Raw genomic sequence first — 288,358 nt, 5'->3', positions numbered from 1 at the left:
GCAGAAGCCAGCAAGTTTTCATGGCCTAGAGGTCAACGTTAAAGGTTCCACAATACTGACTAGGCTGCCTAACCAGCCCATGTTTGTATTTAGCACAAACTTCTTCTCCCACTCCAGTCTTCTGGCATGCACAGAAGTTGCTTGGGTGAGAGACAGACTTTTCTACCATTTGCACCTAGATATGGGGTAGAAATTCAATTCGGTTCACATTTAAAGGTGAATCTATGAAAATTTCACTTTCCAAAACTATACAAGAACCAAGGCATGGCCATCCTTTGGAAATCAGACTTGTCTGAATTTTGTGTTGCAGTTTTTCAGCTGAACCATGTTCGCAAAAATTCATATATTCAGGAAAATGTGCATAAAAATGAGGTTGTATGACTGAAAACAACATACAGAAATGCCTTATATTAGTTTGCAAGAATGTTTACTTTAGTCAAAACTGCATACAAAAATGTGTTTTATCAGGAGAAATTTGCACTAAAAGTCAGATGAACCTTCATGAGGGTGAGCAACTGGTAAACTGGCAAAATGTTGCAGGTGTCTCATTTTTCTTCATTAAAACATTAAAAGTGAAACGGTCTGTTTTGGTGGAACTTTTGCACCCTGGCTTGCATGCATTGATATCCCTTCAAAAATTAGGGGTAGCCGCAGTATGTGCTGCCACATCCGCACAAGTTAACTCTCTAAGCCTCCAGAAGATTCTCAACCACTGCAACATTCTTCAATGTCTCCAGACAAGCCAAGGGAAGAATACTGAAAACCTGTAACACAGAGCAGATTATTTTGTCTGCCCTGTTCGACATGAATTATAATTCAATATATTGGTTCTCCTGCATGAACGCCATCTGCTTGTGACCATTATAATCCATTTTCTATGCTGCAGAGACAAGATCTTAAGGGGGAACGTGTGTGCACAACCACTATCCAAACACTGCCGCTTCTCCCTGGGGAACTATTAAAGCCCGGCACACCCAAGTATTTATGAGCCATAAACTGCCTGCTTCAAATGGAGATTCATCGGGAATCCCTGGGAGAGACTGACAAAGACAGAGTATCCTGTAGCCGCATGCTGGTGGGGGAAGGGGCGAAGTAAAGGCTACAAAGATTCCTTCTAAGAGCCGCAGCAGCTGCAGCAGCTGCATTGATCAGTTGCTTCCCATTACTGCCCATCCATCGCTTTGTCTCTCCAGCAGCCAGAAGGAAAACAAAGAGATTCTTCCAAAGTCATAGTCCATTAATGTTTTTTGGGGGGAGGGGGGTTGGTTTTTGGGTTTTTTTGCTAGGTCACCACTCCAGACTAGTGTCTGCACATTACATTTCATTAAAAGAGAGGGGGTGGGGGTGGGGAATGTGAGATTCTACTTGTACTGAACGCTTTTGACTATAGTTCATGCTGATGCACAAAGGCTGCAATGTCCTACCTAGTTACTCAAGTGTAACTCCCTTAAAATGAGCGAGATTGTGCCCATGCAAAATTCGAGTGGTCGAATTTTGTACTTTGAAGGGGTGCAGCTTTCAGAACGGGGCTTTTGTTAGTATACAGAAGACAGTTCCATAATTTTATTTTATTTTTTAAAAGAAGGAAACAAGGACATGTGTACATCTCAATAAGGTTTCAAAGATGCATTTTGATCTGCCGTCAAGACAGGGGTTGACACACAGCCACAGAGACAAATGGGAGCAGCAGCCTGGGGGTGTCCACATTCCAGGAATGTCTGCCTTAGTGAAGCAAATACTTGAAGAGAGAAGACCTTTTTTAAGGGTTTGGAGGAGGTGCACAGAGCCAACATAGCAGCTGGTTGATGACCCTTGAATATATTTTTTTAAAGCCATAACTGATGGGTTTCTGACTTGAGATGGTCACCTTGGACATAGGCACACTTAAAAATGGCAGTCATAGGATGGAAGTCTTGCTAATTTAGATTATAGTGTTATACTTCTTTAATTCTCACATACTTAAAGGTAAAGGGACCCCTGACCATTAGGTCCAGTTGTGACCGACTCTGGGGTTGCGGCGCACATCTCACTTTACTGGCTGAGGGAGCCGGCATACAGCTTCCGGGTCATGTGGCCAGCATGACTAAGCCACTTCTGGCGAACCAGAGCAGCGCACAGAAACGCCGTTTACCTTCCCGCCAGAGCGGGATTTATCTACTTGCACTTTGACATGCTTTCGAACTGCTAGGTTGGCAGGAGCAGGGACCGAGCAACGGGAGCTCACCCCATCACGGGGATTCGAACCGCCCACCTTCTGATTGGCAAGTCCTAGGCTCTGTGGTTTAACCCACAGAGCCACCCACGTCCCTCTCACATACTTAGTGGGGCTTAATTCAGAATGGATATGCATAGGATTGCACTATAGTTAGACATCTTCTGCATGCAGATGCTCTACCACTGAGCTACAGACCGTCCCCTTCCTTCATTTTGCAGGCTTTAGGGGGATATATCTGCTATTATTATTGCTCTTCCAGTGCAAGCATTTCTGCTGGCCAAATGGAATAAGTTCCCCTCTCCTCCCCTGCCTGCTGTTCTGGGGATTCTCCTGAGCAGAGCAAATTGGGGGTTGTGGGGATGGCATGCAGCAGGCGGGGGGGAGGATGCCCCATTGCACGAGTAGGACTCATTATCCTGGCTTTCACTAGTACAAACTAGTTGCATCCAGCCCACTGGTTCCGATGTCTTACTGTGCTAAGAATTTCATTGCTGCTACTGTTCTGATTTCATTATTGCTTGACTGTGATTTATTATTGTGTTTGTTTCTTTATAACCTGGTTTTTGACCGAAAGGTCTACAAAGTGGTGAATGTGGGCAAATACACTTATGCAAACTTAAAAACTTTGTTGCAGTTGTGATTAAGGGGCTAAGAAGCCAAAGGCAATGGGACAAAAGTAGACTGAGAGAGATAGCATCACCATGAGGGAGGAGGGGGTAGAAAGAGAAAATGGACGAAGTTCTGAAAAGCTGAGAGTCAAAAGAAAGCATAGGAAAAGGCTATGGAAAGCTTTAAAGGCATGAAGAAGGAATTTGTGCTAGATAAAGAATAGAAGGCAGTAAAGAGGAGCATCATATTGTCTAAGCAACAAAAGAGGTGAATGTTTTGTGGATACGTTTGAGCAGACAGATGTGAAAGAGGAATAAAAAAGAAAATATTACCCATTTGACTTTTAAACCGAAAACTTAAATATACTTTCCTGTGTTAAACCAAATGAACCAAATGCTTTTACCAAATGACGCATTTGTCATCCTGAACGAAGGCATTGCTGGAAAACTTAAACTGAAAGATGGAGGCTTTTTTTCAAACCTAAAGCACATCCGTTACATAGACTCCCAGTATAGGAAGAAAATAAATCTAAACTTGTCTTGACCCATTCATCTGAGTCACAATGAATTCCTCCAGTTTCTTTCAAAGCACAGAAATCTGCAAGACCTTTTGTGGTTCTCTGTTCCTTGATTCATAGATACGTATGAGATTACAAGAGGAGGAACTCACTGCCTTATATGGCTAAATAACTGTCTTGTTTTTGGGGGCAGGAACTAGCTGGCTGCAGATTCCAGAAAGAAAAGTATATGGTGCTACAGCATGCACAGATGAACAACACTCTCAGAATGGTATTCCATGATTGTGTAATTTCTTTGAAATAAATGCTGCTAGGTTTTCCAGGGAAATACCTCCAGCCATTCTCCTTTGTCCTCTTAGTATTTCCCTTTCCTTTTTGCCTCTCTATACAGCTGTTCTTATACACCACTGTAGTTGCTGCTGTTTCCACTATAGGTGTGGAGGATAGGTGTGCATGACAGCATTTGGCAGTTTTTGCGTGCATGTGCGCATTCACAGCCACGACTTGAAATGCTTATTAGCCCTGCAAGCAAATACATCTATGAATGTTACCGGGACTTGCCACATCAAAACTCCAAAAGAAGGCAATTTCCTCCTGCACTCTTGCCTACCGAGAGATTATGAAATAAAAATGATTGAGATGCTTCATTGAATCAGGTTTCTAATTCCCTTCATGCCCAGGGTAGCGTGCATACTTCCTCCTGGATTTTATGATCATAACAACTCTGCTGAAAGAACGTAACCCAGTTTCATGGCTGAACTGGCATTGTGCCTAGGCTTCCCCAGTCTACATCAAACACTCCATAGACTGGCTTGGTGCCCTCCAGATGCACCATCATCTCTGATCGTTGTTCATGCTGTCTGGAGCTGATGGAACCTGCAGTCCAGCACATCTGGAGGTCACAAGCCTAGTAAAAGTGTTCTAGATAAACATTGCCCTGCACTGGCTTTTCATACATTGTTGAATTAAATTAAAATAAAAGTCAGCTGTACAGACAACAACCGTTACAGGCGCGTCTGACATGTGCATGACCGTGGATGCACGCATCATGCTGAATGCCCATGTAAATCGGGAGTTGCCTGTAATTTGCAACTCAGGGCAGTGTCAGACAGAATGCTAAGCGGTTACAGACTGGACATTTTATCACACATCTGCACTTGCTCAGGTATCTTGGGGCAGAGAAAACCTACTCTGAATGATTTTGGCCATGCGCAATGGCTTAGTGATAAGGTCAGGCAGGAAACACCAATTCCTGGTGCTGTTTCTTCCCTTCCCCTTTTGTTTCATCTCCCGGCCCCCACCCCAACATGTCTGAAGAAAGGTAAGAGCCAATGGCATCTCTAGTCCAAGTTCTTTTTCTTGCAGTGACCAACCAGATGCCTGAGGGAAGCCCACATATATTTTCTCGTTTATTTAGCCTTTGTATCAATATCTTTCAGTTACAAAGCTAAGTTTCTTTATTGCCGTCTTCTTCAAAAGGGCTGCATGCATTGGGCTGAAAATGTGGGGTGGGATGTGTGTGTCTTTCATGTGTAGACATGTATATTTTGGTAGTATGCTTAATGCTGGTGGTGTTCCTCTGAAATGAATATAACATCCTCCTTGCAACAGAAAACAAAGACTGCAGACTCCTCTTCCTGCTCTTATGAACCAAGCCTGATTGCATAGAAGAGTAAAGAGCGGCCCCTCCTGGCTCAAGGCACAACTCGGATTGCAACTTGTGGAGATTCCTTCCACTCCGCCCTCAACCTCTACTACGCAGCAAATGGCAGAGAAAGGCGTTTTCGAGCATGTGCAATGAACTGCATCAGTGGCAGCTTTGCATTTGTGATTCAGCTTTGCAATTTTGATTCACCGTTTACAGCAGCTGCCAGTGTGGGATCTCATTAAAACGATACGGTGCGCATCAAATTTTGCAGGTGCAACTCTCTGCTTGGCAAGGAGTGCTGTACAGAGCTGCCAGAGAATCAATAGAACAACAACAAATGACCAGATTCACACACCAGCAGCCGGCTTCTGAGACCAAGAATTTCAGAGCCTAGAAGAATTATGTACTTCCCATTTTGACTAATCGCTTCTGGCTGCAGTGGAGTCTTTTTAAGGATGCTGAATCTGTGTTAAGCAGCAAGAGAAACACTCTGGGCAGTGCTTATGTCTACATAACAAATGGGCAAAATTCCACTATTCCTTCTAGAGTTCACTTCAGCCTCATGTGCCTTTGTTTGCTGTGGGAAAATGAGCTGCGCTGCAGACATTGCCTCTTCTACCAGTGCATTGCTATGATGGAAGGAACAGCAACACCCCACTTTTTATGAAACTGTTAATGGTCGTGTCCTGTATCTTTCTTAAAACAACTTTTCATGGGTTTTATAAACAAGGATCATAAAAGGATAAATGATACAAATAAATAGATCAAGTCTTCTCATGTCATTTGTATGTCACAAAAATAGCACAATAAATTTGCAGTAATATCTACGACATATGGTTCATTATTAGTGGTCAATGTGTGAGTTATTGGTTTGAACAAAACCAAAGGGAAAATTGGATAGATTTGACTGATAACAGTCAAACAGAAGCACTTGTGGTTGTTCTTAGATTAAGTATGAGTAACATTCATTTTTCCTCCTATGTTACCAATGAAATAATATAAAGTCTTGGTATATTCATGAATGTGGGACAGGGGTTCAAAGTGAAAATAATAATTGAAGTTTAAATTTAAATTTAGATCAAACAGATTGAGCCAAATGCTGATGACTGGTTTTGCTCATTATCTGGACTATTACACTAGCATATGTTATGAAATTAAACTACACTGGGGTAAAACCATCTGATAGCACTCCTTTCAGTCTACAAAGCTATTTGTGATTGCAGTCTCTTTTCCACCCTTCCAATACCATTCTGCTATAGGCAGTACCTTATGAGCGGTATGAGCGGAGGGGTAAAAAGCAATGGCAGCACAACAGCTTCAAGGCAGCTTCATCACCCAAGTGAACTTAGCAAGCATTTCAATTTCAAATATTATGGTTATTTTTACTTTTAGTTAAGTATTTTTATGTATTTACTTGATTTAGGGGAAACAGTTGCCCCCCCAACAACATCTGGAAGGGCATGCAGGTTCCCCATCCTTGCCCTAGGCCCTCCATAGCCAGGGTTCCTTGAGAAGAGAGTCATTTGCAAGGAAAGGAAAAAGACACCATCCCCCACCCAGTGCTTTTTTTCCTGGGGGTACGCAGCGGTACGCATACCCCAAACATTTTGTGAATCTTGTACTTTTACTGTATTTATTTCCCCCGATATAAATCACTACAAAATGGTGATTTTCTTGAGTCAAAACTAGAGTACCCCTAAACATTTTTTAAAGAAAAAAGCACTGCCCCAACCCCACCAAAAAGATTCATATTTGCATACAATTCGCATATACTGATTGTTGTGTGTAGATGCAAAGTTATAATGATTGTAATTTAAAATGAAACATAATTCATCTCACCACAGTGTGAAAGGACTATGATAGTGAGGAACACTGTGATCTGGTGACCTGGGTACCTGCTCAGTCTGCTGCTAGCTGTAGATGGGTGGTTTGAAAGCCCTTATCATTTCTTATGGTTCCCCATCTATAAACTGGACTTGGAAGAATCAGCCCTTCAGATAGAATACTGTCCTCTGTAATGTAGGACACATCACCACCTCAAGTACGGGTCGCTAACAGATTACAGTTCCCTTTCAGGAAAGGAGGACAAGAGTGGTCCAAAATCTTGTAGTGTGTCTCATCCAGTGCTTATCTGCTGTCACTGAGATAGTACAGTGGTACCTCGTGTTGCGAACTGTCCCCCTTACGAATTCTTCGGGTTATGTGCTCTGCTAACCCGGAAGTAGATGCCCCTTCTTGTGAACTTTGCCCTGGGATGTGAGCGGAAATTGCACTCCGGCGGCATGGCAGCAGCGGGAGGTGCCATTAGCGGAAGCGTGCCTCATGTTACGAGCGGTTTCCGGTTACGAATGGACCTCCAGAACAGATTAAGTTCATAATCGGAGGTACTACTGTATACAAACAAATGGAACTTGCTGCCATCTATTGGTCTTCTTACCAAACTGCGGGAGGCAGTGGTCTTCCGAACTGAATTCGCCCATTCCCGTCCATTTTAGTTCACTGATGCCCAGGATGTCAATATTTATTCTTGCCATCTCATTTTTGACCACATCCAACTTACCCAGGTTAATGGTTCTTACATTCCAGGTTCCTATGCAATATTTTTCTTTACAGCATTGGACTTTCCTTTTGCTTCCAGGCATATCCGCGACTGAGTGACCTTTTGGCTTTGGCCCAGCCGCTTCATCAGCTCTGAATCTATTTGTACTTGTCCTCCGCTCTTCCTCAGTAGCATGTTGGACGCCTTCTGACCTGAGGGGCTCATCTTCCAGCATCATAACTTTTATATGCCTGTTGTCTTTGTCCATGGAGTTTTGTTGGCAGGGATACTGGAGTGGCTTGCCGGTTCCTGCTCCAGGTGGATCACATTTGGTCAAAACTCTCCACTATGACCTGTCCATCTTGGGTGTCCTGCAGGACATAGTTCATAGCTTCTCTGAGTTAGTCAAGCCCCTTTGCCACAGCAAGGCAGTGATCCATGAAGGGGGCAATCTAGATGGATTTTATTTATATCGCTAAGATTTTGCAGACTTTGGCTGTGAACTGGGGCCCTACAAAAAAAAAAATCAAGTTGGGCCCCAATGCTTCAAATTGGGCCCCACTGGCTAGTCCCGAGTCTCATAGTTGCTGGGCCTGAGTTGCCCTGCCCTTGCATGAAGTCTTGGGTTTGCAGTTTTGGAAGAGGGGAGACTGCGGCACTGGGGAGCAGGCAGGCTGGGGAGACCCCCTAGATTTAGAGTCCCGAGTTGCCCTGCCCTCGCATGAAGTCTTGGGTTTGCAATTTTGGGAGAGGGGAGACTGCCCGCTGGGGAGCGGGCAGGCTGGTGAGGCCCCCCTATATTTAGAGGCCCTAGGCTTCAGCCTACTTAACCTATACATAAATCTGGCACTGGCTCAGGCACGTAAATACGGAAGACAAGCTCTGGGAAATTAAGCCTGTCATGCATATTGAAATTCCCTTTTTTACACAGCTTTTGAAGGTGTTTTCTTTTGCATCTGGCCACATAGCTCTGAAGTGCTCCCTAAAAGGTGCGTATTCTTCAGACAGTTTAAGATGGTCCGAATAAATGGGCCATGGAAGATGGAATAAAACTGCAGTGCCCCCCTCCTCTTCAGGCCTCCATTCAAGGCTAATTTAGTTTCTTGCTTTCCATGAGGTATTCCAAAGCAATTTACAATACAATCACCTGCACTGTGAGACCGAGTGCTTGGAAAGTCAGTAATGACTCCTTGCCAGTGGTTCACCAGGGTTTGGACAGGCGCACACACACACACAGACACACAAGCCCACTGAGGTGTACCCAATGGAAAGGGGGGGGGGGGAAACCAATCTCAAGATGCTGAAGATCTGCCTTATTTGTTCATTTCCATTCATTTCTCACAGGGTTCCCTCAGGGTGGAAGGACTCATTGTTCTCAACAGCCATCCAAAGGGAGTTGCCTCCAAGTAAATCTATCAGGTTGGAGTCACTGGCACACGATTAAGCTTACCAGACGTCCCCGTTTCCCGGGGACAGTCCCCGGATTTACAAATCAGTCCCCATAGAAAATCCATTGAAGTTGAAAAGTGTCCCCAGATTCATTGAAAAAAAATCTGGTAACCTTACACTAACTGAAAAGGCACCAAAGCTAATGCCATCTGCCTGAAATTAGCCCTGGAGCTGGGGAGGCCATGCCATGGTTTATATAACAATTACAATATAAGCACAACTGTGACTCGCCATTGGGTGTCACTCTTCTTTCAACTAACAGTAGCACAGGCGAAAGCAGAGAAAAAATCATCTGGGTCCTCTTTAAAACAGTTGAAAACACTCCCTTACAAATTGGCAGGGTTGATGTTTGGATGTGTATTGGAGCCATCCTATGCCGCGCAGTGATATCAAAACCTTTCTCAGCATTTCGGTTAACATGCTCTGCTTGGGTTGTTTTGCATCTCTCATCCTCTCCTCACTAAGGCACAGCTCGGGGTTCTAACTTCTTTCTTCTTCTGGAATAATGCTATATACCGGTATTTCACAATTCACTGAAGGGGGAAACATTCCTGGGGTATTCAGTTTCTTTTGGGAAAGCACCAGTGACTTAGGGTGTCTTTGTGACAGTTGGTGTATTTACAAATATACCATTCACCTAGGTATGCCGAGCTAAAGAAAGGCCTCTGCCATGATCAAGGAGACTCAGAATCACTCACCAGCCACACCCCCTGCCTTCCTGGAAGAAGCCCTGTGGCAACTCTTATCAGCTCCAGCCAGCATGGCTGAAGGTTGGGGATGATGGGAGTTGTAGTCCAATAGCAACTGGAGTCTGCCAAGTTGGGAAAGGCTGGTATGAGGGCTGCTAAAGGAGGCCAGGGAGATATCAAAAGGAATACTCAGACCCCTGCCTGTCATGCAGTGGAACATTTATCATCATTTGCTACCCACCGATGATGTATCAACCAACTATCCTCTATCATTAGCAAGCCAGACACCCAGTAAATGACGGGTAACAAAAGTTTAGACTTATTCCCATACACCGCACTGTATGGTTTACATTAGCAAAAGGAAGCCAGCAGATTACTGATGCTGTCTGCTGATTTTCCAGAGATTTGCAAGCATGGAACAGGAAACGACATTTATATGAAAAAGACTTGATGAAGGAAATCCTCCGAAGTGAGGTGTGGTTTTACATGTGAGCCATTGCACTGAATTTCCATCAACGGCGGTGCATTTGTTAGGTCTATATCCTGAAGGAAAGAACTGTGCTTGACCCCCTAGCTTGAGCCAGAATCCAGTTCAGTTAAAGTGTTTGTGTTTAAACAAATGTTTGTCTTTTTGACTTGAAAGGGACTGCATAATCTAAGGGGCAAACGCTACATGGCACACACTTCTTGGATGTGAATTTTTTTTTTTATGTGCATTTGTTTTAAACTGTTTCTGTATTTATAATTCTTGCATAATTGTTTTTACCCTTGCCATTGTTTTAATTGTTTTATGTATGTTATTATATTATAAATAGCTTTGGGATCCTCATAGGAAGTGATTCATAAAGATAAATAAATAAACTCCCATCTTTCCTGACCATTGGCCATGCTGGCTGGGGCTGATGAGAGATGGCGTCCAACAACCTTGTGGGGGGGGCTGTCTTTGCTATAGACAACTGAATTACTGACACGGTGACATTTTATTTATTATTTTGCAATTTTGCCGAAAAAGCTCAACAACTTTTCTGTCTGGATTTTCACCGTTTGAAATATGGCAAACCTAACAGAGGCCCAAAGACAGAAAGAATTCCAAACAGCACTTGACTGCTGAGGGCGATCTGACTGTGAGAATGAAAACAGTGATGCGAAAGAATGTTACGGACAAGGGTAGCAGGAGAGCAAAACCCAACAATTTTGTTTTAAAAATGAGGAATACCCTTTCACAGGGAACTAGCACAAATGGATACAGCAGAAATTAAACTGACAAAAAAGATAAGAGGCTTTTCATTTGGGGGCCCTGAGGGAATCTAATTAACCACTTTCTAGAGAAACGGCAGCAGTGCCTCACACTGAATCCTCTGTCAGATACTTGGCAAGAAGTCAAATTGCTTTGAAAGAAATTAATGGGGAGGGAAAGCTATAATGTCTGACGATAAAGCAAACTGGCTGGCCTAAGAGCTGTAGGGCCTTTGGTTCTGGAATGCTTGAGTGCATATTGAGAGTGGACCAGTGATGAACCCTAGGATAGTGTTTACAAAAGAACACAAAGAGCATAGTCATAAATCGCCCGCTGCAGCCTGTAATTACTCAAACTCTATTGCAGCAGATTTCCTCTTCATGTGATAAGTACTACTTGAAGCCAAACTAATGAGCAATAATGACCAGAAAATTGATTGGTTGAGGTTACACCTTCTTACATTGGTGATGCAGAGATAGACTCATTTCTAACTGTGATTAAGCTACTTCCATCGTTCTGGTGTCGACTTCAGTGAGTCCATACTATAGTTTGTCCATTACGAGCTTCTTACTTTACACCCATCCTGCTGTTTAAGGTGATATCTTTGTAATCAAATAGAAGATGCTAAAAACCACGATTGCACTAGGGAGAAAAGAACCCTACCATATAGTTCACTCAACCTAGGAATGAGCTCCAGACAGACTACACTTGCCATGAAAGCTATGGCTATTACATACCCTCCAACATTGCTATGGTGAAAATAGGGATGTCCCACTCCATAATGAAACTTTACTATTTATACCCTACACATCTTACTGGGCTGCCCCAGCTACTCTGGGCAGCTTCAAATATATATAAAAACATAATAAAACATTTAAAAACTTCCCTATAAAAGATTGCTTTCAGATGGCTTGGGGGTCGGATAACTCCATAGCCTCCAACATTTCTCCAATGAAAATTGGGATGTCCTAAGGAAAAGCAGCACATTCCAAGATCAAATCAGAAACTGGGACGGCTTCTCCAAATCAGGAACATCCCTGGAAAATAGGGACACTTTGAGGGTCCGCTATTATTATTACAGCAGAGGCCATGCACAAAGGCTTCTAGAGATGAAGGATAAGCAGCTTTGTGACCGCAGCTGTACACAAGAACACAAGAAGAGCCCTTACCTATTCTTGCAGGTAGTCCAACTTCCTGCTTCTTTCCACCAGTGGTCAACCAGACATCTTCAGAGGGCCCACAAGCTGGACGTGAAAGCAAGATCCCTTTCCTCCCATTATTGCACCCCAGGAATGGTGTCCAGAGATCTACTGCCTCTGAACCTGGAAGTTGCACATTTAGCAGCCATTGATGCTTGGGTCATCTAAGGAAGTGGCCATCATCACATCTTGTTGCAGCAAATCCTGTAACTGTGCATTGTGTAAATAAGTTCTTTCTTTTGTCTAACTTGGAAACCATGGTTAAAACCATTTTTTTAGACCTGAGGGATAGCTCAGTTTGAGCCCCACATTGGGTGAAAGATTTCTGCAGCGCAGGGAGTTGGACCAGATCCTCATTGTCTCTTCCATCGCTATGATCCTCTGGAATGTGTGTAGCCACTCTACACCCCAGTGAGAGGCAAAAGGATGAACTCATTCTATGATAAATCAGTTTGTCTGGAGTCTAATAGCTAATGCAATAACACGGAGAGCACCAAGGCTTAAGCATTTTCAGGCAGAATGTCTAGAACACCTGGAGCTGGGAGTGATGTTTGTGACTGACGATGACATTTTCCTCAGGCCTTAAATTAAAAATAACTTTGGATAGTGATAAAAGTTATGAAAATGCCCTCAGACCTAATTGACAGCTATTAAATGTGCATGTGCAAGCTATTTTTGAAAGATGAAATGTTTGCTCTACATGTTGTGTCTGAATTATTTTACTGCACATTCTTAAGAAGCTCTTTAGAAGCATTCTGTGGTTTGCCAATAGGGTAAGAAATAGAATCCCGAAGCAGACAGGCACAGAGTGTTTTAAGGAAAGAGCAGGCTTTTATGAGCTGAATCATCATTTGTTTCCTCACTTGCAGAAAGAGTTTTGGCTTGTTTTCACATTTACGGTAATCACAAGTGAGGAAATTCAACATTCTTCTACAACCGGTATCCATGGTCAAATAGATTGCTGAATTAAATTATTATTTGAACTCTTTCATTTTATACCCACCAGACTGCCAATAGGTCTGGCTCAAAGACATCCCTTGGTTTCTAATGCCATTTTATCCAGGGACTTTGTTATGCTTCGAGCTAAGGCCAGTATTGTTTAATGATAAAATCCCAAATAACCCCAAATATACTTTGCAGGTATTGGCCCAGTTCACACATCACAGTAATGTTTTACTATGAAAGGTGGTGATTGCTCCCACTGTACTTCTTGACTCTGGCCTCTAAGAGAAACAAACCACAACATCTGGCTTAAAAGGTAAAAGGTAAAGGGCCCCTGGACACTTAAGTTCAGTCAAAGGCGACTATGGGGTTGTGGTGCTCATCTCACTTTCAGGCTGAGGGAGCCGGCGTTTGTTCACAGACAGCTTTCCAGGTCATGTGGCAAGCATGACTAAACTGCTACTGGTGCAACGGAACACCATGACATAAGCCAGAGTGCATGGAAACACCGTTTACCTTCCCGCCACAGCTGTACCTATTTATCTACTTGCGTTGGTATGCTTTTGAACTGCTAGGTTGGCAGGAGCGGGGACAGAGCAACAGGAGCTCACCCCGTCGTGGGGATTCGAACAGCCAACCTTCTGATTGGCAAGCCCAAGAGGCTCAGTGGTTTAGACCACAGCACCACCCGCATCCGCATCTGGCTTAGTGTTACATCTGAACCAGGGATTGTTCTTTAGCTTGCTTAATCAAATCATGATTGGCAAGTCAAGAACAAATCTCAGCTGAACATCATGGTTTGTTTCACTTCAAACAGACCCTAGTTCACACGAAGGCAGGGATCATGTTTTCTTCTTCCCATTGGCCAGAAGAGAGGAGTGAAACAGGAGCCATCTGGTTATTAGGATGTACAAACACTGCCCAATGTAGGTTGATGACTGGCTTCTTAGTCATTACATCTCCCCAGTATATTGCTCTAGAACTTGAAGGCTGCTGTCCTAATCACATTTACATGGAATTGAGTCCTACTGAACTGATAGGTCTTATAAATGTTTTTTTGCTAAAATGTGGGGAATGGATAAGCTAACTTTGCCTGTTTTTAAAGAGCCCACATCCTCCCACTAAAAAATATTATTACAGCCTGGATTAGATATTTTCCTGTCAATCTTAAGATTTATGAAAGAAGCCTCTAATAAATCATTTAAATAGAATGGTGAATAATTTCAGTGTAATAATTCAGTGACAGGATCATCTCCTCCTAGCAAGATACACATGGTAAACCTTAAGATGTTGGAGAAAAGCCAGATAGACAAACTTTACAACGGGTAGACAGAGGGGAAATGAACTGATTGTTGCCATTTACTCATGTGTACTGTACTAAATCAGACTTTCACAATTACAGTATACTGGAAGCAAGAGCAGAAATGGATTTTCATGGTGATAGTTACAGTGCAAAACTATAAACTACTGTTACCACTGTTGCAAGAAATTCATCGAGATGTCCCTGAATACAAAGTGATTTATCCTTTATTCTGCAAAATACATCACTTTTATGAGAACCTAGCAAATGATTCTGAAGAACATGTCCAAGCATAGTTTTGCAAATTTCCCTTTTAACAATTGCTAGCTCCCTCCAATGAACTATCAAAACTGCTTAATGCTCACCCAAGTTTGTTTGTTTTTTAAGCTGTTTGGGGAATTTGGTGCAAGAGACATGCTGCTGAGGGGCTAGTGATAAGATGGTGAGGGTCTCATTACCATTAGACACCATAACTAAAAAAATACCTGTTTGTTATAACTGCTCTGGTGTCCTGCACATAATACATAATGAAAACAAAAACAAATAATTCTCCCTCCTACTACATGTTTCTTTTCTTTTTCTTTTTTTATAAGATATTTAAGATATTCTGCTTTAAGAGAATATGAAAAAAGGATTATAAATAGGTAATAATATAATGGTAAGGATTTGCTGAACTAACAATTTGTGGTGGAATACAAAAAAGGGAGGTATGAGGAGGTCCGGGAAACAAGTTAAAGGAAAATAAGCAATTGAAAATTTATGTGTTTTTAAATTTTCTTTATTCTGTATTTTTGTTATCTATCTGTTTTTTTCTTTTTTTCTTTTTTGTAATATTTTTAAAAAATCTTAATAAATACCTACTACATGTTTCAAAGGGCATGAGATGCCAATCAGCCAAAGGGCTTGTTGAAGAGGAAGGTTTTTGCCTGGTGCCTAAGAAAACATATTTCCCAGTCTGTGTCTGTGTTGGAATTGTTTTTAGAAGTGATAATGGTTTTATCATTTATGTGTTTGCTACCCTGGGCTCCTTTGGGAGGAAGGGCGGAACATAAATTCAGTCACCATCATAATCACCACCACCACCACCATCATCTAGGGTGCCAGTTGTATCATTTCTTTACAAAGAAGAAGGGATAGTTGAAAGTACAGTGGTAATTCGGGTTAAGTACTTAATTCGTTCTGGAGGTCCGTTCTTAACCTGAAACTGTTCTTAACCTGAAGCACCACTTTGGCTAATTGGGCCTCCTGCTGCTGCTGCGCCACCGGAGCACGATTTCTGTTCTCATCCTGAAGCAAAGTTCTTAACCCGAGGTACTATTTCTGGGTTAGTGGAGTCTGTAACCTGAAGTGTATGTAACCTGAAGCATATGTAACCCAAGGTACCACTGTAAACGACTTTGACATAGAGAAAACATGAGTGGACTTTGTATCTACTGGGAATGGAGTGGCCATCTTTGTAATGAGATGAGAGGAGGGTTGTTATAAAAAGATTTAATGTTCTTTCTTATTTTGATGCAATTTAATACCAAATCTTAATAATATAATGGGGGGAGGATTTCTAAAGCATGTTTAATTCCAGAATTGTTTTCAAGTGCTCGACAGGTAAAATTAAACCACTGTAATGGGTTTTCAGTCTCACATTGAAAAAAATGGCTTCGTGGCCATACTATGGAGCTTTGAAGTCTTATCACTGCTCATTTAATGACTTTAAAGGCCCTAGGACGTCATTAAATTGCTACCCATGGCGAAGCAACTACAGTATAATGGCTCACCACCTAGACCAAAAGCTTTATTCATGACGCTGCAGATCAGGAAACATCTGAAGGCATATGGAGGAAATCACCTGATCCAATGAGGTGAACTGGTGCCTGATCAGCTGTCCATGTGGTGACCACTGCCATGTGGAATGGTTTAAAGAAGATTGTAATGAAAACATACCAACCCATACCAAACATTAAACGAAATGTGTTGACCTTCAAGACAAAATTCATGTGTTTATGAATTCATTTAGCACTATCAAGGTAGGTGGAACTTTTCATGGCATGAAACTGCATATAAGGACATTTAACAAAGCTAGTATCTGTGAGCATGATTTGAGTGTGAAAATATCCCATGATTTCCACCTTGTGTGCTAATGATTCAGCCTTGGCTTCATCTTTGAAGTGGTTGATCTAGAAAGAAGCAACTGATCAGGGTGGGTGGGTTAACTTTTGCAAGAACAAGACTGCTGTAATATTTAGGACTACTATTTATTTTTTATTTTTAGAGGGATCTACAAGGCAAAAAAAAAAAAAGTCAAATCCACAAAGGCCTCTCAAGCTAATCACATTGTCAGTTGCAACTGTATAGCCTTTGGAGAATGAGTTTAAAAAAAACCACACAAGTATGCAGATTTGCCTTTTAACTGTGAATGAGAGCAGAGGATTAAGTATATGAAATGAAGTTTTTAAATGTTCAAAGTCTTGAAAAGTTCTTCATATTTCAAGCATATTTAATTACAATGTAAAGCATTTAGGAGAACTGTAAGAAAATACGTTCTGAGTGTGGATTATTGGGATGCAGGTTCCTATTTCCCCAAAGCAAAAGGGGCTGACAGAGGAAACACACCACCTGACGGGAAATTATTACACTTAATGCACACACCCTTCTGGCAATCATCTTCAAAGCATTTTCTAGCTGCAATCACACTGAAATTGCTGGGCTATGTTGTTGTTCTCATAACTCCAGATGGGAGTTGTAGTCCAAAACGTCTGGAAGGCACCAGGTTGGGTTAAGGGTGGTCTAAGTTGAGCATGAAAGCTTAGAACTGGCAGATGTGTGACCTGTGACATTTACTATTCTTTGTACAGTGGAACCATGAACGCCTGTAAATTCGAACATTTTGGCTTCCGAATGTTCAAAAACAGGAAGTGATTGTTCCAGTTTTCAAATGATTTTCGGAAGCCAAACATCCGGCACAGCTTCTGTGGCTTCCGATTGCCTGCAGGGCGCTCCTGCAGCCAATTGGAAGCCACGCCTTGGAAGTCGAACATTTTGGAAGTCAAACAGACTTTCGGAACAGATTCCGTTTGACTTCCAAAGTACGTCTGTACTTTGTTTCTAGTTCTGCATTTCAGTTTGGAGTGGTGGGGATATGTTATCATTAACTCAGTGGCTGCATACCTATCCTGATCTATTTGTACAGAGTTTGTGGGGAGATTAGATGACACCAGCTATTTGCAAAGCATTCATTTCGATTTGTTTATAGGGGCGTCATACAATGTTCCTTCAAGCAAGCATTAGAACACACTTTCCAGTGCATTTCCCCATAACTTTCTTTATCACAAAAAGTATGATCTTGGTCTGTGTTTTTTGGGGTGGGGGAGATTTGTTGCCCAATCAAGTTTAATTGTGCAGCCTGAATTTGGGTGGAATGCTGCCCAAAACTAGCAACTCTCTGGAAGGACCCTTACTCTCTGCATGTCCCACTTGGATGAAATGGGGAACAGGGTGTGGGTGGCATTTTGATGGAGATGCCATTGGGTGGATGCTGTGAAAAGCTTCCATTCATGAGTAGCAACAAACCCATGATAAACTCACATGTGGAAGCACTCCCAGTGTGGAAGCAGCCCCAGTACAAATTGCTGTCCTGTTATTAAGTCTGCTGTAAAGCAAAGGAAGCTTTTGCTTAGCTAAATTACCCTGGGATTCTTCATGGTGTTGAGGATAACTATTAGTACAGGCACAATGATCTTCTTGCTGATTGCCAAGGCAACACTTAAATATGGCTCTCTGGAACAACTCTCTGCTAACTTTCAGGATATCCCTGGTATGTTGATGGATGGAGTGTGAGAACTGGGTTTCATTTAAATTGCAAGATGAGAATGATTACTGTAACTTGCAATAAACATTCTTCTCTGGAAGGCATGGAAGGATGACATTCAATCCTCCCTCCCCCAGGATCCCATTTTAATTTGCTTCCCCTTTCTTCCCCTCTTCCCACCAACAAGTTTTACTTCAGTTGAACTAAGTTATATATAGACCACACTTATGATTCTATTCCAGTTTTAAGGTGCCTTCTATGTCCACAAGCAAGGTGTACTGAAGGAGGTTGAAGTTGTGGGTTAGACAAGAGAAATGAATAATCCATAGCTATCCTAAAGCATCATTTGGAAGCTATCATTAGCCATTTTAAAAGATGTTGTATGACAAGAGTTGAGGCGCCGCAGTTGACTGAATATTTCTGTCTGCTCTGCATCATTAGTGAAGCAGTCAGTCATGTAGTTTCACATGTTAGTTTTGGCATACAAAGCATGTACAAGCTGAATTCCAGAATCATAATACCCAAGAATGCACACCACAAGAAGCAATTTCCCCCATACATTTTTGTTTTTTTTTTAGGCAGGCCACTTGAAACTAAGCAGTTTAGATTAGTTTAGTGATATCAAATGTCTTCTGTGTTAGATGAAAATATTCAGTGTTTTCAAACAGGATGAGCCAAAAAACCATTTTCTGTGGGTCTTATATTATTTCATCCCCATCAAACAAGAGAACAACAAGAAAAGTCTATGCGCAAGCATCAGATTGAAAGGTGTCAGAACAGGGTGACCAGCTATTTACCGGTAAATAGCTTAGGAACATATCACAAACTCATTGACCTGGTCACTTTCAGAAGAGTTGGGGGGTGGGGTGGCAATCCACATCCCAGGCAAACAAAATGTAATCAGTCCCCCAAGGGAAATAATGGTTTTCAGCATAGTATGCAGACCCAAATAAAGGAAAGTAAACCTATATGGGAAATGACCTGGATTTGTTCAATTTACATTTCCTGGTTTCCTGTTATTCTTTTTCACATGGTGCTGTTTTATCCATTACCAGCACACCTGGGAGCTAGAGCTCAATCAAACAATCAGGACTAAATGCAAACTGGCACTGGAATTTATTTGTTTTGTTATGGTAGTTGTGTGGTTTCTTGTTTTTTTGTTTTTAAAGCCATTCCTAGATCATGACCCGAGATATACTTTTTAAGTCGAACAGTGCTGCTTCTGGGAAAGAGATTTTCTCCACAGGAAAGCAGTCTTTTAAAGAGCAAGAACTGCACTACGTAAAAGGAGTTCCTGCAGGGGAAATATTGAGCCTGTCTCTCCATGTGTGCAAGTGTCATGGGCCAAGGCTGCTTTCATAAAAGCTGTGCTTGCACATAGTTCTAAGCCGTGGTTTAGCATTAACAAGGACAAGGTGCAATAAGCCTCAGGCTCCCACAGCTATATGGAGGAGTTTGGAAACTTTCGTTCTGCTTTAGATTAACCACAGTTTCGCATTACACCCAAACCCTAAACTGTGGCTAATCTTAATCATGTTTTGCTAAAACAAGCCAGCTTTCTAAGATACGGTTAGCTTTTTTCAACCGGCCATAGTTATGGCAAACCACTGTTTATCCAGGTTTGAATATCACAACAAGTTGTAGTTTATCTAAATTGGAAGGTAAGCTTCCAAACTTCTCCTCGTGGAGCCACCAGAGGAGAGAACAGGGGAAGCGCATAAGCCCAAAGTGCAAACACCTGTCTGTGGCTAATCTAGATGCCTTCCCAATTCCACCCCACATTAACAGGAATGAATGCAACCATTGCAGATCTCTGAGCACAGGTGTTGTATGCTGTGGTGGTGATGCAGTCCCTCAGAATTTCACCAGAGTGCTGGAGTGGAGCCTCTCTCTGACTGACTCCCAAGGCAGCTAGCCAGAGGCAGGTGGAGCAACACAGGGAGGGAAAATAACAGGAGCTGTTTCTGAGGTAGTTAGTTAGTTCGGGCTTGATTTGAGATGGGAGATAGGGATTAGGATTGGGTTTGTCTGAGAGAGAACTGGTTCTGATTTAAGTTGAACAACCATGCTATCTATAGCAAGAGGAAAGAGCCTCACAGCTTACAGATAGGAAGACCTATCTGAGTGTCTGGGGAAGGTATACAGACAGGAGTTAACCTGAGGGCTGAGTCTGAGCAAGGAGAGGTAAAACCTGTGGGAATACAGACAACCTGGGTCTCATTCTAGCCAGGAAAAGAAGACTCCCAAACCAGTAACCAGGGGTGAGGCGATCCCCTGGGTCTGTTATACTCACTAGAATACCTCAGGAGTAGGATTGTTAAGAGAGTGGGTAACTGACAAACAGTACCCCTTTGCTTGTGAACCAAATTAATAAACTGTTAAAAGCATTGACCTGTAGCATCTGCTTGAACTAAGGACCTAGAAACGAGTAACAGAAACGGAAGTGTAACAACTGATTTTGAGTAAAGGGAGTTGAAGAGAAGTCGTGCCTGTGTTTAAGCCTCTGGCATCCTTATATTTAGTTTAAATAATAAGTTAACTTCTACCTGAAAGAATGCATCTCCTGACCCAGCTTCATTTCACCAACTTCCTGGGTTGTTATTTTTTAAATAAAACTGTCCTTGTTTGATCAACTCCTGCCTGAGACTCCCTGAATCACAATTTCCCTCACACAAGACCCCCAGCCTGTGGTAAATGGTAGGCATTCATTTAATTGGTGTACCGTGAGGCCCACTATGTTTAATGGGGAGGGCAGTTAGCAGGGTGAGTCTACATATGCTGACAAGGCCTCACTCCTGGCAGCAATCATGCTGCAGCATTCTGCACCAACTGCAAATCAAACACAAGGGAAGCCCAGCATAAAGCGCATGGCAGTAATCATGTCTTGAAGTAAACCAGCGCATGAACTACTGTGGCAAGGCTTTCCCACTCTTGGAATAGCCGCAGCTGTCAAACCAGCCGCAGTAGGTAAAAAGCACTTCTAGCCACTGAGGCTCCAGCGACATAGCTGGAGCCAGAATCACTCCCCAAGTGCTAACCTGCTCCTTTAGGAGGAGTGCAACGTTTGTCAAGCATTTGAAGGTGGTCTAAAGACAATAGGCACTAGCAGATTTTTTATTATTATTATTTTTTACTTTAATGTACCTTTGTTCCGGAAACTGGAAGTCAAATGGGTGTTTTCCAACTTGCCCTGTATATATTTCCCCCCAGGTATGTGGCTTTACTTTGCTCAGTGTTCACTCGGGAAAAAACATTTTAATTAAAATATCAGTTATTGGGGCCTATGCAACAAGCGATGCCTTTAGGACTGGAATGTGTGCAAGAGGGAGAGATCCCTGCTAAGAAACTTGTGGGCACGCTACCAAGCGCTGTGGGAAATGGCGAGCAGAGTTACCAGAGGCAGGAGGAGAAAAATAATGAGGCACTTCAAGGAAAAGAGCAGGGAGGTCTTACTTCTGTCAGGGGTGGTGGGTCGAGGCTAAGCATGAAAGGTCCTTAATGAATCCAGTAGTTGTTTTCTACATTAGGCACCAAGGGGGACAAAAAAGAGAGAGAGATGTTTATGAATAGCCACCTGGAAGGCAGAGCCAAGCAAAGCAAGGAATGGGTGGAAGAGGAAACCTGTGACTAGAAAGGGTTAACGTTCTGCAGCCCACACAATTGCGGATAAGCGGGGAGCCCTTTAGATGGAACACTTTATTAAACAGTGCAGACATTTGGGCATAAAAAGCAAGATGGGAGAAGGGCGTCCCACACAATATGTATGAACAGTGTGTGGCAATGCTTCTGACTGAACCTTCATTGACTGGCTCTTAGGAAGCAGCCCCATCTCAACAGTGTGTGTTGTGGGCCTGTTCAGCTGGACTGCCATTATACTGACCCTGATATTGGTTGGCTTTTGGTTGTGAGTGACATGATGCCGGTGATATAACCTACCTGTCCCCTAAAGCGCTAGTTTGCTAGCAGTGACTGGGGCTAGGTTCAAATCATAAATCATCATCACAGAGGAGAAAGAGACAGCAGGCTGTGCAAATGAAGGATATGTCCTGCAGGGAATCAGTTATGACACCTATGCTATTCTGTATCTATGCGAAACTGCAGGGACAGGTTGTCCATGGATTTGAGGTGTGTTGTCATCACCAGGTGAGACACCAAACTTTATTTCTTCTTTTCTGCTAACACCAGTGAAACTGTTGAGGCTTTAAATCAGTGCATCTAGTGCCTTAGTGATGGCCAGGGTACTTGGATGGCTTTAAAAAACAATTAAGACAAATTCAGGGAAGATAATAAGGCTATTAATTGCTACTAGTTATGATGGCTATGTTCTACCTTCACTGCTTTACGTCTCTAAATATTAGTTGCTTGAGTGGTGTTGTTTGTGTAAATGAGCTTTGATAATTGAAAGTTTTTTGGTGCATGGTTTTTCTGCTTTTCTGAAAGAGTACTTAACCATGTACATTGCAGTGAAAAACTACTCAGGGCACCTTCCTTCTCTCCCTCCCTGATTCTGGGATGGACATTCTTTTTCCATCCCATCTCTGCAATTTTAAAGACCATTTTTTAAAAGGCAGCTAACAGCATGATCCCAGATTCCACTACATAGCAGTATAATGAGAGCACAAGATCCAGCATGTCAGTTCCATTGTTCAGCATTACAGAGCTGTCCCCATTCCTTGTGCAGGAACCGCGGCAATTAACAAGACTGTATTGCTGTACACAGCACTTAGGACAGGGGACCTTTGGCTCTGGCCCACTGGCAAGAGATAAATGCTGGACTTGCACCATGCATTTAAAGTGGTACCATACCACTTTAAACAGATATGGCTTCCCCCAAAGAATCCTGGGAAGTGCAGTTTGTTATAGGTGCTGAAAGCTGTTGTTGTTGTTTAGTCGTTTAGTCGTGTCCAACTCTTCGTGACCCCATGGACCAGAGCACGCCAGGCACTCCTGTCTTCCACTGCCTCCCGCAGTTTGGTCAAACTCATGCTGGTAGCATCGAGAACACTGTCCAGCCATCTCGTCCTCTGTCGTCCCCTTCTCCTTGTGCCCTCCATCTTTCCCAACACCAGGGTCTTTTCCAGGGAGTCTTCTCTTCTCATGAGGTGGCCAAAGTATTGGAGCCTCAGCTTCAGGATCTGTCCTTCCAGTGAGCACTCAGGGCTGATTTCCTTAAGAATGGATACATTTGATCTTCTTGCAGTCCATGGGACTCTCAAGAGTCTCCTCCAGCACCATAATTCAAAAGCATCCATTCTTCGGTGATCAGCCTTCTGCTGAGAGCTGTTAGGATACCCCTATTCTCCTCACAGAGCTGCAATTACCAGAGTGGTTTAAAAATCAATCTCTCTTCCCAGGAAACTCTGGGAATTGTAGCTCTGTCAGGAGAACAGGAATATTCTAACAACTTTCAGCATCCTTAACAAACTACAGTTCTCAAGATTCTTTGGGGGGAGCCAGGGGTATAGCTAGCTGCTTGGGCACCTGGGGCGGTGTGCACACCCTGTGCCCAGGGCGAACTATAGCTGAGGGGGAGGCGGCAGGCAGATGCAAGCCCCACACTGCGCTTTTGGGCAGTGCGGAGCCTGCAGGCACTTGAGCCACCGCATCACTCCCAGGAGAGATGCGTGGCTTGGGCGCGCTGCAAGCCCAAGGCTTGTGGGCTGCAGGCCTCTGCTCTATTGACTGACTGTATGTTTCTATTGCGCGCAGCTCGCAAAATGCTCCCTTTCCCTAAGCCCTTGCCAGTTTTGCCGCCTGCCTCTTTCTTCACACTTGCCCGGGCTGCCTACTTATTGCAGGAATGGGAAATGTCTGCTGCCATCCGAATGCTGATAGGACTTCAATTCCCACCATCCCCAGACAGGATAATGGGAGTTGTAGTTCACCAACATCTGGATGGCCACATGTTCCCCAGTCCTGATATACTGGGTACAGGCCTCAACTTGTCTCTCTGACCTATGATTTTTGCTTTCCTCCTCAGTCAGATACTTTGGCTCAGCCAGCTTGTTGTAAAAGGGCCAGCGCTGAGGAGACGCAGATCTCTCCACTCTCGTCCAGGGAGGCCCTGACTGACCCTGCATGGGATGGAGTGCCAGATCCCTTCTTCTGTCAGACAGACAGAGAGAGAGGTTCAAGCTCACCATTAGTAAGGTTTAAGTTTCAAAGGGGGTTGAGTTATGGGACAATCAGTTAACATGAAGCACATTAACCTTGCCAGAGCACAGCTATACATTACAGGCCTCTTTCATGTTTAAATATCATGGAATGATGTTCAAAGGAAGTTAAGAAGGCTACATTTCATTGTAGTAATATATGAGAAAACAGATAGGCAAAAAAAAAAAAAATCTACCCATACATGGATTTTCCATGTTACAGAATGACTTTAGAATACCAATGAATGAATATGAATGAATGAACGAACACACACACACACACACACACACACAGTGGTGGTGTGGGGCAAGAGTGACAGAAATCTAGGCAAAGCATGTCCAGAGCAATGAATTCATACTTTCCAAAATTCCTAGCGAAAGCCATGTACAAGTCTTTTCTTTCATTCATTCAAAAAAGTGTTGGGAAGATCCCAAGGGGATGGGTGGCTTACAGAAAAAATAATTGAAAAAAATAATGTGGGGGTGAATAGAAGTTCAAATAAGGAGGGTGGGCATTATATGTTGGGTTCTACACAAACCAGTTTCTCTCCTGGGGGAAATAGCAGCTGGAGGAGGTTTGTTTTTGTCAGGACTGTGTGGCGAGGGTTAACCCACACTGTATGCCACGGTGCTGATCCTGAATAGGACAGCCTGTGGCTGTTATTTAAACAGGAGGAACTGGGTACTTTAAATGCAATCATGCATTTAGCATATAGCCTAGTTTGGCCCTGGAGGATTTACAAATCCTTAAAGCCTGAACATCCTCCCCTTCCTTGTATGACCTGTAGACACAATGCAAAGGAATAGGCAGGAAAAGCATTGAAGAACATAATGTAAACTCCATGTAATCCCAAAGGGGCTTTCACTAGAGTTCAAGCTTTCTTGATACAGTAAGAAAATACCAGGAGAAGAGACAGTCCTTGGTGTGTCCTTCGGGATTTGTGGGCAGGTAGGTCTCAGTGCGCCAATAACATTCCAATTCAATGGAGATGTGTGCTTGAATGCATCCACAGCCTTCGCTAGAGATAGTCCTAGTACTGGAAACTTATGCTGCTTTCAGTCTCTGGGATGGAAGCGAAAGGCAATTTCCCAGAGAATTTCTTGCCATGTCAGCAGTGCAGAACACAAAATTGCACTTTTTTTTTTGTCCTGCTAGTTTGGAACGAAGACACATACAGCAATCCTGTTGTCATCAGCCAAATTCTTCTCCATTGACACAACACAGTTAATATTAAAAGCTGATCCCATTCTGAGAAGCAGTTGGCTGTCATTCAAATGCCTGGTGGTAAAGAAAGGTTTTTGACTGGTGCTGGAATAAATTCAGAATTGTCCCAGGCAAACGTCACTGGGGAGAGCCACTAAAAAAGCCCTCTCCTTCCTTGTCACTCTCCAAATTTCTTTCAGATGAGGCACCTGTAGGTCTGAGCCTAAGAGTCTGAGCAGACCTGCAGAAGAGGTATTCCTTAAGGTAAAGAGGTCCCAAGCCTAATGCTGTAGACTCTGTCACAGTTAACAGGGTAGATCTCTGCACTGAACATTGCGCTAATAGCACACATACAGAATTATTCTGAAAATAAGGCACCCGAGTCCAAATGTCCTAAGAGAAGAAAGTGCCACAGGAAATATAGCAATGTTGGTATCCATGCAAGTTGAGATAGTTAAATGAGGTGAAAGGTAAACAAGGGGCTGGTGCAGGTATACCCTGATCTCTAAGTTATTTAAGGAGATTTGATTTTGGGTAGGATTTAACTACATCTTGGCAAAATTCAAATGGCACAATTGAAAATCAGACCTGTTGTGACAAGTCAATCACGGGGAAAGCAATGGAATGTTTGGGATAACAATTGCTCAGTGTGACATCATATAACTTTTCCCAACATCACAACGACTGCTCAATAAATTGCTGGCATTGCCTAATCACCTCACAAACTTCATGCAAACAAATCAGGATGAATGCTCAATAAAGGAGTCACTTGGAAAAGACTTAAGAGATAAGCTCAGCGGTTTGAATCCCCGTGACGGGGTGAGATCCTGTTGCTTGGTCCCAGCTCCTGCCCACCTATAGCAGTTCGAACGCACGTCAAAGTGCAAGTAGATAAATAGGTACCGCTCCGGCGGGAAGGTAAACGGCGTTTCCGTGCGCTGCTCTGGTTCGCCAGACGCGGCTGAGTCATGCTGGCCACATGACCCGGAAGCTGTATGCTGGCTCCCTCAGCCAATAAAGTGAGATGAGCACAGCAACCCCAGAGTCGGCCATGACTGGACCTAATGGTCAGGGGTCCCTTTACCTTTTTATGGCAGTCCAGACTATTTGAGCAGTATAGGCACCTTATGCTCAAAGCACATGACTTCCCCCAAGGAATCTTGGGAACTGAAGTTCATCCTGCACAGAGCTACAACTCTCAGCACTCTTAACGAACTTCAACTCCCAGGATTCTTTGGGAGAAAGTCTTGCGCACCAACTCTCCAGGGTGTGCGGCGACGAAAGGTGCCTTGGCCCTTTTTAACTTCGGATGCCACGGACTGAACTTGGGACCTTCTGCATCATGTGATGCAGATGCTCTAGCACTGCACCAGAGTCCAGTTTTTGGAATGGCAGGTCAGGTTCCCCTTGCACGACGCCAAAAATAAAAAATAAAACAGCGTTTCTATTACTGTCCCAAGTAATACGAGCGACGCTTTATTCCCGAAAACCCCTTACCCATTTTGATTGTTATGGTCAATGCTTGTCTCGCATTTGCTTGTTTCTCATTTGTTAATTACCTGATCTCTTGTCTGGGGACAGCCAAGCTGAAGGTGCATAAAGCAGCGTGTTTACGATTATTTTAAGCAAGTGCCGGTCCCACCCGCCCCCCCCCCCACTCGCCCACCTCTTCTCCATGCAATAAAACCGTTGTTTGCAGCGGGAGGGAAGGGCCTTTGAGCAACGTGGGGTTCTGCCGGGGCGGATCTCCCATGCAAATCTCCGCCCCGCCCCCAGGCCGAGGCATGCAGACCCCGGAGAGGCAAAGCTCAGACCCCAGCGTGGCTTTTCCCGTCTGGATCTAGCGCGGGCTCCTCGGTCCTGCAGCTTTGCGCACTTGCCAGCTGTGCTCCCCTGCCCCATGGAAAGGCTGGGAGGAGTCCAATAGCTGCGGAGAAGAAGAACGGCGAAGCCAGCTTCCAGGGAGGAACAGAAGACCCCGAGAAGCGAGGCGGGGTCCCTCAGAGAGAGGGGGGCGTGGGCAGCAGCGTCCCTGGATCGTTTCGCGTAGGTTTGCCTTCTAGTATCAAACTAAAGGACCTCTCTCTGTCTCTCTCTCTCTCTCCCAGCTCTACCCAACTGCCTCCTGTTGCTGCCTCAGTTTCCTCAGGCATGGTGCTGCTCGCCTGGAACACTTTCCTAATTCTTGCCTGGCTGCCCCTTGTTGCAGGTGGATTCCCCGAAAATGTCAGGTTAGTGTCAAAAAGCGGCAGGGGGTCATGGGGGTTTCTACCGCTTTATATCTGTTCCTTTGGAGCCAGTGTTTTTGTTTTAATGCATATTTTGTGTTTCTCATTTGGTATTTTTATGTCAAGAGCTGCCCTGTGATCTTCGGATGGAGGGTGGTGTACAAATTTAATATAAATAGGTTTAAATAAAATAAGAGAGTGGGTGGGGTTTCTCTCGTGCACTTGTCTGCCAGTCTTTGCGGCTAGGAGTCACCCCCCCCCCCAAGGGCTGGTTCAAAGCAGCATTTAATTCACCTGGAAGCTGAATCTGTGACCTGCCTCTCCTGAAATTTATTCTGATGGGTGCTCTGCAGTGCTTGGTCTGCTAGGGCTTTTTCACGCGGGGTGCCAGAGAACCTGAGTGAGAAATACAGCTGGGAATTGCAGCTCTGTGAGGGGAATGCGTGCAGAGTGCATTTTCAAGTGATCACAGCCCGTGCCTGTGGATCTAGGAGACAGGGCTTCCACCTGTTGTTTGAAAGAACTTTGGGTGGCAAGCAATTCTCTTTTGGGGAAAAGAACAAACCAGTAGTTTAAAGGTGTGGCTGCTCTGAGGCTAGTGCCGTGGTGAGTGTTCCTAATCTATACACCTGATTTAGCGAGGATTTCGATGACAGTAGTGCAGAAGATAATGCCAGAAGTTGTGTCTGCATGCTGTATACCTTAGAAGAGGGGCCAAGGTCAGTGTGCAAGGGATTGCATATCTCTCTCTCTCTCTCTCTCTCTCTCACACACACACACACGTGTTTCTCCTCTTCCTGATACCACCCCTCCCTTTCTTCATAGAATCATAGAATTATAGAACTGGAAGAGATCCTGAGGATCATCTAGTCTAACCCCCGGAAGGGTAGTGGTGCCTTCCTCTTGTGGTGCTTCCCCTTGCCACGACAAATTCCTCCTCTCCTTCCCACATTAGTGGGAAGGCAGTTTATCTCCACCTCTTCTGTCTTGCCTCAGTGTCTTGTTCCGAGGAAGGACCAGGGTAAGGTGGGGAGTCCTTATCATTCTGTGTGTGGTGACTGTGGTGGCCCAAGTACCCTCCTGGTCACCACCCCCAGAATGCCTTCCTTTGAGGAAAGATACACACACACACACACACACACACCCCTTCCTCACTGGGTGGGTGGGTCATCAGCATCACCAGAGAGCAATAATGCAGTGAGTGGTGGACCTGGGGGGAGGGGGCATCCGTTTGCTGCTTTCCTGCGTTCATCTCCTGAGACAATTGTCTCATTCTGCTTCGTGGTTATTCCACTTGCAGGGCGGCTCAGTTGTGCCTTGCCTCTTCAACAGCTGATTTCATGCGTTTGCCATAGAATACTGTATGCCATAATATGTAGCTGAACCTTGCAAGGGATGTTGTATGTTAAGCCTGATCCGGAAGTGTGTGAGGAGTTCTGTCCAAATCAAAGGGGCAGGTGGTGTTCTTAAGCAATAGCCTAACTCCCTCATGGGATCCAGACAGACTTACACAGCATTTGAAATTGCATGTTGGCAATTGGATATTCCCAGTAAACTGTCGTGTCCTGTGTGTTTCTGGCCTGGCCACACAGTATATAAAATGTACTGGCAGCATCCTCAAATATGGGGATAGGTGAGCTGAAATCAAACCTGAAAGTTTAACTCAGTGAGTTAAAAAACCCCTCTGGTAAAACATAGTTTCGAGAGCAAGTACAAATTACCATTATAGAAGTGGTCTGAGTCACTCATTATGTTTTAAAATGTACACTTTTAAAAACCTGCATATGAAATGGATAGACTCGTTTAGCTTTATATCCCACTTGGTCCTGAGCCTGCCAAAAAATCCATAGCTTCCCGACCCTTATTCCAAACCACAGTTCCAAACCAAAAGTGGCCAATATTGACAACCTGGGATCAATGGGATTATGTGAAGGGGTCAAAAGGGCATCAAAAAGGGTCTAGAGGTAGAAAAGAAGTTTCTGAGGTATACTGCAAAAACTTTGATTAGGAACTATGAGAAATAAAGGGCAAATGCACCGTATATATAATATTGCCAATGAGGAACCTCTTTATTTAATAAGTTGAATCCACAGAATACAACAGTATTCCTTACATGTTATGATTCCTAGCAATGGCAATTGGTGATTAATAAAGGTTGCTTATATATTGGTATTTCATTTACATTTCTAAGAATTTTGCTTCTAAGCTCATCAAGCGTCAGTGAGCTCAGATGTTTGGGAAGCCCTGCTCTAAACCTGACTTCCTTAACTTGACACTATCCAGATGTTTTGGACTTCCAACTCCAATCAGCCCTACCCAGCACAGCCCCAAAACATCTGGATGGCACCAGGTAGGGGAAGGCAGCTTAAGCTCCCCCCAGTGTTATTGGATGCCATCCCCTCCCATTTTGATGCTCTGGGCTTCCTTTAAATGGTACACCTGCCTGAGTTCTTCCACTTGCTTCTTCCCCTCTTTCCTGCTCCTGTTAACTAACTAAACCTCAGCTCTTTTTCCTTCTGTGTGGTCTGCTGGCTGTTTCTCCTGCCTCCTTTCAAGAAACATGGGAGCTAGAAGCATTCCACACCAATTGGCGCTCTGGCATTCTTCCTTTCACTCATCCCCATCCAGACTCTCCAGTTTTCTCTACCGTAAGGGATTTTGGGTAGGGAAAGCAGAATCACACTACCTTTCTTTGTACAGCAAGGTTTTTAAATAGGGAGTGGGGAAGTCACATTTTGACGTAAAGAAATCGGCAGTGACCTCCCTGCCTCAATCCAGGAGGAGCAGGAGGAGGAGTGAGGAAAGCTCTTGAAGAAGATTCCTAGGAGGAGTTTCTGTTCTGAACCCAGCATCAGTATAGCTGGAAGAAGAGAGGTCTCTAAGGGAAAATCTCTTGTCTTGAGACCACTAATGGGAAAAGAGTGTATTTTCCAGCATCTGGTGATTCCTCAGAAGCAGAATGCTCAGAAGCATTTGGACATTGAAGAAGCAAGTGACAACCTCCTCCATCACATCCCTCGTTGGTTGTCTCCTTTCTACCGTTGTCTCTCACCTGACCCTAGAGGTCCCTGCTCCAGTTTACATCATTATGTTTTGAAGCCAGTAAATCTAGTATTGGGGCAGTGCTTGAATTACAGGGAGCTGAGGGTGCCTGGTCCCTCCAGTTACTGCTTTTATAAGGCAATGGAAGCATGGTTGGCCAACCATGGAAGTTGAGGTTTTCCTACTTTCATCTTCCCTCAACATTTCAAGCACTGTGTGGAGGGAGATAAAGGAAAATTGAGTAACATATGAGTTTCTTCTAAATTCTCCTGGAAGAATAAATAAACCACACCATGTCTTATTTAAAAATGCTGTCGATCATTTAGCTACTTGGAGCTCACAAAGATATAAAGCTGTGCTACATGCACCACAGGCTCTGGGAGAGAAAGAGAGGTTCCAGTGTGTACTTTGAGTTGGTTTCCTTTAAATGAAGTGACTGGAGGCATTACTGTGGTAAAAGTTTTTATTTTCACATATATGTAGGTTGAGTATAAGCTGAGGGTTCACAGCATTAACACTCCCAACAGATTCTACTCCCACATTCATGGTTTTTTTAGGGGCTACCAGTGTCACAGTATTGGTTTCTTATAAAGGACAAGTTGGGCCTCTGTGTGTCTCTTTCTACCTTAGTCCCCTTAAAGGTAAAGGGACCCCTGACCATTAGGTCCAGTCGTGACCGACTCTGGGGTTGCGGCGCTCATCTCGCTTTATTGGCCGAGGGAGCCGGTGTTTGTCCGCAGACAGTTTCCGGGTCATGTGGCTAGCATGACTAAGCTGCTTCTGGCGAACCAGAGCAGCACACGGAAACGCTGTTTACCTTCCCACTGGAGTGGTACCTATTATCTACTTGCACTTTGATGTGCTTTCGAACTGCTAGGTGGGCAGGAGCTGGGACCGAACAACAGGAGCTCACCCCGTTGTGGGGATTCGAACCGCCGACCTTCTGATCAGCAAGTCCTAGGCTCTGTGGTTTAACCCACAGCGCCACCCGTGTCCCTTTAGTCCCCTTACTACCAGTTTATTGCTCGCTTTCACATCTACACTTTGATGAAATCACTTCCCACACGAAGAGGGTAAGCTTAGCTCTGATTCCCAAATTGTTCTCTCCTTCCTGAAGAATCCATCCTTTGAGAGGCACCTCCTTGAGGAAAACAAGATAGTTGACCCCTCTGTCAGTGTCATCAAGATAATCTTCAGTGATGCTGCTGGTTCCATTAACCTCCGCTGACCAGACCGCTGCAACAGACCCGTCTGGTAACTTTCAGACTACTGCCTCCTAATCAATGCGTATGTACTGATCTAGAAGTAAGCCCTATTAATTAGGATTGCACCTTAAATGAATGAGTTAAAAAATATTTGACCAGGAACATGAAGAAATCATTATCATCTATGGGTGGTTGGAAATAAGAGCAGGAAGTCACAAAATTAGAATCAGTGAAGTGAAGCCAAAGTATCTAAAAAGAAAGTTTAAAAAAAACACAGGAAATGTGGAAATTTGTAGAAGATAAATGACAATAAATAAAAGGGGTTTTTGGAAACCTCTAGGAAATAAAGCAATAAACTTTTGGGATTTGCATTTAGCAGCAGATTTCAAAAGAAGTAAATATTACATAAGGCAGGAGCTTTGACTGTACTCTATTTGGGGCCTCCTAAAAGCATTTTTGTTTAGACAAATCTACCCAGATTGCTGGTGTGTGTTTAGTTTATTGCTGGTTTTAATTTTTTATTGTTTTAACTGTTTATACTAATAATTTTATTGATTTATTTCTTTTGTAAACTGCTTTGAGGGTTTTTAAAACAATCAAACACTATATAAACTTTATGAAATAAAGAAATAAATATTTTCTCTAATCTTGTAGCCTATCAAGTTTGTCAAAAACCTTAAGGAATAACTTTAAACTTATTGCTGTACTCTGGAGTAGTTCTTATGACATAAATGTAATTCCTACAAAGTAAGTAGTCTGAGACCTTGTAAGAAAAGCCTCATTAACTATGTGTCATAATTCCATGGAAATTGAACAGCTCTGACAACATTGCAACTCTGAGCGAGTGAATCCCAAAGCTAAGCAAATGCACAGACCTAAACTAAAAATGGCAGTCAAAGGGAAAGCTAGAGTGAAAAGTTCTCAGCCCTTTCCAACTTTGTAGATGCTGCACTTTGTATGAGTCCTAGCTTTCTTTGCATGCATGCATGCATGATGGAATCAGTGTGATGTGCTATCACAGGACCTATTGTACACACATGGTTTGCCTTCTGTATGAAGAATGATTCCAGAGTCTGCAAGGTTGGCAGCTTTTCTGTAAATTGAAACCATTTTAACATGTATATAAAGATTTTCATGCATGGAGATCTGCATTGTCGCCACACACTAATTGCGGCAGATCAGTGTTTGTTTCCGATCAGTTAGCAGCTGCAAAGGTAATTGGAACCTGCCAGATTCTGGTAAGCATGGCTTTTTGAAAAATTGAAGTTGGTTCTGCTGTTGGTGAATCACAAATATACTGCTAAATTTTACCTTGTGAGAAGTTCAGCAGTAGGCAGTGGGGAATGTTGGAACTCTTTTCTTTCTGTTAATGTGCTTAGCATGTTTTATTTATATGCAATGTGGATGTCATTTCCACTCGATTGACCACTACCCCCCTGCAACTCAGAAGTATCTCTTCAGGGTTTCTGGTTTCCTTTTGATAGTCTACAGTATCTCCCCTTAAGCCTGAAAATGTATTGGAAGAAAATCTGGAGCTATTTGATGCTGACATGCGATTTTTGCTTTTAATTTTAAGAGGGAGAATAAACCACAAGTTTCTTTTAAAGTATCAGTTGGTTATTATTATTTTTTTGTGAGGTTTGGACTTGGTTGTTTTTTTCCCCCCCTTGGAAACTTTCGAGGATTTAATGCACTAAATATGTTTACCAGCAGTGTTTGGAAGCACAACATTGCAGCTTTTTCTAATTTTCATTGTCATCAATATCCCACAATCATTTCCAGTTTAAAAAGACAGCCCAATCATAAATGTGTTTACTCAGGGCTTCTTCTTCTTTTTTTAAGCTGGAACTTGCCAGAACTCAGTCCTTGCACCTCTCAGGTGGGTGCAATTGCCATTCTAAGAAAAAGAGGGTGTTCAAGGTGTTCAAGGTGACTTCTGGTACTTCTTTTTCGAGAAAAATAGCACCGTGTTTATTTGGAAACAAGACTCACTGGGTCAAACTGTTGCTGACTTCCTTGTAATTATGATGGCAGCCATGGCATCATGCAGAATTCCTATACTTAATGGCCAGGAAGTAGCAAACTATATCTTCATACAAATTGGCAGCCACACATACCCCCACCCTTGACAAAGCAAACCACTTTTGAAACTGAGGTGACAATTTTAAAAATCCTATGACGTGGCATAAACACCTGCTGTTCAAGGTGTGTGTGTGTTCTTAAAATCCTACAGGCCTCTGGGTATGCTTGAGTTAGCAATTTGGATGCAAGTCCAATGTTCCTACATCCCATGCTGAATATCACTGGTGATTCAGCATATAGGCTGAAGCTGTTGATTCTTTGATGATGATGACATAAACATTTTTTTAATAGTACCATAGAGCACAAAGTATAATATAATAGTGGGATTTAAAACCTATACAGCTTTTCTATTTAACCTTTATCATTTAAGTTTGAAAATAGTAAGGATAATTTTTTTCAGGGGGGTGGAGGAACTGAACCACGTTTTTTTTCATTCTGCGTTTCCCATTGCTAATAGCAAAGTTATAAAGTAACACAATCCACAAAATAATGTTCCCGATAGCCTCTGTTTAGGAATGAATGACAGGAAGATTAAGTGGATTTGTCTTGTTGCTATCAGCTCCATCCTGGCTTATTAACCAAGCCATGTAAAAAGTTTTTTTTTTAATAAAACAAAACAATTTATTTCTCTCATATTTCTTTCCCTAGGAAGCTCTACTACACATAAGGTTTGTGGCTGAATTAATCATGTTTATCTCCAGAGACAATCCATGGTTTCGTTTTACCTTTATGAAAGTTCATAGGAAGTTCATAATTGGATGGCCATAACTATTCTATGGAGAGAAGGCCGAAGGAAACGTCACAAGGAGTTCTGTGATTCTCTCTGCTGCATTTTTTCCCCCTTAACCAAAATCAGCTGAAGGAGATTTGACCTGGAAAGTGGTCAGAAGGGAAAGGGTTTAAGTCTACTAGGATTTGCAGGTGCTCAGGTTGCCTTTGGTTTAAACCAGGCATAGGCAAACTCAGCCCTCCAGACGTTTTTGGGACTACAATTCCCATCATCCCTGACCACTGGTCCTGTTAGCTAGGGAACATGGGAGTTGTAGTCCTAAAACATCTGGAGGGCCAAGGTTGCCAATTCCTGGTTTAAAGAAACAAACCCAAAGCATAGGAGAATGAATCACAGACACCTTGCAATTTGCCTCTTATTTTATTTATGTACAAACTTTTTTAACAGCACCTTTCTTGGTAAAATGATTTATGTGAACACTATTCTTGCTGCTATGTATAGATTCATATCAGAATTTAACTGCAAAGGTGGCAGAAATGGCTGCGAAAATGGGTGCACATCATTTTATAAGCACAGAATCTAGGTTTCTTAGTAGGTTTCATAGGCTGACGCTCAATGTGTGATGCTAAAAACTTACATCTGTGCACCAAAAGTCTTTGTGTGCTTTCAAATTCAGCAAATTAGAACTGGAGGAAAATCATTTGATTTTGTGCTTTTATTTGCTGTTTATTTAATTGAGAACCAGCAGCAACACTGGCTGCTAAGGGCAGAGATGTACATCTTAACACAGCTGATGTAAATCTTTAGAGTTAAGGAAATTTGGATATATATGCAGGACATAGATGGAAGGCCACCTTAGAACCTCATGCCTGTCCCTCTGAAATCCTTGAAAAGGGGCAGAGGATTTAGAAGCTTAACAAATAGAAGATAACCAGCATTTTTGCTGGAGGGAGCAAGTCAGTTCTGCTGCAGTGAACCACATAGGCAGATAACACTTGCGATTAAGGTGCTTCAGGAATGTTTAATTTCAGTTACTTCAACAGAACACCAGTGTGGCCAGCCTACACAATGGAGAAATGGAACATCTTTCCAGGTCCTGGTGCTGTAGGGGATCCATTAATTCATCTGTTCTATTTTATGCACAGCTCACGAGGTCGTAGGCAACTCCTAACCATGAATCAACCTGGAGTCTGCCGCTATGGCTCTAAGCTTGACTGCTGCTATGGCTGGAAAAGGAATAGCAAAGGGCACTGTGAAGGTAATAGCAACAACCTTTCATTCTCTTGTCTCCAGAAATATATCCCTAAATTTGAATGGATTTGACTTCCTGACGGGCCTGCCAGTGGTTTCGAAAATAAAGAAATGAAAGCTGCATAGTTCTGTTTGAGGGTTTAAAATGACAAGACAGGGTTAAGTGAAAATGTTCTGTTGCAAAAAAAAAAGTATTCTGATCATTTTAACTGATTTGCTGTATAGCACAGACTAACCATTAATCATTTAACAGATGCCACATACCATACTCTATCCATTTATATACATGGATGAGAAGAAAACAGTCCATTAATATTAACTGGTACATATCATATTAGCACTATTGTAGTAATTACCACAGCACATAGCATCACAATTACTATATGAAAAAATGCAATTTTCTGTTTATTTTTAACTTGTGGTATAATGCTCCATCTTGTTTCCACCCTCCCTCCTATTAGTCCTGGGCAGATGCTGTACTTTCCAGGGTAGCCAAAATTCCTGATTTCCTGGGCTCATTCCATAACAAGTTCACAAATGTAGCTCATGGAAGAAAAGAGCTGCAGCTATTATACAAAATGAACCACATACGGTATCTCGGAGGAGTCTAAGTTGTGACTTGTAGAGTCCACAAATAGAATAGAATATAAAACAAAAAGTTTTATCCTAAGATAGAGTTGCCCAACTAGCCAGAAGACAAGCAAATAAAATGGCTTGTGTGATTTCCCCCACATCCACAGATACTCTGCTTTCATTTGGACAACAACAGTAAGGCCGAAAGTGGGGTCTTGTCGTCTGGGCATACACACTGCCCAGGCTTGCACTCCAGGGAGGTCACTTCAGTGCTGCTAACATAGTTGTTTCACTTCACACCAAGAGCCACACTCCATTCATTCATTCACTCACTCATTCATTTTGATTTGCACATGTGTGCCAGGGAGATGTGGCCTAGTGGAACTAGCTTTGCACACATGTGATGCAGGCATAGTTTAAAACGGCTCCTGTGTACTGCTGAAGATGGTGGATAGGTGACACAGGAAGGAAGGCAGTGAGTGCAGTGACAACACCATTTGAAGACAAGCCTAGTGTTTCCTGGCAGCTTCACCCCACTTAGGGAAAAGAAAAGGTTGTGGCAGGGAGTACTGCTTAAACAGTCAGGAAGGTGGAGCCAGAAATGCTCATCTCAGGTCAGATCCAGTATTATTATTATCTTCTTAAATTAAATTTCAATACAGTGGTACCTTGGTTTACGATCAGTCCTGTTTATGAACTATTCGGTTTACGAACTCCGCAAAACCAGAAGTAGTGTTCCTGTTTGCGAACTTTAGCTTGGTCTAAGAACAGAAGCTGAACGGTGGAAGGCCACTGGCAGCGGGAGGCCTAATTAGGGAAAGTGCGCCTCGGTTTAAGAATGGATTTGGTTTAAGAACGAAGTTCAGAAACCGAGGTACCACTGTATTGCCTTTCATCCAATGACCACAGGCCAGTTTACATTATTAAAACACCAAAATAGATAACATAGAAACAACTAAAACACCCTCCCCCCAGTTTAATAGGCCAAAGATTGTATAATTAGCTGAGGCCTGGGAGAAGAGGAATGTTTTTGCTTAGTGCCTAAAGATCTGTAGCAAAGGCGCCAGGAGAGAACGTTCCACAAGTGAGATGCCACCACAGAAAAGGCCTTTTCTCATGTTGCCGCCTCACATGGAGGAGGCTCATGAAGAAGGACCTCACCATCTTCTCTGTGCTTGATGAAAGAAAGAAACTGTGTTGCCTGCAGGCTTATTTCCTTGTGTTTTCCCCATCATGCTCAGCTGTGTGGTGAATATGTGAGCTTTGACCTGTATTCTTTGGTCTGGCTTACTTTCTTGATACATATAGGTTATTTTCCAATTCTGGTACTGTTGCAGTCTGGATTGCATTGGGATATGTGGAGCCCTGGTATGATATGTGCATAGTATTGCTTGGTGCTAGGATTCCTGTGAACATATGCAGTAGTTGTATACCTTAGAATAAATTTTAAAAGAACCTTTTATGGGCTCTACCCATGAGCTCCACCCATTACCCTTCTTTATTATTATTATTTTAAGAAGATCCCTATGGGTTTTCCATGCTCAGTTTTTACCCCAAAGCTGTAGTGTTAGAAATTAAAATACCACAGGGAAAATGCAACCTCTAAGCAAGCCATGCAGAGGTATTTATAGCCAGGTGCTTTTGATTAAGTGGCATATGTTGTCCTCAGGTATTTATGTTAAATGGAGTATTTGCTAGATTTTTAACTGTCTAGCATCCTAATGCAAATGCTCCTGAGGATTATCTGTGTTGTTTTCAGCCCTCTGGAGAATTACTTCAACGAAGAACCTATGGTTATTTAATGACTTCTAAGATTTTAATGAAAAATAGTAAAAACACAAGGGAGAGGTTGAAATCTTTCTCCAGCTGGAGTCTGGCAAAGCTGAATGAACTAATAAAATGTTGACTCTTGGAGTCGCCTCTTTCGTAGACGCTGCATCTGCTGTCCTGATGAGCTTAGCTTTGAATATATGGGGCAGATGAACAAAAGTTCACATCATAATTGATATGCTCACCAGACTGTTGTCCAATCAAAATAGTTGCCAAAAGAGCTTTTTCTCCTTGAACCTTTATTAATGCATGTTGCAGATAATAGCTCCAGTTAAAAGCATTGCCATCTGTTGAATAGAGAAGTCCTTTATTAATAATTTTTGTATTGTTTGTATAACCCCAGTTCAGCTGCTTGAGTATATGGTGTGCTAAGAATGGATAATAATGTGAAGTTCTTTTTAAACAAGCAAGGAGAGCTTCCCACCTAAAACCAATAGAATATCACTGACTACTATCCATTTTTCAAGAGCTTTACATTCTTCTCTTGGCAGATATCTGGTTTGAGTCCTGCATGATATATGGTGAATATATAAATTAAGATGCAGACGTTATGTGCATCTTAACTTATGTACCTTGGTTCTCAAACGCCTTGGTACTTGTACCTTTTGGCTCCCGAACGCCAAAAACCCGGAAGTAAGTGTTCCGGTTTTCGAACCTTCTTTGGAACACGAACATTCGACTCAGCTTCCGCAGCTTCCGATTGAGTGCAGGAAGCTCAGGCAGCCACCTTGGTTTTTGAACGTTTTCAGAAGTCGAATGGACTTCCAAAATGAATTACATTTGAGAACCAAGCTACGACTATTGTTTTTTCTTTATTACACTGTACCTTTCATTAGACTACTTTTGGTCAGGATTTTTATAATAAACACCTTTTTCATTAAACCATTTGGAACAGATGATGGTTTAAATTGCCAGATATTGATTTCTAATAGATTTTAGATTAACATTTTGGGAGACTCTGAAATTCAGTCAAGTTTGGAAACTTCTGAACAGTGGCCAAGGACTTCTACGATTCAGCTAAAAAACAAACTAAATTCCACATGTAGAAGACTCTTATTCTGTGGAGTGGAAACCTAAACTCTGTGACCAAAAGCCTTATAGATTTAAATATATGGGTAGGAGATATAGAAATATGGTTCGTATTTTACTTAACCTTGACTGCAGAAGTGTCACTGGGCATGTAAGCGTGTTATGGGAGAAACTGCAGCATGGGACTGGAGTTTTTTGCAGCGTGGGGAGCTGGACATTGAAAGAGTTGAGGCAAGTGCTTCAAACGTGCCTGTCCCTACTCTTTTTGTGGATGGATTAGCTGCATGAATTTCTAGCAGTTCAGAGCCAGTTCATCATCCCACCTCTACTTCATATTTTGGGATTCGCTCAAAAGCCAGGTGGCCCCTCCCTCATGCAGTCAGCTTAGGAGGAGTGTGAAGCTGCCAGTCAGAAGTCCACATGGAAGTATTTGCATAGAAGGACAGTCCTCAGTTAGAAGCCACCCTTTATTTGAAGGACTGTCTAACCCATTATAACATCACCTAGGTGGCGGTCTGAAAAGGTCACCTGATCCCAGGTTTCTGTGCTTACAGTGAGATGTATTTCTGTTTCAAGTAAATTATTTATTTAAAGCATGTGTACCAGAGCAGCTTACATACAATCAGTTAAACAGGGTTTCCCAAACTTGGGGACTCCAGCTATTTTTGAACTACAGTTCCTATCATCCCTGACCACTGGTCCTGCTAGCTAGAGATGATGGGAGTTGCAGTCCAAAAACAGCTAAAGTTCCCTGAGTTAAAACAAGATAGTCTCTGCCTATAAGCTTAACAGTCTAAAAGATACAACACCCAGTGAAAAGGGGTGTGGGTGGGAAGGGGGAGGGAAACAAACTCAGGTGCCAATCATTAAATTCAAAACAGTAGTGCTTGGCATAGCAACAGTCCACAGTTCAGGGAAAGGAGGCCGTTGATGGAGTCTTTCAGCAGAGCTGATGGAATGAGCCCTGCTTCTTGCCTCTCCCATCGAAGCAGCCTGCTGGAGTAGCTGCTACTAAAATTACAGTAATTATGTATACATTTACAGACATAAATATACATTAGCACATGCAGGTTATATGCAAATATCTGTGCCCTCCCTTTTCTGGTGATGAAATTCCACTTTTTTGGCAATGTGCAATGAATGAGTTTAGTAATAAAAAACATACAAATACTGGTCACCAGTTGATCTGAATGTGTATTGTATATGTAATGCCTAATACTTCACTAGACCACTGCTGAAGCACCAGATTAATTGAATTTCAGATTGGCATGGATTTTTTTTTGGCGGGGGGGGGGGGATATTGGAAGCCATCATTAACTTTGCTGTTAGTCATACCCAGTCATACCCTATAGGAAGAAAATCTAATAAAAGTAAAAAAGACTTCAGTTGTGCAGAGAGATAGCTGTAAACTCTCAGAAAGTAGGATTTTTGGCAAGCAGGCATTGTGATGCTTGGGTGGTATATTAGATTCTGATATGGAAAAGTGTTCAGGTCCAAATGTGAGCCTCTTTATTCCTCCTGAGCTCTCACTATAATTTCCAGGGGAAATTAAGTCACTCCAGAAAGAATTTGGATCTACAGTAACCTGAAGCAAATCTGGCAATGATTGGAAACAAAATCAAATCAGCAACATTACGTTGAAATAAACATTTTCTGGAGAACATTTATTAAATTCCATAGTAAACAGGAAAGAAAAGAAGTAGGGGAAAGACAATGGTATATTACAAAGAACAAATCATATCTAACACAATTACAAGTGTTCTTGGGGTGAGTTTCTGTTGGTTTGATTTTCTAAAGTACAGAGTACATTTGGGGTTTTTTTGTTTTTAAAAAACTTACCCAGATTCTAAATACATGTGGACATTTTTCAGACCAAGGAATTAGACAAACTCTGCTTTTTGGAGAGCCAGTATGGTGTAGTGGTTAAGAGCGGTAGGCTCGTAATCTGGTGAACCAGGTTCGTGTCTCTGCTCCTCCACATGCAGCTGCTGGGTGACCTTGGGCCAGTCACACTTCTCTGAAGTCTCTCAGCCCCACTCACCTCACAGAGTGTTTGTTGTAGGGGAGGAAGGGAAAGGAGAATGTGAGCCACTTTGAGACTCCTTCAGGTAGTGATAAAGCAGGATATCAAATCCAAATCCAAACTCTTTTGGTTCTTAAATCCTTTTCTTATTATCACTGTTTTCCAAAACGATAATACTGAAGAATATACCTGTTGGGCTATTTTTATTCTGCGTTTTCACTTCCTATTTCTCTTCTCCTCCTTCTACAGCTACTTGTGAACACGGGTGCAAATATGGTGAATGTATGATGCCAAACAAATGTAAATGCTTTCCTGGATTCACAGGCAAAACCTGCAGCCAAGGTATGTACAATTTATCATTTTTCTTGTAAGCTGTTGCATCCTTTATTCTCCAGCAGCAGCATGCACATTCTTCAGGAGATGTGCATCCCTGCATTTCGGGGAGACCCTTTGAAAGGTCAAAGGGTTATTTCTGTTATATTTAGATCAAAGACCTCCTCCCATCCCAACACACACACACACACACACACACACACACACACACACACACACCTTTAATTTGAGTATGAAGTTGCAGTGATTTGGGTTCCTGCAACTACAATAGGCACATTGTGTTCTTATAAGAACATCTGGTGCCTCTTTCTAAGTGTACGAAATACAACTTATAGGCTAAGGAATCTTGGAATCAACTCAACCTAACACTACTTCTGGCATCCCACTACTGTATTGAGCTATGCATTCTCCGTGGGCTAGGAGAAGCTGCGCTCTGGCTTGCAAGGCCGCATGAATAAGGGAGCAGAGTCTGATGTCATTAAAGCTGGACTGGAACGGAAGGCCTGCTCAGAAGAACTCTGGCTTTACAGGAGCTGCATGACTGCAGTGTCCCATGAAGGGTGTATGCTAGTTTTTTCCTGATGAAATTTACATGTTTTACTATTGGGCAGGAGGCAAAGAAGTGACAGCATAGGCAGAAGAGCCCAATCTCCCCTTGTCTTTTTTCCCTGTGCTTAAAAGCAGCTGCTGGAGGAAGTGTGACTTTTGGATCAGTACAGCAGCTGTGGGAAAATGGTCATCCTCTGCGCCTGCCTTTTGTACTTGCCTTTTGCACTGTTTCCATGATTAAAGTCACCCCTTGACTGAAGCTGGTATTCAAAGTGAAGTAGGGGGAGAAATTTATACAGTGGTACCTCGGGTTACATACGCTTCAGGTTACAGACGCTTCAGGTTACAGACTCCGCTAACCCAGAAATAGTACCTCAGGTTAAGAACTGTGCTTCAGGATGAGAACAGAAATCGTGCAGTGGCGTCGCAGCGGCAGCAGCAGGAGGCCCCATTAACTAAAGTGGTGCTTCAGGTTAAGAACAGTTTCAGGTTAAGAAAGGACCTCCAGAACGAATTAAGTACTTAACCCGAGGTACCACTGTAATATGTATATCTCTGTGTGTCCCCTGCTCTGTGCACCAGTTAAAGTGAAGGAAATGACACATGAATGCCCAGATGCCCCCAGTGCCATGGCTCCAATCTTCTTCATCTCCTTTTCATCAAAGGAAAGGATGTCAAGAGGTCTGATCATAGGTCTTGAATATATCATAAAGTTTGGCTTCTAAGTTTCATTTATTTTGATGAGAGAAATATGAGCATGTGACTAACCTTGGCTAGACTGCTGAATTGGAGCAAACGGCAATTCAGGACCTATACCTAGAAATGTGGAGCGAACATGAACGAGCTCAATGTCTGCTATATGTGCCTCCCATTACCTGCAATGGATTTTTACACTAGGCAATGCATTTGTGCGCACACGGCAGTTTAAACTGGATTCAGGGCATCCCATAGGTGCATGTTTTTTCTTTGTCCTCATCTTTGTCCACAGCTTAACATTTCCAGTCAATTAATTCAGATGTTTCTGATCCGTGCATAAGCTGGGGATGGGAGTGGGTGGGAGTTCTAATGTAAAATCTCAGGTTCCCTGAGTGTGGGTACACAGAAGTGAATTGTATGGGTGTGACTTTTCAACATACGTGGTGATGTTTTGCTGGGTGCTAACCCTAACCCGCGACGGGGTGAGCTCCCGTTGCTTGGTCCCTGCTCCTGCCAACCTAGCAGTTCGAAAGCACGTCAAAGTGCAAGTAGATAAATAGGTACTGCTCCAGCGGGAAGGTAAACAGCATTTCCATTCGCTGCTCTGGTTTGCCAGAAGCTGCTTAGTCATGCTGGCCACATGACCCGGAAGCTGTACGCCGGCTCCCTCGGCCAATAAGGCGAGATGAGCGTCGCAACCCCAGTCGGTCATGACTGGACCTAATGGTCAGGGGTTCCTTTAACCCTAACCCTTTACCTTTAACCCTAACCCTTTGTTTCCACTTGCTCATCGCTTGAGCTCTATCTATCCATTTTGTCTCCATCAGCACAAAGGAAAGGATGCCACATGCCTATTACTATTGGTTGTTGCTGAAGGTTCCTTGGCAGTGGGAAGGAGGAAAAAAGTTTAAACAGCTGTTTTCTGTTGAACTGCTCTTCTGCAAAGCAGCTGTATTAAAAATAAAATTGGCTCGCGCAGGTACAGCAGATGGGGAAGGGGAACAGAAATACTGTCTGCAAATCCCTTTCTCCCAAATCGCTCTCCCTGTCCTGCCTTGTCCGTTTTGTATTTGTGTGTGAAATGTGCAGCTCATGTTCTTCTTCTGATCCACACCACAGCTTTCTGTGTTGGGAGGGAACAAGGCTATGGAAAATGGAGGCACTTTTTGTCTTTGCCTGCCAGCCATTCTTCCCCTAGCAAGACACACTACCTGGTGGTGCTGGGTGGGACACACAAATATATATTTATTTTTGAAACTGCTATTTTGCGTGAGTGTGTAATTTGGAAAAAGATGCTGCTGCTGTTTTGCCCACTGTGAAACATTGGCTCTGGCGAAACTTTATTACTATGTTATTCCACAGACAAAGGTAAAGGTACCCCTGCCCGTACGGGCCAGCCTTGACAGACTCTGGGGTTGTGCGCCCATCTCACTTAAGAGGCCGGGGGCCAGCGCTGTCTGGAGACACTTCCGGGTCACGTGGCCAGCATGACGAAGCTGCTCTGGCGAGCCAGCGCAGCACACAGAAACGCTGTTTACCTTCCCGCCAGCAAGCGGTCCCTATTTATCTACTTGCACCTGGGGGTGCTTTCGAACTGCTAGGTTGGCAGGCGCTGGGACCAAGCAACGGGAGCGCAGCCCGCCGCGGGGATTCGAACCGCTGACCTTTCGATCGGCAAGCCCTAGGCGCTGAGGCTTTTACCCACAGCGCCACCCGCATCCCTATTCCACAGACAAAACAGTTCTTTAAAACAAAAGGTGTGCACTCACAGGTAAACAAATACCTGTGTGTTTACCCCCAGTGGAGCTCAGGTTTCCACAACTTCTGGAGGCCATAGAATTAGTAGCTGAGGGGAGAGGACAATGACACTCAGCATGAATACGTACATCCCATAAAACACCACCCACTAGTATGGACAGCAAACACTGAGACAGATTTAAATGGAAAGTGTTTGGGGTGTGTGTGCCAAAGTATGCATGGATAAATTGGATCCATGCTACACACATGTGCATTAACACCCTGGTGTGTGCACAGCCAAATTGTCCTCGCGCTTTTCTTTCCTCTCCAGTTTCCCTTGGGTAAGAGCTATTTAAATCTTCCAGTCAATATGTAGAGGCTTTTTTTTGCCATCTCAGAAATTTCTACAGTGGAAATAACACTCAAAAGTTCTCTTATCTGAAGTGTCTGTCCACTCTAATGTAGAGGCTACACATAAGTGCCATCAGTTGCCAGAGCTGTGTGGTGGTTTTGCAGAGGCTGCATGTACTGCAAGAGCAATACATGTAAAACAATGCTGAGTTATTTTGTCTGTCTTGGGGAAACTTTTTCAGCATGAATGTGGATTCTGCTATGGGCGGTAGTACAGGGACTAGCAAATATCCTCCATCATCCAAGTAGGAAGTCAAAACAGCTCCTCGACTTAATGAGGGCTTAGAGGATGTGGGTTAGGAAGGTATGTTGATTCTTCTCCACTAGTCTCTGCTAGCAGAGAGGTGTGATGAATGCGGCTGGGGCCTGTCTTAACAGAGGCTTCACACTTGGCCTGGGAGTTCTCCTGCCAGGAGTTTGGTGCATAAAGCCCTGAAACAAAGAGCGGCAGGAGGAAGGTGGCTTTCTATCCAAAGTCCCATGGGTTCAATTCTCAGGCTCTGCAGTGACACCAACCTGGAGCTGGCACAAAGCAAAAAACTGCCTTTTGCACTACATTCCACCCTGGCTGGCATGAGCTGGCATTGTTTCAAATGTAGTGGTGGCACCATGAATGCCATCTACCCCAGCCCCTCATTTAAGACTTTTCTGCTTTGCAAAGATTTATTTTCAGATTATGAAAATTTGCTTAGGAGTGAACCTCGACCTCCAAATTTGCCAAATGGTTAAAACAAAGCATTTAAAACTAGCACGCTGGCATTTCTGCATGCCAGTTTGTCATTACAGATTTTAAAAGCATTTTAATTTTTTTATCTCTGTTTTTAAAAAAAGCATGAAAGGAAAACAAATAAAAGCATACCCACATTTCTAGTCTCTGAAAATTGAATCCTGTCAATGTGTCCATCAGATTGAATTAAAGACTGCTTTTCTACATAAAAGAAAACCACGAGGAAATATAACTGACTGGTTAAGATCAATAGTAAAGGCCACTGGAAAGCAGACAATAAGCATTTTCATTGTTCTAGTAGCAAGGCAGTATGCCTGCCTATTCAGGAAGTATATGAACTTCAAAACAGAAAAGTTGATTTAGATCAATGATATAAAATTGATGCTTCAAGCTTGGCTTTAAATCATTGATTTACAATGGCTTAATAAATCATCCAGCCACAGCCAGGTAAACGAACTAACTTGTAAAAGAAATTTACATTGCTTGTTTTCAGTTACAGTGGTACCTCTGGTTACGTACTTAATTCGTTCCGGAGGTCCGTTTTTAACCTGAAACTGTTTTTAACCTGAAGCACCACTTTAGCTAATGGGGCCTCCCGCTGCTGCTGCGCGATTTCTGTTCTCATCCTGAAGTAAAGTTCTTAGCCCGAGGTAATATTTTTGGGTTAGCGGAGTCTGTAACCTGAAGCGTATGTAACCCGGGGTACCACTGTACAGATATTTACCATACCTAACTGAGAACCTCTGAGCTGTGGAGACAAGACTACGTGGCCATTCAGCATATACACAACAGTGTAGCAGCTGTTTACTTTCCTCCCTTCCCAGTACAATCTATCTCCTGGTGTGAGACACTTCCCCAGATTCTGTCAGGTGCGGTGGGAACTTCCTGCTAGTGCTCTTAGCACACAGCCCAGCAGATGGTCTGCTGAATTCTTTCTTTCAAGAATCTGGCTCGCTCAAATCCTGGAGACATTTTCTCCCTATGGGAATTTAAGCCGTAAAATAGCAACTGCAGTAAGCGATTTTGTTTTCTTCCAAAGATCTACAAACTCATTCCCACCCCCACCCCCAATGATTTCTGCAGATATCAATGAATGCGGATTGAAGCCACGTCCTTGCGAGCACAGATGTATGAACACACATGGCAGCTACAAGTGCTATTGTCTCAATGGGTACATGCTCATGCCAGACGGCACATGCGCAAGTAAGTGATGGATATTACACAAGATGCAGCACGTGAGATGGGAGTCATGTCCATATTGTAACTAATCATGAAATAACCTGTGCCTCATAGTATGAAGCAGCTGCTTAATTTATACTGTTACAAGTTGGTGGTGGTGGTGGGGAGTAGACCGTAGCCAAGACCCTTCTAACCCTTGGATCCAGCAAATATTAAAGTATAAGCCAGACTAGCTTCCTGGTGACGTAATGGGACATTTGGGGAAAAAAGGAAGTGGCTCGGGGCCAGAGGACAAATGGGTGGGTCCCCTACCGGCTGGGCCCCGTCCCTTAACTGGGTGATAGTTAGAGGGACTAAGGCAGAGTGGAGAGGAGAAAGTAGAGTGGTGTTGAGCTAGAAGCAAAGAAGCAGGCGGAAGACATGCTTGATTTCTGCTGGAATCGGTTCCGGATTTACGTATAAGCTAAACAAGCTATAGCTTAGGGCCCCACTCTCTTGGGTCCCCCCCCCAAAAAAAAAATTAAAGGAAAAAAACTGGATGCACATTTCCAAAATAAAAAAGAAATAAAATAAAACCTACATACAGCAACAGTGGTTTGTGTTGTGTAGGTCCATAAATTACCATATAGCATATATTCTACACAAAAAACAATGACAATTTGTTGTTGACAAAGGACAGCTGGATATATAAAGGGCCCCATTACCTTCAGTAGCTTAGGGCCTCATCAAACCTAAATCTGGCCCTGGCTGGAATCCAAGGCTGCGACTATAGGAGAAGCAGAACTTCTTGGGGTGTTCATGCTGTGGTCCCCTCAATCATAGGCTCAGATTGTATATATGTGTAAATAAACCATACATCATAAAGACACCATGGTCTCCACTGTGCCTCATTCAGAAGGGAACACAAACCATGGTAAGCGCCTGGAACCCCAGGAGATTGGGGTGTTGTGCAACAATATCATAGGAATCTTTCAGTGCTCCAGTGCAATTAGCATTAAAGGATATGCTGAGCCTGGTTTACACTTAAAACTATACAGAGACATAAATCTCGTTTAGTTTGGGGAGCATTTTAAACTTCAGCAAATTAGTGTTTTTTGTTGTTGTTGCACCCCTTAGGAACCAGTAGTGGGGCATTTCTTTTTTTTTTAGCTCTGCCCATTTTTTTTACTGCATGTAGATAAATCAGAAGGAACCACATCTGAAAGCAGAGTAGAGCTTTTAAAAGAGGACTTGGATTTATGGACACAATTTCAAAGGTTTCTGTTGCAGAGATTTTCATTTCACACTTACAAATCCCCTTGAGAAAGGGAGCTTTCCCGGCGGGGTGGTGTTAATTCAGAAAGGGGTAAAGGACAAGTTTCTAACCAGATCATTTTCTCTGAAGGCAATGTTGAAACTGCCCAAAGAGATAAATAAATGAAAATGTACAATTTACTAGTTTGGAAGTATTAGCAGTAAAAAGGAGAAAGATTCTAGTGGTTTTGTTGCCCTTTTATAAGGGCTAACTCTTTTTCTTGCAGCTGGCAGGTTGAAAAGCAAAATATAAATACCCAGAAGCAATTCTTCCTTATGAGTTGTCAGGTGTGGTTTCCGAGCTACAGAACAGTTTAGAGTAGAAGGGGAAAAAGCAGGCAGCTAAGTTGTCACGGAAGCCTTGCAGATGATATTCAGATAAACCTATTTAATGGCTGTAATATAAAAAGGGAAGATGCACATACGTAACTGGAACCTTTTAGTGCAATCATACCCACCCCTCATATTGGTGGCTAGTGTGAACGTTAGGATGGTGTGAAGGTTTGTCTCTGCCAATGGTTTTGCCACAGCGGTTCCCACTGCCAAAGAGACAAACCACTTTTTAAATCAGAGGCTTGTGTCTATTTGGCAGTGGGAATAGCAGTAGCCAAATAGCTAAGGTATGTGCTCATGTTCCTCCTTCTTTTTTGCATGCCGGTGCATTAATGCTCTTAGGGAAGAGATTTTAAGATCATTATCATCTGTTAATGAAACAAATCCTCTTATGCAGTTTTACCTATGGCTTTGTCAAGTAACATGTTTTTCAAGATTCCAGGAGCTGCGCTATGGTAAATTGTCAATATGGCTGTGAAGAAGTGAAAGATGACGTGCGATGCTTGTGTCCATCGAGCGGACTTCAGTTAGCGTCAAATGGAAAAACATGCATAGGTACATCAGCATCTGTTTATGCTCTTGCTGTCATTAGCACAACCATTCCAAGAATCCGGCCTGTGCTTGCTGAACACTATAGAATGGCTATACTTTTAGAGCAAGAGCGAGTAAACTTTTTGGCTTGGTGGGGCAGGTCCTTATCTGTCCCCACTCCTGCAGGTGAGCTTTGAGGCAGCACCGTCTGACTTTCACACAAACAAATCGTGATGAATAAACAGGTGGTCTGGAACTGCCTGCAGAGTTTGGTGGGTTTTTGAAAGTCCCTAAAAACAAGTTTTTCTTCATGTTTTTAGACATCTAATATATCTACTCTCCAACTGTGGCTATGTGAGAAGCCCCAGGAGTGACGGTTTGGAGGTTTTATTCTTTTGGAAAGGGGATACTTCCTCATCCCAATGGACTCTAGGGATCTTTTAGAACTTAGGTGAATCTTGACAAGCACAGGAAATGAACTCTTAGCTGTGATTACAGTCACTCATAACCTTTCAAGCAGCCTATTCATTAAACACATCAAACTGGAAGCATAGCTCTGCAAAAGCCTGCTACTTTTGTCATGGATTTCATGACATGAGAGTATTTTTAGGCACTATAGAATGAACCCTTATGGATTCTTGGCTCAGCTGTTAAACAAGAAACATGCCACAGAAGGAAACACTGCTCCTCTTCTCCCAAATTTGTCTGTATAAATGGGATTATTACTGCCCCTGTCATCCTCCCATCGTTTAATTAATGTTTATTTGAGGCTTTTGTCCACAGCATAAAATCAGGAAACACAGTTGAAATCTAACAGCCAAGTTCCTCATGCACTCATGTTAGTTGTTTATGTTTGCATTTTCTTTATTTATAAAATACTTCACTATACTTGGAGCAAGAAAAATAATCCTATCTGGTTGGGAGTTGATGATTCCAAATTAAGGACTGCACTTTAAAAATAATTATAGACATCTGAGGTTTGTAACTTTCTGTTGTATATTGCAATCGTTTATCCATAATGCATGTATTTATAGAAGGCGGGAATTCTAGCCAGGTGTCCATGTGAACAGAGTGTAAATTCCTTTGTACTTTTTTGTGCCCATTCAAGCACTGATACAAGCTGTTTCTGTCTTGAGACAAGGAGAAGAGGGTAGTTCTTTCAAGCCTGGAAAGCAAGAGGGTTGACAGTAAAATAGAAGGGGGAAGGACTTGTCAGAGTCCCAAACACTTCTGTTCTGAGAAACTTGAATGAAGCATAGGACAGGAATTTAATACATAACCTAAATTTACTAGGGACTAGAAAGCTTTGAACATTTGCTGCATAAATCAGTGAGATCAATGAATTTTGCTGAGAGTTCAGCTCCTGTAATTTTAATAAAATAGGCATGCACCTGTTGGATATTTATTATATGTATATCCCACCTTTCTTCTTTGATTGAACTGAAGGAGGCATACAGTGGAGTTCCCAGGTATGGGCCAAACTTGCTTCAACAAATTTGCTATGCTATTGCGTGCCTTCAGATCATAAGCTGGGTATCAGAACAGTGGACATGTATTTTTCTTGGTATGTGATGTGTCAGCTCTGAGTCTTAACTACTCATTGACTTTCCAGAAATCAATCCTAACCAACTGGCCTGGTAATACCTAACATTATTTACACAGCCTAAGAAAGAGGTTCAGAGATCTTAGGCAATAATTTAGGGTTGTTGCTGACTTCCATCTAAGACAGAATTTGGAACAAAAAATGGGTCTTGCGGACAGGTGAGGATTTGTTGAAATCCTCATGCTTACACTGGTGTCTAGCTATGTATGGCTTAGAGTGGCATGCATACAGGTGGAGCATCAGGGGACATATTATGGATGGCAACTATGCAGGAGGACTAGGTGGATTTCATCAGAAATTGGTAGGCTTTAATTGGGATAATAAAAAGTCAAGCTGGATTCCAGAGATGGATTCTGCACCTCTCTAGTATGGGACATATCATTTCAGCATTAGTCATTTTATTCACAGATGTGACCGTTAAGGGTTTGTTTAACCACCTTTATCCTGATACCTTTTCCTTGACCTTATCAGATTTCATTTTAATGTCTTAGATATTAATGAGTGCTCCAGTGGGAAAGCTGTTTGCTCTTTTAACCGCAGATGTGTCAACACATTTGGAAGTTACTATTGCAAGTGTCAAATTGGATACGAGCTGAAATATGTGAGTGGCCGATATGACTGTATAGGTAAGAATTAGATTCTAGTTTTCCTCTCGTGTGTGTACACATGCACATATATGCACATATTTTCCTTTTCTCATAAACTTGGCTGATTTTGATGTATTTTTGAACTGTAGTATAAATTTTGCTTGTGCTTGTATAAACTAATGCCCTGGAAACCACTTTTGGAACTTTATTGTGTCTCTACTACCTAGTGGCAAATAAATTAAAATAAACACCTCTCTTTATATATTCTCTTTCTAAACTGATAAGTGGAACCTATAACATAATATTACAGTGTATCCTCTCTCCCGAAAAGAGCACTCTCCTTCAGAGTCTCCACCACTCTTTCCTACCAAGCAGAACATTCCATTCCCTGAATCCTGCACCCAGTATTCCAGTTTTATTTTTCAACTATCACTCCACATTGAGAGGCTAATCAGTAAAGTGCACCCTCGTGGCACTTTGGGGTGTGTTGGCTTCTTAGGTTTGGTTTTTTAAAATTGTTGTACGTCTGCAAACCTTGGGAATTCCTCCAACCTCATATCTCTTGTTTCTCATTGGCCCTGTTTTGGCTACAAACTTGGTGATACTCACCACCTGAAGGAATGATAGAGCATTTCTTTGTAGCGTAGCTTAGAATGTCAAAGGAGAGACTAACATCAATGAACGATTAAGTTTATGGAATCTAAACATTTGTTTGCCCTGTGGATGTGACCTTAATTTCTAATGAAAAATAGTTTCCAATTCTGTTTTGATGCCATGTGGGTGACTGCATACAACACTTAACATCTGTACATGCATTTGTCCTGGCAGACAACACTTTATGCTTTGTAATTATTTTTGTTTTTAAAAAAATCAATAAAGTTTGTAATTTTTTTTAAAAAAAGGTTTGTTGAGGAATTCTCTGCCCCCTGCCTACTAGTTTTCAACCAAATGCTTATCCCTGTTAATGGTCTAGCTCCAGTCCCCAGAAGCATGTAAACCAGCGAAAGACAATAAATGGGCAGTTTGTTCAAATAGAATTTTTGAATTAATACTCATTTATTGTTAAGATCCCCTCCTTCTTTATATTCATTGACAAATGCAGTCTTTAACCATAGCACTTACAAAGAGGCTTGCCAACATTTTCTTCTGATACGGTTCCCGTGCTTGTATGACAGGCAGGAATTAAACAGATGCAGCTTTTCTCAGGATGAAAATAATGTTTAATTTGTTTTAAATCTCTGACTTCTCTCTGTCTTCAATTACTTGTTTTCTCCTGCCTGCTCCCCCCCCCCATTCCTCTAGATATAAATGAATGTACTACAACTATACCTAAGTGTAACTTCCATGCAGAGTGCCTCAATACACAGGGATCCTTCAAGTGCAAATGTAAACCAGGCTACAGAGGCAATGGATATGAATGCTCTGGTAAGTGCAAGAGAAGCGTCATTGATTTATTCTAACACCTTTCTCAAATGATGGGAAGTTGGGACAGAATGTACTATGTCTTTTTGTTTTCTATAAGATCCTGTGAACTGCTGACTGCTATCAGGAATCTAGTCAAGGGGCATCATTAAATTTCTCTTTTATGTTCTTTTCTTTTCTGACAGTCGGTATAGAAATTTAATAAACAAATAACCAGAAATCCTGGTAAAGTGGGGAATTTGAGGTTGGGGCAGGAGGTAGAGATACTTGATACTCTGCGAAGGTGAACATGACCACAATCTTCATGTGGTTGCATAGGTTCAACTTATTTTATATTTGTTGCTCTGTTTTGTTGTTCTGGCTTTAGGAAATCAGGGGGGAATGACCCATAAGTGGATTTCTTTCTTTTGTATTTACTGTGAAATAAGAACAAGCCTTGCACTTTCACCATGGAAATGTGTCTTCAGTTCTTGTTAACTTTCCTAGTACAGGCCAGCCCAAGACATTTCACCACCTGAGGTGAACTACAAAATGTCCCCTTCCTCACTAGGGAAGAAGGTGTGAGTTCTGCCACTCACATTGGCCAGGGCGGAAGGTGATGGGGTGGTTTTATCCCATGTTGCTGTGCTTTCTCCAGTCTGGTGCAGCGTAGAGACCCATATTTATCACAAAACAAATGTTTCTGGATAATTTCCTCAGTGTCATAAGTCGTGCTTTTGGTTTCATTGAATACTGTATACTAAACACTGATTTAACGATGCACACTGTGGAAATTTAATCCCACCTAAAGGGGGATTACAATTACAGTGTGAATATTAGCTCTTTCCACCTCATTTGACATACCTTTCCATAGTTCAGTCTAGACATGGCTTGCGTGATTGCCTGAGGAACAAACATTTTTACCGTGTCAAACTGATTTACCCTGCTAGAACCCAAGGTGAAAAAAAGCTGATTTTGTGGGGGTGGGGTGAGGACCGTGAACATATTGAACATTGGTTTCAGCCTATGAACTGTGGCATCTTCAGTGTTGTCTGGATCTGGCTGAGGAATCTGACATGAGTGGACCTGCAGGGATTGGATGTCCTAGATGAGTGCATCCAATCCCCCAAACTGTCATGCCCTTGTCATGCCCCCTTGATTTCCCAAAGCCAGAACAACTTTGCTGTGCAGTAAGAATATTTCATTACTTATAGAAAGACTTCAAAGCAAGAAGTGCAAGCAGATGTTCTGGTTTGCTGGGCAGTCATTCTGTCTTGAAAACCTCAGCAGACTCTTTATTAAAACGCATGGGGTTTGCCTTTCTTATTTCTGAGAGGAAATTTGTAAGGAATTGGGGGTTTCCAGTCAATTTTTCCTTGCTGTACCCTGAATAAAGATTTCAGTGAACCATGTCGGTTAAATTTCACAGTGTACATCTTTTAACAAAACTCTGAAATGGAGGCATATGGGCAAAACTAACCAGGAAATATTGTTCATAGGAAAGATTGAAACTGCAATGCTGTTTCTAACTTTGCAGTTTCTAACTTGTTAAGACTGAATGCTGTTACAATATGTGCCAACGAAACAGAACAGCCTTCTTTTGTTTCTGTCCTGGTTGATTGGGAAGAAATTATCTAACCAAGTATGTTAGACAAATATTCTCAATGTTATCTCTCTTTAGTAATACATATGGAATATGATATAGGTTTGTAGCAGGTTATCTCCCCATACTACTGCTACTTTTGTTGTTTAGTCATTTAGTCGTGTCCGACTCTTCGTGACCCCATGGACCAGAGCACGCCAGGCACTCCTGTCTTCCAGTGCCTCCCGCAGTTTGGTCAAACTCATACTGGTAGCTTCGAGAACACTGTCCAACCATCTCGTCCTCTGTTGTCCCCTTCTCCTTGTGCCCTCAAACTTTCCCAACTGCTACTATTTAAACCCAAATGAGCCTATGTGAAATATCACATTTTTCTATTTTATTCCCATGAATTACAATTATGGTGAAATCATATTTTTCCCTGAACAGATGGGTCACAGACATTAATCATGAGCGGAAAGGACATGTCTTGCTGTGCAGAAACTATCTGGCTTCTTCTCTAAACACACAAAGTTAAAAATATGACATAAGGTCAAATCTGTCAGCCGCTGGAATAACTATATATTTGTCTTTTCAGCTTCATTTAATGGTCTTTCCCTGTTTTGTCAACATAGATGTTTAAGTCACAAAGCATTGCTTTTCTCACTAGCTTGGATGTCATTCTAGTACAAAGAACTTCATTGCAAGATCTTGGGGATTCAGGCCAGTGTGAATGTTATCCAAAGCCATATAGACTCAGAGCTAATTCTCATCTTAACCTCTTAATGAATCAAATCTGTACTGGTGGATTGCCTTCTGGATGCTATTACAGGCAAAGGTAGCTAGTAGGGATGGTTGAGGAATTCACTGCTTGTAAATTCTGATATGTACTGGCCTGATTTGCACCTCTTTAACTAATGTGCAGATTGGAACGTTGCTTTCCAACAGGTTTCATGCAACAGTTCTTATCCCAAAAAACATAAAAATGTATCTAGAAGTACGTGCATCAACATAAAATGTGTTTAGAAATGCATGTTTTGTTTTGTTTATTTTTAATGCCAGTTTTCCTGCAGATTTTTAAACTGCACGGGTTACAGTGGAAACACGACAGAATGGACCTAATGAGTGGACAAATGCAAAAATGATATGGACCAGAAATAAGACTGATCCATACACCCGTAGTAGCTGAGGATTGTTCCCAAAGCTTACTTTGTCCTCTGGGAGACATAATTGGAAGCAGCTATCCATACCTATTCCCATTTATCCACATGGACTGTGGTCCTTGCTTTCTTGTGACAATTGGCAGGTTCCTGATAGGGAAGAGCAACTGCTGGGAATACTCCGCAGAATTTGTTATTTTCCTTTGTGACTGATTTGAGCTCTATGGTGCTTGACACCTGGCTGACCACAATACATGCCGATGAATTGTGTTTGACTTGCTGCTGACAAGTTATTCCGGCCCAGTGGTGGTCAGATACAAAACTAAGAAATAGTCACTTACCTTTTTAATAGGATTGACAAAGAAAACATTCACTGCTGCCCAGGTCTTCTACTCTGTATACCCTTGGCTCTACATAGAGACATCTTTACAGATAATATACATTGCTTTGAATTTATTGTACTTCAAATACATTTTCAACATTGCCAACTGGTGTTTCATCATGTTGAGAAGCACTAATATTCTGCAGAAACCTAAGACCCTTAAAGTGTAAGCTAAGTCAAGCATATTTTGTGTTTTCTTGGTTCTCTACCCCATCCCCTGCCCAGTTATTCATGAAAACTATGTGAAAGACATTCCCAGAATCTCTGGAGTTGCCAAAGAGAAACTCAAGAAGCTGCTTGTGCACAAAAACAGCGTGAAAAAGCATGGAGACATAAAAAATGTGATCCCAGAACCGCCTGTGACCCCAGCTTCTAAAGTTCACGTAAGGCCGTTAGACTACGAAGACGGTGTGCACACAGAAGGTGCCTATGGCGAACAGGGGGAAAGTACTGAAGATGTCAGAAGAGAAGGGAAAATAGAAGAGGCAGAGGAAGTTGAGAAAGGAGGAGAAAGGGAAGACCTTGAAAACCAAACTGGTCATGAGAAGAAACTTCGAGGAGATGTATTTTGTAAGTTTCACCTTTAATTCCCCCCACACCCCAATGTCTAAGATGACGTTGAATTTTGAGAAGCATTTATTACCTTCTGTGGTGGGGTGAGGGTTTTTTTTTCTTTTCTTGTTTTATCAACAAAACCCAATTTCTACTCCACCATTTAATGCTACCATTTAATAGCAATTACACCATTTAACCCCTTAACTTACCAAGAACCCTGATAACCGTGGGATATAGGAGTGAAACAAAGCCATTCCAACTCATTCAACTGAGCTGTTGTGTGCTGACACAGAATTCCACTCACACAATGAGACTCTCCACCTCTCTGCCCTCATATGCCTCTCTGCGCCCCCTAAATCTTCTCTGGAGGATTGGGGGGAACCTAGAACAGGGTATGGGGCTTGCAGGGGAGGAGATGAGGGAAAAGTCCCATTGTTGTGAGCATATCTCATTCCCCCCCCCCACATACCCCACTTAGTGCTATGTTGAATTTCAGCCATAGTTGCTATAGTTGACAAATACATTCATGTGTTTATTACAATATTATATAGCTTATTTATTACAAGATTATATAGTGCACATGTTCATGTGGTTACTGTGCTATAGTGCTGTTTCTTTAAATTGGTATACGTTTTGTTACTTAAATCTGGTTTATTTCACACTACTAAACCAAGATAGCTTTGAGGAGCCTTATCAAAAGAATCTTGCCTGATTGCCCTTGCCCACTATAACTGAGGACTTTTGTTAAAGCCCATGTTTCAACCTTTACGGAACTATTAAATGCAGGTATATTTTTTCCTGTCCTATCCTAGAGTCTTCCACTGGCTCTCCTACAAGACACCAGCACCTAGCATTCCAAACTTCCTCTCACTTCTTCTTCCTCAGCACTGTAGACCAGAGGTTATACAGCCTCTACAAACGGAATGAGGCATGCATGCAGTGTGCATCTAAGCCCTCAGTGCAAATATATGGATACCAGTCTGTCCTGCTACCCCCACTCATGCATGCAGTAGATCAGGAAGAGAAACCAGGTTTGCAAGACCTGAATTGGCTATGCAAACTACATAGTTGGCTTCCACGTGTAAACTTGGGGCTGTCCTTGAAAGAAAGATGTGTGTATCTTTTCTCAAAACACTTCCTTTGCTTCTAGTTTAGTTGGAAAGCACTAAATCAGTGGCCATGACAATCTGTCATGCAAACCCACCCTTATTTCACTTAAATCCTCAGGATTTCAAGTTGCCATTTTATTCATATGTGTGTGGTGGTGTTTTTTAAGTGAACCTTGTTTGGCATAGAATCAGCTGTTTCGTTTTTGTGATGCACAAACTGTTTTGCTTTCTGTCTATACTAATTATATTTCTTTTGCTTGAAAACATCCAAATGCCCACATCACTATAACAAAACACAATCTGATAAATGAGATTGTTTGAATCGCGGCCTTTAAAATCCTTTTAGTGTTGGTGCTTTAGAGCATAGTTAGCTTAAACAAATAAGGAAACAGTTTACAATACATGCCTTCGCTGTTTTCAAATATTTGTTGATTGACTTTGCATGTTGATTGGACCAGGATAAACTCAGGGGGACTTATGATCCTCATTTATCAAAACTAGGCAGACAATAAGATATTTAATGATTTCTCAGCGATTGCAATATGTTTCTTTGTTGACATATACCAAGCAGGGAAGGGGGATCAAGAACATTTATTTTTGCTCGGTTCTCCTCCAACAGCATGTCATAGAGTGGCCCTTTTGGATAATGCTATGGTTTGCAGTACATGCAAAAGCATCAGGTTCATATGCTTCTGCTCCTCATCTTCGTCCTCCTCTGGTATGGCCATGAAGAGAAGATCAGAAGCCTTCTCTTCCACTTTTAAAGTAACTGACAGTCCCTTGTATTCAAATGTGGGAAACCTGCTTAGTTTAAACTAGCTTTCCACAACCTGATACCCTCTAGATCAGTGTTTCTTAAACTTGGGTCTCCAACTATTTTTGGACTACAACTCCCATCATCCTGAACTAACAGGGTAGTGGTCTGGGATGATGGGAACTGTAGTCCAAAAACAGCTGGAGACCCAAGTTTGGAAAACACTGCTAGATGTTTTAGAATACTGTTCAGCTCCTGTTGGCCAGGCTATTCTGGCTGAAGCTGATGGGAGCTGTAATCCAAAAAATCTGGAAGACATCAGGTTGAAGAAGGCTTGTCTAAATTGGCATATGATCCTGGCCTGCTCAGTAAAAATCAGCCAGAGTCCCCCAAACTCTGATTAGATTAGATGAGTCATGACTGCACCAAAAGATAAAGGTGAAGGATACTTGTGAATCCAAAGCTTGAGCACCTAATGTTAAGCCATAGTTTAGAGTCACATCTGAACCAGGCTAGTCTCCTCATGGTTTTGTGACATAAGAAGGAGCTGAATTTTGGTGAAGCTGTGAGGAGAATTTTGGAAGTTTTTACTTTTGTTTTAGATTAACCACACCTTGTGGTTCATTTTAACTATAGTTTGTAGAAAGCTGCTTCAACCCTGGTTTGAGAATCTGGATTGTTTAGGGATGAAAAAACGCACCAGGGGAGGGAATGGGAGGCAAAACCAAGGCTTATTCTCATAATGCTAAACCATAGTTTAGTGTTATGCCTGAAAACAGGCATTGTGTGTCCATAACACTACTAGCAGCTGCCAGAAACATGTGGCAGGTACTTGAGTTGGCGCCGCACAACTCAAAGCTAAGAACTGAAACACATGGTTGCCACAAGGAAGCTGCCTAAAATGATCTCAGAGCCAATTATCCCAGCTGAAAAGAAAGAAAGAAAGAAAGAAAGAAAGAAAGAAAGAAAGAAGGTTTCCTCCCACCCAGTACAGTGGTACCTCGGGTTACATACACTTCAGGTTACATACACTTCAGGTTACATACGCTTCAGGTTACAGACTCCGCTAACCCAGAAATATTACCTCAGGTTAAGAACTTTGCTTCAAGATGAGAACAGAAATTGTGCTCTGGCAGCATGGCAGGAGCAGGAGGCCCCATTAGCTAAAGTGGTGCTTCAGGTTAAGAAGAGTTTCAGGTTAAGAACGGATGTCCGGAATGAATTAAGTACTTAACCCGAGGTACCACTGTATTTTAAATTTAGGCCCAGCAAAGAAAATGGAGCTCTGCTATGACAAGTGAAGACACATTATAAGATTTCTTCCTTACATGACTCAAATTAACCTTTTGAATGAATGAATGCTCCTTGCAGAATTCGTACATTTATTGCAACTCCAATCTGTCGTCTGGGACAGCTTTCTTACCATAAAGTGTTCAGTCCTATGTCTCTCTCTTTAAAAAAAACAACGACTAATACAGAACATAGTAGGCTAGAGCATAGTAGGCTCCCATTATCACTGAATTAAGGTATTTCCGTAAGTAAAACTTGCACCAAAAACCAGCTTTGTACAGTTGTAGTGGATGCATGAGGTTTGATCAAATGCATTTTTAATGGTGTGGGTGAGATCTGGGCGGGGGGTGGGGTGTTCTGTAATGACTCACTGCTCTGGTTATTGTATGCTAAAATACTGCTTTATCGTTCTTATATCATATTCCATTGAAGTGTCTAATTTATATTTATTTACCTGCTGAAGTGCCAGAGAGTGTTACAAAGTAATTTGACCAAAGCTCTTCCAGATGGTGCCCTAAAGATTTATTCTGTGCTGTGTTTGTCATCCCAATCTCGTGGTTCCTCAGATGTTTGGCCAAAATGACCTCCTCTTTAGTTGATGCCAAGAATGTACAAAAATCAGGCAGCAGGAAGCACTTGAATGGAACACAAATCACCATCCGTGGTGATTAATAACAACTACTGGGGTCACTGACACAGTTGATCTGAACTTTACTGTTTCAGGAGTAATTTCTGGCTTCACCTTCAGATATGTCCTACATGCAAATCCTTCATTAGCACTGCCACTAGGCCTTGATACTCACAGGCCCCCAGGCTTAAGGCAGCAATTTTTGGCACAAGCAAGGGCTCAGATATGCTCACTGATATATATTTTCTTTTGCCTTCAATAGTGCCCCCCTCCCATGTCATATCTTTGAGTTTCAAACTGAGCATCAAAAAACAGCTTGTGGGGAGATGTTGCAGAGAGGAGGAGGGAATGTTTGCTATTTGAGAATAATTAATCCAAACATGCCAAGTTGTGCTGTTCTCTGGATTATATCCATAGTTTCTAAGGAACATTTTGGCTGAAATGCTGCATAAACAAGTCTTGAATCCCAGCAACATCAATAGGATTTAAGCAACCTAACTGTTATGCTTTAGATGGGACACCAAACTGTGGTTTTGTGTTATGAATACAACAAACTTTGGTATCATACCTTCTCCATATTCACCTTGAGTGCTGCAGTTTCTTTATTTATTTTTGGATTCGAGGCATGGTTTGCATTACATTTGAACCCAACAAGCTATGCCTTCTTCAAGCCATAGTTTGTCTGTACTCTAGAACCACAAACTGTGGTTGGTGATCCTGGCTTGCAAGCAGTCTTAAGTTTTGACCAAACCATAGTTTGTCCAATTCAGATGAAAAAGCAAGCTATGCTTTGCTGAGAATCCAGAAATAAGAAAATTGCTGTTAATGAGGAGGAGGAGAAAAAGAAGCATGCAAACCCCCAGGCTCAAACCTGCTCATGCAAAAAAGAAAAGAAAAAAGAAAAACTATGGTTTGGCATTATGTCTGAACCAAGTCTACATTCAGGGTTGCCGTTGTACCTATATCCACAATCAAGATTATTCTACAGTTGTTCAGAAACTACAGCTGGGCGTGCCAGCAAATTGAGGTATAAAATATCGTCAACAAGCAATTTTTCCTTCACTTAAAAGCATTCTGTAATTCAGAAGGAATCATTAATTCTGACTGGTGGTGTTTCAGTTATCTCTCCCCCATCCCCACCATGTGCAGTGAACTTAGTATCTCATAGTTAAGTCATAGAATCATAGAATCATAGAGTTGGAAGAGAATCATAGAGTTGGAAGAGAGAAGTCGCTTTTCATTTTAATCATAGCTTTTTCCCTTACCTCATACAGATATATGAAATAAACACTTTTTTAGAGGCTTACACATTTGATATACTTCCTTCTAATTCAAGTAACAGAAGTCTAGGTGATTTAAACCATGGTCTTAGTAACGTGAATCTTGCAATGGTACTAGACAAGAGAAGCTTTTGGCAATACATTATAGTCTATACAGTATTTCCTGGATCATCTTTCCTACGTTCTGTTGAGCATATTTAACTGCCTTGAGGGTCTTATGTCTTTCTACATGTGTACTTGTCTTTTCAAGTAACATCTGTCAAAGGTTTCATATATAGCTCCCAAATAGACCTGTCTGTTTTCAGTTTTGCAAAGTGCTAAAGAAGAGCCTTATGTACCAAATAATCTCCATGAACCTTAACACATCTTTATATGGGAATGGCTTGTTACCGAACCAGGCCCTGGGTTAGTTTTCGTTCCTGAACCAAACTTCCATCCATTTGTCACATCCATGTACGTGGAGGTGATAACTCAGAGTGTGGTCTTCTGGCACATACTGCAGTTCTACTGCTAAAGCTAACTGGGTATAGCCCCCCCCCCAATTCCTGGATGAGATTACCTAGGGGATCACAAGCTACTCTGAGCTTTTAGGAGTAAGTGTAAGGTTGTCCTGGGTCCTGTATTGGAAATACCTTTTGAGTTATAACTCCTTACAAATATTGCTTTGCCAACACACAGTATTTTGCCTTGTCCCACAAAATGCATGTTCCAATCAGTAGCTCAAATATTGCAGCACAAAAACCTGATAATTGCATAAAAGAATGAACATGTTTTGGTGATGCACTTGAATTTGAGCTCCTTCAGGTCTGTAGCATTTCATCTAATAAGGGATATTATCTGGAGATAGCTTAGCCATGTGTTAGTTTCGGACACAATTTTTTTAAAAAAATTGTCATGTAAACACAACTGGTAAGTATATGTGCCATATAATTTGTTACATTGTGAAAGCTTGGTGGTGTGTGATGTACAAATATTTCAGTTAATTCATATTTGTATTAACTGGTTGTTTTTTTGGAACTAACAATATATGTTTCAATCATTCAGCTAAAGAAGCTGCTGCGTTTGGGCCTCTCCCAGCACAAAGGAAACTTCCAGTACAAAGAGCAGAGCTGGAAGGTGGGCAGATTTAAATAGGATTACCTTTGTTTTCATCTAGTGGCGGTGTCTTTTCATGGGATCCTTCATTGGGTGAACTTTAGGACATTAAAAATGATAATAAACAGCCTTTTTTGACAGACAGAATCCAACACTGCAATCCTAACTATGTCTACTCAGAAGTAAGTCCTATTGAATTCAGTTGGGCTCGAGTAAGTGGCTTCAGAATTGCAGCCTTAGATTAGTTAAGTACTTTAAGATCTTCTATGGGTCTGTTTATAACATTCATATTTTTACAGGCCTGCATTCAAGCCTGTCCCTCCATCAGTCAAACTCATAGTATCTGTTACCTCCCATAAATCTTCCTCTGGACAGCCTTCTACTTGTGTGTGTGGTTCCAATTTCTCATGTGTACCATATCCCATGTAACTTAATTGATTCTGACTGTGCTGGTTTCAGCCTGACTGCAGTTTATCAAAAAATATTACTGAAATATGAGATGAGGTACACTGATACACCAAGATTCTTATCCAGAGCTTATCTAGGCAGCATCACCTTCTACTGGGTTCCACTTCACCTGGAAATAGGGCAAAAAGATACAACAAGAGATTGGTACAACTAGCACTCTTTGCTGATCCTAGTTTGCAGTTCAGAATAGCAGCGATGAGCATAGACAACTGCATCATGTCTGCATTATTTGCAAATGTTGGAACACACACTGCTAGCAACGTGTGAACAAGTCAGACAGTTCTATGTCTGAAAGCAATATATTTAGTGCAATATATTAGCCTGGCTAAGTGGGAATAGTTTGTCCATGAACAGCTCCAATGCAGCTGAGTGAATAAATATATATAGCTTATCTTAGGAGAGAAGGACTGAAAGGGAAGAGAGTTTTGCCTTGCTTTACAGCGTTTTTAAAATGCTTCACCCACTATGTGTAATACAACACCTTGTATTTCCTTTCTCTGAATACCTCATCTCTATTTCTGGACCTCACCTAAGTGGACTGCAGCTTTGGGCAAGGGTCTTGTGCCTGGCAGCAAGATATAAATGATGACTTTGACTGGAATCCTGCAGATCATGATAATGGTAATACTACTAGATATGCAATGCCTCCCCCATCCCTTGGCCTCACTTGGCTTCCTCTGTGTGTCCCTTCCTAGTTAAGTGGTGGAGTTTGATCACTAGAGAAAACCCAGGAAATGTTCTTATATATCAGATCATTGGTCAGTTCAGAAAATAGACCATGGTGTATTGGACCAAGATCAAGAGTTTTCCTCGCATGCTCAAATGCAACGTTTTCCCCAGGGGTTTTATGACCAAACCAGGAAACTGTGGTTTAATCTCTGGCTATAAACCATGGTTTGATCCTGGTTAGATATCTTATAGATGGACATTAAACAACAGTTTAACAGAGAGCCAGTGTGGTGTAGTGGTTAAGAGCAGTGGACTCATAATCTGGGGAACCGGGTTCGCGTTTCCGCTCCTCCACATGCAGCTGCTGGGTGACCTTGGGCTAGTCACACTTCTTTGAAGTCTCTCAGCCTCACTCACCTCACAGAGTGTTTGTTGTCGGGGAGGAAGGGAAAGGAGAATGTTAGCCGCTTTGAGACTCCTTCGGGTAGTGATAAAGCAGGATATCAAATCCAAACTCTTCTTCTCTTCTTCTTCTTCTTTCCAGATGTAATGAGAAATTGGTTTATAACAAACCCCAGAGGGTTTGTATTACGGATGGGGAGAGGGAAGGAGAGCGTGCATGAACGTATTTGTTATCAGTGCAACAAATCATGAATTTCTGGACCCAGAAAGTCACTTGTGATCCAGACCAATGTATGTCTTTGGTTTCATGTGCTGCCTGATCATTTTTATCTGGAGATGTCAGGATTTCAACCTGAGACCTTCTGCATGCAAAGCATAAGCAATATCACTGAACTATAGTCCTCCCCCTGTGGTAAATAACCAAAATATTTAAGATGAAACAAAAGTAACATTCTGTTTCTCACTTTCTAAACCCCAAATATCTCTCTCTAGGTGATGGATATTACATGATGGTGCCGGGGTTCGTTGGTCACAAGAAGGATGTTGGTCGTTTGAAACTTCTTCTCACTGATCTTGAGCCAAAAAGCATATATTGTCTGATTTTTAGTTACCGACTTGCAGGAGAAAGAGTAGGGAAGCTACATGTGATCCTAGGCAGCAGCAGCAGCAGTCCTTCCTGGTCACAGAGTGTGGGAGATGATGAACAGTGGAGGACTGGACAAATGGAAGTCCACACAGGGGCTGAAACAACAATGAATGTAAGTTGAAGATTAAAAACCACCTGCAATGACCAGTGTAACTAGTTGCAGTTTGCTCTGACTGCTGGCAAGTTGTAATTATGGCTATATGGTACCTCTGGTTAAGAACGTAAGAAGTGCCTTGGATCAGACCAAAGCCCAGTATACCTGAAGGAGCGCCTCCAGCCCCATCATTCAGCCTGGACACTGAGGTCCAGCACCGAGGGTCTTCTGGTGGTTCCCTCACTGCAAGAAGTGAAGTTAGAGGGAACCAGGCAGAGAGCCTTTTCAGTGGCACCCTCCCTGTGGAAGGTCCTCCCATCAGATGTCAAGGAGATGAAGAACTACACTTTTGGAAAGACATCTGAAGGCAGCCCTGTATTGGGAAGTTTTTAATGTTTGACATTTGATCACGTTTTTATATTTTGCAAGGGAAACCCAACCAGATTGGGTGGGGTATAAATAATGAAACTTCCGCTATTTACCCCAAGCAACTAGTACTCAGTGGCATATTGTTATTGTTATTGTTGTTATTAGTTCAGCATCTTTTTCTCACAATGGCAAACCAGATGCCTGTGGGAAGGTCATAAGCAGCACATGATCGAAACACCACTCTTCCCCACATATTCTCCCCAGCAACTGGCATTCAGAGACAGGCCACCTCTGATCATAGCTGTCAACTTTTCCCTTTCCTTGCGAGGAATCCCATTCGGAATAAGGGAATTTCCCTTTAAAAAAGGGAAACGTTGACAGCTATGCCTCTGATGCTGGAGGGTAGTACGCAGCCATCATGGCTAAGTAGTCACTGATAGCATTGTTCTCTATGATTTGTCTAAGACCCATCCATGTTCCACTGTTTTAACTATGCAGTGTGTGAAGCGGTACTTCCTTTAGCCTGCCCTGAAATATTCCAACATTCAGCTTCACTGGATGACGCTGGGTTCTAGTATTAAAGGACGCAGAAAGGTCCAGAGACAATATGTCACTGAGTACTAGTTGCTTGGGGGAAATAGCTGAAGAGTCCTGTTGCCCTTCAAGACCTCCTTGTGGGTTTGTTGGAGACATCTAGTTTGCTGCTGTGGGAAGAACAATGCTGGACTAAATGGATCTCTTGGTCTGATCCAGCAAAAGGTGGTTCCTACGTTCTTATCCTATGGACCTGATTGTAGCATGATGGTCTCAAGGCTTCAGGGATAAATGTCTTACTGCAAATTCAGTGTGTGTGTGTGTGTGTGTGTGTGTGTGTATAAAATCTCAGATTCTAATGCATTTGGGGACTGGAGTATTAGCATCAGAGGCCATTGGAAGGTGAGGAGGCTGGAAACATTTGCTGGGCCTGTTACCTTATTTCTCTTGCCCATATCTCCACTAACGACAGGGCCGATTAAATACATCTGGACAAAGGAGAAAGAGTATGGCATGCTGTGCAATGATGGAATAGCAAAATGGCAGAATTGGGCTTTGTGAAATGGTATGGGAATGTTTTAGTTTTTAGTTTTAGCTTTTAAAATAGGGTGAGGCATTAAAGTGACAAATACATTCCACTAATTTTTAGCTCAACAAAAGGGGTTTCAGTATAAAGAAATATAAACCAAAAACATACTAAGCAAAAAATTCCTTGACAATGCCATTAAGAAGTTAAGGTTGAATCAATGATCATGCATAAGAACAGAAGACAAATTTGCATTGCAGCATACTAAAGGACATGAGCAGAATTTGAATACGGTATTTATTTGTATTGGCTTTGTAAAACTGAATTTTGTATCTTTAGATCTTATTTTGAAAATCTTCTTAATCCACAGAGAAGCATAAGATGTCTCATTATTTCAGTGAATTTTTTATATGGTGGTAATAATAACAATAATGTGCATGTAGCACAGTTCAGTTTTCTAACTTAAGAGCATCTAGTACATCTTGATAATTTGCACTTCTTCTGTTAATAATGTTTTCCTCACTCATTTTTTTAGATCGCTTTTGAGGCAGAACGTGGGAAAGGTAAAACTGGAGAAATTGGAGTGGACAATGTTACACTGTTTTCTGGTCTGTGTCCTGAAGACCATTTGACATTGGACATCTGAGCTTACAATTTTAAATACTATTATAATATTTGTTGTACTGGTCCAGAATTTTGTATCGTTGTGAGCTAGATAAAGTGCAAATCTGGAAACCAAACTTCAGTGCAGACAGGTAAACCTGCAGGTAAAAAAATGTCTCCAGTTAGATACTACATTTGTATATAAAATATACTAAACTTTGGTTTATGTGTAGCTCTACTGTATTATATCATTTGTGGTCAGGGTCTTATATAATGTGAAAATATTTTGCCTAGATTTCCTGCAAAAAAAAAAAGTGTTTTACATATAATTTCTTTGAAAGAAAATGCCTATTGTCGTATATTCCCCAAGTTCTCCTGCAGGAATGTGAAACAGGATCTTCAAAAGGATAAGCAATTTCTTGTAACGCTTAGGACTCCTACAGTTTGCTACAGCTCTGTGGGTACCCTGGTGTATGCCTGGTGGTTGCTGCAGTAAATAAGTAAAGCATTAAAGAGAGATACATGTCTCCAAAGACACATGGATTTGTTGGCCAGACAGTTACCTGATGAGTATCTGCCCACCACACTTTAAATGTTAACTGACGCAAACACCAATAATATTTGTCTGGACTCTGGAATCATTTTTCTGCCTAAATATTACAACTGTTTGAATTTATGTTTTTCCTAAAATAAAAAGTCAGCTTCTCTACTTCCCTTGTAAATCCAACTACAGCTATTTTAAAAGATGCTTTTATTAAAAAAAATGCCAGTGGATTTGGTGGGGCAAGTGTTTTTATAAATAAATGAAACTATACCATACTGATTTTGGTGAAACTTTTCTTTATGGGGAAACTCAGCCAGATGGGTGGGGTATAAATAATTTATTATTATTATTATTAGTAGTAGTAGTAGTAGGTAAAAGTGATGTCACAGGCACATAAGGCCACAATTCAGTCCTAAAGTATTCCAAGCAATGGTTGTTGAGTTGCTGGGGCAACCCAGTCAGATGGGTGAGGTACAAATAATAAAACTAGTGTTTATTATTATGTTGTAATTGACAGTGCTGGGCACCCATGGAGCACAGTGGCAAGTTACAGCAGACAGAGACTATATGCATTCATATAGGTCATTTCCCCCTTTCATAGCCAACAATGTTGGGTCACAAAAACAGATAATTCCCAATTCCTGCTTTTGCATGAACACCTGGGAGAAGAGTTCCGATGTGCAAAACCTTTCTTATTTCTTTCATTATGGAAGACAGTGCTGTGCACATATTCTTATGACTCCCCCAAACGTGAAAGTGAAGTGGTTGGGCCATGCTTGCTAGGGCTTTGGAAGTGGATCAGTGTGGTTTTGCAGCTTCATGGGGGGGCGGGGAATGTGAAGGTCACAATAATACAGGGAAATAAATTTGCTTGAAGCCATTGAAATCAACCTTTCACTGGTATCTGAGAAACAATGTGTTGGTTCTCTCTGCCTTGTATAATTCATCATTAAGTTGATCATAGTTATCCATGATTGCTGAGGAGAAAATATAGAATTAATGTCAAACTCTACAAATTACACCGATTTACCCCCACTGTATTTTCCTCTAAACTGAAGACATATAAATGGTTTTGCGTGGGTTTTTTTAAAAACTGCTAGCATTACCTAGGAATTATTAATTTTCATATGTATGGATGGTTACCAAAATAAGCAAAAAGGAATACTGTTGAATGATGTGTATGAGTTACAGATATTGCTCTTGGAACTTATCCAATTATATTTTATAAATAACTAGATTCGTTTTGAAAGTGTAATAGCACATCTGGAGACAGATTTGAGCTGAAAAAGGAAAACATTTCCTAAAGATGTCTAAGCGATACAAAGTGATAATTACAAACTTGAAAAATTCAGTCAGTTCATGAGAAAACATTTACTTTATGTGTGTCTTTGTAAACTATGTATGCTAATCAGCTTTTAATTAGACTTCAACTGATATTGTGCAAAGGAGTATAAATGTACAAGCTTTTCTGGAAGAGCAAAAGCAGCTATTTTCCTTTTGTTAATACAAGAACGTAAGATAAGTCCCTCTGAATCAGACTAAATGCCCATCTAGACCAGCATTCTGTTCTCACAAGATGCCTTGAGAAGTCCAGAAGCAGGACATGAGCACAACAGCACATGATGCTCAGCAACTGGTATGCAGAGACATCCTGATACTGAAGGTAATTCATCGCAATCATTCCTAGTTAACCATTGATAGCTTATCCTCCATGAATTTGTCTAATCCCCTTTTCAACCCAACTAAATTGGTGGAAAAGATGGAAGGAAATCTTGATTTGTCTATTGCATAAAGTAAAGGTAAGGGGACCCCTGACCATTAGGTCCAGTCACGGACAACTCTGGGGTTGCGGCGCTCATCTCACTTTATTGGCCGAGGTAGCCGGCGTACAGCTTCCAGGTCATGTGGCCAGCATGACTCAGCCACTTCTGGCGAACCAGAGAAGCGCATGGAAACGCCGTTTACCTTCCCACCACAGCGGTACCTATTTATCTACTTGCCCTTTGACGTGCTTCAAACTGCTAGGTTGGCAGAAGCAGGGACCGAGCAACGGGAGCTCACCCCGTCACGGGGATTCGAACCGCCGACCTTCTGATCGGCAAGTCCTAGGCTCTGTGGTTTAACCCACCACGCCACCCGTGTCCCCCTGTCTATTGCATACCATCATGCAATTTGTATAGTGCTTGTATCTATGGTTGCCAGCTGCCCCTACTCCAGGACACATGGGCTTCTCCTGTTGTTCCAGTGACTTCTCCAGGGTGCCTGGCAGCTGGCCCACTGTCCACCTGTGTCATCACCTTTTCTGGGCGATGGGCACCTGATATCCTGCTGCTCCAACTGAGGCAACTCCAGCTGGCCTTTTCAACGCTGGAAAACTGTTCGGTGAACTGGTGACAGAGATCAGAAAAGAGATCAGAAGGATGGAGAGAGATGGCTTGTGGGAGGAATATGTGGAATCAAAATGTAGTTTGTCAACCTGTGCGGGGTGGGAGAGGAGAAGGCTGGCAAGTGGCGAGATGTGCAGATACAGGGAGGTAGAAAGAAGACACTATGGAACCAGCAGGAGAAAGCCAAACAGTAAGAGGCTGGAAGGGGATAACCATTTGAAACTCCCCACTCATCCTTTTAAGTTGTGGATCAGAAGAGTCACATGCCCCTTTTTTGTTCCTTAGTTACTCCTATTTCCCAGATGGGGTCCTTTATTTTTATTTCTCTGTCTCAGCTGGTACCCACCAATGTAACAGGCAACTATGGTCAAGTCGCCAGTGGTAACTCACTTGAGGCTCCACACTGTTGCACCCTCACTATAATATGCAAAAATGTTTCTGCGTTTGGATTGATGTACATGGGCACTTGCTGAACTATGGTTAAAAACGGCATGTTCTCCATAATATTGCAAGCAAATGGGTTTAGATTCACAAGAGAGCCTAAGATGATGGCAATAAATTTTTGGACTCACTTAGTGATTTATTTTCTTCTTCACTGTGACACAAACAGATTCAGCTAGTGTCTGCTTGATTTGGGAAATGGGTAATTCTGCCAAGAAACTATTCCCTCCCTGTGTCTTCTTCCAGGGAAGGATAAAATGACACAAATATTGGTCAACTGAGAGCTGAGCCAACATGCTCCAGTCATATGAAGCCCCTGAGGCAGCATCCTCAATGGGTGCTTCCTGCCATGCCCCCACCTCTGCCAAAGAAGCAGTGCCGTTATAGGTGCTGATTTCCTGCAAGACCTTTCGAGATCTCATCAAAGTCTTGCAAGATGTCAAGGAGAGCAGAAGATCTCACGAGATTTTGGTGAGCTTGCAAGCTCTTTCAGGAAATTGGCACCAATGCCAGCACTGCAGTGCTGGTACAGGTGCAGTGCCACTGGCAGCCGGCACTGTGGTGGCGAGTGTCCCATTGGTGGTGTGGCAGAGCAGGGTGGCAATTCCTGTTTTGCCTCAAGTGGCAAAATGGAACATACCACCACTGAACTCAGGATTCCAGAATTTACAGTTGTCAGTTCTGAGAGAAGGCAGGCAAGGACCAACAGCCCAGGTGGGGCTTGCTAGCTCAGGGAGGAGGTGTGTGATGCCTTTGCTGGAGTAGGCTCAGGACAGCTGAGCATCACATGCCTTGTTAAGCCCAGATGGTATAGCAGGCCTCCTCCGTCCTGGCCAGGCCTGCCTCATGCACTGAAGTGGCATGAAGTAGCCTTATGCAGAAGAAACCCCCGAGGCAACACCTTCATGGGCACCTCCTGCCACACCCCCACCTCTGCCAGTTTTGCCAGAAGCAGCTTAGTCATGCTGGCCACATGACCCAGAAAAACTATCTGCGGACAAACGCTGGCTCCCTTGGCCTGTAAAGCGAGATGAGCGCCGCAACCCCAGAGTCGTCTGTGACAGGACTTAACTGTCCTTTACCTTTACCTTTAAGATGGTATAGTATTGCATCCTAGCTGTATGTCCGACTAAGCCACCCAGAGTGGCTGGGGAAGCCCAGCCAGATGGGCGGGATAAAAATAATAAAATTATCATCATCATCCCCATTCCATTCTGGTACATTTGAAGCCACTTTGCTTGGTGCATAGGTGAAAAGAATATTTTGATATTGTAATATACAATACAGCAATGCATGTAGATGTACAACCCGTGGGAATCCTCTGCTTCCCCTGCAAATTACCAGTGCCTTTAGCAAAAACATCTGAAAGTTTTACTGATTTTAGTGCAGCTACCAGCTGTTCTAAATGTTGGACTATACAACACCAGCAGAGGGCAGTAGATATTCAGACTTCGATCCTGCAGATGAAGGCATAAAACAGTTTTGTCTCTCGCGTGAATTTGCACTAGATCACTGCTATTGTAGTAAAAAAAGTTATTTCAGTGTGGGTCTCTTTGCCTTTGGGGAACTTGGTTGGTATCCCCAATGAAGAAAGTAAGAAGTCTTTATTGCGATTGCTCAGAAAGTGAAACTTCCTTTAGCTTCATTTCTTAATGCAGCTTCAACTTTGCAGAAGTTTGCACTAAAAAAGTGAAGTTTGTACAATTTCCTAAACTGCAATGAAGAGGCCAATTGGTTGGAAAAGTAGTTGTGTTTTACATAGGCCCTTCTGGCTTGCACTCTTTCTAAACACCCGAGGAATGAAATTATCACCTCTTTTATTGTCCATTCCTGGTCGCCCAGCCACTGCCATAGAGTCCTTTCTCTTGGCAGATCAAGATGACAGCAAAGGTTGCAAGGTTTTTAGCTGGGGCAAAACCCTAACATGTATTTTATATAATTGACTTTTTATTTCTGTTCTTTGTATATCGTGTTATTGTTTTATTGCTATGGCCGATGGCTGACGCAAATAAAGATGAATTCATCCATCCATCCATTCATTACATAAGCCTCTTTGCTGTGGAGAGGAGAAGTACGGTCTGAGTCTGTATTTCTATCGTTAAGAGCAGCAAAAAAACCTCCTTAATTGTGCTGTGCTTTTCGTGTTTCGACGTGTTGTGAAGTAACGTGTTGTGGCTTGCACGAGAATTGGTGGCGGGGCAGAGAGAGAGAGAGCGCCTGCGCGCCAATAAGAGTCCCTGTGCGCTTCGACCGCCTCACAACGGCGACCCGCGAAGTCCCAAGCGCGCCTCCTCGGCTGCCGAGGCTCCAGAGCCAAGAGCGGGCGCGCGCGCGCGCGCGCACACACACCGTGCGTCCTTCCTCCAGAGGGGCGGGGCCGGGGAAGGCGGAGGAAGCTGCTCGGGCCAGGTAAGCGGAAAGCGCGCGCGCTGCTACGTGCGCTGCTGCGGGTGGGAGGTTTGCAACGCCTGTGTGTTATGGGGTCTCCCTGTCCCCGCCCCATCCCTCCTCCCTGGTGGAAGCTGCTCCGGCCCTTTGTGGATGCCACCTCGGAGGAATGTGGCCCGCCGAACAGAGGAAGCTGCCTTATACCGGGTCTGAGCATAGGCCCATGTAATTTTGTGTTGTCCGCACGGTTTGCAAGCAGCTGTCCAGGGTTTGGGTCTCTCTCCCAGGTTTGTGCTGAGGAGTGGGCCTGGGAATGGATCGTCTGCGTTCAGACGTCAGGGCTGTCACCTATTTTTGTTTTGTTTTCCCTGGCAGGCTAAAGTGGGCTTGCCAAGGAGTTATTTGAGAGGCAGAACTTCCAATATCCCCCCCCCCTCCGAGCATGGAGATGCAATGGTTAAAATGACCAGAAGAAACAGAAGTCAGGAAGACCAAAATGTTAATAAAGGAATTGGGAATATATATAACTTTTCTTAAAGACCACTGTAAACAGTTAAAATCGTTCGTAATATTGGAATATCACTTGTAGTTTAATGTTGAATTTTGGATACAATGGAGAGATAAAAGATTTGGATTATTATAAAAGATGCAGGAGGAAATGATTAACAATAGGACTCACAAAGGGGAGGAGGAAAGTAAAATGGATCTTGGAATCTTGTTTTTATGTTGTATGTTGACTATGTGACTGTAAAATTTTAATCTGAAAAAACAAATACGTTTAAAGAACTTCTAATATTTTTTCCCTGAGCATAGAGATACAGTGAGGGTGGAAGTTGCCACTGGTTGGCATTTGCCAACTAGTTTTCAGATGTTTGAAAGCTTCCCCATAGAAGTGGGAAACTTTTTCTTTTCTTTTCCAGCTTGAAGTTTTAAGTCTGTGTGGAAGTCACACTGACACTGAAGAAGCCTTTCCCCCTGTGGGTGTATGTGAATGAAAGAGTGAGTTATGGATGCTAATAAATTGTGGCGGAAGGTACTCTGCACATTCTTAAGGGCCCTCTCTGCTTCACATTACGCAAGCAGAGTATTGGCAGCAGGCTCTGCAGCTCTGCTTTTGCTTGCACACACCCAGTCTGTTCCCTTCATTTGACACTGCGAGCCTTGCTTTCTGTACAAGGAGCAAATGAAGAACTGCAATCTTTGAAGAGGTTCTAAATGTGACACGACTCAAGAATCACTATGTCTAAAAGTATTGAGGGACAGATAGTTTTCCTTTCAATGATTGTCAGGCTTTTATTATGTTGGCAAGTGGCTTTACGGTCATTCAGTTTCTTACATGGGTGGAGTTAAGAATTCTGCAAACACCATCTTGTAATAACTACCTGATAAAATGTAGGAGCCCTGGGATTCCATGTTTGTATAACTAGGATTCAGCACACCCTCGAATCACCGTTTGCTGGGTTTTTGTTGCCAAGCCCACTGTTTTTCTTCTTCCTATTAGCTGAACAGCTCCCATGAGATGCATTTTGCTCTTGGTTGTGTTCTATGCTTGGTAGACAGTCTCTACTATGGCCTTATGAAAGCTGAAATACCTAGCACAGTACTCTGTGCTTAAAAGATATCATAGGGTACAATTATTAACACTTCAATTACATAATGTGCAGATGTTCTATGTTTACTTAAAGGTAAGCCCCAGTGAGCTCACTGAGTGAATTCCCTAGTTAAGTGTGAATAAGATTACAAGCCCTTTTTATTTTATGTAGTTAAAAGGCTAGCACTCTGCATTTTTGTCCTTAAAGAGCCCCGGTGTGTTAATCACTATTGAAGGTGCAAACATTGCAATGACATTTGTATCTAGCTTTCTATGGAACATTTTATAGAATAGGTTTTGACAAAGACCCTGTGTCATCTGAGAAATTATCTGAATCGGAGCTCTTCTGTTATACTTCTGCCCTTAATACAATTCTATAGTGGCTGTAGAAAAGATGAATCTGCTTCTTTCATTACAGGATCTGAAATGTCTTACAAAAAAGTTCTCATGACTAGAGCTGATTGTATAGAAAACCTGCTCTCTGAAAAAAATTACGAAGATATTGGAAGTCATCTTGCGTATCTTGAAACTGTTGATATGACTGTAGACTGTCTCCAGGAAACGGATATTGCCAGAGCTGTCTTCAGAATCCTCAAGAACTGTCCCTCTGTGGTACTGAAAAATAAGGCAAAACATTTACTATCGAAGTGGAAAACACTGTATAAGCATCATTACAATCAATGCATACAAATTAAGCCAGTATTACCTGATAATGCAAAAGTAGATTCTGATCCCCTTAACGTAGTCCTGGCAGATGCAAACACTTCTGGAAAACTGAATCAGCATGAGATATTAGGCCCTGCCAGTTCCAAGAGTTGCCTGCTATCAGAAAACCATCCACAAGATACTGGAAGTAATGTGCAAAAAGACAATGCAATTCAGCCTGCACTTCAAGAGCACGTGAGTTCTGTTAGTGAAACAAGCCCATTTCAGGTTCATACTACAGCTATGAGATGCAAATGTATAGAGCTTCTTTATGAAGCTTTGGTTGACTCAACAAGTAATGCAAGTGAAAAGCACCGCAAGATTGCTGAAGAAGTTGAACAACATATCTTTGTACTTTATGCTAAAAACGACAGAAAATACAAAAACTGCGTCCGAAGCAAAGTTTCTAACTTGAAGAATCCAAAAAATGCTCACTTAAAACATAACCTGCTTCTAGGGACTTTGAATCCTAAGACATTTGCTGAGATGTCCACAATGGAAATGGCACATGATGAACTAAAGAAGCTCAGAGCTTCGTATACAGAATCATCTGTTCTGGAGCATCAGCTCCCCCAAAGCATCAGTGGGACACATACAGACAAAATAAAATGTAGACGCTGTGAAAAATTTGATTGCACTGTTACTGCAATTGCCAGGGGAGCTCTTTTCCTTCCTGGTTGGGTACGAAATGCAAATCCAGATGAACAAATGATGACTTATGTAATTTGTAATGAATGTGGAGAGCAGTGGTACCACAGCAGATGGATTTGTTTGTGATTATGCATCCTTTAATCCCTACGTCTTCAGAGGAGATATGAATATGAAATTACCAAAGTACAGCTATCTGAATAAGGAATATTTAAAGTGCTGTAATGCAATAAAAAGTGGATGAGCATTATGAAGTAAAATGATTATAAAGCTATTTGAGAGATCAAAGTTTAAGTTGCTTTAAACTATTTTTAATATTGTGTAATATTGTGTTTTAATATTAATGTTGTGTTTTAATTGTTGTAAAAAATAAATTGTTGTAAAAAGTAAACTGGAACCTTAGGGTGAAGGGCAGGTAAATAAATTGTAATAGTAAATATTATTAATAAATCAGAATATGACTCAGTACTCCCCACTTCTTAATTAAGACTGATGTCACTATAATAATTTTCAAGCATATACCGGTATTTGTTAAAACTTTTATCAAGACTGATTTTTAAAATCTGTACTCATTTTATGTAATACAGGAGCAAAATACAGAAAGGCGTTTTATGAACTTTAGAAACACTAATTGAAATCCTAACCCCTTAGCTTTTTCCCCCATGGAGTGGTAGCTCAAAGATGCAAAATAGAATAAGAAGCATTTGGGAGCAGGGATGGCGTCCTTGCAATGTGGCATGACAAGGATCCTGTATTTTGCCAAAGTGGTGTGGTTGCCTTGACAATGGAGATATAACTTCCCCTTCATATCAGTTCAGACTGAGGACAAAGGAGTGGCTTTGTCATGTAGCCAGAGTTTTAAAATTATGTTGTGCTTTCATGTTCATTACAGGAAGCCTTTAAAATGGTATGGAAAGATCAAAAGTGTAAGGGGAAAGCAAAAGGAGCCCTGAAACTTCTGAGTGTGGAAATTCAGCACAGCACTTATTTTACATATTGTCAAGCTCTTATCTTGAGCATTTGTACTTTTGTGACGGATCTGAGAGACAGATTAGAGATTTTGCTGGTATATCAACCATACCACTGTCCTTCAGTTTCCCTTCTAGAATTGGTGGAAGTAGTTTTGAGTATGGTGTTGGAAACTGCCAAAATTATTGTTATGGAGGATCTCGACATTCTCACTGAGACTGTCTTAGGACTTACTTCATGACCACTGTGACAATCATGGATGTATTTTAGCCTGTTATACACACTCAGCAGGGGTGTGGAGTTCATGTTTTTCAACTGATCAAGTTTTTTGTAATTTGAAGGTGGAAGGGGGTTACTTTGAACCTATTGTCGAGGTCAGATCACTTCCTTGTGGGGCTTAGACTGGCCAACAAACCAGAATAAGAGACCATGATTTTAAGAGGTTAGCATGGCATGGTTGGTGCTATGATTCAGCATGATGACTCAATTTCATAGCTACAGCTCTTGCTCCACATTCAAAGTTGGCTGCACCATTAGGCAGGAGTGAATTTATTAAAAAAGGTAAAGGTAAAGGACCCCTCACAGTTAAGTCCAGTTGCAGATGACTCTGGGGTTGCAGCGCTCATCTTGCTTTACAGGCCGAGGGAGCTGGCATTTGTCCGCAGACAGTTTTTCCGAGTCATGTGGCTAGCATGACTAAGACACTTCTGGCGAAACCAGAGCAGCGCATGGAAACGCCGTTTACCTTCCTGCCAGAGCAGTACCTATTTATCTACTTGCACTTTTGGCGTGCTTTCGAACTGCTAGGTTGGCAGGAGCTGGGACCAAGCAATGGGAGCTCACCCCATCGTGGGGATTCGAACCACTGACCTTCTGATCGGTAAGCCCAAGAGGCTCAGTGGTTTAGACCACAGCGCCACCTGCATCCCTTAAACAGAGTGCTTATAATGAAAAGTGGAAGGAGACAGTGTTAAGCTATAAGCTTTCTTGCAGGACCAGCGTGGTGGATTTAGGGTACTGAAAGTGGTGCATTTGCAAGGGCTGGGGAGGAGGGCATCAAATGGCCTCGCACAGGGCAGCATATTGCCAATGGATACCCCTTCCTAGACTTTTTAGCACCTGAGGTGAACCCACAAAATGCTGTGTCCCTCTTCCCACCAGGGAAGAAGGGATGAGTGAAGATCTACAACAGGCCTTTGACTAATTAAACAATCAATGGCCTTTTAAACAATGCATGGGTTTTAATGTTTTTGTTTGTTACTGTGTTATGCATTTTTGTGTTTTGGTATTGTAAACTGCCCTGATATCCTTAGATGAAGGGTGATATAGAAATCCAATAAATAATAAACAGGAACAAGGGAAGAATGAAGAGGTATATTGGAATATGCTGCCCCTATGGATCCTGCCATCTCACCTTGCCTCATGGGTGGGCTGGCTCTGCATTCCTGTTATAAAATAAGCAACAGAAGAGATGCTTTGTGTTTTAACCAATGATGTGTCTAAATGTTTTTTCTTTGTCACGGTTGCTCTTACCATCTGAACCATGCACCCGAGAAGCATATGCTTTTGTCCTGAACTATGGTTTTTCACATCATCTAACATTATTCCAGTGCTTAATCTTAGCAAAATAAATATGCACTGCTTAATATTCTCTAGCATGCTATGTCATGGAGCATAAGTGAATGTCCCAAATGTCTAACAAATGATGTTGCAAAGGGCATCTTATGTTCTTCAGAAAAAGGAACTGAGTGTCCTGTCCCTGATTCTTCTTCACAGCTCACTTACGCTAGTGCTGACTGGCATTCAACCTTCTGATGAATTGTAATTACATGAAACAGCTGAATTACAATTCATCAAGAGGTTCAGTGCTGTGACTTGTGGACTGAATAAAGACGTTAGAGTATCACACTGCATACGTTAATTTGTTTTCTAGTGCCAGGACATCTGTGTTAACAGTAACCTTTTTGTGTGAATGGCCAGTGTTAGAATCATGTCTAGTCCAGGGGTTGGCAAAGTTTGTGTGGCTTGGGCCAGTTCACGGTCCCTCAGACACAGCAGTGGGCCGGAGTGTGTGCATGCATGCACATGCAAATGCTATTTCCGGTGCAGAGGAGGCGTGCACAACTTCCCATTGGCTGCAGGAGTTCCAGTTTAGTGCGGCGCACAGGAGCTGACCGACCAGGTGGCAGGGGTCCCCAAGTGGGCGGTGGGGGTCCATGGGCCAGTTAAACGACCCCATGGGCCGCTTGTGGCCCATGGGCCTTAGGTTGCCGGCCCCTGGCCTAGTCCATTCCCCTGCAATGGTGGAATCTTGACTAAAGAAGCCATGGCCATTCAACCTCTTCTTAAAACCTGACCTGATGTTAGTCACATAATTCCATATGTACTTTTCTGCATTTCATTTTCCTCTGACTTGACTGCTTACAATCCCTTTCCCTTTCTTTCCCTGTGTATACCTGCAACACAGGATGACACTTTATATATTTGATAATAATAATATAATAATAATAATTTATTATTTATACCCCGCCCATCTGGCTGGGCCTCCCCAGCCACTCTGGGCGGCTTCCATAGAAACCAAAAATACAGTAAAATATCACACGTTAAAAACTTCCCTGAACAGGGCTGCCTTAAGATGTCTTCTGAATGTCAGGTAGTTGTTTATCGCTTTGACATCTGCTGGAAGGGCGTTCCACAGGGCGGGCGCCACTACCGAGAAGGCCCTCTGCCTGGTTCCCTGTAGCTTTGCTTCTCACAATGAGGGAACCGCCAGAAGGCCCTCGGCGCTGGACCTCAGTGTCCGGGCAGAATGATGGGGGTGGAGACGCTCCTTCAGGTATACTGGACCGAGGCCGTTTAGGGCTTTAAAGGTCAGCACCAACACTTTGAATTGTGCTCGGAAACGTACTGGGAGCCAATGTAGGTCTTTCAAGACCGGTGTTATATGGTCTCGGCGGCCGCCCCCAGTCAACAGTCTAGCTGCCGCATTCTGGATTAGTTGTAGTTTCCGAGTCACCTTCAAAGGTAGCCCCACGTAGAGTGCATTGCAGTAGTCCAAGCGGGAGATAACCAGAGCATGCACCACTCTGGCGAGACAGTCCGCAGGCAGATAGGGTCTCAGCCTACATACCAGATGGAGCTGGTAAACAGCTGCCCTGGACACAGATTTGACCTGTGCCTCCATGGACAGCTGTGAGTCCAAAATGACTCCCAGGCTGCGCACCTGGTCCTTCAGGGGCACAGTTACCCCATTCAGGACCAGGGAATCCTCCACACCTGCCCGCCTCCTGTCCCCCAAAAACAGTACTTCTGTCTTGTCAGGATTCAACCTCAATCCAACCGCTTCCAGACACTCACACAGGACCTTCACCGCCCTCACTGGTTCTGATTTAAAAGAGAGGTAGAGCTGGGTATCATCCGCATACTGATGAACACCCAGCCCAAACCTCCTGATGATCTCTCCCAGCGGCTGCATGTAAATGTTGAAAAGCATGGGGGAGAGGACAGAACCCTGAGGCACCCCACAAGTGAGAGCCCAGGGGTCTGAACACTCATCCCCCACACCACTTTCTGAACACGGCCCAGGAGGAAGGAGCGGAACCACTGTATGGCAGTGCCTCCAGCTCCCAGCCCCTGAAGACGGTCCAGAAGGATGTTATGGTCGATGGTATCAAACGCCGCTGAGAGATCCAGCAGAACTAGGAAACAGCTCTCACCTTTGTCCCTAGCCCGCTGGAGATCATCAACCAGTGCGACCAAGGCAGTTTCAGTCCCATGATGAGGCCTGAATCCCGACTGGAAGGGATCCAAATGGTCCGCTTCTTCCAGGCGTGCCTGGAGTTGTTCGGCAACCGCTCGCTCAATCACCTTGCCCAAGAATGGAAGATTTGAGACTGGGCGATAGTTGGCCATCGTGGCCGCATCTAAAGATGGTTTTTTAAGAAGTGGTTTAATAACCGCCTCTTTCAGCGGGTCTGGGAAGGCTCCCTCACAGAGGGAAGCATTCACCACCCCACGAAGCCCATCGCCCAGTCCTTCCCGGCTAGCTTTTATAAGCCAGGATGGGCAAGGATCCCGGAGACAGGTGGTCTGTAGTCCATGAAAGCTTCTGCTATAATAAATTGGTAGTCCTCACGGTGCCACAAAACCCTTTCAGCCATCTAGACATCATTATCACTATTTTGCAGATATGAACCTGAAATCAAAAGTGTGTTTTTACTTACTACTGCATATAAACGGTCATTAGCCTCTTGTAGTCATTATTTGAGGAAAGAAAATGTTAAGTCAATGTGAGTTCATTTAGGCTGCATCGCGTTCCCAATTAATGTTCAAATTCAGTTGCGCCAACTAGAATTAATTTACTTGAACTCAGTTGATGGGAATCCAATTGGACAATATGACTAGGTAAACAAAGGCTTTCATCGTCAATTTGTAGGCATCCTTCCAAGGCTCTGAATGTAAATGTGAAGGGCAAATATTTGTTGAATATTTGAAAACAGACTTGAGGAACCCCAGTATTGCTCAATATTGTAAATAGATTATTCAGATACTGCAAACAGGTAATTGGCAACAGGTTGTCGTTGCTTTTTTAAAAAAAAAATCCCCAGAAAGCAAAATCTGGAAAAATAGAGATAGGCAACTATGCCAAGTGAATGCCAAGTGGAGGAAAAAAATATTGCATGAGGAAACACCAGTCTCACAATAAACACTCATCTGCAAGCAGCCAGAAAGGGGAAAAGTTGAGAGCTACCTTTGGGGGGAAACTTTGAATGAGTGATCTGATGGGAGATGAACCAGGTAAGACCGCAGTTGTTGACATTTAAACCGAGAGGAAGTCAACAGTGCCAACAACTGCATAACACTGAAGGTGGATGAGGACAGACAGAGGAGAGGCCTTTTTTCAGCCCCGCAGCTTATGGAAAAAGGGGCAGCCCAAAGCGCGCAGCCCATTTCAGGTGCCACAGACAATATTACGGACAAATATGTGGCTGCTGCTAAGTGACATTTCCCGTGAAATGGTGACTCTACCCCGGGGTGGGGCGTGAGAAGCAGGGGGGGAGGCCCCTCTCTTCCTAGCAACAGCCCCTCCCTAGCAACAGCCAGCCCCTCCGCTCCGGACGGAGTTGCGGCTGCCCTTCCCCTGGCGTCACGTGAACGCCAGGCCCCGCCCCCGTGGCGCAGCCTCCGCCATGTTGTTTTTTTCTCCTCCGAAGCGGCCCCTCCCCCACCACCCCTGGCACCTTTGCGAACGGCGGCTGCGGGTGACTCGGAGAGCCTCGTCCTCGCCCCTCGCCGCCTTCGTGGTAGGTAGGTGGGCGCGAGGGAGCGCAGGGCACCTTTCCTCGGGGCGGCCGGCGAAAAGGAGGAGGAGGAGGAGGAAGAAGGCGGTCTCCGCTGGCTTTCGGGGGGACACGGGGGGCTTTACGGGACCGGGCAAGCTGGGCTAGCAGCTGGTTCGTGCCTTCTTGCTGGGAAGGGATGCTGTAGGGCTGCCCTGCTTCTGCTTCTTGGCTTTTGGGTGGCTGGGGTTCCCCTTGTCGCAAAAAAGGAGGCCAGCGACTCCCCCCCCAAAAAAAGAGTGGTTGTTTTGCAGGGTAAGCAAGCCGAGTTTAAATCGCTTCCTCAGGCTACCCAGCCGTGCAATGGGCACATATGTTTCATTGATTTTAAGCCCGCGGTAGGACTGCGGTACTAGAGAGGGGGGCGTTGTTGTTTTGTGGGGTGGTGTCAGGGTCCACACCTTTCGCCATGGGCTCGTTTCCTGCGCAGTGACGAGAGAGGCTTTTCCCTATAGAGGTGCTTCGTGATACTTCCTCGGAGGAGGAGGAGGGGGGCTGGGGTCTCAGGCGGCTGATGCTGCCCGCCTGTTTTCCTGCCTGACTTGCAAAAGGTGGCGTGATTAAAGGTCCCGTGATGGAGAGGCAGGCGGCGGCGGCGGCTCGCTTGAGAAATAGCTGCTCTTCTATACTTATCGGCTGGCACATGACCAGTTTCTCCCTAGGGCAGTTTCTCAGAACTGATTAAAGTCACTGGACTGCTCAAAGGACAGCTCCGCTTCTTATGTATGTCCCCTTTGTCTCCCTTCATTTTTCTGGCGCTTTTCATGTGGAAAATCCCCGTACCTTCCCATTTGAGGATGATGTATGATACTATTTACTTGGCTGCTCTTCTGGTTTTTTGTGAACAAACTCTTCCTACCTGTGCATGAAAACAAAGAGCTTTTGCTTTATGCTTATCCAGTGCCAATTGAGATGAAGTATTGGGTCTATCTAGCTGTGTGGCAAATAACTGCTGTAGGTTGGTTTAAAACTGTTAAGAATTTTTTTGTTGTTCCTGTCATATGGAAGAACAGGGAAATGTAGGGTGTTTGTCCTTAGCAAGGATAAGAGTTTCGAAACATTTTTTTCCAGAACATTGCGTAAAATTCTTGCTTGTGTTGGAAAGCCACTTGAATGAAGGTGCAACTTTGTGGTATGTAAAGGACTACCCTGAGTGCTGCTTAACTTCAAAATTCTTAAAGACACAATGGTCTGACTTAAGTTTCTTTAGCCCTGTTTTCTGAGCCTGTAACTGAACAGCTCTGGTTTCCTTGTGTCAGATTCATAGTTGTCCTAGGGTGAAGAAGCTTTGCAGATAAACTTCATTATGCCAAAACTTCCAGTCAAGGATATTCTACTGTTTTCCTTGGCCGCTTAGTACATTGCCTCACTGTACCTACAGTTTAAAAGTACTTCCTTATACTTAAGCTAACCTTGCCTGTCTGCAACTTAAATCTAAAATTGGAGGGAAAATATTTTATGTCAACTTCTAAAAAAATCTCTGAAAAGATCAAGCTGCGGGGGTGGGGGAAGATCCCACTTTTAAATTGCACAAATCACTAATGCAGGGGGGAGGTGGGGTGTCAGGAGTCCAACAAACCTATTGCTAAAGTTGTGCCATACAACCAGGAGTGGGGAAATTGCAGGTGCTTGTTTTCTTGAACACATGACACTTAGTTCCTGCTGCTTAAAGAATGTTTATGTGTGTCTGCAGTATTCATTTGTGGATAGAATTAGTAGGTATTTGTTTAGTACATTTTTATCCTACCTTCATTTCATCATGGAACTTAGGGTGTTTTACCATGGAGTTTCTAGGCACTGACCAGACCCAGACCTGCCTCGTATTTTTAAATTTTATCTTACATATTTAGAATTTGCCACACAACCAGAAGCTATTGAAGTGGTGTACAATAAGATAAAGTGAGTTAAAATACAAAAGATAGGCTCCAAAAAGACTAAACCTAATTTTACAATTGTAGAATTAATATTCCATAAAATGACTGAGTCATTTGTGGGAAAACTTAAACTGAAACATCTTCAGTTCCCCCCCTAAATATCAAGATGTTAGGCCACTTTCAAATTTCAGATGGTTACTGATTCCACTGGGCTGGAGCTGCAACACCACAGTGTGAGCAGGTCTGTGCCAGCCACTGTAATTTCACCAGTATTTTTATTGGAAGCTCTGACTCATGTAATTCAGTCATGAGGAGGGAAAAGGAATCTAATCGTAGGCTCAAAAGCTATTATAGATAAAATAGATTTGAAAAAAATGCTTAAGCCTTTGGGGAAGCTTTGAGGAACAGGTTCTCATGTGTATTGACTTGGTCCTATTTTCCAAGTCAGTGATTAAATAGCTTTAAATTCCTGTAATGTGTGCCGTTTGCTCTCCACGTCTAGTGTGTGTTTATAGTAGTGTGTGTTTATAGCTGGCCATGGATTTTGTGATATGGTACAGCTAGTATATTGGGCCTTAACTTTCTAGTCCCTCTAACTAGTGCTTCTTGAATACACAGCTGTTCAGTTTTTAAGTTCCTCTGGAATAGCTTGATCCAGACAAGAGGGGGATGGTGATGGTGAATGGGGCCTTGTGATCTGATGAGGTAAAGTTACATGCTGCTGATAGGATTTTCTTATCTATGAGAGACCAGGCTTACACCATGGGAGTCTGTAAATCCAGCTTTCTTCTCAAAGCATGACTGGACGGTTTCAATTAGTGCTATCAGATTTGCCTATCAAGAAAAACACATAAGCTATAATCCTGCACATGTATGACTTAAATTCCTCTTTAACTTCAGTGGGAACTTAGAAACCCAACAGACATCACTGTTTTAAATATTCCTATACACTCATGCGTGTTTCTAGCTTTATTTGGTATTAAATCAGACATTCATAAATAATTGGACCAAAACCCCAGATCTCACTTTAAAAAGAGTCCAGCACACCTGATAGCTGGTATTCTGAATTTCAAAGTAATCCTAACCCCTAGCTTTCAGTAGTCAAACATACTTGTTTACATACTTTACAGAACATCTGAAGTTCTTTGACTGCCTTTAAAGTAAATCTCATTTAACAAATAATTTGGTGCTACAGAATATATTGTTATAAGCCGAAATTACAAAGCACCCTTGAAGTGATTTGTAAGTAGTCAATTTTTTTTTAAAACCTGGGGAAAAATAATATAGTGGGTTAAATTCCCCCAACACTGAATTACCTTTCACACCCCTGCAAAGTGCCTTTCTACTACTTCTTCATCTGGTTACTTGAACAAAGTTTGATAAGAGAAGCAATAAGGCTATAGACCTGAAACATGAACAGTCATACAGCCTAATCCTGTCAATGATTACTCAAGAAGTACTACAATTTTAATTAAACTGAGGCTGCAGTGCTGTGATTTGGTACAGCTTTCTTTTGGGTAGACATGTATAGATTTGTGTTTTTATTTCCAGGTATATAATCACTTACATTAAAAAGGCATAAGAATTAGACTATAAAGAATAAAATGCTTGGAATAACATGAAAACCATTAGTTTCTTCAGAAAGGTAGAGTGCAATATTAAAAAAAATTCTACCCTTAAAGGTAAAAACATCAGGGTGGTTTACAAAACATTAAATGGCTAAATATATATGAAATGCAGGTAGTTCAAATTATGGCATTAAAGTAACATTACAAATCAAAATACGATATTATCTGGACTTTGGAGGGGACAGTCTAATATATGTAAATCTGTTGATGCTTATGCTAAAATTCACATATTTGCAGTGTGGCATGTGCTTTAAGTGAAATTGTAGAGCAGGAGTGGGGCTCCAATAGTCTTCCAGTTGTCAGTCCCCAAAACCATGGTCAGTGGTAGCAATGATGGGATCTGTAGTTGAGCAACTTCTGGAGGGCCAAAGTTTCCCCACCTGTTGTAGAGACTTGCTCGAACCTTTTTGGTTTATACTAAGAAGACACTGCTTCAGTTTGTGATTCTGTCCTGTATGTCCAGTCTTTTTCATATCTGCCTTGCCCAGCACAAGAGCTCAGTATTCGTGACTGGACTCCCAAAGCTGTTCAGTTTTGCCCGTGTAGTTGGCATTACTTATATTGCCAAAGTCAATTCTTAAAATAATGCGCCCACATTAATTTTTTTATAGAAAATGCACCTTTACATCTTTCTGTTCTGCTCTGCTTCCCTCAAACCTCAACTTACTAGCATACAGTGAAAGCATACCTTGGTTTTCTGCTTCCTCTTTTCCATCTAGTTATTCTAAAAGCAGCACATGAACGTTTCACTTCCTCAAAAAAGGGGGGGTTAAGATTACCATGATTACACAATAACTTATTATTTGCCAAGTAATCTTAAGGGGGGTATATTCTGTGACCGAGCTACTGCCACTTCCTAAGCCCTGCTGGCTTGCTCTGGCCAGGGGGTTTGGGAGTTTGGCTTTTCTTGTTCTTTTCTAATTTTGACTTTTTAAAAAAAGTTTTCCTCCTAAAAACACAAATGGAAGGGGATATATAGGGCATGTTGATGGAATGAAGGCTTTTTGGATCCCTGCAGATCCAGGGGCTTTTATGATCTGCCCACTTTCAAGCTTTTACACCTCCAATGTTATACCTGTACCTGCTGAGCTTTCTGTGGGTGTACTAGGTGATCCTCCTGAGATGTAAGTGTTTTCCTGTCTGCAGGGCTCTCCACTGGTGAGAGTGGCACACTACATTTAAAGGCACCTTTGCTGGTGTACGGCCTTAGTAGTTATTGGGGTTTTTTAAAGTGCATGGCATTACTGTGTCTAAAAGTGAATACAATGTGTCTTTCTTTTACAGGTGTTGGATTACAATGACTGAACAGTAAGGGTAGCTTATTTGGTAAGTGTTTCATATGCTTGTAATATTAGATGTCTTCTGCATTTCTAAAATTTCAAGTAGAGGAAAGATCGAGGGGAGGAGGGTGTACCAGAAAATATGGCAGAGGTGGTTGCTTTGCAGAATACTGGTAAATCCCAGAAATTTCCCTTTAGACAGATATTAGGAACTGTTCATATTACCACTGTTTTCTGAGATGCTTCATGAGGATGAGGTCAGTTTAAAAGCAGGATGGAGTTAGTTTAACAGTGGTCGTGGTGGTTGTACGATCTCTGGGTGGATGGAGAAGAGAGCAAGCCTGATCTTATACTGGCAGCCTGGCTGTTAGCATGCAGTCAGTTTGTACAGCATAATAATTTCTCATTCACAGAATGATTTTAGTTATAATTAAAATCAATCTACTCCTGCAAACCTAGCAGTTCGAAAGCACGTCAAAGTGCAAGTAGATAAATAGGTACCACTCCGGCGGGAAGGTAAACGGCGTTTCCGTGCGCTGCTCTGGTTTGCCAGAAGTGGCTGAGTCATGCTGGCCACATGACCCGGAAGCTGTACGCCTGCTCCCTCGGCCAATAAAGCGAGATGAGCGCCACAACCCCAGAGTCAGCCACGACTGAACCTAATGGTCAGGGGTCCCTTTACCTTTACCATTTGTGACTAAACTTTAGAAAGCAACTAAAGTGCCCTTGATTTAATCGCTACCATTTACAGCAGGCCTTTAGCATATAGTAGAAGAGCTTTATCTGTCTATGTTGTTGCTTACAGTTATATTGCATTTTAATCTATCTGTTATTTTTGAACTGATTTTAATGGATGAATTTATGAATATTGCTAGCGTCTCCTCTTTTGTGAGGAAGGGCCAGTTATAATAAATAAGTAAATCCCATATCAAATAGATATTTGTGTAACAAGTTGGAATTTCTTTGTATGAACTAGATCTGTTCTATTTTGCAGAACTGGATATAAGAAAATATCTGTTCTTGAAGCAACAATGTCAGCAAAATCAACGCTCCTTAAAGTAATCCTTCTTGGTGATGGAGGAGTGGGCAAGAGTTCGATTATGAACAGATACGTCACTAACAAGTTTGACACAGAGCTGTTCCACACAATAGGTGTCGAGTTTTTAAATAAAGACCTGGAAGTGGATGGACACTTTGTCACAATGCAGATATGGGACACGGCTGGTCAAGAACGTTTTAGGAGCTTGCGGACTCCTTTCTATAGAGGTTCTGACTGCTGCCTTCTCACTTTCAGCGTAGATGATTCTCAGAGCTTCCAGAATCTGGGCAATTGGAAGAAAGAATTCATTTACTATGCAGATGTCAAAGAGCCTGAAACGTTTCCTTTTGTGATACTGGGAAACAAAGTTGATATTAGCGAGAGGCAAGTGTCTACAGAAGAAGTCCAGAACTGGTGCAGGAACAACGGCAACCATCCTTACTTTGAAACCAGTGCAAAAGATGCCATTAATGTTGCTGCAGCCTTTGAGGAAGCTGTTCGAAGAGTTCTTGCCACTGATGATAGGTCAGATCACTTGATTCAAACTGATACAGTGAACCTTCACCGGAAGCCCAAGCCTAGCTCATCATGCTGTTGACTATTTTGTTTTATTTTCCAGCCATATATAGTTCTAACTTAACTTGAAGTAATAATAGATCAAATATGATTCAGTGGGTGCCACTCTAATATATTAAAACTGTAACATTCTACTGCTTTATGTGTCGGCAGAGGAAAGCTTCTTTTCAATAAGTAGCCTGTTACCATGTTAGTGGAGTCTGACATCTGGGAAGGTACCAGCTGAAGAGTTGATTTAATTTAAATGTGTCATTTGAAAATTAATAAATTATATACTAAAACTTGAAAGTTCTAGAAGCACTACTTGGGAGGACTTGTTCTGAAATTCAGATGCAGAATAGATTTTTTTATATGTACATACATATTTTTATGAGATCACCAGCCCATGTTTTGCTTCACTAAAACCCTTTTTTCATAAAGCAGTAATGGTAGGTGATAGGGTCTTGTTCTAGTTCTCATCTTTAAAGTGATTTTTCTTTAAAAAAAATCAAAGCTAATATAAATATTTTAAGGGCTTTTGCTATTTGCCTAGTGTCACTGAATTGCCTGTAGATTTTATGTTAGGAAATAAACCTGCATACATGGAGCCTGCCTGGTTGTGTCTTCCTGCCCCTTTCATCTGTAACTGATTTCTATAAGGTTGGAGAACATATCAAGAGTTTTCAAAAGAAGGGGCTTAATGTAGCTTCTCATTGATACTAAAATTTCCCTTTGGCATGGTTTTAATCTTAATTATGTATTGTAAATCTTAAATAGTTGTTTATCCTGGCCCAAGTGGGCAGTTACTTGGATTGCAGGATTTAAGGTTTTGAGTGAGAAAGCATTCAATAATTTTTTGTAGCAACATTTTTAAAAGTTAGAGCTGCAGCCCTGTGCACACTTATCTTGAGAGTAATCTGTATTGGAAGCAATGTGACTTAACTCTGGATTCTGCTGCAAGTTGCTTCAGTATGAGCGATGGTTGAAAGGTTCACTGCCTCTGCCTTTCTCACTGAGCAGTTTTCCATGGCATTATCTTAAGCAGCTGAAGTATGTTTGAAGACCACAATGTTTGATACGAGCGAAGCTGAACCTGTGCTCTCCAGAGGTTGTTGGACTACAACTCCCATCAGCCCTGCCCACACTGGCTGGGGCTGATGGGAGTTGAACTCAAACATCTGGAGAGCCAGATTTCCCCACTCCAGGCACTCCCTTTTGTTAGATTGCTTTTTGGATGGATAACATCCATTCTCAGGCAGTTGTTGCAGCACAATGCAGCTCAGTAAGTGCGAGAAAGGGCAGCTTGGACTTTGGATGAGAACTTTTCACTCATTCCTCATGCCTTAGGCAAATCTTCTCATAAGCATTAAAAGAGCAGTTGCCTTCAACTGCTTGCTCGTGACTTCATACAAATTATTTGATCTTTATCTATGGGGCTTTCTGTACTTTGATCAACTGAAAATAGAGCTGTGGCTGGAGATTTAGGCCATGCTTAATGGGCAGCATAGAAAAGGGCATATGATCTGAACTACTCTCACACACATGCTAGACAAGTATGTGGCTGGATGGTTGAGTAGAGAAGATATTTTGCTTTACCACTTGTGTGTGGAAGCGCTATACTTTTTGCCGGGTACTTGCTATGCAAGATGCCTTATTGCCATTAGCTTTGTGAAGTTATTAAAAATGAATTCTGTTTAAGGTGATAAACATCTCTGAGGGCCAATATGCTAATGTTATCAGTGAAAACAGAAACACAGCATAACTTGTGGGAGGGTGACACTTCCTCAGAAGGTTTCCTATCACCCACCCATCTGCCTAATATCAGTGCAGGAAGGATCCTACAGACCTTTGAGCTGCAGGTTGACAAGGAGCTCATATACTTATTCCAGTGAATATATTGTCAAACTACAGGTTTGTGGACCCAAGGAAGAATTCAGCAGAGGGGGTGAAAACTAGAGTGTGTTGGTATATGGCTGGGTGGAAAAGGAAACCATCTCTTTATCAGTAAATATGACCTACAGGGCTTCATTACTGTTCAGACGTATTTTAGTGTTTAAACTCAAGAGCATAAGTAATGACACACTTTTGAAAAAAACATCGCTTTGTTGCTGTTGTTTAGTCATTTAGTCGTGTCCGACTCTTCGTGACCCCATGGACCAGAGCATGCCAGGCACTTCTGTCTTCCACTGCCTCCCGCTGTTTGGTCAAACTCATGCTGGTAGCTTCGAGAACACTATCCAACCATCTCATCCTCTGTCGTCCCCTTCTCCTTGTGCCCTCCATCTTTCCCAATATCGGGGTCTTTTCCAGGGAGTCTTCTCTTCTCATGAGGTGACCGAAGTATTGGAGCCTCAGCTTCACGATCTGTCCTTCCAGTGAGCACTCAGGGCTGATTTCCTTAAGAATGGAGAGGTTTGATCTTCTTGCAGTCCATGGGACTCTCAAGAGTCTCCTCCAGCACCATAATTCAAAAGCATCAATTCTTCGGCGATCAGCCTTCTTTATGGTCCAGCTCTCACTTCCATACATCACTACTGGGAAAACCATAGCTTTTACTATACGGATCTTTGTTGGCAAGGTGATGTCTCTGCTTTTTAAGATGCTGTCTAGGTTTGTTAAGTTTTACTCAACACAGACCTATTGAAATCAATGGACCTATCTTATGTTCTATTAATTTCAGTGGGTCCACTCAAGAGTAAAACTTTGTTGAATACCACCCTCAGTCTTGTGCCCATTTATAATGGGCTGTACCCCGTGCTGCCATTTTGCTTGCACAACAGACTCTTGCTTGTAAAACAGCAACTTTCTCCTCCCCTGAAGCCCCTCATGCATTCTCCAAAATTGATCCAGCAGATTGGTGGGTAGTGGGGAGAGGAAGCAGAAGTTCTGTTGCATGAGCAGAACACTGCCTGCAGAGTTTTGGGTGCCAGCCATAGTGTGTGTTCTTGAACAACACAATGTCACAGAATCCTTGGGCCAAATGGTTTTGTGACTTGTGTTACTGTAATTCAGAGAGCTCTGAAGTATTATGACTTGTGCTAGTTATCCAAGGCTTTTTCTACATATACTAAAGAAAAGAGACCTACATGGTTAAAGATACAGCATACTCTGTTTGTATTGCTGAATACTTCCTCCTGTTAAGTTACAACATACCCAGGGCAGCAGTTAATATCAGAATTGTTTAATGAACTGAAAGACTTAATGACCCATTCAGAGAGCATCAATGCATATAATATTATAAATTTACATTTTATTTGGAATGTTATTTCAGAATCTCTGCAAATGATTCAACAACATCACATGTGTTATCCTATCACTTCAGTATGTTTGTCGTGAAATGTAACCCCTCAGTAGGAATGTAGCACAATGAAACTTCAATAGGCTTAAGCAAATTCTTAAGTAAAACATATAAATGAGTTATTTAATGTAAGGCTTTAGTGAGAGCCAGACTACCTATAGATATTTTAGGCTTTCTTCCTTACTCTTTTCCAGGCTAAGGCTATATGGTCTTTCATATACAGTACACATCACTGATGCCAAAGTTAGAGGATTAAGAATACAGGCTATTCAATCTACCTAGAATAGGACTGGATAGTGCTTAACTTGATTGGATTGTTCCCAATATAATAAGCGTATTATAGAAAACAAAGTAGTGGGATTTAGTTCTGACCTTTTAAATTTCAGTTAAGTTGCTTGGTGTTAATACTTTGAGTAAAAACTTGAGCAGCAAGTTACTACAAATAAGTTTTACAGGCAAAACACATCACCCTTTTTGCATCCTGTTGCTTCATTCACATGTGCACGTGATAATCAAGTCACTTGTATGGAAATAGCGTGTTTCTGCCCAACTATGTGCTCAATTATTCCAATAAAATGGTAGCAAGTTGAACTGAGGCGATTCACTTGTAACTATGTGTTTCGGGGTAGCTGTGTTTCTGTTCTGCTATCCACACCTTTTCATTTCAACACACCATTCTGGTATCTGGTTAGTCTTAATACTTACATAGCCCTGAACTGAATGCTTTCACACTGATCAAAAAAATCCTGACGTCTGGCTTGCTTTAGTTATTAAAAAAAACCAACTAGGTTCTTCATTTAACCTTTTGCCAAGCTAGTGGAGGTGCTGCTTTAAATATTCAATTTTTAAAATTAATTTTCATATATACAAATGTTTTACAACTAGAGTGATCACCTACAATAAATACATCTTTTAGGCTCCTGAAATTGGTTTTCATACAAGGTAATAGATAACCGTGAGTGTTTGTTGTTGTTGTTTTTATAGATTAGCCTTTATAGGTTCAGAAATGTCAGATATACAGCAGGCTATGTAGGTTCTAATACAGTTATAGTAACTCAACTTAAAAGATGCTTTTTCCCAAGAAACTGGACTTTTCTGTCAAATGCAGTTGATCGAATCTGAGAATTCTGTTCATAAAATGGATTCATCGCAAACTGAGGAAAGAAATTAACATAGTGAGAACATATTAGTAATTAAGACATGCTAAAAAAGGTCTAGGCTGAACCACTTTGAGTGGCTCAGTTCACACATACAGCTAAGCCAAACTACAGCCACTTTGCTCCTCTGCCATTCCTGCTGCTGTGAGCTAGGCCATAGTTTGATTTAGTATGTTATCTGAATCCAGTCTTGTGATTTATCTTGCTCGAGACAAACTGCAAAGTATTGCTCTTTGCTTACAGCTCATGGTTTGTCTGGAGCAAGACAAACCATTAGCCCAGGTTTGGACATGCTATGCCAAACCATGGCTTAGCGCACAACAAGAGGAGAATGGTTTTTGTTTAGTGTTGCTTGTGAATCAGGTAAATATAACTATTCAGTTGATGAGGGTTTTTTTTAGAAAAGGAAAATTCAACACTGCATGAGGGTACTTCCTCTTCCAACTAAGTATCTCCAAAATCTTCACAGGATTCCCCAAATCCTGAAGCAGATTTTGGTGTACACAGGGGCTAGTGAGAGAAGTCCCACTATGGAAGCAAAAGTCTCTACTACAGGTGGGCACAACTGTTATTTCCCAATATGATCAACCATCTCCAAATACTTTTTAGACAATAAGTTAATGTCAGGATCTACATGACTGTTCTAGCCATACGTAGCTGTCTGATACCGCCCTAGTTTGTACTTCATATTAAACCATAGTTTAAAACAAACTATGTTGTAATGTGAACACACAGCATGCTGCTACAGAGTTCTCCACTTCTCCCCTGCTTCTGTGCCATCATTGTGAAAAACTACAGGTTTGCTATGATATCTGAACCCAGGCCTGTTTCTTTCCAAACAAACCATGAGCACAATCTAAGTTTTTCAGCAGCACAGACTGGCATGGTGTGCATTCACAAGTCATAGTTTAATGCAATGTGCGAAGTGAGCTATCATATTCTTTCTGTCCTTGAATGAGGAGGCAGGGCCACATTTCTTTGCTTCTTGTTCCTGAAAAGCAAAGTAAGTGCAGATCATTTGTTTCTACTGTGAAAACCTGGCAGGAAAGAAGGGGTGTGCATACAACTCCTTCCCTCCTATGACACATGTTGCTTCCTAGCATAAGTCACTGACTCATTTCAGAAGAGGTCCAGCTTGCCTTCCTGTATTGTCAACACAACTTGTTATACCTGTGCTGTGGAATCTCCATTTCCATCACTTTGGGGGTGGGACAGGGGGCAGTCCTTGTAACAAGTCCTTGTAAGTCTAAATATGTCATTCTTTATAATATAAACATGCTAAACAGCAATTTATACTTCCTTCTAAATGCGGTTCTGTTCATAAACTTGACAAGTAACTGCTAATTAACCTCCTCTAGGTAAAAATTGAATAAAATAGGGTGCCTTTTCCAGACCAAGATTCCCAATATTAATACTGCATAGCTTCCTATACAGTGGTACCAAGGTTTACGAACTTAATCCGTTCTGGAAGTCCATTCTTAAACCAAAACCGTTCTTAAACTGAGGTGCGCTTTCCCTAATGAGGCCTCCCGCTGCCGGTGCCCTTCCACCCTTCCATTCTTAGACAGGTAAAGTTCTCAAACCGGGACACTACTTCCGGTTTTGCAGAGTTCGTAAACCATATAGTTCGTAAACAGGGCTGTTCTTAAACCAAGGTACTGCTGTATTAGCACAGATAAGAGATGATCAGTGAGGGAAGACATAGTGCTCTCCAGCTGTTGCTGGGTTATAACTTGCATCATCCCTGACCATTAGCTGTGGTGTCTTGCACTAATGGGAGCTGTAGTTCAACAACAGCCAGAAGGCACAATGCTAGCTACCTCTATTATGGATACTTACCTTTATATACAAGTCATAGACATCACTAAAGAAGTTTTTGATTCCATCTTCTTGCCTTACATCATGAAGCATTATAAATCTCATATGTAGAACCAATTAAGAAAATAACCACTTTTTTAACACTAGGGGGTGCCTAGGGGTTTTACCAACCACCCTTCCTTTATCCCTGATCTTTTCCTTCCCCTCACAGCTTGCCCCAGTCACACACTGTACTCCCTGCCACTTATTGGGGCACAAGGTATGTGTGGATAAACAGGAAGAAAGACCACCACTCCCACTCCTGCCAGTAGCCCTACCTGGGCTGCCACTCGCTTCTCTCAGGCATGCACACTAGGTTATCAGCATGAAGACAGACGAGTGCAAGTACAATATAGAGATAAGGGTACTAAGTCAGACTAGACCTGAGGGTCCCCTAATTTGATTCCTGAATTAAAAGGGAATTGCCTAGATTTGTGAAACAGATGGCAGACATAAGCCAAGTGCACCTTGAGAGGGTCAAGATGGCCTAAGCATGTGAGCAATAACATTTGGAATTATGAAATCATACTTCCATTGGGTACAAATTGAAGGGCCGCTTGTGTGACCCAAAAGCAATGTTTAATCCTCTCCAGATGGCACAATGTATTTCAGTTCATAGTTGCCTCCCATTCTCAAATGAATACACTCTGGTTCTGCATTAGCTCAAAATGAATCATATCCATTTATCCCTTTTATTAACTACAGAACAACAAAAAATGCTCTAAAACGGGTGGGGAACCTATTTTGACTACAGCCAATTCCTTATCATTATCTGCCTTACTTACTGGCTTAAAAGGGGAGCATGGGGAGACTCACAAAGCCTTTTCCAGGTCTCCTCTGCTTCCCCTTTAAGCCTCTGAAATCAGGGCCTGAAAGAGGGAGGGATGAAACTTGCAAAAGGCTTTAAGAGCCTCCAGAAGGCTCAAAGAGGGGTGTAGGAGCTGCCATAAAGTCTTTGCAAAAGGCTCTTTGAAGTATGGTAAATGAACGAGCTACTTCAAGGGACATTTTTGCACAAGGCTTTGATCCAAATTCAGTTGATGAGCAGCTTCCTGCTTCCTTGGCCGTGCCATCTTGTTCCCTACTGGGAACAGAATCCTGCAGCCAAGGTATGACACCATCAGTGATGTCAGCTGATGGACATGGTTTGGAGAAATTGGACCCCTTGGCAGACCAAGACATGCCCACAGGTTGGAGGTTCCAACAAAAAAGGATATGTCCTGCTGTGACAAAAGCAGAAACAAACCATTCATTAAACTTGTCCACAGTCTTCAGGTACATATTATTAGACAGCCACATGTTCTCATCTACTAGGTCAAGAGCAGCATGAGCTATGAACTGATTGAGATGGCGATGGTCATCCTGAAAAAAACAACAGAACTGAGTATGGCATAAAATAACTTTCTGTAATGCACTGCAAAACGTAATATACATTTGGCCAGTAATGCATCACATATACAGACAGTATTCTTTCTGCCTCCATAAAATGTTAACTCGGTGTATGACTGGATGCTGAATCAGCCTGATTTGGGGGATGAAGTGGGGCTGGAGGGGAGGGAAGAGGGATGAATCAAGCATCAGTCAGATACATAGGCACTAGCCCTACATGAGGGCAGTAACATTTTCAGTGGCAGCAAATTTAATTAGAAACCAACTATTGGCATCAAATTAATACAGACCTTGAGCTATCAGCTTTCTGGACTTAGACATGCTCATGACTATGTAAAAATTCAGTATTTATACAAAAATCTGCACCTTAGACTCTACTTTACCAGCTGGTAGAAATTCCATTTCAAACACTGGATTATCATGGTGACCCACAATTACAAAGTAGAAGCTTCCAGACATGATTATGATATTCCTCCTGAAAAAGAGCATAGATCATAAAGCTGAAGTCTGAAAAAGAGCATAAATCATACAGCTGAAGACTCAAGCTGGTCTTCCTCTCCATTCTTCTTTCCTAAATAGCTCTGCTTTCCTCTGGACCACACTAGTGAGGCCAAGAGCGGGGTCTTGTTGTATGGGGAAGCCCAGAACCTCTGTTCACACTGCCCAGGCTTGCGTCCTGGGGAGGTCACTTTAGTGCTGCAAACGCAGCAGTTAACTTCACCTCTGGAGGCACACTCCATTGTATCTCCAGGCAGACCGATACCAACAACAAAAAGAGAAGAGATTCTTGATTTCAGGGTCGTGGGTTCGAGCCCCACATTGGCCTAAAAGATTCCTGCAAATCACAGGGGCTAGACTAGATGACCCTCGTGGTCCTTTCCAACTATGCAATTATATGATTCTACCATCCTGGCAGACATTCAGGCCTCAGGGTGAGTGGGCATGAACCGCACAGAACCAACCTCAATGGGGAACCACCGGTGTCCCCCATTAATGCCTCTACCCTCGACCGTTCAGCGGCGACCAGTTTTACTATTTCCCAAGCAGACGTTTTAACAGGAGTAGGGAGAAGAGGTTTTACCTGAGGTCCAGAAAGCAGATACGGGGAGAAGAGAAAACAGAAGACAGCAAGGCGCTCCTCCCCAAAACATCCGGCGCAGGGTAATGTCGTCATAGAGACCAGCTCCTTTTATTGGTTGATTCTGATGGGCGGGTCTCTCAGCGGCGAGTTGTCGCGAGAGTTCTGCAATAGCGACGTGCTTGGCTGAGCGCTAGTAACCGCAGCAACTAGAGCCTCGAAGCGGCGGTTGGGAGCGAGTGGCAGTTGGGAGTTGGGCGGGACCTTGAGAAGCGCGTCTGCGCGAGGCCGTTGGAAGAGGCTCTCGTCGCGCCTCAGAAGCGACTTCACGGCCGGCCGCTGCCTCCCTTTTTCTGCCCGTGTCAGAACTTCCCCGCTCTCCTCGCCACAAAATAGACCCTGAAACTCGGAAGGAGGAGCTGAGAAGGGCCCCGCCGCCTCGCCTCAGGAGTTGTGCCCGGCCGGCTTCCTGAAGCGCCTCTCCTTGACCAGAGAAGCGCAGCCGCTTCCTTTCGCGGCCGCCCTCGCGATACGACCAGGCGGGCGGGGAGCAGAGTTCGCTTCTCGAGGCCGGCCAGAAAGCAGGCGGGGAGCGAAAGGTCTAGCAAAGAGGTGGGCTAGTAGGAAGGGTCGTTTAAACAAAACAAAAAAGCGGAAGAGAATGTGCTCTGGACTGCGCGCAACTCGCATTGTTATTATTGGTATTATTTATAAGGTGTCTGAAGTTTCCTAGGGACTACAAAAAAGGTCGGGAGACTCAACCTGTAGACTAGCTTACCCCCTAGTTCGTTTCACAATTGAACAGACACCGTACAGTATTGGGGAGTGGGTAGGAAACGGGAAAAACCCTGGCGTTGCCCACTGCTAACATGGGCTGTATTAAATTGGGTTGCATTTAGTAGTTAAATGAAATAGGCAGCTCGTATACTTGCAGCTGTGACAATAGCTCCTCCTCCAGGGCAGGAAGATGTATTTTCTTTCTCTTTCTTTCCCCACTTCCCGTTTACCAGGGCACTGGATGGAGATAACAGGGAGGCAAACTTACAGGATGAGCTGTTTGACAGAGGAGCATATTGTCTCAGGAGGTAGTGGTGCATGCACATAGCCAGGATTTTTGGGGGGTGGGTGGGTGGGAAGGATTTATGTTAGGGGGCAGAACCAAGCTATCTATGATGTGATTGGTCAGTTAAGTATTTGTATTTACTTGATTTAGGGGTAGCAGCTGCCTCTCTTTGGCTACACCTATGTGGTGGTGAATTCTTGTAGGTGTTTAAGTAGAGATGGCTGTCACAGGTGTTGTAATCCTGCATTCCTGATATGGTGTTGAGCAGGTCTAGGTGACATCTCAGATTCCTTTCAGTTCTGTTATTCTAGAACCTTAAAACAATTGTGTCACCACATACGTCAATTTTCTGTTGATTCTGAATGTTATGTATATTGTAATTTTTCACAGGTAGAACAATCTGAGTCGGCCCTGGGTCACAACAAATTCTCAATTACACCCACAGGCTTGCCAACCAGGATGAAAAGCAGTGTTTAGAAACTGAGATATGAAAGCTAGGAGATAAATGGCACCTTAAACCTAGGTTATGGGCCCAACAACGGAATGTCTAGGCATGCTTTTTAAAAAAAAGAATACAAAGCTGAAAATGAATGAACTACAGCGTAAATAATTCTGTTCATTTTTCACATGGTGTCTTTTCCTTATCCTGCCAACCCCCTTAGTATTCTTAAGAGGGTCTCTTTTCCAGTCTTCAGAGAGTAGCTGGAAGTGGGGAGGCAGAAAAAGGTCCTCCTCTCCTTCCACTCTGCAGTTCTAATCTGAAATCCTAGGCGCAGCACTGTGCCCAGAGCCCAGAAACTGCTCGTGCTAATGAATTCCTCTGTCACAAAATGTGCCTAGAACAATGGGAGTTTCGAACACTGATGAAAAGGGGGGGGGCGGGTTTGCTCTAAGCTGCCATAGCAGAGAGGCACAAATCAGCCCCTCTCCAGAGAGTGGATAGGACTAAGATCCAGTGAATCCTACCTCACCCCTTGTAGTGCCCATTTCAGGCCTCATGCTGGCTACTCTCTGGGCAGAAGCATTGCTATGTTTACCACAGCTGTATAATGCAAGGGTTGACTTTGTTGTGACACTGGTCAACACTCCCATTGGGAATTGAGCCTATTATATCTGCTGTACTGGCCTAATCCCCACTTCTGTTTCTTGTTCATTTTAGAATGTGAAAGAATATTGGGAGGTGGGATGGAATGTTACGTACATTTTGTGCACAGTAAAAGTAAGCATGTTTTAATGTATGGTCCTAAGTATATTTATTCAGAAGTCACTGAATTCTATGGGCCTTGTTCCTTGGTAAACACATATAGGACTGCATTCTAGTTCTGTATATTTTAGGGGCATTCAAAGTATGCTTTTGATGTCGTTTCATTCATACAGAATATAACATTAAAGAATCATGTGCATTAAAGAAACAAAATAATTATAGAAAGTTCATTAGGCTGTTCAGACATCAATAAGGCACCCTTCTTTAATTATGATGTGTGCTTCAATCCTATCTTCAACCTTCCTTGCTTCTGTTACCCTTTACACTGCCTCAATCCCTAGTCAATCTCCTTGCAAACCCATTTTAAAATTTCCATCCCATTGGGATCGAACCAATTCATATAATTTTGAGACCTTCATTTTTTTAAATGGACAAGTCTCCAGTTCTTTGCCATTGCAGTTTCAATGCTTTGAATAGAACAGCTGGCAACAGAAAAACATAGGAAAGTGGCTTAGGTATATAACTAATCATGTCTGTTTACTTCCTTTGTTGAATACTGTTTTTGTAAGTACGAGGATGTTTGTTGATGGTAAATGTAAGCTACACTTCACTAATTGATAGCCCTGCATTTGCAACTCAAATAAACATGTTGATTTGATGCATGCTGCTAAGAATCACTTAAGATTTTGAAATTCGGGGTTTTGATATGCGATTATTAAAAGGCTGGCAACATTTCTGTTACCATGTCTTGTGTTTTTGGTTGTCTGCAAAAATAGCAATATTGTTTTCTCATGTTTTCAGGTCCTAATGTCTTCAGATGAATTTCCAGCTCTGTCACAAGATGAACTCAGGAGAAGACTATATCAGACATTTAAGAGCCGAGGTGTTTTGGATTCACTTAAGGTATTTGATATAATTAAGCAATATTAAAATAAGGGTTTTAATTTATTAAGCAGTATTTATACCCTGCCTACTCACTGAAATTCTCAAGGCAGCTTTCAATATATTTAAAGCACAATAAAGTAGACATTGATACAGTAGTCACAACTGTAAGGCAAAGGTGTATGTATATAAGCCATGAAATTATGAGATATATTGAAAGAAATATTACTGCCAGATTTTCTCTTGATGTATTGCTTGACTGTTCAATGCGTAAAGCATTATACACACCAGTGTAACACAAGGTTTGAGTACACTTAACATATCAAAGTCTTAAACTTTTTTCAATTTATTTAATGTTTCTTTTTCACTTTTTCTTCTAGAAATCCCAGTTAACAATAATATAATTTTTTCTTTGTGCCAGACACAGCTTCGAAACCAGCTCATACATGATCTTATGAATCCCATTTTAAGTGGAAAAATTCAGCCACAAGCTGTTTCTAGTGAATGCAGTTCATTGTTAATTGGTGCTTCTAACAGTCTGGTGGCAGATCACCTGCGCAGATGTGGCTATGAATATTCACTGTCTGTCTTCTATCCAGAAAGTGGATTAGAAAAGGATAAGGTAAGTACCTTCTTTTGAAGGATGTGTTAAATTATGCTCAGTACATAAATGAAGTCCTGTTTATCCAGTGCAGTTATTACATTGTCTATCAACCTAACTATACCATCTTTAGTCCAAAAATGCATTTGCCATTTTTTACTAAGTAAGTAAGTGTAGCCCAGTAACAGATCCCAGCTATCTTACTGAACACCAGTACACACACACACACACACACACTGGGCCATGCACACATTGACCCCCTAGAATCCTCAAACAATTTATAACACCACCACCCCAGAAGAGCATAATAGTGTGTGTGTGTGTACATTTTTTATGAAACTACAAACAGTCCAAAAGTGGGTGTAAGAAAGCCTGTTGACTTGCCAGCAGCAGGAGACAGAAGGATCTGTTTCTGCTAGGATCAGGCCTTTAATTAGTCTTGGAAATCTCAGGAAGAAGACATTATGGGTATGTACAGCAGGATCAGGTTCATTTGTGTAGGGCAGGCACCTCCAAACTCGGCCCTCCAGATGTTTTGGGACTACAATTCCCATCACCCCTGACCACGGGTCCTATTAACGATGGATGATGGGAGTTGTAGTCCCAAAACTTCTGGAGGGCTGAGTTTGGGAATGCCTGATGTAGGGTCTTCTTTCCAATGCCCACTGAAGGTCAAATGGTCCCACAAAACATCTAAAGTACAGAGAAGAAGCCACTTCAGAATGAATGCTGCTGATTGCAAAGTTAATTACAGTTGGATCAGCCAGCTTAGAAGCAGTCTGAGATATATTATGGTAAAATCTGGGAAAGACTTTGTGCATGCATGACTGAGTGACTGTTTCTGAGCCTCTGAAGGTGAGACATTCTGTATGTGTGAACTGTGTGTGTATGCAAGAGTGAATGTTTGTAAGACTCAATGCGAATCATTGTGAAACTGTGTTAACTTCTGAGTGCCTATGTGTTTGGCTGCAAAAGTGTGTATGATGGCATGCAATAATTGGCCTTGATATAAACAGTGAAGGTATATGTGACATCCCAATCATTATCTCATTTTGATTTTGTTGGCTTAGTTGTTTAACTTTTTGTTTTGACAATATGGATTGTCAAATGTATAATTGAGAGTTATCCGGTTTCTTTATCTCCTTATAAAGGCGCTCACCATGCAAGATTTACTACAACTGATAAGGATCAATCCAAAGACTGATCTTTACAAAGCACTGGTAAAATAATCTTATTTCTGGCAATCTTATTTTTTGTTAAGCATTGGGTAGATAAGAATGCAATCAAAATCCTCCACCTGTGCTGTGGATGAGGGTTAGGATAAGGTGGTAGAGAGCCTTTGCTGCACAGCTGCGAAGGCCCTACTGCACTCTGTGGAGTGGGAAACTATTAGTGGTTGTTCTCTCACTGGCAGAAGCCTTCAGAAAAGCCCCAAAGGGAGTACTGTGGGGTGCCGACTGATCCTCAGACCCCTCTGGTGCACCTGCCTGGAATTCACACAGCAAAAAAGGGGGAAGGATATGCCCATAGCTTTTGCCCTGGCCAGTGGGAGTGGCAGGGGTTGGGGCGTGGCAGCTACTTTGCAGCTCTTCAGATGGAGCTCGGGACTGCGGTATAAATTGACAAAAATTTTTTTTGTTTTTCCAGATTTCAGCTTCAGAAAAAGAGAATACAAAAGGTACAGCTATAATGTACATATATTCTAAGTAAGTTCAGATTGTAGGCCACAGTCCAAAGATATTGTGTGTGTTTAAAATTATGCACACGTGTTTAAACAATTCAATTAATTGTTTAAATAACAGTTAACTGAAAACTGGGTTTAACTCACAACCTCCAGGGTAGTTTAATTTTTTTAATGTTAATAATAAAAGTACAGCAGTTAAAAACAGATGGAAACATTTGACATTAAAATAAGTGACCAGTGGTTTCTTTGACATTTTCACATAAGCAGATCCTGCTGCTGAAGATGCTAGCTGCCGTTTGGAAGAGACGAGTTTGAACAGCAACTTTGGATAGCATACATAAATATCTAGACAGAAAAACAAAATAATGCACATTTTGTGGCCACCTGAAGCCTGTGTGCAGCAATATCAAAATATAATACAAATACAAGAAAAAGTAGCATCAGTAGCCATCACAGACCTTGCTAAACAAAAAAATTTTCTGCATGTGCTGGAGTTGCCTCATTGTTGGCGCATGCCTTATTTCTAGGGATGACAATTTGGGAGAGTGGACACAGCCAGGGAAGGCCCTCTTCCTGGGTAATCCAAGTGGATGTCTTCTGGCTGTGGCTTATCCATGAAGGCCTTTGTAGGTGATGTTAGGGAATGGGCAGATTTGCGTAGGTGAAGATGTTCACTTTGATAACCTGGTCCCAAATTGTTTAGGGCCTTATACATTAATACCCAAAACTTGGTGCAGTAGCAAATTAGCAGCCAGGGCAGTTCCTTTAAAACTGGTGTTAGATGTCTGCACCCATGCATATCAATTAGTAACCTAACTGCTTCATTCTGCACAGCTTCTAGACCAATGTTATGGCAGCCCCATGTAGAACACATTGCATTAAAAGAGTATTGAGGTTACCGGTGCCTGGGTCACTGCAGCAAGACTGTCTCTAGGAATGGCTGCAGCTGGCATATCTACTGAAGCTGGTAGAAGACACTCATTTCCCCTGCAGCCACATGAGCCTCCAGTGTTAATGATGGATTCAGAAGCACCCCAGTGTATGAACCAGCTCCTGCAGAGCAAGTGCAACCTTATCCAGACCAGGCAAATTGCCTAATTCCTGGACCTGGGGACCACCTACTCACAAGACCTCCATCTTGCCTTGCTGGGTTTCTTTTTATTGGCCCTCATCTACTCCACCACTACTCTCAGTCACTGATTCTGAATCTGCATAGCTCCTGATTCAGATGAAATAAGAAGCACTCTCTTAATGACCATTCCCAACAGCTTTATATAAATGTTGAATAGTAGTGTGGACAAGATGGTTCCTTTCATAACTGCTAACAAACTGTTACCTAATGCTATCTGTGGAACCAGCCCCACAAATAGTGGTAGCACTGCAGAAGAGTGTCCCCTGCTCCCAGCTCGCAAGGCCGAAACAGCAGGAAAGCATTGTTGATAGTATCAAAAGCAGCTGAGTGGTAGAGTAAGAGGGTTACACTCCCCTATCTCTCTCCTGATAAAGAGCATCCAGGATGATCAAGACCAATGGAGTCTCATAACCAGGCCTGAACCCAGACTAAAATGGGTCTAGATAATCTGCTTTCTCCAGGAGTACCTGGAACTGGGCAGCCAGCACACTCTCAAACAACTTCCCCATAATATGGGTGTTGGCAACCATATGTACATGTTATATGTTAAAAATGTACATGTATTGAAATGTTTCAGATATTTATAGTTGTTTTTTAAAAATATATATATTTTTATGTATTATTTGCTACCATAGGCTCTTTTTGAAGAAATTTTAAAAATAAGGGGGACAGCTTTTTTTTCTTTAGAATTGTTCAACTTCCATTCATTGGTACTCTTTTACTGTTGCAAAATAATATTTATTCCTTCTTAAGTTTGAAACTTGTCATTTGTTGGAGAAGAGATGCGTGATTAATGGTGTATCTCTAAGGCTTTCTTGTACAGATATTAACTGAACTGATAGACCATAGCCTACATAAGCAGATCTGCAGCACAGAAACTCAGACCAGTCCCACACCTGGTAAAGAATCTCTTGGTAAGTGGAGTTACTGCAGTTGCTTTATCCTCAGACTTTAGCTATTTATATATTCAGCCTTAAGAAAGAGAATACTGTAGCATCTGTTCTGTAGCCTTGCTTTCATACTGCTTCTGACATAACTCTTTACTAACTGGAGTATATGTGCACCTTTTTACCTTTAAAAAGCATATAATCCTTCAAAAAAGTTGGGAAAGCTTAAGAAGGAGTTGCACATATTTATATGTTGCAGTTTCTAAATGTGGATCAAAACATAATCATGGGTTCACATTTCAACACAATATGGTTGTGAGTTTTGTGCTTTGAGAGAAAACAGAAACATTGAAAATGGTGTCTTCCCTACAGAGAGTTCTCTGGAAAGATAGGTATGTGATTGCATAGGTATGTACTAGACTGGTCCAATGAATTTGCTACACCTAGCAGCTGCACACGTGTAGAACAAAAATAGAATTATCCCCCCCCCCCCAAAAAATATCTTGCAGGGTTAAAAAGTAGACTAATGTATACACCAGTCACATCATCCTCTTCTACTTCCTGCACCTGCAGCCCAACTCTATGGTTGTGGGAAATAGGTTATTTTCCATTTTAGCCATTGCAGAATATCCTTTATCATGACTGTACTGTATACTCCAAAACACTGCATAGGACAGAAAACATATTTCAGATGAACAGATCTAACACAAATCAAATACTAGCCCAAGCAATCTATTCATAGAATGGAAGTTAGGATGGAATACAGATGCAGTCTGGAGTACAGTGGCATCTATTTAAGCTGGACATAGTTTCAGGCTGCTAGATACCTGATTTATTTCTATATTGTTTTCTCTCTTTCATTTATTCCTTGGTGCTCTTTTTAGTAGAGGTTCGTCATAGCTTTATGCTTTCAGACCCTTTCCCCCTCAGCAGAGGCAGGGGACCTATTAGTTTGGCCTTCCCTTGGAGGCTGATGGCTTCCAGGTAGCTCTTGGGGATTTTCTGACTCATATGACTGGTGCTTCTTTTGAGGCCCTGGCTAATTAGTGTAATATGTGAATGGTGCAGGCTGTTGACACAGCCAGTCACCATTGAGTGCCCTCTGCCACTTTTCAGTGGTTACTTCCTGCTTGTGGAATGCTCTCTAAAGGGACTTTTGTCTGGTGCTATATTTATCTGTTAGGCACCAGGCAAAGACTTCCTTTTAACCTAAGCTTTAGGTCATAATTTAAAGATTTTAAAAAGTATTTGTGGGCTCTTTGGGGAGGGGGCAGGATCTGTAAGACATGTCTCTTATTTCTATAGATGTGTGATTTGGGATGTGGGGAGTTATTGATGGTGTTTATTGTAACTGGTTTTAGTATTTCTTCTTATGTTTCCATGAGTAAAGCAACCAATAAATATAAATCATCATTGGCATCATAGCATAATAAAATGAAGTAGGAGAGCTGGCCCCTATAAAAATGTCAACAATGTAAATTTCTTTTGTTTAGCATGATCACATATAATGGAACAATGCCTTTTATATATTTTTTCATAGCTGAGAAACTTCAACTGATTGATGAACAGTTTGCAGACATGTATCCTCAGTGCCACAAATCTGAGTCGTTTGAAGTAAAACTTGCTGAATATAGAAAAGAAGTAGAACAACAGCTTCAAGAGGAAATGTCTCAGAAGGTGAAGGGAAATGGGAGGAGAGGCAATGATGTTTTGTCAGTCTTAATGCAAATTTTCATGTGCCTATTTGATGCTTTTGTTAGTACAACAATTTACTTATTCTCAGAGTACACAAACTACATGAAGGAAAAGCAGAGGACAAACATCTATTGAGCAAGACATGGCTGTTTACATTATGATTAGTAGGAGTAATCATTGGGATTAGTTGCAGGATCAACTAAATGCTCTGTCTCAGTTGCTTGCTCACTTAACGGCCAAACTTACATTAAACAGGAGATCTGTGATTAGATCACTTTTTCTTTAAAAACTATAGAAAGTGACTTGGATCAGGGCTATAATGTGGCTTAATCCTTGCATGCATCAGTGCTTGCTGCAAATGCCTGTTCACCCAACAGCTGCTTTTAGGAAAAGGAAAATTGGGAGATCTGATTAGTTGTAGAGCAGTGGATTTACCATGGTACTTTATCACATTCTTACACAGGAGGGATTTGCTAGTGACAAGAATTAGCCATCTACCTGTGATCTAATGTTTTTATGTGACAGTTGACACTTATAATTCTATTTTGAATGCCACAGTTGCAACACTTCAAAGAGGTTGAAATAGCCAAAATTAAGATGGACGAGAGAGCACAATCCCAGAAAGAGATTTCAGAGCTTCGTAAAGAATTTGAAAAAGTTCACAGAGCCAAGTCAGAGGCTCTAAGCTCTCGAGAAAGAAATGCTATTGAGAGGCTTCAGAAGCAGCAAGAGGTAATGTTTGAAAAAATTGAACTAAATAGAATGGAGGAGTTGGGAGGTTTTATCCTATATCAAGAGCCATACTGGGAAATGTATTGGGAGTGACTATGTATTTTGCTTGCAGGTTACTTCTATGTATCTTCCATTGTGGTTTGTTCCTAATCTGCAATTTGTGCCGAAAAATGTGACCACCTGCTATTAAAATGCACTGCATAAGTAATTGTGTGGGATGCTGTATTTGAAAAAGTGGAAATGCATCTTCCATGTCCTAATATTTGCGTCTTATTCCCTTCGCACTGTTATCCACTGAAAAATAAATAAATCATAGAACGCTTCCCATAACTCATAAGATACCTGTTTTACCTAGTTGTAACTACTGCTAAGTCTTCTAGTAGTAACTAGTTTTATCAGCAAACTGCATAATGAAGTGCAGGCAGTTCCAGCAACCAGTTAACAATAGAATGCTAGTTGTGAATACAGCCTTCCAAATCTCATATAGAATATGCAGCTGTTGCTACATTTGGGGCTGCATATAATACAAATATGTTTTTTCCCAATAGATTGATGCAAGGGAAATTTATCTGCAAAGGCAAAGCCTGCTGAAAGATATTGAAACAGTAAGATCCCGAGAGGCAGAACTGAAGCAGAGAATAGAAGCTTTTGAACTGTGAGTTGTTAAACATTCATATAACTTTAGTTGGGGAAAAACCGCATATTTTTCTTGGCCTTCTAAATGCTACAGTTAGTATGAAGCTTCATTTACTCTTATTTCATTAAATGTAATGTTACACCTCTAGAAACAGTATTATCCAGCTGCTTTTAGCGGCAGAATTGTTCCCTGTTAACTGAGTTTTATGGTGTTTCATCGAAAAGTTGGCATTGCTTTGACAGTTTGTCTTGAAGTCAATATATTTTTTTGTTTTTTAATTAAACCATCTAGATACTGACAACAGTGCATGTTGATGTTTTGCCATTAGTCCTGATGTATGTTTAGGAGAATATGGGTTTGTGAACTGCTTAGAGGTTTTCCATCAAATAAGTATGTAACTTTAGTTAGTTAGTTAAATACATACAATAAATAATATTTAAGCATAGTTGCTCAGGAATCCATAATTAACTGATTAGGCAGTTTAAGTTTGTCGCCTTTTAATTCCCTTTCCCTTCCCTTCAGTTTAATGATAGATGAAAATCCTTCTGATTACCCAGAAGAGGGAGCTGGTGAACCTTTGAAATAGAGGAATAAGCTTCATCCTCCCTTGTAATTCCTTTACTTTCAGCATTTGCAGTCCTAAATAATTAGTTCGTGAGCCAGTGTTGTTCAAGATTTCCTGAAATCAGTAGTATATGTTCAACAGTAGGGTTGTCAGATTTAAGGCCTAATCTTTACCACAGCCCACATTTAAATCTGTCAGGGCTTGGTAGCTATGCTGTAAACTATCTGAAATACCAGTGATTGCTGCAGTATGCTTTAATACAGGTCTCTGTGCTCATGCAGTGCGGAGTGTGGAACTTGTAATTTGCCAGCATTTGCAGTCAAACCGGAATGGGTAATAGTGACCCTGGAGAGTTGTATGGCAGGGTAGTTTAAGCTGCCAGGATGTTTTTTGTTTTCTTTTGACATAATGAAGAAATTTGGGCTGGGGAACAGTGCCATGTGGGAAGAAGATTAAGATGATGATATGTTTGGGATTGACTATGGGAAGTAGCATAGGTGCTGTTAAAAGTGGCTTTACAAAGCACAGTGTGGGTGGAAGAGTTTGGATGGAGAGGGGTATTTGAAGAAGCTAACACCCAGCTTTACTGCTATTCTTGCTCTAAACAACTGATTGGAAGGGAAGTGTAGTTACAGAAGGGAACATTTGAATATGAAACTATTGTCCATATGATTAGACATTGCTTTATAATGTAATTATGGGAAATGTGGGGGTCTGAAGACACATTGTCATCTGAGTCACTTTAAACCTACCAAGTAAAAACATAATAACAAATCAAATAGCAAACTTAGTTCTCCATGTGTGGGTACTTAAGATGGCTGCATCCACATATGAGGGAGATGGTAGGAAGCTTGGTGAAAATCTCAAGGGTTGCAGGAGTACAAAAAAAGAGAGAACTTTAAAAAAAGAACTCTAATGGGGTGGCAGAATAGCCATTTGCTTCTTAACTCAGCACCTCCCCACGAGGCCAGAATATTAATCCAAGATTATTGTTCTAGGCTGGCCAGGGTCTTGGACAAGAGCACTCCTAGGCACATATTGCAGCATTTTGTTGTGAGTTCCATTATAATAATAAGTTCCCCATCATTTTTCTGATGCTTGTGTCACCTGATTTGTTCTGTTAGGATTGTTTTATTGTGCATTTTCTTTCTTTGCTTCAGAGCTCAAAACCTTCAAGAATCAAAAAATAAAACTGTAGAAGATGCACTTCGTCATCGAGAGGTAACTGTGAAGAACATTGAAGAGACTTATGACCAGAAACTAAAGAACGAACTCCTAAAGTAATTAATTTGCCTGTCTCCTTCAGTGACTGCATATGATGCACATAGAAAAGTAGTCGCATAGTAAAGACAGACAGAATATACTAATAAGTGAAACATTTATGGAGCATTTTTATATACTAGGGATGTTTCTGTCAGTGTGATGGGAAGAGATCGAATTTGGAACTCTTGCCCTATGGACAAGAGGAGAGTAATGGAAGCAGCAATCCTATAGAGGTTTCTTGTTCATCCTCTTGCAATGACCTGATACTCTACTAGGGCAGAGGTGACTAGCCCACAGGTCGTAATTGCCCCCCTATATTTTTTTGTACCGTACTTTTCCGTGTGTAAGATGCCCCCATGTATTAGATGCCCCCTATTCTGGGGGACTCAAATTTAAGAAAATGGGGGAGATGGCACAAAGTTGTTGAGCTATTTTTTGGGGAGGGGGCAGGATTACTCAGGGTTGTTGAGCTCGTCTGTTCCCATGCCGGTAGAAGCTGCCAATCGCCTGCCCAATTGCCGCAGCTTCGGCCAATAAACACCACCCATTGACACAACAACCAATAACACGTACAATAGCCACTGATAGCCATGACAGAACCAATCAAATGTACACCCTATGCACTCCCCTTGTATAAGCCTACCCCCACTTTTTAGCATGATTTTTAGAGAGCAGAACCTAATCTTCTACACAGAAAAGTACGGCACTTCACACATTGCCCATGCCCACCTCTATACTTCAGTCCCTGGAGTGCTGACCAAAGGGCAATGTGATCCTCTGCCTTAAAAAGGCTAGCAATTGCTGTTTTAGGGATTTAGATTTTAATTAGGAGATGCTCAAATATTTAATCAGGAGATGCTCAAATATTTAAACTCAGATTAAATTTTGTAGGGATGTCATGATTGAAGGAAATGCTGATGGCCAGGGTACACAGATATACTGGCCTCTTTCCTTCTGTGCCAAATTTGAACAAAAAGAAATCAAGAGTGCAGTTTTAAGCAAGTTTCAATGGAGTTCATCTGCTTGGATTCAACTAGCTGTCAATTGTGTTTAGGACTATAATTTTATATATGGGTTCTCCCTCTGATTTGTATCTGAAGATTGAACATGGTTAGTTATCCAGGATAAAGCTACTATGACTTTAGCTATAAAGACACATGGAATTGAAGCTAACAGTGCTTAATCAATTAAAAGTCTTCAATAATTTGGCAACACTTTGCAATGTTTTTTATTCCTAGGTATCAGCTTGAACTAAATGAAGAATACATAGCTAGAACCAAGAAAATTACTGAAGATGAGAAAAAAATTAAAGGTGTTTTTTATATCTATCTCTCTATTTAAAAAAACCCTACCACTCAAAAACAAATGTTTGACTTTCATTTAATGAAATATGTCTAATATAAAACTTTCCTGTTTTTGACTAGATAAAGCTATGCTTTTGCATGAAGAGACCATTTCTCTTAATTCAAAAAAGCAAGAATTTGAACATGCTGTATCACATTCAAAAGAGCTTGAGGTAATTGAAGTTAAAATGTCTGTTTTAGCAATATATTTTTACTACCTTTATAATTCAGATGAATAAATTATCCAGTTATATCCTGGAAGAGGTCGTCTAACTTTTTCCCCCCTAATATGGTATTTGTTTCCAGCTGGAAATAGATTCAGTCAAGGCTCAAGTTTTATTATTAAGCAAGCAAAATCAGTTGATGACAAAAAAACTGGAAGAAGTTTCAGATTATCCAACACTAAAAGAAGAGAAAATGGAACTTCAGGTGCAGAATAAGCTACTCAAACAACAGTTGGAAGAGGCGCGCAGTGAAAACTTGGAACTCCGAGACAGTTAGTGTGAATCTAATATTCTTTGAAAAATTTTATTAGCAAGATTTGCAAAGAAAATACATTTTAGAAATGTAATAGCATGTCTGCTCTTTTCTTTGTTTCTCTGTGTTAAATGTCTATTTGTTTTTCTTTTGTATTTCTGTCATAACTAAATGGGTTTTTCAGGGTTTTCATAGTACTTCAGGAAGTAACTCGTAAAGTCCAAAACTACTTATCTGCACCTATCTCTTTGCAAGACTGTCACTGACACCTATTGAATAGTGACAATGACATCAATGGGCTTTCTTTAAAATTGTGTTTCACAAGATATAAAATCTGTAGTAGCTAGCCAAAGGCTAAAGCATATGACTGTGATTCAAGCAAGGAGCTAAAAAGGTGACCTCAGATATAGAGGGACCTCAATTGGCTTGGTTATATGCCCTTATTATAAGTTGTGTATGTCAATGTGTATATTATGTACTTGAGTGTTTTGATGCCCCAGAGGCTAAGATAGCCAAAAACACAGAACAATGACTCAAGTTTTTGAAGGAGATTCACCAATAGGAAGATAAAGCCTATCTGAAGTCCACTGTTTGCTCCTCTCCTTGGTTTGTTGTGCTGTGCTGTCCTCAGTATCCATTTTGATTTGTGCAAAACCCACATCAATGTTTTTATGATTATTGGATGGACTTTATTAATCTTTTGTTAAGTCCTGATTAATGCTAAGAAGGATGTTCAGTGACTGCCTGCATCCAGGGCTTTCCAGGTTAAACCATTTGAATCATAGCACGGAACGCTAAAGAGTGTACAGTGGTACCTCTGGTTACATACTTAATTCGTTCCAGAGGACCGTTCTGAACCTGAAACTGTTCTTAACTTGAAGCACCACTTTAGCTAATGGGGCCTCCCGCTGCCGCCGCGCTGCCGGAGCACGATTTCTGTTCTCATCCACAAACAAAGTTCTTAACCCGAGGTACTATTTCTGGGTTAATGGAGTGTGTAACCTGAAGCGTATGTAACCCGAGGTAGCACTGTAGTTGGGTGGTCTGCTACAGAGTATCTGTTTATCAGATGCAGTGTTTCCTGGCAAGGTTAGATTTTAACTGTATCTCCCCCCCCCCCATTTATAGAGTTGAGTCGGCCATCAGCTGAATATTTGGTCCTTGAGGCAGAGCTGAAAAGAGCAAAACATGCTAGGAAGCTTGAAGGTGAAGAATCTGACACTCATAAGCAGCTCTTGGAAAAACAGTTACAAAATGAGGTAAATGTGCCATTTTGTTGTTTACGCTCATTCTTCTAAAAAATACTTTTTTAAACACAATAGAATCAGTATAAATTCATCAACCACATTTTCCTCACTCCAAATTATTAAAGTCTAAAACCAGTGTTAAAAAATACAGTCTGATCCTGCAAAAGCAGTGCACACCCTCTACACTTGTATTTGCTGCTGAATTGAGAACTCTTTGCATGACACTAAGTAAATTGTTAGTGTTGTAAATGCTTACTATGCTAATATTATACTTGAGGAATTAGACAACTAAATTCTCCCAAATAAAGGCCAAGTGTAGACTCTCCATTCATATTCTTCATTTCTCTAGATGAGGAACTGGTGCGCTCAAAATCAAAATATCTGTTTCTCTCTGTCTCCCTTCCACCAGTTCATTCATTTGAGACCTGGGGGGCTGATTGCTCATTTGTAACTATATGGATTAGTTGCTTCAGTGTGTTAAGAATGCTCTTGAATTAGTAAGGCATTTTGTCTCTGAAATCTTTTTAGATTGAACATTGTGTACAGCTGAAGACTCAGTTGTCGGAATGTGAAAATACTATCAGGAAGTTAAATGCCCAAATGGAAGACCTTAAGCTACAACTGAAACAGACACAGACAGGTTTGAAAAATCCTCTCCACTTTTGGGCTAACTCAATAAGATCAGGCTTTATTTAGAGCAATTTTATTTAAGCATTGGAGCAGATTGAAATAAAACACATGAAAAATGGCATGTATTGGTTTTTTTGTAAAAGTCTGGTATTTGATATTGTGATTTTTTTTAATTTAAAACATTTTTTATTATGGAGAAAGATCTTGACCCTATGTAGACAATATCTGACAGTTCAGAAACAGAATCAGCAAAGATTCTTGTGGCATCTTAAAGAATAACAGTTTATTATGGGTACAATTTCATGGACTAAAGGCTCCTTAATCAGAGCCAAGAAACGAAAAGAGTCCATGCAATTTTTAGCCAGAGACCTTCCATAACTTATTGCTCCCAACCTTCCATAACCATATTGCTCCCAACTCAGATTTTCTTATTTGCCCCCCTTCATTCCTTTCTGTTACACCATTCTTTGTTTGAAATCACAATTTCTGAAATCGAGTTAAGTCCAATTTAAATGTGGCTTTCTGTGTATTTGGTTCTCTCCCCCCCCCCCCCCCGCCTTGGGTGCCTTACTATAGCTTACTCCTCCTCAAATCTTGAAATGACTAGGCAAATACTTTCATTATACTTCTATATTTGGTTTTAAACATTTTATTCTTGTGTGTGTAACTGCCTTCTGCTGGTATAGGCAGCTCTTTGGATCTAACTCTCTTCTTTTGTGGCTCTGACACTTTCAGCTTAATTTGAATATTTTCTGTGCATTTCATTTGATCATACTAACTTTAAAAACCTGAAATAAACTTGAGGTTTTTTGCTATATTAAATCATGTTGGATTTGTGTGTAGAATAACTATATTAAAATGTAAGGTAAGTTCAGTTTTCATTTTTGCATGCTAATTATACAATGACCAAATCAAAATTTGTCTTAAATTGTTTTCTTTATCTCTATTAAATTCTTGCCTGTAGCATTAGAGAATGAAGTATATCGGAATCCAAAGCCCTCTTTGGTTGATCGTTCTGTCATTGACTTGTTTGGTGACAAGACTGTACCTCCTGATATTTATATAGATGGTGCTTTCCTGAAAACACAGCCAATGGCTGATTTTATTGGAATGGGAAATGGTACAAGCCCCAGACATCATCACCACGTGCTGAAATCTAACACTTCACAAGATTCTGATTTAGAATTTGTAGCTAATACAAAGGCTAGAATAAAAGAATTGGAGAGAGAAGCTGAATATTTAGAAGAGGCCTACAGGAATTACCAATACAGAGCCATTCAAACCACAGCTGGCCCAGCAAAAACCACATTCTCTTCACCTATGGCAAGTAACTTTAACATGGCATCTCGCCAAAGACTTTGGTTTGCACAGGATGATCTATATTCCCAAGAAGTACCCTTTCACTGCCAAAAAAATAAAAGCTATAGATGGACACCAGGAAATGGGGATCACTTGAAAGATCATCTAACCCCTCCACGGAAGAAGTCTACTTCTAGACGTCTGTCTTCTACTCCTGTTTCCAAAGCAAAGAGAAATATTAGTAACAAGCTGTTTTCTGAAGGTAAGCAATTTGATATTCATGAATTATGAGTGAAGTTGTTGCTTTGTGTGGGTATCAGGAGCTACTGATATTAAGAGTTTTCTGCCGTGATGGTTCCTTCCCTTGGTCCATTTCTACTTGCTGCAAGCATGGAAATGCTGTTTTTCATCTAAGCCCCTTTTAATGCCACACTATTTATCATTGAAACTGATAGTCTTTTACTTGCTGACTCTTTGTGTGTGTGTGTGTGTGTGTGTGTGTGTACGTACACACACACACACACACACACACACAGTATACTCTGATTAAACACACTCTTGCTCCTGCTATTTAATAAAAACATGGAGATAACCTTAAGTGAGAAGTACTGTGCAGAAAAAAATATTTTGTATTTTTTCCACAATGAACCAATTTTTTTCTAATCTGAAAACCAGTGTTAGAGAGTACCAAGCCTATCTTTTAAGCACCCAAAGTCTTCCAATGTTCCTGTGTTTTTACCCCTCTTTAAAGTATTCTGTGGTTTTCCAGGAACAATTTCCAATGCACATCACTGGTATTAAGTGTTTTGTTGCTTACAGTAGCTGTTCAGATACTATTGCACAGTAATATGTGGTTGCCTTCTGTTCTGCAGATACAGTTGCCTCATCTTTTGCTGCCCCTCATCAGAATGCAGACCAGCCTCTCTCCCCCATTCAAAGAACAGGCAACCTTTCATCTCCTGAACATGCTTCTAATATATCAGTTTCTTCTTCCCCAGCCTCCTGCAAACAAAAACTAAGGTAATGTTTATATAGGAGCGAAAGATCTTCAGCTATGTCATGTCCCATATTTGTGTGTTACCTGTTGATATCCATAATCAAACGTTCTTCCAAGAGCATGGTTTATCCTCAGGCACTTCAGTGGTTACAGTATCTTTTTGTGTACTGCATTTTTAATACATTACAGAAACATGGAGCTATACCAAACATTTGCTAATCCCTTACACAAGCTGTGTGGTTTTTTTGCTGCTGAAGGCTGTGCCCTTGCATTCAAAAAGAGATGGAGATAGTAGTGGGCCTCTAACATGCAGACTCGGGGGTAGTGGTGAGTGAGTAGAGGTTGCTTAACTTTTGTGGGTCTGTGGGTAAAACCTCAGTGCCTAGGACTTGCCGATCGTATGGTCGGCGGTTCGAATCCCCGCAGCGGGGTGAGCTCCCCTCGCTCTGTCCCAGCTCCTGCCCACCTAGCAGTTCGAAAGGACCCCTAAGTGCAAGTAGATAAATAGGTACCGCTTTATAGCGGGAAGGTAAACGGCGTTTCCGTGCGCTGTGCTGGTGCTGGCTCGCCAGAGCAGCTTCGTCACGCTGGCCACGTGACCCGGAAGTGTCTGCGGACAGCGCTGGCTCCCGGCCTCTTAAGCGAGATGAGCATGCAACCCCAGAGTTGGACACGACTGGCCCGTACGGATAGGGGTACCTTTACCTTTACCTTTATCCTGACCATGTTGTTCCACTTTGAGAGCTGTATCCCCTAAGAGTTAGTGTGTTTGGTAATACTGCACCAGGAAGAAGGTATACAGTGCATACAGTGGTATGCAAGTTGATAAAATGATGAGGCAACCTTGCTATTGTGAATATGAGATCATGAGTTTAGATACTGGATATTATGACTGAAATCTGAATTATTAGAACACTTGGACAGCATGGAAGCTGTCATCCAGACTATGGTTTTTCCCCTCCATACAACCTTAACTCAGTTTTCTGATGGTTGATGCTGGCATAGGGAAGACTGTGCATAAAGGCTCCTCCTACAAGAGCAAAACAAAGAGCTTTGATAAGCTTTTCTTGTAACTAATGTTCATGTCTTTTATGTTATACCCATGGTGTGCTCTGCAGATGTGACACAGGACTATATTAACTTTACATTTTAGAAACTTTTCTAAACTAAATATAATCACTTTCCTCCCATCTCCTTCCTTCCTTTTAGTCTTCAGCAGCAGCAAGGTGAAACTCAGGGTGTTAGTGACTCTGCAAAATCTGAGAGGCTCCTGTATAAAGACCTTGGAAATGATGACTCTGACCTTGGAAATGATGAGTCTGCCAGTAAATGTAAGTTTTTACTATATTTTTCAGAAAGAAGCAATGCAGAATTTTTTTTATCTGGGAGCCACTTTTTTTTAAAGCCAGAAATCTCCTAAGTATGACTCTTGGTGTTTTTTTTGGCTTTTCATAACTTCTCAACTTGTTCTAAGGAAATGGGGGTGCCTTTTAAGCCACCCCTTTTACCAGGCAACTGTGTAATGGTCTTAACATATAAAATGCATAGAACTGAAGCCTGGCCTAATCCTTGTGTATGTATGTGTGTAAATGTTAGTGGGAATGGTATTGGACATTGTATGACTTACACATTGGGCTTGGGAAACCACATTAGTAGAAAAGGAAAATATGCAGAAGCTGAAGCTGTACAGGTTATATTGGTTATATTGGTGAGGCCTTTGGGAAACTCTGGCACTCTTCTGATAGACATTTTAGTATATTTGATGTTTGCCACAACCTGGAAATGAAAAACTAGAGATAGTTTAAAACTGAGCTTTCCAAACTGTGTGTCGTGACACATTAGTGTGTTGGCTGCAGTGTGTAGTTGTGTCACGCAAATGCTCCTTGCACTCCTTCCGGGGCTGGAAAGGGTTTACTTTAACTTCCAGTTTGCTAGTAAAATTGAATTACTGTTTTGCAAAATGATGCATGTCTTAAATGTGTGTCACCAACATGAATAGTTTGGAAACTCTGATTTAAAACTTAGAAGATGTGATGTAAAATAATGAGATTTAATGAAAGTGAAAAATGTTTGAATTGGACAATGCAGAGGGAAAACCAGTAAGTGCATGAAAGAGAGGGTTACAGCACTGGATATACAGTACAAACTAATTTTAGTTGGACAGAGCTATTGAGGGAGTGCAAATTAAAGCTTTGCCCAAAAAAAATGCAACTATAACTTACTGGCTTGTGCTGCTATCACACAGTTCCTTGTGTTGATTCTCTCAGTGTTTGTAGATGGATATGAAAGGATGGATGGGCACATGTGTACACATGTATACATTATCACTGGCAGCAGAGGCTTGGCTGAGGAGGGGGGGCATGGTATACAAAAAAATTGTAAGATGTGTGGCATGCTGCATGTGATAGATACCTCAGACTAATCGTCTGGATATTGAGCCTGTAAATTAGCCAGGTTATGTTTTGATATAATCTTTTTTGGGGATGGAGAACCTTTGGCACTTCAGATGGTGTTGGACTGTAACTCCGATAAGCCACAGCCTATGTGGCCATTGCTTATGGGTGATGACAGTTGTGGCCCTTCAGATGTTGCTGTTCCTTATAAAAACAAGATGTATATAATAACAGTAATGAAAAACCTGATATTAAAAGATAACAGACTGCTGCTTTCTGACAGAACCTGTTACAGTGATGTTTATGTATGGTGATAGAGGAGTTGAAACAACTGGAGAGGGACATGATGCTTGCAGGCCCTACCAAACACCAATAAACTCCAGCTTGAGAAGAGGCAAAACTATAGGAAACTTGAAAGTTTTGTGACTCAAATGCAACCAGGCTCTCCATATTTTGCATTCATCCTTGTGTCTCATTGGTGGATTTTAATCCTACAAAGTCCACATTGAGTTGAAGCTGTTTGACTCTTTGCTTAGGAAACATATTGTAAGAACTAGTTTCCAAGCCAGACAGTCCCATGATTCTGATTAAAACAGCCCATTTGAAGTTTCTTCATTCTTAGGGTGATGGTTGGCTTGGCCAAGAAGAGCACTTAATTAATGGCTTACACTTATGCATTCTGAACTCAGTCATTCCCACACTGTGTCCATTTCTTTGCCCTGCTTTGATAATTGCAGAATAATGAGGGCATTGTTCCTACTTCTCCTCTAGATCAAGAGGACATTCCAGAACAGCTCGAAAGCGATGTGTCACATCCATCTCACATTGTTAGTGGAAGCCATGTTCCGGCTACTGTGCCAGCAGCGGGCACTTCACAGCAGGACATAAGTGAGTTTTCAGTTCAAACAAGTGTGAATAGCCATTTTAGATGGCTTGTTTATCAAAGTATATGGAAACTGAAGCTTTTGCAGCATCTTGTCTGAAATATAGTAAATGGTATTATTTTAAACTGGCTACTCTCCATAACAGAATATCTTCATAATATATTTCAGTTTAGAGCTGCTTCAGTCAACATAAGAACATAATTTTTAAGCTTTTCCATACCTGTAACAGGAAGGCACACAATTATGTTAGACATTTGAAGATAAGGCAACAAGGGTAGAGGGCTTAACAGAGGAACCTAGGGGAACTCAAGATGGGTGGGGAGTGAGTTTGATAGTAACTATTCTCCCTGCATAGTGACCACTTTCAACAATTTGTATGGAAAATGGGGATTCCAGAGGGCAAATGTTGAGAGAAACAGAAGCTCTGTGAAGTAACATGTTTCTTGTTTGCATATTGGGGCAGCTGAAAGGGTAATATTTGTGACAGGGAGCCCTGCAGCAGTCCTCTTCTCAAGCCTGCTATTTCTGTTAGACAGCTGAAACTGCTGTACTTGAAATTTTGTTTTGTTTTGTGACATTTCAACAAAATGTACCCTAACCATTAATATATTTCTGTACCCTACTGCACCATCATGATGACTAGGCACAGGTAGGTTTTCTGTAGCTTAGTGATCTTACACAGTCTTATGTAGAGAGTTTATTGGGCAGCCATAGAGTTGGAAAATCACCAATATACATTAAATGGAGGTAAAGGAAGCTGAATACAGTTTGTGCAGGACTTGACATATTCTGCTCTGGATTATTAGTCTTTTCTATGCACTGTTAAGTACTTATCTGTTTGGAATAATATGCATCCATATACTTTAACTGTGTTTGATTTAATGCTTCGGAATGCAAAACTGTCTTTCTTTGCTTAATACTGCCCTCTGTGTATTAGGTGGAGCAGAAATAACAGCCCTGGAGAAACAAAAGCATCCTGAAGAACAGGAGGAAGAAGAAGAGGAGGAGGAGGAGCAAAAATGGGAAGAGAGGGAAGGAAAAAGGCAGCAAGAGAGGCAGGACACTTTGGAAAGAGAGCAAGGAGAACTGGAAAAAGCAAATGAAGAATTGGTAATGCATTTCAGAGTCTTGGTGATTTAAAATAGTTATTATAAACTAAAGAGTACTTTCTTTTTCTGGACTAGGACTGTAGATACAGGCAGCCCCCCCCCCCATTTACATGCGTCCAGTATGTGTTTGATCTTGTAAATGCACATCACGCCGAACCCAGAAGTGACCTGGAAACGTCATAAAGACATCACTTAAAGGGCGCAATGGGGGTGGGGTGTTTGCAGGCTTTTTCAGTGGGTTTCAGGTATACACAACTGAACCGATGCACACAGTGCCTCGGAACATAAATGTGTGTAAATAGGGGGGCTGCCTGTATAGACAACAGATTCTCAGAGGCAGTTTTGTGGAGTGGCCGTTGCGTGCAGTGTGCTGATAGAATTTCTGCAGAACTTGTTTTCCTTCCGGTGGAGATTGATAGATCAGAAGCTATTTGCCACCTGCCATTTTACCACCATATTGATTTGCCAGGGATATGAGTAAGCTGCTGTAAAGCTGCATTAAATTGGGTTTTCCCTGCTCTTATTATATCCCCACTATATCCCAACCACCCTGGTTGAACAGAAATCAAATTTATTATGTTGGATTATTCATAGTGCCTCAGTACTGGGAAAAGGAAAGTGTTTTACAAAAAAAGAACTGGACAACCTTTGAATACTTCCTTTTGGAAGAAGGAGATGGTTTATAGAGCAGCTATTTTTGAAGCTCTTTGTGCAGAATAGGAATTTTTATAAATGATCACTTCTGAGAGTATGCTGTCTTGGGGTGCTCTGATGATAGGAGGCTGCAGCCCTGCTACTTCTAATGGCAGGCTGGAGTCCTTCCCATCCAGTGGACTTCCTCATGAGGAACTAAGTGGTCAGCATTTCTTACCATTTCTGTAATAAAACCAAGATATGGCACATTAATCTGACACCACCAAAGATGGAAAGTAAACTGCATCAGTTGTTCTTAGTATATGTTCTGGGGAAAGTGGGACCAGTACAAACATTCTCTTGGAGAACTGACTTTTTAACAGTACTTTGCATTTAGCAAAGTTTTACTTTTTTATGCAAGTATTTCTAAACCACCATATAAAATATCAGGACTGTGTGTAACATTAAAGACATAAAACACCATTTGAGAAAGCAAAATACAGATAATGGTTAAGGTCACTGGCAAATCAAAAATTAAGCTGCTACAGTGAGCTTTCAACATTAATAAAAGGCCTTCAAGAGTCACCTGAAAGTCAATAGCAAGGGTGCCTGCTGAATCTGCTGGAAGAATGTTCTCTATAGCATGGGATTGCAATATCAAATGCCCAACTTCTGGTTGAGGCCAGTTGCACTTCTGTAAAATGGGGGATTTGATAATCAAATGTAGTTTAGTTCTGGTTGAAGTATGCCACTTCAAACAGAAGTGAAGATTTAACTTGTGTGTGAAGAGACATCATTATTGCAGGTAATTTGCTGCAACTAATTTTGTGCTGTTTCTTTTATAAGGATCTTAAAGGACTATATAAAAGTATAGGATGCTGAGTGTAGGTAGGATTATGTTACCAGTGAGCCACATTTTAGTGGAGCATTCCTTTTTTCTCTGTTAAAATGTTTTATGGCATTCATTCTTTGGTTTCATAAAAGTGTATGCAAGAGGCATTGGGAACCGAGAAAAAGCATGAAGATGTGGCAGATTTGGAAACCATTATCTCAAAGTCTGAAGAGCATGGTGGTGATGCTATTCCTAATCCACTGGAAAAATACATGAAAATAATACAGCAGAATCGGGAGCAGGAGTTTGCAAATGAGGTGATGTTGTCCATTATTTTTACATCTAATGTCCTGGCTTTCTTCCATTATGGACCCCAAGATAATATACATGTGATTAATAGGAGGTCTCCCATCTAGGTTCTGATCTGAACCAGATGTGCTTAGCGTCAGCAAGATGGTGGTTTAATGCACCTGAGATGTATCAGGTTTGGAACTCACGTACTCCAAGAACAATCTCAGTAGTTCCTTTGTCTTTTTCATACTGGACAAGCAAGCATGCAAGATAGCATGTACACAACCAACTAAAGAGTACAACAAGATCCAATTAATTTAAAATGTTGAGGTCTAGCTTTTGTTTACCCCACTTGAGATCATTTAATAGTGTATTGCCAAATTATTTCGGTTAATAACCAACAAAAATTTCCAATGTACTTGCTTGTTGTTGCAAACCTTGTGGATATTTGCAGTTGAACTGATTCTTCTGCAGCTTGCTTTGCGGTTATCCAGAATTAACCATCTTCAGCTGAATTAATGATTAGCTTACAAGGACGGATTCCAAACCATCATACTTCCTTGATTACAGCTTTTTGGCTTAATGAGTCATGCTTCATGCATATACAATAAATTTCTAGTAGCCACACTTGAGTTCAGCTTGGCAAAACCTGCTGTTTATAGCTACACTTTTTTGCTGCATGATATCAAATTCAAAAAGGAACAGTAGAATGTTAGATCCTCTCTGTGCATCACAATATCTAGGACTGAATGCTGTAAGCGATCTGAACGAATCACTGGAAAGCGCTATCATTTGCTACTGTGGGGGTGGCTTACCTGTGGCCCTCCAGATGCTGTTGAATTCCCAACTCCTGGTCTGTGATCAGTAATAATAGGTATTTGTAGTACAGTAACAGTTGGCGGTTCCCCACATCTGTTCTACTGTTGATCTCTGTTAGCCATTTTGAATTGGTAATACGCAGTGATACCACTATAATTCCATCACGCTGCAGTACAGTGATCTCTACTTGGTCTTGTAACATACAAATTCTTGCATCAAACTACTTTCTTAATCTTTTATTCACTGATCACTTTTGACAAATACAAGATCATTTGAATTTGGCAATGATACTAGAAAAAATAGTGGGCAAATACTTAAGTGTGTACATTCTGGTTTTAAACAGTTTAAACATACAGGTTTCAGATTACCCACAGACCTATGGAGACCACAAAATTTTGTCTGGAAAAGGTCATACTATGGTAGAAAACCAATAACAGGACACGTGAAATATGCCAAACTAAAATTTCTGATAACAAATTCCATTACAAAGCTGTTCAGACATAAGCATGCTATTTCTGAAATAAAGACCAAAAAACCCCATTGCCGTCAATAAGATTGTGTCTCTATCAGTGGCTGTTTCAGTTGGTTGAAAGCAGAGAGAAAAGACCACCAATTGCCATTTAGCACCTTCACTCCTAGAACTGACCCACTCCAGGAGCCATTCCACCTTGCCATGTACAAGCTAGAACATGAATGTGTGTGTTCGCCTTCATTCCCTCTCCCTTTCACATTGTATCTGTTAGATGATAATGCATCGTGGCAGTGACCTGTCCTTTCTACTCTCTGTATAGCACTTAGGGTAATTTTAAGTACCTAATCATATTCCTGTTTTTTTGAGTAGCAGTGGAATGTGGAGACCACACAAAAGCAACCAGTAACAACTTTCTTTTCTCTATTAGGACTTCAAGAAAGAAGCTGAAGTATTTTCTGAGAAACTCTCAGGTAGTGGAAAGGAGGACAGGTATGTATCTTGCTAGTGCTTGACATGTATGGTTCATATTTATTTTTGCTTTTTTATCAAGTGGGGCCTTTTTGCATTAAAACAAATCCTTTCCATTAAACACTTTTAATTGCATACTAATTACACTTGTCTGGTAATCTTTACTGTATTGCAGTTGAATTAAGATTTGTTAAAGTTTTAAAGCAAATGTCAAAAGAATGGATTGCATACTAAGTTTATTTGAGCAGGTCTCTATTTATAGATTGTTTGTGATAGCAGATGTTGGGGAAGGAGATTTCACCACATCCCTATAAGTGTCCAAATTATCCCTCCCCCTAAAAAAACCTCCTCTAGATGATTGGGGGACTTATGATTTGATGTGTATGCTGTGTGAGGGAAGGGTAGATGAGAATCCTAAGAAGGAAGTGTATTAGACTGTTTCAAAATTCATTATTATCTGTGTTCCAGCTTTAGTGCTGCAGCCACTCTTCATGGAGAGCCTGATGATGATTTCTGGTGAATATCAATTAGCAGGGGCTCCCTGACCAGAGAAGTGGACTTCTTTTTCATCAGAGGAAGCACCACAAATGAGGGTGAGATTCTGAACATTGGAATATTGCCATCTGCATAATTCAGGAAGAACATACTAAAAGTGAAACATTGCTATTTGTTGGCACAAAGTTGCTATCAGTGCTACTGAAACAATGTTTCAGAGAAATGCTTCCTACCTGACCAACCAATTTTACGTGTTTAAAATATGCCAGTACAATAAAGATAGCTTTTTATAGAGGCAGTGGGGGAAACAATCAAATCAGGTTGCTTTACCTTGTTTTACAAATGAGTATTTTTTTAAAAATAAAGCAGCAGTCATAGAAAATTCTGTGTTTAAATCTATTTGAAATGTTTTCTTCCAGAGTTTATATTACAGACTTTACAGATGATTGACCAGCTGTCTATAAAAGCATAGCTCAAAGCTCTAGAATGAAAACAGTGTTTAGACATTTAAGTTTTGGGGTAATGTGCTTAAGCAGCTTTTGACTTTATTGAATAGTGACACTACAATTTACTGCTGCTGCACATCCTTTAGCTACTCTTTAAAAACAAACTAGGGCATCAGCAAGAGTTCAGTCAAGCACTCTTTAAAAATTAAGTGCTTGTAATTGGGACTACTTCCTATTAAAAGTACATGGTATTGAAAACGATGATTTACACTATTATGATGTTTAAATTTTGGAAATGGTTGTCATAGTATGAAACTGGCCTGAAAAACTGGGGCAACTGTGTCTGAACTCATTAAAATTGAATCATATTATCAATTCATTTTAGAGGAGAGTTCCTTGGGAAAGTGATGAAAGAATTAACCCACTTTACAAGCTTTGTAATTAGTGGGAAATGTTGGTACAGATGAATCGATGGCACCTGATTTGTTGAAATGCCAGAGATTTTGGAAGTTGAAATATATCCTGGTTTCATGTAGTTTGACCACACTGCATTAAAATAATGAAACACACTATAGATGGGAAACTTTTGCAGTGAGTTTATGAGAGATGCCAGGCATGCCTCAAGCAGTTCTCCTAAGACAAAGTTGAGCAAATAGTACTCTGATTCAAAATCAATTCCTGAGAGCAGGCCATTGCAGATGAGCATCTTTCAAAACACTTTTGCATATCTGTGTTTGCTAATTTGACTGCTCTCATTTCTTAAGAGACAGAAACTAACAAATTTATGTTTATGTCAAACTGTATCAAACCTGAACTGTGAAATACATTATTGTTGTTTTTTGCCCCAAAGGTAAACTGATAGTGGCAAATCCGTAAACCAAATAATGCGCACACTTTTTGAAAGTCAGACTCAGTACAGAGGCACCCTAGCACTGAAGGATATCACATCTTGATAAGATGCAGGGAAAGGTCTATCTTCCTATGTCCATTGGTTGCCATATTTTTCAATAGATGCTAAAACTTCCAATTATGTGTCACCCAAACACTAGCTTTGGGATGGCTGTCTATACTGCTACAACTGTTTCAAAACCTTCTTAAAATAAGCATACACAAATATTGGTTCTATTATCTACAAATATTTATTGTAACACTTGGATATAACTACAGGAAGCCCTTGGCACTGATAGAAAATATTGATTCACGGTTAGGTTACAAAAATTTATACATAGCAAAATTTAATGCTCTTTACATAAAAAATATTAGACTACTTAAACAAAACTTCAAAAAACTCCCAGTAAATAGCTACATAGAATTAGAAAAGAATTAGGCTTTAAGACACTGTCCGTTACCTTTATGCAAACACTGGACTAGTAAGAACATCACCTGCATTGCTGTAGAAATTTGTTTCCTTCATGCAACAGGTAAAAACAAACACTAAGCTATTTTTTATCTGCTCTATATAGATTTTGCCTCTTTAAAAAGAAATTCAGATTAGGCATGTAACAAACTCAAATGCAAGGTAATACCTGAAGTTTTTTCCACATTAATATTTTTTTCCTTTAAAAACTTTCTAAAGAAATATGTGCTTCCTTTATCTTTATACACTTCTGTATGAGCTACAGGAGCATGTTAATATTCAGCAAACGTTCAAAACTAATCAAACCACACATTAACATGGATGTATGACTTGACTTTTTTACTGATTTAAAACTCACTGATGTACTTAAAAGTTTCTCCAACATTTATATAATGTTTTATTTAAAAAAAAGCACACCAAAGATACCATCACTAGTACTCAAGCTAGCACTGAATGTTTCTGAAAATGTTAGAAGGCAGATTTTGTGGGAAACACTTTTAAAATGGCACCCAATATTTTACTGAACACCAAATTTCTTAAAAGAGAAAACAAATAAGCACTGTCTATAAACGTGCTGAGCACCAAAATTGAGACGGGTGGTTGACCTGTGCTCTGTATGGCTATGGGTTTTTATGTTCTACAAATTGTTATCTGCTCCCTTGAAACAATTATATCAGTATAATTTCAACAAGGTAACACTTTCTGCTTTGATAAAATACATGATAATGATCTCCCACTGCTATATAAATGCTTCAGACATTTATAGAAAATAAATATTAAGGCAAAGCTGACATTTATTTTCTGAGAAGGGGATCATTATCCTGATCCAAGGGTCTGTCTACATTCCATCAAACAGTATAAAATTAAAAGAAAACAATCTCTGGGCAACAGTGCCCAGCTTACTCTGGTAAGTGCAGTAGAACAACAGTGGCTCATTACAGCATCAATGAAAAGGGAGTGGCTCAGAAAATAACACTTCTGGCATTTAGTCCACAAAATCCAGTTTTAATTTTGACAGAGACTGAATAAGATTATTTGTAACTTCCTGAAACCGTATCAAATAAGCACAACTATCAGTATTCAGAAGAAAGGGAATAACTAGTCATACTAGAATCTTAGTTACTTACATCTGTGTAATTATATACAGCCTTTAAAATCTGTTAGTCATTGCAGGGCTGGATACCAACTGTGGTAGCCTGTTTTGAAAGGAGCGTGTTCCTTCAGTAATTCTTTTATAATTGCCAAGAGATATCCATAAAGATCCTTGACTTGGTAACATGTTTTTCTAAAGTGGCCTAGAGACAACCTCTCTCCCCTCCCTCCCCCCCCCAAAAAAACCCCTCCAATCGCAGTGCTAAAGGAATGGAGGATATCCACTGCAAATTTTCCCTATGATCATGGCCCAGGAGCATGAATGTGAAGTTTTTATACTTCTGCATTTGCTTGGACATGCATCTGTTCTGCAGAGCAGCTGCTTGATGATTTGTCAGAGCTACAAAATTCTTCTGGCAAACATTTATGTGTAAGAATTGAGTTGCTCTTTGGACCGAGACTGGATATCCTGAAGCTCCTGTTCTTCTTTTGCTTTGATATCCTGGTAAGCCTGCATTTTGCTCGCATCCTTTAAGTAGGCCCAGTTAGAGGACAGTATCATGAGGAAGTGTATCTGGAAGAGAAGGGTGAGCATGATGGCTAGTGAGCATGTCAAGAGGCAAAGCAGGCAGCTAGTAAGATTAATTTTTAAAAGTTATTCTACATTATTAAGTATTAAAAAAGGCAAAGAGGCTTATTTCTAAAGATCGCTAGAATTTTGCATGCTTAATTCTACTAAGTAGGTACTGGCAAAAGTTAGTAGGAAATAGGAACAAAAGCAGTTAATGCGAAAGAACAACAGAAACGGAAAAGCTTTGAAAATACATTGCAAGTTTACATGCTGAAGCCTAGAAGAGCAACTCAAGATAAATCTGTGATCGTTTCTTCCTTTCCCTGTTTCTTCCCCCATCCTCTTGAGTAAAGGAAAATTGTAATGCGGAAATTTTATATAGTTATCCTCTTAGAAAAGTTGCGTTCCGCCATACTCACTGGGGCAAAAATAGTTTTTTTTTTCTAAAATGCAGCTTTCTATATAAAAGGGTTTGCTTTGCGTGCTGCATGGTTATACTTTGGAAGCTGATCACTGACAAATAAGTTAGTAGCACATAGCCTGTGCCACAAAAGTCAATGTTTTCTATTTCTCATAGGCCAGGGGTGGGGTGGAATGAACTTCTTTCCATGCTTTTGCTAGAGAACTGCATGGCTTTTGTTTCTTATTTTTGGGGGGAAATGAAAATGTCAGCTAATGAAAAGGGTATTCTTCAGTGAGCCTAATTAGTTGTCTCTCAAAACATTTGACCAGTAAAAACCCAAAGGGCTGGTGTTATACAGTAGAAATGAGAGGCAAATGTGTGGTACTTTAGAAGAGCACTTTGACAACAATCTAAAAGGTAGTCACTGACAGTTATCAAGAATCAAGCATGTATCTTGTGTGCCATCTATTTGTAGAACAGATGCTTTATTATTTTTCAGATTAGTGAACAGCAGAGACAAAATAACTTATTACAGGCCCTTAATTGATCCAGTAATTATTTCAGAGATGATTGTTAGAAAAAAATATAGCTTGATGTGAAATGAAAGCCCTCCTTCCTTTAAAGGGATGATTTACAACATCACTGAAAATAACAATCCTCTCATAGTATAGAAAATAGCCAGCTCTCACCCACATCATTATTCATATACATGAAATAAATTTGAATTAATCTAAAATGCTTAAAGATGCTTACTGAAGCTATTTACAATTTACTGTAACAAACTTCAAAAAAGCTAGACTCTTTAGTCTAGGGTGTCAGTGGTTTTTCAAGCTACACAGTGCAGCTCTTTACTGGGCTTATGCAATTTAGAATTTAGTGCAGCAATCTTCCCGACTCTTAAACTTCAAAACGGCATAGTTATATGTGGTAGCCATCATGTAGATCAGCTGGTGGAAGAGAACAAAACACAGCGTATAAGAGACAACAAATTCTACTGGCCTTTTAGGCAGTTCTTTGTGTTAGATTGAAAATTTATACTGTGTCAGGCACGGATTTCAATGAGAGCTATGGCAAAAATGACTAGCTCTGCTTTACCTAAGCTATGTAAGGGTCCCTGGTTGTTTCAGTGGGAAGTACATTGATAAATTATGACTTTCAATGAATTTGGCAACAGAAGATTGAAAGCAGGTTGCTGCAACAGTTCATTGACTATAAATGGGTCTTGTTTTTAATCAGACTAACTAACTTCAGTACATTCAGGTACCTTTCATACTCCCCAAAAGACTTAAATGAAGGAAAGACAGGAGTATTAATTAAAACTATTTTCAAAGGTAGGAAACCTCTGTCTGAAGTGTCCTGATGCCGGGAAGTTCTACATACTAATGGCAAAATAGCTATATCCAAAAATGCCATAAATTGGCCATGCAACAGGATGGAGGTAAACGAATAGCAAAAAACAACAAAACCAAAAGAACTATTTTAAAGCTTGCTTTGGTGCAAAGCTTTACTGGGAAATGTAAGCACTTGCCTGCTATTTGGAATATCCTGAGAAAACTACAATCAGGTGCCAACAAACACAAAAATTATTACTTAGTTTAAGTTAAACAATATTTTAAAGATTACATCTGAAAAGGGAATATGTGGTTATTTTATGAGAGAGAGAGGATGATGGTACTCACCAGGGCTATGACAGTAGCACCAGCTCCAGCACACGCCACAATGAACAGGTGGTAAGACAAATAGAACTATAACAGTAAAGAGGAAAATCATTGTCCTAGGAGCTCCATGGCACATTGACAAATATAACTCTCGGGAGGCTGCCTAGTGTGGAGGAAGGTCCGATTCCATGAGTCACTGCGCCAACAAATATTTTTGAGGGGATGTAGTGAGTACTCTGCAAGTCCAATGTCAAAACCTATGGCACTTCAAGCTATTCAGACAAGGAGTCTGACCATGATAGCATGGAAGAAGCCTAGTGGGAATCAGATTCTGCATACAGGAAACTTGCACTCATCTCTCTGATTGTGACTGGAAAAAAATGTTAGCCTCAGTAACTGGATGCTGGTCGCCACATGTGTAGCTTGTTCAGGGCAATTTTTATCCATGCCAGCCAAGAGAAAAGAATAACGGAATCCAAAATGATTATTCTGAGTGAGACTAGGGCCACCACCATGGCAGTTCCATCAGCACCACTCTATTAACATTATTCTAGCCCACAGTCGTAACTGAGGCATGCTCCACACATTATTATTTTTTTTAAAAAAAGATATTTATTAAAGTTTTACAAAAATGCTCCACACATTTAAAAACCCTTGTTACCCACATGCATGGAATGACATGGAAGGCAGCATAATAAGGCAAACCTGCTCAACCTGCCTGGAATAGGTGCTTTTATAACTGGCAGCTGTGTGTTACTGCCTGTCACTGTAACTCAGTTGCAGTTAGACAAACTGATTAGAGGAGAGAGATGCTGTGGACCACAACAGCCCAGTCAGCATGATGCCTTAGCAATAAAGACAGGAGACAGCCTATTCTGAGGGCACTATTTTTGCAGTTGTTCCTTATTCAAAGGAAGCCTGGCATATTAATTAAGCATTGATTACTTATCTATACACTGTATCCTAGTGTTTACCATGTTGATGTGTTTTATGCAAAATTGATGTGGCTTGATGAAATAATTTTTCAGCACCATGTATTCCAGCTACTGAAGGGGTGGGAGGAGAAATACCGTTATCTCTCAACTGGCTATCCACAGAACCACTTAGCCTCGCAACAAGTAGTGCAGACCTATATCCTCAGAATGTTGTATCATTCATTCTGCATGATTAAGAAACCTTTTTTTAAAAAATAAATGGCATGAGCATTAATGGTTTAGCAGACCAATTGTTTATATCCCAGTTGTCAAGATATGCAAGACAAGCACCGGGTGTCGTAGTCTCGTTTACCTCAGGGGTGCTGCACATATCTGCTAATGCTGACCCACATGCCTTGCCAGGCACAGCATTCCAAGGGATGATACCTGAAGTTAAAATATCAAAAAGCCATTGTTAAAGCTGATAGCTGATGTCATTCTCCCTTCTGAAATCCATTTCCCTTCCCCACCTACACGCAAGTTGTGTTCCTTTAACAAGCACCCACACATTGACCAGTTCAATCTGGAGTTGGCACCAGCAAGTACAAAATCACTTAACAGTGTTCCCTTTCTACATCCAGGAGAGATTCTCTTTGCCAAGAGATGTTCTCAGATCTAGGATTCCCATATGGCGGACAAATGGTTGTTTTAGTCACTATGGACACTCTTCTTCTTTTTAATCACTGTCATATGCTGTGCTTCCTGACTCTATTGAATGGGCAAAGGGATTGCTGAAAAGGGTGCTTGCATCTTTACAGGCTCTGCCTTAAACTTTGTGGATTGAGATTGCAATTGTGGTCAATTGCAGAGGAACTATTCAGAATTATCTCTGCAAGCCACTCTCTTCCTCCATTGCCCATTGCCTTATTAAAGCCTCTGTTCCTTTTCTTCATTACTGATCTTCAGGCCATTTTCTTCCTGGTGGAAGTATATCATGTCACAGCAAAGTACCTCAACATATTGCACTATAGAAGATATTCATCAAATATATTCATCTTTGACCTTTTTGGGGGGTGGGGGGAGCTATACAGCAGTACGTATGTGTATGAGAGTTATAAAACAATGGAGAAGTGTGTGGAGCACTAAGCCATGTGGAGTGAAAAAAACTATGAGCCAAGGTTTGGGCAACATGCCAACTCAACAGTCATGGCATAGCTCGCAGCAGCACAGAAGCAGCAGGACTAGAGGAGAACAGCTACTTTGTCTTGGAATCTCTATAAGTAGTTCTATTGGCTTGTATCCAACTAAGTTGGATGAAAATGAGTTGTGTCCATTAACTTCAATGGGTTTACTCTGAGAAGGACTAGCAGTGGATAAAAACCCATTATTTCCCAGGCTCGCCTCTACTGTGCCCTCCCCGCACATCTCATTTCCACCGGCCTTTCTGAAAGATTTGCACACTTCTTTAGCCAATATCAGAGAAAGTATGTTAGGAACCTTAAAATACCTGGAATCTGGATGGAACTTCTAGAAATAAATTGACTCAACTTCTATTGTGTGTTCTATTGCCCTTCCTTTTTGGAGGTTATCATGTCCCTCACTCCTAATCCCACGCAAATAATCCCAGTCCCAGGGGAGGGTGGGGGTAAACAGTATTTGTCACCAAATAAGCATTAATGATAGGAACAACCGCATAGTGTGTGTGATGTTAATCAGGTAACAAAGATCTGGTCCCATAATGTGTGATTCTTGGGTGCACAAATCTAGACCCCTGTTCCTTCCTCATACTGTTCTGACAATGTATTTACCTTCCAAAATAAGGATAAATGAAACTGCTTTGCACGAGCACATACACAATTCACATTATTACAGAAATAGTAAGAATATGCAGATATATAGCTAAATTCAGGAGACTAGCATGGTAGGTTTTCAAACTATTTGGTGATGGGCTCAGGCTTGCTTAAGCAGTTTATTTTGCTGATTGTTTTATTATTAAGCCTGATAGCATAATGCGGATAACAGGCACAAAATCACTTTAGATAAATGACTTGCCAAATGCAGTTAAACTGGGTGCATCTGGAAAGAGGTCAGTGTAATCTGCATTAATTGAAAAAGTAATGACATGTTCAGAGACTCCACACTTGGTTGCTTTTTGGTTCATCTCATAAGGCTAAGACAAACCTGTTGAAGATAGGACAAGGAAAGAGGATAAAGCATTTAATCAGGATTAAAATAAGTACCGTATTGCCTGATATCCACACAGATCTGGTCCGCTGAAGCTGTCATATTTGCTGGGAGTGATCTGATGACTTCGCAAGTTGACCATATGTTATAGAACATGAAGACCGGCACAGCCGAGAAGCCAAAGACGCCAAGCCAGGCCACCCCCAGTACGTAGGTCAGGAAAACAAACTGAGGAGACAGGCACACATTTCACACAGAAAACCCCTTTCTCATTAATTTAGGAAATCAAGGGTTAATCTCATTTATAGTACAGAATTTTAAAATCCAAGAGCATGTCAGAGTCTCCATGTCTGATGTGAAGTCTCGGATTTTCACTCCATAGAGACCTTCCCTATACCCCGTGTTGCGATGTTAAGAGCCTGACGTTCTGTTTTAAGTAAGCAAAATAAAAAACAGCCTGACTTTCTGAGCAGTAGTCATTCTGGGATGCTTTCTTTGTCGTTGGAGTGGCACTTCATTACTGGGAACTGTGACTTCCTTACAGTATCTGTGGGTACCTCCCAATTCCTGCTGTACGCAATTAGGATAAGAGGGCATAGCTTCTAACAACAGGGAGTGCCAGCCTGTTGTCTCAGGTGAGCCAACTGAAAAGAATGTCATGCTTCAGCCAACTAAATTGGACCAAGAGATGGGGACAACTTAATTACATTTTGTGGGGGGGGGGGGGAATCTATAAAGTTAAAAATTAAGTGCTCTCAGTTAAGGGGGGGAGAAATCCCCCCCAACAAAGCACAACCTGGCTGCCAAAAGCCCAATACTGGACAAAAACACACAATATATAATCTGGACATTTTAATGACTGGTGTTAATGAAAGCTTTGACAGAACTGTGGCCCACTTAAAAGTTGTAATTTCTTGGAAGAATAAACTTGGTAAAAAAGAGGATTATGTCCAAATTATTTTTTCCTCATACCTCTCTCCAATAAAGTACTATTTGAGAGAGAAAAAGCAGGCAAATTCACTTGGGTTAAGAAAACAAGCTAGAATTAATACCTAATTCTCTTGTGACCATTAAAGGGAGATGTATAGCCTCTGCTGTTTATGTGGATGACTAAGGTTCAACTGCTAGCATCTCTAGCTAGGGCTTTCTGAAAGCCTAGAAAGACACTGCTTTCTCTCTTATCAAAGGCGAGCGTAAAGAGCTGGTGCAAACAACACTGTAGATAATGCTATGGACCACTGGAGTAGTGGCAATCCATATTCCTGCAATGGACTCACCATTCCACTGATGCAGCGGCCACAGATGGTTGTCTTGAATTCACCATGCAGCTCCTTCACAGCACTTGTTGTATAAAAGCCCTCCGCCAACAGGATAATTCCATACAAGAAAAAAAACGACGCAATGCCATAGATCACATACTGCATTAGTTTTATTCTGAGAAGGAAACAAACAGGGCAATCAGACTCTTGTCACTCTGAAATAAAGTCTCATTTCATAATCATCCAAGAGCACAAGGACAGAATGAACATCTTAGTGGTAAGTTCACAGGTGAGACCATTTACTAGTTGCGTAAAGAACCAATGTAGTTGGTCATAATTTCCATCGTGTTGCAATATTTGGCCTCGGACCATGCTGGTGGTTAAGGCTGAAAGGAATTAGTGGCTTCACCATTTGGAGAGCAGCAGGTTGAGCAAGGCTGGTCTAGATTCTGATCCAGTTGCTCTTCTTTAATGTTGACTTGTCAACTGGAACTGGTTAAGCTGTTGTAGATTTTTACCTCATCATATTCAACAATAAAGGGACCAGAACAGATGGAGAAGCTGAATTTCACATACGAACTGAACTAGTCAGCCAAATCCTCGGATGAAAACATCTAGTATTTATTTCCCTTCTATACAGCTATTACACCATGGGTAGACCGGGGGCCAGATCTGGCCCAATCGCCACCTAAATCAGGCCTGCGGAAGGTCCAGCAATCAGCGTGTTTTTACATGAGTAGAATGTGTCCTTTTATTTAAAATGCATCTCTGGGTTATCTGTGGGGCACAAGAATTTGTTCATTTCCACCACCCAAAATATAGTCCGGCCCCTCACAAGGTCTAAGGGACAGTGGACCGGCCCCCTGCTGAAGAAGTTTGCTGACCCCTGTATTACACAGCCAAAGTTGACCACCAGTAACTTCAAAAATGCTGCAGCACCTGATGCTTACACATAATTAAATAGCCTCAAGCCATACCCTCACTAGTCACTATAGAATATTTCTTACTGCAAACATCTTCCCTTACTGTATCCCAGAAGGAACCACAGCAGGCTTCTGCTGGGAAGGAAGCTTTGTTCTTGCTTTCTTTCAGCAGCAAGAAAAACATTTAAAGGAGTGCCACTCCTACTCAAATAGACAAAATGAGCTCTGCTGCAAGGACGGAGACCCAGACCGACACACCGCTATGCCATCTAGGAACAAGAAGGGGCTTTCCCCTTTCGTCTCTTGTCAGTGTGTGCACTGCATCCACACAATATAAATTCCTCATAGTAGCAGTAGGGTACATTGCCCACATCACTCAATATAATGCAGCTTCTAGCTCTACCCATTTGTGCAATTAGTGTGCAGTTATTTCTCTTTTGTAACGGATCCAGCCATCTTTTCCATTAAAAGTAATATGTAGCCACAATTTGTGAGTAATTTGTATTGTCCCCCTTTGCTGCTAAATTTGGTTTCTGGTCATCACCGCACCCCATGGTATCCTCACAACCACCCTGTAATACAGGTTTTGTTTCCTGTTCCACATACAAAATGTCAGAATACCCTGCATCTAAGGCACTATGGAAAAGTGCATTTGTTTGCACTTCTAGAGGTATGTAAACCATATTTGTTTGTTTCAGATTTAGTGTTATGCACCACAGTTAAAAGAATTTTAGTTGATCTACTAGACATCCAGAAGATGAATCATAATGCCAAAGGAATTATGGAGTGCTGTCCTATAGAAGTGAAGTAAATGACGGCCACTAACAATTTTTTCAAAGATCTAGAACGTGAAAAGGAAGACAAACTCTGTTCACCAAGGACAGAAGAGGCAACATGTTTTAAGCTTAAGTAATGTAGATGAGAGGTTAATAATTGAGGGGGAAATTTAACCATAAGAACAGTTCAGCAATGGAAGATCCTGTTGAGGAAAACTAGCATGCTTCAGACACAAACCAATTTAGCCTATTTCACTGGGAGGCAGATTAGATTCATAGTCCATTACGCATCTACTATGGAGTTATGTGGCATGTGAGAGAAATGTCATGACTGCCTCAATTGCAGTGGTTAGTGATAACATTTATTATTTTATCCTTAGATTTAGCAGTATTGCTTTCCTGTGTACCTCTCCAGTATATTTTTAGTGGTCTGTCATCTCCTGGCAACAGCTATTTTTTCTTGCCTTCAGTTGCTATGGAGCTGAATAACTATGCTCTTTGGGAGATTTATCGCTACCCTTGTTTTCCTTCTCTCTGTTGAACTAGAATATACATTTGGGGGGGAATATATGCTGAATCCCTAACAGCAGCAGACTTCTGGTGGAAGTGTTGCAAATTCCCCAACCCACCCAACAAATTTCACAACTATATGCTGTATATAAAAACAGCCCCAATCCAAAAGATGTTTTGCTTGAGATGGACTCTCCAAATTCACTTCAAATTTTGAGTTTTGTCAGCCATTCTTACCTCCTTGCAGGCTGAATTGGCATGCGCTCCTAGCTCTGATGTTATTAAAGTTATCATTGCAATTGCTTCACAGAGTAAGAGAAGTGGTTTTGTACTTACACTTCAGATAACAAAGCATGGTCAGTAACATTTGTGGAAAAACGCTGTTCGAGGATCGATACGGTCCCAGCGAGAGCCACATGACCGCAGCCGCAGAACAATGCTACCCCAGAGAAGCAGAGAATAGTTGCCACAAGGGAAGCATATGGAACTCCTCCCAGGCACTTAATGCAACATTCAAAGCAACCTAAGCAGAAAAGAAAAGGGGGGGGGACACAAAGACAACATTATTTAGGTACAAGAGCAAGTTATGAGAACAACATCGTTTGGACTTCATGTAGTAAAACTAGTAAGAACAATTAGCAAAGTTACTTGTTCAAAGCTAATGGGTTGCACTTCCTACTTTCATCAGATGACCTTCCTCTTTATGTCTGTCGCCTCAAAGTACAAGAGTGACAGCACCCCAGATTCTAGGAAAATCAAAGGCTGCAGATGAAGCAAGCTTGTGCAGGATGCTTTAGAAAAGAGTGTGTGTTCCCCACCGACACATCAAATTAACACTTCTATTTTAAGCACAGACAACAAAAATAAAACATTGAAACTGAGTGCACTATACTGTCCTTTCAGACATCTTTGCAGGGCAATGGGAGCCAGAAGCCCTCTAGTTAAAAGTCTCATCTGAGCCACAAATTCATTTGACAGCCTTAAGTAATCCACCCACACTCGGTAGCTTTATAAAACCTCAGGCCCCATTTGACAGCACACTGGTTCACCCAACATGGATGTTAAAAAGTTTACTGGTGTGTGATGTACTCAAAAGGTTCTATATAAACGCAGCTGAAAAGTTTGTGCTTTCTCTGAAGAACATACAGATATGTTCAAATACAGAACATCCCAAGCTTGTTAATTGACATTAGGGATGGAGAATCTGTGGACGACGGTTCCCATCACCTCAGGCCAGAATTGTATCTGGAGGGCAGCAGATTCTCCATCCCTAGGGTAGATGAAATGCTACACACCTGCCGTGCTTAGAAGCATTACTGGTGCCTTCAACTTTAGTAAATGCCTAAAAGACTGATTATGGAAAATGGGTGGCCCTTCAGGATGATCTTGTTACTACAATTTCCACCATTCCTGACCAGACTTCTGGCTGAGGCTGATGGGAGCTGGTGTCCAAAAATAACCCGGGGTGTGTGTCACAGGTTAGCCACTTGATTCAAAACCCAGCATGGGAACTAATTTCGCAGCGCAACACTACTCCAATGAAGGAATATGCCTTCAAGACTTAAGATACAACTAAATTAGAATAATTAGCTTGAACAGAAGTTTCAGATACTGGTGAGGTAAAAAGAAAAGAGTTAGGAGAAACAGTTCCTATTGGTCTTAGATGGTTTAAAATGGCAAATTCTACAGCATCACTGATACAGCAAGCATGCAAGTGTATCATGAGAGTAGAAAAGAAATCCCAAAAGCCCATTTGGTTCCTTAAATTACATATGGGACACTGTTTCACTGGAGATTCTGTGCTGCAAACCCTCTGGATTTATTTGCATATTTTGTTTGTCCTCAGTATCTGGAAATATTTCTATGTCCTCTAGGGAATAGTTTTATATTCATTAGTAACATCAGAACTGCCAAGTCTAGTCTGCAGTGTAGTGAATGTTCAGTTTCAGATTCCACTTTGAGCTGCTAGCTTTGCACATGCACAAGGAGATTTGGGCATGGTGGAAGTTTAAAATGATCGGACCTCCCAGCTGCTTCCTGAGAAGACAGACTGTGCCTCAACCACCCTGCTGTTCTTATGAACTGGAGTTTCTAGAACTGTTGTTAACAACAAGCAGTGGCTGAAAAAGTACACAGCCTAAGATAAAAGGAATTGGCTTTGAACTTGGAAAACTTTGCTTCTCCAAATGCTCACAGTCACTCATTTGTTCAAGAGAAGAGGAAGCCATTTTGCTGATCGCCATACTAATAAACTATCTAGTTGCCCAAGACACCACTTAACCAAGTTATTGTCCTAGAACTGCTATGCTATTCTCACTAGAGATGACGCCAGAATACATAGTCCCAAGCATTGCATTTTGAAATACGGTGGCTTGGAACAGTTATTTCAAATGCAAGGTAGGCACTACCTGTTCCACTTACGCATTTGCCTCCAGCTCCCATCAGGAATCCAGGGCAACCAAGGTGCTAGGTGCTGACAAGAGAGAAACATTCCTCTCTGTGCCAGACCAGCAGCCCCAATGTGAATGGGTATTGGTGGGAGGGGGCAGTCATGTGTACAAAGGTAGTGTTATGTGGCGGGGGTTGGAGAATCAGAGTATTGGGAGAAAACTGCTTCATGTACCAAAGTCTCAGATTAAATGCAGATTGGCTTGGAATAAGCCAAGCACCATCCTGAGTCTATTTTATTTTTAAAAAAATTAAAAGTTGGCTTATCCAAGCCAATTTAAGGAGAACTGGGGAGGCAAGAGATGCACTCATAAGTACAACTCTGATGTATATATTATTTGCTACCCACCAAAAGCAAACATTACATGATGTCTTTGTACAGGTACACAGAAATTATTATAGTTGGGCACATCCACAGAGCAATAAAGTCCATGCAGCAGTTAAAGAAGAAGAAGTCTTGTAGTACCTTAAAAAGCTAACAAATGTATTGTGGCATAGGTTTTCATGGTCTGCTTCATCAGATGCTTGAAGTGTCATCTTAAATTGGCAAGCATATATGCACATTGGGAGAGAGATGTCAGAGGAGGAAGGAACAGTCAGGTTCCATTCCTTTCCCCTTTTTGCATGGGTCTCCTGTCCTCAGTCCACTCTGTTTCAAGTATGGTATACTAATGTATAAAAGAAAAATGTTTATTATGTAGCTTTTTCGTATGAAAAATGTTTTTAAAAGTAAAATATTGTTTGGGCTTTAAAATAGATAAATAAGAGTGTCTGTCACAAAATAGCTGTTATGGGGTGGCATAACCCAAAACTAGAGAGACAGTCACCCCTGACAACCTTATGCTTACAGTGGGAAGTCAGCTTTGTCCTGGTACCCATTGTGCAGATGTCTCTCTCTCTCTCTCTCTCACACACACACACACAGAGAGAGAGAGAGAGAGAGAGAGAGAGAGAGAGAGACTAATCGCAACAGTACCATAAAAAGTATAGAAGGCAACCCCACTACACTATCATTTCACAGAAATAACTTGCTTTCCAGAAGGGCTCAAGACTTTTTTCTTTCTTTTTTAATGAAAGCTCAGAGTTTGGGGCACCTGTCCCAGGACACCAGTTAAAGCCTTAACAGGCATCATGGGCACCAGTCTGAGGACATCTGTCCTAGCAACTCCAAGCAGCTATTACCAGTTGGAAAAAAGAAAAAATGTACAAGGCAGCTGACTCAAACTACCTCACAGAACTTCATTGGGGTGGGTGGGTTCAAAGAAGTAGCTCAACCTGTCTGTACATTAACCTATGAAGGTGAAAGACCAGGTGAGTTTGCTCAAGATACAGACCTCCAAGATTCCTCCAGCGCCCCTCGTGTCAGAGGAAAATGATGTGTATAAAGAACTGTGAAGGCTAGCTTGAAAACAAAATAGTCAACACTATTTTGCACTATATCACAGCAATGGTGATAACAAACATCCTGGCATTGACAAGCTAATTGACACATGAATTGCAATAAAACAGTTCAAGCCATAACTGAATTGCCTCATAAATTGTAATTCAGCACACTAGAGTTTCCCACTGAAGCTGCTTTGTTTAATTAGGGTCAGTTACAGAGTATCCTGAGAGGCAGAAAAGTTCTCCCACAGGCTTTTTGCAATTGCCATTTATGATATATTTGTGTCCCTTTGTTGCTTTGCAGAGACAGGCCTGCTGGTTCCATGTAGAATGCAGAAGAGCACACTGGCAGATGTTGGCAGATGTTACATTGGACAATGAGGGGGTTAATAAATTCCTGGAGTTGCGGCTGACAGTATGAGATCCTGTAGCTCAAGTTCCCCCTCAGGGTCTGCTTCTAACAGGTCTTAGATGGAGGCGTCCACCCAAGGCTTGTGAGAAGGAAGTATCATTGTCCAGATTAAGCCGTAGATTACTGAGGACACATCAGTAGACTCATCCAAAGCTTGCTGTGACATGTTTGTGAGGAATTCGGAAGTTAAAATTGCTTGCATAAACCAGGATTTGGATTCCATCTTTTGGAACAGGTGATTCTGGTGAGGTGTCTGGTGATGTTGGAGGAGCTTCAGTTGGTGTAACCGGAGATCATGGGTAAGGTAGTTGAAGGTTAGTTTCCATCAACTACCTGTGTCTTGAATCCTTGCCCTTCCTGATTTCTAAAATTGGGCAGGGAGGGGATTGTTGGTTGGGCTTCAAGAAGAAGTTGGTCCCAGGTCTTCTGAAGGTGGTGGTAGTAATACTACTCCTGAAAAAATTGTGGATAACTATGAAGTGACAGAGATTAGTGGCTAGATGCACTATAGCAACATTAGAGGCAATACTCTCAATGGTATCTTTGTGGGAAATGTTGGTATAACGGCCTCAGCAGCCATAGTAGCTGGAATGGTGTTCTCTGGGAGATTTTCATCAGGTTGTCATTTCCTTAGGATATTAATATTATCCTGTAGGAAACTTGTCACACACTGTACTGGTCACACACAGTTTTGAGTACATGCATGTGTTCACTTTTCATGGGTGATGTGCATACTTTTCACAGCTAAAAGACAGAAGCCATGATGCAGTATATACCTCTGTGCACAATTATCAAGACTTGCCTGAATTTTACTTTCTGTAGAGTATATCTGTGGTGTGCTTAAACTAGTAACACATCTAATCTAGATAAATAGATGTTTGTTATGTTTTTAACTCTGCATTTCATGACATAAAATGTTTTCTTTTGCTGAAAAATGGTTTATCTGCTGGTTTCATTCTGAAACAAACATAACCACACAATATTAATCATGTTGCCATGGAAGAAACTAAATGGCAACAGGAGGACAAACAGGAAACATTTCAGAATGGCCATATTAGCAGAGTCAAAGAGATGAACTACTCTTGTCTTTATATAAATTCCGCTTTTTGAAAAGAGGAAAACCTTAACATCCCTTACAAAATATGGTGGAAGACGTTAAAAACAGAATTTAAAAGTATGCCAGGCATGTCCAATACTACCCTAACACACCAGAGTAAAGTAGTTTAAATATAAATTGTACAGATACACACATCAATGCAACTCACTTTCAATGGCCATTTTGTCTAAAGCATCACTAGAACCTTTTGTGCAGTTCAGAATAAAAACAATTTTTTGTCCTCAGGCTTGTGAGCAGCAGTTGCCATGGAAGCAGGTTAATAACAGCTCAGTGATTTGCCCAGAGCTAACGGTGAACCTGGCTGCAGATTTAACACACTCACAAAAGGAGGCCAACTAAAAAAAAAAAAAAAAAAGAGGACTGAAAGTATTCTCTGGGGAAGGGTATAAAATGAAAGTGGATGTGTGCACACACATTTTTTTTATATAAGGAATACAAATAGAAGAAAAAGAACAGGAACCAACTATGGTGCATAAAGCACTGGGAAAAACTCATGCTTTTCGAGCATGGGCAACCCCTGCACAAAGGGGAGCTGTCAATAGTATAAAATCCATACTTGGAGGTGTAAGACTTGTCAGTGTGGCAGCCCCTGTTCTGTGGGGCAGTATCCCTCTTGGAATGCAACAGGCAACCATTATTTGTACTTTACAGAAACCACTGAAGACATTTTTTGTTTCAATATGCTTTACCAGCTGAGTGTATTGTTTAAGAACCTATCTTTTATGTTGTTTGTTGTTTTGACTGTTTTCAAAGCTATTTTTAGTTATGCATGTCACCTGCAGATTCATGTGGATTCAAACAATAAATAAAAGTGATCCTGCACTATCGCCACCTACATGCTGTCTTAAGATGACTAGTGCTGTGAGTCTGGTCTCAAACACTATCTATACTGGCACTTAGTAGAGCAGGGTATAAATAAATTGTCATTATTTATCATTGTGTCAACAGAATAAAATGCAGAATGGATTCCCGCATTCACCTACATACACACAGCCAAGTATTTATGGAGCATTCTTTACAAAGTGGGCAAAGCAACTTGCCCATACTTGCCTTATTACACAAAGCAACAAACATTGTTCAGGAGAGGGTGGCTAGCCTGTGACCCTCCAGATATAGCTGCTGGATTGTTTGCAATTTTGGTTGTCTGCTTGTGTGTGTGTGTTTTCTGTCTGTTTTTGTAATTGTTTGTTTTCTTATGCGAGAGCCAGTGTGGTGTAGTGGTTAAGAGCGGTAGTCTCGTAATCTGGGGAACTGGGTTCGCGTCTCCGCTCCTCCACATGCAGCTGCTGGGTGACCTTGGGCCAGTCACACTTCTTTGAAGTCTCTCAGCCCCACTCACCTCACAGAGTGTTTGTTGTGGGGGAGGAAGGGAAAGGAGAATGTTAGCCGCTTTGAGACTCCTTAGGGTAGTGATAAAGCGGGATATCAAAGCCAAACTCTTCTTCTTCTTCTTATTTTTGTCTGGATTTAGATATTATAATATTATGCACCACCCTGGGAACCTTTGGGTCCAAGGGCGGAATGCAAATTCCACAAATATATAAATGCAACTCTCATAATCCCTGATGGGATGTTGGCTTTTCTGGCTGAAGCCCATGGGAGTTGGAAGTCCAACAGCATTAGGGGGACCAAGAGTTACAGCCATTGGCTGTAAAGAGATTTGCCATCCCAATTCTCCCAACACAGTTACACGGAGAACTATTCGGATGCTCTAAGCCACTATGGGTTGATTAGCATGTCAAGAAGAGTTCTAAATACCTCAGTCAAGATTGCTGCCCACCTCCACTGGGAAAACCTTGAGTTATGCTCTTGACATTTTCCAAATGTATAAGAGCACCCAACAGATCACTACCACACATCAAAACAATAAATGTACTGCCACACCAGAACAATCACACAATCTATGGTTTTATTTATTTATTTTTTAAAAAGTTTGCAACATTCCTGCAGGTTAAGAAGGTCTTAAAAATTCAAGAGTAAACAAAGCTTACTCTAACCAACAAATGGTTGGCCCTGAATTAATAGAAATACTGGGTTTTGAGAATTCTTGTTTCACAAGCTCCAATATAAATCTGCAGTTTATCATATTATGTGAAATGGTGTGTAGATTCTGTGGAACAGTGTATTAAACTACTGGCAGACCTTCAAACAGCTGGGAAAGGAGCTTTTCTGTAAGTTTAAATGAGAAGCTAGCCTTGCCCTTGCCCCTTGTGGAACACTATCTCTAGCCATGTATAAAATGTAATGCTTTAACTAGAAATCTCTGTATTAAATAAAACAAATACTGTGAGCATGTGAATAAATGCTCTGCAGGGGTTTCAGGCTGGAGAAACTTCCAACTTTACAACATGTTGAGGCCTGGCAGGAGGTGGCCTCAGGATGACTGAACCTCTCTTATTCTTCCCATCCCCTGAATCCCTTGCCTTCAATACACTTGCCAACTCAGCTCTTCAATTTTGTACCCAAGGATTAAGCCCTGTTCCTTCATCATTCCCAAATAATTGGCGCAGAACGGTTTGTGGCAGTATATGCAGAAAGACACTCAGAGGCAAAGGTAAAACAAGCAGTTTGTAAGAGCCATCAAGAACCAGCTGGGCATTCATTATCAGTTTGCTTTAAGCTATTTTTAAAATTGTATTTTTAAATGGCTGCAACCTGCCCTGGGACCTTATGGTGAAGGGCAGATAAGAAACTGAATGCATAACAAATAATAAGCAATATTTTTCTGGTTTTGAGCTACGCTGTCAAACAACTTTGCCAGAAAGGGAGAACATGGGAAGGGCATCCTATATTATGGGCTCACATTGAGTAAGTTTCGAACACTGATCTGGGGTAGCAAGTTCATCCAAGGTGACAAATGAAGGATAATGGTTGGAGAAAAATAAACACAGTACTATACAGTTACGGTCCTCATGACAAAACTAGTATGATTAATTGTAGGCTGGGGAAGTTGGAAATCAGAAGTGATTGCTCACCATATACCTAAAGAAAATTTGTCCAGAAACATAGGTGCTGCTTACAACAGTGGCCACAGAAGATGACTGCTTCATATTGGTGGACACATACCAATTCATTTAGATTTTCAAGCTGGTTGCAGGCCAAAGTTGTTGCATTTATCAGCTGTACACCTTCAAAACCAGTCATATCCATCTTTCCATTTTGAAAGCAGCAATAATGCTTCTCTGCTGCCTCAAATCATGATAACGGGATCCTTCTTACAAACAGTGAAGCAGCAAACACTGAGCTACATGCTTTTCCTATTTAACCTTTTCAGATAAATTTAGTGTGCCATGAAGCTGGCAGCTGATGACAAAGAGGGTTCTATTATAATAAGCTGAGAGAGAGAAGGACCTAGACTGGCCTGTAAAATGGAAGAAGCTGATCCAATGTTTGACATCAACATTGATTCAAGTCTAGCTGGTTTAGGTCATCAAAAGTGCTCAAAATACAGCACTTGAGACAACATAAGCAAGAAGAGACCTCTTGATCCATCCGCTTGAGATGAAAGTAGGACAATGTTACCCCTTCTGGGGTGGCAAGGCAAAGCTGAATAAGCCCTTCTGTGTTGTGTTTGAAAAGGTTAAATTATTTTGCAACACAAGGTACCGCGAAACATCAGGAGGAAATTGGCTGCTCAATTATCTTCCAACAAATTTATGTTTTCTGACATACTCCTTCCAAAAGGAACTTCAAAGCTGCAGGTTTACTGTATTTTATAGAGCTCCCAAACGTTTATCTAAAGAACAGTAAATTCAACAGCATATCCCATTGCTATGGTTAGTTTGATCATCAGGAAATTAAGGATTTTGGGCCCTCAAGCACTGAAAGGTATGGGCCCCTAACTCGCTACCCATAACATACGGAAACGATTTGCGAAGCCTCTCGAGCAGTTCTGTCCACACAGCTTGCCTCTCTGTCCTAATCACAATACAGTCTCTGGATCCAAACCAAGATCTCACCTCTGTATGGCTTGCTCATTCTATGCCACTCTAATGTCATTTCCTGCTCCTGAACCTCCCTCCTCTGCATAGTATCTTCTTGCATACTCAGTGTTTCCTCACTAAACATGTTCCCCTATTTTGATGCCTTCCTTTCCATTCCTTACAGCCTTTAAAAAAACCAAAAGGGTGGGGATCCCATACCTGGCCAGTCCCACCCAAATTCCCATAACTTTCTCTCTTCCTCTACCATACACATCTCACAAATTCTGTTATTTCTCCCCTCTCATGCTCCCCTTCCTCTCCCTGCCCCAATATACACCCATGCCAGCTTCTAGCCCAATTATCCTCTCCACCATATCCTGCAATTCCTGGTATGCCTCCTATATTGTCCCCTCAGCCACTGTTAACAACTGACCTGTGCCAAACATCCTACCTAGCGTGGGCTACGGCTGTTGCAGCCCTATCTGTACCTTAGGGCAGAAGGGAGATGCATAAATTGGTAGTGAAGCCATTTCATACACTGCCACTTCCAGCACATACATTCAACATGGGTGCTGCTTCCATGGGGCAAAGTAATTGATAGAATAGTTCCATCAGGCATCCAGGTATACTGTGCAAAAAATAATAATGCACATTTCTCTCTTTTAAACTGGAGCTGGGTGGGAGAGAAATAGGAATAGTGTGTTGCTATACATCTATTCAGCCAATAGGTTCAATTTATTATTGCTAATATTGCTCTGCCATGCTGTTTGCTAATGCTCTCAGAACAAAGCCACACAGGAATAAGATACAGAAAACTCAGTAGCAATCCAGAAATATCACTACTTTGTGGAAATAGCTTGAGAAATATGAGAGTTCACTAGTTTCCCCACATTTCCTAACTGCTTCTAGGATCAACTGCTAGAGAAGGAAGAAATAATAATAATTATTATTATTGTTTTTAAGAAAGGAAAGTCAACCCAGAGCATTAGGAAGACGTAGGCTAAGTAATCTGAAAAGCCTTGAGCTGAAAATATTAGTTTCCTGGGCTATACCACATTCTTTTGTTCCTCCACATGAAATATTTCTGCAAGGAGAAAATGGAACAAGTTGCCTTGGGTAAGTTTGTGGCTGGTGAGCCCCCCCCCCCCCGAAATAGCAGTACTAAGACTTAAATTAGATATAGATGAGGTGCTGGGCTAATATAAATTCCTTCCTTGTGTGCAATTCTACCATTAAAAGGATTCTGCTACCTAATACTTGCTCCAACATATGCAGCGTCCACACACCAGTGACGCATCTATGTCTGTATGGCCTGGAAGGGAGCTGGTTGAGCAACTGATATGCATGCAGAACATCCCAGGTTTAATCCCTGACTAAGGCTGGGAAATATTCCTGTTTTGAACCCTGGAGAGCTTCTGCCTCTGAGTATAGACAAGATGAGCTCATGGTCTGACTCAGTTTAAGGCAGCTTCTTCCTATATTCCACTGTCAAGTAAATGCTGCATGCCTGAGTACTGGTAGGCACATGGGTTAAGAAGCCCTTTAAAAGATGTGACAGCAGGCAGCCTGGAACCCTGGGTGGGCAACTGCTGGAAGTGAACAGAACATCTTGTTTAATCAGGCCACATAACCCCAAACAATGATAATACAGTAGAACATCAAACTGGCTTTCTACCCACAGCTCTCAACTTCTTCAAAACACCTAATATTCACAGAACACATGTCCTTTCAGAACCTGCTCCCACCAAAGAGAAATGCTTAAAATTGTGGGTTATCAAACAACAACAACAACATGGCTTCAAATAACACCAACACTTGAAGGGTTCAGACAACCAGGAACCACACACTAAGAAACTGCATGGCACTAGTAACCACATCTAGTCCATCATTAGCACCTCTCAGTCTTGGTTTCCCAGTGTTGCCCTGTCCTCTGTTTTTCCCCCAGTCATCTGTTGAAGTTGTCAGCATGTGACAGCAGCCACACCCTGAGAACGGCTTCGACTGGCCTGCTAAATCAGGTGAGTGTAGCCGATAGGTCTCAAACCCTCAGTGAGTTAGAGACATCCCCTGCATGCAAAGGTAAGTTACGGTGGATTGAGAGGAGGAGACCAATAGCAAGTCCAGTGGTCAAGAAGACGGTTGTAGAGGGAAGTGAGGAGCAAATGAGGGTTAGGGATTAGAGTGGGGCAGCGGGTGTGGCTTGGGGATAGTCTCAGGCCAGATAAGAGAATCCTGTTTTAAAGTATATCACTAGAAAAGGGAAACAAAGGGATTGTGGGATTCTTTCTCTCTGAGAGCCAGTGTGGTGTAGTGGTTAAGAGCGGTAGTCTCATAATCTGGGGAACCGGGTTCGCGTCTCCGCTCCTCCACATGCAGCTGCTGGGTGACCTAGGGCCAGTCACACTTCTCTGAAGTCTCTCAGCCTCACTCACCTCACAGAGTGTTTGTTGTGGGGGAGGAAGGGAAAGGAGAATGTTAGCCGCTTTGAGACTCCTTAAAGGGAGTGAAAGGCGGGATATCAAATCCAAACTCCTCTTCTTCTCTCACACATGCGTAAGCATTGTATTTTATTATTATTTGCTGTTGGTTGTGTTTGATGGATTAGTCTGTCCTACCCAACTCCAGCCTTCCTAGCAAAAGACACAGATACCATTCTAAGATCACAACAGTGTGCATTCCGTGACAAAACATCAACACCTCATCACAGAAGCCTCTCCCCCAACTGAAAGAGTAAGGTGAGCTAGCTCAGGGCTAGCTTCCAATTATATTCATTACAGAAATCACTAGTATATGTAAGCAACCACTTTTCTGTCTGGGATACCCAACAGATTTCAAGTGCTTCCATATTTGCTTTTTATTTTAAAAAGCCTATCAGCTCAGTTCACAATACATGCAATGCCAAACCTGTATCAAGCAATAGCATTAATAAAATAATACAAAACATACATCCATAATATAAAAATCTGCAAAGACTCCCCCCCCCACACTTTCTTTTCTTTTTAAAGGATTTCCAATATATTTGAACAGGAGAATTCACTCAGGGACACTTCATTACATCACTTTTAGAACATGTGAGCGCACTGGGTCTTTTAGGAAAGTCAGACTATAACATGGGAAGAAATACACCAATCTCTGTCAGTAAGCAAAAACATTCAGAGCAATAAGGTAGAAGATTATCCAGAGGTCAATGCAGATAAATGTGTGTATTCCCTTTCACAAGCTACACCTTCAAACTCATTAAGGCACAGATGCATTTTAAATTACCTTCAAAATAAATCTGTATTTAAAACTGAGGGGGTATTTTGCCAACTTTCCTTACTTTGTAAGGATAGCTGACTATTATGTCAGTGTGGAAAAAATGAAAAATACATTGACATGCGAGCCCTGCGCTCTGTTTCTAATCCATTCAAAAGTTTGTTTTTGAAAGAAGATCAAGGAGAAGATGACTCTGTGATGGAGACAATTTATTTAAGCCTAGCAAGAAACCCATCACATAAAAGAGATTGCTCACATTTGCAACTGAATGTTGAGTCTGAAAGAAAAAAGGAAGGAAATCTTTACAAGCTGAAGAATTTAAAAGACCCTGAATCAACAACTGTGTCAAACATTTTGCAGTCAAGAGCATGCATCTAAAACCACTTCAGAGCTATCTGCATCTGGAATTGGACAGGGCTTGTTCACTGCCTTTGCCTACCATAACATGACATAAAGCAGCTCCTTGCCTAGCTGTCAACGTTTCCCTTTTTTAAAAAGGGAAATTCCCTTATTCCGAATAGGATTCCTTGCAAGAAAAGGGAAAAGTTGACAGCTATGGCTCCTTGGGAGTCCATGGACAATAGACATCAATGAAATAAACCGGTTAACAGTGAAAGACCTGGCCTGTATGGGGGGATAATTCACGAAGGGCAGATTCTATACAACCTATGAGTAAAATGTGTACCCTGTTTGCCCAACATGGTGTAAGGAGAGGTAGAGGATGCTAGATAGAGTGGGAGCCCTATCCTATGGGGGAAGAGAAAGGAGCTACTAGTAGGGAGCCCCCAGATGCCTTGCAAAGATCTGCCTACAGTTTTCCCCCCTGGATCATGGATTGCTCCAGGTATGAAAAGAGGGAGGGCAAATAGGACATTTGTGCAACTACCCAACCTTACTAATGGTAGGGTTGCCATATTTTTGGGCCAAAGTTGTTGAATTTTTATTGCAACATCTAAAAAAGAGTGAGAAGTTGTTGAGCTAATTTTAAGGAAATTTGCCAGAAATCTAGGTTTCCAGCATGGGTTTCCATACGTCCAGATTTTCCCGGTCATTTAAGCGATTTCCGCCCGGACACTGTTTCTGACTGCCATATTCCAGCTATGTCAGGGAAATTCCAGATGTATGGCAGCCCTAACTAATGGGCCTCAACACGATTTCAAAGGCAGATCTAGGGAATCGCCACTGGTTCAGTTGCACTGGGCGTGGAGCTTCTAGGATGCTGCAGCAGGAACGCCAACCATGAAATCCGATGGAAGGCAAGCGGCTGGTGGGTGGGGGCAGATTTTGGCGTCGGGCAGGCACCACTGAAATTTGAGACACCATGGTCCACCACTGATTCTTTGTTATAAGGAAAGCAAAGGGGAGCCAAATGCCAGTATTAGTTACCATCTATCCCTCCTGCAGTGGCTTTATAAGGTGCAATCCTGCTCCAGAGTATAACACTTACCCGGGGTAAGAACAGTGATTTTTCCCAGCTGTTCCTCTCTGGTTCCTTCCTGAATAGATTTTTTGCCAATTGGCAAAATCCTCTTGCATAGGAGATGAGTACCTAGGCTGGGAGAATGCAAAAGGCAGGCTGGGACCCTACTTACTGTCAAGGGTTTCTTACTTCCAATTGTTTTAACAACTGTAACAATGGAAAGGTTGTTTTAATTGGGCTGCTGAAACAAAAAAAACATAGTGGAAAACCAGGTGTGCTTTTTTGTGTGAAAAGGCTGAGAATGAGAGCCCCGTTCTAGTTTATGCTGCTCCCTTTGACTATGTAAACACTTGGCTACTATTGGTAGATGAAAAGAAAAACAAGTATATCTCACAAAACTGAAGTCTGTCCTCCACAATCTAGGATTTCTTTCTTATATCTTTCCAGCTGAGGCAGTGATCCCACATATCTCAAAATGTACCCCAAAGCCATAATCAATAATAAAGCAAGCATTGACTGTGATGGAGCTATTTTTCTAGGCTTAAAAAATCTAGACCATTTGCTTTATATTACTGAGGGAAGAGATAGTTCACAGATCCGTGTTATTTATCTGCGTCTGATTACTGACATTTCAGTAAAAAAATATCTACTGAACTGTACATCCAGTTGATCGATAGGCTACTGTAGCTTTTAAGCTGCCCAGAAAACAAGACTAAGCACAACAAAACTTCATTAGACGGTCAGTGACACACTGTTATCATTTGTCTTTTCGTCTTGCTTTCTCAGTTCCAGTTTAAAATTTATCCTTGCTATCTTACTATACATTCTTACTGGTTGCTTAAGCTAAGACATTTTCATCCTCCAAGTTAAGGCACTGCTTAGAAATGCTAATAAGTGAGTGAAATAGAAATGCCTTAAATAAAATGAAATAAATAACACGTTTCATGCCAGCCGCAAAAAAAGTGATTGTAAAATATGAGTGCCATAGCAAATCAGCAGGCAGAGAACTTTATGCATTACTGCTAGGAAGCTTATATTCTGATCTTCAGGCCTGCTTGTCCACTAAGGATGATAAAAGAATTTGGAAGGGGGAAAATTATGAAAGAGAATATGATGCAAATTAAATATGCAAGTTTGCTTTTAGCAAGGAGGAAGGCCATGGTCAAAAATGCATTCAGATGAGACATTCAAAACCACTATATATTTTAAATATGGAGCCTTTCCCAACCTGCTGCCCTGCAGCTGTTGTTGAAATATGGCTCCTATCGTCCATAATTGTTAGCTATGCTGATTGGGACTTATGGGCATTTGAGCCCAACAACAACAATAGAGAGCGCTGGCTGCTATGAAGGATACCTAACTCACAACCTCTCCACAGAAACTACCAGTCACTGAACCAATGGGAAAACAGCCCATTGAGTGTAAATTAAGTCTAAGGTGAAAATAAAGTCTAAAGTAGGCTATATTACTCCCTTGAGAACCACAGAAGTCAAATGTCTGGACTGCAAAGGATATGTGGAAGACCATTTGACTTCTTGTATATAGGCAGTTTTAAAGATTATTCTGAGTAGCCAGGTAAGTGATGCAAAAGATGTCGTACTCTGAAAAACAGTTCTGAACAAATGCTTTGAAACAGACAACAACAAAAACCTGCCAAGTGAGAATCAGACACATCAACATATATATTTAGGAACATTTTTGCTACAGCTAGGAAACTAGGAAAATGACTATTATGGTGCTATCATATTTAAATTCTCCAGTTAAGATATTAGACCCCCAGGCTTTTATTTACCTTGAATCCCCAAAGGACTAACATTGCCTCTCAATGCTGGCACATGATGGTACTGGTGTAGCCTTGAATTCCTGTACATCCATTGGTACCTGCCAATTTCCATTTCTGGTCTGGTGATCACTGCCAATTTTAGGTGGTAAAAAGTCAGTGTCTCCAGCAAAGTTCAGTTTTACTTTAAGTACTTTTATTCAATTCAGATTTACTATAAAGAAAGCAGGAAAGGGAGCAAGAATGCAGAAATTTATGCTGAGATTTCGTAACAGAAGCCAGCCACACCCACACACCAATCAGAAGAAGGGGGAGAAATAATTAGCATTAGATTCTAGGGGCTGCAGTTATTAGTAGAATTTAGGAAGCCTGCTAGATTCCTCAGAGCACATATAAATTTGTATGTTGACATATCAGTAGCATCCAGTACTCTAGAGCAGCCTCCCCCAACCTGGTTCATTCCACATTTTTTGGATAACATCTCCCATCCGCTGGCTGGCTGGGGCTGATGGGAGTTGGAGGGCACAAGGTTGGGGAAAGCTGTTCTCAAGTCATTTTTATGGTATTTCCATCCTTTATCACATGCATTCCTCTGTTCCCTTCTTTACTGACAGTGAGCCATTCTATAGCTGATAGATTACAGCAATTTTTTCTATCCTAATTGTGGGAAACCACATTTACTATTTTTAACTTTTCACTAAACCCAGCAGAGCAAGATTATCATTCCCAGATGGAGCGAGGGGAAAAAAAAATATCAAAGCACAATTTCAACTGTTGCAGTATTAAACAGTTAGCATCTTGAGAAAACAAGTAGATAAGGCAAAGCTGTAGCATATTGTGCAAAATTGTTCGAGGTTACACTGGCAAGTTCCTTTGATAATTTGATAGCATACTATTTATTAGAGTAATAGAAATTAGGGATGAAGAAATCTCTCTTTTTCATTTTTCCTGTCTTAAATTCAGTTCTTTACCTTTCTGAATCAGTCTAGAAATTCACCAGCACTTTAGTGCAAATTTCTCCTAATAAACACATTTTTGTATGCAGTTTTAATATGCACATTTATGCCAACAATTTCCCTATATATAATGCATATTTGTATGCTACGTTATTTGCAGAAATATATGCATTTTTATGTACGCTTTCCCTAACATGCATTTTTGTACACATTGCAAAATTCAGAAAAGTTATGTTTCAGTTCACATATTTGTTTGAGAGCATGAATTAGGTAGCTTCCCATTTAATGCTAACAAAATCAAATTTCTTCTCTATCCCTAATAGCAATGAAATCAACAAAAAAATCATTAAATATAAATATTACAAAAAATCTAAATGCTGATTTAGAAGTTAAAAAATAAGCCAAAGTTTTATGCATTATCTTCAGTAAGTCCCCCTCTTCATACTCCTGGAAGTTGTCAAACAATAACCAATAACATGCAGTACTTTATATTCTACTAGGAAGTAACATCTAAGTCTAAGTGCCCTGAATGTTGGGAAGATGCTTTTGATAAACCCCACCAAGGCATTTCATTATCAGGTGTTTTCAATTGTGGAGAGATCAACACAAGATGGATCCTTTCCTCAAATGCACTGTTGTTCTTTAGTATTTGATTCCATATTCTTAAGACATTAAAATTTTATTAAGGAGCATGCAACAGGTTTTATGGAGAAATGGCACCCAAACTCTCCAAATGGTATTACTTCTGCACAATGTCTGTTCATTACTATGGGGTTTAAGTGGAAATCCCACTCAAATGAAAAAAGTTGTGAAATCACCAGTGCAGTGTTTATGGAGTATGCTTTAAATATTCTATTCAGGCTTTTCCAAGTCTTCTTGCAAATCAGTCTTGAGTTGGGTTTGGTTTTGAGGCAACTAAACTGCTTCAGATTTCCCTGGAGAATAAAAAAGCAAATCAACCCAGTTGCTGCTATATAACCACAAAATTAAAAGTGTGTGTGGGTTTCAAATGGAAGTGAAATCTTTTGCATCTGCACCCATCTCATAAAGCCAATGCTGATTCTGTAAAGAAACTGAGTCCTTGCAGCAAAAATCTAAGGAGTTTAACCACCATGGACTAAGTTATTTTTGATCCATACACTTTTTATATCTGTCTAAGAAAAAGATCCTCTCTTAGATAGCTAATTATCAACATTTCCTTGAGCATATGTCCATGTTATTCAGCTGTGGCTGTTTCCGCTTAATGCACAATCAGTCTTCTGTCTTTAGGCCCACAATGGATGCCACAGCAGCTGACCATGATCTCAAACAAGAAAATGGAGGGCTGGCTGATCATTCGCAGCATTTTAATTTTTTTTGCATATATGGGTTATACAGTTGTCTCTCTGTGTGAGCTTTGTAATTATGCTTCTTCAAACTGCTTCCACATTAGAGTCCTTTAGTATTACTGGGGCACTGCTTCTTCATAAATTGCTGGAGGAAGAATCAAAATGGAGGTTCCTCACAGGATTAAAACATAGCACTATGTTAACTAGCATTTCTATCACGCCTGCTCACAAGTGAGTTCCATTCAGCCCTGCCAGCTTTATATATAGTTTATTGCTTACAAGTTCAGCCTCTGTTATTGCTTCCTATTGATCCCAGCTAGGGGTTAGTGAGCAATTACTACTTGAATAGCCTCTCTGAATTGCCCTGATGTCAGTTTATGTTCCCACCAAAGGGGACACTTTAATTACTTATTTCCTTTCTCTTTTCATTTTTAATAGTGAAATGGTACTTATTCGTTTCTCGACGTGAACAGAAACTAACATTCAGAGCATCTATTCAACGGGCAATTACTCATTAAATCCTTCAGACTGGGATCAACAGGAAGCAATTACACAGGAAGAACCTGAAAAAAGGAAGTGTTTAATTTAAAGGCGCAAAAGCCCTGGAAAAATCTTAATAGTGCTTTGTGTATCCACACTTGACAGGCTGGGGCTGCCATTGCATTGTATTGCAGGAAAATCAGTCATAATTTATCAGATTGTGGGGCAGGAGACATAGGAGGAAAACATGGAGAACACTGCAGTGATCTAACAACAACCTGTGTACTCTCTCTCTCTCTCTCTCTCTCTCACACACACACACACACACACACGGAACGGTCAAGCTTTGTTCACTCTCTTTTTTTTTACAGAACATCCAGATTACGTTAAAAGTGAGTGAACAGCAGATGATAATCCCAGAGAGAAAGGGCTAACATGGAAGCAACCTGCAGTTCCTTCCCTTTCTTAAAGACACTTTTATGGCCCGGAGAATTGTAGTTTTTCCTTGAGGAAACTAGTGACCAGTACAGCACAATTAAGAGGCATTACTCTTCTCTAGATGGGATGGGGTAATCTAAAGTGGAAACACGGTGTACTATTACTTAACCACCCTTGTACAGCTTTATTTTAAACAAATGATTTTTAATATGTTCTTGGCCTGTGGCAGGACATATGGGCAGACTCAGTGCTAACACAAGGCTACACCTGCACCCTTCCATCACTTGCTGGGAAAAGACTCCTGCACCAGAGCAAGAAGATCATACTAGGTACTTCTACAAACAGGGGTCATGGAAAAGGAAGAGATGAAGGTGCCATTAACACAAACCTGTGCCCCACAGTCCTAGTCCTGCTGGTAGACCAAATTTTGCACCTCTTGGGACCTGTTGCAAGGGCCTCTCTCTCTGTACATAAAGAGTAAATAAATGTTAAGTTTTAACAGCATGCCGCAGAGGGCTATGCTGCAACAGCTAAAGCCTTCCATAAGAATATTACTTAGATTATGTAAGCGTATTGACTTCATTAACATTTTCCTCTGCAAATTATTTGAGCCCCTCTGATCTAAGCAATCTCCTTTTGTACGACTGCTTTTCCGGATGCAATCCATGCATGCAGAAAAGCAGCGATGCTTTGGGGAAGCTCAACTCTTATCACCAGGTGATGCCCCAGCATGGCTGAACAGATGGCTGACAGCACCAATCGCATGTGATGGAAGGGGTATGAATCCTTCTCCTGTCCTCCCAAACAGGTGCTTTGCACTGTCAAAGCAGACAAGCACCAGCCATCTGTTTGGCAGAAGTGACCTTCGAGCATAGAAGCATGTGCAGACCACGACTGCACTCTCTAACGTTTGGCCCGTTTCTTTGTTCAGTCACCTCTAGAAGTGTGATCTGTGCATGAACACCCATTTCTACCTATCAGCCTTGTTAGACCATGATGGTGCCATTTTTACTGTCACATTTTTTGTCATTCCATGGCTCTGTGCCTACCTACATCATTGCAACTAGGTGCAGCCTATCAATCATAGGCCACTCTGACAGTTGCAGAGAAACAATACATGATAAGTTGAAGTTATAAAGGTAAAGGTAAAGGGACTCCTGACCATTAGGTCCAGTCGTGGCCGACTCTGGGGTTGCGGCGCTCATCTAGCTTTACTGGCCGAGGGAGCCGGCGTACAGCTTCCGGGTCATGTGGTCAGCATGACTAAGACGCTTCTGGCAAACCAGAGCAGCGCACGGAAAAGCCGTTTACCTTCCCACCAGAGCAGTACCTATTTATCTACTTGCACTTTGACGTGCTTTCAAACTGCTAGGTTGGCAGGAGCAGGGACCGAGCAATGGGAGCTCACCCCATCGCAGGGATTCGAACCGCCGACCTTCTGATAGGCAAGTCCTAGGCTCTGTGGTTTAACCCACAGCGCCACCCACGTCCCTTAAAGGTAAAGGGACCCCTGACCATAAGTTGAAGTTATAGCATCCCTCAAATCAAGAATTCTGTGTGAACCTGAATATGACTGGGGAGATGTTCATTTTATTGGAGAGGGCAGATCCAGGTATCCATCAATTTGCAAACACGAAGCTGTTCATAAAACTAAAATGAAGTGGCATAGCCTTTGCAGGGCATGGGAGCTGTGTTCATCAGCGCTCACATGCCTGTGAATAATTGCTAAACCTGGAAGAATTGGTTTTGATTTATTTATTTTGCCATACTTGTACAAATTATGTAACTAATCCCATTCTCCAAAGATAAGCATTCACCAAGTTTATTAAACACTATAAGGATCAGGTAAATTTGCAATTTCTACCCCTGATCTAAACCATCGCTTCTGACATATCTGGCTTCTGTGCTGTCACACAATATGCCACAAATCCTAAGTAAGTATTGAAAGCTTAATAAACCTTAAAATACAAGTAACTTTATATGGTGCCAGTGACCTACAGTAAAATGTAAAACACATAGGAAGCCAACAGTATGATTGGGCATGAACAGTATCCTACCTGTGACTGCTAGTGAGCAGAAGTAGCTGGAGTTAATTCAAAGATTCTGCAACATTGAAACTGATCTCAAACATACACACTTAAAAGTGCCTGTACTATGTAAGCCTACAATTTAGATTCCAGAAAACTCTGATTTTATTTCTTTTTTTCACCACCATTTCAGATTTTCCATATTTTTAATGGCAACACACCTTCCACTTGAAATCTCTCAGCAATTTCTCACAGGAAGGTCAATAGTCAAATGCAAGTCCTTCTAATATGCATGTCTTCTCAGAAGTAAGTACACTGAGTTCAATGGTGTGTACTCCCAAGGAAGTTATTATAGCACTGCAGCCTAAAGAGTGCATTTTGTGTGTTCAGGTTTTTCTTGCTTGCTGTAAAAATCAAGCATCATTTCCTACATTACTCAAATATAGCAATTCTTTTGGAATTTGCTTTTTAAATCTACCATAACCTTATAGCCAGTTTGTTCTGGACATCTGCAATAAATCTTGTATGACGTGTTTCTCCCGTGCTTTACTTATTGGGATAGTATCCCCGCCCCAAATTAATACAAACATCTTGTCTGTGTTAATATGTATCTGGGTGTATTTCCTCCTTCTCTGCTGATATAAAATGGCATTCATTTTACCCATTTATTCCATCTCAGTAAATCCGCCTATCCCCATCCTCACTTTTTGATTTAATTTAATGCCTGCAAGATAAACCCTGTCATTTACAATAATTTATAAACCTTCAGCTTTAAATGCACTCAATCTGTCTTGCAGCCTGTAAAATATCTGCTCAACATTTCCACGGACAATGTTCAAAGCCTATTCCTTTGATATTTGATAATCGGAATAAAGCAGCATATTAACAAGAGTGTCACACAGTTTCACCAATTAAAAGAACAGCAAATGCCACAATGGCTCCTCTCCAGAGAAGCCTTAAGGATACTGCAAATCACACTGTGTATTTTTTTTTGGCTAATCTTTTTTCATACAGTTCTAGAGATTTATAGTATAAGACATACTTAGTTCGAAACGTATTTTAATTAAACATTCACCAAAAACTAAACGCCAAGGACTCAAGTATTTAAAAACATTTTACAGTACATTAGAATGAAAAATTAGATGCACTATTGTGCCACTTCAGATGTGTAAACCACCATGGGCATATAACCATCATGTTAATGGCACCCAAGTCCCATTGATTTCAATGACACCTAAGTTGGTCATAACTATAATTTCATGTTGATTTCAATGGGACCAAAGTGTAAGTAACTTGCTCTGGTATCCAACTTATTCACTCTCTGTGCTAATCTTTACAGCTACGGATTCCTTTCTATGACAGTAGGTTATTGCTGTTCAACAATTCAAGAAAAGCATTATTATTTTTTGTAGAAACACTGCTGTGCATTTCTAGAATATTACAAAAAGGATGATAGGTCCACTGCACTTTTTTTTTTTTTGGAAAATCAATTGCAGAATTCTTATGGGTGTGGACAGAAGAAGATTTCACTCAAAATGTACCAACAATTATTTCAATCACCTCAACACTTGAATCTTTATTTGCATACAAGGGGATGTTTAAAATAATCAAAACAATATATTTTAACAATGACAAGTGTGCGGATATTTCCTTGTTCAATATCTGACATTTCGATAACACACCAACAATTGCTTCATAGAGATGACCAATGAAAAAAAATGCTACAATTTAAGACAGGTTTTCTTTTAAATGGACGTAATTACATTTTTAAAAGTCAGGTTATTTAGAAAACATTTGCATTACTTAAAAAAAATCTAGGGATTCTGATATAGGTTTCAACAGTGTGAAAGGGTTTGTGTATTGAATTTTTTCTCCATATTAAGTTCCCATGGTGTGTCATACACCTGAAAGCAGTACAAAATTCGTATGTGTCTTGTAAATAATACTGCCAAGGGGATTGGAAAAACAACCCACAGTAATATCCATAAAGGTCCTTGGGTGTTAAATACTACAAACAAAATCTAAAACACCATCCAAAGAAATTATGCATATCTAAATTCTATTCTAAAAAATGAAAGAGAAAAAAAACCTGACAGGATTTCAAAGCCTAGTGAAATGCTCACATCCTCTTAATTTCAGTTAGGAATGTCTCCGAAATAGCCATTTAGAAATGTAAATAATTTTTTAAAATAGTAATAATACCCAAAGCATAAACAATCAGAGTCTGGTCTGAGTTTTAGGTGAGGGGAGCTATTCATATTTTATTTATCTTTGTAAACCTAACCCATTCTACAAAGGGGAACGTCATAACGTGGGTGATTACTTTCTTTTAAAGACTTTATAAGCCGCACCCTTTACAGACGGTCAAGGAAAAATGGTATACTTCCAAATAAGTCCATGCAATCTAGCAAACTAACTAAAGACAGGATACAATAGCAAAATCAGAAGTGTCATCTTAAAGGTAGAACGATTCCGCAAGCTTAGGTGATGTTTAAAGGCACATACATGACACTAGTCCTGAAATGCTTTAGACATGGGCCATGATCAAAAAGACTATGAGCCTAAGGGGACGTCGCACTTGTGTTTCTTAAACAGCAACAGAACACCCATTCCAAGTTGCAGAGCAAACTGCTTCTGGAATACAGAAAACTTTCAATAGGGGTTTGCGATATGGCACTGAGATATATAGATATAGTATAGATATCATAGGTAGATAGATAGATTATATCCATCCCATCGAACTGGTGCAAAAGCTAAGCAGTTCTTTAGATGCCACCAATTTACTTTCTTTGCAAGGGTGGTGTGGTGAAGGAAATAATGAATATACACCTTACACGCCATCCCTAAAGTTTCCCTGATTTCAAAGACATTCATTCAAGTACAATTCACTTCTTGGCCTGGAGGTACACAATTTTCTCTTCCGTTCACTTAACAAAGAGTGCTAATTGTATTTTTTTGAAATTCAAAATGCAACTGCTTATGAAGCAATATTGAAAAAGGATCTGTACACACTTTGGAGGGCTCATTTTATAAGAAGCACCTTTTAAAAACAACTTTATCCATTGAAACAACAACAAAAACAACCTTCTGGGGTGTTTGTCCCCATCATGGGCATGCTAGTGTTTTGATATGTTTTGATTCCTTAGCATTGTAATGTTTCAGGTAGAATATTCAGGATATTATTTTATACAATGGCTGAACCGTTCACCAAATTTTACTTTACTGAAATTGAAGCTCTTATAATATTGCATGTTTTAGATGTTTCACTGAGCAACACAATTAAAATTTGCGGAATATGTATCGCATCACTGTACATTTAACTAACAGATTCTTTTCCGGACACTCTAAACCATTAATTTAGAAGTATTCATTAGCAATTTAGGATGAAATACAAAGAAACCACTAGTAACAATATATATAACAGGTCCTGTAAGTTTTAGAATTTCTCAAACAGGATAAAATACTGGAACCAATCCTTTAGTGTGTGCTCATTCCCTTTCAAGTCAGTGGTTTTATACAAGTGTAAATGGCCGCAAAGTTTCTAAATAACTACACTAGCCTGCTACAGAGAAGTGCAATCGAATGAAATAATGCAGGCTGTTAACTTTGTTTCATTGATCTTTAAGAATAACCACCACCAGCAACATTCAGATTTGATTTCTCTTGCCACACTGCCATTTTCTGGTCTGTAAGTCTCTCAATTGGAACATTTGCCCCCAAACACTACTGTGCACTTTAATTATTTGCATAATATTACTGCTTCATTCTCTTCCCTCAAATATTATAGACATGCAACACATAAGTGCTGTACAAGGAAAAAAAAGAAAACAAGCCATTCTGTCTACACTGGCAGAAAGCTTCCTATTACAGTAATACTGGATCACCCAAACCCCTACCATCAGACTCAAAATGTATGAATAAGGCATGTATGTATGTACGCACACACACATACACACACACACAATTTTTCTCTAAACTGCAAAAAATGCAGTCTGGGTTTTTTCATGGGATTCGAGATGGCTGAAAACACCAACTTAAGAGATGTTGGGAGAGATGGCTGTTCCATTAATCTGCTGTCAAGCCATACAGCATAAAAACCACTGGAAGCTAGAAGATGCCATAATGATAATTTAAGCACCGCTCTAAAGAGAGTGACAAACATAGCCTAAATCTTTTCACTTAAGGTTCTTAAAAAGATTTAAACAGTCTATTGTTCGGTCCTCTGGGTACCTTTTTTCTCTTGGCTTTGTTCTGTATTTTCCTCCGCTGCAGTTTCCATGGCTGGCTTTATACCATCCACCAAAAATGCTCTTGCTCCCCGCCCCCAGCAAAGAGTCTCTCTTCCTTCTTTCTTCCTTCCCTTCTGTCTCCTATTTACCGCCGCAGTGATTGAGTGGCTCTGTTCCTCACTACAGTAGATTACGCTCCTTTCCAAAATGCACAAAGTCGTGTCAGCTTTAGTTTCGATCTGCCTACTGGTCCATAAAGATCTCTGCCAGGAAAGACTCAGCCATACGTCAGAGACCCCGGTTATAAAATAGCAGGTCTGTGCTCGATTGTCTCCCCACTCTCTGTGTGTTTGCAATGGGAGCGTGAAGGGGGGGATAAACCCAGCTAGCCTCCCTTTTTTCACATGGTCTCTACTTTCCTGTTCTCCCTATGAATGTTAATCAATTCTGTGGTGCAGAATAGATTAGTGACATCAGAAGAGGGGCTGCATCTGAGGGAGTGAGCAGAGCCCCCTCCTGTTGCATGACTCAGCGATGACACTCACCCCTCACCATACGCCATCTCTAAGGAGAGCCCATGGCATCACATGACAACAAGACTCCCTTTCCCATGATGATCGCCTATTTATTGTGCTTGGAATTTTTATTAATTCCACATGCCCCCAGTTCTTACAAAGCACATGCCTGTTTCCTTTGTAGTTTTAGGTTTTGACTTGAAGGATGCATGGTTTGAACGCAGTTTAGAAAATAAATGCATATTTATGCCCATCAAATAACTATGTTGTTTGTTGTTGTTTAGTCGTTTAGTCGTGTCCGACTCTTCGTGACCCCATGCACCAGAGCACGCCAGGCACCTCTGTCCTCCACTACCTCCCGCAGTTTGGTCAGACTCATGTTTGTGGCTTCGAGAACATTATCCAACCATCTCATCCTCTGTCGCCCCCTTCTCCTTGTGCCCTCCATCTTTCCCAGCATCAGTGTCTTCTCCAAGGAGTCTTCTCTTCTCATGAGGTGGCCAAAGTACTGGAGCCTCAGCTTCACGATCTGTCCTTCCAGTGAGCACTCAGGGCTGATTTCATTAAGAATGGATGCGTTAATGAAATAACTATGTACCATGTGCTTATATGGTAGTGAGGAGGTTCTCACATCTCTGGGGCAGTTAAGCTATTATGACCAGTGAAGAGAGGAGATGCACAGGTGAGACGAATACTAGAGGTCCATAAGATCTCAACTTTCCAAGTTCCAAAGTTAGATTCCTTCAATTTACGAAGGAGCGTCCTTATTGATATAGAAGCTTAAAAAAGATGACAGGATGTCCTCATCCAGTCATAGGCAAATTTTTATCAGGAGATGATGGAGCATAGCACAGCATTCGCTGAGCCCATGCAATAGACCTTGGCTTGAAGATTTTTGCAAGTCAAACATTTTCTTTGCCAGTTATTTTGTTTGTTTAGTACTGTGCACAGGGGATCTGAAGATTAAGATCTGAGGCAGATGTTACATTTGCACATCAAGTTTAATACAGATGATGAAAAGCTAGATGAAATGTTTTATTTCATGGAGTGTGTTAGAAGGTATTCTTCGGAGTCATAAACTCCTAGCATCAAAGGAGAGTTGGGGAGCTTCTATCATGCTAGATTTCCATGTGCAGGGGTTGCCTGCAGTGACCAACAGCATTCAGACATTTTTTCTTCCCACTCACCCCCTGCAATCTGAGCTGACAGTCCCATGAACTTTTTCTTCAACACTCAGATCTGTCCTCAGAGAGCAGTAAACTAGACTACAAAGCTATCAAAAACAAAGTCAAAAATCCCAGGTAAATAACAAGCTGCTAAATTCAGCGCAAGAGACAGAATAAAGGAGCAGCTAATTCAGCAAGGAGAACAATTGGATACCCTTTCCTACTTCATCACAACTACAATGGCTCCTGGGACTTCTTACCTGTCGTGTCCACTTATCTCCCCCGTCTTCCAGGGTGTGGACAGGGTGTGTGTGTGAAGCATTCAACATGCTTGAGGTTACCTAATCCCATGGGTTCTTTTTCCCTTTCAATACACATGACTGGGGCCTTACTTTTGTGAACCCTAACATCGCTTTTCCATTTCCAGAGTTCACCAAATGTGTGTGTCCAGGAGCCTTGGAAATTGCATACATGGCAAAGCATTGCATTATCTGAACAGTGTGCTATGGCTTCACCCTATGGTCTTCCCTATGAGAAACCCCTGAGATATAGCTAGATATTTACTGCTAAAACCCAACTCCATTTTTAAAAAGACATTTTCTAGCATCATATGGAGACTACCAAGACATGAACATCTAGTGTGAGATGCAACAGCTCTCTTTCAGTCATACAACACCAAGAAGAAGAAGAAGAAGAAGAAGAAGAAGAAGAAGAAGAAGAAGAAGAAGAAGAAGCAGCAGCAGCAGCAGCAGCAGCAGCAGCATTTGGATTTGATATCCTGCTTTATCACTACCCTAAGGAGTCTCAAAGCGGCTAACCTTTTCCTTTCCCTTCCTCCCCCACAACAAACACTCTGTGAGGTGAGTGGGGCTGAGAGTTCAGAGAAGTGTGACTAGCCCAAGGTCACCCAGCAGCTGCATGTGGAGGAGCGGAGACACAAACCCGGTTCACCAGATTACGAGTCTACCACTCTTAACCACTACACCACACTGGCTCTCAACCTTGTGTGATGCACCACTATATCTGCAGCTATACTTCTCCCCACACCACACTGTTAAAGAAGATTCCTACATTCTTCCTCCTTCAAACACTAACCCAGCATTGGGGAACCTTTGGCCCTTCGGATGTTGCTGAACTACAACTCCCATCAGTCCTAGCAATCATAGCCAACACCCAAGGATGATAGGAGTTGTAGTTCAGCAACATCTAGAAGGCCAAAGGTTCCCCACATCTGCACTAGCCCATGGTAGATGGGATGGGCACTCACAGGAACCAGTGCAAAAATATGTATCCTTAAAGATAACTCTTCACCCCCTTAAAATGCAAGAAACAATACCATCAGTGAACCATATCTAAACCACAGAAACCAGGAACACCAAATTGGAAGCAAGTGTGACACAATTCAGGAGAAATTTGGAAACAATAATATGACAAGGCTTGGGAGAGAATCAGTGACAAAAGAGAAGCACAATTTTACATCCTTCAAAATTCAAAGCATTTTCGAAATGATCAGTGTGCATTACAGGAGGCTATTAAAGAATAACATAGATACAACCCAGCTAAGTTTGTGAATTTTGTCATCAACAAAAAACAAATTTTCTTCTCTGGCCACCACCCTACTTGGACTAGCAAGTCAAGACATTAGAACAGATGTCTTTCAAATTTGTAGAAGCAGATCTACATTAACGAGCACAACTTAAATGTATATTAGATTATCAGCACTCATGCTCTCGGCCTAAATATTTTACATTGTCAGTACCAGCATCTGAAATTTTATATGACACAAACGACTGTGAGGATTGCTCCCTACACCTTGCTGCTTCAACATTAAAAACAAAAAATGGGGGGCGGGATAGTCTAAATTAACGTGTGTGGATTAGAAGGGAAATTGTGACTGGCCCAGAATATTGACTCACTCGCATAGGAAATGTAACTTTTGGCTAAAAGATAAAGGGAACAGAAAATGGTACGGATTATCTGTCACCTGATAGTAACCAATTATTCTTCCTCTCTCTCTCTCTCTCTCTCTCTCTCTCTCTCTCTCACACACACACACACACACACACACACACACACTTCAAAGGGCTTCATGCACCAGAATTTATTCTCCATTGTAGCCAGATGAGTCCAGCCCCAAAGAGTCTGTGCACAATTACGTCTGAAGACCAAGAGACATGACTCCTCCCTTTCCCATAACTTCAACAAGCCCTGATCCAACATTAAGGAGGGAGAGAGAAGCTGCTGTATTGTGAGACAGAAGAAGTAGCAAGTGCATTCTTTTCCAGCTACAACCATTTCATGGTCCCATTGTGGGGTTTGTTTGTTTTTTAGCCATCCCTTCTTCCAAGGAGTTCAGGATGCCATTCATGATTCTTCCACCCCGATCTTATCATAGGAAGAGTCTGCTGCATGAAAACAGTGGCCCATCTAGTCCAGCATCCTCACAGTGGTCAGCCAGATGCCTATGGGAAGCCCCTAAGCAGGAAGTAAGCATAACAGCACTCTATCCACTTATGATTCCCAGCAACTGACAGTCGAAGTACAACACTGCCATCATGGCTGGTAGCTCTTGATAGCCTATTCTACTGGAATGTGGCCTTCTCCTCTTAAAGCCATCCAAGTAGGTGGTCCCACTTCTTGTGGTAGCAAATTCCATAGATGACCTCTATTACTTCAAACTATAGTTTTATTACCACAACCATTTTGAGGGTTAGACAAGAGAGCACTATAGACTGGCCCCCAATCTCCCAGTGAGGGTCACAGCTGAGCAGAATCTTGAACTGGAGCTTTCACAGTCCTAGCCCATTAAGCACAACACCACATTGTCCCTCAATGCATGGGTGAAGCTGCAAACAACTTCAAAGCCTTGTTGATTTCATACTTTTGTATTGTTTCTAAGGCTGCATTTAGTAATATTGTGTGTGTGTGTGTGTGTGCGCGCGCGCGCACATGCACACCTGCAGATAAATAACCATTCTTCCCACAGGATTAAATAATTTTAAATAATGCTTTTAAAGCCTCCCACTTCTCCCTCCAAGCACTCTGGCAAACAAAAAGGACTTTGAAGAGTGTGGGGATACTCCTCAGTGGCAGAGAGCTCTGGGCAAGAAGAGAAGCAACTATTTCTCTCCACTGTTGTTTCCTTATTCACACTTCTCTGCAAGTGAGATAGGACTCTACCTCTCTTCCAAGCAGTCAGTTACATCATGGCTAATTTAGACTACGATTTATTGAAACATGCCTGTTTCATAAACCATTGTTAACCCACAGCATTTCTGGGTTCAGGCATAAAGTTAAACTGCATATAACCCAAAAGTAATTTAAAAAAATCTTCCATTCTTCTTGTGGCTTCACTGCAGGTGTAAACCCAAGGTACACTCCGGTTCATTAACATAAACCATATTTTAGCATAACATCCAGACAAGGCCATCATATTTGAATCCAGGTATATTACATATCCAGGACCTTAAAAGAAACAGATGGATGAAATCCAGCTATGCTGTCCTGCCCACTGCACAACTACTGATCCAGAGGCACCGATTCCAGCTTCTATGCTGACCTGTGCGGTTCCTCTGCCGTCCATAAATACTTTCAGGGGGTGTAAAGGGCTGCACTAGGATGTGAAAACTGGTGTAAGCATTAGCGGATGCCACCGCTGGATAGAAAGTGGGTCACCAGCATTGAATTTAATCCAGACGTCTGTTAGACTGCTATCTGTACACAAGTACAGTTCACATTTTAATACGGTAAATATATTGGCAAACGTTTTCTTCCGCTGTGCTCGTTGTGGATTTCACTGTGGATCTGCTCCCTCTGCTTCTCTTTCCGAAGTGGAGTGTGCATCCTTCTAATCAAGTCTCATTTCATTAGATCACATACCAGTTTGCATAATTGATAACAGCTTACAATTTACTGCATTCACAGAGATCCTGTAGGGATTGCTTTTTTCTACATTGCAACCTTTTTTCTTTTTAACTCACAGCAAATTGAAGTCCTGACCTTGTGGAATTAAGTACTCAGAAATCCCAATTCGTGTACCACTTTTAAAGAAGTGGATACGCTTTGGTTATCATGATAAAGTGTCACAAGCCATCTATCGCATCTGAATGTGCACTGTAGTTTCCCACCTTCAAATATTCTTCACAAATTCTCTTACTAAAATACTGGATTACAGAGCTCCCAACTTATCACCACGCTCTCCACAACCTCTTCTAAGCTGCCATTCCCTCATACCTCATGCATTAGAAACCCAGGCTCAAGTCGTGTCTTGATTGGACCCCTGTGTATGCATAAAAAATAACTCTTCTTTCTCCCCTTCACAATGCCCTAGAGAATGCAAATCAGGAGCAATCAATAATGACAGCTGAAGTCTAATAGTTCTCTTTCACTCACATCAACACTGTATCATACACTCAAGTAGAGCATGCTCTTTGAAACTCCAGGTGATATTTTTTTTGTTAAGTCTACTTTCATATTGGACTACTTGAAGTGACAGAAGCTAAGAAATTTGCATGTTTAGTCTGGGACTATGCATTGCCAAATCTCAAAACAGTAGGGGATTTTATATACACAATGAACTTGAACACAAAAGCACTGTAGGGTGAGTTGAGGACAAGAGTAGCAGCCTTGATTCTGCATCACCAGATTGGCTGTCTAGTAAATTGCCTTGCCAGAGTAGGATTATTGCCTACAGTATTTATTTCTAACATTTTTGTCTACTCTAGACATGGGTTGTCAACGCTTTCCTTGGGAAACTCAACATGAGTCCGAGAAAATGGGGGGGGGGCAGAAATCTGCATAAATATTACCTGCTTTTGTATCTTAAATGCAGTTGACCTCCCACTAAAACCAATGGCAAAATCATCACAGATTTGTATCCCCTGCCACACAAAATTCATGATCTGTGACTATTATTTTTCCATCCGTGCATCAGAGGTGGGACATGTTCAGGTAGGCAAGAAAGTCCATCAAAGGACTTCCTCAAATGGACTAATTTTTCTCTTGTACTCAAAGTTCACACATCACAAAATTCTTCATGCTATGGTAACTGGCACTGAAATTCTATGCTTGTCCGCGCAGAAGTAAATTCTATTGTTTTTAGTGGGGCTTACTCACAAGGTAAATGTGAATAGGATTGCAGCCTGAAGCTCTAACTCTTAGAATAATAATAATACATTGATGGCAAACACATCAGTCAGCACATCAGTTCTGAGCATGGTGCCAAGAACACATGATTTTCTTCCTTAGGCTTCACTTCTGTTTGAAAATTACACATGTATTTATGAAGAAGTGGGCAGAGAAGATGTGCAAGACATGCCTGAAATTGTGTGGATATGGACACAGAGACTCTCCTCTTTAAAAAACTGCTGAAGAAAGAAGCTTGCATGCTTGGGAACAAGGGTTCACAGATATGCATGAAGCAGCTTCTGCAGTCTCAAATCTCCAAAATTTGTGATCAAATCTGGATATACAACCTTTCCATTTCAGGTAGGTAGCCGTGTTGGTCTGACGCAGTAGAAATGTATAAAAAAAATCTGAAGAAGTGTGCATGCACATGAAAGCTCATACTGAGAACAAACTTAGTTGGTATCTAAGGTGCTACTGGACAATTTTTTATTTATATTTCTAACCTTTCCATTTGCTAGGAAAGCCCAAGGCCAATAAGCTGGCAGGCAGGGCTAGTCTCCTCTTTTGACTTTGCTCCCTCATAAACTTAACGAGTTAATTGTACATGGCCTTGTTGTACTTCAGGGAGGTGTGTGGCGGCCCCAGATATGGGATGCCTGAGAAGGGAAGATTTCCAGAAGAGCTGGCTGGGAAGGAAGCACAGACTGAGTCCATGAGAACCCACTCATCCCTGAGCAGCCAAGAGGCCATGGGTCTTCATGGGTGACTGAACTCTTCATCTCTATTCATCCCTTTTCTCAATGCATAACAACAAAACAGCAGTGCTCTCATAATACAGGCCTCTCCATTCTTTCCTCTTTTATCATCATTCATATCTCAACTATGACATGACTGAAAGGGATTCTGATGGGAAATGTGCTTCACATTAGCATATTTTCCCTCCATACAATAGCGGCATTAAGCTGCTGCATTTTCAAAGCCTAAACAAAAAGCAGCAAGACTTTTCGCAGCAGCAGTGTTTGAAGTTTAATTATCTGTCTGCCTTATCTCTAACCCATTTTTATTTCTTTTTTAAAACGAAAGAGGGACATATGTTTAGTTGGAAAGTTTGACTAACAGAAAACAGTAGGATGAAAAACACTGATTTTTTTTTTAATGCAATGTCTTTAAGATGATTTTACTGACACGTGATGGTGTTAAAACTCATCTTTACTTCATTGATAATTGTATTTCATGCTCAGAGCCACTTTGTGGTGATAGTTACTTCTATTTTAGAATTAAAGAGATCAGTCTAGGCAACTCATTTTAATACTTACAGAAGTTTTTTTTTCCTTAATGGTGGTATGCTGGCATTTTCTCATGCAAAAACCTAGGCAGGCACAACACTGCTTAAGTACACAGCAAGACATCTACCCACCTTGTATTGTCAGTTGCAACAGTCTGGAAGTGTACAAAACCTAATTATTTTAGAAGAGGGCATTAGACTTTAAATAATTAGGAGAGAAATTTTCAAAGAGAAGTGAAGCCCAAGGAAGAAAATCATTCCAACTGCATTAGTCAGTAGACACATGAAATGCAATTCACCTCACCCTGAACTGACGGCTGAATGGCTGACTAGTGTAGTTTTCAATGGGAAGTTCAACACAACTTGATCTGAAATAAAGCCAAAATAAAAAATATATCTATGGAATGTGGTTTAGAAAAGCTGCTGTTCTCCTTTCTTCTTCAATTTTATTTATATAAAAAGATAGTAATCTCCATTTACTTGAGGCCCCCTCAATGCCTGAAGGCTCTAGTCAGCAGAGGATGAAACAAGATGATAAACTGCAGTAATACAGAAACATCCTATTTTTAGGCTTAATTCGGGCAACCAGAGGATTTACCCTCATCTATAATACCCATGTGTCAAACTAGAACCCACAATTTCCCAATGACAAACAGAACTTTCTTGCCTGGGCTGTCCCTAAGCCTTCTGCTCACAGAGCCAGGGCAAGAAAACCTCTCTTTTTAGACAAGAGGACAGTGACTTTAAGAGTACCTTAAGGGAGACTAAAATGACAGCAAGGCCAAGCTCCCAAAACAATTCAAGGGAGAGCACCTCAGTAACAACTATGCCCCAAAAGTACATGAGAAGCTGCTAAATTATTTGTGGATTAGAAAACTCAGACCGTTTTAGAAAGCAAACTGCCCCATAGATGTGCCAGCCAATTGTCTTTGCTGCTGCAGGCAACTGGCATATTCTCTCATCTGTGATCCGTGCTGGCTTTGCACAGATGTAAACATGCAGGGTTTGGACCTGCTGAAACTGATGGACAAGTAGCTTCACCATGCTGATTTCAGTTGATTTACTCATAGAGTATGACTTAGTTGAGTATCACCTGCAAGTGCCATTGCATTTTCTACCTTTCACTCTACCTGTTCTATCTACATTATTACTCACATTTAAACATGTACATAGAAGGGCCAACTTTTAGTGGCATAGGTTTATTAGTTTATTGTTGGGTGAACATTTTATGTATCTTGTATTGTTAAGAGTTTTAAAATTTTTATCTGCTTTTGAATTTCCTTGTGCTGTATTTTATTTTTGTCAGGTTGTGTTGACACTTTACTGTAAAAAAATAAATAATAGATAGATAGAGATGGATAGATAGAGATAGACAGATAGATAGGTGATAGGTGATTTATACTCCGCCCATCTGTCTGGGTTTCCCTAGCCATTCTGGGTGGCTTCCAGCAGAATATAAAAGCATAATAAAATGTCAAACATTAAAAACTTCCCAATACAGGGCTGCCTTCAGATGTTTTCTAAAAGTTGTATAGTTCTTTATCTCCTTGACATCTGATGAGGAGAGTTCCACAGGGAGGGCGCCACTGCCGAGAAGGCCCTCTGCCTGGTTCCCTGTAACTTCACTTCCCGCAGTGAGGGAAATTAGCGTTATTAATAGAATTGTAAACCACTCCCACCTCTCCTGCGCTACAATATGTGCAACATAATAATAATAATAATAATAATAATTTATTATTTATACCCCGCCCATCTGGCTGGGCTTCCCCAGCCACTCTGGGCGGCTTCCAAAAAAAAAAACATTAAAATACTGCAATACATCAAACACTAAAAGTTTCCCTGAACAGGGCTGCCTTCAGATGTCTTCTAAAAGTCTGGTAGTTGTTGTTCTCTTTGACATCTGGTGGGAGGGCATTCCACAGGGAGGGTGCCACTACCGAGAAGGCCCTCTGCCTGGCTCCCTGTTACTTGGCTTCTCGCAGTGAGGGAACTGCCAGAAGGCCCTCGGTGCTGGACCTCAGTATCCGGGTAGAACGATGGGGGTGGAGATGCTCCTTCAGATATACTGGACCGAGGCCGTTTAGGGCTTTAAAGGTCAGCACCAGCACTTTGTATTGTGCTCGGAAACGTACTATTGTGCTCGGAAATCCACTATTTTGGGCAAATACGTTTAATAAATTCATTTGGGGAAATGCAATCAATGTAATAAGACAAGAAGAGAGTAAAAAAATGGAAAATACTAAACAAAAACAACACAGAGTCCTACCAGAATCGAACAATAAAAAAATGATAGCAAGAAAACAAGCTTAATATGAATCAAATGACTTGAAGAGGGTTCTCTCTCTTTTTTGCATGCCCTTAAAGCAGAGTCATTTAAACGGACGGTCACAGGCCATTTTTCTATCTTCCAGCTGGGTTATTTGTGGGTCTTATCTCCCCAGTTCCCTATCACTCTGCTACACTTACAGGGCTATACATAATTAGCAACCCTTCCCCAAGTTACTGACTGAAATCAGTTGTCAGACCTTAATTGGTCACATGCTTCTCATAACATCAGAAAATCAAAGCCACGCTGCAGGCCAAGCCAATTCCAACACAGGAGACTTTTGTTGTTTTTGAAAAGCACTACAGTGAGTTTTTTTGGGGGGCGGGGCGGGCGGGCATCAATATAACCAATTAATATTAATTTGTAATGGAATGCAGTAAACTGTAGATACAATTTATCCACTATATAGAATTAAGGATGATCAATGTTAATAAAGTGCCAATTGTACTTGGTCCCAGGGTTTAACTGAAGATGCAAGAACACAGGAAGCTTTTGTAAACCAAGCCAGACTATTGGTCCATCTAGCGCAGTCCTGGGCTTTCATCCCCTTCCTCTTGTTCCACTGCTTTTCCTTGGAGGAAATTGTTCTTTAGCACTCAGTTGGAGCAAACAGCAATTCAGGTTCTTTCCGGATTGACGTTTGCTCTGATTCAGCACTAAAGAGCAGGTTTCCTCCAGGAAATGAGGAAAGGGGGAAACCGTTTGGCCTTGTGCCCAGAAGGTGCAGGGCAAGAGGAAAACTATGCTTTCTGGGCATGGGGCAAACAGAAGTGTGGACTGACTGGAAGTGGTTCTGCAGCTCTAACTGGAGATGATTGGGAATTGTACCTGGGACCTTTTGCAGGTAAAACAGGTGCTCTACCACAGCCCTTCCAGACACAGGTGACCTCCACCTTGCAGAAGCCAAGCAGGTCTGGTTCTGGTCAGTGCATGGAGCGAAGGACTCCTAGTGATGATTCAAATGCCATTCTGGAAGAAATGCGGGATATAAATGTAGCAAAAACATTGAAAATCCTTTATCCAATGGGTTTTTTGAGGTGGGGGGACATACCAGCCTGTCCCTGACTTTTAAATTGGCACTGCAATAGTATCAAGGCAATGGGAGGGGTGCTGGATCTACTTTGTGTCCTCTAGCAAACCAATGCAGGAACAGTTGCTGCTGCTCTCGGTGCACAGATGTCACTTGGGGCCATAGCTGTCAACTTTTCCCTTTTCTTGCGAGGAATCCTATTCGGAATAAGGAAATTTCCCTTTAAAAAGGGGGAAAGTTGACAGCTATGCTTGGGGCTGGATGGGTGGTTTGGTTTAACTTGGGTCCCTGGCTTTTGTACTGCCTCACCCAGAAGCCAGCCTACACAATAAACAACCAGGCAGGCTCATAAAACCCAACCAAAGCGGCAGCCAAAGAAGTCTGGATGGGCAATAGCACCTTGTTAGCGACAACTAGCAAAAACTCCCTGCTATGCAGGGGCCACATGCAAGGGACAAGCAACAAGAAATGTCTATCACCATCACCATGCCCCTCATAAGTGCCTAGAGCAGGGAGAGGGAACCCCTTCAGATAATAGGCAGTATTCAACTAACACGTCCTCTCAATCCAAGGGTTTCCATTTGTGCAAATGGACTTTCCCCCTTCTTCACAGCATGTGCTCTTCCCTAGAACAGATTTAGGGGGCGTCCAGGGAGAAGAGGAAGGAACATTCTATTGCACAAGCAGAAATCCCTTGTACTGAGAGAATGTTCACACAGTGCTATGCAGAATACAACTCTCAGTATGTGTTCTTTGGGGTTGGTCTAGCACGGCAATTTTCGAAGTGCGCTCACGCTGTCTTACAGCCATATGCCCAGAATGATGTTGACAAGTCTTGCAGTGGAGAGGCTAGTATTGATGTCATTTTGCCATCTTGCTATGACATTGCCAGAGTCGATTCAACTAGCCTGGTTGGCTTGGAGAGTGATCCTTCCCTCCGCCCCGACCATTCTGCATATGTACCCTTACCCCACCCAAAGTTGCACGTTTGCTGGTCCATGGAAAAGAAGGACCATTTCAGATAGAAGGAGATTTGACCAAAGATCAATATCATTTTGCTGTATTCATTGTATACCATGGGTGGCAAAAATAAAGGCTAAAGGACTAAACCCCAATGAATGATCCAAGAAAGGAAGCTGTGAATAAATATTCATGAACCTCGAATTCATTATAAAACATCACGAGACAGTACACAACCTAAAAAACACAGGAAAACCATTTTTAAATGTCAAACATATCAGTAAAAGCTGGTTGCAAGTATATTAAAAAAAAGTCTTGTCAGTTAAACACTGTCAATGAATATGTAAAAGCTTCAGTTAACATGATCTGCACATACAGTTCTCTGCAACATAGACCTCTTGGTATGACAGTCCTCTCACACACAGCACTCCTAGGAGAAAGCCCAGAGAAAGTCCTCTGTCCTTTTGTATCGTGCTGGCAAAGACAGATCATTGTATGCAACAGTGTCTTCATATCCCAGCTTGTTGACATTCTAAACCATTTCAGTTCCTAAGTTCCTTTCGTCTCTTTGGACCATGCATCTAAATTGTCTTCACAGGCTTCTTGACTCTGCTATTCTGCTTGTTTGCACTTCCACCAAGGTTTTTCCACTTAAGAGGATTGCTCTAGCTGTACATACACCCTGTATTTAAAATTCTGACAGGTCTTGAAACATAGTATTTCTTACCCACTTGTTGTTGCCAAGACAATCCCAGAGAGGGCTACATTAAAAGCAACACAAAATACATATTACAACATGTAACTGAACAAGCTAAAATCAACAAGATTAACAACCCAGCAGCCTCCTCCAAATGCCTCAATGAATAAATGAGACTTCAGCAGGTGCTGAAAACTCAAAGTTGCCACTAGCCATATCTGAGAGGAGATTTCTTAACTGAGGTGCCAGTACTGAGAAGATTGGGGTGGAATCCAATGTCTCCATTCCATTACCAAAATGTTATGTGCTTGTGCAATGGAATTATTCCCCTCTCACCCCGCCCCCCACTGTGCACGCCCTATCCCCCCAATAGGCTCTGGAAAGTTAGGAGAACCCCACAAACAGATTTAGGAGGGGTAGAGAGGGAGCAATTCTATTGCACAAGCAGAACCAATGACTTAGTGCTACTTTGGACAGAAATCTTACAGTTTACTTACTTGCCGTCTAAGCATGCAAGTTGATCGTGTGAAGGGAAGATATTGCAAACTGTGGGTGAATATTTAACATAAGGCTTTCTTGAAAGAAAGAAAAAAAGAGGAGAGTGCATTGATCCTGCATCCCAACTGGCCTTGAGTTTATGACTCTGCAACCACAACAATAATTTCCCAAGGATTAAGCCCCCTATCAGTCCAGGAAAGTAGCACCATTAAGTCCTCGTAAGGCGTTGTATAGGAAACAGCCAATGTTACCTTAGCTCAGATGCATCCATATGACATATGATTTCGTATGCTGGGTTCCCAAACTAAGAATTCTCATCTTTATCAGAGTACAGCATTCCAGTTCAAGAAAACAATTGGCGCATCTCCTTGTGTGACTAAGAAACGACATTTCACTTGGCAGGGTGCACTGCTGTTCTTTGGTCTTAAAAGAAGTCCATGAACATAGAGAGGAAAAAGAGTGTGAGACTGCACGAAGTGTGCTTTAAAGGCTCATTGGGAAGGAAATCAACATGTTATTCCTCTCTAAGAAAACTTCATGAAAATCAGTGGAAAATCTACTGTATTGAGCTGATATATTGGCACTCTGCTTCTTGTCCCAGCTTAGGATGGTCAGGAGGTGGTTCTGCTCTCCTAGCAACCAGGTGCACCTAAAACTTTCTTCCACAAAGTCCTGGCTACTAGAGGAGGCAGAGAGAGGCATAAGTAGTGCAGAGTCCACAATTTCTGCTCACCCCCACCAAGAGGTGGGCGGGGTTTGCAACACCACGTGGGCTTACCAGGCCAGGTGCCACCCACCTTGCTGCAGGATGGCCATTGGCCTGCCCCCATCTCAGCAGGACAATGGGCTGCTGGCTGGGGGTGGGAGTGGGGCGAGGGCTGGGAAAAGGGCTGGTGCTCTTCGGCTCAGACTCACTTTTCCTTCCTAGAACTTTAATCAGAACACTCAGTAGCCAATGGCCATTTTAGACAATTTCATTTTAATCATTTATATGATAAAACTCAATAATCAGATACTTGTGTACTCAATAATGTCAGATCTCATGTACTTCTGTAAATGTAAAATGGTAGCTACAATTTCTGTTACATTGCTAAAATGCAGAATGTCAGTCTTACTAGTTGTTGAGAAACATTTTGCATTAGGCATGAATTTCACCTTCCTATGGATAATCTGTGGACCTCTTGAAATACATTGTTCTCATAGTTGCAGCAAGTCTTACACATGTAGCAAACCCAATTTGTCGCCATATTATCCAAACTGAGACATGCAATTAATCTTAAAAGCCCTGCACTGAGGATAGACAAAACACATAATTATGCATCTTGTTTACATGTAAAACTTCATTTGCACTTGCTATTAGCATCACAGTATCCTGAAATATTACAATATAAATTAACAGTCACATATTAAATGCTTGGGGATTGGCAACTTCATATTGCCAGTCTCATTTAAAGTTCAAATTAGCCAAGCAGAGGCGCACATGATGACATTTGAACGTTTTGTTATTTTACCCTTCCCTTTTCTTTTCACAGCATGCTGTTCTTGAAAGTTTACTTTTACATACAGTGTTCTGAAATCCTACCAAGATCACAGTAGAAAGAGGCATAAAAGATAATCAAAGGAAGCTACATAACCTCAAAACTACTGCAGGGGAACAAAGAAAAGTCAGTGGGACCCTGGAAAAAAAACAAACCGACAATTGTTTTGTCTAGTTGTTCTGTCACACAGACTGTGTTGCATAGTCTTTCCAGACTAACATCCAAGTTCTTGGGTTGGATCCAAAGAACCATAAGCCGAATGGCAATGGTTCCCAGTTTTGTAACAAATGCTTGAGTAAAAGCTTGGCCGAATTCAGACCATTTGATTTAAGGTCTGAACAAACCATGGTTTATTGGGGGCCGAAGAACTGGGAACCTTGTGCTAACTTTAATTTGCTGTTATCTCTGAATTCTCAGACCACTGAGAAACCTCAATATGCTGTTGTATTACTGAGATTAGAGAACTTCGGATGCTGAGCAGACCGGAAAGTGAAAACAGCTTTAAACCATACATTTGTATCCATGTTAACCAAGATTTACAGTTACGTATTTAAGCAAGTTAAAATTACTTAACATGTAATCAACCACTCTTCCAAGCTGTAATACCTCTATCTTACATCCTTATCTCAAGATCAATGGTCTTCTTCACATGTCACATTAAACCACTGCAATGTTTAACTATGGTTAATGTGAACAAGTAGTGTTCACTTCACTCCTCCCCTGCACAAAGAGCAACAAACCTTGGCTTGTTGTGTTGTCCAAACCAGAGCTCATTGTTTGTTCCTCTCCAAACAAGTCATGAGTGGTAGTCAAGGTTTAGTGCTTGTGGCTTATTTGGGAAAAACAAAACACAAGCCCAGATTTGAATGACAGGATATGCCAAGGCTTGGTGTTAGTTGCTTGAGGCTATACCAGGAGCAGAAGAGAAGCAAGGTGGGGACTTTTAAGGACTGTGCACCTGTACACTGCTCTTTGCATTAAACCATAGTTAAACTAGGGTTTCAAGTGATGTTCAAACCAGGCCAATGAAAAATACAATTAAGACCTTTAGAACAGAACAAGGAGAAAAGGACTATGGGTTACCTCCCCTCTCATCACACAGCTTGTATAGAAGATCAGGGTTCTTAATCACACAAGTACATTTTGGCTATGTTAATTTGACACTCACCTTTAAACTTTGGGAATGACTAAGTAAGCTCCACAGTACATTCAGACTATGTATCAATCCCATAATTGCTTTCAAGTTGACAGATGTGTGAACTTTCTGAGAGTCACAAGACAACAATATCAACTCTTTTATGAGTGCTGTAGAAACCAGCTACTAAGCATTTGGCTTGGATCCTATTGGACTATTTAAAGAATTGGCTAGTCCTAAAAGGAGACAATTAATAGCAAAGACCAGTAGTTCTTACTCAGGTGTAAAACTGATGCAATATTTCTGCAAGTAGGTAATATTTTATTTTATAGCTGGCTGAAGAAAGGCTGACTTTTGTACTTCCTTCTATTTTTTCTACCAGTATTTGACATTTTCATGAAAAGGTTTATCTGTACAGGAAGACAATTGGCTGATAAAAGAACAATAATGGTGTATATTGAAATATAATAGACTTCTCTAGATATATATTTATATCTTGAGATATCAAATGAATAATAGTATGTGAAAGAAAATTAATTCTTTGGGTGCCAGCAAGCAGCAAATAGGATATTGATGAAGCAAAATTGCTTTAACAGAATTGTGTTAAAGCAAGGTGTTTAAAAAATCAGGACATAGTGGGTAAAAAAACAAAACAAAAAATGAATACACCTGCTAGAACTGCTGTATAAGATTTGGTTTAGGAAGTGCCTTTACCAACTTTCAAAAATGAATGAAAAATATTTGATTATACCACCCAAAATGAATGGCCATTAAAAATGTAGTTCATCCAGCAGAACAAAATGATTTAAAATCCAAGGAACTTATCTAATTTAAGCCATTACAAAGGAGTAGCAGTTTTGTGCTGCATTGACCAGAGAATGTTGTTGTGGTAGAAGAATGTCACTCTAGGGTCCTTGGGGAAAATAATGAGATACAAATGCAGCAAATAATTTTTAACAGTTGATTTGGCCCTCAAATAATTAAAACTAAATGTAACTGAGGTGCACTTTTTGGACACAATAAATTGGGAATGTCTCTTTTGCAAAATTCTGCTGGAAAGAACAGATGTTCCATAGCAGCACAACATGGCTAATTATGCATGTGCAATTCTGCATGCTTATTTTAAGGTTTCCTCCAGGACATATCATATGATTCCGGCTATAGCCTTTAACATAAAGAGTTCACACAAAGCAACATGAAGAGATATGCCTATGAGTTGTGCTATTTATAGTCTGTTCAGAGAACAAACGTCAATGCTTTCTCAATAGGTTTCCTTTTCCTTGCTTAAATTCATTTTTAGAACAAGGGGGGGGGAGGAAGAAAAGATTGCATTCAACATTCAAAATAGAAAGTGAGCAACAGTCACTGTTTGATAAGATATGGTAGGAGTTTCTAATGCCATAATTTCAGAGCTGAAGGTATGACACTTATGTGGGCTTTGACCAAGGATTATTTTGTACCCTTTGGCATCTGAAACAAAATCCTGCCAAGGTGTGAGCTGATGTATCACAACAAAAACACAGTCCTTTGAGAAACTATTGAAAAGTCATTTCACATTATGAATGGATTGATGAATGAACAGCCTTCTTGTGGAGGCAGGGGGAGGGAGCAGATATTTATTGTTTCCTTGGGTTCCAACTTAAACCACTACAAATGAGATCTGCAATAAAATGTTTCAGTATGGAATGCTGTAATTCAATATGTCAGCCAGTTAGCTAGACAGATTTCCAGGATAAAGGTAAAGGGACCCCTGACCATTAGGTCCAGTCGCGGACGGCTCTGGGGTTGCGGCGCTCATCTCGCTTTATTGGCCGAGGGAGCCGGTGTACAGCCAGCATGTGGCCAGCATGACTAAGCCACTTCTGGCGAACCAGAGCAGCACACGGAAACGCCATTTACCTTCCCGCCGGAGCAGTACCTATTTATCTACTTGCACTCTGATGTGCTTTCGAACTGCTAGGTTGGCATGAGCAGGGACCGAGTAACGGGAGCTCACCCCATCACGGGGATTCGAACCGCTGACCTTCTGATCAGCAAGCCCTAGGCTCTGTGGTTTAACCCACAGCGCCACCCGTGTCCCTCCAGGATACGTGTTTTCTAGGATACTCACGCCCAATTATCAGAGTTATTTGGCTACTGAGCGTGCTCAGTCCTCACTGTACTGCCTCAAAGTCGCAATCCCCTCAGATTTTTCTCCTAGGGATTGTTTGTACTTCTGTGAATCTTGGGGTTCCCCTGAGCCTGCTGGTACGTCCCCTCTTGGGTGTGTGTGGGCGGCATTTTCACTATGTGAAGACTCTCACTTGGCGAATGAGTTCACCATTAGTATAGATTATGCCCTTCATAGCATGCTGATCAAAGAAATATCATGCAGTTGAACAGAAAGTAGTCCATTGCCCAGACTCTTCTAGCTAATGTCAAAACGTTAATTCCTTTTAATCCTTTAAGCTTCTTTCTGGATTGAACAACTGCTCCCAACTTGACTATTCCCCCCCCCCAAAAAAATATGAGGCTTCCAGATTCAGCTAGCAAAGCAGTTAGACACTAGTATTAATATGCATATTGTAGAAGGGGAAAGATGCATTCTCCTTTAAAGAGGCATTTTCCTTTCAAAAGGCATGTTTAGCTTCATCTACATTGTGCTTAGCTCCAACAGTGCCCTACAACAATGGAACCCTCTTCTCAATTTAATGGGGGGTGGGTGAACGGAAATCCAGATATGCTGTTCTTTTTGCATAAGCTTTTATACCACCATTTGCACATTATCTTCCCCTCTGGATGTATCATGTTTTACTTTTTAGAACTTAAATCCCTTACTAATGTCTCAATGGCTAGAGGTGCATGGATGTTGCCACTGCAAAACACTTGCAAACGCAATGACATGAAATCCAAAGGGCAAAGAAAACAGGAGTGGAGGGCAGATGTGCCAGTCATAGCATGCTTTGCAATGTGGGAAGTGCATGCACCACATGTATGGCCCTGTAGCCGTGAAAAGTTTCCCACTAGGCACTGTGCAACAGTACTAATGGATTTACTCTTTCTGCTCCTATTTCTTTGGTGGGTCCACTCCATTGCCTTTGGGGCAGTCACAAGTCCACAAAAAATCAAGAAAATTAAGGACTATCCACAATATTTGATGCCACTGATTTCAGAAACAATAAAATTAATCCAGGTTTATATCCCAACATAAAAGAGTTGGTATAACTACATAAGAAACAAGCTTTGGGTCTCCAACTGTGGGGTGTGTGTGTGTGTGTGCGTGTGCATGTGCGATCCTTTTGATAATTGCTGCCAAAATGCATGAAGTTCGCTAAATGGAGCCTCTGTACTCAGAGACCACATTCTCAATCCAAGACTGGGATAAACATCTGGGCAATGCTGTTCTCTTAATTCCTGACATGTGAAAGGGGATACAGCAGAGATACAGTATGAAGCATTGCATGATTCAAAAGCTATGCCAACTGTTCTTCAATTGAGTAGCCATTGCACTTGTCACACATGGTCTCTGGGAAATATAATGCTCTACAAAAAGGTTAATTGCAGCTTTGTGAAGTTAGGGGGTTTTTCTTCCTTGACCTGAAACCAGTCTTGAGGCATTCTGAATTGGCTTCCATCCTTACATGAGATGACACACGAACTCTTGAAAGCCCCACTTGCTATTTCTATAATATAGTGCATTTTTGCCAAAAATTAGACAAAATCATTTTTGATAAGGCTATCAATGGCTATTAGCCACAATGACTATGCTGTTAAAGGCAGTATACGTCTGAATACGAGTTTCTGGTAATTGGAAGCGAAGAGAGTGCTTGTTGGCTTCTCATAAGCATCTGGCTGACCACTGCGAGAACAGGATACTGCACTAGATGGGTCATGAGCCCAGTCTAGCAGGACTCTTCTTATGCCAATATATTCTTAAAACACACCTTAGTTTGCATAGTGCAAATGCTAAACTTGTTTCAATAATGACTTGAACATGCGGTAGGCATGTTCCTTGAAAGGAGACAAGGCCCATATGAGGGCCCCAAACAAACTGTGGGTGTGGCACTTTGTCTTGATTTCTTCCCTTATCCCTCCCTACCTTCCCACTTTTCAGACTGGGGCGGGGGGGGGGGGAGTCACATCAAAGGAGTTAGAGAGCCACAGGTTGCCTACCAGTGACTTAACAGGAGACATATATACCGGCAATTTTGCAACTATGTTTTCAGTTCATCATTACCTTTAAATTAGCAAGGTTAAACTTTAACCAGGCCACCATATTGTTTAGACATCAATAAAACCAATCTCTTTTTTTCCTCCCCCCCCCCATTTCTGCATGTTAAAACTGGGAACTAAACAAAATGAATGCATTTCACAGAAAAACAGTATACAGTGGCAATGTTAGAGAGTATTAACTGCAGCATTTTTTTCAGCCTTTGATTGGGCTGCTAAAGTAGGTACTGAAATGTGTTTTCCCGAAGCAAAACACTTTCATTTTGGAGCAAGGCTGGCCATTAAACAGCCTACAGGCCCCTGAAGAATCCATAGGCAGCCTACACACTTCATCCCACACACTTTCTTCCAACAGTCTTGAGAACACTAGGTATATTTTTACTCTCCCTCCCTCCCCTTTCAGAAGAGGAATTTTCTGGCTTTTATGGCTGCAGAGACAAATGTGACAGCAATTTAATGTCATAATGAGTAGTGATGCAATTAGAAGGATGTTGACCCTTAGTATTTGTACAATTCTCTCCATTTCTAAAGCCCATAATCAGAATGGCTGGCTCAAGTGTGCCTGTGCTTGTTTGCAGATCATAATTTCAGTGTGTTACCACCATCGGAATATAGGCAATGCTTTACCCAGCAACAGTGCTGGGTAAATCATTGCTATGATCTTCTCCACACATGTATGGAGATATTTCTGGAGGTGCAGCCCTTGCACCTCCACACTTTCCAATATTACCTACAGCTCCTTGAATACTCTTTCCACTTCTTCTCTGGCATGTTCCCCATTTGGTACCATGTAAACAGACTATCATTACCAAAAGCAAAGCGTACCCATTCTCTTCACAAATAAGCTTAATCCACTGCTTCCTGCAAGTCCAGCAAATGGGTACTGCATGTGCTTGAGCTCTACAGCATGAAACAGTGCAAGGTGGTGGGGAATGCGGGAACTAAAGAGTTCATTCGGTTGCATGCGCTTGCAAATGGCACTTATAAAATTTTCTCTTTCTTGTACGTAACAAATTTGAGAAAACACTGGGTAGTCAACAACACATTTGGGAGCACCACAAATTTAAAGATGCATGATAATCTAGTGGCTACACTTTTCACGAGCTGACATGCTTCTGCTTCAGATCAAAAGCTCTCATTAAAGGTGATCTAGTTGTTTACAGAGTCCAGGCAAAAATAAAATACAAATTTGCTTGTTTTTCACCACTACCATGAAAGCTGGGTTTGTGCGACCGGGATTCAAATAAGCAAGTATATGCAGTAGGCTATAGAAATTAGAGATACTTCAGTTGGCTGGTTATCAGCAGTGCCATGATATGGCCAGAATGCGTTCTGCAGGATTGGCCTGTGAGAACCACAATGATCTAGGTCAGTTTCTAAATCAGTGCTTGTTGCTTTTAGGGGCTTTGCATCTGGTTCAGGCTGGCGCTTTAGCGTATTGACACAGCCATTAGCCTTGGCTGTCAGCCAAGCGGCAGGATGATTGCCCTGTGCACCACGGGGAGTAGTGCCGTCTGTGCACACATGTTGTTCTGCAGCACAGGGCCTCCAAGCCATGTCACATCAAAACCCACTAGCAAAGACTCAGAGATGCATTTCAGGCATTTGGTTATCTCTTTCGCAATATGGCAAAATCAGAAAGTGTCATTTAGCACATCTATGTGTGGGCTGATGCCGCTGAGTAATACAGCTATTTTAAAAGCTGCTGCTAAGCAACACTGATGAAGTTGCCATGGACGAGAACTTATTTTTTTGTCTTTTAGAGACACTCTATTTTAATACATGTTTATAAGTCATCTTCAAAGTTATTTATTCAACTTTTGCTTTCTATCCCACCCTGCTCTTAAAGATGCCAGGTTTAGTGAAAAATGCTTCTTTATCTCACTCATCTTCACAACAAAGTGGGATGGGGGAAAGCAAAATCATCATTAATTCCCATTTCACAGACAGTGAAGTTCAGCTTAAGGAGTATGGCTTGCCCAAGCTGTTGAGTGTCCTGAGGTCACATCTTGAAGAGGATGACAAGGATGACGAGGAAGAATAGGACTTTGGACCAGCGACGGAGCATTCCCCACCTGCGCCCAGTGGTGCCCAGCTGGACAGCACCTTGAGAAGGACACAACAGCTTAAGGAGCCCTCCCTGCAAGCCCAGTGCCACTCACAGAAGCAGCACTGGGCTTGCAGGAACCAGGGTGCAGCCTACTGAATCCTTCTCAGCCACCGTCCAGGTGGAGGTCAGCTAAGAAGGATGCAACAGCTCTTGATGGGGCAGGGTGCCTTGATGCACATCCCAAAAAACCAGTCCAGAGTGACAGCCCCCTCAGTTTCCCCATGCTACACCCCTGGTTTGGACAATTGGAGGAGGATTATTTGGGGAAAGGCCCTATTGGGTTGGGAGATGAGAATCTGGGACCCCAGGAAAAGTCTGGGCATCCCAGTGGTTTGAGTCTGGGTCTAGAGGAATATACTTATGGGATGTCAGAAGAGCATCCTGCTCTTGTGAAACTGAACCCCCACAAGTGCAATCTCACAAGCTGTTGAGGTGGCTCCCATGCCCTCCTCCTCAGTGAAGAGCACGCCCCTTCTGTGGAGGTGCCTGGGGATAAGTCTGGCATTGAGCCAACTCCATCTCCAAAGTTGCAGAGACAACAATACCAGCATGAACAAACGGTGCATGCCCAGCCTCTACAGAGGAGTACCTATTTGTTTGCCGAGTCCTAAGGATCAGAAAGTCAACTGTGCAAATAGCTGTGCCTGCCCTGCTTTTCAAAAGGAGAACACGGGGTGGGCATGTCAAGTGTTGGATTCATGTCTTATCTCCAGCCTAGCCATGTATCAAAGAGCTGTGCCATGTCGTATCCATTTGTAAGCTGTAGAACCATGTTGGGATGCTGTACTCGCTCCATGAATAAAACCTTTAGAACTTCCAAACATGGTGGTAGTTAGAGTTCTGAGTCTGGCAAGGAGAGCCAGGATACCAGCAATATCCAGCATCTTCGTGAGTGAGTATCAATGCCAGGCACTGAGGTCTGGATTAAACAAGTCCCAGCTTTCTATGGTGTATGGGCACATTTGATTTGTCAAACGTGCCAAGTGAATTTTGGGTGGGTGGGTGCATGCATGTGTTTTGAGGTAACAAGAGTCTGATCTTCATAAAGCTTCTTCTGAGAATGCACTGCAAGACTGTAAATCTAATAGGGGGATCAAAACTCTGTTTAAGCAAAGCTCACAAAAGCATCTCTCATAAAGCTCAAGTCCTGGACTGTGCCGTAATCTTAAACTACAGTGAAAAATTAATTTAAGGACAATTCTTACAGAAAAGTTGATTTATTGATAATGTAGTGAGGCATATGGTGATGAATTAGCCACAGAACTGCTTCGTTATATGCAGAACTTCACAACTGAGGACAAAACTGTATGAGATGCCATTCATGATATTAGCAACTCACACAGTTAGCAGGTGGCCTCCCTAACCCAGATCAAGGCCCCGATAGTGATAGTTATGGTCCCTGTTATGGTCCCAATATAGACTAAGACCACTGCACCTGCCATTTACTTGTTAAAAAGCCATTCAACACAACTGATAATGGCACAAATAGCAGCATCTCCTAGCCTGGCCCAGAGTGCACATTTATTGGGCAGCCAGAAACCAGAAGAACCTGGCAGACCAATGAAAGGTCTGCTTCTGTGGTTTGGCATCTTTACCACCAGGGGAAAGCCACAGCTCCTTTTGCCCCGCCCCCTCTGGAACCTACACCATGCCATCAACTGCAAGGGGCCAGAAGAGACTGCCATATACATATCCATGCTCCCCATATATATTGCACTGCATTTTTGGGGTGGATTTTCAAATTTGGTTTGAGAATTGCTTTGGGAGCTGAGCTATAAGGCATGGTAAAACATGGCCCAGATTTCAAGCTGAGTTCATGCTGTAGTCAAATGACTCTGCGCTCTTAATCTTGAGTCAAACTGTGGTTACCAGTAGCCATCCACTAGTGCCATCTTCCTCTTGTGTGCACTCAACAGAATGACGGACAATGGATTTTTCTGTTGACATCATTCATAAGTACAATTAAATGCTAGTGACGTATGACAACTTCCTGTTCATCGAGGAAGAATAAATGTTAAAGTCTAGCCTTTTTAAAGAATGCTATAGTTGTTTGCTTTCCTTTATATATCTAAACGTTTTTTTTCAAGACGTGAGATGACAAAAAAAGATTAAGAAGTCATTGTATACATATTCATTGAAACAATTGATACAACAGTACATGGAGGCTCTCCTATTGTTTGCTATAAGCTGACCAATCATAATTCCCTATTGTTGCCTTATGTGTGAGAATGATACTGTTTCAAAATCTTACAAAAGAACCCAATGTTATAGAAAGTTGTCTGTTTCTGTAGCATTTGATATCTGTGGGGGGCAGTACAAGGGAATAATAATTCAGTGTTGCATGAGATTGTTTTGAGGATAATCTATTTTGTCTCATTTATAGGGGATTCAGCACCTTTTAAGCAGATAGAAATGCTAAGAGTTGAGCACCACTAAATTAATAGGGAGCTCTGGGAACAGGATGGAATATAGAGTTTTCACTACGAAGCTATTGATATGAATGTGATGTAGATCAATAGTGACTTTCAGATATTGCTGTCATGTAGTTACACATCACCAAATCAGCAGGGTGCCCATACTAAAAGACCATGTGAATAACTAGAAATGCAGACTAGAGACAGACTGTTTGCCCTGAAACATGAAGTCACAGTTTTTCAGGAATTTTCTCATCTTCAAGGTTTATACTAAAACAAAGTTACTTATATTTTAAAATATTTTAATTAACCTTTAAGCTTCCCCCAAAACTTTCAAATACCAGTGTGCAAACATTATTTCTACAATAGATAATCTGCTTTGCAATTTTTTCAACATGTACTATTCTTTGAAATTGCTGAACCTGTTCCCAAGTAGAGCATTACTACTGAAGGTTTAGATTTTGTTGGAAAGGGGGTGAGAACCTAAACCATTTAAGGATTCTTATTTGTTATTTTTTTAAAAAAAAAACAACAAAACACACCTTAGAGATAATTTCACAATTGTTCTCTGTGCTGCTCTGTTCATTTGCTTATACATTCTAAAAGAAGCCAAAGCCCAGGCTCAGAACCATTTTCTTAATTGTGAATCAAGGTAAGATGCCACTATGTGCTCAATATTCATGGGACTTCAGTTCTTACATTGGGCCGATTTTTCTCCTCAAATCTATGGGCAATTTGTATGAAAGGGGATTGCCAAATTATTTTTATTTGCTCAAAGAATGCAAGATTCCCTTGGCCTGAAACATGTGAACTTCTGTATTTAGCTAATTCAGGGACATAGCAAGATTAGGGATTTCCCAGTCATGTGCAGGTAGATGAAAGGTGCACAAAATCCAATGGCCAAAGCCCAGGGAATCTGCCCCCCTAGCAGAGCTTGAATAGGGAGCCACCTGGGGACCTTTTGCAGGCCATTCTTAAACTACTTGCTATGAGAGAGCAGGGTATAATATGCAACTCATCTGAACATTCTGAGAGAGGTTTGGTATTCAGTTTTATAGGAATGTACAGGACTGTACAGAATGTGAGTTAAGCAAAACCTTGCAATAAAGAAGAGAAGAAGGATAGTTTGGATTTGATATCCCACTTTATCACTACCCTAAGGAGTCTCAAAGCGGCTAACAATCTCCTTTACCTTCCTCCCCCACAACAAACACTCTGTGAGGTGAGTGAGGCTGAGAGACTTCAGAGAAGTTTGACTAGCCCAAGGTCACCCAGCAGCTGCATGTGGAGGAATGGGGAATCAAACCCAGTTCACCAGATTATGAGTCCACTGCTCTTAACCACTACACCACACTGTATTATGTATTTAGAGTATTACGTTTTAGAGACCGGACAGTATTACGTTTTGGAGACCGGATATGTCCTTCAGCTGGCATCATCACAAGTAATGGTTTCCACTGAGCCAAGGAGAGTCTGCAAAAAGACCCACATGCAATCCACGTTATAGAAATAATATGGCTCTCTGAAAAATGTGTTTTCTGTCTGAACAGACTAGGGTGGAATCTACACACATTAAAAAACAACAACACTGTGAATTTTTTTTTAATGTTTTGAGAAATACATTGAGTTTGGCATAGCTTACGGTTGCCATCTAGTGTCATGTTTGTATATTGCGCTTTACAACACATTTAAAACGTTTGCAGCTGTGTAGCAGAGTCCCCAGTTAGGGATGGGGTCTACCTGACCTTGCAGATGTTGCTGGACTCCCACTCCCATCAGCATGACCAATGCTCAAGATCAGGGATGATAGGACTTGTAGTGCAAGAACATGTCGAAGGCCACAGGATTTGCACCCTGGGCTAGATGGATTGAGTACAAACATCATCATTTGGAATAACTCCACATCAGACCCATCTTTTCTTCTCTTTTTAAATAGCTGAAGCTAGCAGCCAAGACTACACAGCAGCACTTATCATGAGATGACACTTATGAGTCATAGCACTCCAAGCCCAGGATGTGCATATGGTACTCAGCATCATCTACTTACGTTTGGAGAAAAATTAGAAATATATCACAGCAGGTAACCAAGTCTATCCTTGTTAGAATTAAAAAAAAGTTAACGAGCTAATATTTTTAAGATATCTTAAGATAGCACATAACAAAAAGTATATTAGGTCAGAGATGTAAAAATGTTATTTTTACCAAGCATCCTTGATTCAAGGAGCAAATGGTTTTAATCTTTCCAAGTGTAACTAAAAAAAACCAAAACCCCCAAGATGTCTGGGAGAATTTACTCATGTCCCAGAAATAGATCAGAAGGATAAAAGGGGGAAAGGGTGTATTGCACCCTATGGAAGTTAAACTTACGGTGTGGGATAAGAACCCATTTCTATTGGGTAGAACATTGATAAGTACTTGAAGAATGAAGGTCTCAGACTGCATTTGTAAGCTCTACTGCATTAGATTGAAAGTCAACCATGCAGGGGTGAATCAGATGTCTACAGAAAGCCCACAAGCAAGTTGTTACCTTGAACAACCACCTCTCTCACTTGTTCCCCTGTAACTGGTATTCAGATGCATCCTGCAGCTGTTCCTAAAGGTAGTATACATCCATGAATGCTAGAAGCCACTGGTAGCTTTTTATTCTCCCGCGGATTTGTCTAATCCTCTTCTAAAGTTGTATAAATTGGCAGCCATCACTATATCTTACTTAACATTGCACTGTGTGAAGAAGCAGTTTCCTTTGTCTGTCCTGAGTCTTCAAGCATTGGTGGACCCTGCTTTCTGGCATGAGGACGCCCCCATACATGTGACCCGCGGGGATGAATGCCTACCTCTGCATTAGTGAGACAGAAATTGCCTTACAGAAGCCATGCTGATTCTTTCTTCAGCAAGACTTGTTCTTCTATATGCATGTTAAGATTATCTTATTAACACTTTCAACCAGTTTCCCCCCTGAAATGTATGTTCTAGTTAGCTAGCCTATACAATCCTCAAACCCTTTTTAAAGCTTGGTGCTACTTCGGTGGTACAGAAGCCAATCTTAGAGATAAGCAATATATTTTTCTTAGAAGGCTATTTGTCTCTGTTCTTCAGATTCCCTCCCAGAAAAAGTCAGGGCAGGTATCTGAACTACATATTATGCAGTGAAGACAGTTACAAACCTATCAGGGTTTGAAACAAATAACTAGGTCTAGAACCAGCAGAGGCAAAACAGTAATTGCTGGGTTCCCTTAGTAAAGAGTTTGATAACTGATAAAATCCTTTGTCTACATACATTTCAATTATTTTTTAATCGAAATGGAGTTCATTCTACTTTCTGAACATAGCTACAAATTACTGCCCACCACACAAAACAAGACACTTCTCAGAACAGTTTGGTAACACTGCTAATTCTCTCTAGCCTTGCCTTGAAATATCGCAACTGCATCAGAGCCTTTTACTGAGAACATTTTGTTTTGTAAGTATGAGATGTAACCACACAGAATGGATATTCTGTGAAGACAAGGGTGGCATTTCTTTACAGGCCTGACAGCTGCACTTTCCTATTAGTAAGGATGAAAATAATTTAGACATTTCAGCTCATAACACACACACCACTAAGAGAAGTTATTATCTGTACTAGAGCTCCCAGTGAGAGTATGGACCATATTAAACAGATTTCAAAAATTATTGGTGGATGGGAATGTCAAGATCCTGTTTGCAATTGTGACATTGGACAGGACATAAGAAGAGCCAGCTGGATCAGATCAATGGCCCATCAAGTCCAACATTCTGCTCCCAAAGTGGCCAACCAGATGCCAGCAGAAAAACCACAAGCAGTTCATGAACACAACCGTGCTGTTCGTTTTTGCGGTTTCTAGCAGCTGGTATTCAGAAGCATCACTGTCTCTGACCATGGAAGCCAAACCAAGCCATCATGGCTAGTAACCATTGATAGTCTTATTCTTCATGAATCTGTCTAATCCGTGAATTTATCTTGCTACTTAACCAGCTGCTGATCCACAAGAGGAGCTCTTCTCTTATTCTATACCAGCTAAGGAGTCTTTGGTGAGGTACCTTGTCAAAAGCTTTTTGAAAATCGAAGCTCATTATGTCAACCAGATCACCTCTAGCTACAGTATGCTTGTTGACAGTCTCATACAATTCTATTAGGTTCATAAGAGAAGACCTGCCCTTGCAGAAGCCACGCTGGCTCTGCTTCAGCAAGGCTTGCAGTTCTATATGCTTGGTTACGTATTTTATCTTTCACAAATACTTTCCACCAGGGAGTGGGGTCATCTGGAGTTTTGGAGTACGTTGTCAGCAATATGCTGATGACACAGCTCCAATTCTCCTTTACGTCTGCAGGTGTGGCAGTAAATGTGCTAGACTGATGTCTTGCATCAGTAACAGACTAGATGAGAGCCAACAAACTGAAGCTCAATCCAGGTAAGACTGAGGCACTGTTAGACCAGATGGATGGGAGGTTGCCTGTTCTTGATGGGGTTACATCCCCTATGAATGCCTCAGAGTGCTTTTCATTAGCTTCAGCTGGTGGCCCAGCCATGCCCTTTCTGTTGTCTATGCTCAGATAACCTCTAGATTTGATTTCTGCAAAGTGTTACATGTGGGGCTGCCTCTAAAGATGGTTTGGAAACTTCAGCAGCTGCAGAATTCAGCGGTCAGGTTGCTACCAGGAAAAGACAGTTTGAGCATATAACACCAGTCTTGGTCTGACTGCAGTGGTTAACAATTAGTTTCTGGGTCCAACTCAATTTTTTGACCTATAAAGCCTTATATGGCTCAGGACCACAATACCTCAAGAACCACCTCTCGCCATATGAACCAACACAGACCCTACAATCATCTCTTGAGGCCCTTCTTCATGTGCCTCCCCCACGAGAGGTCCGGAGGGTGGCAACATGGGAACAGGTCTTTTTTTGGGGGGTGGCTCCCCATATGTGGAATGCTTTTCGCAGGGAGGCTTGACTGGCACCATCATAACATATATTCAGGTGCCAGGCAAAATTTTTCCTCTATAACCAGGCAATCGACCTTCAACTCTGTGGCCTTTTAGAAGGGGACAGAATTTTTTAAAATGTATTTCTTGTTCCTCCTCGGTTTAAGGTATCTATGTAGAGTTTATTGTCTGTCTGTAAGTCTGGGGACACTGACCCAAATTTTCTAGGGCACAGTCATTTAGGGTATATGGAATTTTTACTGGAACACATACGTAGCCCATCTATGTGAGGGTAGCTGAAGTCACGCATTACTACAACATTTCATCTTTTGAATGTTTACTTGATTTCATTCCTCTTCTCAGTATCTCTGTGAGAATTTTAGCATTGGGGTGATAGCACATCCACAGTACTAAATTACTCTTGGGGTCTGGTATCACCACCCACAACAATTTTGTGTTGGAATCTGCTCCTTTTGGGATTTCTGCATTGCTGGACTCAATGATGCACAGGATGACACCACCTCCAGTACATCCTTCCCTGTCCTTCTAATCAAGTTTGTATCCCAACATAACCATGTCCCACTGGTTTTCTCTGTTTCGCCAGGTTTCCATCATGTCCTATGAAAAGGGTATCTGAAGAATGACTCGTCAAAAGCAAACAGCCTTACTGAAGTCACAAGTTTAGCCTAACAATTTCTGGGCAATGGATCAGTGATGTCAGGCTTCTTTTCCCTACCGTGGCTAGGGAAGTTCACAGTAACAGTTGCTCCTACATTCCCTCTCCCTGAAATCCTGCAATAACATCAGAAATAGTAGAAGATGATGAGATGTCATCACACCCCTCTACCTCTGAAACTTATATTTTCAGGCAACAATGGCAACACATACTTTGGATATTTGTGAGTGGAGGAGAATGGCCAATGCATCCGAAGCACCCATTAATGATCCTTGTACCCCTTTCCTCACGAGTACTGAGTGGGAGGTAGTGCCATCTACTAAACTCAACAAGGGATTTTGCTCAGGAACAAGAAACATTCAGGCTCATCTCCCACAAACATCAGCAGCTATCAAACAAGATAGGCGTGGGATCCAGCCTAATGCTTTGGACCATCAACAAACTGGGAATGAATGGAAGGAGTTTTAGGAAGATACAGAAGGAAACTAACAGTTGGACATAGCGTGAATGTTCTAACAGGTTTCCTTCTTCAAGAAAGTTCACTTTACCTTGGGTCCAATACTCTCTGATCAAGTTTAGGGCAAATAACACTAAGGTAACATTACTAACAAAGTTTCCAAGGCACTAAAATGTTTTCATTTCAGTATAATTTGGATGATTTTATTGTTCTGTGATTTCAGTTACAGTTTTATCCACCAATGAAGAGATTTGTCAGAACTGAAATAAAATAAACAATCACATTGTGGAAGGCTAGAGACGTCCTTCACTTTCAAAAGGTGTTTTAGAAGAGGCATTTGAAGAAATATTTAGATGACTAATATTGCATGGAAGGTTCCTGTCACGAGCAAGACAGTTTCCCGCCCCCCCAGCAAAAGAAGAAGTAAGTAATACCCCTATCTCTGTACTTGTGCGCAAGGATGACAACCAAAACAATTCTCAAGGCATAGCAAGTTTAGAAACAATGTTTTACTCAGGGCCAAACTAGGCATGACATTGGGGAATCTGTGATCAGAGTTCCTGCAGTTTTTATTTGTTTAAAATAGCAACTGCAGGGAATCCAGCTGGGACTGCAGTACTGGGGGAGTGAGAGTTAAGCCTTTTCCCCACTCTGTTTTCTCCAATCAAAATTACTCCTCCCACAAAGCTGCTATTTGCACCATGGGGAAAAACACAGAGATGCCATATGTCACATCTAATCTGTTATTCTCAGAGGAAAAATGCAAACTATGGAGTTGGTAAATCTCCAGATCATTCCTCTTGCTTCACTAATCTGAGTGAATCCTCAGTTTCCTGGGAAGGTAAGCCTCACGAGGGCTACTTCTGAGTAGACATGTACAGAATTGCACTCTAAATTACTCAACTGTAAATCAATCTATTAAACTTTAATTAATCAGGCAAAAGAAAGCTTCCTCATCTAACAATTGCTATTTTAGCATGTACAGCAAGAGGTTAACGAAGATTGCAGAGATGCAAGAAAGCATCACTCTGTACTCATGACATGGAACAAACAAATTTTAAAAGGCACCCAATCACAACACAATGAATTGGCATCTGACTGCCAACTAAAAAGAGAACAATGGACAATCTGAGCGGCTTCTGGTTTTACAATGCAGCCTTGTCAACTTCTAAAAGCAACATTTTCCACTTGCAATGTACTGTACAAGTGTGCTTTCTCCATGCAAGCATCTATTTGAGTTGCATAGGTCATGCAGTTTTGGAACATTCAGTTTAAGGGTGAAAAATGGAGTTCTATAATGTAAACAACTAGGTATCTTATGATTTCCATAATATCTCAGAGAGAGGAATGCAACACTTAATGCATTAATAAGGTTTGACATTTTTAGAACAAATGAATTATCATCTGGGCAGCTAATTATTAACAGTCAGCTGATAGCAAGCACTTAACAGCTCAGTTAATACTAGGACTGTTGGTAATTCCTAGCATTGTAGTAGATTTCTAGTATTTATAGTCATGTGCTTTATATATTTTCCAGAAATGACTGGAGCTGGAAGAAAACTAATAGCTGGGTTGACTTTTTAAAACATCTCATGTGTTTTATTGCACATCAAATTGTGAATTCCAGGAGTAGTGCTATATTGCTTAGGATTATAGTTCTTAGTTGGAGAAACGCCCGGTTCTCCAATGATCTATTATGCCATGGCGAAAGGAAACAGTGACAACCTTTGGAATTTGGGAGCATCTGATCTGGGTTTCCTGCCCACCAAAACGAAGAGTCAGGTGACAACATTCGCGTGAATAACAGCAAGTGAGGGAGTGAGAGACTACTGAGCAGCACAAGGCAGGCATTCAATGGAAGAGCCACTCCATTTAGCCATACAGGTATCTTATTTGTCATCGGTGAGACTACAAAAAGAGTGAGGATGAAATGGAATGGAACAGCCTTAAGTACTTTGGCTCACACAATAATTATAAGATGGCAGGTCATAAGCCCAGAACAGCATGATTACTTTGAGGTCAAGCTTTACATCCATGTTTTCATTATTTCTAAGAGTTAAGCAGCAATTAGAAAAACATGAATGAGACAGTGGGGCCAAATACTGTATAAACACAGGATTCCAGGGCTGTGCAGCCCTAGCGGACAAGATTGTTCCTAAGATTGATGTATGTTTCCCTTTAAGAGGAATCAGATGTATAAAAACTGCTTGGCCCACCTTAACATTCATAGAACACTGGGGTTTAGGTTGTGGGGGGAGATAAGGGAGAATCACCACACAGCCAAATCCCTCATACTTGTTGCATGGCAGCCTCTAATTGGATTCTCTCGTTTGCCAGGTCCCAGCTGCATAAAGACAGAGACAAGCAGATGCACTCAATTACTGAGATGATACCTTAATGAGGCTCCTGAATACAGACCAATTCAATGTCCATTCATGACAATGGATATATAGGCATGTGAAGTTATACTTGCACACGCAATGTCCAACATTGCTGATGCAATAAGGAGGGCCTACTTTCTGCCATCTGAATATAATGTGCATTTCAAACATAATTTTCTGAGTTCCTTAACTATGACACAGGGTATATATTTCAGAATGGGGCTCATTTCAGTGCAACATCCCTTTTTTAAATTTAAGCAGTAGAAGAACAAAAGAGGGATGTATCAGCCTGGCCTAATTGTTTGGAGACTCTGAATTTTACAAAATACACCTTTTCCCACACTAGCTTAGCAAGAGAGGAGGCTCACACATGTTTGAAGAAAAAAAAAAATCACATTTATGGTTTAACATCTTCTTTTGTAAATAGATTATATTTCTGTTTTTAAAGACAAAACATATTTCCAGGAAGAAGAATCCTCCTGAGTTATATTTAAACCAGTACCTATGTCAGTTCAAATTGCCTTTATTACCTAACTTTTAAGAAAGAGTAAAAGGCAGCTAAACAGATGAAAAGCAAAGCACCAGACTCAGCTGTTTGCTTTTCAGAAAGCAGTACTTTGCCACGGTTCTTTTGAAATGGTTATTTTGCAAATTTCACTTTTTGAAATGTTCAGCATAGATAAATCATGAGTTTTCTGAAAAACAAACATATTTCTTCATTTATGAAAATGTCTTCCTACTTGCCAGTTTAAAGTAGGTGTCTGGGGGCCCCTACTGGTGCACCTTCACATATTACCAAGTTAGACACTGCATTTCATAAACATAATGGAGCTAAACAAATACTTTCACCAAGGCGAAAGTATGCTGATCCATACTGGGCTATAAAAGAAAGCTGTGCCACACCAATGACTGGAGTGGAGCTGCAGGAATCCCCTAATACCAGCACAACTTGTGATGCACCAAGCTGAACTTGTTGCCCACTTGTCTTGTATAAAGGTCTGTGTCCGGTCTCTGTCCGGGGCTGCAAAACAGGAATTCAAGATATTCCAGCAAAATCCTGGTGCAATGAATGCTTTGTGGTTGTCCTATCAGCCATCCCTCGGGTCTGCAGCTGTTGTTGCTGAATGTCAGGTTGGCTTTGAATAAGTCCTCCCTCTTTCATGATCTGATTGCAGATGAGGAGACTGATCTGGTCTGTATCACTGAGACCTGGGTAGGTGAGCAAGGTAGAGTTGGTCTTACTCAGTTCTATGCTAACATTAGCTTAGAAGTGAGGAATAACTGGAAGTTTGGGTACAAAAATAATGCCTCACATTTCACTGGGGCTTAGTAGCCAACCATCATTTCTAGTAGCCAGCAAGGTGGACTTTCTTGCTCCCAGCTCCAAAAAACACACAAGTTGTGTCCCCTTTGCACCAGTTTCCTAGCAAGAGCGTTGTACAGTGGTACCTCGGGTTACATACGCTTCAGGTTACATATGCTTCAGGTTACAGACTCCGCTAACCCAGAAATATTACCTTGGGTTGAGAACTTTGCTTCAGGATGAGAACAGAAATCGTGCTCTGGCGGCGTGGCGGCAGCAGGAGGCCCCATTAGCTAAAGTGGTGCTTCAGGTTAAGAACAGTTTCAGGTTAAGTACAGACCTCCGGAACGAATTAAGTATTTAACCTGAGGTACCACTGTATAAAACAAAAACAATGAGCAGAGTGTGCATTCATATTAACTTTCCCCTTCAACTCTGTTTGACACTGCTGCTTGCTAGAGATGCTTTCTGCCTTCCCATCTTTGCCAGCAGCTTTTAACAAAATGTTACTCCTGCAGTGGACAATTAGATTTCTGGGTGCCAATAATAGTGGAAACTGTGGACTCTTGGCAAAGAAAAGCCTTTTGTGGCATCACTGGTCCCAGCGGAGCCCTACGGACATGGACATATACACATAAGAAGTAGACTCTGAACTCATAATACTTCTTTTTTTGCTATATTTGCACATAATTGCAGAGTACAACAGACCTTGAAGGCTGCTCACCCCATAGGATGCAGATGACGCTGGGGAAGCCCAGGATCCCCAAATACCTGGCAAAATGTCACACATCGCTATACTACAGAGGCATGCAACAGCTGCATACTTATACCTCAACAATATCTTTAATTGTCTAATAATTTCCACTGTGCTCTAAAACATACAATATTCCATCTGCTAGAAGTTTACTTTGTGATTAACATTTCGAACATAGATGTTCTTTTTAGCCAGCATTGCAACGATTTCTTCCTATTTTATACAAGTCCAGCCATCATACTCAAAACAAACATTGATTAATGCTAAGGCTACTTTGTCTGAAAACAAATCTAATTATGTTTCACTACACTCTATTATATTGAATTCCAAACAGCTTATCACCTACCCTTAAAAAACCCTTTGGAAGTCTAAACTTGTAGCCCAGTTATCAGAAATACCACATGCCTCTCTGTTTCCTTTAATGTCAGTTCAGCTGCTAGCCATTACTCAAAATGTTTTTAAAAGCTTATTGTGCAAATACATTGGTTTAAAGCCTAATTCCTAACACTTCCCATGTTCTAATTATATCTACTGCCTTGTAATATGAACTGTCTTACCACAGAATTCTGCCAAATGAGTTTTGTCCCAGCTTGTATAAGCTTTTACAAATTCTGAGATAACATTGCACCAAATAGCTTGGGGATGAAGGCATGAACCATGTCTATGGAAGAATAATGTGCCCAAGGCAACGAAAACTATCATTTGGGATGTTTTTCAAAGCCAGTGCATCTAAGGCAATAAATGGCATGAAGATGCTCAAATCAGAGAGAGAACCAAAGGAGACTCATCACCATTATCTCTATATAGAAAGCTACTGGAAAGGCCAGAATTTGGCTATAACTGAGATAAATCAAGGGGTGAGATTTCATTGACCGCCAAATTTCTTCCAATATTTGCCCATTGAAAATGATGCAAAACACTCTGAACTGCTTGCAGTCTGCAGTCAACAAAGTGATGAATATTTGTGGCTTCTTCTATCCTGAGATAGTCTTCCTGCTACAGAATTCCCGTACTTTCTATATCTGCAGTGGACCATGGCACTTTGTATCCACTTAATTCTGTGCATGAAACAGGAGTTACAGTGTCCAGGTAAAATATTACAAAACTCTACCCTGTTTTTCACGTTATAATAGTTGATGCCTAGAAATGAACAAAAACATTTGAAATAAATGTGTTGGACATCTTGCATTTGGTGGCCCCATAGTCGGATCCACTGTCATCAACTTCCCAGCATTTGGGCACCCCTTCACTCAGCTGCCATGCCTTTCAGGTCCCTTTCCCACCAGGCTTTCAAGTCCTCCACCAGCATTCCTCAGTGTCTGACTGAGCTTCTCCAAGTTTCTCTCCCAGTCAACAACACACAAACCACCCTCTCCCTCGGCCCCAGTATGGCAACCTTCCTCTCTAACCAAACTTAAGTTTTCCACTTCCCTCACAGCGACTACACTGTTTATATTACAGGCAACTCTATATGACTCATTCTCCCTCTTTCAGCAATTAGAAGCACTTGTTCCATTCCATGCCATCATAGCAGTTAGACTAGTGGGTTGAAGGGAATTTCTTGCTGGAGGCAGGGAACAGCTTTTATATAAAAGCAATAAATTGCCTTTTCGTTAATGTCACCCCAACTCTCTCTCTATCTCTCTCTCTCTCTCTCTCTCTCTCTCTCTCTCTCTCTCTCTCACACACACACACACACACACACAGTCAGCTGGTCAGCAGTGGCTACAAACTCTGCTTTTGGCAGGAATCAACTTTCCTTAGGAGCCCCTGAGTGGAACCAATGACAGTGGGCTTTTATTTGGCGCCAATCTCAGAAGGCACCAGCTACAAGCTCAGCTTGCAAAGGGACAATCTGAGAGTGCACTTTAAGGTTCCCAACTGCTCCTTTGTAGCTGCCTCTTTACCTGCCCCACATGGGACATTGCATATGATGTCAGGCGGGTGTGACTTTAAGAAAAGGAACACACAGACCAAATTAGCCTCGCAGGCTGGAGGTTTTCCATAACTGGTATATAGTGACTAAGGTTTTGTCTACATTAGGTGCAGTATATATAAACAAACTTAGTATCTCTAATATTTAAAGTATTAAGGCAGGGGAGGGGAGAGAGAAGCTAAATCATCTACCTCATGGACACAGGGACTGTCGTATACAGAGCCAGACCACAGGCCCAGTAATGATTACAGTGGTACCTCGGGTTAAGTACTTAATTCGTTCCAGAGGTCCGTTCTTAACCTGAAACTATTCTTAACCTGAAGCACCACTTTAGCTAATGGGGCCTCCTGCTGCCGCCGCGCCGCCAGAGCACGATTTCTGTTCTCATCCTGAAGCAAAGTTCTTAACCTGAAGCACTATTTCTGGGTTAGTGGAGTCTGTAACCTAAAGCGTATGTAACCTGAAGTGTATGTAACCCGAGGTACTACTGTATTTTAACTGGCAGTGGCTGTCCATGGTCTCAGGGAGAAGTCTTTCCCAGGCCTGGTACAAAGGAAATTAAGAATTATGTTGCCGCCTAAGTGCTCTGCCACTGAAGTATATTGGGAGTGTACACACACTCCCAATATAAAGCAATTCCATGACAAAATGTAACTTTATGCTTTCAAGTGGTATCAAAGGAGAGAAAAATAAGCTATCTGCTGATTTTCACTGTGTTAAAATTATTGAAATGCTGTGATGATTGGAACAGAATGCACTATTCTGTCCCCCTCCCCTCGAAAAGAATATGTTGAACAGAAAAATAAGATGAACAGGATGTGCCGCTTAACAGATTGCGTACATGGACGACAGACAGCTAACTCCCTCTGCTGCTATCTCAAAGGAGACAGCAGTTACTTATTCCCTCCCACATCATCCCTTTCCTAGCGAGAGTGAAATGCTGGAAACATAAGTGCGCATGCGCATGACGCTGCATATAGTCTCAAGTTCATATTCCCTATGAAAGTCAAAATCAAAGAACATATAGCTCCATTCAGCTTGCTGTAGTGGGAAGTAAGCGTTTCCTTTAGGGTGGTACAAACTTGCTGAGCCAGCACAGCAGAAAAATAATTTATTGTACAGTACCAGCATTTACCATGATGTTACATCAGGGCTGCAGGCAGATTTTTTCAGCACAAATATTCGGACTCAGAATGACAAATGGGAATCTCATCCTTCCACATGGACGAGTTTTATATCTGCACTGAAATTCCTCTCCAAAGTACCACCACTGATCTTCCTGGCACTTCAATTAAAACTCCTGAAGCGAATCTACTGACCAGCATAAGAAACTGAAGTCTTATTTTATCCAAAAGGCTACTAGAAAGGAAGATAAATTTCACTCCTAGGATAAATCCAAAGAGCTCTGAAGTCACACGTTTCTTCCTCAGACTAAAAGCTGTATAGTAGTAGACACTGTGCATGTGCACACAGTTGACTATGTGAAGCTCAACATCAAAAAAAGGAAGATCATGGCCACTGGGCCCATCACCTCCTGGCAAATAGAAGGGGAAGAAATGGAGGCAGTGAGAGATTTCCATGATCACTGCAGATGGTGACAGCAGTCACAAAATTAAAAGATGCCTGCTCCTTGGGAGAAAAGCAATGACAAACCTAGACAGCATCTTAAAAAGCAGAGACATCACCTTGCCAACAAAGGTCCATATAGTTAAAGCTATGGTTTTCCCAGTAGTGATGTACGGAAGTGAGAGCTGGACCATAAAGAAGGCTGGTCACCGGAGAATTGATGCTTTTGAATTATGGTGCTGGAGGAGACTCCTGAGAGTCCCATGGACTGCAAGAAGAACAAACCTATCCATTCTGAAGGAAATCAGCCCTGAGTGCTCACTGGAAGGACAGAACCTGAAGCTGAGGCTCCAATACTTTGGCCACCTCATGAGAAGAGAAGACTCCCTGGAAAAGACCCTGATGTTGGGAAAGATGGAGGGCACAAGGAGAAGGGGACGACAGAGGACGAGATGGTTGGATAAGTGTTCTCGAAGCTACCAGCATGAGTTTGACCAAACTGCGGAAGGCAGTGGAAGACAGGAGTGCCTGGCGTGCTCTGGTCCATGGGGTCATGAAGAGTCAGACACGACTAAATGACTAAACAACAACAACAACAACAAGGGACCATGTGCACAAGTGTAGCATACCATGGAGATAGGGAAGGGCATGGTTAACCTAACCCTCCAGCACTACTTTCCTGATCCAAATTTGCTCCCATGGCTGCTGCTTTTATTTTGATGCAGAAGATTCAGTTCAGAGATACCTTGCAGCATGTATAGTTTGCTCAACCCCTCCCCTCCATCCTGAAAGTGCTGTGCTTAAAATAAAGAACATAATGGCGTAATATTACTGAAAGGGGGAGATGTTCAGAAAGGAAGCATTAGGATTAGTTGACTCTGCCATTCTTCCAGGAGGTCACTGGAGCTTGCTTTCAGCAGCGCAGGGCAAAGAGAAAGAGGGAGCATTTTCCTTCACCTTTTGCAGCAGCCCTTATGAAACTGTTTCCTTTGAAAAATATTGCATTCGAAGCAATATGGAACTTCAGCCTGTGAGTATATGCAAGGGATTTTTGATGTTGTAGGCGTCCAGGGAGGAACATGCTTCTATTTGCATTTCAAGGGAAGGATCCACTGAAGCCAATGGGAAGCATTTGAAATGCAAATACTAGTCACAGAGAGGTGATTCTTTGTCACTACTGTGACAGAGAGAGGAATAAGCAGTCCTGAGGCTGCTGTTTACATAACGACAGAAAAGCATATTAACTGTATTCACACAATTAACCCACACATGTCTAGTTTGGTGCGGTTGAACAATAAGAGGTGCTGTGTCCGTTTTCAGTAGAGGAACTTCCCACTTCGCTACAGTGGAATCATCTTTGCAAAAATGAGCAACTGAAGCAGTATTACAGGGAAATGTTACTCCTTAGTGACACTGGTCACAAATATGGCTGTAGCTAGATTAGTGATGGGAAGGAAGGCACAGTTCGGAAGGAAGGCACAGATAAAGAGCCTTGAAGGGCGATCAGCACAGCTTAAGGTGCAACTGCATGGGGGCATTTGTGGGTAGAACTGATCGATGCAGTACAGTGCAACCGAAGATTTTCTTTATCCAACTTACAAACTGAGACCAAAATGAACCTTTTGCCGTCCCTTCCACCATTATATTCACCATATCATCCATACACACTCCAGCAATAGCAAAGAAGATCAATTTTTTGGTCTCTCCAATACAGTATTGCTGCTTTTAATTACTATTAAAGCTCCCATCCTAAATGAACTTGGAGCAAGAGAATCAGAGTCATGTCCTTCCATCATCAATACAGTAAGATACCGTTAGTTCACACAGGTTTTTATTTGGAAATCATCAATTGCAATTACAGAACGAAACCACATGTGCATTTAATATAATTCTTTGTTTGCAAATGAAGAACACCCCCTGTCTGCTGCATTTTAAAAAGATGAAGAGGATACAGCTAACAAGAAGAGATTCACACAGGCCATAGATCCAATTTGATCTAAGCTTTGATCTGCTATGTTGTGCCATAGCAGTTATTTTAGCTTTAGCAAAGAGAGAAAAATAAACTGCACTACCCTGATCATTGAACAGTTGGCTATCTATTTCATATTTCCCACTTGTTCTCCACTTAATAAAAACCTCTGGATGCAACTGAGCCACTGTATAACCACCACTACTTTTAAAACATTTAGTAAGTGTCACTTAGCTCTAGATCAGGGTTTCCCAAACTTGGGTCTCCCGATGTTTTTGGACTACAACTCCTACCATCCCTACCTAGCAGGAGCAGTGGGGTCAAGGATGATGGGAATTGTAGTTCAAAAATGGCTGGAGACCCAAGTTTGAGAAACCCTGCTCTGTATGATATCAGGTATGATAAACATGTGAGCAGCCATGCTGATCAGACCAAACGTTCTGTTTCTGCAGTGGCCAACCAGATGCCTATGGGGAAGTCCCAAAGTTTTCCTATGCGCTGTATTAATCTGTGGTCCTTCAGATGTTGCTGGGCTACAACTCCTGTTACTCCTAACAGCTGGCCATGCTGACTGGGGCAGATAGAAGATGGGAAGCCAACAATATATGGTCAAAGGCTCCCCGCCATTTGCTATACATAACAGTGAAACTCCAAGTAACACTGGAAGATGATGGGAGAAGTCTGGACAGGCATTTCAATTAGCACTTGCAATAGGCAAGAGAGAGTCCAGAAAAAGAAGAGACCACAGTGTCCTGGAAATATTTTCTAGAAGGAGGTTTCAAGGAAGGTACCACAGGACGACAGCGAGACTTGTGTTAACTGTGCAATCTGTGTCACTGTAAATGTATCTAAGGTTACCACGGATTCTTTGAGGAATGTTATGGGGATAGTTTCTAAATATCTGGATAGGTAGGACACTTAACAAAAGAAAAGAAAAGAAAAGGCTGGCTAGAATTTATGAAAACTGAACATCCTGACCAACAGCTATCTAAACCAGGGGTTGGCAAGGTTTACCTCGCCTGGGTGGGTTCACTCCAGCAGAGATCCCTCCGTGGGCTGGATCGTGTGTGCGCGCTCGTGATTTCTGGCGTCTGCCGGTTTAGCGCAGCGTGTGGGGACTCACCGAGTGGGCGGCTCGGTTTGGGGGCGACTCGGGGGCCAGTTAAACAATCCCCGTGGGCTGCTTGTGGCCCATGAGCCTTAGGTTGCCAATCCCTGATCTAAACAGACATAAACAAAACAGGGTTAAAAAAAAAGCTGGGTAGGATCTAACGTGCAATCCTATACCTGAATACTCTAAAGTATGCCCCACTGAGTTCAATACTGTTTAGTCCCAGGTTAGCAGGTATAGGATTCAGTTTTTAAGGAATACCAGTCTAGTACCAGTAGAATTTGAGCCCTATAAACGGACCAGCATTATTTAAGGGTCCTTGCTTTGGTCGGATTAGGATTGTTACACCTCTGGAATATGTTTCAGTTTTGTTTTGTTTTGTTTTTTGGTTCTAAAGCCAAACTGCATTCATGAACATGGGGATGGGGAGGGGTAGAGAAGAAAAAGGTCTGGTACTTTGGAATTCCCAAAGAGAACTTTCTAGAACTTTTCATGTATGTCTCTGAAGCATATGGCGATTTTTTTTTTGCGGAATAAGAGTTTAAAGGACAGCATAGTTCTTAGCAGATGACTGGAATGTGAGCTGGACAAAAATAATTGTATTGCAGTTTGAAAGAAGAAAGCAAAGTTATTCAGATACTTTTTACAGCTTAGAAGCAAATAAGGAATTTAAGAATTATGCCTCCAACTTCTAACAGCTGCTGTGAAAGAATTCTCTCTCCCTCCTTCCCCCTGTCTCTTTTCATTCCTTCTCTGCCCATTTTCTTCCTAGCAGCTGCTTTTTTATCCTCCTCCTCCTCCCTGTCTCTTCAGCTACCAAAGTTGGGGGGTGGGAAGCATGGGGGTGCCAACGCACAAAGCGGTACTTGTTAAAAACTGAATATATCCAGGCAAACTGCCAAATTTCATTTCGTAGTTCCCCATCAGTTTCTCAGCACTAAAACAGAATATAGTAAGGCTGTATCCATTTCTAGCACAGAGTGTCTCCTATGCATCCTACTAGGAAAATATTAATTTCATCCAGGAAAGCAACATGTTTGGGTTTTTTTTTCATCTTTAGGCACTAGAAACGATAGACAGTGGAACACGGATTAGGCATAGCTGGTTTCACAAATATAGCACTGCCTTTTAAAATGATAGATATGGATCTAGCCCAGCTCATACATGGGATCATGGCTTGATAGATAGTTACTTTAAAGTATGTTAGATTTATATCATTGTGATGGCCTCATTTGAAATTTCTTTAAGATTTTAAGTTATTTATTGGCTTCCCTCAGCACAGTAGCATAGGCAGAAAGTGTGTGTGTGTGTGTGTGTGTGTGTGTGTGTGTGTGTGTGTACCCACCCACCCACGTACCCAAAAATGCAAAAAAATTGGCTTTAGCACCAGATGTTCAGTCCAGCCAGCTACTCATGATGGACGATAGTCTATTAGTATTAATCAGATCGTAAACGCACAATTACTTGGAAGTAAGAAACAATTCACACACATATTTTTCAATGAAGTTTCTCAGCCTAAGTCAAATGTCTGTCTGCAACCAGAAAGTCTGAATGAACTTGTCCTAAAATCCATGAAGAGCAGCAGTCTACACATTCCCACGACACAGAAAGATCAGTCCATCTCAATATTGATTTCCATTACTGGGCCACAAGCAGCTAAGCATAATGAGAGCTCAACGTGCGAATCCCAGCAAAATGTGTACTAGTGTTGGGGTGGTTAGCTGAAGCACAGAACAGCCATAGCAGATCCACAGAACAGTCATAGCAGTGGAAGCAGTTGCAGGCCAGGATCTGAGTTAAACAGCCAGACCAGAGAAAGGCAGAACAAAAAATGAATGGGAGCTGAAGGCAGGCAGATACGGAAGGAAGCAGATGGGCAGGGAGATTAGATAAAAACAGAGGAAGACACCGAGAACAAGACTAGAGGTTGGAGAGGGAAGGGGGTTATTGAACAGGCAAAGACCTAGTGGTCATGACCAGAAAACATGTCTAAATCGGAGAGTGGGAAATTGCATTCTTCTAGGAGGCCAATCCTGTCCCTTTTGTCTTCTTCCACTTTGCAGCCCTGAGTGGCTCACAGCAATAGATACAACAATGGACACTACCATACTCATCAACTGTCCTGATTTAATTGGGACATCCCTGATTTTGGCACCACAGCCCTCAACCATGGAGGTGGTGGAGGCAGTGCTACGCTCCAGCAGGTACCGCCAAACTCCTCGGGACGCTGCTGGGCACCTGCGTTTCCTTGCATGTCAGCTGCCTCAGCATGGTAGTGAGGGCAGGCAGTGAGTGGAGAGGAGCGTGTGGTGGCAGAAACTGCATGCAGCTCTCCTGGCTGGGAGGCAAGTGGCTGAGAGAGAGCACCTACAGTCTCCAAGTGGCGGTGCTGCCTAGACAGCTGCTACCTCTGTCCAACATTGGAGGAAGTGAAAGCAGGCTCCAGCTCCCTCCGCCACTTCCTTCCTGCCTCCCGACTGGCTGCGTTCCTCACCGGAATCCGGCTTTAAGGAGAGAAGGTGTGCTCTTGGCCTCCAGGAAACCTGTCCTGCCAGAGTGAGTTGGTAATTTTGGCCTTACAAGGGGGTTAGTCCAGATGACTCCAAGGAGCCCGCCAAACTCTACAGTTCTCTTAGAGAAAGACACGTGCCATGTGACTCAGCCCCAAAAGACGTGCGTCCAGATTTTCCTCTGCAGCATGTTGGAAGTTATGCACTACTGTACAGACCAAAAAGTTCCTGAAGCTCAGTGTCCCTGCTTCTGATACTGGTTCACCAGCATTATCTCCTCCTCTTGGAAAATAACCGATTACAGACTCCAAACTAATTTCCATGGTGCAAATATCTCCAGTTCAGGGCTAAAACCATGTGCATGATTCCCACAGCAGCATCTTCCACATGCCTGGAAACTGGAATAGTAGATTCAGCTGCATGGACTCCCATTGTGTCCATTTCAGTGAACAGACAAGTCTGGGACTTGGGTCCACTCTTCTGCCACTGACAGCTAACCGGCTCCAAGGTAGTGGTGAAGCTTAAACTAATGACACAGGATTTCATACCACATTACCTAAATAATGTGTCTGCTAACAACATCACACTTAGAAGCTGTGATTTCCAAGCATTCTGGAGCTTGAGTGAACACGGAAAGCACTTGACACAACACGCTAAACCAGTTACCATTTTTGCCAGCAGAACTATGGGTGGGGTGGAAGGCCCAACCCACATGCAATGTACTGTGCCCAGAAAATCCTGGTGGCATCCCTGTGTGCATGAATTTGTGCATGCCCTAAAAACATCCCCAGAGTCTCCCCATAACATGCTATGGGTTCCACAACAGACAAGTCAATGCGGAACAGGTCTTAGTTTGAAAGTCTCAACCCTAATTAAAGCACATTGATAAGGGATACCCTCTTTATAACTATCTGCAGTCCTCAGTCAATTACACCAATTCACTGGATCAGGATAGCTGCCTAGAAATCTATTTAAATCCAAATATATGTGGTGGACAAATTACAGCCCTCTTACTAGCTCTTTATATTTTACTATGCAGATTGTTTGCCAAAGAGGACATTTTTGAGCTAAAAATTACTGAGAGGCTGTTGACCCAATATTTTTTTTAATCCAATTACACGGAGTTATTTCAGACCTAAAATGTATTTTAAACTTTTCTTTAACACATACAGCCTTACATGCTTTTTGTTCCCATCATGCAGACAACTCTAACTAAACTTCTTACTGTCAAGGGACATAGAAAGTTGCATCCATTCCAAGCCATCTTAGGTGCCAATCCAAAAAACTGGCAGGGCTAATGAAAAAACTCCGCATGTTTCAGAACAAGGCAGAGTTGAACTAAGGTCCTTTCTTGCTTCAAAACAGATATAAAACAAAGAGACTAATTGAAATGCAAGGAAGAACACAAGAAGTGTTTTAAATTTTCCCACCCTCTCTGAAATATAGTTTCTACTGATCACAGGAGAATGAAGTAGGGATTTGCTATATATCTTTCTAATAAGAAGTAAATCTTAGAAACCTCTTTGTAAATTTTGCAACTGGACTGTTTTTTAATGTTAAAGCTGAGAGAGAGAGAGAGAGAGAGAGAGAGAGAGAGAGAGAGATTCCATTTACAAATATTAATATCGAAACTTTCTGTTGCAATGTTAACCAGAATTTTCTTGCACCTAATGAGCTGGTGGAACCCAATGTGAGGATAAGGAAGAGGTAAGCTTCTTCAGGCGAGAGAAGAGAAAGCTCACTTCTTTGTATGTGGACTGAAGATGATAGAAGGATACATATACATATATATTTCTGTTTGATTATGTGAGGGCTTACTCTTAATGTTCCTTATCTCTCTGCTTCTCTTTTTCTTTTTACTCTTTATCTTTTCTTCTTCTTTTCCCTTTCCTTTTTGTCTTTTTGATTCTATTCTAAATACTATTTTACTGTATTGTGAAAACTTTCATAAAATATCTTTGGGGAGGGGGGAAGGAAAGAAAGGTGGAACCCTAGGCATCTCTTATGTCTTCCCAATGGCAACTTGTGAACATGTGTTGGATGATGTTGGCCTATTCACCACTTCCTCTGCCACCCTGCAAGCAGCAGCAGCTAATGAGAAGGGAAAGGGAAACATCAAACACAATGTTGTCTTTTCACACATTTCTTCTACAGATGTTACTGGAAGAGCCTATGGTTAGCAGCAAGCATATGCTCCCCATGAAATATAGTCAAACCCTATGAAAGTGCATCCCACATAGGAAGCTGCCTTGCACCGGGTCACACTATTTGCCTGTCTAGCTCAGTGCTGCCTACACTGACTGGCAGCAGCTCTCCAGGGTTTCAGGAAGGATGCATTCCCAACACAACCTGGAGATTCCAGGAACTGTATGCAAAGAAGGGGCTCTACCCTACTGGGCTGTAGTCCTTCCCTTACTACCCCAGATAATGTATATGTTTGCACTGATGTGAGGCTTGGGGCGGAAGGCTCAGTCCTTTCAATCTTTATTGCACCGGTCCTGAGAGATCTGCATTGGCTCCCAGTATGTTTCCGAGCACAATTCAAAGTGTTGGTGCTGACCTTTAAAGCCCTAAACTGCCTCGGTCCTGTATACCTTAAGGAGCGTCTCCACCCCCATCGTTCAGCCCGGACACTGAGATCCAGTGCCGAGGGCCTTCTGGCGGTTCCCTCATTGCGAGAAGTGAGGTTACAGGGAACCAGACAGAGGGCCTTCTCGGTAGTGGCGCCCGCCCTGTGGAACACCCTCCCTTCAGATGTGAAGGAAATAAGCAGCTATCTTATCTTTAAAAGACATCTGAAGGCAGCCCTGTTCAGGGAAGTTTTTAATATTTGATGCTGTACCGTTTTTAACACTTGATTGGGAGCCGCACAGAGTGGCTGGCGAACTCAGCCAGATGGGCGGGGTATAAATAATAAATTGTTGTTGTTGTTGTTGTTGTTGTTGTTGTTGTTGTTGTTGTTGTTGTTTATTGCAGTTGATAATACAAGCAGCAGCCACATTTGGTGATGACAAGTCTCCCCCTTCTCACACTGCTATCTGATGACTTTAAAGTGAGGTCAGGGATTGCGCGACTCTTCCCACTTCAGAAAATGCAATCACTTAGACAGATGCCATAATTTAATACAATTCATGTGTACGTCTACAAATAAGGATTTAAGAAACTAAGCCAGGGTACTAATTTGGAATGATCATGGAATTATATCAGAGCAAGATACAAGTGGGGATATGGAACAATAGAGAGAACAGAAGGCGTCTGAAACAAACCACAGCTTACCACAAACAAGCAGGTTGCTAGTGTACACTGCTCAAATCATGCCTGTCACACCAGTCCTCTTGCCAAGGCAAGAAGAAACAAATCACAGCTCTGGCTTAGCACTACGTGTGAACTAACACTCATGGTTTCCCTCCAAACCAACCACTAGAAGCCGCCAGGGCAACATATTACGTATCAAAATATTTAAAAAGAAATGTATCAGAAAATCTAGACTTCTATTTCATATGATTTTAGAAACCCCAACAAGTTCAGAGAGGAGAAAAACTGGCTCGTACTTATGGTATCCCAGTCCCCAACCTGATGTCTTATATTGCTGTCCTGACTTGTGGAACGAGAGATTTTATTCTGTGACCTCTAGGTATAGGGTGGTATAGAAATTCAATAAAATAAAAATAATAAAAATGAATAACAACAGCAGCAACTTTTCAAGAGTGGAGAAATGGCACTTTTTTCCATTTTCCTAAACCAGGACTCCTTAAACCATGTGGATGAACTCCAAATCCCATCATTGCCAGCCAACAACATTTGGAGGGCCACAGGTTCCCTAAACAGTGTCTGAAATGGGAGGAGGAGAAGCAGGGTGATCAGGACAGACTCAGTCATGTTCACCAGAACAAAAGTGTGACAGGTTAAAGGTTCATATGAAAAGAAATGGAATGACATCCCAACTTCGAGCGCTGCCCGTAGATAATAGGAAACTACTTATAAATACAACTCTCCTGGTTTTCTATCTCTCCCTGCGACTTGAAGTTATATATGTGCTTGGGAGTGGAAAGACAATCATCAAGGACAATCCATGGAACAGACTTCCCCAAATGAATTTCCCTTCTGTTTCAGAAGCCAGATCCAGGCAGGAAGCTGCTACATTGGGAACAGCAAAAACTTCCCACAACCAGTATAGGATGCCCTTGTGTGTGACGAACCTGCTAAACAGATGACTGCTATGAAAGCATCAGTAACAGGTTGTGGGTGGTATGGCGAAATCCCAAAACCCTTCTCTCTTGTTCAATAGGTTACCAGGAAGGAGAAAATCAATTCTGCTGGGGTTTATTTTGCTTCCTTGTTCTCTTGGGCTCAGCTGCTTTTCCCTATAGTTGGGAAGTGGAGAAGAGCAGGAGAAAGCAAACAAGCTGAAGGAAAAGTGCCTGATGGCAGCAGTCCAGAGATTATTATGGAATATGAGAAATATTACCAAGTTCAACTGGATATCTCAGAGGTAAAAGTAAAGGACCCCTGGACGGTTAAAGGCACCCCTGCCCGTATGGGCCAGTCGTGTCCGACTCTAGGGTTGCATGCTCATCTCGCTCTAGAGGCCGTGAGCCAGCGCGTCCGAAGACACTTCCAGATCATGTGGCCAGCGTGACGAAGCTGCAGCTGGCGAGCCAGCACCAGTGCAGCACACGGAAACGCCGTTTACCTTCCTGCTTTAAAGCGGTCCCTATTTATCTACTTGCACTTAAGAGTGCTTTCGAACTGCTAGGTGGGCAAGAGCTGGGACCGAACGACGGGAGCTCACCCCGCCGCGGGGATTCGAACCACCGACCATACAATCGGGAAGTCCTAGGCACTGAGGTTTTACCCACAGCGCCACCCGCGCCTGGACGGTAAGTCCAGTCAAATTCGAATATGGGGTGCGGAGCTCATCTCCGCTTTCAGGCCGAGGGAGCCAGCGTTTGTCTGCAGACAACATTCCAGGTCATGTGGCCAGCAGGACTAAACTGCTTCTGGTGCAACAGAACACCCTGATGAGTGCCAGAGCGCATGGAAACGCCGTTTACCTTCCCGCCCCAGTGGTACCTATTTATCTACTCACGGTAGTATACTTTTGAACTGATAGAAAGAAACACTCACATTTGGGGGGGGCACTTTTTAAATCTCTCAAGGGCTCAGAGGTCCCCAGAAGCCACAATCTTGATTGTGACAGGAAATATTAGCCAAATGTCAATTTCCTCTAGTGCCTTTAAACTGAAATATTTTACAATGTAGAAAGGAGCTAAACTGAAGATGAGGATATTTGTTGTTGTGGGAAAGCCCCACATCCTGTGGTCCTTTGGGGAAACAGTTATTAAGTGTGGGAGATGTTTTCTTACTGGCTTGTCTAAAGATAGTACGGGGAATGCACATCTGTAAATATAAGCAGCAATTATCGCTACTTTCTTTATACAGAGAGCCAACTTCATCATACTATTGTACTGCTCAACAAATAATAAAAAATCAGAAAGACAAGACATGTCCTACCACAGTATTGTATTTCAGCACATTAAGAGGAAATGCACTGGCAAATCTTTCAACAGAGTTCCTATTTCAGATGTGATTTTTTAAAAGATCATTTCTTGTAAGTTAGGGAACTGGATAGCAACCCTGCTTCATCTTACTTGTTTAAATTCCATCTCCTACAGAATTGGAATTCATGCCAATGTCAACTTCTTAACTACTGTGAAAACAAACAACGCTGATTTAAAAAAGCAAACACGACATATGTTCTACTAGGCTGGAACATAGGGAGCACACGATTTCCCTACGCTGCTGGAACAGTGAACGGGCCCATTCATTTGGAAGCACGATGCAACACTGCTGGGAGTACAGCCTAGAAACCAATCAGCCCTGAAAAGCAAAATGTATGTCTGGACTGGACAGGCTCCACAGAAACTAGGCAGGGTTAGAAACCGAGATATGAAAGCTAGGAGCTAAATTGAACCTTAAACCTAGGTTATGGGCACAACAACAGAATGTCTAGGTGCATTTTTTTTTTAAGAATACAAAGCTGAAAATGAATGACCTGCAACTAAAATATTATGTTCATTTCCCACATGATCTAGTGACTAGTCCTTCCCCTGCCCACCCCCCTAATATTCTCTTCTCCAGTCTTCAGAGAGTAGCTGGAAGTGTGGAGGCAGGAAAAGGTCCTCCTTTCCTTCCACTCTGCACTTTTAATCTGAAATCTTAGGTGCAGTGCTGCGCCCAGAGCTCAGAAAGTGCTCATGCTAATGAAATTCCCTGTTGCAAAATGCACTTAGAACAATGGGAGTTTCGAACACTGATACTAGGTCTGCCTGTCTTCAACCTTAAAATAAGAAATGTCTATATATAATCTCCTCCATGGTATTCTCTGTCCTCAGTTGAAGTTTCTCAAAGCTCCCTTGTGATTTGGTGGTGGTGGGCTTATTAGGGAAGGGCTGTGGCTCAAAGGGAAAAGACATGAGTTAATGGAAGAGCACAACATTTTCATGCAGAAATTCAATCCACGCTTAATCCTCAGCATGTCCAAACCAGGACAGAGAAAGACTCCTGCCTGAGTCACTGGATAGCCACTGCCATTCAGTGTTGGCAATAGTCATCTAGAGAAATACATGAAGTGACTCAGTATAAGGCAACTTTCTATGTTCCTAAATTGCATGCATTTCAGTCCCACCTAGATGCTCAATAGGCAGCTACAGGTAAGGATGGGGGTAAGCTGGGATTCAGCTAGGATGATGCTTCTCCTGAAACAATTGGGGGGAAGGGGTAGATACACCACTTTGCCACATCCCCTTTAACTAAAATTCTGATCAACACTGATCTGAGTACTAGAATTTCCCCTTCATCTCAGTTGCTTTCACTTCCATTAAATATGCATTGCCAAAATCATGCCCCTCCACAGATTTCCCTACGCTGTCATTCAGCAGACACTTCTTATCCTTACCTTCAAAGCTCCCCGTGACCATCTCCAACCTTCTGTCCTTATTTCCCACTTTTCGCTCTTACAATTATACTACCTTTCTCTATCCAAGCCTCCCACCTCACTTAAATTACTCTATTTCCCAGCGCTAAGCTTTACATGCTCCTTCTGATAATTTTTGCTATTAGCCTCATCATTGTCCTCTATCTGAACTCAAAACCCACCAGCTTTTGGCTTAACTCTTTAGCCCTGATTTAAATGGCATCTAGGTACCAATAACTGCATTTGCTCATATTCAGCCCATTACCTCTGCCTCCCCTGACTTCTCCCTCACAAACTGTCACTATTAAGACTTTACATTTTCAATAAAGGTACCACTCTGCCCATCTGATGTAATAATAAAGGAAGATCATAATCACTGCACAGCTTACTTTTCTTTTTAAAAATCAAGCAGTGCTGTAACTGCAACCAGCTAATTCCTGAATATACTAGTCAAGAGAATTAAGGACTAATCTTAACTATGAGATGGGTCACTTCTGAACCGAGAAGACGACTGGATGGGAAAAGAATGTCTGAATAGGTATGGAACAATTGCCTAATGGGCAGAATACCCAAATGTAATTACGTGAAAAATGTTGAGCATGTGTAATACAGCTTGTATATTCAATAAAGAGATTCCAAGTTCGTCAAAAGGGTCACAGGGTGCATGTTTGTTTCCATATAGAGCAACTTTTACAAAAGAAATTAACATTATACACATTCAGAAAATGCCAATTTTCATGGTACTCATACTATATGTTAAGGACCACTCACATTCTACGTTATTTACTTATTTTAATACCTGCCCTTCACTGTGAGGTTCCAGAGTGGGTTACAATCCTTTACAATTCATTAAACTTGTTGTGAAAGACTGAAGACATGCCAGTAAGTAGTAGATGTACTTAACTAACCAATTGACATATTATTGCTCAAGTTAACAGCCAACATATTTAAAGCATTTTGCCCCCACTCTTCTGAAGGAAAAAAAAAGTCCTCAAAGCATCTTACAAAAATCAAGAATCAGACATAATCTTGGAAGGCACAAACAAAAGGCAAAGTGACTGGGAAGGAGAAGAGGGGAAAGCAAAGTGAAGCAGTAGTTCCTAGTTACAGAGTTGTTATAATAGGGAGAATTCAAGGAGTAGAGGCTCTAAAAGTTGCCAGCCGAGCCAATGTGGAGATCCTGTAGTCCCATCTCTCCATCTGCAATAGCCTGGTGGAATAGTTGTTGCCAGATCACAGCGAATATTAGTTAGGTGCCCTCTATAGATTACATGGAATGGATAGAAGCCACAGTTTGGTAAGATTCATCTCATGAGTGTACTGCAACATTTTAAAGGACTGCAACTAAAAAAAAAGTGCCGGTACTCACAATGAAGTTATTAAATTAAGTGCCACACTTTAAACCTTTGGGGGTGGGGGTGGGAACTGTATATCCCCCAGAAACAAAGCACTGATTACATCTCTTACTCAGATTCTCAAATCTTTATTGGCATATGTACCATCTTAAGGCAGCCTTGTAAAGGAAAGTTTTCAATGTTTGATGTTTTATTATGTTTTTATATTTGATGGAAGCTGTCCAGGGTGGCTGGGGCAACCCAGTCAGATGGGCAGAGTACAAATAATAACAATAACAACAACAACAACAACAACAACAACAACAACAACAACAACAACAACAACATGATGATATAAAACCTAGCTGTGTGTGTTATGGCTCTTCTTGGACATTTCCACAGGTCAATGCTGAAACAATGGCAGTATTTCCACACAATGCTAAGCCAAGGATGTGGTGCACTGACCACACATGCAAGCCTAATCACTTCAGCTTCAGTCCTTCTCCTGTATGAGTGGGGTACAAACCAGGAAAGGGATAGGCAGCTAAGTGCTATATTCAAACCTAGGATTATGGTCTCTCTCTCTCTCTCTCTCTCTCTCTAACAAGTAACGACTGCTAGCCTGTGGTTTTATGAAAAGTGAAAAAGAATCATTAAAAGGGGTACTAACATAAAATTGTCCAGCTGCTGAAATCATCAGCCAGTTGGAAAATTAAAAAGATTGCTCCCAGAAGCAAGAATAAGAAGTCCTAAAAGCAGTGGCGTAGCGTGGGTTGTCAGCACCCGGGGCAAGGCAAGTAATTTGCACCCCCTAACCCATGGATTTGCGCCCCCTAACCCCCAGATGTTGCGCCCGGTGCGGCCGGCCCCCCCTGCACCCCCCACGCTACGCCACTGCCTAAAAGCAGAAGGCATGAAGGAGGAGGAGGACGTGGGTGGGGTGTGGTGGGAGAAGGGTGGAGTTCAAGATAAACCAAGGAGAGAAATCAGGGTAAATGACCAACTATGTCTCCTCAATAGTGTCTTGTGACAGTACTTTCCCTCCTTTCCAGACGTTATTGTCCTGTAGTGAAAATCTGGGTTGTGCGAAGTTAGAGGTTCATTCAGAATTGATGTAGGGACAATCCACATTAAGCAAAAGTATGGATGGGCCCGAAGTGTGACCTGGCTCCACCCACAATTCCACTGGCAACAATTGCACCATGGGATACAGTTTCCAGAGCTGCTCAAGCATAGCTAAGCCAAAACAATTTTAACACAAGTTCAAACAAGGATGTGCTTCTCTCCATCAACCACATGAAGCGGGGATGAGCTATGCCCAAGTGTGAAAGTACGTCATTATCTGGCACTTCAGAAGAGATGTTAGCAAGAAGTTTTACACCAGGAAGGTAGCATTTGCAGGCAAAAGTTAGTCTGTTTTTATGAGCAGTGATGAGTACACCCAGACTGCTCTGAAAAACAGTTAATACTTTGCTTCATGCTTTTCACTGACCATGTTTGGACTATTAGAGCATGACATAATAAGCTGAAATATGAACAAGTCTTTCAGCTGCACACAAAGCTTCTTTACTTTTCCCTTTGAACAAGTGAGCAAGCAAACAGGAGGTCCTCCATTAACTATAAACCAGGGAATTATGGCCAACAACTTCAGAACAAGTCAGAATATTCAAACATGGTTTGAAGTCTATTCATTGCAAAGCTGTTAACCATAGTTTCCTGGTTCAGACAAAACAAGAAACTCTAGTTAAAAGAAGATTTCCTGGCTGGTTGGTTTACCCCTTCACACATGGGTGCGGAATATACAGCAAGGAGGCTTCTTCATATGTCAACTTACTAAGTCAAAATATGACCACCCAAACTCTCCCACAAAATGGTACAATTAAGCACTGTCTTCTCTCAGCATTTTATGCAAGGGGCGTCAGCTGTGAGTCAATCGCCCAAGGAGGAAATCTGAATCCTACATTCTGTGCTGCTGCCTCTGAAATGGACAGCTGCATTAGTACACTGTTTTAAAGGAAATCCATTTGACATACACAGAAACTAGTCTGCTCTTCTGAACTCAATATGCCTGTGTTCTGTAGATTAATACCATGCTCCAGCTGTGCTTATATGTTTTTTCCCTCCATGGAATAATGCTGTTAAAACCACAGATCCCTTTGTTATATATCTTATGGGGATAATTCACAAGAGTAGTACTTGCCTAAACAGAGCTTCCATCGGCAGCTGCTCCCACCAATATTTATTTTCAATTTGTCACAAATATAAGAGTCACTGTGTCCATGGCTTAGGAAAATCTGGGTTCAAATCCCTATTTACCATCAAGCTGAGTGGTTGACCTGGGCCAGTCACATGCTTTCAGCCTAGTCACCTCCACAGGATTTTTGTGAGGTTAGAATAAGTGCAACCTCCATGCATGTGCATTGTTGTGAGCTGTTTGGAGGAAGGATGGAATGAAAATGTGAGATACAAATAATGGATATGAAGATGTGGCAATAATTATGGCATCTGATTGCAAGATCTAGTAATCATATATGGTAGGAATCATACTCTGTTTCCTATTCACAGCAGGGAACAACTCCCCAAAGACCAAAAACAGGTTACTGTTTTTGGAATAAAATTTAGATATGGATTTGTGCACAACTGATGCCTTTTTACTGGCAACTTGTCAAGCTAGACAGAAGTTAATAGGTGTCAAACATCACAGGGAAGCAAAGCTTTAATTTCCTCAGATCAGGATTCCAGACAATGTTTACAGACAACTTTTTCGCAAAGGGTTATTCAAGTAGTTCCCACCCCCCTTATAAACATCGGCTGGCTGAAATCTAAGATTGGGGGGGGGGATTGCTGCCAGGATTATACCAAACTCTGCATTTATTTCCCCAGGATCTCTTCCCCTTTTTTCAGCACGCTCTCCAATATCAACAAGAACTCTCCAGACATCTGTGCTGTGGGTATTGTAGCCCCCGAAAGTTGGGTCACAAACATAACCTCAGTATAGCATCAGGCTGGTACATCCATGCTTCATCAAAATGTGCCAATATTTCCATTCCATTTTGCTGACTTGCTTTGATAAACAAGCAAAATTGCAACTTGGAGAAAGGGGCAGAGGAGGTGGGCAGGGAAGGGGATGTATCTTTGAAAGTGTCAGTTTCAGACTTTTACAATTTTTGTTTCAGTTGTGGGTTCCTCTAGTGGTGCATAGTTACAAGTGAATAGACATTCCACTGAGTGCAACTTGGTACAGAGACACGTCCATATCTAGATGTACATTCTGACCTGCTTTTTTACCAGCTGCATTGACTGCTAGTAAAGGTAGATCTGCAAGCATGCACATATAGACCATTCTGCCTTGACATTAAGATCTGCTTGAGAATCCCTGCATATAGGCCCACTGTAAGATCAAATTGGCTGGAGAGCACAAGAGACAAGGCCTTCTCAGTTGTGACTTCTAGCTTATGGAACTCCCTCCCCACCAATCTCCATTTGGCCCAAAGTTTAGAAACTTACCTGTTTTGAGTGAGCTTCTCTAAAGTTCTTTAATGCTGCTGGTCTGGAATTATTAAGCTGTTTTAACCATCTTTTAGAGGTGTGGCATTGTTTGGAGAATAATCTGCTGGGTTAACTAATGTTTAAAACACTCTGGGCCATGTAAGCTTTTATGGTACTGTTCTCCAATTCTGAATCATCAATATGAATGTGTTGTTCTAATGCATTTTGTGTGCTTTATTGCTGTTGTGAGCTATACCTGTATACCTGAAGGAGTGTCTCCACCCCCATCGTTCAGCCTGGACACTGAGGTCCAGCTCTGAGGGCCTTGTGGTGGTTCCCTCACTGCGAGAAGTGGGGTTACCGGGAACCAGGCAGGGGGCCTTCTTGGTAGTGGCACCTGCCCTGTGGAACGCCCTCCCAACAGGTGTCAAGGAAATAAGCAACTATTCTGCTTTTAAAAGACATCTGAAGGCAGCCCTGTTTAGGGAAGTTTTTAATTTTTAATGCTGTATTGTGTTTTTAATATTTGATTGGGTGCCGCCCAGAGTGGCTGGGAAAACGCAGCCAGATGGGCAGGGTATAAATAATAAATTATTATTATTATTAAGAATGACACAAATATAAATCAAATCAATATTAGGAGGATGGAACACTGGGACAGTGATACCTGTTAGTTATAGGGAGACACCTAAATACAAAGACGGTTTCATCCTTGCATACAACAGACCCATGTGGTGGAATTCAGCAGCAAATGTAGAATTCTCCTTGTTATTTATCAAAATGCAAAATGGAAGCAATGGAGAAACTTGCTGGGGAATTGCACTTGGTGGAACAAGATGCGTAAGCCTTTTCTTGTCTGCCACCACTTCTTGCCTGCACCCCCCCCCAACTGCTTTTCTTCATTTGATGAGCAGATGGTGGAGTCCTTACTTGGGAAAAACCAGCATGGGGAAATTGCAGAGGATCCCTGCCTCCTCACTGCTTAGTAGATGTGCGGCAAGCACGGGACTGGGAACTGCCACATTTTAATGAAGCGCTACAGTAAGTCACTTTCTCTTATATTAAATTTTATGTTTTTCACCTTTCTGACTAAAGGTAGAAGGTGATAATATTCAATTCCATGGATGAACAGGTCACCTCTAACGATGACATGCTCAGGAAGCCAACATATTCATAAATGAAAACTTTACTGAAGGTTACAATAAAGAGGAACTTATGAATCTGTTGGGGTTTTGTTTCTTTGTCTCTAGAGCAACTCCAATTTATATTCTGTTGAATCTTCATTGGAGACCACTGCTTGGAATATCTAGACTATAGACAATCTGATTGCCACTGTGAGTGCATACTATAGCCTCCATTAAGTTAAGCAGTGGAGACAGCACTACACTCTTACTTTTTTCAGAGGCACAGTGTCCCTCATCATCCTTCCTTTTATTTTCTGTTTTGTCAGAGTAGTAACCAAAGTCATCTTTCTTGAGTCTTATTCAATAGCAGATTGATAGCTGGGTCAGCAACCTTTACGGTCAGTGGACACATCTGGAATTTTGAGAGAGCACCATGGGTGCCAGTCACAAAATGGCTGCCATGAGGTCTGTGGCATAGCACAGTAACTGCCACATCTGAAAGAGAGGCAGGACTACAAAATGGTGTTGGAATGTCCCCACATCAATGGAGAAAAGGCAATACTCACTGCTCTACAACACATTACAGCTAATCTCTATCTATTCAGAGTAGAAGAGAGGGTGGGTGTCTAACCTTGGCATCCAATGTGGACAAGTTTAATGCAGGAGCATCACAACTTGGAGTCAGGAGTGAGCAAAAAAACCACCCACCAGTCTTTTGTGTACTGTGGATTTGCTGAGATCTTTCTCTGGCACCCTAGGAAGTACCGACAGGCACTCACAGGCACAACGTTGGCCATTACTGTTCTATATCAACATTACTGTGCAAGTAAAAGGGCAACATTGATCCCAGCCTTAGGCAGGGAGTTCCTTGAGTGACCCGTCCTGACCCTGCATAGATTAGAAGAGATTTCAGAATTCCAGAAGATGGGGACAACCTTCAAGGGTGTGTGTAAGGATGTGAACAGATGCTAGGAGAGGATATTATTTAGATATTATCCTTCCTTCCTCACACTTGTGAGTTCAGCACAGTGCATCCCTTTGAAGCTTTAAAAGCTATCCCACAGTGTGGGTGCTCATGTAACTGTGCTGACTTGATATGTGAACTTAGATATCATGCATGAACTGAACACAATGGAATTTAGGCTCAGTTTAAGAACGTTAAAAAATGAAAGTGTGGAATTCTTTAGTACTTTAGAACAAGTGTTCACTATGATCTTCCTGTTACATAAGCAAGCAAAATAACCGAACAAAGTTCAGAGGGCAATGATATACATTAAAGTTAAAACAATCCAAAGTGTCAAATTCTGTCATCCGACTTGAACAGAGAACTTATTCAAGGGACCATTGATCAAAGCAAGTTCAAGATCTCTCATAATATTTTAAACAATACAGTCCAGTGTGTTTTCATGCTTAACTTTAAAAGCGTATTATGACTCACTACATTGTAAGAAAAGAATCAGTTGTGTGATAGTTCACATACAAAAACCACAGACTTTTTTTTAAAAAAAAAAAATGCTTGGTTCCCTTAGTTTATCATTCAAATGAGATCTGAAACAAACAAACAAAAAGACAATAAAGTTTCAAGAACAATGGATTATTTATTTAGGTAAAGAGAGATAGCAATTAATATTTTTAAGTTCATCAGGGGGAAAGTATGCATATGAAAAGAAAGGATTTAAGCATGGACTGGACCAAAGGATCCCACAATTAAAATGTAGCCAACTATAATGACCAATACTAATCACATTTGACCATTACTGTGTCTCACAAAGGGTTTTTAATCCTGCCTGGACAAAATGTACAGTTGAATAGGAAGAAAGAGGGCTGCTTTTCTTTCAGGATTTGCCTCCAGCTGTTCAGAAGAAGAAAGCAGAGTTTAAACACAAACAGATTTGTCTTTCTTTTCCCATTTCAAATCGTAGGTTGGAGCCCTAACTCCAGGTAGTTAAAAGTATGCTGTTCATGGAGTTTGTAACTAACATAACTTTTCAACAGTAGCAGTGTGGCCAAAGGTCTATCTAGTTGATTTTCTTGAAGTTACCTTTTCAAAAGTTTGCTGAAAAAATGTGTGTCATCTTCTCTCTCAAACAAAAAGTGGCATTAGTCTTCCGAGAAGAGACGGAGATGCAGAGAGCTGATGTTTGTATAATCAACTTTTCTTTAGTATTCTCCAGCTATGTCCTTTAAAAGTGGGGGGAGGAACTGGTCTGCTCATTTCCTCTTCTCTTATGAAAACCCCAGTGTTCAAGACCCATTCAGCTTAGTCGGTCTCACGCCAAGGAATCTGGCTACAAGATTGTTTCTCAGGCATGTAACAGGGTTTAGACTGAAAAGGGAGGGGTTGGGATGGAAGTTAGTAACACATGGACAGTTAACAAGCAGCCAGATCCAACTATTCCTCTGGCACAAGATCTTCCTAAGCCTGCTTTAGAGGGAGGAGCTCTGTTGTACAATCCTCTGTCAGCAGAAGGTATTTGCATGCACAAGGCAGGTTTGCCAGTGTGTCTATTGACACCAACGAGGTATATAACAAAACATCCTTCTCTTGAAATTTCCAAGTCATTTTTGCTTTTAGCATGGCATTCATACCTAAATTCTGCTTTTCATCCAAACCACTGGGAGGCACAGCAAAAGTCTACAAGGAACAACTGAGGTACAGCTCTGAAGTCTGGATGTTCCTTCAGCAGCAGTTCAGGGGAACTGCTGGGCAATGCAGTAACTTGAAAAGGGTTGCCTGCCCTCGACTCAAAGGCTACAATAACCCCAAAAGGGTATGGTGGCTTTCCTGATCTAGTATTCAAACAAACAAGCACGAGAGTCAGAAAATCCATCTGATGTAGTTAAGTCTATAAGCCAGTTAGGAAATTTCCTAATAATTCAAAATCTATCAAGAGGTAAACCAAGTGTCTGCACAGCTACCAAAAGCATGAGGACCTGTCTGGAAATGAAGCTCCTGTTGAGGTGGCTAGTCTAATCCAGAGTGCTTTGAGAATGTCTTCACAACTCAAACTGCATTCTGAGGACCTGTTTAAAGATGGACAGAGTTCAGAGTCCTTTCCCCCCACCTCAATTGGTAACATCAGGCGTCAAGTAACTACTTACCCTAACTGGGCAGTTCCTGTTAGTTTGCTCATTCCTTAATGTGGTTTACTGATCAAAGCTTGTTCAGGTTCTCATTAATTATTGGCATCAATTATGCCAGCTAAGCATTGGTATTAGAAAACAGTATCTTATCCAACTCTCACCCCTCACTTCCCTGAGGTTCCCTAGTGAAATCTATCCAACTCCGTTTGCACCAGAAGGGCAAGTCAATAGCCCAGGTAGATAAGAATATTGGAAAGAGTGTGACTTCTATAAGTTAGCTGCTGGGTGAAGTGCATTCAGAGCCCCATCGGGAGGAACACTGTTAGTTGCCCTTGTGTTACAGAGGCCTGATTGGAGTCCAAAGGAAGTTGGGTATTTAATGCCACCAGTCCTGTGCTGTGGAAGGAACATTCTTTCAGCAGAGATTTAGCAGGCAAAACCGCTTGCCTTTCAGGTGTATCTTGAATGCCCTTTCATGCCAAGAAGCCTTAACAGGTGTTTAAATTGATTAACAAGTCACTTTAATGATTTGTATTGTTTACAATGGCATTTTATGTTTTACAGCTGTACACTACCACCACCCATATTTTACGATATGGCTGTATAGAATAAACAAATGTTCTGATCGCAACTAACACTTTCAGGCAGGATGGAACATTTACAAACGTTTTAGAGTGGCCTTTGAGAAAGGAATAACTTGCTGTTTTAAAACAAAGATCAAGACTGTTGCTTTAACAGCCCTGGCCAAAGCAACATTGTTTCTGGATGCTTCCAATCCTGCTCTGGGCAGCAGTCCTTTTGCTTATCTTCTTCACATGCTTGCTATTGCAAGCAAGACTCCAGTCTTGCCCTACAGTAGGTCACTGTCCCCAAATGCTGCTTATCAAGCCTAAAACTGTCTAAACAACACTAAGTCTCCGGGTCCAAATATCTGATGGTACACTTAACAGAACTGATCATACAGTATAAGGTTTCTTCTTTTTTATCCTTTGTTGTTATCATGTTAAAACAACAGAAATGTAAACATACCCCCACCCCAGTTTAAGAGTCCATATCTTATTTAATTAGCTAAAAACATGGGAGAAGAGGAATGTTTTTTGCCTGGCATATAAAGTTATGTAGCAAAGGTGCCAGATGAGCCTCCCTGGGGGGGAGCATTCCACAAATGGGGAGCCACCACAGAAAAGGCCCATTCTCATGTTGCCACCTCCAGAACTCTCATGGAGAAGGAACACAAAGGAGAGCCTCCGATGACGAGCACATGGTCGGGGTTGGTTCATATGGGTAGAGGCAGTCCTTGAGATATTGCGGTCCTGAGCCATTTAAGACTTTATAGGTCAAAACCAGCACTTTGAATTGCAGCAATCTAACCTAGAAGTTACCAGAGCATATACAACAGAAGTTAGGCTATCTCTATTCACATAGGGGTGCAACTGGGTCGTCATTTGAAGCTGATGAAAGATACCCTGTGCCACTGAAGCCACCTGAGCCTTAGGTGACGCAAAAAATCGAAAAGTACCTGTTCCTTCAGAGAGTGTGTGTGTAACCCCATCAAGAACAGGCAACCCCCCATCCACCACGTTCTAGGGAACTGCCCACTAAAAGTGCCTCTGTCTTATCTAGATTGAGCTTCAGTTTGTTGGCTCTCATCCCGTCTGTTACTGAGGCTAGACCTCAGTCTAGCACATTTACTGCCACACCTGCAGATGTAAAGGAGAATTAGAGCTCTGGGTCATCAGCATATTGCTGACAATATACTCCAAAACTCTGAATGACCCCACTAATGGTTTCATGTAGATGCTGTACAACATGAGGGATAAAACTGAACAATAGGGCCAAATAGCACTCCCAAGCATCACCTTCTGGAAACAACTATCCAAGTAAGACTTGGAGAGTCACTCCAAAAGGATACCGTAGCCAATGGCATTGAAAGCTGCTGAGAGGTTGGAATGAACAGGGACATATTTCCCCCCCCCTCTCTCCCAAAAGGGGTCATCATACAGGGCAACCCAAGCAGTTTCTGTGCCAAAACAGGGCCTAACCCCCAATTGAAATAGATCTTAAAAATCTGTTTCCTCCAGGAGCACCTGAATATGACCCTTTCCCAAGAAAGGGAGATTGCCAACTGGCTGGCAATGATTTTTCTAATCTGGAGAGGGTTCTCCCCCCCTTATCAATGTTATAATACAGTGGTACCTCAGGTTAAGTACTTAATTGGTTCCGGAGGACCACACTTAACTTGAAACTGTTCTCAACCTGAAGCACCACTTTAGCTAATGGGGCCTCCTGCTGCCGCTGTGCTGCCGGAGCATGATTTCTGTTCTCATCCTGAAGCAAAGTTCTTAACCTGAAGCACTATTTCTGGGTTAGCGGAGTCTGTAACCTGAGGTACCACTGTATTACTTTAAAAACATCCTTTTTTACCACAAGTAATATTAAACATATAAATTGAAAACAAAGATATCTAAGATTCAATATCAGAACTAATGGCAACAATAATCAGGAAACATTTCATATCTCTCTCTAACTCTTGCTTATCATTGTGATTGTACTCTTTATGGTCCTCTCCTCCCCCTTCCACATTTTAATCAATATTCTTCAATACTGCCCTAGTCTCATGATTTAATTTAGTCAGTCAATAAACGTTTAAAGTCTTAATGTTTTACTGCATTGATGAATCTCAGTAGAAGAATGGCCCACCAAATTCCATAACAGTTAATCAGTTTCAAGTCATGTGTAGAAGCAATTAAGTAGATAGCACAGGATGCCAATAAAAAAATCATTCTGGAACCTTAATGGTTTGGCTACCATTTCAATTGCCAATCTTTCAATCTTAGGACTAAGAGGCGCGTATCCTTGGATAGGGTGCAGTTGCTTAGCAGACCTGACCCGCTTCTGTAGAATGAGTTCAATGTTTAATTTTGCTTCTCAACTCTTAAGCACGCAGCTCGATGAGACCTGTATCCAAGTTTATGTTTAGTGGCCCATTTCTGCTGCAAAGAGGCAAAACAATACCGATTGCTTGCAACCATATTTGATGAATGGGCAGAAACTAGTTTCAAAACTGTTTAGCGTGCTTTTAAAAAAGAAGTACATCGTATCATTTTGGAATTGAGAAATGAACCGCGTGCACCCACATACACAAACAAAGCCAGTCTGTTTGAGCTCTTGTGCAAAATAAACTTCTGTGCACCCAACAAATGTATCCAATACCTGGATACATACATGTATCCATATCCACACTGCTCATCCAGGCCTGTTTGAACAGGCTGAATAAGTTTTTTTATGTGCGAAAATCCACACACACATACACCCGCCCAGAAGCACTAAATTGTCTATAACCAAATCTGGATCAAGGCCAACACAAGTAGATTAATATAAATGGCACTTTCCCCATCAACTTCATTGGAGTGGAGAGTGAACTCCCTATTTGTCAAGGTTAAAAGGGACAGTTCTTCTTCTGCCTGCCCTTACTCCCTTCTTTCAAAGTTAAGCAAGCACTGCAATTCAGGAGCCTAGTCTTCATTCCCAATGTATAAGGAATTGTGGAAACCATAAAGCAGTTTGAGAATGTCAGCTAATTTGATGCTGTACATCCGCTTTGGCCAACCAAGACCATATAGACATATAATTTAAACTAAAACCAGATGCACGGTACAAACATCTGGATACTAACATAGGGATATGAGCTGATAAACAGCAGTCTTGCTCCGATAACCTTCGTTGGGTCATATAAAGTCTAAAACTGAGCAACTTGGTCTTCTTTATCTGAAGCGTCAGCATTTTATAAAACTTCTGCTCTACCCAGGAGCCAAAGGAATTCATTTTAACCTCCCAAACCAAAAAAGCTTATTGGAAGCAAACTATACAATAGATAGTCTGAGATCCATCTGTGTGCTGAATTTCAATTATTCCAATTGTTATGAGAACCAAAATATCCTGCACATATTAAAAGTTTATAATTCCAAAATAGGGTCCCCCCTCAATTGTATCTGCAAAGACACAATGACAACCACAATCAAACAAGAACTCTGAATAAGCCCTTCTGATTTCAGCTTTTATATCTTTTTAAAAAACTTACTGCTCTTATAAGTATTGCCACACTCCAGAAATCCCCTTAAAATTGGTCACAATTGCGTTCACAGTTGATTTTTTTTTCTGCACATGTTTAGCTAGATCTTGCCTCTTTTTTCTTTTTCGAGCAGCCAGTGTTAAAGACCTTCCCTAAACAAATAATTTTTTCTGCATAAATTCCTGTTAGGACACCTATGAAGTTTTGGTCATAAAAAACACACTGTGAATATACTCTACCACAATGGGAAAAAACTTTATTGGCTATTTCTCCTGCCACTTCAGTGTTATCTCTAACCTACAATTTCTCTACCTACTCTTCCTGATCAGTATGCCACACTTTCTCTACCTCTGCCCACCCCACCCCCCTGCAATAACGGGCCCTCACTAAATAAGGACTTCCTGCAATTAATTCAAGTCAGTCACCACACCTTCCATATGCCATAGCATACTATTCATTTGATGACCACATAAGCAAAGCAGTGCCTCAGGAGTGCATTAGTACATTTATGCTGACTGTAAAATTATTACACGTGTCACAAAGAACTGATACTGTGCTTAATTCTCACAACTTCATCCAAAAAATAAATCCCCGAGACTACTTTTTTTTAAGCAGTCTACAGCTGGAATGCATTAGTGAAATCTTTGCCATATACTTTTAGCCATCGAGACTGAACTCCAGTGCATCGTTATTTCAATAACTCAAAAGAGCTTTAAAAGTAGTTAAATACCTTTTGGGGGGATATGTAAAGTAAAAGGAGATGTAAAGAAGGGAAGGTTGTCATTTGCACAAAGATCGGGCAAAACCTTTCCCACAAGGACACCCGCTCGGTCCATGACTTTCAGAGTAGATCTATTGATTGTGTTTAATGAAGCAGGCTTTAAAGTCATGCAAGCCTAAACGAAGACACAAGCCGGGACTTATGACTTATAGCCAAGTATAAATTCTCAGTTGGGCTGGGTGGACACACTTAATTCATAAAAGCGAACACTGTGGCCAAGATCTCAAAAAGGTGAAACTGTTTGCTTATGCCTTTCCTCTAACCATCCCTTTCCAAAATCCAGCTCCAACCCACCAGAGGCAGATTAGATCTTATTTGCTACAATTTAAAAAAGGGACACAGTAAGCGTGTGAGAGTCCATGATCTATATGCAGGGCAGTATTGCCGTTTTAAAGTCATGTTACAGTTTTGAAGTCATGTACCAAAACAAAGCATGCATCTTAAGCTTGCTCCTGCACACTGCTTTGTGTCTGGTCAGAAGCTCTAACAGAGCAGACAAAACTCCACTGCAGGGTGATCTGTAGCCAGCGGGGCTCTAACCTTACTGCAAAGTTAAAGGGAGAAGAGGGAGCCTTCCTGGGATCTCAGGGCTCCCTCGGCTGCATTTCGTCGCTTCCCCTTCCCTCCTCCCAGCATCCCGAGGAAGACCCTGGGATCTCAAAGGGCAAAGCGACTCCCAACTTCTTCCCAATGCTCAGCACCTCTCTCCCGCCTCCCCAAAGAAAGACCCGCGCGCATAAGAGCATGTGCAGAGTGCCTCTCCCATCCCAGCCAGTATCTGCAATAAGAGGAAAGGAGGCTTCTCCAGAGGGTAAAATGCAGGGGCGCTTCAGAGTTGGAGGTTCCCTCTGCTGCAAAAATTACCCAAGTTTGGGTCCCGCCCCCCTCACACCCGCCTGAAGGGGCTGAGGGGAAGGCAGTTCAAAGCCCGGTGCCGTTTTCAAGACAAGAAGCGAAGCAGCCCTTCTCTTACCCATGGCGTCTGGCAGGCGTGCAGGTGGCTCGGCTGGCGGCGGCAGTGGCGACTTCCCCGCTTGTCCTTCAAGGCTGGCTTTTCCCCGGCTGGCTGCGAGGAGACGAGCAAACTCCTCCCGGCGGCGTCCTCTCTCGGAACAGGCGCCTCAGCTGCTGCTCCTCCGCGCGCCGCTCCCGCCCTGGATGCGCTCTCCCGCCTGCTTGGCCGAAGGGGGCGGGGCCTGCGCGGAGCCGCCTCCGAGAGGAGACCCCGCCGCGGGTCGCCAGGCCGGGGAGGCTGGAAGCTCCGCGGAGGCAGCTCTTCGCCTCGGACGCCTTTCTGAGGGGGGCAGCAAGGCAGGGCGAGGAAACTTCAGGTGCCTGGAGGTTCCCGGGCATTGTGTGGCTCTCTACATGCGCCTTGAAACCAATTCTCTCTCCCAGGGGAAGGATATCTCTCGAGTAACACCATTGGGGCTCTAAGGAATACACGCTTGTAGTGGTGCGCGTGCGCCCTCAGGTGCGCCCGGAGATACGAAGGCGCCTTCTATTGAGCCGGCCCCTTGGCCCATCTAGCTCGGTTTCTAGATGGCACCTGGAACCTTCTCCGCGCCCAACAGAGGCTCCACCAATGAGCTACGACCTTCAGTGTTGTTGTTGTTTAGTCGTGTCCGACTCTTCCTGACCCCATGGGCCAGAGCACGCCAGGCACTTCTGTCTTCCACTGCCTCCCGCAGTTTGGTCAAACACATTTTGGTAGCTTCGAGGACACTGTCCAACCATCTCGTCCTCTCTCGTCCCCTTCTCCTTGTGCCCTCCATCTTTCCCAACACCAGGGTCTTTTCCAGGGAGTCTTCTCTTCTCATGAGGTGGCCAAAGTATTGGAGCCTCAGCTTCACGATCTGTCCTTCCAGTGAGCACTCGGGGCTGATTTCCTTAAGAATGGATAGGTTTGATCTTCTTGCAGTCCATGGGACTCTCAAGAGTCTCCTCCAGCACCATATTTCAAAAGCACCAATTCTTCGGCGATCAGCCTTCTTTATGGTCCAGCTCTCACTTCCATACATCACTACTGGGAAAACCATAGCTTTAACTATATGGACCTTTGTTGGCAAGGTGATGTCTCTGCTTTTTAAGATGCTGTCTAGGTTTGTCATTGCTTTTCTCCCAAGAAGCAGGCGTCTTTTAATTTCGTGACTGCTGTCACCATCTGCAGTGATCATGGAGCCCAAGAAAGTAAAATCTCTCACTGCCTCCATTTCTTCCCCTTCTATTTGCCAGGAGGTGATGGGACCAGTGGCCATAGATCTTAGTTGAAATACCTAATGAACAGGGTTTGGCCAAAGGTCCCTCAGGTGCAGAGATGTGTCCTCCCTCCACCTGCAGCTTCTCCCATCTCTAGGCTTGGAAAAAATTCTGTGCTGGTTAAATGTCTGTTTGTCAGTACTTCAATTATAAAAAAGCACAGGAGAGCAGCTAGGGGAAGTGTATCCCTTGAAGAAATTGCATCTATTGTAATGGGGTGCAGTGGTTGGAGATTATCAGCACTGGAGATGGGCAGTTGAGGAGACTGAAGTTCATAATCCCCACTTGCCCATAGAGTTTACCTTGGGTGAGCTAACCCTACTTTACCAGGATGTGAGGCTACAAAGGGTGAGAGGAGAACCATGGACAACCTTGGAGGAAAGGCAGAATATAACAGTAATATCATAAATGGGGTATTTGGTACACCACTGTCAGACCGAGAAATACGAAGCAAACTAGGAAGTCCCATCTGCACGTTACAATGTGACCCAGCATCATACCATTTTAAACAGGCATGATGGCTTCCTCCAAAGAATCCTGGGAATTCTGGTTTCTTAAGGGTGAAGAGAGTTATTAGGAAACCGCACCTATTTCCCGCATTGTTGTTGTTTAGTCATTTAGTCGTGTCCGACTCTTCGTGACCCCATGGACCAGAGCACACCAGGCACTCCTGTCTTCCACTGCCTCCCGCAGTTTGGTCAAACTCATGCTGGTAGCTTCGAGAACACTGTCCAACCATCTCGTCCTCTGTCGTCCCCTTCTCCTTCTGCCCTCCATCTTTCCCAACATCAGGGTCTTTTCCAGGGAGTCTTCTCTTCTCATGAGGTGGCCAAAGTATTGGAGCCTCAGCTTCACGATCTGTCCTTCCAATGAGCACTCAGGGCTGATTTTCTGAAGAATGGATAGGTTTGATCTTCTTGCAGTCCATGGGACTCTCAAGAGTCTCCTCCAGCACCATAATTCAAAAGCATCAATTCTTCGGCGATCAGCCTTCTTTATGGTCCAGCTCTCACTTCCATACATCATAGAGCTACAATATTCAGAGTGCATTAACAGTCAGTCCCTCTTCCTAGGGAACTCTGAGAATTATGAACGCCTAACAACTCTCAGTAGAAATGTTGACAAGCTAATGTGCTAAATTATAGTACCAAACCAGTTCAAACCAGCTGGCACAGATTCTCCAATTAATATAGAAAAAAATCTACTGTTTGATCTTATGGCCTTTCAAGTAAAGGCAAAAATTCCAGTCAGTGACTAAGATGGATGTCTAAATGATGCTGCTAGGCTGGGGTCACCGATTCACCTTTTATTATTTTAGACCGCATGGGGAGAAATCGTTCACATGCTGTTACACACACAAATTGTTATGTTTGCTTTGATAGTCAGAACACATTTTATTTTATTTTACCTTTTTAGATCATTGTTCACACTGTGGGTGATAATAGTCCTGAAGTTTCTACACCTGAATGTATGATTTCCAATTACATTTTTCAGCTATTATGGTCTATTATTGTGTGTGTGTGCCATATCATAATATCAATTCAGATTATCGAGAGTGCCAGGGAAAGAGCAAGCCATCTTTGAGATTGATATTTACAAGGTTATTCCATTATGTTCCGAAAATTATCACTGCTGAGCTGAGCACTCGGGGAAAACTGGAAATAATGATCATAGATAGTGAAAGTGCACGATTCTTAACCAGATGTTAGCTTCATAGTGTATAAGAAGCAAAAAACAACAACCCCTGCAGGCAAAGGAATGCTGTGTTCTGTACAATTAGGAAAAAAGTAGCTCATTTTATATGGTTCATTGATTAATTTTATGGGGAGGCCAATGGAGCATGCAAGTTATTAAACAGAAGTGTGGTCCAGATCTTATAGCTATCACTACACAGGCATCTTTACCTATTATTTAAAACATTCATAAAAATGGGTGATGGAGCAAAGTGGCTTTTAATGTGATTAAATTGAAAAGTCTTACTGTAGTTCTTTGGAAGATCATATGCTGGAATGGGTGTTGTGATTTCAAAATGGATTAAAATGAAATAAAAAAATTATTTATTTAATACATTTGTTTACGGTAATTCCCCTCAATATAAGTATTTCCAGCAATAAAACAGAACAACAAAAACCCCCAAGCAATATTGACTCAGAGAATGAAACAGCAGCTAGAACCATTAAGACCAGTTAAAAGTATAGTGTGAGAAAATGGGGGTTGGTCTAAACAGCATTTGGGGTTGCACTAAATGTTGGGGTTTTGTTAAAGCACCATCCAAAATCTTGTGACTCTGATAGTAGAAAGAAACTGCTAAAGCAGTCAAAGTGAATGGATATGCTTCGAGTGGCAGATTTCTTCTCTTTGGGAATATGTGTCTTTGCATAAGTAAGAACATGGTCAAGTAGAGGTGATGTGTTTCCACAGAAACAAATGGTGCTTCCAGGCAGATGTTTATTGAGGAATTGGTCATATCCATGCACGTGTTTAATGCATTGTCCACATGATGCTGTTGTCATCAAAATGCCAGTCTGTACTTTTTAATATACATTTAACCCAAATTTCCTCTTATGATGGAAAATCAATTAAGGAAAAAAGAACCCATTATACACCCACAATTAGTGCATTTTTTTGGTTGTTGGTGGAGGGAAGTTGGTCCTGTCTGTGAGCACAACCTAGCCATTTGTTTCCAGTAGCCTGAAGTATAAGAACCTGTTTATTTCCGATTACCACATGCTGAAGGCACATTTCAATTTCTGCAATGCAGTTCAAAGGAGCTGTTTTCTTAAGATCTCAACATGGCAGACTATGTTGGAGACAGCAATTGCAGTGCTTACATTGAGGCTTATTGACGGAAGGGGCCAGAATACACAGCATGGAAGCATTCCATCAAGGACCACCTACCAGTGTTGATGGGAAACACTTGCATAGTTATGAAAAGCAGAAGACTTAAACTGTGTATGTGAACCCTTATGTTCCAATCACATGCACAGAAAATCAGATCTCAAATTACTTATTTGAGAAATCTAGGTCCTAGCTTTAGAACCTCTGGAAGGACATATCTTTCTCCCCTTTCTTCCTTGGATGGAGCTGGTATTGTCATAGTGCTGGTGGAAAAACAACAACCCAATAGGCTGGGGTGGAGAGAAGGTAAGACCATAAGAAGGATCGTGTTGGATCAGACCAAAGACCCACCTACTCCGGCATCCTGTTCTCACAGTGGCTAAGTAGATGCCCAGGGGAACCTTGCAAGCAGTAATATTCTCCAGACTTATGACCCCAGTAACTAGCATTCAGGGTCATCCTGGCTCTGGCAGTGGAAGCAGCCATTGATAGCCTTGTTCTCCATTAATTTACCTAATCCTCTTTTAATAACGTCCAAGTTGTCCATCGCTGCCTCATCTTTATGGGAATAAATTACACAGAGGAATAAGAACATTTTATTTATATGTATTTTCTCACACATCTCTTCCAGAAACATGCTTTTTTTAACCTCTTAAAAGGGATGAATAAAGAACAGCTGTTCAAATATATATTGTTGTTCAACAAGCAAAGAGACTTCCAAGTTTCAATAATAAAAAGCAAAAGCAGGGTTAGTGGAGCTCATTGTGGTACTGCCCACCTCTGAAGCGAAAATCTCTCAACGCTGAATAAAGAAATCTAGAAGTATCAGGATTTCTCTTATAAGAAATAAATCTGGCCTTGTCCTCCATTATTTTATTGTTCATCTGCTCTGGATTTACAGTTTTTGTATTTTAAAATTCAGTGGTGGTTGGTGCCCACGGGAACTGGTTGGGCAGAAGACAGGAAAACAAACCATAGGTGGAATCAGAGCCAATGACAGGAAGAGCAAACCAATTTTAGTTTTGTCTCCATCCTCCTCTCTGCTGAGTCCCGAAAGGGCATCACTGAGGCTGAGGAGGAGAAGGTTGATAGGCAGTGCCCTCCCATTGGTTGTAAGGCAGCAGGAAGGTGGGGGTGGTTTTTTCTATGGAAATTAAAGCTGTTGCTTTGAGTTGCCTTTGGCAAGAAAAAGTGGTCCCTCAATTTAATAAGTTGTTATTATTATTATTTGTGTTCTGGCATATGTCATTTGGACTGTTCTAATGGAGCTCACATAACTGAGATTTCTTTTTAATTCTAGCCTTATAATTTGTTACACAGCAAGGTTTAAGCTGCGCATATAACATTAATTTAACTTCTGGTTAAGCTTCATAATCACAAGGGTGGTTCCCTTCACACCACAGTTGTTACGCCTACACAACCATCTCCCATGAGGCATTCAACATGAACACCACAACAGGATTTGGAATGGCAACTGCAGCTTGCTGCAAACAAGCCCTCTGTAGCCCACAGTTTTGCAGTCGACTTAAATTTTAAAACTGAAGTGGAGACCCATCAGATGGAAAGTGGACTGTCTACACCCTTTCCAGCAGAGCCCTGTACCCATGCTAGCTTCATGCATTGGCAGCTGTCCTTCCTTTGCAGTTCATTCATTCATTCATTCATTCACTTACTTATTTACTTGTATGTATTTGTGCCCTACCTTTCCTCCAAAGAAGTCAAGTGTGTACACGAGTTTCCTCCCTCCTGAGAGATTGTGTCTAATGCAAGGTCACCCAGTGAGCTTCAAGGCTGAGTGGGGATTAGAACCCTCAGTCCCCAGGTCTCTAACCCCTATGCCAAGCTGGCTCTCTGTATTACTTCTCAGGCTTTTGTTTTAGCAAGCCACAGAGAAACCACTTCAGCCAGAGGTGCATAGCAATTTCATAATTTGATGAAGGCAGACATATAGTAAAAAACCGCAAGCAGCCCTAAGACACCATAAAGATATATTTTTCATGGCTACAGCCCATTCTCCAGAAGTTGTCAATACAAGCTACTATGCCCCCAGAGCCACAAATGGAAGGGCAGAAGGGGTAGGATTTGGGAGAGCCAAGGCCAGCAAAAGACCCAGACTATTAGCTTCCATTTAAGAAAAAGAAAGTAAGTCAATCAGACATTTCTGAAGAAAGTCACAGCTCAAAATGCAAGCGTAGCTCAAATGCTTCAGCACTCTTCAGGCAGTGTCATTGCTAAGAATTAATCACCTAATAACTGTTGCTAAGCAATATGATGAAGAAATGTTTACTCTTCCTCTTGGGACTCAGTAGAGGACCCATTTGAGATAAAGATTACTAATTCAGGCTCTCTGTTGACATCTGTACCTCTAACATGAGCTATCATACTTTGGATTCCAGCTGTTGGATACATTTAGAACTTTTGGTTCCAACTGCTGGGTACCATTAAATTTTTAATTGACCTTAGAAAAACCATAATATTCATGTCAGATGTTCGTCTAATAAATTCCTTGGTGGGCTGTCTTCACTATTACACCAACTATGAAAATAGCAGCCATATTTCAGAAATGAATTAAAAACAACACCATTTACACTACCATCTGATACATACCTACTCAGAAATGTCTGATCAAGATAAATGGGACCTACTCCCAGGTAGGTAGGTAGGTAGGTAGGTAGGTAGGTATGGGATTGCACCCTTAAGAACCATGTGGCAACAACACTGATTATTAAAATAATGAATCAAAGAACATAAGAACTGTCTTAGATTGCATTTCCCTCAATCATTTCTTAGTATGTAAATGTGAGCAGTGATTGCTTAAAATAATTATGGCTGCACATTAAACAGAGTGCATAATTCCCCCCTCCCCAATGAACCATAGTTAATTCTATCTGGAAATTAGTGAGTACCATTTCAGAGTTAATTACAGCATGCTAAATAGATTGTCACTAATAAGAGGCATGCCCTTATCTCTACAGACGGGAGCTAAAACAATGAATTTGTGACTCACGAGTGTCTAAAGAACACCTAAAAAGAAATCCATTTCTGTATCCTACATAAGAAATACAAATGGTCAACTTAAGATTGCAGCCTAGGTAGACAAAACGGGTGCTAAAATTGGAGGTCTCGTGCTTTTTACGGATATGTTTCACTTTTGCCTCATGGGGGCTGGGGGGTGAGGGAGAAATTTAAAAGAACTGGAAACTGCTCTATACAATGGGCAGCTTCTAAGTCTATATGAATGGCTAAGAGCTCGTGGAAATGACTTGGTGAGGTGTCCAGTTGTGTAGGTGGTGCCCAATGAATCAGGGGCCAATTCCATCAATGCAGTTGACCCCTGCACATATCCTTGGGTCATTTAAACACGTGATAAAGCTGCTCACAGTTACAGGATTCCTACTGAAGCCTGGAGAATATCTCCTAGACACCTGCAAGTGAGGAAAATGTGAGGAGAGTGATCCTTTATCCAACCTTCTTGGCTTTTTTTGGTGCCAGTTCTGAAAGGGAAAGCTAAAAAAACTTTCCCTCTCAATTCCTAATGATTTAATCCAATTCTCTTTTCCCCTGCCCAATCTCTACTGCTTTGCAAATTGTCAGGCGCAAGCATTCCAACGGTAATTTTGGACTTGTAATCATCAGAAAACCAGAAGAACCACAAAGAAAGAGAGAGAGAGAGAGACATGGAAATATAGGAAATGTAATCAGCTAGAACTGAAAGCTGACTCAGCACCTCACTGGTGGATATGCCAGAGGAGTTTGCTAATGGTGTGTTTCAGCACCCTTGATTGAACTGGGTTTGCAAAGGAAAAAAACAGCTGCAAATTCTTTTATATTTAGTGTCTGCTTATTTTGGTTCTTTTTTTCCTATGCAAATAATATTACCTACCCTTCTGTTTTTGCTTAGTAGACAGCATTCCTTCCACTGAGTAAAAGGAAAAGATTTTTCTTCTTGTACCGGCCAATGCTTAAAATGCTGTTTCCACTGAAATGCATAACATTTCTGCTGCCTTTCATTTCTTTTGAAGACAGCACAGACCTGTCTCCATGTTAACTACACTGGAATTTGTGGTTTAAATGTTGTGCTCAAGATGAGGATAGCAAAACAATATTTAATGTCACAGGCCGTGGTACAAATGTGAGGGTTACTGAAAGGAAAATATGTTCATGGTTAAAGCTCTAGACTATAGCCAACTGCTTACCATTTTTGTTTATGCAGGAGTTAGCCTCATTTAACTCAACAAGGAATTATTAGAATTGTACTGCTTGTGCATATGGGTTTAGCTTTATTGTTCAAGGACAAGGCCATCAAACCTCAAAAGGTTTGGAGGGAATCCACAAAATGTCCCAAATAATCTTTGTTGTGATGAAACTCTCAATGGAGTTATTTTATCCAGATTTGGGACAAACAAACAAACTTAAGAAGCGCCCTATTGGATCAGGCCAAATTTCTGTCATAGTCCAGAATCCTTTCCTCACAGTTAGGGCTGCCATATGTCTGGGTTTCCCCCCAAAATGGCGTTTGGCCAGATTTCTGCTGAATTGGGTAAACCCGGATGTATGGCAAGTTGGGGTATTTGTTTATTTTAAAAAATTCTTTTAAAAAATATAAGAAAAGCACCAAAATGAATGTTTATTTGGTAGATGTTCCCAAGAAAAAACTCTGTCCGAATTTTCACTTTTCGGAATATGGCAAACCCTGTTCACAGTGGTTAATGAGATTAATATTGCCCACATGCAGGTGCTGAGTACAAAAGTACCGCCCACACATGCAATTCACAGTAAGTGGTATTCAGAGGCATATTGCCTTCAACAGAAAATAAGAATGGCACCAGAAGTTTGAGTAGTTGCACAGGAACAGTGGATGTTTGAAAGGCCCACCTTGCTGAGCCTTGGACTAATGCAGTCCCTCCTATTTTCCAAGGACAGTCCTGGATTTACGAAGCCATCTCGGTTTCTGATTTGATCCCGGAATGTCTCGCTTTTCCTCAGGGCGTCCCTATTTTCATCAGAGGAATGTTGGAGGCTATGGAGTTGTGCAGGCTAAAGAGATACCGTAAGTAACTATACAACCATTAGAAGACATCTCTGTATAGGGAAGTGTTTAATGTTTAATTATGTTTTTATATATGTTGGAAGTTGCCTAGAGTGGCTAGGGCAACCCAGTCAGATGGGCGGGGAATAATAATAATAATAATAATAATAATAATAATACATCTGTGTTTTCATTGGAGAAATGTTGGAGGGCATGCAGTCTTTATCTTGTGTCTATGAGTCCAGTGAAGAGAGTGAATTAAGATTCAAGAAGTGAACAAGTGACAGACTGCTGAAGAAAGTCTGTCATCTTCTGCTTATGTTATTGTGCTTGTGTCCTGTTCCTGCCTGTCAGCTTCCTGTCAGTATCTGGTTGGTTGCTGTATAAATAGAATGTGGGACTAGATGAGGCTTTGGCCTGATCCTGAAGAGCTCTGCTTGTGTTTTTACCCAAACCTTAAGATCCTCTTTGGAAGCCTGCTTGGGTAACCTCACCAAATGAAGTGAGGTGGCTTTTCCAGTGCTGGGATCTCAGCTATTGAACAGCTTCTCCAGAGAGGCTTCCCTAACACCTTCTCTATGGTCAGTTCAGCATCCAGGCATTTAAATTTAAACCAATCTTGGTTTGTTCTGACTGAGTGAAGTGCTATGAAAAAAAAGGTATTTTCTCTGAGTAGTGTTGCTATACTAGTAGCAAATATTGTTCAACAGAGAGTAAATGAAGAAAGTATCTTTTGCTGAATTGATTCATTTGTGGAAATTCAAAATCAGCAAGCTTTTGACATTTTAGAGGGCTTTTCCTTTTTGCCTCAAAAGAACCTACATTTCTCCCAACAAGCTATCATCTTAACTTATTCTGTTGTTTTATGCTGGCTTTCTGTGTGTTGTGCTACTATAACCTAGCTAACCCACTGTATGCTAAAAACGCAGCCTTATTTGACACTAATTTATTCCTCGGAGACTTCATCTTCAAGCCCACTTGATGTAATGTCAGATTTTGAAAAACATGGTGTGATGTCAGCTAATTTTACAAGTCAAATCTGTGTTGCATTAGTGATTTCATACATACTGGGTTGCAAAGCTGCTTTTCATCACTGCAAAATTACATACGTGGGATATTACAGCATTTCTGATTAAATCATGCCTTCTGGATCCATTCAGATTGTTCCATTTAACTGAAGATGGGCAGTTTTGCAATGCACGTTTTGGCCTATGATTTTGCTTAATTCTACCCAGCATCAATGAAGTATTGAAGAATTAACAATGGTGTTCTTGTGTAAAGAACTGATTTTGCTACATTTGCATGCCATAAAACTATTCAATTGTCTAAAACAGCGATAACAGGAGAAAATTGCTGCTATTGTGTCCCTCTCTTTCTAATAAGATTTAATTGCTTTGGACAACTAAGATAGAGTACCTTTCCCCCAGGACAGCTTCAGTACATCATCTGAGCTCCCCCCCCCCTTTCTTTAGAAACTAATTATTTAGAAGTTTTCTGTGGCAGATGTTCTGCAGTCAGAAGAAATGAGCTTATGCTGAACAGAGGTGAGTTGTGAGAGACTTTCACGATGGAACATTAAAACATTGCCAGACGCTCCTTCCACTAATTATTTGCATTTCCTTTGCTGGGACCAAAGATGATGATGCAGACACAACTTTCCCTGCTAACAATGCAGCTGTTCTTGTGACTGGATCCTGCAGTGAATTCATCAGACAATGCTTATAAAGACCATTGTTAATGGGGGACTGCCATCAAATCACAAGTTCAGTTTTGACTTCCAGCACCCAAACAAGAGGTAACAACTTCAAAAATGTAGCTGCTCTGACAGTAGATAAGAAAAATAAAGAGAAACTGCAAAAATAAAAATTCTCAACCAATTCCAAGGGAACGGGCTCCTTTTGAGAATACGCCTCAATGCTAAGGAATATGAATATAGATGTTAATCTGAAGCTTTTTTTGGAGCAGGTTGAGCAATTCTTTTAGGCTGGAATGCCTGTTGTGCATTGAAATTGCAAATAAATAAATAAATCTGTTGTTGGCAAAAGCCGTGGCAGAAGGAAGATGTTGTAGGTTTGGGGAAGCAAGTTTTATTCACCCCAAATCCAAGATAAACAATGGATTGAACGAGGTCTTTCTTGCCTAAGTGGGAAACAAGGCCGGTTCTATCATTAGGCAGACTGAGATGGCCAGCTCAGGCAGGAGACGCCAAATCTTCTCTTGGCTCTTCCCTCCCTGCTGTTCTCGCCCTCTTGAGCTGAAACTCAAGCAGCATTCCTTGCTTGCTTGCTGCTGGTCTGAGTTGGCAATAGGGCCGTTGGGAAAGTCCTGAGTGAGCAAGCAGCCAGCCGAGGCCACACCATTCCATCAGGCACCACCCATGCAATGTGTGCAGGAGTTACCCCGGTGGCTGCATTGCAGCACTTGAACAGGCAGTGAGCAGCTGGCAGAGTGGTGAGCAGGAATTAGATATTGGATAGAGCTGTGTGGTCCACCCAGCCTATCCTGCACCCATGAGCTACCCTACTGCCCACAATTATGCTGCTTGATGATGTTCCATTGGCAGCATTGAAGCTGATTCAGCTGCCGGTCCAATCCCCTTCTATATATGGAATGGCGGTGGCAGCTTGTTCCTTTCAGCTAGCAGAATGAGCAGAATGACCCTTGATGTTGCCAAGATCTCAATATGCCCCTCCTCTCAACTCTATGCATGGTTCGTATCGATGTCAAAAGTCAGAAATACTGGATTGCATTCCTATATGTAAGAGCTAAACTTGGGTAGAGAAACTCCCTCAGGAGTTGAGGCCAAGGAGATTTGACCTCAACCACCATGAACAGGCAAGAGAAAGGAAGAAAGAAAAGACTGCTGTTGTAGTCAAGGGGAACTGATAAAGGAGAAGCACAGTCCACTTTAAGTTTGCTGTGCCTGGAGAGCAGAGCTAGGGTACGGAGGAAGCCGTCAAACTGAACTAAGAACTACAGTGGTACCTCGGGTTAAGTACTTAATTCGTTCCAAAGGTCTGTACTTAACCTGAAACTGTTCTTAACCTGAAGCACCACTTTAGCTAATGGGGCCTCCTGCTGCCGCTGCACTGCCAGAGCACGATTTTTGTTCTCATCCTGAAGCAAAATTCTTAACCCGAGGTACTATTTGTGGGTTAGCGGAGTCTGTAACCTGAAGCGTATGTAACCCGAGGTACCACGGTGAGACTGAGCCCTGAACACTGAGTTTCCAAGTTCCCCTACCATTCTGTATTAACAACCAATGTCTTATCAGTTGTTAGGATCCCTAGTGATTTTAATTTAATATTGAACTGTCTTCCCTCCCACTTCAAAATAAAAAATCCTGGAATTTCTTGGTTCTATTAAAACAAAGCGGTGGCCCCGCCAAAAATGCTGCATTTGTAGAATTCTAGTTCAGTCAAAGAATAATATGGAAAACCCTGATCCTTAGATGACTTGGTATGCTTTTTCTAATATGGTGATTAATTTGAATTGATGAAGATGTGCTTTTTGTCACATCTAAATATTATTATTGCCAGGCTTTTTTTCAGGGGCAACTCACTGGAACTCAGTTCCGGCACCTCTCAGGTGGGCGCCATTGCCATCCTAAGAGAACAAGAGAGGTGTTCATGGTGAGTTCTGGCACTTCTTTTTCTAGAAAAAAAGCACTGATTATTATTAATTATTAAATTGGTTAGTTGCTTGATTTTGCCCAGGGCAACCCAAAGCAACTTAAAATAGTGATCTAAGTGACTATTATGCTTCAGACGAATAGATAAGGTGATACACAACAAGTGTGTGAAATGTGTATGTCTGCAGAAATAAATACAGTGGTACCTGGGTTACAAACGCTTCAGGTTACATACGCTTCAGGTTACATACGCTTCAGGTTACAGACTCCGCTAACCCAGAAATAGTGCTTCAGGTTAAGAACTTTGCTTCAGGATGAGAACAGAAATTGTGCTCTGGCGGCGTGGTGGTGGCAGCGGGAGGCCCAATTAGCTAAAATGGGGCTTCAGGTTAAGAACAGTTTCAGGTTAAGAACGGACCTCCAGAACGAATTAAGTACTTAACCCGAGGTACCACTGTATATCAAAAACAACAAAAAGGATATTTGTGCTGCTGAGTAAATATTGGAAAATAATACTATTTCCCTCAATTAAAGGAGTGAACTGTGGTGGAAAAGAAGCAGAGATTATTGTGACACATATTGCATCATGTCATCCATAAACATGTACACCAAATACCACAGACATCAAACATGTTTACAAGTCTGGATTTGGATTACATTAAAGATGCAAAGGATCTGTATGCAAAAAACCAGAAAGAAAAACTAAACAAAACAAAATTTGTCATGAGACATCAAATGTATTTTTATTAGAATCCTTGCTGGCATAGTAATTACACAAATTAGCAAAAAAATGCATGCCTACAAAATGTTTACTAATATCCAGGGTGTGTTCTAACATGTTGGTTAACTGGTGCAAGTTGAATAGGAGGCAGGCTAATGTCTACTGAAGTTAATTACACACTAGCAAGTCCTGGAAGACATGGCTGTGGCCTGGATTTCAAACAATGCGTTTTGGAGAAATACTTTTCTATGGAGGGGTGTCTGAAATCTGTTAACACTTTTAGCATGTGTTCATATTTTTGGCATGCACGAGAGAACTGCAAATATATCCAAATCAAACGCATTGCTAGGGATTCTTGAGGCATTTGTAAATTCTGATATGAACTGACCTGATACATACCTCCCAGATTGATGGGCCGATCAAAACGTAAATTATAAGCCAGAATTAGAACCCCTGCAAATTTGCGACATGGTACAGTGGTACCTCAGGTTACATACGCTTCAGGTTACAGACTCCGCTTACCCAGAAATATTGCTTCAGGTTAAGAACTTTGCTTCAGGATGAGAACAGAAATTGTGCAGTGGCAGTGGGAATCCCCATTAGCTAAAGTGGTACCTCAGGTTAAGAACAGTTTCAGGTTAAGAATGGACCTCCAGAACGAATTAAGTTCTTAACCTGAGGTACAACTGTACTTTGTTTAAAAAGGCGTATTTTGGGTTTAGGAGTGTTCCATGCAATGCAATTTTTCAGAGGCCGATCTTAAAAAAATGCAGATCAATGTAGAAATGTACCAGAATGGCCTTGGGGATTAACAGATTCAAAAGTGCCATGGACGGGAAGTAGACTGATCCCAGGATACGGTCTGAAGACACCAAATTGCTGAGATGAAGTCTGGGTTTGGTCAACGCCTGGATGGGAGACTGCTTGGGAATGATATACATGTTGCTTTGGGTTTCATCATGGAAGAAAGGTGGGATATAAATATTATTCAATGGAACAATCTGTCCGTGCGTATGCATGGTAGACGGCATCTCAGGTTCACAGGCTTAATTGTCTTCAGAGCTGCACCTCAGCTCCCTTGAACACTTGGCAAGAAGAGTAGATTGGTGAGCTCCTAGCCAGAGTGGAGAGGCACAATTCTTGTCCCCCTCTGAGCCTATGCCCTTGATTGACTTTTGAACTGTGGTCCTTGAGCATAAGAATCAGTTCTGAAATATTTATTCCCCCCGACCCCATCCTGAGTACCAAGACCTTTAAAGATTGTCCTGCTTTCTGGTGAGGGAAATGCAATTTTGAAATGAAGTGTTTAAAATGGACAGTAAAATTGGCTTCCAGGTGGAAAAATCAAAATTGGAGACAGAACTGTTAGAACCCAGTACTAGAAATTTGTCAAAAATGTATAATTTGCTGCTGAAATGGAATACACAGGATGAAACGGTTAAGTCAAGTATGATTAAATGGGCTCAGGACATTGGTCATAACATCATGTTTGCTGACTGGGAAAAGTTGTGGACCACCGGGATGAAATTTACGGCATGTAATGCCTTAAGAGAAAATATTATGAAAATGATCTATAGGTGGTACATAACCCCAGTCAAGCTTGCAAAGATTTACCATTTGCCTGACAATAAATGTTGGAAATGTAAAGAAAAGGAAGGTACATTCTTTCACCTTTGGTGGACGTGCCCGAAGATTAAGGCATTCTGGGAAATGATCTATAATGAACTTAAAAAGGTATTTAAATATACTTTCACCAAGAAACCAGAGGCCTTTCTCTTGGGTATTGTTGGCCAAGGGGTGCTAAAGACAGATACAACTTTCTTTATGTATGCTACAACAGCAGCTAGAATACTCATTGCAAAGTACTGGAAGACGCAAGATCTACCCACACTGGAAGAATGGCAGATGAAGGTGATAGACTACATGGGTTTGGCAGAAATGACGAGCAGAATCCGAAACCAGGGAAGAGAAACAGCGCAAGAAGAATGGAAAAAATTTAAGGACTATTTAAAGAAATACCATAAAGTCAATGAAAGCTAGAATGATGATGGATTGAAAGTAAATGGTTACTATTAGCAATGGTCAAGACAAGGAGAATAAGGGAGGTTAGCTTAAATTTAAATTAAAATAAGGGAAGATTTGCTGAGTAATTGATAAGAATTTGGAATACAGAAAAGGGAGGCATGAGGAAGTCGGGGAAGGAAGGTATAAGAAATTAGGATATGAAATGGTACATGTTTTTTGTTTTGTTTTTGTTTATGTTTTTGTATGTTTATGTATGTTATGTTTATATGGAAAAATTTTTGAATAAAAATATTTAAAAAAAAAAAAAAGGGAAATGCAATTTTGGAATGAGCTGGAAAACACACTTTTAATCTCATACTTCTTTATTACCTCATCATGTAACAACAACAAACTAAAAGGAGAGGTGGGGGGTTTCTTCTGAGGTGAAACATCACAGGCCAGGTTTCAGTCTCGAACATAACTTTCTTCTACTGGTAGAATATCTGAGAAAAACCCTCAAATAGTAAAACTACAGTCATTTAATATATTGTATCTTGGCCAATAGCTGCCTCCAGGGTATTGGTGGAAGTGACAGGAAAGAAGTCACATTTAAAATCTAGGGCAAATCTAAGATAACATTAAAAAAATGTAAAAAAATAATAATTCTGGATAGTCTCTAACCTTTTCCCCAGCACAGCTAAGTGAAAACAAATGCTACTCCTCATTTCCTGCAGAGCCAGGGCAAGCCAAAATCAAATTACTTGAAATATATTTTTATAGAGTATTTTCCCTATCCCCTACAGTACAAATGACTAATTCAGCTCTTCCTGTTGGGTTGGAATGGGCTCTGGAAACTGGCAGACAAATTCAAATAGAGTTGGAAAGAGGAAAGGAAAATAAGAAAGGGGGCTTTTGCTGACTCTTGATTCATTCACTGAATCCTTCTGCTCGGTCGAGCATCAATTTATGGAGCCCTGAGATTCCTAAAAGGAAAAAGGATGCAAACCTTAGAGTTTCAGGGGAATAATTGGCCAGTACTTGGGTTGCTTTTTATCACAGTTCCTATCAAAGTTGAGTTGCATGGTGGTCTCCATAGCTTGGATTTTGCTGGCACCCAAGCCATAGAGTTTCTTCATTTCAGCGCCTCTCCTTTCGCCGGGCTTCTCAGCTGGGGGCTGTACCGATCGGCCTGTCGATAGGTGAAGGTCGTGGTCTGCTTCGACATACATGTCCTGGTGTTCTGCTTCAAGCTCCTGCTGTTTTCCTGTACAAAACACAAGACAGCTCCTTAAGCTGCTCCTCAGTTATGCCAGACAGGTTTAAAATTACACATGGGCCACATACGCGGACCTGAAGACATACACAGTGATGTGGGGCAGAATTTTTCCATGGAACTCTCCCCCCCGCCACACTTCTTAAGTTCATTAGTAACAATGAATACATGCCAAATATTATGCAAGCTTGGCGGTTGGGGAGCATTTCGCTTTTGTCTGCTAAATACAAGTAAAATCTGACAATTCCCCTATTCAAAATTTTATGGGAAACACAAATCACTGGGCATATGCATAAACTTTCAATCAAAGACAATCCATACACAACTTGAGCCTTGCAAGTATGCTGGTTCCCGTTTCAACAAGCCTTGAAGCTGTAAGTATATTATCCCTTTCTTTTAAAAGCTGCACTGCTTTGCCAATTTTTCTTTGGGCACAATTCAGAGTGTTGGCAATTACCTGCACAGCAATAAATAGATTCAGGTAGATAGCCATGTTGGTCTGGCGCAGTCGAAATAAATAAAAAATTGTCCAGTAGTGCCGTAGAGACCAATTAAGTTTGTTCTGGGTATAAGCTTTCATGTGCATGCACACTTCTTCAGATACAGTGGTACCTCAGGTTACATACTGTCAGAGGCTCAGGAGCAGAAGAGCAGGGGAGAGAGCAAATAGAGAGCGGAGGAGAGGAATCAGAGGGGAGCGTAGGGGAATATGACAGTGACCCGAGAGATTCCATGAGCTTCTCCAGCGAATCAGAAGATTCCCAGAAGGGGGCGCCTATGGTAAGGACGAGGGGGGTCCCAGGGGGGACGCTCCATAAACAAGGGACCAGAGGGGACTCCCAAGGGAGCAGCGGAGGATCAGGACCAGTTCCCCCACCAGAGCACAGTGGGGGGGAAGAGTCACATGAGTCAGGACCAGCTTCTCCTCCAGCGGGGAGAGAAGATGAGTCAGGGGTAACCACGCCCCCATCGGGAAGTGGGGAAACGGAGGGAAGGCCAGGTCCAGCTAGCCTCCCCGAAAGAGGGAGCAGTGACACAAGTGTAACGGTCAGAAGGAAAGTGGGAGGCTGCGCGCGCGCGCCAAGTTCAAATGTGGAGGAGCGCGGGACAGCAGAAAACCCGGATTGGGAGCCAGGTCCTAAAGCCCGAAGGAGGGAGGGGGAAGAGTCAGGGGACTCAGCTTCAGAGGAGTCTAGGAGGGCTGAGACTCCGACTAGCAGGAGGGCCCAGAGAAGGAAGGAACAGAGGAAGAGGTGGAGTAAGGCTAGAATCTTAAACTGGTGTCAGGGGGGAGGAGATTCAGATGGAACTTCGACGGTCTAAGGTATAGACGTAGCGTTGCGCGCTGCGCGTCTGGAAATGAAACTGAACTTCAATAAAGACTTTTTTACTTGAGGAAGAAGCAGCGTTGGTCTTGTGTGAGCTGGGACCTTGGGCAGCGCTGACACATACGCTTCAGGTTACAAACACTTCAGGTTACAGACTCCGCTAACTCAGAAATAGTGCTTCAGGTTAAGAACTTTGCTTCAGGATAAGAACAGAAATCGTGCTCCAGCGGCGCGGCAGCAGCAGGAGTCCCCATTAGCTAAAGTGGTGCTTCAGGTTAAGAACAGTTTCAGGTTAAGAACGGACCTCCGGAACGAATTAAGTACTTAACCCGAGGTACCACTGTACATGCACACAAAACCCAGAACAAACTTAGTTGGTCTCTAAGGTGCTACTGGACAATTTTTTAGCAAAAAATAGCTTGAGGCTAGGATACCCGAGGGACTGTCTTCTCCCAGGCCAGCACGTCTGCTTCCTAAGATCTGCTGAGGAGGTTGTGGCCCAATGGTGGCCCAAACAAGAGCTGGTTAGGATGCATGAGGAAGCTTCCTCTGTGGTTGCATCTAGTCTGTTGGAATTTGCCTGCTGGAATTTGGCCTCAACTCTCTCTACTTTATGTCACCTGGGGAAGACTATTGTTGTTCTCATCATCATGGCAGGCATTTGATCATCACAACCACCATTATTATGGCAGGCATTTGACCTGCCACGGTGAAAATTCTTCCGTAGCTGCCCTTCATGGGTGCATCAGATAACAAAAATCTCTTGCCTTTTTTATCTTCTTGATCATTTCATTGGCTTCAATGCTTTTAAAACTGCCACCCTGAGCACTGCCAAGTAGTTTAAAATTAAAGTTAAGGAGGGGGAAGCTCTCGCGCGGAAGTATGCAGGGGATGAGGACTATGACAAAGGGAATCAAAAGTGGACTGGGGGGAAGATAACATTTATTCCTGTTGTAAACCCTTTAAAAAAAGGAATAAGAGTGTGAACAAATTATTAGAGCAGATGTAGCACTGGAAAGAACAGACACGTCATACATGACAGAAGTTAAATTAAACTTGGTTCTCCCTCCCACCCTCCCCCAATAAAATGGGACCACCAGGCCTAAATTGTTTTGCAGCTGTGGCGATGAAATGATAGAACAGGACAGTGTAACTTTAGCCAAACCTCTGCTGGTGAAAACTGCTGACATTCTCCAGGGTAAGAGAAAGGACAAGCCTCAGCTTGCTACACATACCCGAGCTAAGCTTGTCTTGTGAAACCCAGCTGTTGGCATTGTCAAGACACCTGCCAAATTGACAACCTCCTGAATGCTCACACAGATGCACTTTGTTTTTCCCCCTATTAAACACTACCCAAGGTGGTAGCAGCAGAGTGATAAAGTATTAAACGAGAATTGCCAGTCTTCAAGCTGATGCACTCAATCCTGCGCTGCCTGAGCGAGTTTAATTTCTGGTTAAGACTGTTAAATATTTAAGCCTTGTGCACCCATGGAAATCGACGGTGGCCCAAATTTATCTGCAGATTAGAAAAGTAAATAATTTGGATCCACAAATCAGTCTTATTCTAAGAAGCCAGTTGAAAGCTGATTTCAAAAAGGAGGGCATTTTTACTGCTATTATAATAACAAGGGATGTCACATTGGAAAAGGGAGAAACTCTACCTAGCCATACAACTGAAAGATATTTCTGACATAGCTTTAAAAGACTCAGCATATACACATTTTATAATCCCGTATTTTAAGTTTATGTGTGTACATCACTTAAAGGTTGCATGCTGATCTATTTTACTGTGGGGTGGTTTTTTGCCAAAATGTGCGTCTTTGCAGGAAACAGCCAGATGTGTAGATCTTCTTAAGCAACAGCTGTGTGCACCAAAAGCCACACTGGAAACAGCCTATCTTTGTTCTTGCTTACCGTCTCCAACAGTGAACAGGAAAGATTGTTATCTTGCATGAGAAACAGGCTGATTGTATTTATTTTATTTTGAAAAATTCTACCCTGCTGTTCAGCCCAGAAGCTCTCCGACTGGCTAACAATAGATATTAAAAATACAATTTAAACAATGGAATGGAAAAAAACAAAACAAAAAACAGTCAGAGAAGTTTCAAAAGTATGTTAGTGAAGGCTTAGTCAATACACAAATCCAACACTTGCCTTTGTGTTTCTATCTACTTTTAATGATATCACACATAAATCACATTGAGATAGTGGTTAAAAGGTGTTTAATAAAATAATAACAGTAATGATGGTCGTTGTTATCCATTTCATTTATGAATCGCTTCCTATGAAGCGAAATAAAATCATATATTGAAGAACTGCATCCTTGAAAAACAGATAAAACAACAGCATGTATAAAAACAGTTGCATAAATAAAAATAAATAAAAATAATTTTCAAATTCAATGCAGCTACTGACTCGGATAAAAATATTTATCACATATATAGAGAGATAAGGCTCCATTTAGAGGGTCACTGTGCAATCCACATGCACACACTCCAGAACTCATCCAGATTTCACTCATCAATGAAATCATCTGCAGACTGTATACCAAAATGAAGTGTTTTGCAATACCTGCTTTAAAACATCTGCAATATATTTTAAGACTAGGGGAAGGGGGAAAAAACTATTTGTGTGTGTAGCAGCTCACTGACAATCTGTCTGGTTCACAAGACAAATTATACCTCACCCATGGACAATAGATATTTAAACAGTACAATCTGGAACTTCAATTTCTGGATTCCTTTCTTTGCTGGGAAGCAACGCTCACAGACAGAAAGTCTTGCCTCACCTCTAAATATTGCCATAATTTACTCTGTATCTCTCCACTATTGGCACAAACAAGCACAAATGTTTCTGGTGGTGGAAAAGCAGTTGAAGAGGATTTACATTTTCACCTCCTCCCCTTTGCTTTTATTACTGTGTCACAGCTTTTAACACAAGTCTCCCCAAACCAGAAAAGAATTCTCCGCCTAATAGCCCCCAGTATAATGTGCTTAAATAAATTTTGGATGGCTGAACACTGTTTTGTGCCAGGCCCAAGTTTGCCGTCTAGACAGCACTGAGGTAAAAATGTATAGCATGTGTATCACAGTAAAGTCCTGAGCTTTCAAATGTCAATGGATGGCATGGTTTTTTCTATATACTGCTATTAGATATTTTAAGTATCTGTATTTTATAGCGTTCTACCAGTGTTTGCACTGGGGACGCAGGTGGTGCTGTGGGTTAAACCACAGAGCCTAGGACTTGCCGATCAGAAGGTCGGCGGTTCGAATCCCCGCGACGGGGTGAGCTCCCGTTGCTCGGTCCCTGCTCCTGCCAACCTAGCAGTTTGAAAGCACATCAAAGTAGATAAACAGGTACCACTCCGGTGGGAAGGTAAACAGCGTTTCTGTGCGCTGCTCTGGTTCGCCAGAAGCAGCTTAGTCATGCTGGCCACATGACCCGGAAGCTGTACGCTGGCTCCCTCGGCCAATAAAGCGAGATGAGCGCCGCAACCCCAAAGTCGGTCACGACTGGACCTAATGGTCAGGGGTCCCTTTACCTTTACCTTACCAGTGTTTGCAAGCTGACTTGCAGGCTTTTATAGTAGATGTGTGGTATAAGTTGCTTGAGCAAAGGTGACTATTCTGGGCAGGGACACACATTACCGTATTTTTCGCCCTATAGGGTGCACTGGCCCATAGGGCGCACCATGTTTTTTTTTTTGGAGGGAATGAATAAAAAAATATATTCCCCCCCCCCAGCCCTAGCTTCCCCCGACCCCAGCCCCCAGAACAGGCTGCTGCCCGCAAGCCTTGCGAGCCCGGCGGCAACTCCCGCCGGGCTCGCAAGGCTTGCGGACACCTGCGAGAAGCACGGGGTGCCCGCCGGGCTTGCAAGGCTTGCAGATAGCTTCCTGAAGCCTGGAGAGTGAGAGGGGTCGGTGTGCACTGACCCCTCTCGCTCTCCAGGCTTCAGCGAAAGCCTGCATTTGCCCCATAGGACGCACACACATTTTCCCTTCATTTTTGGAGGGGAAAAAGTGCATCCTATAGGGTGAAAAATATGGTACTCTTACGAAAAGCTCAGCTCTGCAAGCAGTACAACTTCTGCAAATTATAGAAATGCAACTATTTCCCATTCTTTAGATTAAGTACACAAAGTTAACTGATGTGCCCAGAAGGGAACTGCGTGTCTCAGGGTAAAGATTTCACAACTCTAACCTAGGTGTTTAAACCTTAAAGGAATGCTGCCATTTTCTGTCCACAGTGGCTAAGAAGAAGTCAAATATTCTGTAACTCCTACTTATTGCAGAGAAGCTGCCAGGTAGATTTGTAGCTGGTTGACTGACCAAACCAAAAGGGTGCTCACTAATGGTTCCACTTCATCATGGAAAAAACTGTGACAAGTGGGGTACTGCAGGGTTCTGCCCTGAGCCCATTGTTGTTCAATGTCTTTATAGCCCATTTGGATGAAGGAATTGAGGGAATGCTCATCAAATCTGCAGGTGACACCAAACTAGGAGGGGTAGCTATTAGACAAGAGTTGAGATTCAAGATGACCTAGAGAACTGTGCCAGAGCTAACAACATGAATTTCAATAGGGACAACTGTAAGGTTCTACACTTAGGCATGAAGAACCAACAGCACAAATATAAGGCGAGGGAAACTTGGATTGCCAGTAAAAAGGTAAAGTTAAAGGACCCCTGACAGTTAAGTCCAGTCGCAAAAGACTCTGGGGTTGCGACGCTCATTTCACTTTACTGGCCAAGGGAGTCGGCGTTTGTCTGCAGACAGTTTTTCTGGGTCATGTGGCCAGCATGACTAGGCCGCTTCTGGCGAACCAGCGCAGTGCACGGAAACACCATTTTACCTTCCTGCTGGAGGTATTTATCTACTTGCACTCTTTGGCGTGCTTTCGAACTGCTAGGTTGGCAGGAGCAGGGACCGAACAACGGGAGCTCACCCCGTCATGGGGATTCGAACCGCTGACCTTCCGATTGGCAAGCCCTAGGCTCAGTGGTTTAGACCACAGCGCCACCTGTGTGGCAGTAGTACATGTGAAAAAGATCTAGGGGTCTTAGTAGACCACAAGCTGAACATGAGTGAACAGCAAAATAAATCTAATGCTATTCTAGGCTGCTTCCAAAGAAGTAATTGTACCACTCTATTCTGTCTTGGCCAGACCACACCCAGTTATGGGCACCACAATTTAAGAAGGATATTGACAAGCTAGAACATGTGCTGAGGAGGGTGACCAAGATGATCAAGGGTCTAGAAACCAAACCTTATGAGTTTGGTTTGAGGGAGTTGGGTATGTTTATCCCGGAGAAGAGACAGAGAGGAGACATATTTTCAAAGGTCTAAAGCACTGTCACATGGAAGAGGAAGCAAGCTTGTTTTCTCCTGCTCCAGAGGCTAGGACCCAAACCAATGGATTCAAGTTACAAGAAAGGAGATTCTGACTAAACATCAGAAAGAACTTTCTGATGGTAAGAGCTGTTCGACCGTGGAACAGTTTCCCTCAGGAGGTGTTGGACTCTCCTTCTTTGGAGGTTAGCTGAGATTCCTACATTGCAGAGGGTTGGACTAGACGACTGTCAGGGGTCAACTCTACAATTCTATGATTCTATGAATAGCAGTTAAGGGACTTTTGGACTAGAGAATTTCCCCTGATGTTTATTTTTTTTGTCATTGCAGAAAATGTTTAAAATATACTCTGAGATAGGCTTTATTTCTAATCAACAGATACGAAACAGCCATTTGAACTATGCAGCGACATAAAAACAATCGTACAGATTCTTGAAGACCATCGTTTATACAATGACTTCATTGTGGGCCAGTATTTCAAATTAAACAAACTGAAGTTCTGCCAACGCACACAAAATGAACCAACAAATTGGACGGCAGCATTCATTAGTTTTAAGCTTTCAACCTAGAGCATTATTTACTCCACGCTTATGGAAGATCGCTGGCAACACAGGAATTAGAGCAAAGGATAACTCCAAAGCATGCCGTTTTTATTGGTTTCCCGAATGCCGAAACACATTGCAGCAAAGTGCATGACTTTAAAGAGCTCCATCCCTATCTAATTACAATTAGGAAGTGATTTTGTTTCCAGAAAGCGTTATATGCACAAGGCACGTACAAGATTGGGTTTGGTGGGGTTACAAGAGAGGAATGTAGAGAGCTGCCTTATAGAGACTCGCACCGTTATTCCATCATTGCTGGCTGGTTGTGGGTATCCAGTGTTTCAGAAAAGGGAGATTCCCAGTCCTGCCTGTAGATACTGGGGATTGAACCAAGACCTTTTTGCTTTCAAAACATCTGCTCTACCACTGAGCTATAGCTATATATATAACTATATATAATATATAATATAATATAATATATAATATAATATAATATATAATATATAATATATATAACTATATATTTCTAGTATTCTTTGTGTGCAAATCTCTACCTCTTGAGAAGCACTTTTTATGGCTAGGTCCCACTTTTGTCCTTCCACCATCATAGAATCATAGAATTGCACAGCTGGAAGGGATCCTGTGGATCATCTAGTCCAATGCCCCTGATGCAGGAATATGTAGATGTTCCATATGGGGATGGAACCTACAACCTTGGCATTATTGGCACCATTCTCTAGCCCAGAGGTTTTCAACCTTTTGGAGTCCACGGCTCCCTTGACCAACTACATTCTTTCTGTGGCTCCCCTGTGGGGCTCAGGTGCCCAGTTATGTCACCCCTTGCCTGCCGAGCTGGCAGCCTCTCACCCTTTTTCAAACACCCTCCTTTGTGGAGTGTTCCCTCAGCCTCCTCTTCTCTCCTCTCTCCTTGGGAGTTCTCCAGGCAGCTGCTGCAGGTGCCTCAGCTCCTTGCAACCAGCACCCCCTGGCCAGCTCCAGAAGACCATTTGCCTGGGGAGCTTGTAGGCAGGGCTGCTGCAACAATCAGCTGTGTAAGCCTCTGGGAGGCAGAGATGCAAGAGGGCATCAAAAGGAAAGAGGGACAGAGGCCAGTGTTGCCCACGGCACCCCTGACCATCATTCATTGTGCCATAGCACACTTGTTGAAAACTACTACTCTAGCCAACTGAGATAACCAGGTGAAGACTTCCTGAATTTAGACAGGCCTTTTATATTGTGCCAAATGGATTTTTGTCTTTATTTATGGCTCATCATTGTGGCCTCTGCTGTTTCATCGTTGATTGAGCTTTTATTGGTTTTATCTGCTCTTTTTTAAAATCTTACCGTTAAATTGTTTTAAACTATTTTATTGTATTTTTATGCTATTAATTTGCAGATTTATAAACTGTGCTACAACCAAAAGTTACCAAAGTGTGTTCATTTTTATCGTCACTGGGTGCTATTGCGAAACTTTGTTCTTCTCAAAACCAGAATCACAATCCATGGTTCAATTGACAAATATTCCTGATTTGTTTGTTTGTTTGTGATATAATTGGAACCATTATGCATGTGAGCATTCAATGTCATGGGACAGAGCACTGGATTTGAAGACCCTTAAAGCTTACCGTGATTTTAAGTCAATCACTCTCTCTTAGTCCAGCCGATTTTACAGAACAATTGCTAGAATGACTTGGGCATGATGATGGGGCTGGAACTGCCCACAAAGTGATAGCTAAGAAAGGGACCATGCAACACCTGCTTACATCCCTCTGAGGTGAGTCCAATTGTTGAAAAGTATGGAGTCCAGTGAGTTCTTGTGTGGGACAAACAGAAACATGACTGTGTGCTATGTGGCCCCTTCTTTGGTGCTTTCAAACATATTTCAGTATACCTGAAGGAGCATCTCCACCCTCATTGTTCAGCTCTTATAAGGTTCAGCTCTTAGGGCCTTCTCGCGGTTCCCTCACTGCAAGAAGTGAGGTTAAAGGGAACAAGGCAGATGGCCTCCTTGGTAGTGGCACCTGCCCCGTGGAATGCTCTTCCATCAGATATAAGGAAATAAACAACAATCTGACTTTTAGAAGACATCTGAAGGCAGCCCTGTTTAGGGAAATGTTTAATGTTTGATGTTTTATTGTGTATTTAATATTCTGTTGGGAGCCGCCCAGAGTGGCTGGGGAAACCCAGCCAGATGGGTGGGGTATAATTAATTAATTAATTAATTAATTATAATAATAATAATTTGTTCAGGGCACACCCATCTAATCAGGGATAGCAAACCTTTGAAACCTCAGGTGTTTTGCTGAACTACCATTCCTACCATCTCTTACCATTGTTCACAATGGGAGCTGATCTACCTAACTCCTCCAGAAGAAAATGCTAACAGCGAATGGACACTAAACCATACTGCAAGCATGAGGATTTAATGATCTGTTAAATAGATGAGCTCTCCAGGATGGCAACAATACTGCAGTAGAAGCCAACTGCTATGAATAAGATAAAACTATCATAAGGATTACAAACACAGGCAACTTGCCATTCATAGACATGTCATTTCCTTTCCTTATAGATAAGGATGCATTTACACGCAAATGGCCAAAATAACCATCAGTTTGGCATTACAACACACTGTTCTTCCCAGGCAAAAAAACAAAAATCCAAACTAAAGGGAAAATGTCAAAATACAAAACAGAAATGTGTTGTGCTATAGAGCCTGCTAAGTTGCTGACAGAGAGTTTTACTGGACAAAGAAGCAAGGAGGGCTACCTAACCTGCAAAAGAGGGAAGAGGTGTATGAGAAGATCCAATATGGCAAAAACCCTATTTTCCAAGTCAAGTGCATTCAATGCAACTACGGTATGCCTTTTAAGCTGAGGGACTCCTATAGGAAAACACACAATTGAAACTGCTGTAAGGAAAGCTGCTGTCGATAAGACATCAGCATAATGGCTGTTTCAATACAGACAGAGTGGGAGAGGAATTGGCAATAACTGTGCATTGATCTACAACATTATTATTTCTTTCCAACATCGTAGGGTCTTTGGAAAGAGTAATCAACTAATGGCCTTTTAAAGATCCTTGGATAAAAAACCAAAACCCTATGGAATCAAATCAAAATGTTTTCTTTTTAAAAACACACCGTATTTTCTTCTTTATAAATACGTATAATAACTACTTTATTTAAGCTAGCTTGCTTGGCAGCATCGGGAACAATGGTTTGTAAAACCAATGAAGGCTTGGGTTCTGATGCAAGAACAAGACAGTCAGGGCACTTTTAAAAATTAGAATGCAAAAAGATTAGCAACCCTACAGAAGTGTAAATAAAGAAAATAATTGAACATCACCACTGAAATACTCATTCCAATGTGATATAAATAAAAAACCCTTTTTATGTAGTTGCCTGTTTCTGTTCCTTCCTTAGCATGTGAAGAATAAGCAAAATGTGTCCAAAATGGTTTTATACCAATTAGATGGAGTTGGTGGCCGCAATTGTTTCTATGATGAAAAAGTACCATAGCCTTCCTCTACCTGGTGTCCTCCAGATATTGTTGGACTCCAACTCCTATTAATCCCAGACAGAATGAACAGTTGCTCAAGGATGATGGGAGTTGTAGTCCAGCAACAGCTGGAGGACTCCAGGTGTTGGACAGCTGCAGTAGAGATTCTGGCAGAGGTTACTGAACACACGATCACTTCCAAAGTACGTCATTTAAGATACTACAAGAGCAGCGTTTCTGAGTATAGTACTAGGAATTTCATATCATTTTGACAGTTCTATCAGGGGACAGATATCAGCGGAACTGGGCTTTTGAAAAGGCTCTTACATTAATATTTTTTACATTGAAAAGGCTCTGTTACATTAATATTTTTTTTGCAATATTATCCTACAATCAGATCCGTTCATCATCAAATATACTTTCCCCAAAACCCCATTCCAATTTGTGCTTGAAATGTAATTTCCTCTTATTCATTGACAGAATCAAATAATATCATTTACTTACTAATCCTCTTGGCAAAGGGGGCAGTATGAGCTTTTCTGCAAAGGTTTCCCCATGTTTATTCTGGTATTTCTGAGTCCTTGTAACATTTCTAATCTGAAGATAGTGAAACCAAATTGGCCCACTGCCTGCCATTTCTTGAAATGGAGAAGTATTGTCTTTCAAAAGATCTGTAATTTTAAATAGCTGAAACTGATACCAAGCAGGAAATCCCCCAGCAGTAAATCAGTATGATGGAATACTGATGTTAGTCAACCTAACTCTTCTCTTATCAAACCATTGTGAACTGACAAGTGCCATCTTCTTGTTCACGTTTTAATCTAAGATCAGCCAGTCAAATGTTGCTGTGAATCTTAAAGCAAAGGGCTCTTTTCTGGTGCTTTCTGCTAACAGGTTGGGGCTGTGAAAATCCCAAGTATGAAGATTAACTGAACTGTGTAATTAGGTGGAAATAGGCAAAGATCTGTAGACCTCAGAAGCTTTCCTTGTTCAGAAGGTGCCTGTAAGAGTGTACCTACCAATGGATGTCATTGCTGAGAACAATGGGTGGAAACCCAACTAGTCTTGCTCAGAACAGAACCAGTGAAATTAATGAACATTGCTAACTTAGGTTTGTTCACTTCAATGGGTCCACACTGCTTAGGGCTAGCATTAGATAAAATCCAGTGTTAGCCAAGTATCAGCTTGGCAACTTAGACCTCATCCATCCAGATGGGGACTGGTGGAAGCACCTTAACCATGTCAAAGGCCACAATTAATTCCACTTAACTTTGCCTGCCCCAGCCTACCACCCATCAGTTCCACTGAGTGAACCCAGTTCTAGCATTTGAGAAAGATATTATCTCTGTCTACTTTTCCCACTGCAAGCCAAGCCAATCCAATCCAAATAACTTTATTGTACTAGACATTGGCCATGACAAATCTGAATCAAAAATAAATACAAGCAAAAGGGGTGTCACGCCACAAATAATGGTCTCTATTTAGATCTCTGCGTCTCCCTTACAGTTCACTGCTATATTGTCCAGGGTCTTCTTTCTGATCTTTTTGGCTGCCAAAGCAAAAAGGGTGACATAAAGCCACTGAAGAATTTAGAACCTTCTCTGTAAGGGACGCGGGTGGCGCTGTGGGTTAAACCACAGAGCCTAGGACTTGCCAATCAGAAGGTCAGCAGTTCGAATCCCCGTGATGGGGTGAGCTCCTGTTGCTCGGTCCCTGCTCCTGCCAACCTAGCAGTTCGAAAGCATGTCAAAGTGCAAGTAGATAAATAGGTACCGCTCCGGCGGGAAGGTAAACGGCATTTCTGTGTGCTGCTCTGGTTTGCCAGAAGCGGCTTAGTCATGCTGGCCACATGACCCGGAAGCTGTACGCCGGCTCCCTCGGCCAATAAAGCGAGATGAGCTCCGCAACCCCAGAGTTGGCCACGACTAGACCTAATGGTCAGGGGTCCCTTTACCTTTACCTGTCGGGGAGAGACATCTTTCCTGCATGGACGGTCAGGTGAAAAATCGCCTCCTGGGTCCAATGTATAGTGGGCAATATACTGTGGTACCTCAGGTTACATATGCTTCAGGTTACATACGCTTCAGGTTACAGACTCCGCTAACCCAGAAATAGTGCTTCAAGTTAAGAACTTTGCTTCAGGATGAGAACAGAAATTGTGCTCCGGCGGCGCGGCAGCAGCAGGAGGCCCCATTAGCTAAAGTGGTGCTTCAGGTTAAGAACAGTTTCAGGTTAAGTACGGACCTCCGGAACGAATTAAGTACTTAACCTGAGGTACCACTGTACTAAATAGTGCAAGATGTCTTCCATCTACAGTTGCCCACATATACAAAGTCTGTCTTCATACAGTACCCTGTTATATCTTCCGTCTAGGACGTCGGAGGGGACAGCTTGAAAACACAGCTCAGTAAAAGCGAATCTAAGTGAGGCTGGCCGGAGATTCAACAGGTAACTGGCTCTAAAATGGACCACATTTAGAAGTGGGAACCAAGGAGAGCATTTAAAGATTTTGATTGTACTACTGCAAGCTTGATTATATAAACTCACAGACCTCCCCAGGCCAATACATTCCCCCCCACAAACTAAAAATTTCAAAAAATTAAGCTTTTCCTTGGACAGTCAAGGAATTGTTCCAGATTAGAAAGCGTATTAGAGAATAAAGAGCCGGTGTGCTTTTGTGGTTAGAGTGTCAGAGTAGGACCTGGGAGACGAGGGTTCGAATCCCCATTCTGCCCTAAAGCTCACAGGGTTAGGCCTCTCAGCCTAACCTACCTCACTGGGTTGTTGTGGGGATTAAACATAAGCCACTTTGAGCTCCTTGGAGGAGAGGTGGGATAGAAATGGAAAATAAAATAAAATAAAATAATAATAATGTTCCAGCTTGCCTCCATAAGGGCCAGAGAAGCATTGTCTGTCTTATGCTATGCCATTGGGAATTGTCTTCTCCAGTCCAGAGGAGACGGTAAGCACACATTCAATTTACTTCAATACATCACAGATGCCACTATGAAATCTGTAACATCTGTGGTCCGGTACATTCCAACTATTCCCTAATATTACCAAATAATAATAGTAATAATAATAATAGTGCAGGATCAGACATTGGCAGTTGCTTTTAGAAAGGATCAAGTCTACAGCAATAAGATTACAGGCAGACCAGCTGACTCTGCCGCACTGTCTCTCACCCCCCCCACCTGCAAGGCTCCAATCTGTCTCCGTCGACAGCTCTGATACCAGACGAAGCCAGTAGCTGCATTTAATGGAGGATTAAACTCAGCACATCTTGGTGTGTTTTTACTCACATACTTTGCACACAGTCTATTAGAAGAATGCATTATCCTATTCTACTAAGATAATGCATCGATATACTGAAATAAAAATGACTGAAACCCAGAAACTATTTGGCCAATAATCATATTTGCCTGTGCTTTAAGCAATAATAAGATTAATAAAGTATCAGTACAGTTGTAAACTCAATTATGAACGAAGCAGCTGATTTCAAGTAACATGATTTTAGCGGAATGTAATCCATAAGTAAAAGTGACGGGTGGGTGTCACTTCAACATAAAATGAGACAATTGTTTTAGAAACAATTGTTTTAGAAAGTATCCATCCTTTCAAAGACGTAAAACACACATGCACACAATGAAAGAAATTGAGTATTCTGGTGAAGCTAGGTTTAACAAAGCAGAACTGGGGGGGGGGGATATAAAATGCCTACTATATTCTGTATTTCCCCAGTAAAAGATTCTAAGTGTTAAACACACTATGTGATTGTTAACTACTACTTCTTTAAATACAAATACGCTACCGCCAGGAATAGTACCTCCAGCTGTCTAGCAGTTGTCTGAGTAACTATTGGTGCATAGACAAAGGATAACGTAAGTTCCACCGATCAGGATAAAGCTGGTCTCAGGAAGTAAAAAAATAAAATAAAATAAAATTGTTTCCATGCTTCTTGGCAACCCAGCCGGCCGCCTTGTCCATCAGTTTAGCAAAGGGGCCCTTAAGGGGGTTATAACTGAAGAACACAAGTTTGTGCAGTGAAATCCTATGTCCCCCTCCTCTCCCTCCCTTTTAGTCGTCCTTCATATTCTGGTTTTTTTGCCATCAGATAACTCTTAACAGATAAGCTGTGTGAAGCTTCATTTTTTTCTTTCTTTTTTCAATCTACAGATTAATTAAAAGCCCTCAGGTTAAATCAATGGCACCCGCCACTCAGCATGGGTGCATAGCCATTTAAATGTATGACATGGAAGAGGAGGAATCCGGCCACAGGGATTTTCCTACTGTCCTCAATTCTTCGTTTTGCTTCATCCTAGGAGGCAAGTCTGAAGATGGAGCTACAATCTCATTTTGCCATTAGGAGGTCTTAAGCAAAACACTCTCTCCAGAGCCGGCCATAATATCAGGTGAAGCGAGATGTCTGCCTCCAGAAGCTGATTTTGGGTGTCACAAAAGGGCAGCCAAATGCTAATTATTTAATCTGTTTACTTGTGAATTATATTGTTAAGGCCAGTGAAGGGGAGAAGCGCTTCTGGGTTAATATTTATATCCCACTCAACCAACAACAAATGTTGAGGTCAAAGCCACTTGCAATAATCATAGTAGCATTTAAAAAAGCAACACATGTTGCAATCACTATAATATGAAACACAACAGCATATAAAGCAAACAACAACAACAAATCCATCAAAACAATTAATGCAATTCAACGAAGAAGTAGAAACTCATGCAATTCAACAAAGATGTAGAAACTTGTAGTATAGCCAGAGTACTTCCTGCTTTGGGCTAGGAGGAGGTTCTGAGGGGGCAATTTTCAAGATAGCAAGTCTGAGGAGTGTTCTATATGAGGGATTTTTGACTTGAAAAGCCAACCCAGTTGACACTCCTACCCCTCTGCAATATTAATAGGAGAGTATTGCGTAAGGCTGTGTTGCATGACTCTGTAAGCTATACCAGCCTCTGCATGCCTGCAAAAATAATGGGCCATTTTTATTTTTAAAAAACTAGTCAGTAAATAATAAATCACAAGAAATAAAATCTGAAAGGAAAAACATCATGAACCCTCCTCTCTGTACTGCTGTTTTGTGTTTGGCTGTGGAAACGCCAGTGCCATGATAAAAGCGCGGATATCTCCACCTATGGAGAGTTTTCATAGAGTTCTCATAGAATCACAGAATCGTAGATTTGGAAGGGACCATGAGGGTCATCTAGTCCAACCCCCTGCAATGCAGGCATCTTTTTTGCCCAATGTGGGGCTTAAGCCCACAACCGTGAAGTTCAGAGTCTCACAGGCACAGAAAAACCAAGGGTCATAGTCAACTGAGTAATATTTGGAGGAGACGCACTGAAATTAAAGGACCTACATTAGTCAGGTCCGTTAATCTAATCCCTTCCAATGCTGGTGTTGCACGAGAGAGAGAGAAATGGTGCTTCTCTAAGATAACAAGGCCCTGCAGGCTATGAGATTCACCACCCCGATATACAGTATTGGGATTGTCTCCAGTGTCAGTTATACTCAGCGTAGTCCCATTGTAATTAATGGACAGAGGTCCATCAAGGAGGCCCGATAGAGAACCATCTTATCTGGGCCCCTCCTGTCCTATGACTCAGAGGATTAGCCTCCCACCCCTTTTCCCAGCCTCACAAATTGCAAAATAAGGCCAGGGTGTTTTAACCAGCCAGAGGTGGAACAAACCAGGGCTGCTTTGGAGCTCTCCAAGGTCCTGGCCTTGCCTGCTCTCCAATTGGACTTCACTTGGCCTGGCCATTTCCTGCTTCCTCTGCAACCCTCAAGCTCTTGAATCATCTGAAAAGACCCACAGCGAAGCCTGGAATCATAGAATTGCAGAGTTGGAAGGGATCCCGAGGGTCATCTAGCCCAACCCTGTGAAATACAGGAATCTTCTGCCCAAAATGAGGGGGGTTGTTCTTGTTTTTATTTTGATTATGTATTTCATGTTTTTATATTGTGATTTTATTCTTTAACTGCCCTGAGACCTGTGTATATAGGGTGGTATACAAATTTAATAAACAACAACAACATGGGGCTCAAACCCACAACCCTGGGATTAAGATTACATATTCAAGTAACACTATCATTGGACCAATGACATTAGAGCAATATTGTACTAAAATGTATTATTTTTGTGATCATTGCACTATCCAAGAATCACACTTTATAACTATGGAGATTGAAAGGCTGCCCCTTTGAAGTTTGATAGACTGCAAGAACATTAGCTGAAATGTTATACTTGAAGGATCAAAACAAACAAATAAGGGAATTGGTCAGAGTTTCTGAAATCTCCCTGGGAAAAACAAAGGACGAGAGTTCCCACCAAGTAGCACAACTGTTTCAACCTATACAATATAATTACGTTGCAGCATTTTACAATGGCAACATGAGCCTTCCAGCTGTGGAGCTATCCAGCTGCAGCATGAAGAGCAAATTATTCTAAGTGACATTTTTATCACTAAGTGGACAGTTTCGCTGATGCTTTGTCCAAGTATTGCTAATGTGCTTTCACATGTCTGACTGATTTACTGGTCCCCAGCCACATTTCATCATAAAGTCTCCCCAAGCGACAAGTATCAATTCAGTCTCCCTCCCCTTCTTCCAGGTGTGCTCAGACATACAGTCAGTCTTTAAATAACAGACAGGTTGACAAGAATGAATGAGGTGTCACACAAAAAACCAAAACAGGATCTGGAGTGAATAAAAGAAATATTAGCCTACGATGCCCACTGGAGCCTGTCACTGAAAAAAATGTAACCACTACAAGCATGTCTTATTTTACTTCAGAAAGGCCTCTCAAAGACAATGAACACATTTCATTTTTTCTTCAGACAGAAGCCATGACAGAGAAACACACTAGACATGACAAATGTCTGCCCCGTTTACATATAAAGGGACGGCTTGGGGGAGGGGTTTTGCCCTTTGTACAAAATGGAGCACATAAGGGAGCAAAGCTCACATACAGCTTCGTTCACTTAGTATAGGGGGGAGCCAACAGCATGCCCTCCAGATGTTTCTCCAACTGCCATCAGCTTCAGTCAGCATGAGCCTTGGTCAGAGATGTTGGGAGTTGTAGTCTGGTGATACCTTGAGGGCACCATGTAGTCTCTTAGTAGGGTACAGACTCGGGACGTGGGTGGCGCTGTGGGTTAAACCACAGAGCCTAGGACTTGCCAATCAGAAGATCGGCGGTTCGAATCCCCGCGATGGGGTGAGCTCCCGTTGCTTGGTCCCTGCTCCTGCCAACCTAGCAGTTCGAAAGCACGCCAAAGTGCAAGTAGATAAATAGGTACCGCTCCGGCGGGAAGGTAAACGGCGTTACCGTGCACTGCTCTGGTTCGCCAGAAGCGGGCTAGCCACATGACCTGGAACCTGTACGCCAGCTCCCTCAGCCAATAAAGCGAGATGAGCGCCGCAACCCCAGAGTCGGTCACGACTGGACCTAATGGTCAGAGGTCCCTTTACCTTTACCTAGGGTCCAGCCTAAAAACAGAATGCCTTGGTTAGCCGCTGATGGGACAAAATGATGGATTGCAACAGGTCTTTACCCTGATGTCCTCCCCCCTCTCGCCCAAGACCATGGACTGGTCCATCTCAGCTGCTCTGTAGCCTCTATAGCCTCCAGAAATTGCCTCCAGTAGCAGAGATGATGATGGCATGTCAGAGCAGAAGCCCAGTATTGAAAGTGCAATTATTTGCCTGGCAAAGTGACGCCTCCCATCCTTAAGCTGTACCTTTGCCGAAGATGCCATACTTGTCATATGCTCTGGTTCAAAGATCTCATAACATGCTAGGTAAGGGGAGTAGAGGCTGCTCAGTTTGGCGCCAGCAGCCACGGCTGAAGGACAACTTATCCTGTCTCCTTTGCTCCCCTGCTAACTGGAACACCTTGAGTCTGGAGAATGTTGAAACACACAGCTGTGGTGGTGGGAATGGAACACCTTTTCCTAAAACACAATCTGAAATGGCAGCCATTTCCCACATCCAGATGTAGAGTGTCGAACAAAGTGACAAGCCACTCTTGATGCTATGGCTAGGAGCCGTCCTTATGTAGAAACAGAAACTTGTACACTAGCCCTTAAACTTTTGGCTCAGCTACAAACTGACTGGACTACAGAAGGAACAGGTGTTTTCTCCTCTTTCTGTGTGTGTGTGTGTGTGTGTGTGTGTGTGTATTCTTCCCCTCCTGCTTCCCCATCAATCTCAATATGGAGCAAAAGTCCTCAGATGCCTGTGGCAAGGCAGCTCTGAATCATCTGGAACACATTTCCTAATAAACCTCAAACTACAACGTTTGACAGAATTAGATAAACATCATAATATCCATTACCGGCGCTATTTAATCCAATACAAAAACTCCGTTCAAATCTGAAGTTTAAGATTAGTTTCTAATTGTATTTTGCGACGCGCTGCAGCATTCTAAAACAATTAGCTACATTCAGAAAGTACATTAAACTTGGCAAGGGACTGAAGGCAAAAGTTGAAGGGCAAAGTTATGGTAGCGAGGAACAAATGTAACAGCTCTCTTTGGAGAAGTAAACACACACTCGCAAAATAAATCTGATTTGGGGAAGATCAGGCAGCTTCCTGTCTCAAATGCACCTTGCTGTCTCTTCTGCAAGGAAAGAGCCATTTTCACTGGAGAGGAAAGCAGCAATCATAGTGACATTTGTAACTGAATATATGCATGGACAGATGTTGGACTATGTATGGCCCAAGGTCCAGTTCCCCACACAGCCATAATGTACATCAGGTGACCTTGGACTCAGCTTGCTTTAGTTGACTATTGTGAAAATGAAATAGAGGGGCACAAACAATGTGTGTTGTATCATTTCCTTAAAAGAAGGGTGAGATTAAAAAGCTAGCAAATATGGGGCTTATTGCTATAATACTAGCAGGTAGCGCTGTGGTCTAAACCACAGAGCTTAGGGCTTGCTGACTGGAAGGTTGGTGGTTTGAATCCCAGTGATGGGGTGAGCTCCTGTTGCTTGGTCCCAGCTCCTGCCCACCTAGCAGTTCGAAAGCACGCCAAGGGCAAGGAGATAAATAGGTACCGCTCCGGTGGGAAGGTAAACAGCGTTTCCGTGTGCTGCTCTGGTTTGCCAGAAGCGGCTTAGTCATGCTGCTTCTGACCCAGAAGCACATGACCCAGAAGTTGTCTGTGGACAAACGCCGGCTCCCTCGGCCTATAGAGCGAGATGAGCCCTGCATTCACGACTGGACCTAATGGTCAGGGTAAAGGTAAAGGGACCCCTGACCATTAGGTCCAGTCGTGGCCGACTCTGGGGTTGTGTCGCTCATCTCGCTTTATTGGCCGAGGGAGCTGGTGTACAGCTTCCGGGTCATGTGGCTAAGCCACTTCTGGCGAACCAGAGCAACACACCGTAACACTGTTTACCTTCCCACCAGAGAGGTACCTATTTATCTACTTGCACTTCGTGCTTTTGAACTGCTAGGTTGGCAGGAGCTGGGACTGAGCAACGGAGCTCACCCTGTCGCGAGGATTCGAACCACCAACCTTCTGATTGGCAAGTCCTAGGCTCTGTGGTTTAACCCACAGCACCACCCGTGTCCCTACTATAAAGTGGCAGATTGTCACATATTTCTGATGAATTCTACCTTCAAAACTGATTTAGCTAATAGCTGGCAAGTTCTGATGTGGTTTAATCACATAGGATGGGCAGATCATGGGAGAAGTTTCTGTGAGAGCATGATTCAAATTTTAAACTCATTTAAGAGTGGCGTGGGACTGAGCCACTGGGCAACATCTGTTGCAGAAAGATAGGGATTCAACAGGTTATCTTGTACAAAACGGCAGATAACTAAAAGTCTGTATCCAGCCTCTGTTTCGCCCAGATCCCTAACCTTCTCTGTCTGTGTGTGCATGCAAAATGTTGTATCCAATGGTTAATCTTGGTGTGACAGCAGGGGATGCAAGGTGTGATCTTTGCATTTTTGTATGTTTGCTTTGCTGTTGTTGCTGGTTCAGTTTTAAATTAATTATTTGTATTCTACGCATTGTGACGGCTTATAGTTTTTAGCAATGAAGATTTTATTCATTCATGCATGCATCAGTTCTGCAGACAAGTTCCTATAAATAAACAGCAAAGTTTATGCTAAGGTTACAAACTAGAAAAGCCCTGCTTCCTAGTTCCATGTTTCATCTTCTGCCCAGGGGACAGAGGGGGGACTTTTTATTTCTAACTCAAACCTGCTGCCTGGTGCTGAGGATATTTTGGTGTAGAGTTAAATTAACTGCCTCTCTAATCAGTTAACACAAGCATTAGAAGTCAGAATTCACATTTTCTCTGTTTATTTTTGGAGTGAAATTCTATGTTCCATTTGTTCTGTGAATAAACTTAACTTTTTGGTTAAAGTAAACTGGCATGTTAATCTGGTTCTTCTTAGAACAGATTCTAATTTAAACTTGACTGGAATCCAGGATCTGGCTTTTGAAGACTGCTGTTGCCTCCCACTTGTCTCTCCTGGAATCTGAAATGTCACTGTAACATCCAAATGCTTAATTTCTGGATTATATATAGCAGGCTTCCAGAATTTGGACTGTGGTCTAGCGCAGAAGCACATTTTGCTACACAATCGGATCCCCTGGGTGGCATTGTGACAGCATCACCTAATAGTGGGGGCATTAGATATACAACATTAGGGAAATCTAACATTAGGGAGATATTAAACATTAACATTAAATATATATGCTAACATCAGTGCATGGATAGCTCAGTTGGTTAGAGCGTGGTGCTGATTATGCCAAGGTTGCAGGTTCGATCCCCGTTATGGGATGGCTGCATATTCCTGCATTGCAGGGGGTTGGACTAGATGGCCCTCAGGGTCCCTTCCAACTCTACAATTCTATGATTAAAATATTTAACATTAAAATGTAGAATCTCTCTCGCTTACTCACTCTCAGACACAATTTTTTTTCAAAATAAATGTCTCTTCTGAATGAGATAAAAACATAAGGAGGTATTCTTTCACATCTTGTAAAAATTGTTAGGCCACCAGGTCTCGGGAAGGGGATAGTGGTGAATAATAATAATAATAATAATAATAATAATAATTTATTTACACCCTCCCCATCTGATGAGGCCTGTTATCTGCCTCTTTATTTCTTCTCCTTTTTCAAGGAATCTATCATTTCCATGCTTTTTAGCTCCATTTTTAATAAAGGCAATACATGACTATAAAAGAAAAGGAAGCATAATATGTCTCATGATACGAAGCAACAAATGAGAAACAGGCAATTGATATAATCTAATCTAGGATCTTAAATGTTTGGACAAAACAGAGTGCAGTTCGATCTTCCTCTCATAAAAACCAAACTACAGTAAAATCAGCAGCTGGGAGAAAGCTGGACTTTCCTGGGAAAAGAGAAAGCGCAGGAAACAGAAACAGGATTTCAAGGTTACGGGCCAAGAGTGGGGCTCTGACAAGAAATCTCAGAGGGAGGGAATGACTTTTCCTGAGAGGTGCTCCTGGCAGTAATATCACTTGCTCCCCTCGCCAACAGCTGTTCTTACAGGCTCCCCTGAAGGAAGATGGAAGGGAAGAAAAATTACAGGAGGCCCTTAAGGCAGCTGCAGACACTAGCAGAGCAAATCCATAAAAAGGCCAAGCTTAGAAAAGACACTGATGGTAGGAAAGTCCAGAATCCTGAGGAGAATTGTCTACTGCTCTCTGCAAGGAGCCATCAACATGAAGCCCCCCTCAGTCCCTAAATATAGCATCTGCCCCAGCCATTTGCCAACCTGTTTAAATTACGTTTTTGCTTGTTTCAGAAATGACGCTTCCATGTATCTCAGCTCTGCAAAGCATAGCCAGTGGAATTTGTTCGCTGTCTCTTACATTAATTGGGTAGCCTGAGCCCAACACAGTATTTGGGGCCATGCTATTTCCTTACTTAAAATAAAGCATGGTGAATTTCCTGCCAAACTATCTGTTGCCATTAACGCCCCCCCCCCGGTTGTTCAATGGCTTTGGTAGCAAAAAGTCGTGTGCAAATTTTATTTATTTATTTTTTTAAAGCAGATACCCACATTGGTAGAAGTTATAGCAGAAAAAATACTGAGAAGATCAAGAACAAATGCCATAGCGCTATGCACTGAAGAAAGGCAACATAATTTGCAAAAACTTTCTGGGTATCCCACTGTGTGATATGGTGAGGCAAGGCAAAGCCCAAATTGGGCGCAAGACAAAGCCAGGTTCAGCCTGGACACAAGGCAAGACAAGGATCAGATTGGATATACTGCAGGGCTCAGTTGTCCTGCAACCTACAGTTGCTCCAGAAAGGAACACAATGAAAAAAGCCCTTATATAGCAGCAGCAGAAAGTGATATCTAATTGTTAGCCCCACTCGCACTGCGAGGTGCTGCTGTACTAAAAAGGGTTAAACCACAGAGCCTAGGACTTGCCGATCAGAAGGTCAGCGGTTCGAATCCCTGCAATGGGGTGAGCTCCCGTTGCTTGGTCCCAGCTCCTGCCAACCTAGCAGTTCGAAAGCACGTCAAGTAGATAAATAGGTACCGCTCCGGTGGGAAGGTAAACAGCGTTTCCGTGCGCTGCTTTGGTTCGCCAGAAGTGGCTTAGTCATGCCAGCCACAGCCCACAAGCGGCTTAGCTGTAGGCCGGCTCCCTCGGCCAATAAAGCGAGATAAGCGCCGCAACCCCAGAGTCGGGCATGACTGGACCTAATGGTCAGGGGTCCCTTTACCTTTACCTTACTGCAATGGAGCAGGGGAGCCTCAGGTCTTCTGTTCAGCAAATAAGCAGCCTTCTATTATGTTTTTGATTTTAATCTTGCTCGATTTAATATGCAGAAAAATCAAAGGCAAAGAAAATTCTTAGGTTGAGCATAGATGTGTTGAAAGTGAGGCCACCCATCATTAGAGAACTCTGCAAGCTTCTGCCAGTGTTTTATATTCCTTTCAGTTTTAAGAACTTCTCGGCAAATCTAAGAGGGCTATTTTGCTGTCTCGTGTTCTTTATAACCAGCATTTCTGAATAGCTTCACAACAGAATGCTGGATACATCTGACAGGTGCAATAACCCGGAAAAATGACTTCATGCTCTTCATAAACAGCCTCTGGGAAGTCATTTAAACACAACCACAAAAAGTCTCCTGCAGGTTAGAATTACCAGTTCTGCAAGGAACAATGAGAAAGAGTTGCCAATTTAAAGCAATAATGTAAGCTATTAAATAATTTTGAATACGGTGGTGGGAGTGAGAATCACCGGATGTAATGTCTTATACTGCAATGCTATGTACATCGTCTACTTCAAGATCCTACTGAATTCTACTGGGATTACTCCCAGGTAAGTGTGTGCAAAACTGCAGCCTTATTTCCTTACTGGAAAAACAACAACAACAAGAAGAAGCAAATGGATGAGGTCTGCTGGGAAGGAATCATTTTGTAGCTTTCTAACAGTTGTTTCCACACTTTGCCCGCGGTATATGACTCTCTACAGCGCAATGATGTAAATAACTTGGCATATTGTAAAAGCTCAGCTAAGCACGGTTAGCACAGCTAGTTTGGGGGCCATCTAGGAGCCTAGCACATGATGTGAATTACAAAGGGTTGGAAAGCACTTGAGAAGAATTCAAAGAAAGAAAAGAAAAGCTGTTTGAAGAGAGAGGGAGAGAGAAAAAAGAGTGGGTTTGGTGGAGGGAGGGGGAGAGACACAACACATCCTTATTGGAGTGCTAAATCAGGCACAGGGTTTCAGGAGTTGCCAGTTTAAAAAATGCTTCACTGTCAAAGTTGGGAGTCGAGGCAGCGCACAGAACTGAGGCTGCAGTGTATAGAAGCCCACAGGCTGTCAGAATCTGAAGAGGTTCCTGGAGTGAGGGCGGAAAGCAGGAAGGAAGGAATGAAAAATATTTTAAGGCCAATTATTGTTCTTTTTTCTTTACCCTTGACATCAAAGAATATGAAGTAGGTTTTTTAAAAGGATTATATTCAGTCTTGACCACACCTCTCAACCGCTTGGGATTTTCCAGAACATTCCATGGGCACAGACAGCAAACCATGTATTAAGTCATAATGCATCACTACTAATGGGCAAACCCACCACACTCCCAGTCAGAATTAACATTGATTGGGAATTGGGAAGATAGTTCTCCCCCACTGTCTCCTGAAAACCCCAAACGAGGTCCACAACTCTGGATTTGTTCTGGAGGTCTTGCTGCAGGGTGATGAGGCCAAGGTCAACAGGCCTCAGTACCTGTCAAAGCACCTTAAAATTTCTGGACTGCCCTCACTTTGCACATATTACTAGGAAAGTGGGCAATGAGCAGTGGTAAGTTGCACAAAGAGGGCGGGGTAGATTTTAGGGATGCAAAAGAACCAGAGTCATCCCAGCATTTGCCCTCATTGGGATTACAGATAGCTCCGCCCTGCCACAGGCTTCAACTTCAACTTTCGAACTAAGCACAGTTCTCCACTGTGTCCAAACGTAGGAGCTGAAGTTAGCTAACAAACTATGATTTCAAACCATGGTTTGATCACCATCACCTAACTGCACTTAGAAGTAAAATTTCTGAGTTCTAATGCTATGAGGAACTGTGCTTAGTTCAGAAGCAGAAGTGCATTCTTTTTAGAGGAAACCATGGTTGGCTGAACCAGGCCAGGGCCAGTGTGCTACTAAAAATCAATGAATGCAGAGTGAAGAGGCTAGAGACTGTGGATTGAGACTGGGACAAATAGGCTGAGGGCTTGAAAGAACAGGACAAACGGACAGAGAAATATCCTCATTCTTATTGTTAAGTAAAGAAGTGAGGAAAGGCTCCATGGCCAGGTGCAATAAGCTCCACCCCCAGTTGCCATTCTCGTCACTCTCTATGAGTTTGGCTCCTGTGATCATAGAGGTTTCCTGCCTTTTCAGAACCTTTTCCAGGGTTATAAAATGTGCAAGGATTCCTCCACAAGCACAGGAGGTTCCCTGCTTCAGACTATCCCTCCCCCCCGCCACCTCCTCCAGCCAATGAGCATGGGAGAACTGTAGATTACAGTGATGATGTCTGGCATTTTTCTTTCATCTTTTTAAACAGTCTACAGTTCCATCAATATCAATATATATATTACGAGGGGTTTTCTGCAGAGAATGAAAGACGAAGCACGATAATGCGGTTATCGCATTTGGCCTAATCAAATTCCGCCCTGAAATTTTGTTCTGCTTAAAAAACTGCACTCTGCAAAATCAATAGCTCTATGTAATTAAAGGCAGTGTTGGTGTATCTCTTCCACACACCCAGGTCTCAAGGGGCTGAGCGGGGGCACCACTCAGGCTATAATAGAGTTGGAAAGACACTCTTCCTCCTCCATCTCTGCTGTTATTCTTAATAGACACTCTAGTGGCTGAAACGGCTGCTGAGCAAGGGACTCTTGTTAGCCTAGAAAACAGGCGCTGCATTTTGTGAATGCCTCAGTATAAAACACACAAGGGAATCATGATTTTCTTCACATGGTAAAACTACGCCAGTCAAATAAAATAAAAAACTCTCGAAAGCCCTTTTAACCCCAAGGCATTTTAACAAACTATTACACAGAGAAGATGCTACTGATTTGTCTAAAGGCTTCCTCTCCCCAAATACAGCACAGTTCTGATTATGAAAGTGGAATATAGTTGGGTTGGAAAGAGAGAAAGCCAACTTCCTGCAGTACTCAGAGGTTAAAGATGTGCTGGAATCAAGCCAAAGGAAGAAAGAAAGAAAAGCAAATGGCTGATCCTTATTATAGGTTACGTCAGGGCTTCCTCCAGACTTCCAACAACACAGCCAGGAATTTCCATTGGGCTGCTCCAACTATCTGCTAAACTTAACCTTAAAAGTGCCAGATTCATATGTCTATACAGTGGTACCTCAGGTTATGAACTTAATTCATTCCGGAAGTCCATTCTTAACCAGAGGTGTGCATTCCCTATATAGGCCTCCCGCGGCCCCAGAAGCGGATTGCGTTCGTATCCCGGGGCAAAGTTCGCAACCCGGAACACCTACTTCCGGGTCTGTGGAGTTCATAACCCAAAGTGTTCGTAAGCAGGACTGTTCGTAACCTCAGGTACCACTGTATTAACAAGTACACTGACAGCACCTTATGGCTTTCAGGCTCAGCCAAGAAGAAGAAGAAGAGTTTGGATTTGATATCCCGCTTTATCACTACCTGAAGGAGTCTCAAAGCAGCTAACATTCTCCTTTCCCTTCCTCCCCCACAACAAACACTCTGTGAGGTGAGTGGGGCTGAGAGACTTCAAAGAAGTATGAGTAGCCCAAGGTCACCCAGCAGCTGTATGTGGAGGAGCAGGGAATCAAACCCAGTTCACCAGATTATGAGTCCACCGTTCTTAACCACTACATCACACCGGCTCTCAGAAGACCCTCAAGAAGGGGGGTTTTCTAGGAATATTTCTGCCACGGTAAACAAACTGAAGAAGCAGTTCTGCAGGCAGCAAAAAGACGTAAGGTAGATGGTGGGGTGGCATAAAAGAAAAAAAGAAATGAACTAACATGGGGCTCCTTTTAGTGGTAGACTGATAGAGGTGCACAAATTCAGATTCTGAATTCCAGTGCCATTAGATCAAAGACTTCAAGAAGGGGTGGGATTTCCTAATGGTAGGGTTTTTTCTCCCAGAAAAGCCCACTAGGCCAGTTCTGCCTCTCTCTGCCTCTCTCCTTTAACATGCCCTGCCCTGCCCTGCATGTAAACCTAAACAAAGGTGCAGCTTTGTGTTGCAGATATAGGTCAACATCCGCGCGACACATTTAAAGATGGGAATTGCAACTCTGTGAAGGTTCTCCGAAAAACTCACAGCACTCTTAGCAAATGACCACTCCCATAGGGGATGCTATGGGCAGCATTCAACTAACTGCTCCCGGCGGTTGTGGGAAAACACAGAGCAGATTTAGGGGTGTGCACATGGGGAGGAGAGGGGGGCAGATTATTCACCTTAGTGCTACATTGAACACAACCTAATAACTGTTAAAAGTGCTTCGAGAGCACTTTGAATGTATGGTGTGGATATAACCACGATCTGGGGCTTGAATCCAACATTAGTTGTACTTAAGAGTAGACCAATTAAATTAGGCCCATTCATTTCAGTGGGTGTACTCTGAGTAAAACTTAAGTGAGCTAGAACCCTTGGACCAGAGAGATCCAAGCTCCTCAGACGAGGTGGGATTTTTACAGTATGCCCCTTGGACGTGTTTGACCTGCTACTGAATTGCTCAATTTGCTTTAAAAGTTATTATTCTGGACTAAAGTTATTATTCTGGACTATGGACTACGCAGAATTAGACAAATTAACAGGAAAGGTTCGAAACCGACGAGATCACAAGTTTACCGAGGACTGGAGTAAATTTGTAGACTATATGAAAAGCATATGTGATGTACAAATAACGTTTGTGGGTTTACAGGAAGCTTTGTGAAGAAATAAGTATTAGAAACGTTGTAAAAAAGAGAACAAGGGAATAGGTTTATTTAAAATAAAAGGCAATGTTAAATTTAGAATGGCGGATAGAAGATTTGGAAACGGAAGATTCGCGGATGAGCTGAAGGAAGTCAAAAATATGTATCTGTGACAATATTGAAAATGTATGTTTAAAATTTTATATTGGAAATTGAATAAAAATATTTTTTTAAAAAAAGTTATTATTCTGGGCTGAGCTGCTACTAGCGCTTTATTGTTATCTTGTTGTTATTTACTTTCCAGTGCTGTTTTTCATGGTATTTTATTGAGATTTGCATTTTTCATCAAACATTGCCATTTTACTATTTTGTATGTGTGTAAGCTGGCTTGTGAGGGCTTGGCCCTAAAAGGCAGCCAAAAACCGATCACTAAATAAATAAATAAATAAATAAATAAATAAATAAATGTTATAGATCAAAGAAAGAGAGAAGGGAGTAGCTGTATTAATAACATGGGGAACATGGTCGAAGGCACTTACGCAGCTCTTCCCGGTGCTTCTCTGTTTGCTCAAAATACTGGCGGAGCTCTTCTGTGATCTCCATGTTGCTCAAGTCACATTCGATATCCGCTTCGTCTTCGGAGTCGGTGTCTGTTTCGGAATCGCTTTCCACGACCCCTCTGCCTGTGGCATTACAAGGGGCATGTTGAGACCCGGGAGGGAGCCTGGGTTGGCTCCCTCGTGTGAAAGCAGAATAGGACCCGGTCCTCAAGGGCTCCCCTTCATCCCAATCAGAGTAGCGTCCACTGGGAAGACTTTCAGACGGAGGAAATGGCAGATTGTACAAGGACTCCATGGCTTTCCTGTAAGCATATCGGTGCCTGCTCATCCACTCCATGGCTTGGTTGTAATGCTTCCAGTATCTCACATAGACATTTTGGGAATACCATGGTCCTTTCTCTTGAGGCACTGAATCCCCCTAAGAACACGGGCAAAGATTTAAAAAAATCAATTATTTCTACAGTATGTCCTCCGTCTCCCAAGTAATTCATGCAGCCCATTCCTGCCCTAATTCGGAAAGCGATGCAACTTTCTGCCCTACTAATAGCTTAGTTGCAAGAACATGGCTCTTAGGTGGTTATCACCTTAAGGTGGTTGGTAAAATATTTTGATTTATAAGGCACTAGCAGCTTTGCACCAATCCTAAGATCACCTAAGTTGACAGAAGCCCCCAGGAGCCTGAAATCAGGTAGCTTACTAGCTCCAAGTGGATAAGAGATAAGGCCACAGGTTGTGCTTGCTCTGTGTCTACTATAACTCTATCCTTAAAGTAAGGGAGAGCATTTCCCTTGATTCATCCAAGCCAGAAGAGAATCACTCATGTAACTAGGGTATCCTTTTGCTCCTTGGCCACCTTCTTCTATTCAAGGCAACCTACAATTAAATCCAGCATTTGTTAACAGAGAAGAATCAATCAAATGTGCAACCTCCTTTGCCTGTGGAAAAACCCATCTCTAATCAGCAAGATACAACGTGCAACAGTTCAATAAAGTATTAATCTCTCTCAGTCAACACACACTTGTGAACCTGGCTGCACAAACTCGACCCATTTGCTTAAGCCGAAAAGGATGCTCAAATAGCTAAACAGCGGTGGGGCGAGAGCTAAATGGCGTGTAGAGATCCCTCAAGCATTTAAGCTGACAAGAGATTTAGCAAGGCAATCTAGTGTCTCTTCCCTCCACTATGCAGATGACCTGGGGGTCTCTAACTGAAGAGACCCCCATGAATACCGTTTCTCTCTCCCTCTTTTTCAAAGGAGAGAAATCATGTGAACAAGTCCTCCAAACTATTAGCGTTGGCATGGAAGATGACATGCCATGTCGTCTGTGTGTGGGGTGTCCTGCTCCTCCATCAAGTGAAGGCAACATGAACCAAGACACTGACACCCCCTTCCTACTAGGCACCCCCCCAAAAACCCCCAATTCACTACTATGGTGAGAAACATTGCACTCTTATTTCAACATGAAAAAGCTGTCAAGATTAACTTGAGGTCATGAAGCAGCCCCGAGTCTCCGTGCTTTATGAATATACATTTTGGAGGCAAAATCCTGAACGCTTCAGAATTTGACAGGATTGACTTCTGCCGCGCGAGTATTCCGCCCTAAACAATTAAGAATAAATGAATTCCAAAAGCCTAATTGTATTTACTCTTGCCATTCAGTTTTGACAATGAGTCTTAAGAGTTCAGTCTCCTTTTGTTTATGGCTAGTTTCACTTTCTGGTTCCCATGGACTAATAGGACGCACTTTTTTGTGTCAGACATACTTGAATACAAGTAGAAGTCTCCCCCTCCCCTCCCAGCCCATCTCTGAAAGGCTTTGGTGGGGGAGGGGCGGAGCCCTAACAATGGGCTTGATATGCATCCCACTGAAGTCAATGGCAACATTCCCATTATTTTAATGGCACTGGACTGCTCCCAATGGCCTTTGGAAACCAGCTTTTAAGAACAAGGGCAAATAGCTCCAAATTATTTTTATATGCAACTTTTAAAATTAAAAAGTTCACGCATTCACAATTTTGTATATATTTAAAATTTCAGAAAATAATATTGGGAACATCAGGACTTACAGTGCAGTCCTAACCATGCCAACTCTTGTTTAATTTAATGGGGCTTACTTCCTTGTTATAACTGCAGCCTTAGCTGTAGAAGCCCCACTTATTTCAGTGGGTCTAATATTACGTATTACCAAGTCTGGATCTAACTGAATCAATTCGGTTCCGGGTTTGGTATACCACATTCTGGATGAAAATAAAATGCCAGGTGGTGATTGTACCATTCAGAGCATCTGGTAGAATTGCATCTCAGAATTTTATCATCTCAAAAAGTACATGGATCGCTGTGCATTTGAAAGTGACCCACATCAAATGTCCACTAGCTTAACCTTTTCCCTAACGTGCTACCTTTACCTATGTAGCTCTGAATTAGTCACATAGCCAAGTCAAGACAGTATCCATTTTGAAAGCAACTGCACTATATTTTAATAAGGTTTGCTAGCTTTACTCACTGAATTTTTAAGTATACATCACCAATAGTTTTAACAGTTTTGAGTGGCTGTTTACACTCTCTCTCTCTCTCTCTCTCCTGCTCCGCTGCAAGGCAATGCTGAAGCCCAAAATATTATCAGCTGTTCTTTTTAACCAAACTGTTTCTCAAGCGGATCTTGGTGGCGACTGCAGCAAAGAAAGTGGAATACAGCTGGCTGATTTGCCTAGCTGTTGTTAATTTAGGAGAGGAACACAAAGGATCGTTTCAAGTAGTCAGAATTGTGATTCTGATGCTTAGCCAAATACTTCTTTTAGGGGGAATGAGGGGAGGAGGAGGAAGGGGAGGAGGAGAAGGGGTAGAAGTGACCCTGGGAAACCTCAGAATGCTGTAGGGAATGTTAAGAAGACTAGGTGTTTAAAAACATTTAAAAGCGGGATGAGAGAGAGAGAGAGAGAGAGAAAGAGAGAGAGAGAGAACTATAAAGCCCAGTTGAATCAATTATATCATACATTGCATCAGTTGAAACAATTGTATTACACATCACCACCATCATCAGGCTGTTTCCAATTGGGTCTCTTCACTGGCTCTGTAACCCAGATGAGGTTTCTGTTACTGGAAAGTGATTTTCACTTTCCACCTCTTTCCTCTGCAGTTCCCTCTCAAAATCCGCTCCAGAAGATTGGGGAATGTGGCGCTGTGGGTAAAAGCCTCAGCGCCTAGGGCTTGCCGATCGAAAGGTCGCCGGTTCGAATCCCCGCGGTGGGGTGCGCTCCCGTTGCTCGGTCCCAGCGCCTGCCAACCTAGCAGTTCGAAAGCACCCCTGGGTGCAAGTAGATAAATAGGGACCGCTTTCTAGCGGGAAGGTAAACGGCGTTTCCGTGTGCGGCTCTGGCTCACCAGAGCAGCGATGTCACGCTGGCCACGTGACCCAGAAGTGTCTCCGGACAGCGCTGGCCCCCGGCCTCTTGAGTGAGATGGGCGCACAACCCCAGAGTCTGGCAAGACTGGCCTGTATGGGCAGGGGTACCTTTACCTTTACTTTTTATGGCAGGTGGCACAGAGAAAGGGGCACTATGCAGAAATCGCCTTCCTCTCTCCTTTTGGCTCATAGAAGCTTCCACTGGATCAAAGAGCCTTCCATCAGTGGAGGAACTCAATTGGGCACAACCCAAATCATCATCACCACCATCTTCTTCATCACAACATATGGCCTTCCTGAGCTGTATACAGCGGTACCTCGGAAGTCCAACGGAATCCATTCTGGAAGTCAGTTCGACTTCCAAAACCAAGGAAGCTCCTGCAGCCAATCGGAAGCCACGGAGGACGTTCGGGTTCCAAAGAACGTTCGCAAACCGGAACACTCACTTCTGGGTTTGCGGCATTTGAGAGCCAAAACGTTCAACTTGCAAGGTGTTCGGGATCCAAGGTAATACTGTGTATTATGCTTGCAGTGCTACCTTTCACAGACCTCTTATTTCGAGAATCTCATGTCTTAAGATGTATGCAACATAACACTCATGGTCTTAGGTCTGTGCATTTCTTATGCCAAAAATAGCATTTTGCTCCCACTCCTAGTCTCAGCTGCTTCCTTATTTACCCTGCAAGAAGCAGCCAAGTGTCATTTAGGGAGACACATGAATGCGTGGAACAGAGCTGCAAACAAACAAGTGTTTGCAAACACAATTACTAATTCCTAATAGGGGTTGTCTGAAGCTTCTTGTCAATTCTACACTGGGGGCAAACCTGTGAAATGGCCTCAATGGAGTGAAGGGAGAGGAAGATTCCTCAGTTAGGGCTTCCAAGGTTTGGGCTTCCTCAGGTCTGCCTGAGCTCAACTTCTCCTTGATAATATAGGAGGGGGCTTTATCCATCCTCAGAGTCTTTCCTCCTCCTATATTTCTGATTCCTCTACATACAGGTACACCACCTACATGACTCAACTGTTCTCAGCAGCGCATGCACTTCTTCACATAGAATCAGCACCATGGACTCTATAACCAACTGCTATCCATGTATTGCAACTATTCGCTGCCAGCTGCCCAGAGGCATTTGTGTTTTGCAGCACCACTCAAATGCTGTAGGGATAAACACAGAGACAGAATCCAACAAATGTTTGTTGGGTCCCAAAGGCCCACCCGCCTCACGCCCCATTTCTCTTTCCTCCAAATCTGCCATGATGCCCTCTTTATGCTTAACCATTCTAAGCAATCTGAGCACATGTCTTTATTATGAGACAAAGCTTTAAAATGCTTGTTTGTTACGGAAGGACTCACTGGTCACCCCTTTTCCCCATTAAACACACACAAACAAATCGTCCCTCAATTAAAAATGTGCCTGTGATCCCCCACAAAAATAACAACAATACTCTACAAAATTATTCTCTCATATATATATAGAGAGAGAGAGAGAGAGAGAGAGACCCAAAGAGTTCAAAAGTGCTTACGACCAGGCAATCAAGTGTAGTAGGACTGCAACACAAAATAATATGCCACTGGGGTTAAAAAGCAACAACTTGTGCTTGAAGTAGCTGCCTTCTATGCTTGTCATCAGCTAATTAGCAGCTGAGATATCAGGTTATCTTGACAGGCTGCTCTGTTGTGTGTCTCTCCCTATCACCTCCTTTGCACAAGGCAATATGATTTGTAAGTAGCCCTATGGTGGTATTGGGCAAGAGATCAGCCAACTTGGCCAGAGCTACTGAGAGCTGTGTGGTAGAAGGATCCCATCCAGGCTATTCTGGCTTCTTCTCCTTTCTCACACTTCAGAGGGCCTTTGACAAGGTAGCCTATACATATGTAAATATCAATTTTAGTAACAATGGATTCTAAATACAGAGGTTCTCCTGTGTTTTAACCTTTCGTAAGGTGCTTCGAGAGGTTTCGTAAAAAGCGCTGAACGAACAACAACAATATATTAATGTGGATTTAGGTACCACAGCACACAATTTGAATACCAAACTGATACATGCCAAAGACCATCAATAAATAGAAAGGATCTTACCATGATCTATGTGAATGTGCACCAGCGACCGATACAAACTAAAAGACAAGAGGAAAATAAAAAGGTGAAGAAATCAAATGTTTACATAGAGACGAGTACAAAATTAAGCCTGTAGCCAGTTAGGTTTTCAGATTCAACTCAAGGTGCTTGTTTTGATCTTTAAAACGCAAGAAGGTTCAAGGTTAAGGGGTGGACTTTGGTAATATGGAGCCCTGAACGAGGACAAGATTTGATGCCCTCCCTGTTCAGGCCTTCTGTTCTGCACATACTCTCAAGTGCACTACGGCGTAGTTGTGGCAACTCAAATCGCCCAACTGACCAGGGCCTAACTCTGAGTAGGTGCCCATATATACAAACAATGAGGGGTGTGCAATACTGGCCAAATGGGGTGCAAGCAGGAACTCCAATTATCCTTTGCAGCAAGATTTTTTCCATCGCTAAAGCCCAGTGGATCTGAATGAAAGGAGATGAGTGATAACAGGATTGCGTCCATTCATCTGAAATGCAAATTAGGACACCACTACAAGGCAGCACAAAGGCACAGCTAGCACAATTGTACAGCTGAGAAAGAGCGAGCAAGAGAGAAAGAAAGGGAGAGAATGATCATTACTCACTCACCCTTTGCCGCAAAAGGTGTTGGAAGTTCATACACCCTTGCCGACAGACTACTACTCGCATGGGGAAAGATCTGGAATTTCTCAGGCCCCAAGATGCTAAGGAGATGGAATTTACAGTCATTCTCCCTAGTTTTCAAGGGAAGCAGAAAAAGCCTACAGGAATACTAAGCTGGCGGTGATTATTAACAGAAGACTGCAGAGACTCTGCTGCACTCAGAGCCTGCAGATCTGTAGCACATTAAGCTCCAGTTCCATTTTGTATGTCCCAAACCGTTCTGTTTCCCATGCTCCAGCTCTTTTAAAGTTTGTCCATGTCTCTCATAGTTTATACATGCTCACTGAATTTCTTTAATATGACACATCTGGTCTCTGGCAAGGTCGCTGTTATAAGTATAACAAGGTCCCTTTCCCACATGTAGGATACAGAGTCTTTTGTATTTGCCTTTCCTGTTTCCTGACTATTCTTAGGGTGGCATTCAACTAAGTTTGACTCAGAGTAGACCAACTGAAGTTAATGAACACTAAATTAGGTCCATTAATTTCAATGGGTTCTACCCCGAGTAAAGCTTAGCTGGCCAAGTATCTTTATTAATAGGCTGACTGCCTGAATCAAAACGAATCACCTCTGAACTGTCCCAGTTATATGCAGAGCTGTTTCAGACAAGGGCAAATGTTTTCCCCTTTTCATTTTGCATTTTGACAAACTGGCAGCTTGACGGGAGCGAACATAACTGTGGACTCAAAAGTTCAATTTGTGAACAGCTGCTGGTTGTTGAAGCCACTGTGTGCAGGACCTCTGGATTTCCATCACAAGGTGGCACCAAAACTCTATGAACTGGGGGTGCTGCTTGTCTGAGTTCATTTTATAAATCCAGGGTGGGAGCTGATGGAAATCCAACACAGATTTTCCATCCCTAATGTAAATGAAAATATTATCTCGTCCCATGTGGATTCTTATTATTATATATTAAAGTTCTTTACTGCCCTTCACCGGAAGATTACAATATATAAATCTGCAATATAAAAAACCACAAAAATACATAGCATAATAACAAACAAAAACTAAAACCCTCACAGTTTAAAAGGCCATAGATTGTTTAATTAGTCAAAGGCCTGGGAGAAGAGGAATAATAATGATAATAATTTATTATTTATACCCTGTCCATCTTGTTGGGTTTCCCCAGCCACACTGGGAGGCTCCCAACAAAATATTAAAAACACGATAAAACATCAAACATTAAAAGCTTCCCAATATAGGGCTGCCTTCAGAGATCTTCTAAAAGTCAGATTGTTGTTTATTTCCTTGACATCTGATGAGAGGGCATTCCACAGAGTGGGAGCCACTACCGAGAAGGCCTGGTTCCCTGTAACTTTGCTTCTCAAAGGGAGGAAACCGCCAGAAGGCCTTCGGTGCTGGACCTCAGTGTCTGGGCAGAACATGGGGGTGGAGATGCTCCTTCAGGTATACTGGGCTACTCACAAAATGTTTCTGCCTGGCACCTAAAGGTATGTAACTAAGGCACCAGGTGAGCCTCTCAGGGGAGAGTATTCCACAAACGGGGAGCCACTGAAGAAAAGGCCTGTTTTCGTATTGCCGCCCTCTGGACCACACGTGGAGGCACACAAAGGGCCTTAGATGATGACTGCAGGGATATGCACCCACACATACATCACAGAAGACCAGATCAATGAGTTTCCTACAGTAGTAGATCCCAAACTTCCCACCTGCCCCCCCCAATTGTTTTTGCTGAGGCTTGTTTTAATTTTTTTTTAACCTGTGGTAGGTATTTTAATGCACTATGCTAGATGCTGTATGATTTTTAATTGCATTTCTACACAGATGCTGTGGGCCACCTGAATGAAACTTGCGAGCAACTGGTGGTCCATGGACTTCCGTTTGGGAACCCCTGACCCAGAGTATCCTCCTCAAGTTCAGACAGACAAAAAGGCGATACAGCGCCATAAAAGCAAGAAGCTGATAAGGGCAGTTTTTGTCCACTCTTGGTGGCTGAAGCCTGGATACATTGCAAAATATTAAGGGAATCTGCTGTGCCAGAACACTATAATACAAATGCAATTAACCCAGTGGCAAAAGTTCTCATTGTTTTACACACTTAATCCTTCCTCTAAGCAACATTTCCTCCATCCCAGCTGATTGCCACTGTTGCAAAACCATAAACACCAACATGGGGCCTCTCAGGAATTCATGACCCTGGCAAGGGAACGTGTTCTGTAGCTTTATGGAAAAACCACCACATTCCTGAGAAGTGGAATTGTGGCTTACGAAGTCTTGGCTGTGCTTAATGGGGATAGAGAAAGAGAGAATAGATTAATGGCAGAAAGGGTTCAGATTACTAATCTGTTTCAGCCACCATGATGAGAACAAGGGATTTGGTTTAAGAAAAGAGGAACAAATTCGTAACAAATTGGAATAACTCCTCCAGCATAAACTGCAGAAAATAGCATTTTACTAGTAAACAAAGTCGCTGAGGCAATTTAAAAGCTCTACTCCAGATTATGCAGACATCAGAAGTCTCTGACCTTTTCCCTCAGACTAGAGAGGTGGATTCCTCACCCAAATGTCGACTTTTTGTCCCTTATAAAAACAGAAAAACCACACAGAGTGGTGGACTTTCATTCACCATTATGGTTTCTATAATTGCTAGCATTTGCTAGAAAAATCTGATTCATCTTCTAAGTGGCTGCTCTATGTTAATAATGCTTGGGATTTAGATCTAAATCAATGGAGGCTCTAAGAAACTCTGTTCTGCCTCAACATTCAGCCTTACCCTGCATTTCTGCACAAGTTAATTCTGATGGTAAATGTAATCAATTATCGCATGCATGCAAATCCCCAAACGTGCATGAAACTGCTACATCCAACAGCTGCGCCAATTTAAACCCTGTACAGCTTTAAATCCTGTGCAGATTTCATTTCTCATGTCAGAAAAGTTAAGTCTGTTCGTCTCAGCATGACATGACTGCACATAACATGTATTTAAAAGGAAAACCAGGACCAAAGTGACCCAAATTTTGAATAAAGAAAAGTTGAACCATGCAATATGTCACACACTTTTTTGGGGGGGAGGGGCAAGTGTGCAGATATGTATTTGGGTAACTCATTTTGCTTGTTAGCTTTGAGGAGGGGCAAGTAGTTCAGGCTACTGAAACACTAGCACTGGAAATCTGACTCACAGAAGCACAATCCTATGTATGTCTACTCAGAAGTAAGCCCTGGTGTGTTCAACAGGATTTATTCACAGGAAATTGGGTACTGGAGTGCAGCCTAAAGGATGAACTGTAGCGATGAAAACCTCAAAATATACTGGCAGGTATCTGATTAGTAAATGAAGTTAGGTTGGTTGCATTGTCTTCTAGGATATTACCATATTTATGGTCATTTTCTTGGTTTTTTGAAAGACATAAAAGGGGGAGGGCAGGACAGAGAGAATGCAGTGCTTTCTTAACTGGAAATTAAAATGTTACCTAGATCCCATATTTCTTTGATATGTGGGCTTATCAGCAGTAAGGACCAGAAAGAGGATACTGTAGTACCTCTGGTTATGAACTTAATTCATTCTGGAGGTCCGTTCATAAGCTGAAACTGTTCTTATCCTGAGGCGCGCTTTCGCTAATGGGGCCTCCAGCACGTGATTTGCGTTTGCATTCTGGGGCAAAGTTTGCAACCAGGAGCAGCTACTTCCAGGTTAGAGGAGTTCATAACCCAAAGTGTTCATAACCCATGGTAAAGGTAAAGGGATCCCTGACCATTAGGTCCAGTTGTGGCCGACTCTGGGGTTGCGGCGCTCATCTCGCTTTATTGGCCAAGGGAGCCGGCATACAGCTTCCGGGTCATGTGGCCAGCAGGACTAAGCCGCTTCTGGTGAACCAGAGCAGCGCACAGAAACGCCGTTTACCTTCCCGCCGGAGCGGTACCTATTTATCTACTTGCACTTTGAAAGCATTCGAACTGCTAGGTTGGCAGGAGCAGGGACTGAGCAATGGGAGCTCACCCCGTCGCGGGGATTCAAACTGCCGACCTTCTGATTGGCAAGTCCTAGGCTCTGTGGTTTAACCCACAGCACCACCTGCGTCCCAATTGTACAGTGGTACACGAGGTATCACTGTACAATTGTTCCTAGCCAAAAATTTTCACTTAAAAAAAATAGCAGTTGCCCCATGTCAGCTTCAGTCTATTTTCCCACCAACTAGGTTAGTGATTTATATTTAATTATTGCATTTATATGGCACTTTTTCTCAGAGGAGCTCAAGGCATGATTCCCCCCCCTTCCCATTTTATCTTCACAACAACCCTGTGAGGTAGGTTAGGCAAAGCGACTGGGACCGGCCCAGGGTCACCCAAGTGAGCTTCATAGATGAGTGGGGATTTGAACCCTGGTCTCCCAGGCCCTAGTCCAACGCTCTAACCACTACAGCAGAGTTATTATGCTAAGACCAAGACATAAAATGTGCGTAATAATAGAAAATATATTATGCCACCCGCAAGAAATATACCAAACACCATTTCCTGAATACTGGATTTCTAAATAAATAAACAAGCAACCCCTGCCCTGGAAACCAACCATAAACAGTTCTGCTCAATGCATGGGATGTTTACATAAACATAAGTAGCACAATAAAGCAAGCACCTCAGTTTTAAAGATTTGTCACTTACAGTAGACTTGCCAGACTCCATGCCCCACAACACCTCTGACTTTATTTTTCATGTCATCTACTTAGGGTAATTGCATTTTTAACCCACCCTTCCACCAGGGTGGCTTGCAACCGTTCTCTCCTCACCCATTTTATATGTAACTTCGCCCAGCGAGCTTCAGGGTTGAATACAAATTTGAACCTGGCTCTCCAGTCTCAGTTCTGTAATCTAGCCACGGCATCACATGTTGTTCTCAATATATGCCAGCAATAAATTAACAGCTGCCTAGGAGGCAGACGTCCACCAGGGGTAGCTTTCTCCTAGCCAAGCAAGTCTTCACGAGAATCGGTATCATATACAGTGGGCTGCTTAATTTTTTAAAAAAATAATACAGCACTTCTGTTTATAAACCAGCTGCCCAATCTTAATCCCCTTCACCTTGAAGAGTAGAAGGCAAGAAGGCCTCAGGTGCATCCTTGCTATATTTTGCGAGTATTTTGAGGGCAGCAGCCCAGAACAGACCACCTTTCCTCAGCTGGGTACCCTTAGCCATGGCTCATCTTGGCTGGGAAAGGCTGCTGTGGCCAAAGTTAGAGATTAGACGCCCAAATGGTCTGGCTGGGTCTCTAAGGCAAGCTTCCTCAACCTCGGCCCTCCAGATGTTTTTTGGCCTACAACTCCCATGATCCCGAGCTAGCAGGACCAGTGGTCAGGGATGATGGGAACTGTAGTCTCAAAAACATCTGGAGGGCCGAGGTTGAGGAAGCCTGCTCTAAGGCATCGCGCGCCCTCCCATTAACTCGGGGAAGCGAATTCCCAGGTGGCTTCGCAGTAAACGGGGCGATGGGAACAGGATGCGGGAAAGATCCCTCCCGTCGGCCAGAGCACCGTGGGCAGCAGGGCACCTGCCCTTGGGAACTCCTGGTCTATTTCTCCGCTGAGGTGCTTCAGGCGCGGCACCGGCAAAGCCCCCACCCCCGCTGGCCACCCAGGAAGCAAAAGTAACCGGCTGGGATCGGGGCAAACATACTTCGGGCGCAGGGCGCGCAGCAAGAACCGAAGACCGCGCCGCGCCCGGCTCTTACTTCCTGCAGGCGGGGAAAGGGAAGAGGTGGAGCCTCGCTGCTACCGGGAAGCCAAGCGCCCGAGCTGCGTCTCTTTCGCGGGGAGAGGGCGGCATCTGCTGGATCGGAAGCGAGTTAACGCTGTGCCTGGAAAGAGAATTGGCTGCCTGTGCCTCATGCTTTTAAAGCACGTTCAACGCAGGCGCCCACCCACCCCACATTCTGGGAACTGTAGTTTGCCCAGGGTGCTGGGAATTGCAGCTCGGGTAAATTACAGTTCGCGCGCGCGTGTGTGAGCTTTTAATACATTGTGTTTTAATGCCCTAACCCGCCTTAACAGTGAAACGCAGGTAATTAATAATAATAGTAATAATCATCTCCAGTAAGTATGACCAACAGGCAGGAATTTGTAGTCATACTTACCCAATGGTAAGGCTTGGTGTCTGTGTGTGTGTGTGTGTGTGTGTGGGCGCACACACACTAAACAGTGTCATCGTGTGTCATAACTTACAAGGTATGACTCCCAGAGGACAATACTGTAGCTGGAAGGGAACACACACACAAGAAAGCTCAGAAAGACTGAGCCAAACAGGAATGGAGATGAAGCCAGTGGCGTAGCGTGGGTTGTCAGCACCCGGGGCAAGGCAAGTAATTTGCGCCCCCTAACCCGTGGATTTGCGCCCCCTAACCCCCAGAAGTTGCGCCTGGTGCGGCCGGCCCCCCTGCACCCCCCACACTACGCCACTGCTGGTGAAGGCGCTGCAATTGTGCGTAATTGCGCGGCGAGGTAAAACCAGAGTCCCGAGAACAATAAGCGAGGCTGCCACAAACCCCCGAGGGGTATTTAGCTGGAGGGTCGCCGCCGCCCGAAAGAGAAGCAGCCGGAGGGCCCCGGAAGAACCCGGCTCGGAAGAATCCTCGCCACAGAAGGGCGACTGGCGATTAGGAACTGCGCTAGAGGGAGCGTGACTATCTCTCCAGAGGGAAAGGCCGCAAAGGGCGCCCCACATGCCGGTCAAGGAAGGCTCCCCTCCTCCAAAGCAGACCCGATCCAGGCGGCTCCATAAAGCTCCTGGAGAGAGGCGGGGGGGGCGCGGAGAGACAATGCCAAAACTCAGGGGGCTCCTTGAGCAGAGACACTTGCGGCAGTTTAAGACAATTGCCAGAGATGAGCCCCGCAGGGGGAGGCAGGGTCCTCTATCACCCACCCCAGCTGCCCTTCTTGTATCTACAGCCAGTTTGGCAGGGGGCGGTGGAAGGGTCTGGAAGGAGCGGGGACCACCGCGGAGCACACATACCGGGAGCTGGAGAGGCGAGGCCCAGCGTGATAAGCCGAGAAGGGGCCAGCCCGGAAGGCGCAGCTTCACAGCCGAAGCTGTCCTCGGCTTGGGGAGCCGGAGAAGTTGTCGGGTCAGGGCCCTGTCGCAGGCCTAGCCGCTCCCGGGATCGGGGCCGCCAGCTCAGCGCTGGAGCCGAGGGAGCCCCCAGGCAGGCCTGCGAGCAAAGGCAGAGCCGCCGGGCGGTGGCCACTTCTGCAAGGCGGCCGGAGAAGCGGGGACCCCCTCCCCTCCCCGCGTCCCCCCCCACTCGCTCCCCCCTCTGAAACTTTGCTAACACTTCCGCGCTGAGCCTCTGACAATAGGGGCGGGCCGAGGGCACGACGCGGCTGGGCCCTCTGGACTCGCGCCCCCCCCAGATGTTGCGCCCGGTGCGGCCGGCACCCCTGGCACCCCCCACGCTACGCCACTGGATGAAGCTATCTCACCCATCACCAGTGCTTTTTTTCTGGGGGGTACGCATACCCCTAAACATTTTGTGAATCTAAGTTTGGCCCCATTGAGGGGCAGTATTTCAATATACATTTTTTTTAGAATAAAAGCACTGCCCATCACAATGACAAAAGGCAATCCTCACTATTGCCACACTTCACAAAGCTGTGCATAGGAATGAGAGAGGAGTTCTGTTCCATAACTGTTCAGAGATTCCTGCACAACCGGGGTCCTATGTGACACCAAGCGTGAGACAAGTGGTTGTGGCTTGGGAAAACCACTTTGTGAGCCGAATTAGGATCCCTGATGGGCGTAATTAGGACTGGGCTGGAGGTTCTTCACTCCTGATTTAATATGTGCAACATTTGTACAGTTGGTGGCGCTGTGGGTTAAACCACAGAGCCTAGGACTTGCTGATCAGAAGGTTGGCGGTTCAAATCCCTGTGATGGAGTGAGCTCCCGTTGCTCGGTCCCTGCTCCTGCCAACCTAGCAGTTTGAAAGCACGTCAAAGTGCAAGTAGATAAATAGGTACCGCTCCGGCGGGAAGGTAAATGGCGTTTCCATACGCTGCTCTGGTTCACCAGAAACGGCTTAGTCATGCTGGCCACATGACCTTGAAGCTGTCCGCCAGCTCCCTCGGCCAATAAAGCGAGATGAGCGCCACAACCCCAGAGTCGTCCACGACTGGACCTAATGGTCAGGGGTCCCTTTACCTTACCTAAACTGCTCTTGGGGTGATATTCTCTGATGAACTAGAAAATGAACCTATGGCTAATTTCATGTGTATAACGAGGAGCGTGAGAAAAGGAAGCACACACACAGAGAGAGAAACAGAGAAGGGGCCCATCATCCATTCTTGGTTCTGACTCCACCCACTACCAGCATATTCCCCTTGATAGATTAACCCCCAAGGGACTGTGGACCTGCCCACTCCTGTTTTAGTCTAGTTAGTGAGTTTATGTTTGCTTTGGTGCATTTTGTAGCCTTGGCATGCCTTGGTATGTTGTTAGCTGCCTTTTGAATGCTTATCCTCAAAGCCAGTGTAACTTATAAATAAATAAATAGGAATACTTTCTACACGCTGGCAATCTTTGCATCCTTGGGTAAAATACATATATAATATTGCTTGATCACCCCATTAGTTTTTGACCTTGAATGCTGGTGGGAGGATGAGAGTTTCAATCCAACAGCTAAGTTGGAGAAGGCAGACCTGCTGCATAAGTAAGCACATTTGTTGAGAGTCCTACTGACCTAAAGCTGAATGTTTGTATATTTCTGATGATGTTTTCATTGCTGCTGACATTTCAAGCTAATACAGACAGCATTTGCTTGCAGCCGAATGGTCTCCAAGCAATTACAGAAGTGGAATTGCATGCAAACTGAAAAGAAATCTTTGATCTCTACAGGCCTGGCAGCCGCTCTGCTTTCTTTAATAGAGTATTGAACAAAGTCTATCATTACGGTCTTGTTTTAATTGGTTCTATAGTTCCCTTCAACCCTCTTCAGCCTGATAGACAGGAGGCAGTATAACATCAAGGAACTGGAGAGTTGGCTTTCACAGAATGTTAATAGCTCTATTTTAAAACAAAAGGGGGAGGGACTAATGACCCCCAAAACGCCTTCAT

At 42.0% G+C, this 288,358-nt stretch overlaps 7 protein-coding genes and 1 long non-coding RNA gene across 21 annotated transcripts; 5 read left to right on the top strand and 3 right to left on the bottom strand.

Annotated features, from left to right (window-relative positions):
* The first annotated feature begins 4,399 nt into the window (after window positions 1-4,399).
* LOC128412374 (uncharacterized) lies at window positions 4,400-5,833 on the top strand. Its single transcript, XR_008330071.1, has 2 exons — window positions 4,400-4,662; window positions 4,953-5,833. It is a non-coding gene; the product is annotated as an uncharacterized LOC128412374 (long non-coding RNA).
* A 21,379-nt stretch (window positions 5,834-27,212) lies between these two features.
* EGFL6 (EGF like domain multiple 6) lies at window positions 27,213-67,837 on the top strand. Of its 2 annotated transcripts, XM_053387227.1 has the most exons (12): window positions 27,214-27,733; window positions 35,935-36,047; window positions 41,745-41,837; window positions 47,032-47,151; window positions 49,189-49,308; window positions 51,379-51,513; window positions 52,777-52,899; window positions 56,222-56,566; window positions 62,657-62,728; window positions 63,710-63,796; window positions 64,739-65,004; window positions 66,951-67,837. In XM_053387227.1, exons 1-12 carry the CDS (start codon window positions 27,654-27,656, stop codon window positions 67,059-67,061), a joined length of 1,665 nt encoding a protein of 554 aa, XP_053243202.1. In that variant the 5' UTR covers window positions 27,214-27,653; the 3' UTR covers window positions 67,062-67,837. The 2 variants fall into 2 exon arrangements, with proteins under 2 accessions (XP_053243203.1, XP_053243202.1); XM_053387228.1 differs by lacking the exon at window positions 35,935-36,047 and having other exon boundaries at window positions 27,213-27,733.
* Window positions 67,838-72,775: 4,938 nt separating this feature from the next.
* On the top strand, window positions 72,776-89,013 carry RAB9A (RAB9A, member RAS oncogene family). Of its 4 annotated transcripts, none has more exons than XM_053387225.1 (3): window positions 72,776-72,799; window positions 86,817-86,858; window positions 87,807-89,013. In XM_053387225.1, the coding sequence occupies exon 3, from the start codon at window positions 87,844-87,846 to the stop codon at window positions 88,447-88,449; it is 606 nt and encodes a 201-aa protein (XP_053243200.1). In that variant the 5' UTR covers window positions 72,776-72,799; window positions 86,817-86,858; window positions 87,807-87,843; the 3' UTR covers window positions 88,450-89,013. The 4 variants fall into 4 exon arrangements, with proteins under 4 accessions (XP_053243200.1, XP_053243197.1, XP_053243198.1 ...); XM_053387222.1 differs by lacking the exon at window positions 72,776-72,799 and adding an exon at window positions 81,848-81,994; XM_053387223.1 differs by lacking the exon at window positions 72,776-72,799 and adding an exon at window positions 81,848-81,998.
* Window positions 72,832-76,205, top strand: TCEANC (transcription elongation factor A N-terminal and central domain containing). Its single transcript, XM_053387221.1, has 2 exons — window positions 72,832-72,985; window positions 74,788-76,205. The coding sequence occupies exons 1-2, from the start codon at window positions 72,868-72,870 to the stop codon at window positions 75,849-75,851; spliced, it is 1,182 nt and encodes a 393-aa protein (XP_053243196.1). The 5' UTR covers window positions 72,832-72,867; the 3' UTR covers window positions 75,852-76,205.
* Window positions 89,014-91,571: 2,558 nt separating the features above from the next.
* Window positions 91,572-97,294, bottom strand: TRAPPC2 (trafficking protein particle complex subunit 2). Its single transcript, XM_053387220.1, has 5 exons — window positions 97,189-97,294; window positions 96,474-96,582; window positions 95,938-96,080; window positions 94,701-94,788; window positions 91,572-92,858 (listed from the first exon to the last, which is right to left on the bottom strand). The coding sequence occupies exons 2-5, from the start codon at window positions 96,564-96,566 to the stop codon at window positions 92,760-92,762; spliced, it is 423 nt and encodes a 140-aa protein (XP_053243195.1). The 5' UTR covers window positions 96,567-96,582; window positions 97,189-97,294; the 3' UTR covers window positions 91,572-92,759.
* Window positions 97,295-97,402: 108 nt separating this feature from the next.
* OFD1 (OFD1 centriole and centriolar satellite protein) lies at window positions 97,403-133,485 on the top strand. Of its 6 annotated transcripts, XR_008330275.1 has the most exons (24): window positions 97,403-97,797; window positions 100,254-100,355; window positions 100,756-100,956; window positions 102,087-102,155; window positions 102,583-102,613; window positions 104,561-104,665; window positions 106,179-106,315; window positions 106,892-107,065; window positions 107,614-107,720; window positions 109,428-109,547; window positions 110,769-110,842; window positions 110,955-111,046; window positions 111,180-111,369; window positions 112,479-112,609; window positions 113,126-113,237; window positions 114,192-114,788; window positions 115,399-115,546; window positions 116,733-116,854; window positions 118,688-118,804; window positions 119,738-119,910; window positions 121,527-121,691; window positions 123,384-123,445; window positions 123,893-124,017; window positions 131,179-133,485. XR_008330275.1 is itself a non-coding variant. In XM_053387213.1 (23 exons), exons 2-23 carry the CDS (start codon window positions 100,260-100,262, stop codon window positions 123,942-123,944), a joined length of 2,973 nt encoding a protein of 990 aa, XP_053243188.1. In that variant the 5' UTR covers window positions 97,403-97,797; window positions 100,254-100,259; the 3' UTR covers window positions 123,945-124,271. The 6 variants fall into 6 exon arrangements, 5 of the variants coding, with proteins under 5 accessions (XP_053243188.1, XP_053243185.1, XP_053243189.1 ...); XM_053387213.1 differs by lacking the exon at window positions 131,179-133,485 and having other exon boundaries at window positions 114,294-114,788; window positions 123,893-124,271; XM_053387210.1 differs by lacking the exon at window positions 131,179-133,485 and having other exon boundaries at window positions 123,893-124,271.
* GPM6B (glycoprotein M6B) lies at window positions 122,706-227,834 on the bottom strand. Of its 4 annotated transcripts, XM_053387217.1 has the most exons (9): window positions 161,210-161,373; window positions 151,763-151,882; window positions 136,349-136,535; window positions 133,822-133,978; window positions 132,601-132,772; window positions 130,734-130,807; window positions 129,468-129,533; window positions 129,317-129,342; window positions 127,205-127,388 (listed from the first exon to the last, which is right to left on the bottom strand). In XM_053387217.1, the coding sequence occupies exons 1-9, from the start codon at window positions 161,256-161,258 to the stop codon at window positions 127,373-127,375; spliced, it is 867 nt and encodes a 288-aa protein (XP_053243192.1). In that variant the 5' UTR covers window positions 161,259-161,373; the 3' UTR covers window positions 127,205-127,372. The 4 variants fall into 4 exon arrangements, with proteins under 4 accessions (XP_053243191.1, XP_053243194.1, XP_053243193.1 ...); XM_053387216.1 differs by lacking the exons at window positions 129,317-129,342; window positions 161,210-161,373 and adding an exon at window positions 227,657-227,834 and having other exon boundaries at window positions 122,706-127,388; XM_053387219.1 differs by lacking the exon at window positions 129,317-129,342 and having other exon boundaries at window positions 122,706-127,388; window positions 161,210-161,631.
* A 16,155-nt stretch (window positions 227,835-243,989) lies between these two features.
* Window positions 243,990-285,028, bottom strand: GEMIN8 (gem nuclear organelle associated protein 8). 2 transcript variants are annotated; one of them, XM_053387208.1, is made up of 4 exons: window positions 284,930-285,020; window positions 278,629-278,666; window positions 273,123-273,561; window positions 243,990-244,429 (listed from the first exon to the last, which is right to left on the bottom strand). In XM_053387208.1, the coding sequence occupies exons 2-4, from the start codon at window positions 278,629-278,631 to the stop codon at window positions 244,173-244,175; spliced, it is 699 nt and encodes a 232-aa protein (XP_053243183.1). In that variant the 5' UTR covers window positions 278,632-278,666; window positions 284,930-285,020; the 3' UTR covers window positions 243,990-244,172. The 2 variants fall into 2 exon arrangements, with proteins under 2 accessions (XP_053243183.1, XP_053243184.1); XM_053387209.1 differs by lacking the exon at window positions 278,629-278,666 and having other exon boundaries at window positions 284,930-285,028.
* Between the last annotated feature and the right edge of the window lie 3,330 nt (window positions 285,029-288,358).

Source organism: Podarcis raffonei, chromosome 4 (genome assembly GCF_027172205.1).
Source record: "Podarcis raffonei isolate rPodRaf1 chromosome 4, rPodRaf1.pri, whole genome shotgun sequence".
NCBI lineage: Eukaryota > Metazoa > Chordata > Lepidosauria > Squamata > Lacertidae > Podarcis > Podarcis raffonei.
Note: the sequence above shows the minus strand (reverse complement) of the source record. Positions and strands in the feature narration are given on the sequence as shown.

Bases quoted from the DNA above. Each gene is read 5' to 3' on its own strand.
- EGFL6 (XM_053387227.1), top strand. From the start codon at position 27,654: ATGGTGCTGCTCGCCTGGAACACTTTCCTAATTCTTGCCTGGCTGCCC. The intron at 41,838-47,031 runs GTATGTACAATT...TGATTTCTGCAG, and splicing joins AGGCAAAACCTGCAGCCAAG to ATATCAATGAATGCGGATTG. The intron at 49,309-51,378 runs GTACATCAGCAT...TTAATGTCTTAG, and splicing joins AAATGGAAAAACATGCATAG to ATATTAATGAGTGCTCCAGT.
- TCEANC (XM_053387221.1), top strand. From the start codon at position 72,868: ATGGGGTCTCCCTGTCCCCGCCCCATCCCTCCTCCCTGGTGGAAGCTG. The intron at 72,986-74,787 runs GTCTGAGCATAG...CTTTCATTACAG, and splicing joins AGGAAGCTGCCTTATACCGG to GATCTGAAATGTCTTACAAA.
- OFD1 (XM_053387210.1), top strand. From the start codon at position 100,260: ATGTCTTCAGATGAATTTCCAGCTCTGTCACAAGATGAACTCAGGAGA. The intron at 102,614-104,560 runs GTACAGCTATAA...TGTATCTCTAAG, and splicing joins AGAAAAAGAGAATACAAAAG to GCTTTCTTGTACAGATATTA. The intron at 104,666-106,178 runs GTAAGTGGAGTT...ATTTTTTCATAG, and splicing joins ACCTGGTAAAGAATCTCTTG to CTGAGAAACTTCAACTGATT.
- RAB9A (XM_053387225.1), top strand. From the start codon at position 87,844: ATGTCAGCAAAATCAACGCTCCTTAAAGTAATCCTTCTTGGTGATGGA.
- GEMIN8 (XM_053387208.1), bottom strand. The intron at 244,430-273,122 runs GTAAGTGCCTTC...TGTTTTGTACAG, and splicing joins GAAGCACCGGGAAGAGCTGC to GAAAACAGCAGGAGCTTGAA.
- GPM6B (XM_053387219.1), bottom strand. From the start codon at position 161,258: ATGGAAACTGCAGCGGAGGAAAATACAGAACAAAGCCAAGAGAAAAAA. The intron at 133,979-136,348 runs GTAAGTACAAAA...TTTCCTTCTCAG, and splicing joins CATGCTTTGTTATCTGAAGT to AATAAAACTAATGCAGTATG. The intron at 127,389-129,467 runs GTGAGTACCATC...CTTCTCTTCCAG, and splicing joins GTGCTACTGTCATAGCCCTG to ATACACTTCCTCATGATACT.
- TRAPPC2 (XM_053387220.1), bottom strand. From the start codon at position 96,566: ATGTCTGGAAGCTTCTACTTTGTAATTGTGGGTCACCATGATAATCCA. The intron at 94,789-95,937 runs ACATATCCTTTT...TTAATTGGTTCT, and splicing joins TCTGCTTTTGTCACAGCAGG to ACATATGAGATTTATAATGC. The intron at 92,859-94,700 runs GTAAGTATCCAT...TTCTTTCCTCAG, and splicing joins TCTATGACTTGTATATAAAG to TTTGCGATGAATCCATTTTA.